A 272,137-nucleotide genomic window follows, 5' to 3' on the forward strand; every position below is an offset into this window, starting at 1 on the left:
AGCCACCCTCTCCAAGGCCAGACCTGGAGGGTACAGTTAGGGGGGCTCTGAGCAACTGTGACTGAATACAGCGCTGACTCAAGGATTGGCACATCTGTCTTGTTCACATTGGCACACAGTAGGTGCTTTATATGTATCTGTTCAACAGAAGTTCTCAGGCTTCCCTGTGGTTGTCGGGAAGCTGTGGTGGAGTAATAATGCATCATACCTGTTTGTGTTCACTATCACTATTATTTATTTTTAGTCCTAAGTTGAGTACCTACTACATGCCAGTCATTTTGCATATATTAATTTCATCAGCCCTCATAGCAATCCCATGAAGTGAGATTGGTCGCACAGCTTGTGTGAGCTAAGCCCTCATTCACCCAGGTCTGCTGACACCAGGGCCAGGTACAGAACCGCTCTCCACCCGGACTTTACTGGGCAGAGAGCACCTAGCTTAGAGAAAGAGAAAGAAGTCAGCACCCACTCCCTGGCTCAGCTGCTCTGGCAGTGCCCCCTGGCCCATATCCTGCCCCTTAAGAGGCCTCCAGCCCTATCCCACACTGCTGCCTCAAACCTTATTCATTCATTTTTTTTTTTTAATTTTGAAACGGAGTCTCACTCTGCCGCCCAGGCTGGAGTGTAGTGGCATGATTTCGGCTCACTGCAACCTCCACTTTCCTGGGTTCAAGCAATTCTCCTGCCTCAGCCTCCCGAGTAACTGGGATTACAGGCTTGTGCCACCACACCCAGCTATTTTTTTTTTTTTTTTTGAGACGGAGTTTCTCTCTTGTAGCCCAGGCTGGAGTGCAGTGGCATGGTCTTGGCTCACTGTAACCTCTGCCTCCTGAGTTCAAGCAATTCTCCTGCCTCAGCCTCCCGAGTAGCTGGGATTACAGGCGCCCACCACCACCATGCCTGGCTAATTTTTGTATTTTTAGTAGAGACGGGATTTCACCATGTTGGCTAGGCTGGTCTCAAACTCCTGACCTCAGGTGATCGGCCCACCTCGGCCTCCCAAAGTGCTGTGATTACAGGCATGAATTACTGTGCCAAGCCCACACCCAGCTAATTTTTTATATTTTTGGTAGAGACGGAGTTTCACCATGTTGGCCAGGCTGGTCTCGAACTCCTGACCTCAAGTGATCTGCCTGCCTTGGCCTCCCAAAGTGCTGGGATTACAGGCGTGAGCCACCGCGCCTGGCCCCTCCTTATTCATTCTTCAAAACCTTTCTCTGCCACCACCAGTGAACCTGACTGCCTCAACTGGAAAACAGACACAAGAGTGCCTGCCCTGCCTGGTGCACAGGTGGGCGTGAAGGAGAGAGCGAGATGCCATGTGTGAGTAAGGGTCTCAGACACTGACACTGACTGCTGTGCGCATGGGAAATTTTGCTAAAGGATCTTCACACCTCAGGAGCTGGGATGTGTGTGTGTGCGTGTGTGCGTGTGTGCGTGTGTGTGTGTATAAATGCAAGCGTGCTTCAATGTGAGTGTATAACTGTCATTGTGTGGGTGTGAGTGGGTATGTACACATGGGAGACTGTGTATTCATGTGTAGGTATGTGAGTGTGTGTGCGTGTATGTAAATGCAAGTGTGCATATATATGTGTGTGTATGACCGTCAGTGTGTGAATGAGGGGTATGTACAATGGGAGAGTGTGTGTGTAGGTACGTGCGAATGAGTGTGAATGACTACAGAGGCCGTCCAGGGCTGGGAAAAAAACCCGTGCCTCAGTTTACTCTGCCCTAGACAATCCCTGAGAGGCAGGCTTGCCCCCCTCTGCAACCATCGCTGGAGACCCTTCATCCCGCCGCCAGGCCACCAGCGCACTATCTACCCGCACTCTCTCTACCCCACCTCTGGGCATATATTATTTTGCATATGTTAATTTCAATAGCTCTGAATGAGGCGTTGACAGTCAAAAGTCGCTGAACTCACAGCTTAGGGCTCTCAGGCAAGGCCTCTAACTTCTGCGACCCTCACTTTCATCCTCTGCAAAATAGGCCCAATGGAACTGTTGTTCTTGTGCGCACCCCTCCTCGCTCCCAAGCCTTCGTGCCCAGTCGTCGTTGTTGTGGTTAAATTCATGTTGTTTACTTTGTGCCCCAAATGCCAGGAGTCTCCCCGCCCCCTCCGTCCCCTTCCCTGACCTTCAGCCCGGGCAACCCTGGGAAGTGCGGGAGCCCGGAAGGGACAGAGGTGGCCCTCCCGCGCGCTGCGGCCACAGGTGCGCCCAGGCCTCCCGGCTGCGCTCCCCCGGGCCCCGCCCGCCGCGCCCCGCGGTGTCGCCCTCCCCTGGCAGCGGCGGGCACTGCGCGGGAGGCGGCTGCGCGGGAGGCGGCGGCGCGAGGCAAGCCGGGCGCGGCGGCAGCGGGGACGACCCGGGCTGGAGCTGAGGCCGAGCTGAGGGCGCCCGAGCCCCCCGCCCCGCGCGTCCTCTGGCTCCGCAGCGCTCAGCCCCGGGCCCGCGGAGACATGAACGCCCCGCGGCCCTACGCACCCCGGGCGCAGCGTCCCGGCCCCGCGGCCCCATGATGGGCTCCTGCGTGTCGCGAGGTGAGGGGGCCCGGCCGGGGGTGGGGGGATCGGGCGCCGGGGACCCGCGCAGTCCCCTCGCCGCTCGGAGACCTGGGGGGTGGGGCTGGCGACCCGCCCTTCACGGCCCCTCCGCACCCCCGGGGGCGCGGCGTCCTGAGGGGGACAGAGCTAAGGACGGTAGGGGGCGGGGGCAGCGCAGAGAGCGCACGTGCAGAGGTCACCGCATCCCCGCCCCAGTTTGCAGCCCCGCAGGTGACACGAAGCAGGGTCCCGTGCCGCGCTCTCATGCCTACAGGCACACACCCCCTGCCGGGTGCCTGGGAGGGGAGGGAGGCTCTGGTTCTTCCTGGCTTCCCGGAGGAACTGCGGGCACCGGGAGAACTAGCAGACCCTCCCTCTCCCACCCCTCCCCAAGACACAGGTCTTACCAGTTCACCCCCACAGCCCCTTCCCACGTCTTACTGGCTGCCCCCATCTGCAGAGCCCCTGAACCCTGTTGGCAGGAAAGGGTTAATGGTGGGGCACAGGTTATAAAGAAGGTTCCCCTGCCCCCACCTTTATCCCTAATCCTCCTCCCCACCCCCATCCTTGGACAGGGGACAGAAGGGCCAGGGCACAGCTGATGTTCCCAGTTACCCCGGACCTTTCTCTCTGTGTCTGACCTGTCACCCTCCACTCTCCCCCTCGTGGTGCCCAAGAAGGTGGAGGGACCTGCCCTTGCCTGGGGGGCCCAGGGCAGGCCCCAGCCTCTTCTATCTCTGAGTAGGGGACCCAGAGTCTTGCACAGAGATTGGGGGATGGGCAGGTTGGTCTTTGGAGCCCCCTACCTCCACCCCCACCCATCACCACCAGCTTTCCAACAGGCTGTTGGGCAACATTTTAGACAAGTGATTGGGCTGAGCCCTTCTCCCACCTTGGTCTGTTCACCCCACAGTGGGATCAGGGGGGTGTGACTGGGAGTAGGGGTGGCTTTGGCCTCGGTTCAGGCTCTGCAGGCTGAGGCCAAACCCACTGACCACCACCACACCCATCACCCCTAGTAGCTTACCCAGAATAGAGGGGACCTTGTCCTGGGGGTATTGAGCAAGGAGCACAATGACCTTCCCCCATCCTCTGGACCCGAAGGGCTTCCGCTCAGGAGTTCCTGTGGGCATTCAGGTAAGTGGCTCAGGATGTCTCTGGGAGGTATCAAGGGTGGAATCAGGGCTGGGGAAGGGGAAGGTACAGGGTCAGGCTGTGTGAGGTTCCTTTACTTATCCATGCATTAGGCTGATATTAACATGATAGCTGCCATGTGCCAGGCACCGTGTGTGCATGCTGGGCATCCAGCAGCAAGGAACCCAGCACAGCACCTGGTCCGGGAGGCCTGCAGCCTAGCGGGAGGGGAAGGGAGTTTGAAGAGTGAGGAGTGCTGAGGGTTCTTTAGGAGCACCAGGCTCCAGAAACCCCAAAGGTTCTAGGCAGTCTCTGGCTGGCGCCAGCTCCAGGTGGAGGGGATCTAAGCGTTTCCTCAGTGGCCGTGTCCCTTCCCCTTCACTTGGCCACCCCATGTCAGGCACCTTGGGGTCCCAGCCCAGAGGGACTGGCCTTTGAGCTGAGGACCCACTGAGCATGGGACAGAGGCCGGGGAGGAAGAGACGCCTGCTAAGGTCACCCTGAGAGGCTGGGGCCCAGGTCCTCTGACCCCACACCTGGGGCTCCCTCCGCCACCCCCTCTGCCAGGGCTCTTTGGGGCCACAGCAGCCAAGATGCGCTCCCTCCACCCTTCCTTCTGCAGCCTGGGCTTCCTCAGTGCCCCCCAGATCTAATTGTATTGTCCAGCCTTGTCCCCCTTCTGAGAGGACGGGGCCCCTGACAGTCTCAACATGCATCCAGGAAAGTTGGGTTGAGGTGAAAGGAGTATGGGGAGCCACGTGGGCAGGGGACAGCCAGGGTCCCAGAGACTCTGGGTGGCTGCATCACTGACCCACCCAGCCCTCTCCTCATCACTGATGCTCTCCGAGTGCATACTAGTCTGAAAGTTTTAGGCAGATAAAGCTAGTTTGGGTTATATATGAACACAGTCCCTGTCTTATAAGTGGGAAAACTGAGGCAGAGGGCAGTGGAGTGACTTGTCCAGGGCCACACAGCTAGGATAGTATAAGCCAAGATTTAAACCATGGCATGCTGACTCCACAGCCTAGGGCCTCAGTCTCTGCACTCACAGCCAGCCCTCGGCCCTGGTGCCTGCACCTGTCTACTCTCCTGGAGCTGCAGGCTGCTGTGGGCTCCTGAGCCCCCACCTGGCCCCTGCACCAGCAATCGATTGCTAATCATAGCCTCTGAGCGCTGAGTGCCTCCTAGGCCAGCTAGGCAGTGCTGCAGAAGGAAGGGTGGAGGGAGTGCATCCATCCTTGGCCAAGGTCAAAGATTGCAGGCCTCAGGCTGATGCCCATACTGAGCCCAGAGCTTGCACCCAACTGGGGCCACCCAGCCAAACCCCAAAACCTAGGTCAGGCCACACCTGGGAAAATCACCCCATCCCAGCATCGGCAGCAGTTAGCGTCTGCCTACTTGGTAGAGAGGCTAGGAGTGCAGAATACGAAGCAGGGCTCCACCATTTACTAGCTCTGTGACCTCAGCAAGTGACTTGACCTTGTGTGTGTATCTCAATGTTCTCATCTCTAAAATGGGAATTATAATAGTATTGATGTCATAGGGTTGCTGGGCGGACTAAACGGCTTAATTCATGTAAGGCATTCAGACCAGTACCCAACACATAGTAAGCACTCGTACATATTAGCTATTGCTCTCATTTTTACTTTTAATTTTAATATTGTATATATTATAATAGAGACAGGCTCTCACTATGTTGCCCAGGCTGGTCTCAAGCTCCTGGCCTCAAGCCATCCTCCCACCTCGGCCTCCCAAAGTGCTAGGATTACAGGTGTGAGCCACTGCACCCGGCCTTTAATTTTTATTACCTGTCTGTGCAGACAGCTAATGCAGGCCTTCATGGCTGGAAGGGGAAACCTACAGAGGTTTTAAGCCGCATCCTGCCTCATGGGAAAGGCAGCGGGTGGCAGGCACTCGAGGTGCTGAGGACACTGAGAAAGTGATTGGGACCAGATTAAGGCAACAAATGCTGTTTCCAGGAGCTATTTTGTGTTCATTATCTATTTTTAAGCTACCATTTGTTGAGCGCTTATCCTGAGCCAGGCTGAGCCTTTGCTCTCCTGACCTAGTTAGTTCTCATTCAACCCTGTGACAAGGGACGTGGCGCTCAGAGAACGGGAGAGTCTTCCCTCAGGTCACATGGCCAGGGCATGGTGAGGCAGGACTTGAATCCAAGTCAGTGTGACCCCAGAGCCTGAGTGTGGAAACCCTGTCCTTTGCTTTCTTATGTCCCTATATAGAGAGGTGCTGTGGCTCATGCTTATAATCTAAACACTGGGAGGCTGAGGCGGGAGGATCGCTTGAGCCCACGAGTTCAAGACCAGCCTGTGCAACATAGTGAGACCTCATCTGTACAAAAAACTTTTTAAAAATTACCTAGGTGTGGTGGTGTGTGCTGGTAGTCCCAGCTATTTGGGAGGCTGAGGCAGGAGGATGGCTTGAACCCAGGAGGTCGAAGCTGCAGTGAGCTGTGATTACTCCACTGCACTCTAGTCTGGGCAACAAAGACCCTGTCTCAAAAACAAAAAGAGGTGCTAAGTATATGGCCAGTGCTTAGAAAAACAACCTCTTGGAACAATTGAATGGTCCCTATTTGTTTGGGGCTCTGTAACCAGTGGCAGTCTGTATGGAACAGAGAGGAATATTTGCCCCCCTTCTCTCCAGGTCCAGGGGCTCAGTACCCACTCCATACCCTTGGTGCCATAACCACTCTGCCTGCCCACTCATGCCCCAGCCCTCTCCTTCAGGCCAACTCATCAGCCTTCTGACCCCACCTTGGGGGTATCCAATGCATTGGGGGCCGGTGGGGTCGGGGGTGAGAGTAGAAATTAGAGACTGAGAATTTTCTTCTGGAAAGTCAGACATCTGATCATGTCTGGGTGAAGGCACAAGCTCTAAGGGGGCCGACCAGAGCCACCTGTAGTTTCCAAGTCCTGAGCAGTCCTACACCAGGCACTGAGGAAAGGGTAGGTAGGACCTTGCCTTTCGGGAGCTGACAGTCTGATTAGAGAGGTACAGCTTTGCCCGTGGAGTAGCCTAATGGGGGAGACAGGATGCATGAACTCTTGGAAGGATGCCCTGAGGACCCTGTCTGGAGATCAGCACTGTTTAGTGGTTGGGGCACAAGCTTTGGAGTTTCACAAGGGCCAAAGTGTGACCCTCATCTCTGCTGCTTATTAGCAGGTAACCTTGCATAAGTGATTTATCCTCTCTGAGCCTCCGTTTCCCTATCTGTAAAATGGGCATAACATGTACTTTGCAGGATTGTTGTGTGGGTTAAATGAGAGATCATGGGTGAACAGGCCTAGGACAGTACCTGACACAGTACTGTCACACCTGCTCAGTAAACGGTGGCGGCAAATCACTGCAGGCCAGACTTTGGCCATTAGGGCCACAGGTGAGAGAGTACCTAATCCAGCAGAGGCCAATCTGGGCAGGTTGCTTGGGGGAGGTGAGGCTAGAGCAAGATGTTCCCAGAGGCCGGGTCACAGGACGGGAGGGAGCCTGGGGAAGGAAGTGGGGAGGAGTTGGGGTGTGTGGAAGTCCCGGGGAGGAGCCCATTTTCTCTCTCCATCCTTGCATGGGGAGGGAAAGGGACCCCCTTGGATAGCTCTGAGCTGAGCCAACCCACGGATGAGCTACTGTCACGGCTCAGGTGACCCGTAAACAAATGTCCTGGGGAAGAGGGGACACTCAGTCCACTCGAGGCCTGGCCTCTGCCAAGCTCTGTGGCCTGCTCACCTGGCAGTGACCCAACAGGCAGAGAGGCCAAGGACTCACCCTCAAGGGCTTTCCTCTGCGGAGCCTCCAGGGCCAGCTCCAGCCCTGGGGACAGGACCAGAGGAGTGGCTGACCAAGATGTGTCCCATTGTCCAGAGAGAGACACTGAGGGGAGAGGGGTGGAGCGGCTGCTGCTTATGGACTGCTTGCTGTGGTAGGTGCTTCATCCTTGCCGCAGCCCTTTCTGGGCTGGTGTTATTTCCCAGATGAGAATCCAAGGCTCACAGGGGCTAAGTCGCACGCCCACCCCCTGCAGCAGAAAGTGAGAAGTGGGGACTTAAACCCAGCTCAGGGACTGTAAGAGGAATGCCTTGGCTGCTTACGTTCTCTTCAGAGCCAAGGGCAGAGCCTGGCACGTCACAGCTGGGCAGTACACACCTGGGCAATGGTTGGCTGGAGGGGCCGCATCAGCTGCAGGTGCCCTGAGAAGCTGAGCAGAGAAGCCCGAGGCTGGCCGGGGAGGAGCATCAGGGGACACTTTGACCCCAGGCTGCTGCTCAGGTTCTGTGTGGTTTCGAGAGGATATTTACCCTCCCTGGGCTGCTGCAGAGTCAAACATGGTCCCTCTCTGCCCTCTGGGGTGCAGAGCCCTGGAAGACACTCTTGGGGTAGATGGCAACCATGGTGACTAATGGGCTGGGACACGGAGCCCCAAAGAACAGCTTAAAGGAGTTGGAAGGCCCTGAAGCAGACGAGAGGAGCCTGAGGGGTTGTGCTGCAGACTCACCCAAGGATCAAGCAGAGAAGACCAGTATGGAAACTGCAACAAGAGGGGTTTAGGCTAGACATCAGGAGGAACTGTCTGGGAGGTTAGACTCTAAAGCAGATTGAAGAGGACCTGGCATAGGAAGGGAGGAAACACCCTCAAGATGCAGAGGAGAAGCTCTGGTTGAAGACAGAGGGATGGAGGAGACATCTGGTTGACACCCTCTCCTTGAAGGATCAAGATGGCCCTCTCCAGGTTGCCATGGCAACCAGAAGCCTGTCCCTCTTGTGGACAGAGAAGGTGGGGGAGGGAGCAGGTCTGAGAAGGGAATTCTGACCTTGAGGTCAGGAGAGTAGGGTGTGGACTGAAAGAAAGAGGGTGTCCTTCTGGGAGAGGGAGCCACAGGAGCAGGTGCTAGCGGTCCCCTCGGGCTGCCTCCCAGCCCCTACCCCACATGACACTCTGTGTTTTTCCAGTTGCCGGTGGTGACGTGGCCACCAGTCCCAGCTGGGCGAAGAACAGCCTGTGATTTCACCCTGGGCTGGTTCATTACCTGACGTCCCCATGGCAACCAGCCTGTGACATCATGGGGCGAAAGTCCTCAGGGGGAGCAGGCAGCTTTGGTGGAGGCACCCGAATTCCAACTGAGATGGGGAGCCAGGTGGGCTGGGGAGGAGGTGGGAGCCAGGAATCCTCAAAGCCCACCACCGTCTCAACAAATGACCTTGTTCAAGTCATGCCTCTGCCAGGCTTTGGCATCACCGCCAGCCTCCTCCGTGCCCGGCTCCCCTCCCCATCAACCTCACTCCCTGGTCTGTGGCTGGAGAGTTGTAAAAAAGCTTCAGGGGATGGCCAGGGGTCCTAGAAATACCCTAACACCTCTCAAGTTCCTAGGGTCAGCCTATGGCCAGTGCCATCTGTCGGCACCTTGGCGGGCCCTGGCTTGTCCAGGACATGCAGAATTTCCAGAACCTCAAGATTGGCAACTTGCAAACTTTTTTGACTGGACCCATAGGAATAATATATTTTGCATCATGACCCAGAATACACACATCGAAAATTTTTACTGTGTGTGTGTGTGTTGTGCACACAGATCTGCACAGACTTGTGTCTGCATAAACAGAAGCTTCATAAAGTAATACTTAAACTGACTTGCAGTGGGCTCTGATATTTTCCATTCTATTCCATTCTATTTCATTAAAATAAGACCTAATCAATAAATGGCTGCATGACCCACTGAAAGATGCACCCCCAGTTTGAACATTGCCTTTGAAGGGCCTGGACAACATGGCCTTTGTGGAAATGGAGGCCCTGGAGCCCAGAGAGGGGCAGGACTAGCTCAGGGTCACACAGCAGAGACTCAGGAAAAAGAACAAGATGAGCTGAGTGCTATGGTGTGCAGGCGCACGGCTCAGCCCACAGGATCCCGTGCTGCCCCAGGTGCTCTCACCTCCTTAGGCCTGCCTGGGTCATGGGTGGGGTGGTCAATAAGATCTTTCCTTGGCTCCAGTCTCTGCCTCCAGCCTCCCTTTCTAGCCCACCTGCTTACCTTTGGGTACATCCCAGAAACTTATGGTCTCTTCTGCAAACTAAGTCTAATCCAGTTGGGATGAAAACTTTAATCTCAGGCTGGGTGCGGCGGCTCATGCCTGTAATCCTAGCACTTCGGAAGGCCGAGGCAGGCGGATCGCCTGAGGCCAGGAGTTTGAGACCAGCCTGGCCAACATGGTGAAACCCCGTCTCTACTAAAAATACAAAAATGAGCTGGGTGTGGTGGCAGGTGCCCATAATCCCAGCTACTCAGGAGGCTGAGGCAGGAGAATCGCTTGAATCTGGGAGGCGGAGGTTAGAGTGAGTCGAGATTGCACGACTATACTCCAGCCTGGGTGACAGAGTGAGATTCTGTCTCAAAAAAAAAAAAAAAGAAACGAAAAGAAAACCTTAATCTCACCTGCAACTGAATGCTCACCTTCCCCCTGCCAACTGCCCCTGAAATGAGGATTTGGGTACAACTGATATGAAGTGAACTCTCCAGAGGAAGCCAGTAGGGAATGGAGCGAGAGGAGGATGGAGAAGGCCAGCCAGGCAGTGGGGTGGTCTCAGGCCTGGCCTCAGCCTGGTCCTGCAGGGTACTCCGGAAGGTAAGTGAAAGGAAATTTTCGGATCCCAGACAGAGGAGCTGGGGTCCTGCACCTGGTAGTCATTGGCTTGGGGCCGCTTTGGGTGGGGCCAACAGAAATTTACCTAGGGCAGCCCCTATAGAAAGAGCCACAGGTGGTGCCTCTTAGAAGCCATGCAGGGCGCGGGGGCAAAAACAGGAGAAAGGAATCCAGGGGAATTGGGGGCAGCACCCACATGGTCCCTAACCCCAGTGACACAATCTGACCTAGAGCATAAAGTCCCTCCGCTGGCGGGCAGAGCATGAGCGCAGGGACCATTGTCTTCCAGGGAGGGAGGATGCCTGCAGCAGGGGAGCCCTGGGAGAAGGGAGCTGGGAGACCTGGAATAGACCTAAGAGAGGGCTAATAGGATTTGCCGGTTGACTGCGTGGCCCCGGGGAGAGTTGGGGAAGGCAGGACCCTGAGAAACTCCCAGGGTTGTAGTTGGTGCAGTGGGGGATGGGGGGAAGGTGGACCTGAAATTGGGAGTCCTCTTTTGCCCAAATGTGCTTGAGGTGCCCTTTGGGCATCCATGTAGAGAGCTGGAAACTCAGTTGGGAGCTCAAGTGAGGAGTCAGGGCTGGAGGTATGCACGTGGGCAGCGGGCAGCGGAAACATAAAGGTGAGGCCTCCTGGGGAGAGAGAATGGAGAAGGGCCAGGACGGAAGTGTGGTGCCAGCCAACAGGCAGGGGTGAGCCAGGGAGGAGCCACAGAGCGGACCCAGGACAGCAGCCAGAGAGGCCAGAGGCCAGGATAAGAGCGAGGCTCAAGAGGGCAGGAAGGCTGCACAGCTCTAGCTCCAAGAAGAGGCTGCAGCAGCCCCCATTGGAGTTGGCCCCATGGAGGTTCCTGGCAGCTTGGCAAGGGCTACCTCATGAAAGCCTGCTTGGAACGGGTAGAGGAGAAGTGGAGGACAAAGAAGTAGAGGTGGGACACAGCTCTCTGCACGTCCGGCGAGAAGGGAGCAGAGGAACGGCCAAGTCGCTGGAGGGAAACACTGGTCACCACAAGCTTCTGAGAAGACAGGAGATGCTTGGGTTGCCGGGATGCTGACGGCCCCACCCAGTGGTAAAGGGGACAGAGGAGTGAGAATGCAGGAGAAGGTCCAGAGCCCAAGACGCATCGCAGCATATGCGATCCCGGCTGAATGCTTCAAAGTGGACAGAGTGGAGAGGGCACAGTGACACTGCAGGAGGGAGAGCAGAGCCTCTGGGGGGAGGGCAGGGGCGGGACCCAGCCCTGGGTGGATGGGCCAGAAGGTCTTGGGTGCAGCAGGAACAGCTCTTCCTTTGTTGCACGAGGGAAAGGCGATGATGTGGGCAAAGGTGCAGGTAGGCTCTGGTGATTTGGGTGGAAAGATCCAGGTGACACCTTTCCAAGGATCCTGGACCCAGTGAGGGATGGGCAGAAGCCCCCAGCAGTGTGTGGGGTAGGGGAGGGGGTGTGCTTCATGTCTGAGAAGGAAGGATGGGGTGAAGCTGTCAACCTGGCAGGAAACAAAAGCAGCAGGAAATGGAGAAACAGAGAAGGATCCGAGCAGTGTCCCACGGGAGGCTGGGGCTACAATCTTGCACGCAACGGTCACTTTCTTCAGCAACATTCAGCTCCTCAGATCCAGGCACAGGGCAGGAGGGTCAGACTCAAACCAGGGTGAGGAGTAAGGGCGTCTGTGAGAGAGAGCTCAGAGGCCATGCCAGGGGGTCAGCCGGGCCAGGAGCAAAAGAGGACGGGAGGATCTAGTCTGGAAATATGAGGGTAAATGGATTAAAGATCTCCATGAGGCCAAAAACATGCTGGAGTGTGGGTGCTAGAAACTGCGAAAAGGGAGTAAAAAGATGAGGCCAGTAATTCCCGCTGAGGGGCACAGGCAGGAGGGCATCTGGCTGGACCCCTTCCCTGCTGTGGGCTTGAGTCTGCTTCCTCTACGATGTTGTTGGATAAAAATAAGGCTATACTCATCTTACGGGGGGGCCTTGAACATGCTTTGCAAGCAAGAGAGGGCTGGGCTTTGCTGAGTTCCTCCTCTTGCTCTTATTTCCAGACCTGTTCACAAGTGCCCACAAGAACTGCCCCATGCCCCAGGGCGCGGACCCCTTGAACCCAGACCTGCCCTCGGGCCGCACTCCCACCGTAGCTCCAGACCATCTCATTGGCAAGGTAACTGGCTGCTCCTCATCCCTGTGCTACCTGCGCCCCGGTTCCCGACCCATCTCCTACAGCTCCCCGCAGGGAGCGGAATCCATTCCAGTCTCCTTCCTTCCCTGCCAAACCCGCTTCTCCCTGTGGGACCAGGGGCCCTAAGGCCTGGTATTCAGCAGCATGAGGGGATGGACTGGACTGAGCATCCGGGGACTGGGCCAGGCTTGTTTAGAAGACCATCCACCCTGAAGGTTTTCCTGCGCAAATTAACTCTGCCTTGCAGACAACACATTCCGCTACCAGCCCACTATTCCTGAGCAGCCTCACGAATTTTATATATGTTATGTTATATATATAATTTGTATATAAATATATAATATATATAATGAATATTTATATGAGTATAATTTTTATATAATATATATTAAAATTTTATATATGTTTTAATATATATAAAACAGTCCAGATGGATTTAGAAGATGTCACTGAGGGTCACAAGGGACCCCAAATGCTGGTGCATAATTTCCACCCTTGCTCCAGGGTCTGTGGCATGAACCCACTGGATGATATAATTACCTTCTCCCCAGCGGCACTCACCTCCTGCTAAGCACTGCACTCAGCTCTTCTCAGCCTCCATTATGTTATTTAGGCGTTACCACAAATCGTGAGGTGAATGAAATTGTCACCATTTTGCAGAGGAAGAGATGTGTTCGGAGCTGTTAGGAATAGTCTAGGGATACCAGCTGGGAAATGGCAAAGTCAGAGCCCACACCCAAGCCTGCTCTATAAGCGACACCCACTGCCTCTCCTCCCAGCACCACTGTTGCCCCCTCCTTCTTACTCTGCATGCCGGGGGACACCAGAGCATGACCTATGAGAGGGCAGACCCTGACCTCACAGAGCACCAGAAGAAGGCTGACCCCCACCCCCACCCAGGGCCCCAGGACTCGGGCCATCTGCTGGCACAGCGTTCCAGGCCCTGCCTGATCCTCTCTCTCCTCTTGTTTTAGGACAAACAGATGGATTTCTGTTGGGATCCTTGGCAGGTCAGTACACTTGTGTGTCTCCCAGTCTAGCCGGCCCCAGCTGACACCACGGCCCCTCCATCCTTTGTGCCCAGCCCAGGCACACAGTCTGGCTGGCCCTGGGGGAGGGGGGCCTGATGAAACAGTGGGTGGGGGTTGTCCTGTGGGAGTTAATAGGAGCTCCCTGGCTTTAGCTGCCCTGTCCCTGCCCACTGGCCAGAGGACCTGGTGAGCTGGGAGACAGGGATGGGTGGTGGTACTGGAGGGATGTCGGCCGGCAGCCTGGCCCACCCTGCTCACTCCTCCTGCCCCTTCCTCCAGAGGTGCTTCCAGACCACCAACGGCTACCTGTCCGACTCCAGGTCCCGCCCCGGCAACTACAACGTGGCAGCCCTGGCCACCTCGTCCCTTGTGGGTAGGTTCTGGATGCAGCTCTCCTGCTGATGGAGAATGCACGGTCCCACCCTAGACCCTGGCTGTGGGAAGGGCATGGCTGAGTTGCAGGTGGGAGAATGGCAGCCCTGTTGGATTCTCCGTGTTCTAAATGCCAGAGTCCATGCTGGGTTATGCGGGTCACGGGGGGACCAGCGGCTCAGGGTTCTGCTTCCACGGGTTAAACTGCTGGGTTCTCAAGAAGCTCTGAGGGGGTGGGGCAGAGTTTTTCAGATATCTGTCTGGCGTGGTCTCCCTGCCTCTCTGCCAGTCACATCACCTTAGTTCAGGTTCCCTGGAAGCAGAGCCTGACGTGGGCGTGACTGTGCAGGTGATTCCCTGGGGAATGGCCCTCAAGGGAAGCCAGCAGGCAGCGGGGGAGGCAGAGGGGCCTGGGGAAGAGGCTCTGCAGGAGTCTAGCCCTGCCCACCTGGTCCCACTGGGAGCTTGGGAGCACAAATAGCACCCCAGAAATGATGGCACCGCAAGGCAAGGGGGCTGGACTTTATATTCCCCCATTGCTGACTCACTGGCTGCCCCTGGGGAGGACTCAGTAGCCTCCCGGCCTCTCTAGGTGCCCAGGAGCTCAGGGCAGTTCTCCAGATAAGGGTGTGAGCTGACAGCAGCAGCACCTGAAGCAGCTGGGCGTGGGCTCCCAGGCCAGTAGAGCGGGTTTCGGTGGCCACCACAGCATCAGGTGGCCCCAGCACTAAATCCCACCCAGCTCCCCTGAGGCCCCTGGGGCCCTCCCTCCCCACATTGGCCTGTGCCTTTCCTCCATCTCCAGTGCCTTCCTCCACCTCACCTGCCCTTCAAGGGCCACTTGAACCCCTACTTCCTACAAAACACCCTCTCCAGTTGCCAACACTCCCCAACTTAGTGGGTGGGAGGGAGAGTCTCCCCTTTCTTCCACACCCCCATCTTTCCCATTTTCCCCACTCTCTAATTACTTTTGTGGATACTTCCTCCTACTTAAATATTGCCATTCCTCACATTATGGCTTCAGGGACCAGGGTGACCCCCAGATCTGTTCTCAGCCTTGGTTAATGGTGATGCTGAACCATTCCTGGCAGCTCCCTCTCCATCTTCCATATCCAACAGCTCTACTCCTAAAGCCCCCGACCCCTCCTCTCTGTCTGCCCAGCCCTTGCCTTGTCTGTTGCTGGGTCCCTGCAGTAACCCCTAATCCTCCAACTGGGGCGCTCTTCCTAAACAGCTGTGCTAACTGGTCACTCTCTTGCTCATTACCCTGCTGGGGCTCCCCACTGCACAGGAACATCTGAGCCCTCCACTTGGTTCTCCCCAACCCTGTTCTGTCCCTGATCAGCTCCCAGCTTCTCCTGCTGCCCAGTCCTAGTGTAGACCCCATGTCTCACCCCAGCTAGTCCTGGACTCACGCCAGACTCTTCCATGCCTTCATCCTCTTCTCATCACTGAAAAAGCCTCCAGTCTTGCCTCCGTCTGTTCAAACCCAACGCACCTTCAAATTCCAATCCCAGGTCCCCTCTTCCAGGAAGCCTTCCCTACCTGCTCCATCCACTCAGGTCTCACCTCCAGCAGAGCTGGCATGGCCACAGAGATGTTCTCTCAGAATGTGTTTAATGGATCATGGAGAAAGCTGGGGGCTCATGAGTGGTCCTTGGGTGGATCTCCTTAGATGGAAGGGTCTGAACTTGGTCAGAAAGGGAGTGAGGGGTGTGGGCGATCTGGGGAAGAAGGACCCAGAGGGCAGGAACATGGACTGGGAGTAGGATGCTGGGAGGAAATGCGAAGGCCAGTGGGTGGAGGCATTGAAGGGAGGGGGCCACAGAGCTCGGAGGGCTCAGGGCAGGAGTGAGCAGGAGGCTTTGGAGGGCGTGAGGAGTTAGATGGGTACAGGCCCCTGGGGAGGTGTGGGGCACTAATGGAGATCATGGCGCACTGAGGGAATGTGGGGTACAGGCCACTGGGTGGGCCTGAGGCATGGGGGCCAGGCCCCGCGCTGAGCCTCGTGTCAGGACAGTCACCCAGATGCCCTCCATGCCCCAGGGGTGGTGCAGAGCATCAAGGACCACATCACAAAGCCCACGGCCATGGCCCGAGGCCGCGTGGCCCACCTCATCGAATGGAAGGGCTGGAGTGCCCAGCGGGCAGGCTGGGAGCTGTCCCCAGCTGAGGACGAGCATTACTGCTGCCTCCCGGATGAGCTGCGTGAGGCCCGCTTTGCTGCAGGTCAGCGAGGAGGGGGACTGGCCAGGGCTCTGTGGGGGTGAAGCTGGGTCCTTGGGGGGCCCAGGTCACTGCATGGGCATTGTCTGGGCAGGAAAAAATAATGGCATAGGGTGGGTGGGTATTAAGTGAGCACTCTTGACCACTGGGGTGTGGATGGGCAGCCCAGAGAGGCGGCCACCCTCCAGCCTGTCCTGGAGCAGCTCCATCAGGCACTGAGGCCGTCCCCACCCATGTCCCCCTGAGCTGGATCTCGCTGTCCCCCCAGGGGTCGCCGAGCAGTTTGCCATCACAGAGGCCACACTGAGCGCTTGGTCCTCGCTGGACGACGAGGAGCTGCACCCCGAGAACAGCCCCCAGGGCATCGTCCAGCTCCAAGGTACAGCCCAGGGGGTCCGGGGGCGGGTGGGGGGGTGATGGGCAGAGCGGAGCTGACGCTGGATGCCCGCCCATCACCAAATGCAGTGTGACCTCGGGGGAGCCCCTTCCTTTTCTCAGCCTAAGTTTCTTCATCTGCAAAATGGGGCAGTGATCCTTGCCTTGCCCATTGCCCGGCAGTGCCAGGAGCAGGAAAGAGAGAGTGAGCACAGTGGGGGCGGGAATCGAGCGCTTACCACACCGAGGGTTGTGCACGAGGCACCTCACGGAATCCTCACAGCAGCCCTAGGGAGTGGGTCCTGTTGTCCCCATTTTACAAATAAGGAAACAGAGGCACTCAGGTTCAGAAACTTACTCCAAATGACAGCTAGAAGCGTCAGAGCCGGATCTGAAACAGCACCAGGCACAAGCAACCACCTTTCTAGAAGCCCAGGTTACTGTTGAGGACTTCAAGGAGCCTTGGTCCTGGGGGAAGCCTGCACTTAGTCCTCCCTGACAGATGGATAGGGACGGGGAGGGGACAGAGGCCCAGGGGAGCACTGGTTGTCCCAGTTCTCCGAGAGCACAGGCTGGCTCCAAGCCCACTCTTAACTCCTCCGTTTACTCCCTCGAGGAGAAACCCGGGGCTCAGAGAGTTTTGGTGACTTGACCAAGGTCACAACGCTTGGCAGTCACACAGCTGGATTTGGAGGCAGGTCTTCTGCCCCTTGCCCTTTCTCACACCCCCAGAGAGGGCGAGGAGCCGGATCCCGGACACCATTCCCCCGTCACCCCGTTGCTTTTCCAGATCTGGAGAGCATCTACCTTCAGGACAGCCTTCCCAGCAGCCCCTCGCAGGATGACAGCCTTCAGGCCTTCTCCTCACCCAGCCCATCCCCTGACAGCTGTCCCTCACCTGAGGAGCCCCCCAGCACCACTGGCATCCCGCAGCCCCCTAGCCCAGAGCTGCAGCATCGGCAGCGGCTGCCCGGGGCCCAAGGACCCGAGGGTGGGACCCACCTGCCAGGCTCCCTCCCCTCCATGGACAGCGGCTCCCTCTGGGAGGAGGACGAGGTGTTCTATAACTGAGGCAGGGGCTGTGCTGGTCCGGCACCTGCTCTCAACACGACCTTGCCTGGTGGGCAGCCCAGGCATATCTGGACCCCGGGGTCCAGGGCAGGGCATCTCTTGACCCCTCGGGTAGGCACAGGGTAGGTGCGGCAGGGATGGGGCCAGCGCTCATGGTGGCCTCTCTGTGCCTCGGTGGACCTGCCCCAGCAGTGGGAGCCATAACCCCCTCCCCCTTCATTACTTCACTCAGGTGGGCACCTTCCCCTGCAGGGTGTCTGCCCTCAGGGAACTCAAGGACTCACAGAGACACCAGGGCAGCCTGGCCCAGAGAAGCAACAGCCAGGCCCCCAGGAGGACAGCCATGGACAGAACTGAGACCCACTCAGAGCGGGGTCTGGGAACTTTGCCTGTACCTGGGGTTCAGTCTCTCCCCACTCCCTCCGTGTGTCTGCCCCCCAGCAAAGTGGGGTGACCACTTTTGGTAGCTAAGCACCTGCTCCCCGGCTCTCCTCACCCAGGACATCTGTGTCTCTGGAGTGTCTGTCTGTCTGTCCCTCCTTCTCTGAACCTGCTTCCTCGGTGTCCCCTGCTCCTCGCCCCTGGGAGCCCACTCCCCCTCCTTGCAGCTCCCTCCCATCTCACTCAAGGTTCTCTGAGGACATTAAAGTGGTGGATTCACCCTGGATGACCTTGGCCTGGTCTCTGCTGGGGAAGATGTCATCTTGGGCCCCTGGACAGAGTCCAGAGGGAGTCAGGGAAGGTCCCTACTGCCAATGCTCACACAGCTGGTCAACCTGCCCCCACCCAGCCAGAGAGGGCCCATGGAGGATGCCCAAGGCTCTGTGGACTCCACAAGGAGCTACACTTGGGGACCCAGCTTTATGAGCTGTGGCTCAGCCAAGCAGGAGACTAGGGCTTGAGCGACACAGGGTCCTGCTTAACCATGAGGACAAGCATCATAGACCTGGTGGGAGACCCTCTCTCCCTGGCATCTCCCTGCCAAGAAATGGAGCATGAGGAGGAGCCCAGGGGCCCGGGCCTGCAGTGCCCACGTGACCACGGGAAACTCACTCTGGGCCAGCGCAGGTAAGGAGCTCCAGTCCCAGACCAGCAACCTTGCAGGTGAGATGAGGGATGGACAGCAGCTCTGGGAGCCAGCTTTATTTTTCTCAGGAGCCTCTCACTGGGAATCAGACAACCCCAGAGGGCATCTGTGCCTGCCCTTGGTGACAGCGTACTCCAATCTCGTCATTCATTAATGTGATGGCCAGTCACTGAGCACCTGGCAGATGCTGGTTTTCTGTCATCTCACACTCAGCTCTGTCCAAGGTGGGATTTGTCTTTCAAGGCAGGAGCCATCGTCCCACCCAGGATGAGCCATCTTCTTCCGGGCTAGGTTAGAGTTGCCTGTTATGCCAAGGAATGGAACTGGGCTAGAGGGAGGGGCAGGTGGTGATGGGGGAAGAGAGGCAGGGTCTCAGCCCAACCTCAGTACCAGGGCAGCTGGGGTGCCCTGTTCATCTTGCTGGGCTGGCTCACTTTGGGGCTGGCGGATTTGTCAGGTTGGAAATTGCTTTCTTCATCTAGAACAGAGAAAGGGGGTGAGGGTTGGAGGGGGGATGTAGAGGAGGTTGTGAGGGGGGCTCCAGCATTTTTGGTTCCCCTAAGGGTGGTTTCTGGGTGAACAGTAGAGCCTGTGCCACCCCATTGCACAGATGGGATCACTGAGGCAGAGAGGGGCAGGCTGGCCACTGGCCAGAAAACAAGGTAGGGGAGCCAGGCCCAGTGGCCAATTGGGGCCAGGAAGAGGGACTCATCAGTATCCTCTGAATTCCCCCAGGTTTGGATGGGAGCATGCTGGTGGCCCCCCACCTCCCCACCTCCCTAGTCTTCTCAGGCATGAGTCCCCGGCTTTGCTCTGCCCCCGGGAGCCTGGTACCTCCACCCAGGACACAAAGCCCACAGCTCTGCCCCGCGACGTCACGAAGAGGGAGTGAAGGTTCAACAGCTCAAAGAGGTTGTGTGCCTGGATGGGGGATGTTAGGAAACACTGGAGGGTAGAAGGCGCCCAGCCCACCCTCTGGCCCACTCTGCCACGCCTCTGAGCCAGGAAGAGGGGCGGGGCCTGATGTGTGTGGGAGGCAAGAGACCCAGGCCTGCAATGTCCAGTGTGGCCACTGGGGGATGCCAGAGTCCATGCAAGCGTCTGGGCGGGGCCGCAGGTGAACAGGACCTACTATCCAGCACCCTCCAGCAGCCCAGAGGAGGCGTGGCCATCTCCAGGTCCCCTGTTGGCCTCTGCCCCTCCCTAACCCGTGTTCCAGGCTCTGTCCTGAGTGGCTAAGTCGTTTGTCCAAGATCACACAGAGAGAATGTGGTGGACCTGAAATTGAAGTGCACGTGTGCCTTGGTGCAACTCCACTGTCCTTCTCCACCCAGAGATTTACATTTGCCGCTCTCCCACTTCCCTCATCTCTCTGCATCATCTCCACAACCCTGGCAGTGAGGGGCAACAGGACAGGAGCTGCTTTGCCCAGTCTGCTGATGAGGACACAGGCCCAGCAGGAGCAGGAAGCAGCATAAGACGGACGGGGCGGGGTTGGGAGGGGAGGCTGGAGCCCGAGCTCCTCATCAGCTCTTCCCCCACCCAGCGGCCTCATGTGTCACACTCCCCAATTCTCCCCGTTACCTCATGCAGGGAAGTCTCTGGGGACAGCTTCAGGGTCACTGGTTCTGTGGGGCAACCCGCAGCCAAGATGTCCTGGAGACACTGCTGGGGGTGGGGAAGGGTTACAGGTGCAGGGCCGGCCTCCCCAGGATGCCTCTCTCAGACCACCTCTCCCTCAGGATATCAGCTGGCCCCTCCCCTCCCATTCCTGCTGACCCACCCCCGCCCCATCCCCATGCCCCTCAGGAGTACCCACTTGGTGTCCAGGAGCCCAGGAAGGAGGCTCAGCCTGGAGGGCCTGCACCAGCTGGGCCCTTCGCACTATGCCCACCAGGATCTGGGACTCTGGCAAGTAGAGAGAGAGCCAGAGGGAGGCGCATTAGGAAGAAACAGGGACTCACATTTACTTAGCACCTACTTAGCCAAGAACTGTTCTGGTGTTCCTATGGGGCTATTGTAACTATTGTCACCCATCATAAAGGACACGAAACTTTGGTTCAGAGGCATAGAGAGGCTAATTGTCTTGCCCAAGGTCATTCAGGTGTGGTAGCTGAGGGTGGCTGAGTGAAGCTGCCAGGGAGCCAGGAGGGACCCTGGCCACCACTGAGATCCCCCACATTGCAAGGCCTCAAGACAGGAGCAAGCTAGGGACGCCAGCACGATGAAGTCTGTGTGTCAGGGCTGGGCTTTCTCCTTCGTTTCCCAAGAGGCTTCACATTTGGCGCAGCACAGTGAAGGTGTGAACCCAGGAGGACACTGTGTTCTGAGGTCCTACTGTGTGCTGGGGCCTTGGCAACTTCATTCTGGCCCTGGGGCATCAATGGCATTGTCGGTTATTTAGTTTTGAGGGCCTAGCTTGGTGTTTTTGCTTTCTGTTGAGTGGAATAAAAACCTGACACCTAGACATATAAATTTCCCCCTTCCCTTTTAAATGAACACTGAAGGCTATTTCTTGGGTGAGCAGTGGGGTCCCACAGCTTGGGCCTGTGTTGGTTGGAGCACTTTGCTATGGCTCTAAGGGTAAAAGAGGACTTTGTCTTTGTCTTTGAGGCTAATTCTTTCTTTGCTCCAGGAGGTGAAGGCTCTTGGTGGGGTCATCCGAATGCAAACATTTTCAGATATTTGGCATGTTCCACAGCGTAATGCTAACGGTCTTCCAATTAGTGGGGGAAAGAAGGGCCTAGCATTTGGAGTGAGAACGTCTGGCAATCCTATACTCTCTTGATCCCTACTTTCAAGATGATGAAAATGCAGTACCTAGCACTTAAGTGGTATACTCACAGTTCTTTAGCTCATAAATGGCTTTTTCCCTCTTGGGGTGGGCATAGGGTTGACCCATATGGTTGTACAGGTTGCTCACTGCACAAGGTGCCTGCCCAAAGTGCAAGTGGAGACCAAAACCCAGCTGTGGTGTGCTTGCCAGGTGTGCAGCTTGTCTCATTTGCACAGGGGGACACATGAGCTGACAGCAGACTTGAGTGAGCAGGGTTACCCCCCAACCCCGCCTTATCTTCTGAATGCAGATACTGGACTTGTACCCACAGGAAATGACACTCTAGTTAAGGTTTCCGCAAGAAGTGAGTTCCATGCCTTTTAACAAGAGCCACCATGCTTCTGTCTTTAAAGAGATGTTTTCCTTATGGCAACAAGGATTTGGGGGAGGGGACTCATCTGGGGAATGCTTAAAGGGAGACCTGAAGGGAAGCTTCTGGAAGACCCTGGTGGTGTCCCCATGCTCCTACCCCAGCAGCTGCCCAGGGACTGCCTCAGAAGCACCCAGCCGACTCTCTTTAGACATGTCAACCACCCCAAGGGAGGGTGGCCATGATTTCCATTTTACTGATGAGGAAACTGAGGCTCAGGTAAAGTGATTTGCCCAAGGTCACACGGTTGGTTGCTAAGTCACAGAGCCTGGATGCAGATCTTGTCTATCTGACAGGTCCAAGAAGGAGGCAGAGGGCATCCCCCACACCCAGACTTCCTCCTCCCTTCCAGCTGGGCACCTGTGCTCTCCACCAGGGGATACTCGGCCACGTCTGTGGAGGTCACAACCTTGACCACCGCCTCCAGCGGCGTGTCCTTGGCCAGTGTGGTGATGCTGTGGTTCATGAAGTGCTCCACCCTCACGCGGTGGGAGCTGCAGGCGGAGGGGCTCACATCAGGTCCCAGAGTCGGGGATGTGAGACCCAGGCCAGCAGGGGGATCTGTGGGGAGCTTTGCTTGAACCAGGGACCCATGGCTCTGGAGTGTGGGCAGGACCGGAGAGGTTCCTAGAATGAGGGACTCCTAGAACCCACGGTGAGAGGAAACCTGGGGACCACGTCGCCGATGACCCAGTTCCGAATTCCCAGCCCCCTGGACCCCCATGTCCCCCAGACCAGCTCCACTTTAGCCTGTTTTACCCAGCAGCCTTCCCTGGAGAATTTAATTTGAATAAAAAGTATATGCAGCTGGGCACGGTGGCTCACGCCTGTAAACCCAGCACTTTGGGAGGCTGATCCAGGTGGATCACTTGAGGCCAGGAATTCAAGACTAGCCTGGCTGACGTGGTGAAACCCCATCTCCACTAAAATTACAAAAATAATCTGGGCATGGTGGCACACGCCCGGTCTGAGCTACTTGGGAGGCTGAGGCAGAAGAATTGCTTGAACCTGGGAGGTTGAGGCTGCAGTGACTGAGATTGTGCCACTGCACTCCAGCCTGCGAAACAGAGTGAGAGAGATTCCACCTCAAAAAAAAAAAGTATATGCCTCCCCCAGGGAAAAAACTTGAAAGTCTGGAAACCACAGGGGTAAGCAGACCCATTTTCCAGGTAGGCAAACAGGTTCAGAGAAAGGCAGCAGCTGGCTTGTGTTTGCAGCAGGGCCTTAGACCCAGGGACTCTCAGAGCCTCTTTGGTCTGCTTTTCTGGTGCCAGAAGCTGCTCTGGTCCTATCTGGTTGAGTGAGGACCTCAAAGCCCATTTCCATTCTCGTTCCACCTCCTGCTCCCAAAGTCCCCGTGAAGGCTGCAGAAGTGGGGAGAGGGGAGGAGACCTCTTGGATCTGGTGCTGACTCTCTGTGTCACCTGGAGCAAGACACAGCACCTCTCTGAGCCCCGGTTTCCTCAACCTGTACACGGGGCAATACTCATCCTCCTGCTGTGAAGCCCAGCTGACCCCTAGACAGACACTGAGGCCTCAAGGTCGAGGACTTGCGCAAGGTCACCCGGGGCACTGGGGAGAGTGGAGACCAGAGCACTGCTGTGTCAGCCCCTCCCAGCCCCCATGTCCGAGGTCAGCTGCGGTGGCGTTTCTTTTTGGAGGTGCCCTCCACCCCCAGCCCTACCCGGACACTATGACCCTTTCAGCCAGGCTGAGGTGGGCGCCTCTCACCCGATGTTGCGGCCGAGAATCCGTGGCAGGTATGGCAGCTTCTTGACAATGATGGTGCCGTCGTAGAAGGAGGGCTGGCAGCTCTGTGCAATGGCGTTGGCTGCCAGCACCGCCATCAGCACGGGCAGTGCATGCACTATCTGGCCGGTCATCTCGAAGGCCAGCAGTGCCGTGGAGATGGTGTGGGTCACAGCCCCTGAGAAGGCTGCAGCCCCTGCAAGGGCAGAGTCAGGCAGGGCAGCTCAGGCCAGGGGCCAGCCTCATGTTAGGGCAAGGTTGGCACGACTGCGACCAGGGGCTAAGGTGTGATTTGTAAGAGGCTACAGCCTGGGCACTGTGGGAAGTGCCCAGTGCCTGGGCTTGGTGAGGGGAGAGGGATAAGAGGAGAGGGTGAGAGGCGGCGGGGCTGGGGACAGGACAGGAGTAATGAGGAAGTGATGGGCCCCGGGGAATGGTGGGGCTCAGGAGGGACAGACCCCCATCAGGGGTGCGGGGCTCACTGGGGGGCTCAGTGACTGCTCTGTGCCCTGTGGAGCCACCAGCCAATTCTCCAGGTCCAGCCCAGCCCCACAACATTGCCCACCCAGCAAGGCCCTGACCCACTCACCTGCCAGAGCATACCCCCCGGGCATGATGGGATTGGTAACCCCTCCAGCCACGATGCCCTCAGGGAAGATGAAAGAGAGAGTCTCCCCAAAGAGGCGCCCGATAGCAGCTCCTGGCCACAGACTCAGGGTGAGGGGGAGCCAGGCTGACCCAGCCCCCACAGCCCTCCATCCCTGAGGACTATCCTCAGTACAACCTGGGAAGAGGGTGAACCAGGAGCCATGGCCCTGCCCCAAGAACCCTGAAACTCTCAGAACCTCAGGACCCCAGACTCACCATAGATGAAGATGGGCATGAAGTACCCGGCAGGGATGGGGATGGTGGTGGCCAGAATCAGCATCCAGAACTGTGGGAGTGGGGAGCCCGGGACAGAGGTTAGAGGCTGCTGGGCAAGGCGTGGACAAGGGAGGACAGGACATGGGACAGGGGAGTGTCCTAGAGAGAAAGAGGGTGCCGGCCATGCACCCATTGCCAGAGTCCGGCATTAGGGGAGGGTCCTCACCCTGAGAAATGCCCACTGTATGCCTGGCACTGTGCCAGGTACATTCCTTTCTTCCTCCTCAGCCTTCCCAGCAACCACCCCATTTTAAAGATGAGAAGACTGAGGCCCAGAGAGGTGAAGTCACTTGTCCAGGACCATGCAGTGGGCAGGGGGCACATCAGGAAGTGTGGGTGGAAGGCCTGGGCTCCATGCCACCAGCTGCGATGAGATACCCCTCCACCACCAGAGCTGGTCCTGGCTCTGTGCACACCTGGGGGCCAGGGGGCCCACCTTCATAACCAGGAAGAAGGCAAGGGTCCCAAAGATGGTGAACCGTGGGTGGTACCATTCCCACCACAGGTGCTGGGGGTCGAGCTCCTCGGGCCAGGGTGGGCTGGAGTTCTGGGTCATCAGCGCCCAGGAGTGGTTGTCGAACAGCGAGTCCAGATGCTGCTTCATGGACAGCTGTGGCAGGGCAGGTGGGAACTGGACATGAGGAGCCCCGAGCGGCAGACCCCAGCCGCCTCCGCACCTCCTGACCCCGCCTGGAATCCTCCTCCTCTGCCACTTCCCAGCGGGGGGCCTTGGGCAGGGCTCTGACCTCCCGAAGCTGTAGTATCATCCATAAAATAATGCTGAGGCATCTCCCTTATGGGGTATTGAGGGGATTAAGTGAGATACACGCAAAGAGGGCAACAAATAGGGCTTCCCCACTCCTGCCACCCCACTCAAGGCCCCTTACCCGAGAAGCTAGGAAGCGGCCAGCGCTGGGCGGGTAGGTGATGGAGGCAAGAACCAAGGTGGCCAGGGCGGAGTACACAGGTTTGCTGTGGGGGGTGGGTGGGCTCTAGGGCTGGCCCTCCCTTTCCCACATCCCGAGGAGAGGGAAGCAGGGCCTAGCAAGGCAAGGACTGCGGAGGAAGAGCAGGAACGGGGGATGTGGACTGGGCCAGCTCCAGGGGACAGAACCTGTGGGGTGAGCCCCACACTCCTGAGTATTTTTAGGGGTAGAGGCTGATAGGAGAATTGGGGCACAGGCAGGCTGGGAGGGAGGACAGAGTGAGGCCAGGCTAGGGCAGGGCTCATGCGCCTGGGGCAGGAGGGCTTAGCCAATGCCACGGGCACACATGGTTTAAAGGGAGAGAGGGACCAACAAGGGGTTAAAGGTCAGTGAGGGGGTTGGGGTTCACTGAGGAGGTATAGACTCCGGGAGATATGGGGGTGAAATGGGGAGGTTTGAGGCCAGTAAGGTAGTCGGGCAGTGACTGTGGGGACTTGTAGGGGCATTAGGGGCTCCACATATGGGGCATGGGCTAGGATGGGCTTTAGGGGCTCAGGTGGTGGGTAGAGCTTTCTACATAAGGTTGGGAGTACGGCCGGGGGGTGGGGTGGGAGCTCGCTGAGAGGTCCCTAGCCCTTAGCCCGGAGCCCACCTGGTGGCCAGCAGTTTGGAGCTGAACCGATTGTTCCTGATGAAGCCAAAGAAGATTCGCTGACAGAAGAGGTAAGCGCTGCTCAGGATGCCGCAGAGACCGCTGGGGAGCACACAGACATGAGTCCAGAGCCTGACCCCAGTACCAGGGGCCGCAGTCCAGGCCTGGGGGGAATGCCTTTTGGACTTTCAGGGGCCCAAGGCACTCACTCACCCCAGCACCACGAAAAAGAAGATCTCAGGCAGGTCGAAGGGAACGTCCACCCGGAAACTGGTCTTGTAGAGGGAGGTGATGGTCTCTGGGGAAGGAGGGCAGTGGGGAGCCGAGATGGCGCTCCCACCCCACCCAAACTCAAGTCCCAGACTAACAGCCCAGGGTGGAGGGGGTGCCAGGTCCTGACCGGACTCTGTGTCCTGGCATTCCAGACCCCCACAACCAGGCTCCTGCCTCCCTGCCCAGCCTCATCCCTTCTACCCTCAGCGCCCCTTGCCCTTCATGCTCAACACAGGTCAGCCCCTTCCATCCTCCCAGAAGGAGGTGGGAACAAGGAAGAGGAAAAAGAGGGAGAGAGAGGGAAAGGAAGAGCAAGGGGTGTACACAGGGGAGAAGGGAGGGCCCCCTTACCCCGGCCCCCAGGGAGGGCCAGGGTCAGGCAGCCCAGGGGGCTCACCCTGCTGGCTGTTGAAGACCGCCAGGAGCCGGAACATGAAGGCCCCGCAGGTGGCCGCAAAGAAGCCCCTCCAGTAATCCCAGACAGAGAAGTGGGAAGACATGACCTCGATGCTGAACAGGACACCTGGGGGCGACACTGATCTCAGGTGGGCCCCCACCCCCACCCACCTGTGGCTGTAGGGCCCCTTCCCCATGTCACCTCCTCCCTGACCCAACTGTCCTGCTTTCCTACAGCCCGGACAGGGACAGACAGGAGGGGAGGGCAGCGCATGCGCCCTGGGCGGGGAGGAGCCCGCTGCCCAGAGACCCGTCCAGCCTGGAATGCGGGTGTGCGCCCTCTCACTATCGGGTGGGAACGGTCGCGATCTCCATTTTATAGAGGAGGAAGCCGGTTTCAGAGAGGCCAACGGGCCAGGGTCACACGTGGATTTCAAACCCAAGTCTGTATAATGTTACCCTGAAGCCCCTCAGCACTGCCAATCACCTCACTCCCCACCCCCTCGGTGGGGGACGGTGGCTGTACCCAAGGCAAGGCTGAAGTAAGAACTAGAATGAGCCCCACCCCCTCCTCCAGGCTCTCAGCTGGGCCAAGGGAGCCCAGGGTGTCAGGGGAGGAGCTTGAGGGACCCAGGGGGCGGGGCATGAGGGGGGTCTCACCGCTGAAGGGAGCGCCAAAGACTGTGGCCACGCCCACTGCCGCCGCTGCCACCAGCATTTCGTTTTGCTTGCTCTTGTTCTAGTGGGATCCGAGTCCAGGGCTCAGCGTCAGCCCCTTCCCTCCCCACTCCCATTCCTCTAAGGAAGCCCCGAGTCCCTAACCTCAGGCTCCCCTATGGTCGTGGTGCGCACACGGCCCAGGTAGGCAGCGATCATCACAGACAGGTGCACGAAAGGGCCCTGCAGAGGGAAGGGTGGGCCCAGGGCCCAGGTGAGGGCAGCAGAGACAGTCTCACCCAGAGGCAGCACGGCTTCCCCACCACACCCCCTCCTCCATCTCCCCAACCCCCAGGGCTGTCCTCAGGTAGCTTTTGTCACACTGGGGAACTGGCCTGGCTCTTCCCCTAAGACTGAGCTCCCTGAAGGCAGGCACTGGCCTGAGTCTGCTCTGACCCAGCTTTGGTGGGGTGATGGGGGAGAGCTGGGGCAGGGTTGGGTGGGCGGGACGGCTGGGGTGCCCTCATGCCTGCCCATACCACTTTGCCCAGGAACAGGGTGCTGCCGGTGGCCAGGGTGCAGGAGAGGCCCACCACCTTGGCCCCAAAGTTCTTGATATCCAGGTAGTCCTCCAAGACCACACCCGACAAGATGGTCTTCACTTCCGGGATTCCAGAACCTTGGCAGGGGTGGGAAGGGCCAGGAGGGGGACAATCTCTAGATTAAAAATCTCAACACTCTACCTGCACGGTATTTTCACACTACGATCTCGCCAGATCAGCAGAACCCTCTGAAGTTAGGATTATTTTCCTTTGGGGACAAGGTCTTGCTCTGTTGGCCAGGCTGGAGTACAGTGGTAGGATCATAGCTCATGGCAGCCTCAGATGCCAGGGCTCAAGTTATCCTCCCGCATCAGCCTCCTGAATAGCTGGGACTACAGGCAGAAACCACTTCACCCGCCTTATTTTTCTAAAGAGATGGAGTCTGGCTATGTTGCCCGGGCTGCTCTAGAACTCCTGACCTCAAGCGATCCGTCCGCTTCTGCCTCCCAAAGTGCTGGGATTACAGGCATGAGCCAGTGTGCCCAGCTGGGTTAGGATTCCTTTTTTTGTTTGTTTGTTTGTTTGTCTGTTTGTTTCAGACAGGGGTCTCACTCTATCCCCCAGACTGGAGTACAGTGGTGCAAACACTGCTCAGTGCAGGATCGAATTCCCCGGTTCAAGCAATCCTCCCGCCTCAGCCTCCTGAGTAGCTCGGACCATGGGCACATGCAATCATGCCCAGCTGATTTTTTTCTATTTGTTGTAGACACAGGGTCTCCCTGTGTTGCCCAGGCTGGTCTCAAACTCTAGGCACGAGCGATCCTCCTGCCTCAGCCTCCTAAAGTGCTGGGATTACAGGCATGAGTCACCGCACCCAGCCTAGGGTAAGGTCCTTAAACTCATTTAGCAGATTTGGACTCTGAGCATCACAGGGGGAATGTGAGTTGTCCATGTTCCTCCCACCAGGCCTGGCAGAAGGCTGTGGCAGAATAGGGGAAGCCTGGATGAAATCTCAGGCCACCACTGAGTAAGCCTTGAGCTCCCCTCTGCTGGCCTGGAACAGGAGGCAGGGCTGAGCAGCCTGGGGGAGCTGTGCCTCCTCCACCGGCCCCTCCCTGGCACTGGCCACTGGAACAGGCTTCGCAGAAGAACCTCCCACCAAGCCTCCCATCAAGTCCCCAAGGAGCCCCTGGAAAGCAGGTAGGGCCAGCAGTGACCCAAAAGTCAAGATCTGGCCTTCTTGCTGTGTCCCTTCGGGCAAGCCACATGACTCTTCTCGGCCTTTGTCTGTGAAATGAGGCTGCTGCTTTCCGACTCCCCCCATCAGAAGCCCCCTGGGATCTGAGAAGGTTTTGGCCAGTGGGGACTGGCGTGGTGACCGTGGACTCACCTCCAGAGGAGGGCGTGATGCTCTGGGAGAAGCCCGAGGAGAAAGAGACGAGGGCCACAGGGTACACAGTCCAGGAGAGATACCGGAGCAGGTGGCTGTCCCCAATCTCCCCGTACAGCCACTGGTGCGCTGGGGACAGCCGGGTATCAGGGAGGCACCCACAGCCTCTGCAGCCCTCGGGGCCAGACGCTGTGGTGCCCACTTATTGACCAGGAAATGGAGTCACGAAGAGGGGAGGACCAGGCCACCCAGCGAGGGGCAGACCCCCAAGAAGAGGCAGGAGTACAACCCTGGGTCCATATCCCAGGTTTACCACTGCCTAGCTGAGTGACCTTGGGCAAGCCACTCAGCCTCTCTGAGCCTCAGTTTCCCCATCTGTCAGGTGGGCTAGTGATGGGCTCTTTCTCACAGGCTAATTGAAGACTAAAGACATTAAAGACTAAAGGGTCACTGAGAACTAAATGACACAGGTGTGAAGCACCAAACACTATAGTAGGTGCTGCTTCTGGCAGCTGAGGGTCTGCAGAGAAAGTGTCTTAGACCCTTCCTGCCCACACCACCTCTTCCAGGGAGGCCTCAGGGTGGAGGCAGGCTGCTGAGGGATGGGGTGGGGTGGGGAGGAAACTCCAAGCTTAATGTTATAGGGAAGTGCCCCCACTCTGCCCCAGGGCATGGAGGAGGGAAGGAGAAGGAACAAGGTGGCTGGAAGAAGAGGCAGAGAGCTCAGAGGAGGAAGGGCTCCTGGGAACATTCAGGCCTCTCTCCCTTGTGCAAATGAGATGACTGAGGCCCAGAGAGGGGCAGGAGCCTGCCCAGGATCACAGAGCAAGTCAGGAGTAAAGCCAGGACCAGATCCCCACCCAGAGCCCTCCCCCAACCTCCGCTGCACCTGGCGACATCCACCTGGCATCCCCAGAGCGAGCTCGGAATCCCATGGCCCAGAGCAGCACCTGCCATGGAGGGGTTACCTCGGACCACACTCTCAACAGCCAAGTCCATGGCATAGCTGACCAGGGCCATGAGCACCCCGACGGTCATCAGGAAGTACCAGTCCTCGCCCAGGCGGAACAGCTTCTGCTTCAGCCACCCCAGGCCACCTGGGGCAGGGCATGGGGTCACGGCACAGGGTGGGGCAGGAGGCACAGACAGTCCCATCCTTGGAGGCCTGCTGGGCTTCAGGCAGAGAGGCTAGGGCAGGGGGATGGAGCTTGGTGGTGGACTCTGGGGTAGTCCTGAGGGGGCCCTGCCTCACATAAGTGGCCGGGCAGGATTTGTGGCAGGCAACAGTGGTGACACAGTGGATGCCAGGAGTGCTGCCCCTACCAGAAAGCCTTTGACCTGCTGACCCTCCGCATCCCTGCCTGTACTGGGAGGTTCCTGGGGGACAGGGAGTGTGGAGGGGGCTGGCAGCTACAGCTTTCACCCGCATCCTCGCAGAGTCCGTAGCTTAGAGAGCACCAGGATCTAGCAGACTCCTGCGTGTCCCAGGACCTGTGGCGCCAGGTATCCTCTGGGTCCCCAGCAATGCCCCTGGCCTGCTGGCTGCCAGCCCAACCTGGGAGCTGCCGTCACTGGCTGTGGGCACCAGCCCCTAGGGCTGCACTTAGCCTCCTTCTGTGGTCCCTACTTGCTCTGCCCCGTAGCTGAGGGGACAGTCAGGTCTCAAAGTGAACAAGGCACATGGGGCTCCAAGGAAAGGTGCCAAGTGCAGGCTGCCCCAGCCCCTTGCTGTGGCCCCAAATGTCCCAGCAGCTAACCCCCATGTCCCCACATTGGCACAGGTAGGTGAGGGAGAGGCCTGGGTGAAGGATGGGCACGGTGACCATGTCTTGGGCTGTTTCTCCCGAAAGGCAGAGGGCAGATGCCCGGCCCATCTGACCCACAGACAGCTGGACAGACAGACCCCTTCCCTCCCTGTCACTCAGGAGACTTTGGGCAGTCATGTCCTGGACAAATGCCAGGAGGGTGGTTCCTGGGCAGAGAGGTGCGGTGGGAGCCGGGCAGGAATGATGTCCTGAGTGGTCCCACAGGGGGAAGGGAAGAGGACCTGGCTCTTACCTCGGATGCCTCGGCGGATGCGGGGACACGGGCCCCACAGCTCCTGCAGAGTCACAGGGTCCCCTGAGGAGCCCTCACGCAGCCCCACCAACTCCTCCATCAGGCCTCTGGGGAAGCGGATGGAGGGAGGGACCTGGGTGAGCTGCTGCACGTCCTCGCGCTGCCTCTAGGCCCTTCCAGTGCTCTCCCCACCCAAATGAAGAAGAAAGATTGTGCTTTCCTGTGTGTGTGTGTGTGTGTGTGTGTGTGTGTGAAGTTATCACACTAGGTCTATGTGTGCCCTCATCCCTGAGGTTCCGTCACTGAGGGTGTGTGCCTGTGTGTGTCATTTTGTGGGATGGGGGTGGGATTCTTAGGTGTCCCCCTGTGTCCAGCAGCAGACTGGGCACAGGCCAGAGCCCAAGCCCTGCTCAGAGCCCCTTCCCCTTCTGTGGCCGCCGCTCCCACCCTCCTGGGTCGCTTGGCGCTTCCACTGCTGGGAGCAGTCTCTGCCCAGGGCTGTGACTCTCACTGCAGAGTCCCATGGATGGCTCCGACTCTCCCTGCCAATCTCGGAGCACCCTCAACCCCAGCTCAGGCCGCAGAGGCAGGAAAACCCCAGGCCCAGAAGGAGATCCCACCAGGGCCAAAGTGAGGTGATGGCTCCTGCCCCTACACGCCCCCGGCCCTGCCTGCCTGGCCCTGGCAGGCCCCAGCTCCTTGCAGCGACCCCTCACCTGTCAGTCCTCCTGCTGCGGCTGAGCTGGCCCTCCTCTCACAGAGCCTCCAGCTCCCCTGCACCTGGACAGGTGTGTGTTCCAACAATCAACATCCTCCCCCCTTTCCAGCCTGGGCCCAGGGTTTATGGCGAACACTTAGAATGTCCTTGAAAACCGACCAGAACTGCCCAGGCCGGAGCAGAGCAGGGCTGCCAACAGGGAGGGGAACAGGAGCCTCCCCACCCACCACAGCTGCACAGAGGGTGGTGCCCAGCTATACTCAGGCTCCTGGGTGCTGCTGGACAGGGGCTGGGGAGGGGAGCTCACGCACACAGCAGGACAGCGAGGGGTCATCTGCCGGGGCTGAGGCTCAGGGCGCAGGGGTCTCAGAGCTGGACATGGAAGGTTTGGAAAAGCACAGAGGGAGAGGGGAGGAAGCTGGGCAGGGAAGGGGAAGGCAGGCCGGCAAAGGTGAGTGGGGCTAGCATGACCACAGCCTCCCTGTGTGCCAGGTAGAGAGTCAGCCTTCCCCCAGATTAATTACCCCGAGTGCCCACGGAAATCCCACGAGGCAGGCAGTGTGATCCCGTTGTAGAGAAATGGTGTCTCAGGGAGGTGGGGCTGCCTGTCGGAGATCACGGAGGCCGAGGCAGAGCCAGGATTCCCAGCCCAGGTTTGCCTGGCTCCAAAGCCCGCAGGCTGTGCCACACGGTCCCGTCCTGATGACCCATCTTGTCCAGGGCTGGCGAGGAGGCCGACACCTGGGGCAAGGCAGTGAATTGGGGTCAGGAACTTGGACTTGATCCTTGTGTCCAGACCCTCCAGGCTCAGGAAATGCCTCTCAAAGCACATGTCCAAGGGCCAGCGGCTCTGGCTGGGGACTTCTGGGTAATTCCACAGAGTCTGTCCCACCCCAACAGAAGATGGGAGCACAGGTGTGAGGGGACATGGCGAGGAACAAGCACGTGCCCTGTGCCTGCTACGTGTCAGGAGCTTCACATCTGCAACTCAAGTCCTCCTCCCCACACCCTGTGAATGGGGAGAGCCTCGCCATTTTGTAGATGGTCAGAGAGGTGAGTCTCTCATCCAAGGTCACACAGCAGAGGCTGAACCCAGCCCTCCACTGTGCAGCTCTTCTCCTGTCCGAAGCTCCTCCAGCTTCTGAGGCTGAACCTGGGCAATAGTTTGGGCACAGAACAGAAGAGCTGTGTCTGATGCCACTTTGGGGCAAGAGGTTGGGGGCAATTGCCTCCAGTCCCACCCAGACAAAGCCACTCTCTGAAGCTTATGATGGCCCTTGAATGATTGTTAAAATCTGGGACCCTGGGCCACCCTTTGCCCCTAGATGCCAGGCAAGTCAAATCAAAATTGAAGGTGTGTGTCGTGGGAGGTGGGATGGGGGTTGCCGCTCTGCATGAACCTGAGCCCACTTTCAGCTTGGCCACCCTGACCTGTTGACTCTGCACAGCACCGGAACTGGCTGCCCTGTCAACATCCCGATACCCAGTGTCTGGTCTGGGGCAGCTGCTGGCTACTGTCCCACAGCCGGCACTGCAGGTCCACATCCGCCCTCACCCCCCAGCCCTGTGAGCACCAGGAGGCTGAGAAGAGGGCAGCCAGGGGGCGCAGGACCCAATGCAGGTCCCTCCCAAACCCACTGCCTCCACATCAGCCCTAATTTCTTCCCTTCCACATTAGTCGCCTGGCAGCAGTAGGGGGCGCTCAGTAGAGAGACAGCAGGGGAGAACCCAGTGCGGCTCTGTGACCCTAACACCATCACCATCCGGAGCCTCTGTTTCCTCCTCTGTCAAATGGGCTGAGCCTGAGACCTGGGTCTCTGTCTCATGACAGTGGAGGTCTGGCGCCCAGGACCTGCACAGTCCCCTCGCCTCAGAGGAGCTGAGGACAGGGGACGGGGGACGGGGGACAGGGCACGCTGAAAGAGACAGGGTGGGTATGGGTGGGAGCGGGGTGGTGCAGAGAACCCACATTCAGAGGTCACTGAGTCCCCACACTACTTTGCAGCCTGGCAGGTGACATGAAGCAGGGTCTCCTGCCCTGCTTTTATTCCAACGGTTACACCCCCACTGCCAGGTGCCTAGGAGGGGAGGGAGGCTCTGGTTATTCCTGGCTTCCCAGAGGAACTGTGGGGACAGCTGGGGAGCTAGCAGACCCCCCATCTCCCAAGACACAAGCCTTACCAGCTCACCCCCACAGCCCCTTCCCATGCCTTACCTGGTCCCACTGTCTTCAGCGAGAGGGGAAGGGAGTTTGAAGAGTGAGGAGTGCTGGGGGCTCCTTAGGAACGCCAGGCTCCCAGAGTCTGAGGGTGGCTCCAGAAACCCCAAAGGTTCTAGGCAGTCTCTGGCTGGGACCAGCTCCAGGTGGAGGGGATCTGAGTGTTTCCTCAGTGACCACGTCCCTTCCCCTTCACTTGGCCACCCCATGCCAGGTGACCTGGGGTCCCAGCCTAGGTGTACTGGCCTGTGAGCTGAGGACCCACCAAGCACAGGACAGAGGCCAGGGAGGAAGAGACGCCTGCTAAGGTCATCCCGAGAGGCTGGGGCCGACACAGCCTTCTGCACATCCAATGAGAAGGGAGCAGAGGAGCGCTGGAGGGAAACATGGTCATGACAAGGTTCTGAAAAGATAGGAGATGCGGAGCCGGGCACAGTGGCTCATGCCTGTAATCCCAGCACTTTGGGAGGCCGAGGCCAGCAGATCACCTGAGGCCAGGAGCTCAAGATCAGCCTGGCCAACTTGACGAAAGCCCTGTCTTTACCATAAATACAAAAATTAGCTGGGCAGCATGGCGCACACCTGTAATCCCAGCTACTTGGGAGACTGAGGCAGGAGAATCGCTTGAACCTGGGAGGCAGAGGTTGCAGTGAGCTGAGATCATGCCATTGCACTCCAGCCTGGGTGTGATTCTGTCTCAAAAAGAGAACAAAACAAAAAGATCAAAAAAAAAAAGAAGATGCTTGGGCTGCTGGGGTGCTGACAGCCCGACCTAGTGGTAAGGGGACAGAGGGGAGAGATTGCAGGACAAAGTCCCGAGCCCAAGAGACGTGGCAGCACGTGCGATGCTGGCGGGATGCTTCCGGGCTGATGGAGCAGAGAGGGCACGGTGATGCCGCAGCAGAGAGAGCAAGGCCTCCGGGGGGAGGGCAGGAGTGGGAGCCGGTCCGGGATGGATGGGCAAGAAGGTCTTGGGTGCAGCAGGAACAGCTGTTCCTTTGTTGGAGAAGGAGGTGATGTGAGCAAAGGCGCAGGCAGGGTGGTGATTAGGGGTGCAAAGAATTAAAAAAAGAAAAAAAAGAATTCTCAGTCTAGATAGATTTGGAAGATGTCACTCAGGGTCACTAGAAGCCCCAATTTCTGGTGCATAATTTCCACCCTTGCTTCAGGGTCTGTGGCATGAACCCACTGGATGATATAATTACCTTCTCCCCAGCGGCACTCACCTCCTGCTAAGCACTGCACTCAGCTCTTCTCAGCCTCCATTATGTTATTTAGGCCTCACCACAAATCGTGAGGTGAATGACATTGTCGCCATTTTGCAGAGGAAGAGACGTGTTCGGAGCTTTTAGGAAGAGTCTAGGGATACCAGCTGGGAAATGGCAAAGTCAGAGCCCACACCCAAGCCTGCTCTATAAGCGGCACCCACTGCCTCTCCTCCCAGCACCACTGTTGCCCCCTCCTTCTTACTCTGCATGCCGGGGGACACCAGAGCATGACCCATGAGAGGACAGACCCTGACCTCACAGAGCACCAGAAGAAGGCTGACCCCCACCCCCACCCAGGGCCCCAGGACTCGGGCCATCTGCCGGCACAGCGTGCCAGGCCCTGCCTGATCCTCTCTCACCTCTTGTTTTAGGACAAACAGATGGATTTCTGTTGGGATCCTTGGCAGGTCAGTACACTTGTGTGTCCCCCAGTCTAGTCGGCCCCAGCTGACACCACCGCCCCTCTCTCCCCTGTGCCCAGCTCAGGAACACAGTCCCACCAGCCCTAAGACAAGAATCTCATGAAACAGTGGGTGGGGGTTGTCCCGTGGGAGTTGGTAGGATCTCCCTGGCTTTAGCTGCCCTGTCCCTGCCCACTGGCCAGAGGACCTGGTGAGCTGGGAGACAGGGATGGGTGGTGGTACTGGAGGGATGTCGGCCGGCAGCCTGGCCCACCCTGCTCACTCCTCCTGCCCCTTCCTCCAGAGGTGCTTCCAGACCACCAACGGCTACCTGTCCGACTCCAGGTCCCGCCCCGGCAACTACAACGTGGCAGCCCTGGCCACCTCGTCCCTTGTGGGTAGGTTCTGGATGCAGCTCTCCTGCTGATGGAGAATGCACGGTCCCACCCTAGACCCTGGCTGTGGGAAGGGCACGGCTGAGTTGCAGGTGGGAGGATGGCAGCCCTGTTGGATTCTCCGTGTTCTAAATGCCAGAGTCCATGCTGGGTTATGCGGGTCATGGGGGGACCAGCGGCTCAGGGTTCTGCTTCCACGGGTTGAACTGCTGGGTTCTCAAGAAGCTCTGAGGGGATGGGGCAGAGTTTTTCAGATATCTGTCTGGTGTGGCCTCCCTGCCTGTCTGCCAGTCACATCACCTTAGTTCAGGTTCCCTGGAAGCAGAGCCTGACATGGGCGTGACTGTGCAGGTGATTCCCTGGGGACTGGCCCTCAAGAGAAGCCAGCAGGCAGCGGGTGAGGCAGAGGGGCCTGGGGAAGGGGCTCTGCAGGAGTCTAGCTTCACCAAGCTGGTCCCACCACAGCTTGGGAGCTTGGGAGCCCCAGAATTGATGGTACGCTATGGTGACAGGCTGGACTTTTTAAATTTTATTTTATTTTATTTGTTTATTTATTTCTGAGAGACAGAGTGACACTCTGTCACCCAGGCTGGAGTACAGTGGCATGATCTCGCCTCATTGCAACCTCCGCCTCCTGGGATCAAGCAATTCTCCTGCCTCAGCTGCCCAAGTAGCTGGGATTTCAGGTGTGTACCACTACACCCAGCTAATTTTTGTATTCTTAGTAGAGACAGGGTTTCGCCACGTTGACCAGACTGGTCTTGAACTCCTGACCTCAGGTGATCTGCCCGCCTCAGGCTCCCAAAGGGCTGGGATTATAGGCGCGAGTCACAGTGCCCAGCCAGGGGCTGGACTTTATACTCCCCCATTGCTGACTCACTGGCTGCCCCAGGGGAGGAATTTGCAGCCTCCTGGGCATCTCTGGGTGAGGCAGCTCCCATTGGCTCAGGGCGGTTCTGCAGATACGGATGTAGGTGTGAGCTCATAGCAAGCAGCACCTGAAGCAGATGGGGATGGGCTCATAGCACAGTACAGGAGGTGTCGGTGATCACCACGGCATCACGTGGCCCCCACAGCATCAGGTGGCTCCAGCACGGCCTTCACCTGTCTGTGCACACCCAGCTCTGCGCCATGCCCTGCAGGCTCCACTTCACTACAGCCCACCCAGCTCCCCCAGCACCCCTGGGGCCCTCCCTCCCCACATTGGCCTGTGCCTTTCTTCCACCCGCAGCACCTTCCTCCACTGCACCTACCTTTCAAGGGCCACTTGAACACCCACCTCCTCCAAAACACCTTCTTAGATACCTAACACCCCCCACTTTAGTGGTTGGGAGCGAGATTCTCCCCTTTCTTCCACACACCCATCTTTCCCATTTTCCCAGCTCTCTAATTTCCTTTGTGGATACCTCGTCTTTCTTCTCATTCTGTCACCCAGGCTGGAGTGCAGTGGTGTGATCTCGGCTCACTGCAACCTTAGCCTCCCGGGTTCAAGCGATTCTCCTGCCTTAGCCTCCCAAGCAGCTGGATTACAGGCACATGCCACCATGCCCAGCTAGTGTGTGTGTGTGTGTGTGTGTTTAATACAGACAGGATGACAGGATTTCACCATGTTGGCCAGGCTGCTCTCAAACTCCTGACCTCAAGTGAGCTTCCCGCCTTGACCTCCCAAAGTGCTGGGATTACAGGCGTGAGCCACCGCACCCAGCCTCGTCTTTCTTAAATATCGCCATTCCTCATATCACGGCTTCGGAGACCGGGGTGACTCCCAGATCTGTGTTGTCAGACTTGGTTAATGACAATCCTGAACCGTTGCTGACAGCCCCTCTCCGACTTCCACATCCAACTCCTCTCCTCCCAAAGCCCCCGACCCCTCCCCTCTGTCTGCCCAGCCCTTGCCTTGTCTGTTGCTGGGTCCCTGCAGTAGCCCCTAATCCTCCATCTGGGGCGCTCTTCCTAAACAGCTGTGCTAACTGGTCACTCTCTTGCTCATTACCCTGCAGGGGCTCCCCACTGCACAAGGAGAACATCTGAGCCCTCCATCTGGTTCTCTCCAACCCTGTTCTGGCCCTGATCAGCTCCCAGCTTCTCCTGCCTCCCCGTCCTAGTGTGGACCCCAAGTCTCACCCCAGCTAGTCCTGGACTCACGCCAGACTCTTCCATGCCTTCATCCTCTTCTCATCTTTGAAATGAAAGCTCCAGTCTTGCCTCTATCTGTCCAAACCCAATGCACCTTCAAATTCCAATCCCAGGTCCCCTCTTCCAGGAAGCCTTCCCTGCCTGCTCCACCCACCCAGGTCTCACCTCAAGCAGAGCTGGCAGGCCACAGAGATGTTCTCTCAGAATGTGTTTAATGCATCATGGAGAAAGCTGGGGGCTCATGAGTGGTCCTTGGGTGGATCTCCTTGGATGGAAGGGTCTGAACTTGGTCAGAAAGGGAGTGAGGGGTGTGGGCGATCTGGGGAAGAAGGACCCAGAGGGCAGGAACATGGACTGGGAGTAGGATGCTGGGAGGAAATGCGAAGGCCAGTGGGTGGAGGCATGAGGGGAGGGGGCCACAGAGCTCAGAGGGCTCAGGGCAGGAGTGAGCAGGAGGCTTTGGAGGGCGTGAGGAGTTAGATGGGTACAGGCCCCTGGGGAGGTGTGGGGCACTGATGGAGACCATGGCGCACTGAGGGAATGTGGGGTACAGGCCACTGGGTGGGCCTGAGGCATGGGGGCCAGGCCCTGCGCTGAGCCTTGTGTCAGGACAGTCACCCAGATGCCCTCCATGCCCCAGGGGTGGTGCAGAGCATCAAGGACCACATCACAAAGCCCACGGCCATGGCCCGAGGCCGCGTGGCCCACCTCATTGAACGGAAGGGCTGGAGTGCCCAGCGGGCAGGCTGGGAGCTGTCCCCAGCTGAGGACGAGCATTACTGCTGCCTCCCGGATGAGCTGCGTGAGGCCCGCTTTGCTGCAGGTCAGCAAGGAGGGGGACTGGCCAGGGCTCTGTGGGGGTGAAGCTGGGTCCTTGGGGGGCCCAGGTCACTGCATGGGCATTGTCTGGGCAGGAAAAATAATGGCATAGGGTGGGTGGGTATTAAGTGAGCACTCTTGACCACTGGGGTGTGGATGGGCAGCCCAGAGAGGCGGCCACCCTCCAGCCTGTCCTGGAGCAGCTCCATCAGGCACTGAGGCCGTCCCCACCCATGTCCCCCTGAGCTGGATCTCGCTGTCCCCCCAGGGGTCGCCAAGCAGTTTGCCATCACAAAGGCCACACTGAGCGCTTGGTCCTTGCTGGACGACGAGGAGCTGCACCCCGAGAACAGCCCCCAGGGCATCGTCCAGCTCCAAGGTACAGCCCAGGGGGTCCGGGGGCGGGTGGGGGGTGATGGGCAGAGCAGAGCTGATGCTGGATGCCCGCCCATCACCAAATGCAGTGTGACCTCGGGGGAGCCCCTTCCTTTTCTCAGCCTAAGTTTCTTCATCTGCAAAATGGGGCAGTGATCCTTGCCTTGCCCATTGCCCGGCAGTGCCAGGAGCAGGAAAGAGAGAGTGAGCACAGTGGGGGCGGGAATCGAGCGCTTACCACACCGAGGGCTGTGCACGAGGCACCTCACGGAATCCTCACAGCAGCCCTAGAGAGTGGGTCCTGTTGTCCCCTTTTTACAAATAAGGAAACAGAGGCACTCAGGTTCAGAAACTTACTCCAAATGACAGCTAGAAGCGTCAGAGCCGGATCTGAAACTTAGCACCAGGCACAAGCAACCACCTTTCTAGAAGCCCAGGTTACTATTGAGGGCTTCAAGGAGCCTTGGTCCTGGGGGAAGCCTGCACTTAGTCCTCCCTGACAGATGGAGAGGGATGGGGAGGCGACAGAGGCCCAGGGGAGCAATGGTTGTCCCAGTTCTCCGAGAGCACAGGCTGGCTCCAAGCCCACTCTTAACTCCTCTGTTTACTGCCTCGAGGAGGAACCTGGGGCTCAGAGTTTTGGTGACTTGACCAAGGTCACAAGCCTCGGCAGTCACACAGCTGGATTTGGAGGCAGGTCTTCTGTGCCTTGCCCGTTCTCACACCCCCAGAGAGGGCGAGGAGCCAGATCCGGGACGCCATTCCCCCGTTTCCCCGTTGCTTTTCCAGATCTGGAGAGCATCTACCTTCAGGACAGCCTTCCCAGCGGCCCCTCGCAGGATGACAGCCTTCAGGCCTTCTCCTCGCCCAGCCCCTCCCCTGACAGCTATCCCTCACCTGAGGAGCCCCCCAGCACCACTGGCATTATGCAGCCCCCCAGCCCAGAGCTGCAGCATCCGTAGCGGCTGCCCGGGGCCCAAGGATCCGAGGGTGGGACCCACCTGCCGGGCTCCCTCCCCTCCATGGACAGCACTCATGGTGGCCTCTCTGTGCCTCGGTGGACCTGCCCCAGCAGTGGGAGCCATAACCCCCTCCCCCTTCATTACTTCACTCAGGTGGGCACCTTCCCCTGCAGGGTGTCTGCCCTCAGGGAACTCAAGGACTCTCAGAGACACCAGGGCAGCCTGGCCTAGAGGAGCAACAGTCAGGCCCCCAGGAGGACAGCCATGGACAGAACTGAGACCCACTCAGAGTGGGGTCTGGGAACCCTGCCTGTACCTGGGGTTCAGTCCCTCCCCACTCCCTCCATGTGTCTGCCCCCCAGCAAAGGTGGGGTGACCACTGCTGGTAGCTAAGCACCTGCTCCCCAGCTCTCCTCACCCAGGACATCTGTGTCTCTGGAGTGTCTGTCTGTCTGTCCCTCCTTCTCTGAACCTGCTTCCTCGGTGTCCCCTGCTTCTCGCCCCCTGGGAGCCCACTCCCCCTCCTTGCAGCTCCCTCCCATCTCACTCAAGGTTCTCTGAGGACATTAAAGTGGTGGATTCACCCTGGATGATCTTGGCCTAGTCTCTGCTGTGGAAGACCTTGGGCCCCTGGACAGAGTCCAGAGGGAGTCAGGGGGGATCCTTAACCCCAACACATACACAGCCGGTCAACCTGGGCCACCCAGGCATAGAGGGCTCATGGAGGATGCCCAAGGCTCTGTGGACTCCACAAGGAGCCATACTTGGGTCCTGGCTTTATAAGCTGTGGCCCAGCCAAGCAGGAGACTAGGGTTTGAGCAACACAGCATCCCACTTATTCATGAGGACAAGCATCACAGACCTGGTGGGAGACCCTCTCTCCCTATCATCTCCCTGCCAAGAAGTGGAGCATGAGGAGGAGCCCAGGGGCCCGGGCCTGCAGTGCCCACGTGACCACGGGAAACTCACTCTGGGCCAGCGCAGGTAAGGAGCTCCAGTCCCAGACCAGCAACCTTGAAGCTGAGATGAGGGATGGACAGCAGCTCTGGGAACCAGCTTTATTGTTCTCAGGAGCCTCTCACTGGGAATCAGACAACCCCAGAGGGCGTCTGTGCCTGCCCTTGGTGACAGCGTACTCCAATCTCGTCATTCATTAACGTGATGGCCAGTCACTGAGCACCTGGCAGATGCTGGTTTTCTGTCATCTCACACTCAGCTCTGTCCAAGGTGGGATTTTTGTCTTTCAAGGCAGGAGCCATCGTCCCACCCAGGATGAGCCATCTTCTTCCGGGCTAGGTTAGAGTTGCCTGTTATGCCAAAGAATGGAGCTGGGCTGGAGGGAGGGGCAGGTGGTGATGGGGGAAGAGAGGCAGGGTCTCAGCCCAACCTCAGTACCAGGGCAGCTGGGGTGCCCTGTTTCGTCTTGCTGGGCCGGCTCACTTTGGGGCTGGCGGATTTGTCAGGTTGGAAATTGCTTTCTTCATCTAGAACAGAGCAAGGGGGTGGAGGTTGGGGGGGATGTAGAGGAGGTTGAGAGGGGGACTCCAGCATTTTTAGTTCCCTAAGGTTCACTTCCGGGCTGAATAGTAGAGCCTGTGCCACCCCATTGTACAGATGGGATCACTGAGGCAGAGAAGGGCAGGCTGGCCACTGGCCAGAAAACAAGATCGGGGAGCCAGGCCCAGTGTCCAATCTGGGCCGGGAAGAGGGACTCATCAGTATCCTCTGAATCCCCCCAGGTTTGGATGGGAGCATGCTGATGTCCCCCCCACCCCACCTCCCTAGTCTTCTCAGGCATGAGTCCCCGGCTTTGCTCTGCCCCGGGGACCCTGGTACCTCCACCCAGGACACGCAGCCCACAGCTCTGCCCCGCGACGTCACGAAGAGGGACTGAAGGTTCAACAGCTTAAAGAGGTTGTGTGCCTGCATGGGGGATGTTAGGAAACACTGGAGGGTAGAAGGCACCCAGCCCACCCTCTGGCCCACTCTGCCACGCCTCTGAGCCAGGAAGAGGGGCGGGGCCTGATGTGTGTGGGAGGCAAGAGACCCAGGCCTGCAATGTCCAGTGTGGGCCACTGGGGGATGCCAGAGTCCACTCAAGGGTCCGGGTGGGGCTGCAGGAGGACAGGACCCAATATCCAGCACCCTCCAGCAGCACAGAGGGGGCGGGGCCATCTCTAGGTCCCCTGTCAGCCTCTGCCCTTCCCCCATCCTTGTGTCAGGCTCTGTCTCAACTGGCTACATAATTTGTCCAAGATCACACAGAGAGAATGTGGTGGAGCTGAAACTGAAACGCACGTGTGCCTTGGTGCAACTCCACTGTCTTTCTCCACCCAGAGACTTCCATTTGCCAAGCCCCCCAATTCCCTCGTCTCTCTGCATCATCGGGCCGACAGGGCGGGACTGCCCTGCCCAGGCCCAGGAGGAACAGGAAGCAGCATGAGACGGGCGGGGCGGGGTTGGGAGGGGAGGCTGGAGCCTGAGCTCCTCATCAGCTCTTGCCCTGACCCAGGGGCCTCTGTGTGTCACACTCCCCAATACTTGTTACCTGGTGCAAGGTGGTCTCTGAGAATAGTGTCAGGGTCACTGGTTTTGTGGGGCAGCCCGCAGCCAAGATGTCCTGGAGACACTGCTGGGGGTGGGGAAGGGTTATGGGTGCAGGGTCGGCCTCCCCAGGATGCCTCTCTCAGACCACCCCTCCTTCAGGAGATCAGCAGGTCCCTCCCCTCCCATCCCTGCTGACCCACCCCCGCCCCATCCCCACGCCCCTCAGGAGTACCCACCTGGTGTCCAGGAGCCCCGGAAGGAGGCTCAGCCTGGATGGCCTGTATCAGCTGGGCCCTCTGCATGATGCCCACCAGGATCTGGGACTCTGGCAAGTGGAGAGGGAGAGGGAGGGAGGCGCGTTATGAAGAAACAGGCCTGAGGGCCAAGCTTCCGGAAGACCCTGGTGGTGTCCCCATGCTCCTACCCCAGCAGCTGCCCAGGGACTGCCTTATAAGCACCCGGCCGACTCTCTTTAGACATGTCAACCACCCCAAGGGAGGGTGGCCATGATTTCCATTTTACTGATGAGGAAACTGAGGCTCAGGTGAAGTGACTTGCCCAAGGTCACACGGTTGGTTGCTAAGTCACAGAGCCTGGATGCAGATCGTGCCTGCCTGACAGATCCAAGAAGGAGGCAGAGGGCATCCCCCACACCCAGACTTCCTCCTCCCTTCCGGCTGGGCACCTGTGCTCTCCACCAGGGGATACTCGGCCACGTCTGTGGAGGTCACAACCTTGACCACCTCCTCCAGCGGCGTGTCCTTGGCCAGTGTGGTGATGCTGCGGTTCATGAAGTGCTCCACCCTCACATGGTGGGAGCTGCAGGTGGAGGGGCTCCCATCAGGTCCCGGAGTCAGGGATGTGAGACCCAGGCCGGCAAGGGGATGTGGGGAGAGCTTTGCTTGAACCAGGGACCCACGGCTCTGGAATGTGGGCAGGGCCGGAGAGGTTTCTGGAATGAGGGACTCCTAGAACCCACAGTGGCAGGAAACCCGGGGACCACATTACTGATGGCCCAGTTCCAAATCCCCAGTCCCCTGGTCCCCCATGTCCCCCAGACCAGCTCCACTTGGGTCTTGTCCCACCTTGGACAGAGCTGAGTGTGAGATGATGGAAAACCAGTATCTGCCAGGTGCTCAGTGACTGGCCATCACATTAATGAATAATGAGATTGGAGTACAGACCCAGCAGCCTTCCCTGGATAATTCCATTTGATTATAAAAGTATATGTCACCCCCAAGGAAAAACTTGAAAGGTTGAAAATCACTGGTATAAACAGCCCCATTTTCCCGATGGGGAAACAGGTTCAGAGCAAGGCAGCAGCTTGCTTGTGTTTGGAACGGGGCCTCCGACTCAGGGACTCTCAGAGCCTCTTTGGTCTGCTTTTCCGGTGCCAGAAGCTGCTCTGGTCCTATCTGGTTGAGTGAGGACCTCAAAGCCCATTTCCATTCTCGTTCCACCTCCTGCTCCCAAAGTCCCAGTGAAGGCTGCAGAAGTGGGGAGAGGGGAGGAGACCTCTTGGATCTGGTGCTGACTCTCTGTGTCACCTGGAGCAAGACACGGCACCTCTCTGAGCCCTGGTTTCCTCAACCTGTACACGGGGCAATACTCATCCTCCTGCTGTGAAGCCCAGCTGACCCCTAGACAGACACTGAGGCCTCAAGGCCAAGGACTTGCGCAAGGTCACCCGGGGCACTGGGGAGAGTGGAGACCAGAGCACCGCTGTGTGTCAGCCCCTCCCAGCCCCCATGTCCGAGGTCAGCTGCGGTGGAGTTTCTTTTTGGAGGTGCCCTCCACCCCCAGCCCTACCCGGACACTATGACCCTTTCAGCCAGGCTGAGGTGGGCGCCCCTCACCCGATGTTGCGGCCCAGAATCCGTGGCAGGTATGGCAGCTTCTTGACAATGATGGTGCCATCGTAGATGGAGGGCTGGCAGCTCTGTGCAATGGCGTTGGCTGCCAGCACTGCCATCAGCACGGGCAGTGCATGCACTATCTGGCCGGTCATCTCGAAGGCCAGCAGTGCCGTGGAGATGGTGTGGGTCACAGCCCCTGAGAAGGCTGCAGCCCCTGCCGGGGCAGAGCCACACAGGTCGGCTCAGGCCAGGAGCCAGGGGCCAGGGGGCAGGGGCCAGCCTGATGTGAGGGAATAACTAGCCTGGCTGCGGCCAGGGGCTAGGGTGGGAATTGTAAGAGGCCACAGCCTGGGCACTGTGGGAAGTGCCCCAAGGCCTGGGCTTGGTGAGAAGAGAGGGATAAGGGAGGCCACAGGGCTGGGGACAGGACAGGAGTCATGAGGGACTGATGGGCCCCGGAGAATGGTGGGGCTCAGGAGGGACAGACCCCCATCAGGGGTGGGGGGGTTCACTGGAGGACTCAGTGACTGCTCCGTGCCCTGGGGAACCACCAGCCAATTCTCCAGGTCCAGCCCAGCCCCACAACATTGCCCACCCATCAGGGCCCTGACCCACTCACCTGCCAGAGCATACCCCCCGGGCATGATGGGATTGGTAACCCCTCCAGCCACGATGCCCTCAGGGAAGGCGACAGCAAGAGCCTCTCCCAAGAGGCGCCCGATGGCAGCTCCTGGCCACAGGCTTAGGGTGAGAGGGAGCCAGGCTGACCCGGCCCCCACAGCCCTCCATCCCTGAGGACCATCCTCAGTACCACCTGGGAAGAGGGTGAACCAGGATCCATGGCCCTGCCCCAAGAACCCCGAAACTCTCAGAACCTCAGGACCCCAGACTCACCAAGGATGAAGATGGGCATGAAGTAGCCAGCAGGCATGGGGATGGTGGTGGCCAGAATCAGCATCCAGAACTGCAGGAAGGGGGAGCCCAGGGCAGAGGTTAGAGGCCGCTGGGCAAGGCATGGACGAGAGAAGACAGGACAGGGGACAGGGGGCATCCTAGAGAGAAAGAGGGTGCCGGCCATGCACCCATTGCCAGAGTCCAGCATTAGGGGAGGGTCCTTACCCTGAGAAATGCCCACTGTGTGCCTGGCACTGTGCCAGGTACATTCCTTTCTTCCTTCTCAGCCTTCCCAGTAACCACCCCATTTTAAAGATGGGAAGACTGAGGTCCAGAGACCTGAAGCCACTTGTCCAGGACCATGCAGTGGGCAGGGGGCACAACAGGAAGTGGAAGTGGAAGGCCTGGGCTCCATGCCACCAGGCGCAGGGAGGCACCCCCGCCCCTCCCCACCAGAGCTGGTCCTGGCTCTGTGCACACCTGGGGGCCAGGAGACCCACCTTCATAACCAGGAAGAAGGCAAGGGTCCCAAAGATGGTGAACCGCGGGTGGTACCATTCCCACCACAGGTGCTGGGGGTCGAGCTCCTCGGGCCAGGGTGGGCTGGAGTTCTGGGTCATCAGCGCCCAGGAGTGGTTGTCGAACAGCGAGTCCAGATGCTGCTTCATGGACAGCTGTGGCGGGGCAGGTGGGAACTGGACATGAGGGGCCCCGAGCGGCAGACCCCAGCCACCCCCGCACCTCCTGACCCTGCCTGGAATCCTCCTCTGCCACTTCCCAGCGGGGGGCCTTGGGCAGGGCTCTGACCTCCCAGAGCTATGGTCTCCTTATCTGCAGAATGATGCCCAGGTGTCACCCTGGTGGGGTGCTCAGGGGATTACGTGAGACACATGCAAAGGGGAAAACAAATGGGGGTTCCCACTCCTGCCACCCCCGCTCAGGACCCCCTTACCCGAGAAGCTAGGAAGTGGCCCACACCAGGCGGGTAGGTGATGGAGGCAAGAAGCAAGGTGGCCAGAGCAGAGTACACAGGCTTGCTGTCGGGGGTGGGTGAGCTCTAGGGCTGCCCCTCCCTTTCCCACATCCCAAGAAGAGGGAAGCAGGACCTGGCCCAGGCAGCAGCAGAGCTCCCCACCTGGGGGCTGATACCGAGGCAAGGACTGGGGAGGAGGAAGGGAGGGAGCAGGGAACATGGCCCCCTTCAGGGGGTAGAACACGTCGGGTGAGACCCTCACTACTGGGTATGACTGAGGGCAGAGGAATCACGCAGGAGATTGAGAGGATAATTGGGGCAGAGGCAGGCTGGGAGGGAGGAGAGAGTGGGCCGGGCCGGGGCGGGCCATGTGCATCTTGGGGCAAGAGGGCCGGTCAATGCCAAGGCCAACGCCAGGGGCCACACAAGGTTTGAAGAGGCACAGGGTTTGAGGCTCAGTGAGGGGGTGGGGTTTCACTGAGAGATTGTAGAATGAAGGAGGGATGGGGGTTCAATGGGGGGTTCGTAGCCCAGTAAGGAAGGGGGGACAGTGACCGTGGGGACTTGGAGAGGGGTGTTAGGTGCTCCATGGGCTAGGGAGGGATTTAGAGGCTCAGTGGGAGGATGGGGGTGGGGCTTTCTACATAAGGTCTGGAGTCCACAAGGGGCTCACTGAGATGTCCCCAGCCCCTAGCCCAGATCCTACCTGGTGGCCAGCAGTTTGGAGCTGAACCGATTGGTCTTGATGAAGCTGAGGAAGGTTCGCTGACAGAAGAGGTAAGCGCAGCTCAGGACGCCGCAGATGCCACTGCGGGGTGAAGGGAGGTAAGACCAGAGCCTGACCCCAGTACCAGGGGCCGCAGTCTAGGCCTGGGGGGAATGCCTTTTGGACTCTTAGGGGCCCAAGGCACCCACTCACCCCAGCGCCACAAAAAAGAAGATCTCAGGCAGGTCGAAGGGAACATCCACCCGGAAACTGGTCTTGTAGAGGGAGGTGATGGTCTCTGGGGAAGGAGGGCAGTGGGGAGCCGAGATGGTGCTCCCACCCCACCCAAAGTCAAGTCCCAGAATAACAGCCCAGGGTGGAGGGGGTGCCAGGTCCTGACCGGACTCTGTGTCCTGGCATTCCAGGCCCCCACGACCAGGCTCCTGCCTCCCTGCCCAGCCTCATCCCTTCTACCCTCAGCGCCCCTTGCCCTTCATGCTCAACACAGGTCAGCCCCCTCCATCCTCCCAGAAGGAGGTGGGAACAAGGAAGAGGAAAAAGAGGGAGAGAGAGGGAAGGGAAGAGCAAGGGACGTACACAGAGGAGAAGGAAGGGCCCCCTCGCCCCGGCCCCCAGGCAGGGCCAGGGTCAGGCAGCCCAGGGGGCTCACCCTGCTCACTGTTGAAGACCGCCAGGAGCCGGAACATGAAGGCCCCGCAGGTGGCCGCAAAGAAGCCCCTCCAGTAATCCCAGACAGAGAAGTGGGAAGACATGACCTCGATGCTGAACAGGACACCTGGGGGCGACACTGATCTCAGGTGGGCCCCCACCCCCACCCACCTGTGGCTGTAGGGCCCCTTCCCCATGTCACCTCCTCCCTGACCCAACTGTCCTGCTTTCCTACAGCCCGGACAGGGACAGACAGGAGGGGAGGGCAGCGCATGCGCCCTGGGCGGGGAGGAGCCCGCTGCCCAGAGACCCGTCCAGCCTGGAATGCGGGTGTGCGCCCTCTCACTATCGGGTGGGAACGGTTTGCTCCCCATTTTACTGAGAAGGAAGCTGGGCTCAGAGAGGCCAAGGGGCCAGTGGATTTCAAACCCAGGTCTGTGTAATGTTACCCTGAAGCCTCTCAGCACCGCCCAACCACGCCCCCCACCACCCGCCCCCCCGCCGCCGCCCCCGGGGGGTGGCTATACCCAAGGCGGGGCTGAAGTAAGAACAAGAATGAGCCCCACCCCCTCCTCCAGGCTCTCAGCTGGGCCAAGGGAGCCCAGGGTGTCAGGGGAGGAGCTTGAGGGACCCAGGGGGCGGGGCACGAGGGGGGTCTCACCGCTGAAGGGAGCGCCAAAGACTGTGGCCACGCCCACTGCCGCCGCTGCCACCAGCATTTCGTTTTGCTTGCTCTTGTTCTAGTGGGATCCGAGTCCAGGGCTCAGCGTCAGCCCCTTCCCTCCCCACTCCCATTCCTCTAAGGAAGCCCCGAGTCCCTAACCTCAGGCTCCCCTATGGTCGTGGTGCGCACACGGCCCAGGTAGGCAGCGATCATCACAGACAGGTGCACGAAAGGGCCCTGCAGAGGGAAGGGTGGGCCCAGGGCCCAGGTGAGGGCAGCAGAGACAGTCTCACCCAGAGGCAGTACGGCTTCCCCACCACACCCTCTCCTCCATCTCTCTCCAACCCCCAGGGCTGTCCTCAGGTAGCTTTTGTCACACTGGGGACCTGGCCTGGCTCTTCCCCTAAGACTGAGCTCCCTGAAGGCAGGCACTGGCCTGAGTCTGCTCTGACCCAGCTTTGGTGGGGTGATGGGGGAGAGCTGGGGCAGGGTTGAGTGGGCGGGACGGCTGGGGTGCCCTCATGCCTGCCCATACCACTTTGCCCAGGAACAGGGTGCTGCCGGTGGCCAGGGTGCAGGAGAGGCCCACCACCTTGGCCCCAAAGTTCTTGATATCCAGGTAGTCCTCCAAGATCACACCCGCCAACATGGTCTTCAGCTCCGGGATTCCAGAACCTTAGCCAGACAGGACAGGAACAAGAAGGGGACAATCTCCAGATTAACACTCTTGGCTGGGCGCAGTGGCTCACGCCTGTAATCCCAGCAATTTGAGAGGCCGAGGCAGGCGGATCACGAGGTCAGGAGTTCGAGACCAGCCTTGCCAACATGGTGAAACCCCATCTCTACTAAAGATACAAAAAATTAGCCGGGCATGGTGGCGGGTGCCTGCAGTCCCAGTACTTGGGAGGCTGAGGCAGGAGAATCACTTGAACCTGGGAGATGGAGGTTGCAGTGAGCCGAGATCGCGCCATTGCACTCCACCCTGGGCAACAAGAGTGAAACTCCATCTCAAAAACAAACAAACAAACAAACTCTCATAACTCTACCCGCACGGTGTTTTCACATTAGGATTTTTTTTTTTCCTTTGAGACGGTATCACTCTATTGTCCAGGCTGGAATGCAGTGGTTCGATCTTGGCTCATAATAACCCCTGACCTCCTCAGGCTCAAATGTGATCCTCCCATGTCAGCCTCCCAAGTGGCTGGGACTACAGGCAGGCACCACCACACCTGGCTAACTTTTTGTTGTGGTGGTTGTTTTTTATTTTTTGTAGAGATGGGGTTTCGCCATCCAAGCTGGTCTTGAACACCTGGGATCAAGCGATCCACCCACCTCCCAAAGTGCTGGGATTATAGACTGAGTCACTGCGCCCGGCCCTATTATGATCACGCAGAACCCTCAGAGGTTAGGATGCATAAACTCATTTTGCAGATTTGGATGCTGGAGTCAGAGAGGAATGCGAGTTGTCCATGTTCCTCCCACTGGGACTGGCAGATGGCTGTGTCAGGATGGGGGAGCCCTGAACAGAACCTCAGGCCACCACTGAGTCAGCCTGGAGCTCCCCTCTGCTGGCCTGGAGCTGGAGGCAGGGCTGAGTGACCTGGGGGAGCAGCACCTCCTCCACGGGCCCCTTCCTGGCACCAGCACAGGCCCCACAAGGCAATCTCCTTCCAAGGAGCCCTTAGAAAGCGAGTAGGGCCAGCAGTGACCCAAGAGTCAAGATCTGGCCTTCTTGCTGTGTGCCTTCAGGCAAGCCACATAACTCTTCTGGGCTTGAGAAATGAGGCTGCAGCTTCCCGATTCCCCCCATCAGAAGCCCTCTGGGATCTGAGAAGGTTTTGGCCACTGGGGACTGGCCTGGTGGCCGTGGACTCACCTCCAGAGGAGGGTGTGATGCTCTGGGAGAAGCCCGAGGAGAAAGAGACGAGGGCCACAGGGTACACTGTCCAGGAGAGATACCGGAGCAGGTGGCTGTCCCCAATCTCCCCGTACAGCCACTGGTGCGCTGGGGACAGCCGGGTATCAGGGAGGCACCCACAGCCTCTGCAGCCCTCGGGGCCAGACGCTGTGGTGCCCACTTACTGACCAGGAAATGGAGTCACGAAGAGGGGAGGACCAGGCCACCCAGAGAGGGGCAGACCCCCAAGAAGAGGCAGGAGTACGACCCTGGGTCCATATCCCAGGTTTACCACTGCCTAGCTGAGTGACCTTGGGCAAGCCACTCAGCCTCTCTGAGCCTCAGTTTCCCCATCTGTCAAGTGGGCTAGTGATGGGCTCTCCCTCACAGGCTCATTGAAAACTAAAGACATTAAAGACTAAAGGGTCACTGAGAACTAAATGACACAGGTGTGACGCACCAAACACCATAACACCATAGTAGGTGCTGCTTCTGGCAGCTGAGGGTCTGCAGAGAAAGTGTCTTAGACCCTTCCTGCCCACACCCCCTCTTCCAGGGAGGCCTCAGGGTGGAAGCAGGCTGCTGAGGGAGCGGGGGGAAGACTCCAAGTTTGGTGATCTAGGCAAGTGTCCCCACTCCTGCCCCAAGGCACGGAGGAGGGAAGGAGAAGGAACAGGGTGGCTGGAAGAGGAGGCAGAGAGCTCAAAGGTGGAAGAGCTCTTGGGAACATTCAGGTCTCTCCCTTGTGCGGCTGAGGAGACTGAGGCCCAGAGAGGGGCAGGAGCCTGCCCAGGATCACAGAGCAAGTCAGGAGTGGAGCCAGAGCCCTCCCCACACCGAGATCCCTCCCTGCACCGCTACACCTGGCGGCCCATCTGGTATCCCCAGAGCGTGCTTAGAATCCCTTGGCCCAGAGCAGCACCTGCCAGGAAAGAGTTACCTCGGACCACACGCCCGATGGCAAAGTTCATGGCATAGCTGATCAGGGCCATGAGCACCCCGAGGGTCATCAAGAAGTACCAGTCCTCGCCCAGGCGGAACAGCTTCTGCTTCAGCCACTCCAGGCCACCTGGGGCAGGGCATCGGAGTCCCAGCTTATGCTGGGGCAAGGGGCACAGACAGCCCCTTCCCTGGAGGTCTGCTTGGCTCTAGGCAGGGAGGACCCTGGTAGTTGAGTCTGGGGTAGTCCTGAGGGGGCCCTGCCTCACACTGGGGACTGGGCAGGATTTGTGGCAGGTGACAATGGCGGCACAGTGGGTGCCAGGCCTGCTGCCCCTGCCAGAAGGCCTTTGACCTGTCCGCCCTCCCCACCCATGCCTGTACTGGGAGGTTTCTGGGGGACAGGGAGTGTGGAGGGGGCTGGCAGCTACAGCTTTCACCCGCATCCTCGCAGAGTCCGTAGCTTAGACAGCACCAGGGTCTAGCAGACTCCTGCGTGTCCCAGGACCTGTGGCGCCAGGTATCCTCTGGGTCCCCAGCAATGCCCCTGGCCTGCTGGCTGCCAGCCCGACCTGGGAGCTGCCCTCACTGGCTGTGGGCACCAGCCCCTGGGGCTGCACTTAGCCTCCTTCTGTGGTCCCTACTTGTTCTGCCCCGTAGCTGAGGGGACAGTCAGGTCTCAAAGTGAACAAGGCACATGGGGCTCCAAGGAAAGGTGCCAAGTGCAGGCTGCCCCAGCCCCTTGCTGTGGCCCCAGCTGTCCCAGCAGCTAACCCCCATGTCCCCACATTGGCACAGGTAGGTGAGGGAGAGGCCTGGGTGAAGGATGGGCACGGTGACCATGCCTTGGGCTGTTTCTCCCGAAAGGCAGAGGGCAGATGCCCGGCCCATCTGACCCACAGACAGCTGGACAGACAGACCCCTTCCCTCCCTGTCACTCAGGAGACTTTGGGCAGTCATGTCCTGGACAAATGCCAGGAGGGTGGTTCCTGGGCAGGGAGGTGCAGTGGGAGCCGGGCAGGAATGATGTCCTGAGTGGTCCCACAGGGGGAAGGGAAGAGGACCTGGCTCTTACCTCGGATGCCTCGGCGGATGCGGGGACACGGGCCCCACAGCTCCTGCAGAGTCACAGGGTCCCCTGAGGAGCCCTCACGCAGCCCCACCAACTCCTCCATCAGGCCTCTGGGGAAGCGGATAGAGGGAGGGACCTGGGTGAGCTGCTGCACGTCCTCGTGCCGCCTCTAGGCCCTTCCAGTGCTCTCCCCACCCAAATGAAGAGGAAGGATTGTGCTTTCCTGTGTGTGTGTGTGAGTGTGTGTGTGTGTGTGTGTGAAGTTATCACACTAGGTCTGTATGTGCCCTCATCCCTGAGGTTCCGTCACTGAGGGTGTGTGCCTGTGTGTGTCATTTTGTGGGATGGGGGTGGGATTCTTAGGTGTCCCCGTGTCCAGCAGCAGACTGGGCACAGGCCAGAGCCCAAGCCCTGCTCAGAGCCCCTTCCCCTTCTGTGGCCGCCGCTCCCACCCTCCTGGGTCGCTTGGCGCTTCCACTGCTGGGAGCAGTCTCTGCCCAGGGCTGTGACTCTCACTGCAGAGTCCCATGGGTGGCTCCGACTCTCCCTGCCAATCTCGGAGCACCCTCAACCCCAGCTCAGGCCGCAGAGGCAGGAAAACCCCAGGACCAGAAGGAGGCCTCTGCAAAGCCAAAGTGAGGTGCCAGCTGCTGCCCCTACCATCCATCCCCTATGCCCTGCCTGCCTAGCCCTTCCAGGTTCATACCCCAGTCCACGCCCAGAGACTCCTCACCTGTCAGTCCTCCCGCTGCGGCTGAACTGGCCCTCCTCTCACAGAGCCTCTTTTGCTCCCAGCTCCAGTGCACCTGGACAGGTGTAGGCTCTACCAATCATCATTCTCTGCCTGCCACCCCCACCCCCGGCCGGGGTTTACCGTGGAGATTAAAAACGTCCTTGACAAACCAACCAGAACTGTGGAGGCCAGAGCCGTGCAGGGCAGAACTGCCAAGAGAGAAGGGGAACAGGAGCCTCCCCACCCACCACAGCTGCACAGAGGGTGGTGCCCAGCTGTACTCAGGCTCCTGGGTGCTGCTGGACAGGGGCTGGGGAGGGGAGCTCACGCACACAGCAGGACAGCGAGGGGTCATCTGCTGGGGCTGAGGCTCAGGGCGCAGGGGTCTCAGAGCTGGACATGGAAGGTTTGGAAAAGCACAGAGGGAGAGGGGAGGAGGCTGGGCAGGGAAGGGGAAGGCAGGCCGGCAAAGGTGAGTGGGGTCAGCATGACCACAGCCTCCCTGTGTGCCAGGTAGAGAGTCAGCCTTCCCCCAGATTAATTACCCTGAGTGCCCACGGAAATCCCACGAGGCAGGCAGTGTGATCCCGTTGTAGAGAAATGGTGTCTCAGGGAGGTGGGGCTGCCTGTCCAAGATCACAGAGGCCAAGGCAGAGCTACGATTCCCAGCCCAGGTTTACCTGGCTCCAAAGCCCGCAGGCTGTGCCACACGGTCCCGTCCTGATGACCCATCTTCTCCAGGGCTGGCGAGGAGGCCGACACCTGGGGCAAGGCAGTGAATTGGGGTCAGGAACTTGGACTTGATCCTTGTGTCCAGACCCTCCAGGCTCAGGAAATGCCTCTCAAAGCACATGTCCAAGGGCCAGCGGCTCTGGCTGGGGACTTCTGGGTAATTCCACAGAGTTTATCCCACCCTAACAGAGGATGGGAGCACAGGTGTGAGGGGACATGGCGAGGAACAAGCACGTGCCCTGTGCCTGCTACGTGTCAGGAGCTTCACATCTGCAACTCAAGTCCTCCTCCCCACACTCTGTGAATGGGGAGAGCCTCGCCATTTTGTAGATGGTCAGAGAGGTGAGTCTCTCATCCAAGGTCACACAGCAGAGGCTGAACCCAGCCCTCCACTGTGCAGCTCTTCTCCTGCTCGAAGCTCCTCCAGCTCCTGAGGCTGAACCCAGGCAATGATTTGGGCACAGAACAGAAGAGTTGTGTCTGATGCCACTTTGGGGCAAGAGGTTGGGGGCAATTGCCTCCAGTCCCACCCAGACAAAGCCACTCTCTGAAGCTTATGATGGCCCTTGAATGATTGTTAAAATCTGGGACCCTGGGCCACCCTTTGCCCCTAGATGCCAGGCAAGTCAAATCAAAATCGAAGATGTGTGTCGTGGGAGGTGGGATGGGGGTTGCTGCTCTGTATGGACTCGAGCCCACTTTCAGCTTGGCCACCCTGACCTGTTGACTCTGCACAGCACCAGAACTGGCTGCCCTGTCAACATCCCGATTTCCAGTGTCTGGTCTGGGGCAGCTGCTGGCTACTGTCCCACAGCCGGCACTGCAGGTCCACATCCGCCCTCACCCCCCAGCCCTGTGAGCACCAGGAGGCTGAGAAGGGGGCAGCCAGCGGGCTCAGCAGGATGACGGGTTTGAAGCCAGCACAGATCTGCTGACCCTAACTCTTTCATCAACTAGAGCCTCAGTTTCCTCTTCTGTCCAATGAGGTGAGCCTGGAAGCAGGGGCCTGTCTCTGCCTTACTCATCTCTGAGTCCTTCAGAGCCTAGAACAGTGCCCAGCACCTATTTATAGCAAGGTTTCAATGAATACCTACTGAGTGATGAGGGCTTCATCACTGGCCTATGAGCTGGCTGTGTGGGGAGCTGATAGGAAGAGATGCGAGGTCCCTTCCTCAGATTCCAAATCAAAATCCTGGGGTCCGAGGAAAGGGTCTGTGTTTGTGAAAAGCTCTCCTGGGTGACTGGGATTCAAAGGACTACATCATCTTTGTAGCTCCTTCTGTCCCTGTGAGCTGAAGGTAGAGGCAGGGGAATGGCCTTGATGACCTTTTGAGGTCCCTCTGGGCCAGTGAAGCCAGAGGATTCAGTATTTGTGTGGGTGATGCCTCCGGAAGGGGGAAAAAGGGGAGGAGGAATGGTGGGCGGGAGTGGGTAACGGGATCTGACATCCAGGGGCAGTGACTCAGGCCCTCAGCACCATGACAGTGTGTCTGCATTTAGCCACTGGCTCCTGTTTCCCCGGCGGGTGGCAGGCTCTGGGCCCCCCACCCCGCCCCACCCTCTCTCCATCTCACCTCAGTGCTGGTGGCTTCCCAGCGGCCCTAGAAACCCCTCAGCCAGGCTGAGTGTCACAGGCCCTGACACGGGCAGGAAACTCTGCCAGGGGCAACAGGCCCTGTTGCTCCAGGCACCAGCCTGGCCCGCCGCTGTGGCCTGTGCCCTGCTCTGCTTCCACTCCACATACCACCAGCACCACTAATACCCCTATAGAAGGAGCCCTCCAGGATGAAGCTCCAGACTGGGTTGTAGGGGGCTCCGATAAAAGAGAAACTGCCCATCTTCAAGAACCTTCAATCTAATGGGGAGACAGGTGAACCCTCGCCCCCGTGGAAACTGCCAGTTGGATAGGGAAGAAGGGACACAGCAGAGAGTCACAGCACACAGGAAGACTATGTCACACTGCCAGGTGCTGTGGGAGGACAAAGACAGTCAGTGCTGGGGGCATCTGGACTGGGTGTGGGCCCATGTGAGCAGGAGCAGTCAGAGAGGCCTCCCTGGGGGAGGAGGCATTGGAGCTGATCTGGGACGGAAGGGCCGGATTTGGAGAGGACAGCAGAGGCCCTGAACTGCAACCTGGGCAGAGCAGAGGGCCTGGCTGCGTCTCAGAATGGCCTCCACCCTGGCACAGTGCAAGGTCAGTCCCGGCTTTGCTGAGCAAGCTGGTGGGTAGGGAGGGGCTTCTGTGGCTCTTCCGGGCCAGCCTGTCTCCATAGGCACATGTTCAAACCACCTCGGCCTCTGAAGGGCTTTGGGTCCAACACATCTAGGTTCGAATCCCGCTCTGCCACTTACGCAAGCGCGAGCCCCGCCCTTTCCAAGAGGCTTCACTTCCCGGTCCATAACATGGGAAGAGAGCCCTCCACCCTCCCAGCTGTGCGGGGATCAAACGGGGCCGTGCTGGACAGCTTGCAGCCAGGAGCCCATGCCCAGAAGGCACTCCAGAAGTCAGGGCTAGAATAATTGTCTTCCGGAATTCTCTTTTACCTCTGACTGAAATCCCATCTAAGGCACTCGCAGGCATCACCTCTGACACAGAGATGGAGCAGACAGTTGCCGGGAACATAACCTTCTAGACCTTTAAGGAGAAAGCTGCCAACTTTGTCCTCTTGGGGCCCCTAAATGTTCTGAGAGTCAGAGGGAGTGCAAGCACAGAATCCAGGTCCCCGTGGGGGCTGGCAGGGGACAGCTGCACATTCTACACCCCCTGGCAGGGCTCAACTTTTCCTTAGAGATAGGCTGTGAAGGTTGTCTGCCTTGAGGGAAGGAGCTCCTGACATCACACAGCGGTGGTGCTTCCACCTACCCTGTCCCCAAGGAGCCTGCACACTGATGGGGGAGGCACAGCCATGGAGGAGAACCAGAGTTTTGGGGGGAGGCACAGTCCTCAGGAGCCCCCAGGCTGATGGGGGAAACAAAACACACAATAAACCCCAAACTTGCAAGGTTCTGGGGCAGGCACCGAGGTCCGAGTGGCAAGGAGACAGGATCCAGCCCTGTGCAGTGGTGAGGAGGCCCCTGGGGCTGCTGTGATCAGCCTGGAATGTCAGGCTGTGAGCTCAGCCCTCTCGGCCTGCGTGTGTCGGGCTGTCAGCAGGGCCGGCGCACGGGAGAAGATTTCCAGCCCCCTCTGGGCCATGGAGAGGCCTAAATTTAGCTAGTAGACAAGGGGCTGGCCCCAAGCCCAGGGACAGTCGGCCTTATAAAGCGGCTGCAGTCGGAGCCCGGCATGCTCGCCCAGAGGCCTGTGCCCACACCCTCTCCTGTCCAGCCCTTGCCCGCCTGGGCAGGGCCCGGCGCCATCCGTGGATGAGCCACAGAACCTCTTCCACCTTCCGAGCGGAGAGAAGTTTCCATTCCTCTTCCTCTTCCTCTTCCTCCTCCTCTTCCACCTCCTCCTCGGCCTCCCGTGCCCTCCCGGCCCAGGACCCACCCATGGAGAAGGCCCTGAGCATGTTTTCCGATGACTTTGGCAGCTTCATGCGACCCCACTCGGAGCCCCTGGCCTTCCCAGGCAAGTGATCTGGGCCCTGAGGGGAGGGGAGGCGCACAGGGAGGGGACGTCTGCTCCAGGGCGCCACCGAAGGCGCTGTGGCTGCCGGTCGGCCTGGAACAGGTGCTGCACAGCCTGCAGCCATGTGTGGCCACCAAGACAGATGTGGCCACAGGGACAGATGTGGCCATGAAAACAGGTGGGCCTCTAAGGAACGGTTGTGGCCCTGGGGGTTGGACATCGTTCCATGGCCACCCAGCCAATCCCAGCTGGAGCCCTGGAGGGCTGGACAGGGTGAGGGGTGGGAGGCAGCCCCCAGGCTCCAGGCCTGGGGTGGGGTTGTTACAGACCTAGCCTCATATACACACACACTGTGCTGGGTGAGGCCCCACCCCCACCCCAGAAAAGGTGGGCTGTAGGAATGAGGAGGAGCTTAGGGAGAAACAGCTCGGGGTGGGGGAGGTAGGGCCTGGGGGAGCCGCCCCTTGCCCCAAGAGAAGGAGCCAGAACCCCCGGATCTGCATGCAAGGCCTGCTCCATGCCTCGCTCACAGCAGCCCACCCCACAGCCCGCCCCGGGGGGGCAGGCAACATCAAGACCCTCGGAGACGCCTATGAGTTTGCGGTGGACGTGAGAGACTTCTCACCTGAAGACATCATCGTCACCACCTCCAACAACCACATTGAGGTGCGGGCTGAGAAGGTGAGTCCCCCCACCCCCCACTCACCACATCCCAAATTCTGCTCCTGCCTCCAAAGTCTCCTATTCCCCCTTACCATCCTGGGACCCCAGACCCTGGCCAGTGTCCCTTCCCCACCAAACTCTCCCAGGGCTAACTGAAGGCCTTGCCCCTGCTACCCATGGCCATGGGGCCCCCTCACTGCCTCTCTTTGCACCAAGGTTCCCAGATCCTTTCTTCCAGGGCCTGAGCAGCTGAGGGAGCCTCCGGGGAATCGGAGAGGGATGGAGGGATGTGGGCAGAGGGAGCCTGACGGGGTGGGGCTTGAGGGTGGGAGGTGACAGGTGTGAGATGGTGATGGCATAATGAGGACAGCTCCTCTGGTAGCCGTAGGGGGCGGATGCGGGTAAGTGGGGAACTCACCTGGGCAGTGGGGGGAGGGGTTTCTCCATGTGACACACCTCAAGCCCTCTTCCCTCCCACAGCCAGAGACCCATCCCCCGTCTTGGGATCCCTAAACTAGGCCCAAGGCTGGGCAGGGGCCCTGCAGTTTCGGCCCACACACTCCAAACCACACACAGCGTCTGCCCACAGGCCTCAGGGTCACTGGGTCTCTAGGGTGTCTGAGTCCGAACTTCCAGGAGGCACTGGGGCCTCCACCCTGGAGAGGGTATGGCCAGGCCTGAACAGGGGTGTTGCCCAGGGACAGCCACGGCTGCCAGGAGAGAGGAGAGGACCTGCCCCAAGCCTCCTCCTAAGCCCCCAAGGGCTGGCTTCTTCCCCTCCACATTCAAGGGTGGATTCCTGGGCATCCCTGCCAGGGTTGCCATGGACTGGGGGCACCAAGACCCGCAGGCAGCACGTGCCAGCCCTGCCACCCCCAACAGTGACTCAGCTGCCCCAAACTCCCCTGGACACTATGTGCTGGCTGAGTTGCAGGGGAGGGGCCAGAGCTCAGCCCTGGCAGGCAGATGCCCAATGTGCCTGGGGATCCAGGAAGGCACGGCTCTCCTCTGTCACCTCCGCGTTCCCCAGGAGCCCCAGATTCGGAGCCACTGCCACGGAGCCTCCTCTCTCTCCAATCACCACCTCTTCCCCACGTCCCTGGCCTGTTCCTTGGAGCTACTGGAGCTCTGCGAAGCACCCCTGCGCTGTCCCTGCAGAGCCCTCGGCCTGTGGCCATCACCACCCTGGGCAGCCCCTCCGCATCTGAGGGCAGAACCCCGTCCGCATCTGAGGGCAGAGCCCCTCGGCATGTGGGGCCTGGCTGGGGTTAGAATGGGGACAAGAGGACTCTGGCTTGTCACAAGCAGGACAGGGGTCGGGGCAGCCTGCCTGACGGGTCACCCCTTCCCCAGCTGGCGGCTGACGGCACCGTCATGAACACCTTCGCTCACAAGTGCCAGCTGCCGGAAGATGTGGACCCGACGTCGGTGACCTCGGCTCTGCGGGAAGACGGCAGCCTCACTATCCGGGCACGGCGTCACCCGCATACAGAACACGTCCAGCAGACCTTCCGGACGGAGATCAAAATCTGAGTGCCTCTCCCTTCCCTTTCCCTGTCCCCCCCGCCCCATGCCTGCCAGCAAAGCCTTGCTAACCCCATTACAACAGCTCCAGGACATCTCAGCCCAGGTTCTAGCCCCCACGCACCCCAGACCCCAGGTGGACCACCCTCCCAAATTAGGCCCCTCCACTCTATCCAGGGCAGGCCAGAGACTCCCTAGCCTGACACATGATGCCCAGATTTCAGATTTGGCCTCCCTCACTTAATCCAGAGTACAGGGGCTGGGGTCAGGGAAGGAAGATCTAAAGAACCCGCTGTGGGTCAGGGGAATGGGACCAGCAGGACATATGGGCAAGCTCTGCAGGACAGACAGACAGACAAACCCTCTGATCTATGAAGTCTCTGCAGGGCAAGGGGACCAGGGACCTGGAACCCTCTTGGCCAAGGTGAGTGTGAGAGACAGAGGGACGGTCACAGGCAGGGGTGCCTATCTAAGTGGAACTAATTGCCCGAGGGCTCAGCAAGGCCAAGAGGAGACAGCCGTGACGGTAAACTTCCCCTCTACCAGCCTCCAAGCCCCACGCCAGCGAGCAGGCTGCCTGCCCACCCTGTGCCCCCAGCCAGCTGGCTGTGCCAGGGCAGAGCCATGCCACATCTGTATATAGATGGGGTTTTTCCAATACAGCTGGTTCGTGATAAACTGCATGAAACTCCGGCCGTCCTGTGCCTACTGGGGCCTCCAGGCAAGGCCACGTGGGGTTGGGGGTGGGGCTGGTCCTTCTCTCTCCCACAGGCCTGTGTTCTTGGGGCTGCGCCCATGCAGACAGAATCACCTAACAGAGATGGAAGCCAGGGCATGGATGGGGCTTTGGGTCCTCGAGGTTGGACCCCAGCTTCTTGCCACCTTCCCCTCCGGGCAGTCGCCTCTCCATCCATCCCCCTCTTTAATCTATGAATCTATAGGCTCGGTGTGTGTAACACACACACCCCTATCGTTGTCCTTCAAATACTCAGCATTACCATTGGTTGAGGCCAAATTCAGAGCTTTCTCAAATCAGATTTACAATCTCCATTTTCATTAACGGGGAAACATCTCTGAGCCACTGAGTGCCGTGCTTTGTTGCTGAAGGTTAGATCTGAACCCAGGGTGTCAACAGCTGCTCTCAACTCCCCACCTCTGGGCACTGAGGAGTATTTCCCCTCATTCTACCTCTCTAAGCCTATGCGCCCTCCCCACGTCTTCCAGCTGGGGGATGGAGGGAGTCATAGGAAAAGCCCCCATCTCCCATCTGGGATAGGGACCTTCCATCAGCCTTAACCCTGGGAAATGCCTGCTGCCCCCAGTGATTCTTGGTTTCGTCTCCCACATACAGAAGCAGGGTGGAGGGAAGGGGTGGGTCTCAGTTAGTAGGGGTCCCCAGGGCAAGTCACCCTCCTCCCTCCGCGCCTCTCTGGTCAGTGTGCCTTAGGGTGGCCTCTCACTCCCACCACTCTGGGCCCCTTGGGGGAGGACTGGGGAGGGGTCCGTGGGTGAGCCCTGACGCTGGAACCTGTATACACAATAAAGGACAGTCTCACAGACTTCTGGAGGCCGCCTGCCTGGAGTTCTCAAACTTAGAGCAGGGCTGGAAACCCCAAGAGAAACAGACACACCTTCTTTGAGATTTGGGGATGGGAGTTGTAGCTCAAGTTAAAGCTGAAGACCTCATAAAATATGGGTGTTCCTCAGCCTCCTCCGTGGGCTCCCCAGACCCCCCTGGGCAGGAACCCCAGGATTGTTTCTGGAAAACCCTTGCAACACCTTCTCTTCCAACTGCCTGCCCTTCCCTTTGTATTATTTCTTTCCTTCCAGAGATATTTACTGTCCTGCTATGTGGCGGGCACTGTGCCAAGCACTGTTTCAGTTCCAGGCGCAGGGACGCAAAGGTGGGCAGGCTGCACCAGGTCGCCTGCCCTCTTGAAGCCCTTCTTGTACCTAATGGGGATTGTGCGGCCCAGAGAGTCTAAGTGACTGGCCCAGGGTCACACAGCCCCAGAGGCAAAGCCAGCTGGAACTTGGGGGCGGGGGATGTCCTGGTTGGTTCAGGGAACCTGGGGAGGGGAGCTCTCCGGAGGGATCCCCCACCCCGCACACCCCCAGGCTTGCTCCCCAGTGCAGCTCCACCGGCTGCGGTCAGGAGGAGGGGAGGGGATCAGAAGGGGCGCGGTATTTCCAGCCTCCATGACTCACTGATTCCACTGGGCTATTTGCAGCCCCGACACTCATTGGCGCGAGGTTGGGGGAGGAGCCAGCCTGGCTCCCCCTCCCTCGCCCCCCACCCGGGGTCAGGCTCACCTTGGCGTACCGATCTCAGCGAGCCCTCCCTCGGCCGGCCGGTGCTGGAAAAGGGGGCAGCTTCCCAAGTGGTCAATGGGGCCAAACCCCCCCGCCCCCAGCCCCCAGCAGCCCCCTCCCCAGACAGCAGTTTGCGGGTATGAGGACTGCTCAGGGGACCAAGCGGCCGCTGGGCCGCTGGGGCAAGTCAGGTCTGAAGGAGCCCTTGGCCGCCAGCCCGGCCAAGGTGACCCTGCGGCAGAGGAAGGCGGGTCGGCCGCGGGGCTTTCGCCGGCTCCGCCCCCTGGGCGCCCAGACTGGCCGCGGCGCTTTGTCTCCCAGCGCCCCCAACCCCCTTCCAGGCTAAATATAGGCCTGGCTGCAGGCCCTGTGCCCCGCCCCCACCCGGAAGAGTAATTATAGCCGCCCCATTCATTGAGCAACTAGTGTGTGCCAGGCGCGCTGCTGATTCCCACAAGAGTCCTGCAAAGCAGGTACTATGATTAACAGTGTGCCGAGGACACGGAGGATCAGCGAGGTCAGGCAACTGGCCCAAGGTCATCCAGCCTGGAAGTGGCACGGTTGGGATGTGAATCCTTGCTATGGCTCTGGAAAGCCCTCTGCTGGGTCAACCTGGATCAGTCGCCACCACCAATGGGCTGAGGCAGCTCCCCTCCTCCCGCCCTGGCAGCCCCCACAGGGAAAGGCGGTTCTCGCGTCTTGTAGCTTTGGGGGTGGGCCTGGGCAGGAGGTAGGGGAAATTGAAAAGACGCAGCTCTCTGGGGCTGGAGACCTGTGAGAAAGTCCAAGTCAGGTAGTACCAGAGACTGGGAGGGGCAGAGAGGACCTAGAAGGTTTCCTCACTTTGAAGGTCTAGCCCAGGCCAAAGGCCTCCTCCTCCAGGAAGCCCTCCAGAGCCAGAGCACAAACAGCCCAGGCAGATGTTCAGAGCCCCTTCCAAAACCCTGTCTCCAAACTCAGATGGAGGTAGCGCACGCTCAGGAGCCTGAGGTGGGAGGATCTCTTGAGCCCAAGGTTTAGAGACCAGCCTGGGCAACATGGCAGGAACCCGTCTCTACACAAAATACGAAAATTAGCTGGTGTGGTGACGTGCACCTGTGGTCCCAGCTACTCGAAGGCTGAAGTGGGAGGATCGCTGGAGCCCAACAGATGGAGGCTTCAGCAAGCCGTGATCGCACCACCGCACTCCATCTTGGGTGACACAGTGAGACCCTGACTCAAATAAAATAAAATAAAAAATGGCCAGGTGGGGTGGCTCACTCCTGCATTATCAGCACTTTGGGAGGCTGAGGAGGGTGGATTGCCTGAGCTCAATAAATACAAAGTATTTATTTGAGATCAGCCTGGGCAACATGGCAAAACTGCATCTCCACAAAAAATACAAAAATTAATGGGGTATGGTAGCACATGCCTGCAGTTCCAGCTACTTGGAGGTTGAGGCTGGAGGACTGCTTGAGCCCCAGTGGTTAAGGCTGCAGTGAGCCATGTTTGAGCCACTACACTCCAGCGTCGGTGATAGAATGAGAACCTGTCTCAAAAGAAAAAAAAAAAAAAGAAAAAGAAAAAAAAAGTGACCTTTTGTATTTGACGTCTTTCACCTAGCATAATGTTTTCGAGATTCATCTATATTGCAGCATGGACCAATAATCTGTTCCTTTTAAAGGCTGAAACTTATATTCTGTTGCATGGCTAGGCCACAATTTGCTTACCTTTTCATCAGTTGATGGATGCTTGGGTTTAGTTCTACCCTTTGGTTTTGGTGACCAGGGCTGCTCTGTGCACTCGTGCAGATTTTCTTTTTTTTCTTTTTGAGATAGAGTTTCACTCTTGTCACCTAGGCTGGAGTGCAATGGCACGATCTCGGCTCACTACAACCTCCATCTCCTGGGTTCAAGCGATTCTCCTGCCTTAGCCTCCTGAGTAGCTGGGGTTACAGGCGTGCACCACCGTGCCTGGCTAATTTTGTATTTTTAGTAGAGACGGGGTTTCACCATGTTGGCCAGGCTGGTCTGGAACTCCTGACCTCAAGTGATCCACCCACCTTGGCCTCCCAAAGTGCTGGGATTACACTGGCCACTGTGCGCCTGGCCATTTGTGCAGATTTTCACATGGACGAATGTTCTCACTTCTCTTGAGTATATATCTAGGAGCGGAATTGCTGGGTCCTCTGAAAGCCCCATGTTTGTTTGAGGAACTGCCAGACTGTTTCCCAAAGTGGCTGTACCTTTTTACATTCTCACTGATGATTTTACTTAATTCATGGTTAATGAAGGAACCAGTAAGATGTTACAACCAGTTCAAAGAAGAAGGCAAAGAACAGATGATATCTGTAGGTCAGGGAATATTGAAATGAATGTGCACAGAGGTAACACTGGCTTCTTCCACAGTGGCGAAGGAGAGTCCACTGGACTTGAACAGGACAGGACAGAATCTGCTTGTCTGTAGACAAGAAGTATGTTGCATTCCTATGGGCTACTTACAATAGACAGAGTTGTAAAATAGCTCAAAGGCAAAGAAAAATGCTCACCCCCTTGAGAATCAGACAATGCATAGATGGCATGGGATATTTTTTGTGATCTTTTTTGCGTTGTCCAAATTTTTCACACCTCTGTCACCTTGGGCCTAAAGGAAATAATGTATACAGTGGTCCATTTCCAAAATAAAGTGGCTTCAATAGGTTTGAGTCCGCAAACTACAGAAGAACAGAATATACTAGGCCCCTGCTTTGATAGCCAGCGCCTGCTTGTCGGGGCCTGCTTAGTTGCCCTCACCCAAACCAAAAAAGTTGAGTCTAAAATGAAACTTTACTAGCCTGCAAAATAGCTCGCTTTGTCTACTCTTATCAGCTTGCCTGACTAGCTAGGTCATAAGTCAGATACTTGAGAAAACCCTAAGCTGACTATGATTGCAATGTATTGTGGGCTGCAACAAAATGCAACAAGAAAATCCTAAAGAAAACACCTAAAAGCTCCTACCCAACAACCAATAGGCAACATCCAGGAAGATTGTGATCCTACAGTACTCAGCCTATGAGGAACCAGGGGAGGGACCTGCGCACTAGGGGATAAATTGCTTGTTGTAACTGTGCTGGGTGTGCCTGCTCACCAGACACCCGATCTCGTAAGACTATCATTAAAATTCTCTCTTCCACTGTTCTATGTGCCTCTGAGCCCATTCTTTGAGTTTGGACGGGTAAGTTGGTTTCTCACAGGCCTGATGACCTGGTCTCACACCTCACCTTCCCAGAGCAACTTCATCACCAACCTATATACCAATGCAGCCCCATTGCCAGCCTCAGCCTCTGACCAGAGCTCCAATGGGGAATGGGCCACCACCTGCCCACATCCCCCCCGGCATGTCCCACAGTCCCTCACACGACATCTGCCTCCTGAATGTGTCATCTCCCCATGTCCCCACTGGCTCCTCCACCTGTGTGCTCCATCTCAGCAAGGGCCCCACCACCCATTCAGTCCCCGGACACTCCGCACATGCTGCCGGGTGCCAGGCTGGATCATTCTTCACTCACTTATTGAACCTCTGTGACCAGTGTGTTCTCAGCACAGTACGGGGCTGCAAGAGCAGTGCATAGTCACATTGCCTGAGGTTTGGGTTTGGGCTCTACCGGTTTCCAGTTAGTGACCTTGGGCAAAGTATTCAACCTCTCTGTGTCTCAGTTTCCTCTGTAAAATGGCAAGAGAAATCATGCCAACCTCACATGCCTGGGGTCAGGTGAACTGATGGACTGATGGGGTGTGGGGTGCATATTCAATTGCCCCGTAATGACAACAGCTATAGTAACTGACGACATCAATAGTAATGATGACAGCTCCCTTTACGGAGCAAATATAAGTGGTATAAATGCCTGGTTCCTCTGAATCCTCACCAAGACCCCCAGGGTTCAATTCTGAAATGTCACTTTGCTGGGTGCCTGGCATAAAGTAAACATTCATTATTCCGGATGAAAGAAGTATTGGTTAGAATGAGTTTGGCTTCTGAAAAACAGACCCACTGGTTGGCTGGCCCCAAGGCTTTAGTCCCAGACCCAGCAGGTCCACACCTTCCCTGTCCAGGCCTGGACCCAGTGTCTTCTAGTCTGATGAGAGGGCGACACCTGCTGGTGAAAAGCCAGATGTGCAGCCACAGGTCTCCTTTCTCCTTGAGGGTCTCAAACTCCCTCTGCAGCCTTGTCCTTGGGGCCTTCAGGAGAGTGGAATGGGCATATATCGCCCAGATTGAACTGCGTCCTCCTCTCTAGTCCAAACCATTGCTCTCTTTTGTCAGGATTAAGACTCAGCCTCCTGTGCCTCCTCCCCTGCAGGCAGAAGGCCCGGAGGGATCCTTTTCAAAGGTACATCTGGCCATGACGCTGTCTGCTCACAATTTCCAGTGCTGCCATCTGGGAATAAGAGCTAAGATCTAAAGGTCTTGTTGCGGCCTGCCAGGCCTCACCTGATGCAGCTCCTGCCACTTTTCTTTTCTTTTTACTTTTTTTTTTTTTTTTTTTTTTTGAGACCGTTTTGCTCTTGCTCTTGTCACCCAGGCTGGAGTGCAGTGGCGAGATCTCAGCTCACTGCAACCTCTGCCTTCTAGGTTCAAGCAACTCTCTCACCTCAGCTTCCCAAGTAGCTGGGATTATAGGTGCCCGCCACCATGCCCAGCTAATTTTTGTATTTTTAGTAGAGACGGGTTTTTGCCAAGTTGGCCAGGCTGGTCTCGAACTCCTGACCTCAGGTGATCTCCCCCCGCCTCCCCTGCCTCGGCCTCCCAAAGTGCTGGGATTACAGGCATGAGCCGCTGTGCCTGGCCTCCTGCCACCTTTCTGATCTGTTTGTTTTGTGTGTGTGCATTGCCTGTCTCCCCCAACTAGTGGATAAACTATTTTGTGGCTGGGCCTCATTGTCTTATTCAATGCTCCATCTCATGGTTTAGCCCAAAGCCTGGCATTCAGTGGGTGCCCAATAAATACTTGGTGAATAAATGAATGAATGACGATTACCCTAGACAGACTGAACGACTGGTCCTTCTGCCCAGAGCACTCCCCACTTGCTCCCCCACCCCATCCTTTTGTATAGCTTAGTCACCGGTCAGATCTTATTTTCTGCATCACTTCCTGCAGGAAGCCCTCCCTGATCTCCTCTCTCTAGAGTGGGCTGGTTGTCCTCCAGCATCATTCTGTGTTGCCCTTACTGTTGCACTTCTCAGAAGCTATGGCAATTGTCTGCTTTCTTTCTGGCCTCCCCCACCTGGCTGTGAGCTCCTTGAGGACAGGGTTACATTTATTCTCTGTGTGTCCCCTCTGCCTAGAAGAGATGCTACCAGGATGAGAGGGTATATACTTTACAGTTACGAGCAAGAATATGGGCATCAGACTTGCCTGAGTTCTAATCTCAACGGTACCAGTCTATGGAACTTTGAGTCCATTCTTCAACCTCTCGATGCCTCAGCTCTCTAACCTATAAAATGGTCACAAATGTAGTGAGTGCCCATGTTGTTTCTCTGACACAGAGTAAATGGTCAATACATGTTAAATGTTAGTAGCTAGTATTTGTAGGAACCTAGTAAAATAGTCATTGAATAAATTAATGACCAGGTACGGTGGCTCACATCTATAATCCAAGCACTTTGGGAAGCTGAAGCGGGAGGATAGCTTGAGGCCAGGAGTTCAAGACCAGCGTGGGCAGCACAGTGAGACCTCTTCTCTACTAAAACTCAAAGAAGTCAAGCTGGGTGTAGTGATGCACCTATAGTCTCAGCTACTCGGGAGGCTGAGGCAGGAGGATCACTTGAGCCCAGGAGTTTGAGGCTGCAGTGAGCTGTGATTGTTCCACTGCACTCCAGCCTGGGTGATAGAGTGAGACTCTGTCTCTAAAATAAATAAATACAGAAAAACTCAGTGATTTTTATCTGGGAGCTTTGAGACTGACTTCCTTAAATAGGTTGCTTTAGGGTTTCTCACAGTGCGGTGCATCTCTTAGACTCACACACACCCTCACACCCACACCAGTAACTCCACCTCCTGCTCAGGGAATACGATTGCCCTGAGGGGTGAACCTCTTCCCCCCCACCTTTTTTTTTGCTATCCCTAGAGGGCAGCATGAGCCTGGTATGCAGTAGATGCTCAATAAATAACATGTCTTGTTTTCATTCGTTCAAATATGATACTCTATTTCTGAGCACCTCCCTCCCTTTTGAGAAGCCAGGTCCCCTTAATTCCCATCTCAGATCCCCAGGTCCCACCTGGGCTGCCTTCTGGGATGGAGTTTCCTGGAGCCAACTTCCCTGAGCCTCCCAGCCCCCACTGGCATGGCCTCGAGTCTCCCCGCGTGGTATCCCCTGCCTTTGCAGTGACCTACACGCTCGCCTCTGAACCAAGATGCAGCAAGAAACCCGTTGCCCCTCCCCGTCACGCTGGGGCATTCTGATCACTGCTCTGGCCTGCCCTGGGGTAAGATGACAGCAGGTGGCCCTGGGGAGGGTGGATTTTCTCAAGGCTGGCCCCTTCTCATCTTTTAGATCACACTTTGTTGCCTGCGCAGAGAGGCCCTTCCCAAGCACTGCATCAGGAAAGGTCTTCACCCCAATCACTCTCCATCTAGCATCCTGTTTCAGTTCCTGCAGAGCATTCGTCACTGTTCAAAATCATCTTCTTTATTTATTGGGTTACTTTATTTATTTGGGGTGGGTTCCCTCCACACCCACCCCAAAAATACCACCTCCAAGAAAACCATGGTATCTCCCCAGCACTTTGCAGGGCCTGGCATGTGAAGATGTACCAGTAATATCTGCTGTATGAATGAATGAGTCTCTTCATGTGCAGGTGCCTTATCCTGCCTCTGCCACTCGACGGATGTTTCCGATGCCCCTTAGCGGATCTAATGATCTTTCCTTGACTCAAGCACAAAAGACTCCCGCTTAGCTGGGGAAGCAGGGCCAGGCCCTGGGAATTGCAGCCTCTGGGCATCAGAGCCCGGCCCTTCCAGCTAATCGGCCTGCCCACAGACACAAGAGGAGAGGGCTTTCAGCGAGTCCTTGACTGTTCCCCAAGTTGAAGACCTCACAGGCGCAGCCTTCACGGGTTTCCCCTTAGCCTCGGGAACCTCCTGGGGGCAGAGCGGGCTGACCGGGAAGGAAGCTGAGGCCACAGCCCCTCTGCAGAGCGGCAGGGTGGCCCTGGCCTGGTCAAGGCATCCCCCACCCATGGGGGTCACCCGAGTCAGATGGGGCCAGTTTTCCCCACAGAACACGATGTAGGTCTTCATTGGTGGGGTGACAAGCCCTCGATTGGGACTGGGGGCTTGGGGTGGTGATGGGGTTGCTGCCAGGGAGAGCTGCTTCCCGTGGGTGCAGTCAATAACAAAAGTCAGGTGAGCCGTGGGGACGGTCTTCTGATGCCCGGCCAGCTTCCCACCTAGAAGGGAGGAAAAGACCAAAAGTTAGCACAAGCAAGGGACTTTTTTTTTCCCCCGAGACAGGGTCTCACTCTGTCGCCCAGGCTGGAGGTCAGTGGCACGATCGTGGCTCACTGCAGCCTCAGCCTCAGGGGGCTCAACCGATCCTCCCATCTCAGCCCTCTAAGTAGCTGGGACTACAGGCTCATGCCACCACGCCTGGTGAATTTTAAAATTTTTTGTAGAGATGAAGTTTCCCTATGTTGCCCAGGCTGGTCTCAAACTCCTGGACTCAAGAAATCCTTCTGCCTCAGCCCAATCAGTACTGGGATTACAGGCGTGAGCCACCGCAACCGACCGGGACATGGTTTCCTGAATTCATTTGTTTACCATTCGATAGGGTTTAACTGAGTTGGTTGATACACCAACAGAGGAGGACAGTCAGGGTTTAACTGTATGGATTTCAGCATCAGAGAGACCTGAGTTCAAGTCTCCACTTATCATCCATCCATCTGCCTTCCAGGAGCACAGAGTCCAACATGTCAGTGTCTCTCAACTTTGCTGTTCCCATGAGCTGCCTGGGGAGCTTGTTAAAATGCAGAGTCTAGTGCAGTGGGGCTGGGGTGGGGCCTGAGACTCGCGTTTCTAACTAGCCCCCAGGGGATGCCAGTTCTGCTGGTCCATGGACCATATGATGAAAAGCACAGTCCTCAACCCCAGAGAGGAAAGCCCTGGCCATCTTTCCAGGTGAGGAAACTGAGGCTCAGCCTGCACAAGTGTTGGTGGGTCCCAGGGAGCATCTTGCTACTCTCCTCCTCCCCACATAATCTTGTCCACAGCCTCAGAGAATCCCATCAGTACCTGGTGGCATCTGCCCTGACAATCCCCCCGCTCAGAGCCCAGCACAGGGTAGAGGGATGGAAAAACCAGCCAATAGACTTATCAGTGAAGCAGATGTCTGAGCAAGTGTATCTGAATCCAAAGCCTGTGCTCTTAAAAAGGTAACTTTTTGAGTTACCCAAATAACATACACATCCATTCTCTTAGCTACGTGCTGTGAACCACGACGTGGGCTCAGAAGGAAGCTTATATTCTAGTAGGTTGGCTAGCACAGGAAATAAAACAAGCCCGCCCTTGGCTTGAGAATCCCAGCAACCCAAGGGAGGTAGCATGTTTGCCATCAGACCCCCACCCACCCCCAGCTGGTCTTTCTTTCTTTCTTTCTTTTTTTTTTTTTTGAGATGGAGTCTCACACTGTTGCTCAGGCTGGAGTGCAGTGGTGGGATCTCAGCTCACTGCAACCTCCGCCTCCTGGGTTCAAGCGATTCTCCTGCCTCAGCCTCCTGAGTAGATGGGATTATAGGCACCTGCCACCACACCCAGCTAATTTTTTGTATTTTTAGCAGATATGGGGTTTCACTATGTTGGCCAAGCTGGTCTCGAACTCCTGACCTCACAATCCGCCCGCTTTGGCCTCCCAAAGTGCTGGGATTACAGGCATGAGGCACCGCACCCAGCCCCCAGCTGGTGTTTCTGTGGGGCTGGGGTCCCTTTGCCGCCTCTTACCGGAGCTGGTCTCCAGGCCTGTCTCACGGATGGTGCCTTTGAGGTTGGCTCTCCAGTCCCTGGGGTCTTCTGACGGGGCCATGTGGTTAATTCGGCGCCTGCCTAGCTCCGGCAGGAGAGGAGCTGTCCTCGGCCACTCTTTCAGGTTGTGGCTCCCCCACTGCGGGACCAGACCTTTTATACTGACCGGATCCGGATTCTCTGAGTGCATTCCACCAGGAGCCAAAGGAACTGGCCCAGAGCAGTCAGAGGATCGCTTTGATCAACAGGGTTATGTCAACAGGATTATTGTTGGGTCAGTGGGAGGCAGGCCTCCTACCAAACAGACCAAACAGACACTATTTCTACCAAGTGCAGCTGCTTCCTCATTTAGGATAGGCCTCTGGAACCTTCTCATCGAGCCTCAGTTTCCCAAACCTCAGTCATTGTCCAGTGGTTTCACCAGTTTGGCTTTTTCCCCTGTCTAGGAACTATACGTAATACTACTTAATTCACATGTCCTTGAAGTCAGCCAACTGTTTTTACTGAAAAAGAAGTGCACTTGGCCAGGCGCGGTGGCTCACACCTGTAATCCCAGCACTTTGGGAGGCCAAGGCGGGTGGATCACAAGGTCAGGAGATCAAAACCATCCTGGCTAACACGGTGAAACCCCGTCTCTACTAAAAATACAAAAAATTAGCCGGGCGAAGTGGCGGGCACCTGTACTCCCAGCTACTCCGGAGGTTGAGGCAGGAGAATGGCGTGAACACGGGAGGTGGAGCTTGCAGTGAGCCGAGTTTGCGCCACTGCACTCCAGCCTGGGCGACAAAGCGAGATTCTATCTCAAAAAAAAAAAAAAGAAAAGAAAGAAAGAAACAGAGAGAAGTGCACTTTATTTATTTATTTATTTATTTTGAGACTGAGTTTTACTCTTCTTGCCCAGGCTGGAGTGCAATGGCACGATCTCAGCTCACCGAAACCTCCACCTCCCAGGTTCAAGTGATTCTCCTGCCTCAACCTCCCGAGTAGCTGGGATTACAGGCTTGCACCACCACACCCGGCTAATTTTGTGTTTTTAATAGAGACAGGGTTTCTCTGTGTTGGTCAGGCTGGTCTCGAACTCCTGACCTCAGGTGATCTGCTTGCCTTGGCCTCCCAAAGTGCTGGGATTACAGGTGTGAGCCACCGTGCCTGGCCAGAAGTGCACTTTATTTTAATTTTATTATTATTATTATGTTTTGAGGTGGAGTCTTGCTCTGTTGCCCAGGCTGGAGTGCAGTGGTGTGATCTCAGCTCACTGCAACCTCTGCCTCCTGGGTTCCAGTGATTCTCCTGTGTAAACCTCCTAAGTAGCTGGAACTACAGGCGTGTGCCACCACGCCTGGCTAATTTTTTTTTTTTTTTTTAGTAGAGATAAAGTTTCATCATGTTGGCCAGGCTGGTCTCAAACTCCTGACCTCAAGTGGTCCACTTGCCTCAGCCTCTCAAAGTGCTGGGATTACAGGCATGAGCCTCTGCACCTAGCCTATTTTATTTTATATCTGCTACTGGCCCAGATGAAAGAAATGCACTTGTATTGCTGTATTAAATAGAAACAGTATCACTTCCAGAAATAAGAGGTACCTATGCCTGGTAGCCAAGTTGGCCACCAAAGATGTCCACACCTTAATCCCCAAAGCCTGTGAATATATTACCTTATTTGGCAAAACGGACTTTGCAGACGTGATTAAGAGTATGAATTTTGAGGAAAGGAGATTATTCTGGATTATGTGGGTGAGCTCAATCTAATCACATGAGTCCTTAAAATTGGAGAACCTCGCTGGGCGTGGTGGCTCACGCCTGTAATCCTAGCACTTTGGGAGGCCGAGGAGGGTGGATCACCTGAGGTCAGGAGTTCGAGACCAGCCTGGCCAACATGGCAAAACCCCGTCTCTACTAAAAATACAAAAATTAGCTGGGCGTGGTGGCACACGCCTGTAATCCCAGCTACTCAGGAAGCTGAGGAAGGAGAATCGCTTGAACCTGGGAGGTGGATGTTGCAATGAGCCAAGATCGCACCACTGCACTCCAGCCTGTGTGATGGGAGCGAGACTCCATCTCAAAAAAAAAAAAAAAAAAAAAAAATTGGAGAACCTCTTCTGGCTGGATTAGAGAGATGTGATAACGGAAGAAGGCCAGAGAGATATGAAGTGAGGACTCAACCCTACCTTGCTGGCTTTGGAGGCGGAGGACGGGGTCCTGAGCCAAGGTATGCCATTAGCCTCTAGAAGCTGGGAAAGGCAAAGAAAGGGATCCCCCCTGGAAATTCCATAAAGAAACCTTCCTGCCAGCACCTTGATTTTAACCCAGTGAGACCCACGTTGAACTTCTGACCTACAGAGAAAAAATTTGTGTTGCTTTAAACTACTACATTCCAATAATTTATTTGGTATCAATAAAAAACTAATACACTGTGCAAATAACAGAGAAAATAAAAAAATTTAAATTTTAGCTAAATTTTGTTGCCTGTGTTACACGACTTAAAAAGTAACTGGGTAATTTATATCTTACTACAATGTCTTGCTTTCTTCAGGGTCTCACTGTTGCCCAGGCTGGAGTACAGTGGCACAGTCATGGCTCACTGCAGCCTCGACCTCCCGGCCTCATGCAATCCTCCCACCTCAGCCTCCTGATTAGCTGGGACTACAGGCTCATGCCACCTCACCCGGTTAATTTTTAAAAAAACCTTTTGTAGAGATGGAGGGTCTCACTATGTTGCCCAGGCTGGTCTCGAACTCTTGGCTTCAAGTGATCCTCCCATCTCAGCCTCTCAAAGTGCTGAGATTATAGGTGCGAGCCACTGTGCTTGGCCTACAGTTGTTTTTTTTTTTTCTTTGAGATGGAGTTTCAGTCTTGTCGCTCAGGCTGGAGTGCAATGGTGCAATCTCAGCTCACTCCAACCTGCAACCTCCGATTCCCAGGTTCAAGTGATTCTGCTGACTCAGCCTCTGGAGTAGCTGGGATTACAGGTTACTGCCACCACGCCCAGCTAATTTTTGTATGTTTAGTAGAGATGGGGTTTCGCCATGTCAGCCAGGCTGGTCTCCAACTCCTGACTTCAGGAGATACTCCTGCCTTGACCTCCCAAAGTGCTGGAATTACAGGCGTAAGCCGCTGAGCCTGGCCCCACAATTTGTTTAAAGAAGTAACTGGACACACGTGATAGTAGGCACCTCTGATACCATAGGACAAGAAGGGTACTTTATGTCTGTGGTCTCCTACCCCAAAATTCCTAACCCCAGTCTAAATATGAGAAAAACATTGGACAAATCCAAACTGAGGAACATTCCATAAAATACATGTACAATCCCCAAGCTCTCAAGATCATGGAAAACAACGGGACACAAAAACTGTCACAGACCAGAGGGTACTAAAGAGACATGAAAACTTGCTACAATGGAGGTATCCTGGATTGCATCTTGAAAAGGGCATTGCAGAAATACTGGCGAAATCTGAATAAAGCCTGGAGTTTAGAGGTTAATAATGTACTGATGTTGCTTTCTTAGTTTCGACAAACATTCCATGCTCATGTAACATGTTGACAATAGGGGAAATTGGATGTGGTGTGTACAGCTCTGTACAACCTTTGCAGCTTTTCAATACATTGGAAATTATTCTAAAATTTAAAAATTATTATTGGCCAGGCACGGTAGTTCACGCCTGTAATCCCAGCACTTTGGGAGGCCGAGGCGGGTGGGTCACTTGAGCCCAAGAGTTCTAGAACAGCCTGGGCAACGTGGTGAAACTCCATCTCTACTAAACATACAAAAATTAGCCAAGCTTGGTGGTGCGTGCCACAATACACAGTGCACAACCATAGCTCACTGGAGCCTCAAACTCCTGAGCTCAAGCCATCCTCCCGCCTCAGCCTCCCAAGTAGCTAGGAATACAGGTGCACGCAACTATGCCCAGCTAATTTTAAAAGTTTTTGTAGAGATAGGGTCTCCCTATGTTGCCCTGGCTTAAAAATTATTATTTTTTTTTTATTTATTTGTTTTTTTTTTTGAGATGGAGTCACACTCTCTCACCCACGCTGGAGTGCAGTGGCGCAATCTTGGCTCACTGCAACCTCTGCCTCCTGGGTTCAAGCGATTCTCCGGCCTCAGCCTCCTCAGTAGCTGGGATTATGGGCGCACACTACTACGCCTGACTAATTTTTGTTTATTTTTAGTAGAGACAGGGTTTCACCATGTTGATCAGGCTGGTCTCGAACTCCTGACCTTGTGCTCAGTCTGCCTTGGTCTCCCAAAGTGCTGGGATTACAGGCGTGAGCCATCGCACCCAGTCAAAAATTATTTTTCAAACTGCGTACAGTGGCTCATGCCCGCAATCCCAGCACATTGGGAGGCCGAGGCAGGCGGATCACTTGAAGTCAGAGGTTCCTTGCCAGCCTGGGCAACATGGCAAGACCCAGTTTCTACAAAGACTGAGTGGCTCGGCCCTGGTGCAGTCACATAGGTCCCTGCTAGCTGAGCTGAAATTAAAACCCATTCACGGCCGGGCACAGTGGCTCACGCCTGTAATCCCAACACTTGGGGAGGCCAAGCCAGGCGGATCACCTGAGGTCAGGAGTTCGAAACCAGCCTGACCAACATGGAGAAACCCCGTCTCTACTAAAAATACAAAATTAGCCGGGCGTGGTGGCACATGCCCGTAATCCCAGCTACTCGGGAGGCTGAGGCAGGAGAATTGCTTGAACCTGGGAGGCACAGGTTGCAGTGAGCCAAGATCGCACAATTGCACTCCAGCCTGGGCAACAAGAGTGAAACTCCATCTCAAAAATAAATAAATAAATAAATAAAACCCATTCAGTCTGGCTCCTACGTGGCTCATGGGGCCTGTGGACTGGACTTTCCTTTTCCCTCCACACCCCATCCGCATTCAGTCCACGAGCAAATCACGCAGGTGGCACCTTCACAATAATCCTGAGGTGGCACTTCTCACCACCTGCCTTCTCCCACCTAGTTTGAGCACCCTTCGTCACTTACCTGGACTAATCAGCTCGTCCCCCTCTTCTCCTCGAAGGTGTGATGTGGCCTGTTAATGCCCGAGCCACAGCTGAGCCTCCTCTGCCCAGGACCCTCTGCTGGCTCCCCAGCTACTCTGAGTAACAGCTAGAGCTTTGCAACAGCCACAGGCCTTTGAAGCTGGGACTTCTCTCCCTGAACTGCCTGCCACTCTCCCCTGCTCACACCAGGCTGGATGCAAACTTCTCCTCTGGGTCTCAAGCATACCGATCACGCTCCTGCCTCAGGGCCTTTGCACGAGCCATTCCCGCTGCCCGGAATGCTCTCTGGCCAGATAGCTGCTTGGCTGACCCATCACCTCCTACAAACCTTGCTCAGACCTTGCCTTGAACTCTTGGCTTCAAGTGATCCTCCCATCTCGACCTCTCAAAGTGCTGAGATTATAGACGTGAGCCACTGTGCCTGGCCCACAATTTTTTTCTTTTTTCTTTGAGACAGAGTTTTGCTCTTGTTGCTCTTGTCGCTTGGCCATGCATCTAGAGGGCATCCAGCACAGAGTATGTGCTCAATAGACAGGTGAAGAAGGACAATCCATGAGACAGCTGTCCCTCTCCCAGGACCTTGGGAAATGCTGGGGATGGGGAAGATGTTCAGATGTCAAGAGGAATAGGGTCTAGTGTCTGGGCTCTCATTTGAGTGCTCTTCCTGTTCACAGGAGTGGATGGGCTGCACAGTTGGAGCAAAACCGAGATGAGTTTTAAGGGCCACTGAGCATCTTCCCCACTGGCAGTCTTTCCCAGTGTCCTGGGAGATGCACAGCTGTCTCCTGTGTTGTCCTGGATCCCTGGAAGATGGGCCACGCTTGGAGGTAGAAGGAGAGCTCAGTGGGGAGGGGGCAGAGAAGGGACTGCCCAGATGTGACACATCTGGAGTCTCCAAATCTGCACCAGGACAGATGAGTAGAGCTGCATTTTCCCACCCTGCTCATATCAGCCTTTTGTGAACTTTGTTTCTGCCCTGTCTGCATTGCCCTTAGGTATTCATTGCAACCTGTTATCACTGGCCATAGGCATTCTGCCCTTCCTTCACCTCTCTCTTCTCCATCCCTTCCTTCTTCCTTCTTCATCTGTGTATTGAGCACATACTCTGTGCTGAACGCCCTCTAGATGTGTGGCCAGGGTTGTCCTCATTGACGAGGCAAGATCTGAGCAAGATTTGTAGGAGGTGATGGGTCAGCCAAGCCGATATCTGGGCAGAGAGCATTCCAGGCAGTGGGAATGGCTCGTGCAAAGGCCCTGAGGCAGGAGCGTGATTGGTATACTTCAGGCCTAGAGGGGAGCTCTGCATCTGACCTGGTGCGAGCAGGGGAGAGCCGCAGGCAGCTCAGAGAGAGAAGTCCGAGGTTCAATGACCTGAGGGCATTGCAAGGCTTTAGTTCTCACTCAGAGGAGCTGGGGAGCCATTGAGCAGTGCAAGAGCCAAACTGAATGGGTTCCAATTTCAGCTCAGCTAGCAGGGAGCTATGTGACTGTACCAGGGCTGAGCCAACCCACCTATGCGTGAGTGACAGCACCTCACGGGTTCCAGAGCTCACATGTCCATGGTCCAGCTTAGTGCCTGGCATGCCGAGAATACTTGAGAAATGGCAGCTAAGGACTGTTGCTTCAGGAGGGTCTCTTCTCATTTCCAAAGAGGTCTTCTGCTTGGTGAAATGCACACAGACACTGGGCAAGTATGTGTTGAGCTTCTAATTTCTCCCAGACACTGGAGACCCATCCATAGACTGACAGAGTTCCCTGCCCTTGTGATGCACTCCCCTTGAGGAGACAGATGATGGGGACATGTAAGGAGCTAAGATATCCTGAGCTGGGAAGGAGGGGAGCAGGGGCTGAGGGATGGAGGCAGCTGGTGGGGGCAGGTGGAGGTGGCCGGGATGCCTGGAGCTCCGGACCGGGGCCAGACTCTGCACTGCTCTGCTTGAGGACCTAGCTGGGCTCTGACTCATGAGGGCAGACAGTGGCCAGGGTGAGGCTGGCGCAGTGCAGCCCCTTCCCCACTGCTGAAGACGTCACCTTTGTGGGGTGGGAGCACAGGCTTTGGGCAGTTGAGAGCCATCCTCATCCTAGAGGTGGTTGTTTCTGGAAGCAAAAATCCGGTGTCTATGCTCCTGGGACAGGGGAACCTTGGGGCCTCGCGTCCTCCCCATAACCTTCGCATTGGGCAGCAAAGGCATCTTCCTGTTGAGTCTGAGGGAGAGAGAAGTGGTATCACTCGCGGTGTCAGCTTTCATCTCACTTGGTCCTCACAGTGGCCCTGTGAGGTAAGGACCATGATCAGCCCAGTTTACAGATGAGGACACTGAGGCTCAGAGAAGTTACATGGTTTGCCCAAAAACACTAAGTGGCTGAATGGGATTGAACCCAGGTCTTTCTGAGACAGCCCAAGCTGTTGATGGAACCCTCTGGCTCACGGATGAGCAGGTAAAGTGAACAAACACTTTAGGATGCTTATCTGGGGGTGACGGTGCAGGGAATTGAGACTTCTATGGGGCCCGAAAGATTTACAGTTGTCCCTCGGTGTGTGTAGGGGAATCAGTTTCACCACCTCCCACAAATACCAAAATCCACAGATGCTCATGTCCTGATATAAAATGGTGCAGTATTTGCATATAGCCTAAGTACATCTTCCCATAGACTTTAAATCATCTCTAGATTACTTATGCAATCACATGTCAGATAACGATGTTTCAGTCCATGCCAGAATGCACATAGGATGGTGGTCCCATAAGATTATAATGGAACTACCCTATACAGGTGCACCATCTCTAAAAATTGATATCTCGAAAGAGATGGGGTCTTTTTATATTGCCCAGACTAGTCTAGAAGTCCTGGGCTCAAGTGATCCTCCCAGCATGGCCTCCCAAAGTACTGGGATTGTAGGTATGAACCACCACACCTGGCCAGGTGTACCATTTTTTATCATTTATACTGTATTTTTATGATCCTTTTCTGTGTTTAAATACACGAATAGCCACCATTGTTTTTGTTTGTTTGTTTGTTTGTTTGTTTGAGACAGAGTTTCACTCTTGTTGCCCAGGTTGGAGTGCAATGGTGTGATCTCGGCTCACTGCAACTTCTGCCTCCCAGGTTCAAGAGATTCTCCTGCCTCAGCCTCCCGAGTATTTGGGATTACAGGTGCCCAGCACCATGCCCGGCTAATTTTTTGTATTTTTAGTAGAGATGGGGTTTCACAGTGTTGGCCAGACTGGTCTCAAACTCCTGACCTCAGGTGATCCAGCTGCCTCGGCCTCCCAAAGTGCTGGGATTACAGGCGTGAGCCACCACGCCCAGCCCACAAATAGCCACCATTGTGTTACCATTGCCTACGGTACTCAGTACAGTAACATGCTGCAGAGGTTTGGAGCCCAGCAGCAACCAGCTCTACTCTTCAGCCCAGGTGTGTGTTTGGCTGTAGCCTCTGGAGGAAGCTAAGGAGAAGTGACCTAAAGGCAGAGGGTGAGTCTGAGGTGGGATCCCAGGACAGGTACAAGAAGTTACGCAAAAGCAGATGAAATCTGAAAAAATTTCACTATATTAATATAATTACTGCATTAATAACCTTAGATAATAGTTAACATTATTATTTAGTTAACAGGATTGCATCCACGTTAAATTAATTTTTTTTTTTTGAGATGGAGTCTAGCTCTGTCACCCAGGCTGGAGTGCAGTGGTGCGATCTCTGCTCACTGCAAGCTCCGTCTCCTGGGTCCACACCATTCTCCTGTCTCAGCCTCCCGAGTAGCTGGGACTACAGGCACCCACCACCACGCCTGGCTAATTTTTTGCATTTTTAGTAGAGACGGGGTTTCACCGTGTTAGCCAGGATAGTCTCGATCTCCTGACCTCGTGATCTGCTCGCCTCGGCCTCCCAAAGTGCTGGGATTACAGGTGTAAGCCACCGCGCCCGGCCCTAAATTAATTTTTTTAAAGAGATAAATTCTCACTCTGTCACCTAGGCTGGAGTGCAGTGGTGTGATCATAGCTCACTGCTTCCTGGAACTCTTGGGCTCAAGCAATCCTCCCGCCTCAGCCTCCTGACTAGATGGGACTATAGGCACATGCCACCATGCCTGGCTAATTTTTTTTACTTTTCTCTAGAGACAGGGTCTACCTATGTTGCCCAAGCTGGTCTCAAACTCCTGGGCTCAAGTGAACCTGCCGCAACCTCTCCAATTGCTGGTATTACAGGTGTGAGCCACCACAGCCAGCCCACATTTCTTAGTTTGGACAAATGTGCCATGGTAATGCAAAATGTCATTACCAGGGGCAGCTGGGTATAAGGTGTAGAGTACATTATACTGTCTTTTCAATTTTTCTGTGTATCTAAAATCATTTCGAAAGTAAACATTTATTTTAAAACATGAAGGTGGTTATCCTTCTGTGAGTGTAAAGTACAAAAGACAGGCTCACGGTGTCAACAGAAGTGAGGACACTGGTTGTGGGGCCGGGGGCGCTGGAGGGGCTGGCCATGGTTGGCTTTGTGATCTGGGGGCTGGTGTGTTCCATCTGTGAATGTCTTTCGAGCTGCACACTTACCAGGGATGTAAGTCATGTCTTAATAACTTTTCTTAAGTTTAACACCAAATAAAATGAGAATGAAAAGCTTGTTTGGGTTGCGGGGATTCAGTTGCTTATCCAGCCATGAGCCCTGGCCTAGATGCTTCTAGAAGCCTGGAGGGAACCGAGAACATTCCAAGTAGAGGTGGCAGAGCCAAGGCCCTGAGGTGGGAACACACCGCTGCATGTCTCTAGCTGTGAATGGGGTGCCCTGGTCGCAAGCAGTGCTGTGTGACCTGCAGGGCCAGCAAGTCCATGTCCGCATTATGGGTCAGTGCAGTGAAAGCCAATCTCAGCCCCCTCCGCAGTGTGACCAGCCTGCCAGCAGGTGGCCAGCTGGTCCATCCCAGGGACTGGGTGCGAGTCTCTTGTCCACAGACAGGGCGCTCAGCCATGGTGTCAGCCTGGTGAGCCTTGGTAAGGGCACGTGCAGGATGCTGAGCCTCTCCCGTCCCCATGACTGTTTCAAGGCCACTTGCTCGGTGGGCGCATCCAGCAGGCATGGTGGCCGGGAAAGAAGCAGGCTGCATCCACAGCGCGTGCCGTTTTGCTCGACTCAGGACCCAGAGCATCCTCTGTAGTAATTCTGTTCGGTGGGAGCACTGGGAACATGAGCCACAGATACCTTCCGAGTCTGAGCTGCTGAGGTGAGGGCTGCAGGGCGCCCTGCTGTCAGGAAAGCCTGCACCAGCAGCTGGAAGGCACGTGGTGGGGGCGCCTGCTGCGGCTGCAGCAGTGGCTGCGAGGCTTCGGGATCTCGCCCAGCTTCTGTGAGGTGAATGGTGACAGTGCAGAGCTCCACGGGGCCAGGGTCCCCTGCATGGTCATGCTGACTGCAGCTGGGAGCCCACCACACCCCTGGTGCCCCTCACTTCCCAGGGCTGGGGTCTAGTCCAGAACCCTCTTGGCTTGGGAATTTTGCCTTGGGTGAGGGACACTGTCCCACAGGTTGGGACAGAGGCCCCAGGCATGCTGCAGGCTGGCCGGGGCTGCGGGGACGCCATACTCACCTTTCTCTCTCGTGGCCTTGATGGGACTGGCTTCCCCATTGAACAGGATTTTCCGAGGTGTCTGGGGCTGTGGTGCAGCTTGCGGGGTGCCACCCTGACTCCTTCCAGACATGCCAGTCACTGGCCACCGAGGGGGCCGGACACAGGTGCCACGCTGCAGTCGGGGTATCTCCTGACCTCCCTTTTAGTCCTGATGGGCTGGGCAGGACCTGGTTTCGGGGTCCCCATGGGCTTCCTGGGCTAGGCTGTCCCATGGTCCTGGGGCTGTCCAGGACACATTTGGAAGGGACTTGGACCCAGCAGCTCTGTTCAAAATCATAACGGGGAGCAACAAGGGCCCCCCACATCCAAGTTCATAGGGATGGAGCCGTGGCATGGAGTTCCACTGGAGGAACCTCCGGGAAACCTGAGGTTCCCCCTGAGCCAGGGCCAGGCTGGGCACACCCTGAGTCCCCGGTGCCCCCAGAGAATGGCCTGCTGCCCTAGGCTCCATGGAAGCCCCCTCATGCCACTGGGCCTTGGCCTCACAGACAGTCCCATCAGGACAGGGTGTGAAAGGACGAGGCACCCATGGCGGGGAAGCTGACCAAACGGGCCACCCATGGTGGGGAAGCTGGCCAAATGGGCCACTGGAACCGGGTTGTCGGGCCGGGAGGGGACTGCCTGTCCCCCTGCCAGAGGGTCTTCGTGCCAGGTGAAGCCAGCACAGGCCTGGGTGCCAAGGACCCTTGCTCGGGTTTGGCTGAAAGAGAAACAGACGTGGTCACCATCTCCAGTGAGCCCATGCAGTCCTTTCTTGGCCAGGCTCCACCTGCTTGGATCTCTGGAGTCCTCAGGGTCTCTGTGTAGCCCCTGTGGTCTGACACTGAGGACACAACTGCAGGCTGCTGATCCCAGAGGGAGGGGTCTGGGCCTCCTGTGGTGGGAAGCTGTCGGGGTACAGCAGGTGGGTCCTGGGACTGCCCTCCCCCAGGGTTCAGGCTGGCTGGGGGCTTCCTGCCCCATGCCCTCATCCCAGGACTGTTGGGCCTGGGATACAGCCTCCAGTCAGAACTCAGGTGGGAGGGGCCTTGGCTGTCACCTAGTCCCCTCGCCACCTCACATGGGGGCCTGTTTCTACGGTGGGTGAGAGAGCCCAGATACAGAGCCCCCTCTGCCCTCCTGGGCTGCCCAGTCCATGCCAGGACTGACCGTTCCCACACCTGACTGAACTCTTGGCTCCAGCTCTGGGCCAGGGGTCCCCCCTGTTCCCACCCCCTAAACGCTCTGGGGGGGGGGTCAGGGACATAGATTCCCTTGTCTCCCTGGCTCAAGGCTTGTTTTCCTGGCACCCTTGGAGGGGTGTTCAGGAGTGAGGGGCCTCTGCTGTTCTCTGAGGCTGTCAGTGCTCGCAGGGAGGGGTGGGGGGGTCCCACAAATGGATCTGGTTCCTCCAATGCCCCTGAGGGCCCTTTGAGGGGGAGAATGGGACATGGTGGAAAGCGGGAGGGGGCTTGTTGGAGAGTCTTGCCCACATCCCCCTCCTGCTTGCACAGCACGTCCGGTACACACACACTGAGCACCTGCCCTGAGGACCGGGGGGCCTATTTTACTTTCTTAGAGTCCAGGAAGAAGAGGAGGGAGGAAAGGTGAAGAGGAAGTAGTAGTGTTGGAGGTCCTGGGCATTCCCCAACTGCTGACTGCCCCAAGGGGTGACTCGGGAGGGGACCTGGTGCTGCAGGCCACCTGGGGGTGGCAGGTCCCCAGGCTTCCTTGTTTCCTCATAGAGGCCCAAGGGTGTCTGAGAACTGCATCATCATCCAGGGCCTAGGTATGGGAGAACCGGTCCTGAAAACATGCCCACAGCCGCACCTGGACATCTTCATGAGGTGCTCTAGGGACAGGGTGGGCATCAGGCTAGGAGAGTTCCCTGGGAGGGGTCAGAGCCCATACCCCATTGTGACCTCAGCATCTCCCACTGGGGAGTGCTGGATCCCTTTGTGGCCACCCCACGGGTCCAGATGTGTACGGGAGGCTGTGGCTAGGGGGCAGCCTGAGCAGGGAAGTGCTCACCACACTCCCGACTTTCATCTGGGTCGTGTGGGGGATGGGCTCCCACAGGAGGGGGTATGTCACAGTTCCCTGCCCAGCCCACCCAGCCAGACCTCCCTCTGGGCCAGAGCAGAGGATCATGGGGACAGTGTGAGGAAGCTGCCACCGGGCCAGTCAGGGTCTGACCCCTGTGCTCCCCAGACCCCACTGGGCACACATGGACTTACTCCTCTGAACCTTAAAGGCAGTGCATGCCATTGGCATCAACACCTGTTCCCCTTCTAGCAAATACACATCCCAAAGGCTCAGGGTGAGCCTGAGAGAGATCTGTGGGGACAGCAGGTGTGGGAGGACCTGGCCCTTCCAGGCTAGAGGCTGGTGGCTCAAGCTGGGCCCACTGGAGCTTCCGTCCCCCAGTCAATGACCCTTCCCATGAGGGTCATCGGACCCCTTCAAGAGGCTGGGTCAGACGAGGTCTTGCAGCTCCTCGGGGGGAGCACTCATTTCAGTGGGGATGTGGCTTCTGGAGAGAGGGGATTCCCCAGGACTTGAGACTTCCTTGAGCCCTCCCAAGTGGGTCCTGGCCCAATCTGCCCATGAGGCTGGGCCTGAGCCCCAGCGTCTGCCGTGGGATGACCCCTCTTGGGCAGAGGGCTTTGCTTGTGTGTCCTGCAGATATCTGCCTGTGCCTCCTGTGGGCTGGGGGTGAACCGGACTCCTGGGCAGGGAGCAGGGCCCTGCAGGGCAAGGAGGGTCCCTGAGCCAGGGTCTCCCTGTGTCCCCTTACCCCATCGATCAAGCTCCAAAGCAACCAACCTAATGAGGAACCCTGAACGCACAGCCCTTCCTTGTCCTGATGGGAGGGACAGAGGTGCTCAGGTCCCTCTGGGCTGCCCTAAAAACCTCCCTCTTCCAGGGCCCTCTGAAGACCCTTCCCCAAGTGCAGAACACTGGGCGGTGTCCAGGGCTCCCTACACCTTCCCCTCCCCACACTCCTGGTGGACACACTGTCCTTAGCCCTGCTCTGTGGGAACTGGCCCCAGTCCCTGTGCCTCTGTCTCCTCCAGGGCAGGAAAGGAAACCCAACTTCAAATCCATGGAGAACCCCACGACCCAGGTCAGGCCCTGGCTGGAACTCAGCCTCTCACCAGCCCCATGAGGGTCTCCAGCCCCTGGCTCCTCCGGCCCCACAGGATGCAGAGCCTCTGGGGAAGAGCTGGGGGACCATAAACTCACTGCATGCCTCATGGTCTTGGGGTATGACATGGGTGCCACATGCTCCTGGTGGTCTTGGAGCCCCTGGACCCTTGCACTATTTGGGCTGTGGAATCCTGAGAAGCCCCCAGCCCATCATGAAATCAGCCTGCTCCCAAGATGTGGAACCATCAGCTGGAAGAGCTGGACAGCTGCAGAGGCCCCTGAACCCCAAGGTCTCCCACCCTCTCATCTGGTGACCCCACCATGCGGCCTTGGCCCTGGAGGGGAGGGGTGGGAATATCCCCTGAAGCCTGGCTAGAGGTGCTCCTGGGGGCCTCCTGGGCCATGGTGCTGGGAGGGCAAGCCTGACTTTGAGGCCATGACAGAGGGCGGGTGCTGGGCTTCGTGGTGGTCTCCTGGAAGTGGGGTCGGGCCAGGGGACACGGGATGGGGAGATGTTGCCATCAGGGCTTTATCGGCCCATCTGTGGGTACCAAGGGCAGCTGGAGCCCAGCCAGCTGGAGGGCAGGACCTTCAGGGAGGGGAGAGTCAGCTGTACAGCATCAGAGCCAGAGGGCGTTGCTCCAGGACACAGAGGGTGGCCACAGGGACGATGAGATGCCCTCTGTTGATGGGGGTGAAAGGCATCTGACTTGGGATCTGGGGGTCCCAGGTCAGCCCCGGGACCCTCAACAGAGACACACCCTAAAGGCTCCAAACAAGCTGGCAACACAAGGAAGGTGCCTTCACTGAAAGTTGAGATCACCTGCCCAGGGCGGCCTTCCCCGGGTCTGGCTGCGTGAGGCCCTGGGGGCAGCTATCCACCTACCCTGCGGGGAGTGCCTCTCACCAGCCAGCATCTGGGCCAGTGCCCAGAATATGTCCTCCTCAGGCAGATAAAGCAGGAACAAGGCGGCAACGTGGCTCAGGTCCCTGCAGTAGCCCACCTCCTGAGAGAGCCAGAGTTATGGTGGAAAGACATCACCTGAGAGGGCTGAGGTCACCTGGGAGGACTCATGTCATTGGAGAGGGCAGAGGTGACTGGGAAACTTCCTTTGAAGAAGAGGCTTCCTCAGGATGCAAATTCATTTTGTGACAAGAGCCATGTCCATCAGGCATTTCAACAACTTGTCCAAAATGTCTCCTGAGAGCACTTGTCCTGTGTGCGACACTGCCAAGCTTTGGAGCTCAGGGGTTGCCCTTAGTTCCTGGATCCAGAGTGACTTATGGAGCCTGTGCCTGGGGCTTTCTAGAGGTGGAGGCGGTGGGGTAGGGGGAAGGGCGGGAGAGGAGGCCTTGCATGGCAGAGTGCAGGGCAGGAAGCCAGCCAGGGACCCGTTTGCAGTGACTGCTCCCATCCCCACCCTGACCTCCAAACCCACCCCTACCCCACCCTGGTGCAGGGTCGGGCCTGGGCGGGTGTCCTCTGCTTTGGCCTCAGCAGATCACAAGGAGGAAGCCAGCAGCCCGGTGGGTGCACCACTCAAGCCAGTGGTGACCTATAGCTTCTGCTTCATGGATCGTGGGGCATCCGCCCGGGAAAGCCCAGGCACGCCCCACACCCCTGACCTTGAGGGCATGGGAGGTGGGGGACCAAGGTCCGGCAGCCCTATGCATGTGTCCTGAAAGGTGATCTAGGAGTCCTGTGTGCACCTGTCCAGGGAGGCCCAGAAGCCTGAACAGTGGCAGGGAGGGAGACAAGGAGGGAGAGAGAAGTGGAGAAGAAGGAGAGAGAAAGAGAGATGGGGAGAAGGGAGTGAGATTGAGAGACAGGAAAAGAGATGGGGACAGAGACAGGAGGCTGAGAGGAAGAGGGAGACAGACAGACAGAAAGACACAAAAGGCAAAGAGAGAGACAGGGAGAGAGAGGTGCATGAGTAGGAGTTCGGGTCACTCTTGATCCCAGTTCCCAATGCAAACTTAGGTCGCTATCACCTAACCACACATGCAATAAAGTCTTCTGCCTGCTGCTTATAGCCCCCAAGAACCCCTTCTCCTAGAGAATAAAATTTTTTTTTTTTTTTTTGAGAGAGGGTCTCGCTCTGTTGCCCAGGCTGGAGTGCAGTGGTGAGATCTTGGCTCACTGAAACCTCCGCCTCCCAGGCTCAAGTGATTTTCCTGTCTCAGCCTCCCGAGTAGCTGGGATGACAGGCGCCTGCCACCACGCCCAACTAATTTTTGTATTTTTAGTAGAGACGGGGTTTCATCATGTTGGCCAGGCTGGTCTCAAACTCCTGGCCTCAAGTGATCCGCCCGCCTCGGCCTCCCAAAGTGCTGGGATTAGGGGTGAGCTACTGTGCCCGGATGAATAGAACCTTTGACGGCTGCCCTTCCTCACTGGATTTTGGTTGTGTCTTCTGATAAACCATGATGATGTCTCTTTGTAGGAATGCTACCGATAAAGAGCCAGATTTGAGGAGGAGTAGTAACATGAGGCTTTCTAAACCATTCTCAGCTAAAAGTTTTTAAATTAAAGCTTTAAACTCTTTAGTAGTTGGATCACTGGCATCATCGGTGCTGATGCTAGCTCCCTTTCCTTTCTTTGATTCATTGTTTGAATCTTTTGAGGATCAAACAAGCATGAAGTTGAACTGAATAGTGCCTTCGCTCTTGATAGTCACATTCTCGGTAACTGGATTATACCTATAATAAAGGAGATAGATCAGAACCACACTCCTTTAGCTGAGGTACCCAAGCTAAAGGTAAGCACAGAATGTGTGGATCATTGGGATAAATGTGGCGCATCTTCCTAAAGAGATGAAATTTTAATGTTGAGTAATTTATTATTTTTTAATACGTTGATTAATAAAGAACAGACATGGATATACTACAAAATGTGAACAGTTTTTTAAAAATATTTTTTTCTGTTTGAGATGGAGTCTCCCCCCATTGCCCAGGCTGGAGTACAGTGGTGTGATCTCAGCTCACTGCAACCTCTGCCTCCTGGGTTTGAGTGATTCTCCTGCCTCAGCCTCCCGAGTACCTGGGATTACAGGTGCTTGCCACCACGCCTGGCTAATTATTGTATTTTTAATAGAGACGGGATTTTTACCATGTTGGCCAGGCTCGTCTCGAACTCCTGACCTCAAGTGGTCCACCCGCCTCAGCCTCCCAAAGTGCTGGGATTATATGCGTGAGCCATTGTGCTCGGCCTGGGTTTTTAAGATTAAGTATATGACTTCAAAAGAAAGTTAGTTCTTGTAGTGGATACTCACATGTCTCCTGGAATTTGAATTCACTTGTTTCCCATCAGGGTATATGGGTGGCAGGGCGCAGTGGCTCACGCCTGTAATCCCAGTACTTTGGGAGGCCGAGGTGGGAGGATCACTTGAGGTCAGGAGTTTGAGACCAGCCTGGCCAACATGGCAAAAACCTGTCTCTACTAAAAATACAAAAATTAGCCTGGTGTAGTGGCAGGTGCCTGTATATATTAATGCTTATTGCAATATTTTTAATAGCAAAAAAAGAAAACAACTAAAGTGTTTATCAGTAGGGAATTTATTAAATTGTGAGAGTCATAAGCTAATATTCTATTCAGCTATTAAAAGGAATGATGTAGATTTCTATTTGCTAATATGGAAACATTGCCTGATACTTTATGAACTACAAAAAGCAAGGTGCACATCAGAATGTATAGTATGATTTATCTGGCAAAGTGAAAGAAATAATAGATAAACTTGTATATGTAAAAACATATTTCCTGGCTGGGCACGGTGGTTCATGCCTGTAATCCTAGCACTTTGGGAGGCCGAGGTGGGCGGATCACCTGAGGTCACGAGTTCCAGACCAGCCTGACCAACATGGAGAAACCCTGACTCTACTAAAAATAGAAAACGTTAGCTGGGCTGTGGCGGTGCATGCCTGTGGTCTCAGCTACTCAGGAGGCTGAGGCACAAGAATTGCTTGAACCCAGGGGGCAGAGGTGGCAGTGAGCCGAGATCGTGCCACTGCACTCCAGCCTGGGTGGCAGAATGAGACCCTGTTTCAAAAACAAAACAAAATCAAAACCTTTATATGAATGTTCATTGGAGCATTATTAATAATAGCAAAAGTGAAAAGAACCCAAGTGTTCATCGGCTGAAAAATCAACTGTGGTGTATTCATACATTGGAATATATTTGACAATAAAAAAATGCTGAAGTACTGACACATGCCACAGCGTGAATGAACCTTGAAAATCAAGTGGCCGGGAGCAGTGCCTCACACCTGGAATCCCAGCACTTTGGGAGGCCGAGGCTGGTGGATCACTTAAGGTTAGGAGTTCCAGCCCAGCCCAGCCAACATGGTGAAATACATCTCTACTAAAAATACAAAAATTAGCCGGGTGTGATGGCGTGCACCTGTAATCCCAGCTACTCGGGAGGCTGAGGTAGGAGAATTGCTTGAACACAGGATGGGGAGGTTGCAGTGAGCTGAGATCGTGCCAGTGGCACTCCTGCCTGGGCGACAGAGTGAGACCCTGTCTCAAAAGAGAAGGGAAGGGAAGAGAGGGGAGGGGAAGGGAGGGGAGGGAAGGGGAAGGGAAGGGAGGGGAGGGGAGTCAAGTCACAAAAGACCACATGTTGTATGATTCCATTTATAGGAAGTGCCTAGAATAGGCAAATTCATAGAGATAAAGCAGATCAGTGGTTGTCAGGAGCTGAGAGGGGAGGAAGGAATGGGAAGTGTCTGTTAATGGGCATGGAGATGCTTCTGGGAATAATGAAACTGTTCTGAAATTAGTGGTGATGATTGCACAACTCTGAATATACCAAAACCCACTGATCTGTACACTCTACAAGAATGAATTGTATGTATGTGAATTATATCTCTATAAAGTTGTTGTATTTTAAGAAAGGAAATAAGCTCTATCCTGCCTTTCCTCAATGAACTATATTTTCAGGTAGCCACGTAACCCTGATTGATGTGGGGAAATTCCTGTTTACAGAAGAATTCCAGCTCATAGATGTGGAAAGAATGATAGAAATGCATTATTTTACAACCCCTAATGAAATCAATGACTCAGAGATCTTCAAAAGAAAAACCCATTGCTTGGAAGGTTGATGGGGAAATTCCCAAAGGGAAAGTCAGATTGCTGCCACACAGACCCCCCAAGGGGGCCCATGATGTGACTTCCCGGAAGCACTCAGCAAAACCTGTGAAATGCTCCTACCAAAAAAAGTTGGATCTGGGCCGGGCCTCGTGGCTCATGCCTGGAATCCCAGCACTTTGGGAGGCCAAAGTTCAAGGACTGCTTGAGCCCAGGAGTTCGTGCTCAGCCTGGGCAACATAGCAAGACACTGTCTCTATAAAAAAATAATTAAAAAATTAGCCAGGCACGGTGGTGCATACCTGTAGTTCCAACTACTTAGGAGGCTGAGGCAGGAGGATTGCTTGAGCCCAGGAGTTTGAGGTTGCAGTGAGCCATGATCACACCACCACACTCCAGCCTGGGTGATAGAATGGGACCCTGCCTCTAAAAAATAATAATGACAATAAATTTTAAAAAATTAGACCCAGGCCTGGGTGTGGTGGTTCATGCCCATAATCCCAGCACTTTGGGAGGCCAAGGCAGGTGGATTACTTGAGGTCAGAAGTTCAAGATTAGCCTGGCCAACATGGTGAAGCCCCACCTCTACTAAAAATACAAAAATTAGTTGGGCGTGGTATCGCGTGCCTGTAACCCAGCTACTCGGGAGGCTGGGGCATGAGAATCACTTGCACTTGGGAGGTGCAGGTTGCAGTGAGAGAAGATTGCACCACTGCCCTCCAGCCTGGGTGACAGAGTGAGACTCTGTCTCAAATAAATAATAAAAAGTTAGACCTGAATCTACTCAGGCCTTGAGGGCTTATTTACAGGAAACAGGGAGACAGAGAAGCTAGTTAAATGACAGTATAAGGAAGCAAACAGAATTCCAGAATGTGGGAATTCTATGGGACAACAGTTCCTATTTCTGCATCAGGGCAACAAAAGGGAACAAACAAAAAACAAGGAAAGGAATGACTTTGGAATAAAAGTGACTCAAAAGACAATTTTAAAAACACCACCACACAATTGTGACTGTGGTGGGAGGACTTTGTATGGATCCTGATTTGAACAAAGCAATCATAAAAAGACACTTGGAGACAATTAGCAAAATTTGATTATGGCTGAATATTAAGTTATTCCAAAGAATAATTCTTTATATTGTTAGGCATGATCAGAGCATTGTGGAACTTGTTTACAGTTGCACACTGAAGTATCATCATCATGCACGGTGGAATGACATGATCTGGGATTTGCTTTAAAATACTTCTTCAGGCTGGGCGCAATGGCTCACGCCTGTAATCCCAGCACTTTGGAAGGCTGAAGCGGACAGATCACCTGAGGTCAAGAGTTTGAGACCAGCCTGGCCAACATGGCAAAACACCGTCTCTACTAAAAATACAAAAACTAGCCGGGCATGGTGGCACATGCCTGTGGTCCCAGGTACTCAGGAGGCTGAGGCAGGAGAATCACTTGAATGTGGGAGGTGGAGATTGCAGTGAGCCAAGATCACACCACTGCACTCCAGCCTGGGCAACAGAGTGAGACTCCATCTCAAAAAGAAGAGAAAAAAGAAAGGAAGAATATATTAAGAATATGTAGCAAAACTTAACTATTGAATCTGGATGATGGAAATAGAGAAAATGTCTTATTACTTTCACTTTTGTGTAATTTATAACATTTTCAAAATAGATGGGAACTAAAAATATATGCCAAGGATTTCTGGGAAGAGTTAAGAAAACCATTTCACGACAAGTAAACAGAGGAAGAAAAGCAATATTTATGAACTGGTACGCTGCTGTGTTATATAATTTGTGATTTTTAAGATTTGTGCAATCAAGTTGGTAAATTGTATAAACAACCATTCGTCTATCAACAGCTCTTCAAGTTTAAGTCTACAAGGTTTATGTACACTTCTTCAAGTTTATGTCTACAGAGTGGCCAACTGCTTAAAAAGTTGTCCTTATAGGGAAAATGCAGGGTTGCCCACATGTGAATAGTAACTGAGCTTTGAGGGGGCGTTAGAGTAGAAAGTGGATGAGGTTTAGGCTGGAGACTCTGGAGATGGTGAGGGGAGCTGTGTGTCATTTTGGTGGCTGACTGAGGGTGGGGTGGGGCAAGAATATTGGAGGGGAGAAGCTTGGGGTTGAGGGAGCTGGTTAGTCATATAACTGAATCAATGGCACCTGATGAGAAACCAGGCAAGTTGTAATCATTCACTCACTCAATCAGCACATGTATACTTAACTCCTGTCCTGTCTCAGCCATCAAGTGCAAATTCTTGGATTCCTCTTCTATACTATTCTAAGCAGTTTCTGGCATCTCCACTCAACTTCGTTTTATAAAGGCCACTGTTGATCCAGATTTTAATCAACCAGTTGACCTGTTAGAACCATTTCCAGCTGGAACTTTAAAACCCCAAATCTCTGTAATATATTATATCGATAAATTCAGCCAAATGTTATATTCTTTCCTCTCTGAGGTAGCACCCATATTCCCTAGGCTTCAGCTCACTTACTTAGCTAAGGCTTGTTTGTTTGTTTGATTGTTTTATTTTGTTGTAGAAGCCATATCCTCCTTGGTCAGACTCTGTGCCTGTCTCCTGGCTCATCCTGGAATCTGACTTTCATTATAGATCTGGAAACAAACAATGGGCAGTGGAGTGTTCACGAGAATTAGATTCCTCTTGCAAAATAACTTCCCCAGGTGAGGTCATTACACACTCCCCAGAGAAAGCAGAATCAGCCTGTTCAGATGGAAGGAGGGGCTGCTTCTATCAGCAAAGGAATCTCACTGGACTTTGGATATGGGTAGTCAGGGAACACAAAATCATCCGCATCCACCCAAACATCCCTATTTCATTTCCTGAGAGCCACTTCTTCCTGTTCCATGCACCTGGTCAGGCTGTGAATACAGCATACATAACAATTACATTACAAATCAGCAACCCATGGGATGAACTCTCTTCATTTTTTGGCTACATAAGCGCCATGGCTATAAGAGATGATACATCTATTGCAGTAGTCAGGAATGACCCCAGGTTATCTGACCCTGCCTTTAGCCAAGAATTTAAACCCCAAATCTTTTCTTATTTGAAGCTCTATGGTGCAATTATAAACAGCCATGACCTTGCTTGACAGCAGATATCAGCCAAAAACAGCAAGACTATGGCTGCAGCCTCACTTCCTTCTTCTAAATCCCACTAACTGGCAAAACCCATCCATATCTGGGATTCTAATTGCAGCTGAGTCTGGGAAATACATTTTTTTTTTTTTTTTTGAGATGGAGTTTCACTCTTGTTACCCAGGCTGGAGTGCAATGGCACAATCTTGGCTCACTGTAACCTCCGCCTCCCGGGTTCAAGTGATTCTCCTGCCTCAGCCTCCCGAGTAGCTAGGATTACAGGCATGTGCCACCACGCTCAGCTAATTTTTTATTTTTAGTAGAGACAGTGTTTCTCCATGTTGGTCAGGCTGGTCTCAAACTCCTGACCTCAGGTGATCCACCCACCTCGGCCTCCCAAAGTGCTGGGATTACAGGCGTGAGCCACTGCGCCTGGCGGAAATACATTTTAGCTTTTTAGATTCTGGAAAGAATGGATGCTGAGTCCTGATTGATCACATCTAACACAGATAGACCCAGGAATAGATTTGTATGCTTAATATTGGGAAGACAAGAAGGTTCCTAACAGATCTGCTATTATTCTCCCTGTAAAAGAAGAGGTGAAATACAAGTGTTGGTAAGGATGTGGAAAAATTGGAACCTTTGTGTACTGTTGGTGGAATGCAAAATGGTGCAGCCACTATGAAGAACAGTATATGGGGATTCCTCAAAAAATTAAAAATAGAACCACCATAGGATCCAGAAACCCCACTTCTGGGTCTTTATCTAAAAGAATTGAAATCAGGATCTTGAAGAGATATTTGTGCTCCACTGTTCATTGTAGCATTTATTCACAATAGCCAAAATGTGGAAACAACCCAACCAAGGTTCCACCGACAGACGAATGGTTAAACAAAATATGATATATACATAAAATAGAATATTATTCAGCCTTTAAAAAAGAAATTCTGCAAAATTTGACGACAGTGATAAACTTTAAGGGCATTGTGCTATGTGAAATAAGCCAATCACAGAAGGACAAATCCAGCATGATTCCACTGTAAACTAAAAATAAAATCCCAAGTCCCCCACTAACTGAACGGACCTCCTTTTGGCTAAGGGGACTCCAGAAAAACCTTAGAGACTGAGTTCCCAGCTACAACACGGTGGGAGGTTAGACATGTGATATGGTTTGGCTGTGTCCCCGCCCAAATCTCCTCTTGAATTGTAGTTTCCATAAACCCCATGTGTTGTGAGAGGGACCCGGTGGGAGGTGATTGAATCATGGGGGTGATTACCCTCATGCTGCTGTTCTCAGGATAGTGAGAGAGAGTAAGTTCTCAGGACATCTGATGTTTTGTTTTGTTTTGTTTTTGTTTTTGTTTTAGATGGAGACTCACTATTTTTAGTAGAGATGGAGTTTTAGCATGTTGGCCTGGAACTCCTGACCTCAAGTGATCCACCCGCTTTGGCCTCCCAAATTTCTGGGATTACAGGTGTGAGCCACCACGCCTGGCCTTTCTGATGGTTTTATAGCTTTTCCTCCTTTTGCTCATTCTCCTTCTTGCTGCTGCCGTGTGAAGAAGGATGTGTTTGCTTCCCCTTCCACCATGATTGGAAGTTGCCTAAGGCCTCCCCAGTCATGCTGAATTGTGAGTCAACTAAACCTCTTTCCTTTACAGATTACCCAGTCTTGGGTACGTCTTTATTAGCAGCGTGAGAACGGACTAAAACAACACACCTTGATATACTTATTAGTGTTATTTATTTATTTATTTATTTATTTATTTATTTATTTTTTGAGACAGCGTCTCGCTCTGTCGCCCAGGCTGAAGTGCAGTGCCACAATCTTGGCTCACTGCAACCTCTGCCTCCCGGGTTCAAGAGATTCTCCTGCCTCAGCCTCCCGAGTAGCTGGGATTGCAGGTGCACACCACCACGCCCAGCTAATTTTTGTATTTTTAGTAGAGACAGGGTTTCACCATGTTGGCCAGGCTGGTCTCGAACTCCTGACCTCAAGCGATCCATCTGCCTCAGCCTTCCAAAGTGCTGGGATTACATGTGTGAGCCACTATGCCTGGCCCTATTTGTGTTTTAGACATAACAACTGATGAGCGTTAAAGTTAAAATAGAGACAGTAAGACTGACAGAACAGACTGTGGCAATAAAATCCCAAATTATAGACAGGACCTAAGGCTGTGCCAGGCAAGGGTTAAGCCATGCACTTCTACCTTAAAGAATAAACTATGTTCAATTGCCACAAGGTTTTTCTTTTTCTCTAGCAGCTAAACGAGTACTTGCCTCTAGATAAACAGTATTAAAACAATTACGACTCATTCAGCTCGTAATTCAGCTCGTAATCCAGAGGCTGACTGGAACTCCTGTTCCACCAACCATAACTACAGCTTTGGACAAAGAAGGTGATTTCGATAATTTTCTCCAGCTAAGAAGACCACCAACCAGGGACTGGCCCTGGCCAGTTTACAGAGGCTGTGCACTTGAATGCTTTTGCGCCCTGAAAAGACCCTTTGACATATAGGGCCTAATTGTAATACATTTAAAAAACATTTTTTTTAGAGACAGGGTCTTGGTTTGTCACCCAGGCTGGAATGCAGTGGCGCAGTCATAGCTCACTACAGCCTCAAACTCCTGGGCTGAAATGATCCTCCTGCTTCAGCCTCCCAAGTAGCTGGGATTACAGGCGTGCATTACTATGCCCAGCTAAGCTTTTATTTTTAGTAGAGATGAGGGGGAGTCTCACTATGTTGCCCAGGCTTGTCTCCAATTCCCAGTCTCAAGCAATTCTCCTGCCTTGGCCTCCCAAAGTGCTGGGATTACAGGCATGAGCCACCACACCTGGCCAATAATACATTTAAATGTTAAGTCCAAACATTAGTTCAACCTAAAGTAAACATGGGTCATATATTACCACCTATGTAACAAACCTTCACATCCTGCACATGTACCCTTGAACTTAAAATAAAAGTTGAAGAGAAAGAACAAATTCTTAAGAGGACAGCTCTCATGTTAAGTTTTCTTACTATGATTTAAAAAATGTTTTTTTTAATTTTAAAATTTTCAAATTTTAAAATTTTTTGGGTGATGGTCCCCCAAAATCACAGAAATATCACTAAAGAGCTTATCCACGTAACCAAACACCATGTGTTCCCCAAAAACTACTGAAATAAAAATTAAAAATATAGTTAAAAAGAACGGGTGAAGTTAGCCAGTTGTGGGTGCACACGCCTGTAGTCTCAGCTACTGGGGAGGTTGAAATGGGATGCTTAAGCCTTGGGGTTTCAGTCCAGCCGGGCAATATAGCGAGACCCCATCTGAAAAAAAAAAAAAGAAAGAAAAGAAAGACGGCCGAGCACGGTGGCTCACGCCTGTAAACCCAGCACTTTGGGAGGCCGAGGCCGGTGGATCACGAGGTCAGAAGACCCAGACCATCCTGGCTAACATGGTGAAACCCCGTCTCTACTAAAAATACAAAAAATTAGCCAGGTGTTGTGGCGGGTGCCTGTAGTCCCAGCTACTCTGGTGGCTGAGACAAGAGAATGGTGTGAACCCGGGAGGCGGAGCTTGCAGTGAACCGAGACAGCGCCACTGCACTCCAGCCTGGGCGACAGAGCGAGACTCCGTCTCCAAAAAAAAAAAAGGCAAGAAGGGGGTGAAGTCAACTGCTGGGCTTTTTTGTTTCTCTAGCCATTGTGAAGACAGAAGTGAGTTGCCAGATTGGCGTCTGTTGCAGTCCCACTGAAGGCTAGTGGACATGAATCTCGAGGGAACAGTCACCCCACTGCATACTTTCTTCAGCTGTGCTTGGCTCTTTGGGAGCTAACAAAGAGAAAAGGTGCATTTAGATTCACACAGCGTTGGTATTCTTACCAAATCCATGTGACAAAAAGACAAGGGAGCAAAAGAGCTTAGAGTAGTGGCAAGAGTGTTGTTAAAATTATAGATTATGGAAAATAAGCAGGCCTAGAAGTAAATAAAGGAGAAAGCCCTCAGACTGTGAGAAAGTGGAGAAGTCAGTGGCCTAGAGCTACCAAAAAGGTAGAAGAGGGGCCACAGAGGGGCCGTGCAAGTCTGCAGACACTTTTGTTTTTCAGACACCTTTATTCACGTCCAAGATAATCAGGGAAGGGGATAATGTTCGGTTTAGAAGGTAGAAAAACACAATTGGGATCTGCAGCTTTGAAGCCACAAGTAGATTCATATCTCCGGTCCACCACTTACAAGATATGTGACCACGGACATTCATTTACACTTTTTGAGTCTGTTTTCCCTTTTTTAAAACTAGGAGAATAATACTATCTTATAATTAGTGTGAGGATTTAAAGAGACAATGCATGTAAAGCGCTCAACACAGTGCCTGGCACACAGTAAGAGCTGAACACGTGATGTTACTGTTACATTTGGAAGAGAAACCAAGGCAGGGGTACAATGAGGACAACTCTCAGCGCAGAAGCACTGTAAGGTGGAACTTTTGGATAGCTAGGCGCATGCGTCTGTCTATGGGTGCTCGCATTGCGAGGACGCTGCGCATGCGCCGGAAGTTGCAGCCGGGAAGCTTGCGAGGTCGGTTCCGCCCGACTCTAACATGGCGGCGCCCTTTGTCTTCTCTGGAGTGCCGTCCCCGGCCTTCTCGCGGCCGTGATGCACCTCCCTCTGCGGTGGGGTCCGGGACATGGCAGGTGAGGGTCAACAATCGCCCGGGGCCGGGGAAGTCCCGGGAGCCGGGGCGGAGGCGGCGGACGATGGGGCGCGGTGGGACGCCGGTGACGGTTGTGTGGGGGAGGGGAGGGAAGTGGAATGGGACGCCAACGGGGCTGAGGGGACACCGCCGGGCGGGAGATTGTGGGGTGGCGGGGCGAGGGGCGTCGCCGGGCGTGCTGGCGGGGAGTGGGCGGCCAGAGCGACCGCCCGGGCGAGAGGGCGCGTGTCACCTCCCGGGCTGGATGACACCCCAGCTGGTAGCATCTCCGCCCCCGCCGCCCGGCTGTCACCGCCCCTTGACCCCGCGCGCTGTCGAGGGTGGGCGTTCTGCAGTCGCGAGGGAGCGCAGTGCCGGGGCAGCTCCCGTCGGCCGGCCGGGGCGGGAGGGAGCGGGGCTGTCCGGGCCTAGGAGGAGCTGACAGAGAGGAGGCCGACGCTGTCCCTGTATAAAATCATTTCATTCATTCATTCGTCCTACGGACGGTGGTTCAGCACCTGAGAGACGCTGAAGCTAGAGGGAGTGATGCGGGCGGACTCGATCCTGGAGTAGTGGTTAGGAGTGTGAACCGTGGAGCCCAGCAGCGGGGTTTGAATCCCCACTCCCTGCTGTGACCTTAGGCACTTTTGGCTATTTCTCTCTGCTTGGGTTTATTCATCCTTTAAGCAGAGATGATAATAAAATCTGCCTCCTAAGATTGTAATAAAGGGGAAATGAGGTTCCTAGAACACTTATGGGTACAAAGTAAATGCTGTGTGTTTGTTTCTGTTATTAATTGTATCACCATCGTCACCCAGAGCTCAGAGACCAATGTGGGAGACATACAGGTAAATCAGCAATTCTGATACTGCTGCGAGGGCAGAAAGCCCTCCTTCCTCTGAAGCACGGAGTAGAGACACATCACTCAGCCTAGGGGGAATCCCGGGAGGCTTCTGTCCCCCAGAAAGCTAAGATCTAAGGGAAGCTTAGCGGAGTGAGGCAGGAGAACGGGTATTCTCAGTTAAGGGTGTAGTTTGTGAGCAAACTCATCTTCATAGAGAGAGAGAGGAGAGAGAGATCAGGCTAAATAAAGAAGCAGACTGGGCCGGGCGCGGTGGCTCACGCTTGTAATCTCAGCACTTTGGGAGGCCCAGGCGGGCAGATCACTTGAGGTCAGGAGTTCGAGACCAGCCTGGCCAATATGGTGAAACCCCCGTCTCTACTAAAAATACGAAAATTAGCCGGTCGTGCTTGCGCTCGCCTGTAGTCCCAGCTGCTCGGGAGGCTGAGGTATGAGAATCGCTTGAACTCGGGAGGCGGAGGTTGCAGTGAGCCGAAATGGCGCCATTGCACTCCAGCCTGGGCGACACAGCGAGATTCCGTCTCAAAAAAAAAAAAAAAAAAAAAAGCAGCAAGCTGTGGTCTGGTCTTAGGGGACGTTGTAAACCTAGTTAAGGACTTTAAACTTTAGGTTAATGGGAAGCCATTTAAGAATCAGATCTGTGGCCAGCTGCGGTGGCTTACTCTGTAATTCTAGCACTTTGGGAGGCCAACGTGGGATGATCATTTGAGCCCAGGAGTTTGAGACAAGCTTGGGCAACATGGCAAGACCCCATCTTTATAAAAAAAAAAAAAAAAAGAAAGGAAAAAAAAAATAGCCGGGCATGGTGGAGCACACCTCTGGTGGTCCCAGCTTCTCGGAAGGCTGAGGTGGGAGGATTCTTTTATTTCCAGCCTGAAATAAAAGAATCAGGTTTTTTTTTGTTTTTGTTTTTTGTTTTTTTTTGAGACTACGTCTTGCTCTGTCACCCAGGCTGGAGTGCAGTGGCAGCATAATCATAGTTCACTGCAGTCTCGACCTGAACTCAAGTGATCCTTCTGCCTCAGCCTCCCAACTAGCTGGGACTACAGGCATGCACCACAACACCTGGCTAATTTTTTAAATTTTTAGTAGAGATGGGGTCTCACTATGTTGCCCAGACTGGTCTCGAACTCTTGGCCTCAAATGATCCTCCCACCTCAGCCTCCCAAAGTACTGGGATTATAGGCATGTGCAACCACGCCTATAATCAGAGCCACGAATCAGATTTGTGGATTAGGAAGATCACTCTGGCTAAGTGAAGAATGTATCAAAGGGAGTGGGCCTGTAGGCCAATTAAGAGCCTGCTAGAATAATCCAAGTGAGAAATAAAGGTGTGAGTCAAAGGCAGAGAGTGAGGAAAGATGGTTTTAGAGATAGAATTTACACAATTTGGTGATTAGTTTGATGAGAGTTAGGGGCAGGAAGGAGTCAGGATCACCCCAGTGTTTGACTGATGGGTGTTGGATGCTGCTCCGTGTGATAGGGAGCAGTACGGGAAGCAGATTTGGGGGAGGGCAGGTATGTTTAGTTTTGAACATGTTGGAGTTGGATGCCTGTAGAACATTCAAGTGCACCTGTTCAGCGGTGGTCTAGTAGTTATCACCATCAAAGCTCACTGAAGTCATGGGAGAGGATGAGCTCACCTAGGGTAGGGTATGCAATGAGAAACAAAGTGTCCAGGATATCCCAGAGCAGTGCCAATGCTGCAATAATGCTTGGACACAAACCTCGTAGTTTGTGCTTCTTAACATTGTGTCCTGTCTCTCATTGAGCTGGAGTTCTTGAGAGCAGGGCCTGAGGCTGAGTCTGTGCATCTTTGTGTCCCAGTGTCAGCATGTTGTCTGGCACAGAGCAGGCCATTTATTCAGCACTTCTTGGGCCAGGCACTGTGCTAAGCACTCTGTGTTTGTCTATGTTTGATGGATGCATGAAAAGGCAGCTCTGAGGGAGCAGGTACCCTTTAGGTTCTCATCAGATTTTCCACTTGTGTGTCACTGATTCAGGTAATGACCCGGACGAGGGGATCCAAGCTGGAGTTTACACAGGCAAACTGTCAGAAAAGAGTAGCCTGGGCTGTCTGGAAATCTGAGGTATGTCTGTAATACTCAAGGATGAAACAAATCATATCAGTTTGTCCTTCTTCTCTAGGTTCAACATAATTCAAATGATTCTTTCCTGATAGCCTTTTGTTCAAAATTATATAGTAATGACAAAATCCCAGTTACAGTTTGGTTGGGAAATTGTTGATATTACTGTTATTGTTTTACCTACAGAGAGAGGCCAGAGTGGATGATCACTGGGCAATGCTCACACCTTTAGTTAGGTGAAATCTACAGTGGCGGAAACAGAAGTTTATTCCTTGCTCCTTAACATTCTGGAAGTACGCAGTCCAGAGCTGGTAGAGCAGCTTGCTGTGTTCTGTGAGATCATCTGGGAGCAGGATTCCTTTGATAATGTGGCTTTTCTTGCTCAAACTTAGGCTTCCATCTCATGGTCCAAGCTGGCTGCTGTAGCTCTTGCCATCATGTATGATCTCCCTAGGGCAAAAAGGGACACAGAGCAGCGAGCACACACTCATTCCTTTTAAGGTTCTAATGTTTAAGGAGGCATTTTTGTACAACATGGTTCTCAAACATAAGCCACTTCCTGCATCTGGTGCACAGCTAAAGAACGGATTGTGACTGTTTCAGTGCTGGAGAAAAAGCTGGCTGAGAGAACCTGCTCTGTCCTCAGTCTGTCTGGATTACTGTCTTGGGGGTGTGATCCCAGCCTGAGGGGAGGCCCACTGAGTCCCCAAGGCAGGCTGCTCTGGCTTTGGGTAGGTTTACAGGGCTTGGGCCCAGGGAGGCCAGGCTTCTTTATCCATTCATTGTTTCTGTGCCCAACGTGGGTCAGGCATTGTGCTGGGTGCTAGGGATGCTGGCACAAGTAAAACTGAATCCCGGGAGCAGATGCTCCCAGCCATGTGTATCCTCACAATGCAATGCACGAAATACCTTGGAGGGCTGGTGGAGGGCGTGTGCACACAGGGAGGATGCACTGGCGCTGGAAGGCTTTCCGGAGGGGGTGAAGATGTTGCAAACCGCACATTTTGGACTGATCACTGTAAAATTCCCCTTGGACAGATAGAGGCAGCTAGGACTCTGAAGTCAGGTGTGAATCTGCCCTCCCGTTGAGTGGCTGTGTGTCCTGACAGTCAGTTCCTTCTGAAACTGTGTCCCAGAGAGTTAAAAAAAAAAAAAAAAAATGACTATTAATTTTCCGAATCACAAGATTGTCTTCTGACACATCAGACAGCAAGCCCTTTTACTCGGTTTCATCACTGAGCCTCAGTTTCCTCATCTGTAAAACAGGGATGACAGAATTGTTTGGAGAATGACGTGAGGACAGGCAGGTAATTCACAGAATTGTTTGGAGAATTACGTGAGGTCAGGCAGGTAATTCACAGAATTGTTTGGAGAATGACGTGAGGACAGGCAGGTAATTGACAGAATTGTTTGGAGAATTACATGAGGTCAGGCAGGTAATTCACAGGGTTTGCTGCAGCACTCCCCAACCTTTTCGTGTTTTTTTTTTTCTGTCAGCAAAATATATATTTTTTATATATAGGGTATATATGTATAGTGTGTGTGTGTATATATATATAGTATGTGTATATATATACATATATATATACAGAGAGAGAGAAATTTCCCCCACCCACCCACCTACCTACCCAAAACATGTGTCTTAGTGTCTGATTTTTTTTTTTCATACACACAGAATAGGGAATTTCAGAATTTTTACATATATTTTAGCAAACAAGTTTTGATCTGTTGGCTTCTTGGTGCAGTAATGGTGCCAAAGGCTCATACTATTACAAGGAAGTTGTGAACACTGATTTCTTAGGAGGTGAGGCCAGCCCCACATGAACTTCTCTTGCATCCCTCTGGTCCACCATGATACATAACTACTTAGACTTTTTTTTTTCCCTCTAATGAATCATTAGATATTAAAAATGGAACAACAGAGTCACAAAGGGCCACATGCTTTTCAGTAGAAAGCATTCTCCTTCTCTAGGTTGCTATCACAGTGCAGACCTGACTGCCTGAATATGCTCAGGAGATTTAGTCAGTATTGTCTGTATTTGGTTATGGAAAAGGCTCTCCTGGCCGGGCGCGGTGGCTCACACCTGTAATCCCAGCACTTTGGGAGGCCGAGGCGGGTGGATCACGAGGTCAGGAGATCGAGACCATCCTGGCTAACATGGTGAAACTCTGTCTCAACCAAAAATACAAAAATTAGCCGGGCCCAGTGGCAGGCACCTGTAATCCCAGCTACTCGGGAGTCTGAGGCAAGAGAATCACTTGAACCTGGGAAGCGGAGGTTGCAGTGAACTGAGGTCACGCCACTACACTCCAGCCTGGGTGACAGAGCGAGACTCCATCTCAAGAGAAAAAAAAAAATTAGCTGGGTGTGGTGGGGGATGCCTATAGTCCCAGCTACTTGGGAGGCTGAGGCAGGAGAATCGCTTGAACCCGGGAGGCGGAGGTTGCAGTGAGCTGAGATCATGCCACTGCATTCTAGCTTGGGTGACAGAGTGAGATTCTGTCTCAAAAATAAAATAAAAAGGCTCTTCTTTTTTTTCTTTTTTTTTTTTCTTCTTTAAGTCCAAAGTGCACTGTGAGAGCAAATGAAAACTTTTTTTTTTTTTTCTTCTCAGCATCAGTTTCATCTGAGCTTCTTCCCATGAGGGCTGCTCAGATGTCTCACCTTTGTCCTCCTCACCCTCCAAAAATAAGTGAGAGTCAAGCAATTTAGACATTTATCAGCCTGGTAAATAAACTTGGCAGCAAATAGAAGTCCTACTATTGTAAAGAAATTGATAAGACAAAAGGTACATATGATGACCCAACTACTGTGTTGTTGGGTAATTTATAAGGTTGACATCTGACTTCATTGATGTAAAATCCTATTGGCAATATGACGGCAGCCATACAGAAAAGCATCATCCCAGTGAATGCTATCCATCGAACATATTTTGTAGCTTCTCTTCCCCAGTGGGAAGCCACCAGCAAACCACATGTGACAGTCAATGGGAGGGCAGATTCACACCTGACTCCAGAGTCCTAGCTGCCTCTGTCTAAGGGGAATTTTACAGTCAATGAAATGATTCCCATGATGATAAAAAACAGCATGGTGACCCACTCCAGGGGAAGCGGGGGAGGGATGCACATCCCCTCTCGTCCATGGGTTGTTTGACACTGTCCCACAAGGCCCACAGCGAGTGCTCCCACAGACTCCCTGGTGTTGAGCCAGTCTGGGTTGGTGATGCTGGCAATGGCGAAGATACTGGCGGCCAGAAAGAGACATCCTGAGATAATGGTCAATTTATCATCTCCCTGCCCTGCTCCCCCCACCCTCCAAGGCCCAGGCAGGCAGCGGCCTCATACCTCCCACCCCATGGGTGGCCTCTGGGACCCAGAGTCCCCACACTACTGCCTCGCGCCCTCTCGGCCCCCGTGCACCTGGGACCACCAGCCGTGGCACGGCCCGCACCCCCCAACCTTTTTGGCACCAGGGACCGGTTTTGTAGGAGACAATTTTTTCATAGAAAGGGGGCTGAGGGGTGGGGGTGGGAGGTAGTTTCAGGTCGACTTAAACACATTACATTTACTATGTACTTTATTTCTATTATGATTACATTGTAATATATAATGAAATAATTGTACAACTCACCATCATGTAGAATCAGTGGGAGCCCTGAGCTGCTTTTCCTGCAACTAGACGATCCCAGCTGGGGTTGATGGAAGACAGTGACAGATCATCAGGCATTAGATTTTCATGAGAAGCTCACAACCTAGATCCTTCACATGTGCAGTTCACAATAGGGATTGAGCTCCTGTGAGTATCTAATGCTGCTGCTGATCTGACAGGAAGCGGAGCTCAGGTGGTAATGGCAAGTGATGGGGAGCGGCTGTAAATACAGATTGAAGCTTCGCTCACTTGCGTGCTCACTCGCCCGCCACTCACCTGCCATGCAGCCCACTTCCTAACAGGCCACGGATCAGTAGTGGTTTGTGGCCCAGGGGTTGGGAACGCCTGGTATAGTGGACATTTATGAAATGTTACTTACCTCCTGCTGCAAGGTACAGGCTGGTTGGAAGCTGGAGGCCAGTCAGGTTTGAAGTTGAGGGAGGCCCAAACCTGTGGGGAAGCCAGGTTGCCATCCTGCCCTGTGGCAGGGGCTATCCAGGTTGTGCATGGAGGGTCAAGGGCTACTCTGTGCCCCCACTGTTTTCTGGGAGAGTTCCCCCAAGCTTTCTAATTAAAGTCATCAAACTTGCATACTCAGAGACCATATCCTGAGAGATCTGGTAAGGGGTGTTTTGAGGATTCTCTCTGCCTGTTTAATTCCTTCAAGTTCAGATGTTTCTGGGAAGCCTTTTCTGAGCCATTCCCAGTTCCCCAACCCAAGTGAGTTTGGAGCCCCTCCGCTGCAACTTCTTAGCATCCTGTTTTTGATCTCTATTAACACATTTTCACCTCAATTATGATCCGAGGCTTCCTTGCTTGTCTTCCCATGAGACCGCCAGCATCTTGGATGCAGGGACAGGGTCTTATTTATCCTGGTACTGCCACTGTGTAGCTTGTTTCCTGGCACACAGCTGGCGCTCAGCAAATGTCGGATGAGTGGATGATCAGTCTTGATTGGCTGAGGAGGAACTGGCATTTGGGGCTGGAGAAAACTCCATGTGATTGAGGGCTGGGCATGCTTCTTGTTTATTGGGCATTTGGCTGTCATATGGGAAATAGACATGGTGAATTCTGACCTTAACTGTGAGAGTTTTGGTCAGAAGATGGTTTCTCTGTCTTTTTGTCTTGTTCCAGTATAGCAGGGTTTCTCAACCTTGACACTTCTGACATTTGGGGCCAGATAAGTCTTTGTTGTGAGGGGTGGGTTGCTGTAGTGGCTCTGGCCTCTACCCATAGATGCCAGTGGTAACTCTTCTCCAGTGGTGACACCCCAGAATGTCTCCAGATATTGCCAAATACCTCCTGGCACAAAATCCCCCCCAGTTAAGAAACCCCTGCAGTATAGGGTAGCAGTTAGGAACACGAACTCCTAAGCCAGGCATATGTGGGCTCGTATTTGCTTCTTATAATTACTAGCTGTATGCCCTTGGGCAAAGTACTTGACCTTTCTAACCCTCAGTTTCCTCAGTTGTAAAATGGGGATAATAGTTACCTTGAATATAACTTTATTGGGTGGAATTATTAATAAGGTCATGCATGTAAAGTGCTTAGTCGAGTCCCTGGCTCCATAGTTACTGTTATTTGATAGAAGAGGACTCTTGAGGGTCAAAAAAGAAAATATGCAGAATTTAGGAAGAAAACAGTGTTTGCTATGGGAATGCATGCACAAGGTAGAAAAATCAGAAGGTTCTCAAGCGTGTACCTGTGGAAAGTAAGTTACCCCTCTCTCCTCCCAGGAAACTTTTTTTTTTTTTTTTGGTAGAGACAGAATCTCGCTGTGTTGCCCAGGCTGGTCCCAAACTCCTGGGCGCAAGCAATCCGTCTGCCTCAGCCTTCCAAAGTGCTGGTATTATAGGCTTGAACCACCAAACCCAGCCTCATATAACACTTTTTTTTTTTTTCAAATTAGGGCCTTGCCCTGTGGCCAAGGCTAGAGAGCAGTGGAGCTGTCATAGCTCACCGCAGCCTCGACCTCCCTGGCTCAAGCGATCCTCCTGACTCAGCCCCCCGAGTAGCTGGGACTACTAGCACACACCACCACACCTAGCTAATTTTTCTGTTTTTTGTAGAGATAGGGTTTCGCCATGTTACCCAGGCTGGTCTTGAACTCCTGGGCTCAAGTGATCCGCCTACCTGCGCCATCCCAAAGGACTGGGATTACAGGTGCGAGCAGGGGTGGTGTCCTGCGGGGTGACCCATTGTTGGGTTTGACATTTGACATCACAGTAGGGAGGGACCTCAACTTTAATGAAAACAAAAAACTCCAAATACATTTTGTGTACAAAACATATTGTCCTGGAGATCATAATCTACTTCTTTTGCTGGCCACGGCTTTTTTTTTTTTTTTAATTTTTGAGACAGGGTCTCGCTCTTTGGCCCAGGTTGGAGTGCAGTGCTGGGATTATAGCTCACTGCAGCCTCAACCTCCAGGGCTCAAGCGATCCTCCCACCTCAGCCTCCCGTGGCCACAATTTTTAAATGGTTGAAATAATAGAGGTCAGAGAGTAAGTACTGTGGCTCATTGAACCTTGCTGCGTGTGTGTGGAATGCCAGCACAGAGACTCCTTATGGACATCAATAGTTTGACAGTCCCAGGGTGATTAAGGTTGACCTCAGTAATGCAGTCAGCACAGATACGTGTAGGAAACTGGGGCTTAGGCTCTTGGATTCAGACGTGCTTGTTATGAATTGAAGAGAGATGGTTCTTAGGGCTGGGCTTCAAACGAAGGAAGCAAAGGGCATGGTTAGAATTGAGAGTTGTTCACTCATATCTAAACAGCAATGTGGACAGAGGCTCAGAGGTGGGAATTCCCGCTGCGAGTGGAGAGCGGGCCAGAAAGCAGGCTTGGTGGGTTCATTGTAAGATCAAAAACCTACTCAGCTTCTGGTCTTGAAAGGTCTGGCAGTAGAATCTGTTCTCCCCACCCCAGCCACACCACTTCCTATACTGGAACTTATTAGCCTAAGCAGTCACTTTCCTGTCCCGAGTGGCAGGCTCCACTTGAATTTCGCCAGCCTGCCCCATGGGAAGCTGTATCACCAGAGCTCAGAGAGCAAAGCACTTCTCATTTCTGTAGTCTCGGGGCCATGTGGGCCCCTCAGGGATTTTCCCCAGTTACTGTGACTCAGTCAGCAGCCCAAATTAATGCATGGCAACATTATTTAAAGTAAGAAAGAACTTGTTTAATTTTGTAAATCGTTTTTGTTAAATGTTGACTCCATACAAAAGAATGTGTTCAGTGTAAAGAATAAGGATACAAGAAACATCTTCCATGTACCCATTACCCAGTTTCCAAAAAGAACTTACTGTGACCTTTGGAGTCCCCTGTGTCCCCTCCCTGATCTCACCCGGCCCAAGTCATCCCTGCGTTTTGCTTTTATCACTCTTGCTTTTCTTTATAGTTTTACCATGTGTTTATATTGCTAAACAATGTACCATTTAATTCTGCAGGTTTTTGAACTTAATATAATCGTATTGTTTTCTTCAGTGCCTTGACATTAATCCACGTTGCATAGAGTGGTATTTCATTTTCACAGATGAATAATGTTCCATTGTATGAGAATTTATTTATCCTTTCTATTATTGGTGGACATTTGGGTTGTTTCCAGTATTTTGCTGAGACAAACAGTGCCACTGTTCACATTCCCGGGACATGTATGCACAGCCTCTCCAGGGGCTGCAGCTGGGAGTGGAGTTGAGTCACAGGGTATGTGCGTCTTCAACTTAACCAAATAATGCCAAGTTGTTTCCAAAACTGTTTCCCCAGTTTACCCTTCAACAATTCCGTTTGCCTCATATCCTCTCAACAATGGTATTTTCAGACTTCAACATTTTTACTAATCTGGTGGGCGTACAATGACATCTCATGTGGTTTTGATTTGCATTTTCCTGGTTCTGAGTTGGGCATCTTTTCATTGCTTACTGATCATTCAGATTTCACCTTCTCGGAAACACCAGATTGTCTTGCTCGTTTTTCTGTTGGGTGGTTTGTAGACATTTTGTTAGTTTTTTGTTTTTTATTTCTTATTTTGGATACTAATTCTTTGTCAGTTATATGTGTTATAACTACCTACTTCCAGTTTGTAGCTTGTCTTTTCACTGTAGGATTTTGTTTTCTGTTTTTGATGGGCAGAAATTCTTTTTTTTTTTTTTTTTTTTTTTTTTTTTTTTTTTTTGATACGGAGTCTCCCTCTGTTGCCCAGGCTGGAGTGCAGTGGCGCGATCTCAGCTTACTGCAAACTCCACCTCCCAGGTTTAAGCGATTCTCCTGCCTCAGCCTCCCGAGTAGCTGGGATTACAGATGCATGCCACCACGCCTGGCTAATTTTTTTTTTATTTTTAGTAGATGGGGTTTCAGCATCTTGGCCAGGCTGGTCTTGAACTCCTGACCTCATGATCCACCCGTCTCGGCCTCCCAAAGTGCTGGGATTATAGGCGTGAGCCACCGTGCCTGGCCTGTTCTCTGTCTCTTTAAATACCACACTGACTTGTAAAATACATCATTTTAGAAAACTGGTGAACTGATGTCTAGTAAATCCTTGGCCCATTGCTCTTCCATTTTCATTTTCTTTTTTTCTTTTTTTTTTTTTTTTTGGAGTTTTATCTTCTGAGCCAAGGCTTTATTTTTTTTATTATTATTATCATACTTTAAGTTTTAGGGCTCATGTGCACAATGTGCAGGTTAGTTACATATGTATACATGTGCCATGCTGGTGTGCTGCACCCATTAACTCGTCATTTAGCATTAGGTATATCTCCTAATGCTATCCCTCCCCCCTCCCCCCACCCCACAACAGTCCCCAGAGTGTGATGTTCCCCTTCCTGTGTCCATGTGTTCTCATTGTTCAATTCCCATCTATGAGTGAGAACATGCGGTGTTTGGTTTTTTGTCCTTGCGATAGTTTACTGAGAATGATGATTTCCAATTTCAGTGTGGCGATTCCTCAGGGATCTAGAACTAGAAATACCATTTGACCCAGCCATCCCATTACTGGGTATATACCCAAAGGACTATAAATCATGCTGCTATAAAGACACATGCACACGTATGTTTATTGCGGCACTATTCACAATAGCAAAGACTTGGAACCAACCCAAATGTCCAACAATGATAGACTGGATTAAGAAAATGTGGCATATATACACCATGGAATACTATGCAGCCATAAAAAATGATGAGTTCATGTCCTTTGTAGGGACATGGATGAAATTGGAAATCATCATTTTATTTTTTTCTGAGACAGGGTCTCGCTCTGTCACCCAGGCTGTAGTGCAGTGGTGCGATCTTGGCTCACTACAGCCTTGACCTCCCAGGCTTAAGCTATCCTTCCGCCTCAGCCTCCCAAGTAGCTGAGACTAGAGGCACATGCCACCACGCTCGGCTATTTTTGTCTATTTTGTAGAGACAGGGTTTCACCATGTAGCCCAAGCTAGTCTTGAATTCCTGGGCTCAAGCAATCCTCCCACCTCAGCCTCCCAAAGCATTGGGATTACAGGCGTGAGCCATCTTGCCTGGCCCCATTGTCATGTTAGATTACATTTGTCAAATGCCATAAAAATTGTTGGTATGTTTTATTAGAATTGCACTGAGTTTATAATATATCAATTTGGGTAGAGTTGACATTTTTATGATGTTGAGTCATCTGATCCATAAATGTGGTATAGCTTTCAATTTACATAACTTATCAAAGTCTAAATTTAGTCAATGTCTTTATACCTTACTCTCAAACAGTGAGGACCTGAGAACAGTTTAATTGCTATCACTTCCTCTTCCACTTTTATTCTGTAGGTGTGCATTTTAGTTCTTTTTAAACTTTTTTTTTTTTTTTTCTCTAGAGACAGGGTCTGGAGTGCAGTGGCACAATCACAGCTTAACTGCAGCCTGGACCTTCTAGGATCATACAATCCTCCTGCCTCAGCTTCTCAAGTAGCTGGGATCACAGGCACTCGCCACCACACCCTGCTAATTTTTACTTTTTACTTTTTTTTTTTTTTTTTTGGTAAAGACAGGGTCTCTTTTGGTAAAGACAGGCTGGCCTTGAACTCCGGGGCTCAAGCAATCCTCCTGCTTTGGCCTCCCAAAGTGCTAGGATTAGAGGTGCCAGTCCTTTTACAACTTTTAGGAGCATCATTAGTTCAGCATTTGTTTAGGTTTGCTCACTTATATATATACTACTTTCATTGTTCTTCCTTCCGTCTTGCATTTAATACTTTTCTTTCTGGGATCACTTTCATCTGCCTGAAATATGTGTTTTATAAGGTGTAAATTTGGGCTGTAGTCCTTTTGGGGGACTGCCAATCATTATACATTCTCAGGGAAGATTTTTCCCTCCTCTGTTCAGCACCAAGATTTGATATAGGCAGTTTCTGTATTGTCTTCTTTCCACCAAGGTCCAGTGAGACCTCCCTCTGGGGATGGGGTGGAGGGTGGGGCTCAAGCTTGCCCAGTTCTGCAAATGTCTTTTCTTGAAACCTGGTCTCAAAGCTCCACTTGCTCTCTGGATTTCAGCCCTTGTTTAGATATGTTTTGACCTCTCAGTATTACTTACTGACCTATCAGTTCTTTGATACATTTTATTTTATTTTTAACTCCTCTTACTATCATTCCCAATCTTTAATGCATTTTAAAAGATGTCTTATCATTTTTATTCAGCATTTGTGGCTGTTTGCGGTGGGAGAATTGGCCAGAGTACCTTTGCCAGAAATGGAGTTGTTTCATAGTTTTAATTTTGCATTTCATCTGGCAGCAGCAAACTCTGAATATATTAATGCTTAGTAATGTTCACTTCTGGATTGTGTGAGTTTTTTAAAATTAATTAATTTATATATTTTTTAGAGATGGGTTCTCACTATCTTGCCCAGGGTAGTCTCAAACTCTGGGGCTCAAGCAATCTGCCTGCCTTAGCCTCCCACACATTGGGATTACAAGTGTGAGCCACTGTGCCCAGCCTTGGATTTGTTTTTTTTTTTAATTTTTTTAGAAACAGGGTCTCGCTATGTTGCTCAGGCTGGAGTGCAGTGGTTACTCATAGGTGCAATCAAAGCTCACCACAGCCTTGAACTCCCGGCCTCAAGTGATCCTCCTGCTTCAGCCTTTCGAGTAGCTGGGACTACAGTCATGTGCCACCGTAGCCAACCACTTCTGGGTTTTATACGATGTTTTATAGCACTCATTAGTATAAGGAAGAGAGATTGTTATGTGCCTATGATGACAGAGAATTTGTCCGTTTGGTACAGGCTCAGTCAGGATCTGTTGAACCTGGTATTCTGTTTGTTCACAGAAGTTTTGTCCTAGTCTATAGCGGAAAGGACACAGTTTTTAGAGTATGATGGATTTGGCCTTGAATGTGGGCAGGGCAGTGCAACCTAGGCCAGCAACAACTTCTTAAACTGTGATTTGCTCATCTGCTCAATGGGGGTGACTGTATTAGTCCCTCCTTCCAGGATCCTTGTGAGCACTGGTGAGGCGGCATGAAAGTGTGAAACACTGTGGGTGGGGCACCACAGCAGCTCTGGCCCTTACTCCCTTCATGTCTGCTGTGGGTTATGGTCTATTTGCAAGGGAAGCAACCAGCCCGTGAGTTTCTCTTGCCAGTAACCTCCTCTGGAGTCTCAGCAGATGGAGCTGTTATTAGCAAGGCTGAGTTTCCTCTCTGCACAGGGCACAGTTCCACCCGCAGTCCCTTACCAGGACTCACAATTTTTATTTCATTTTATTTTATTTTTTATTTTATTCGAGATAAGGTCTCGCACTGTCACCCGAGCTGGAGTGGCAGTGCCACAATCTCAGCTCACTGCAGCCTCAACCTCCCAGGCTCAAGTGATCCTTCCACCTCAGCCTCCCGAGTAGCTGGGACCACAGACACCTGCCACCATGCCCGGCTAAATTATTTTGGATTTTTTGTAGAGACGGGATCTCACCATGTTGCCCAGGCTGGTCTCCAACTCCTGAGCTCAGGCAATCCTCCTGCCTCAGTCTCCCAAAGTGCTGAGATTACAGACATGAGCCACCTCTCCCGGTTTACTGATAAAGCATATATATTAACATCGTAAAATATACTTCTCCACTGGGACCCCCACCCCATGTCGTCACTAGCTGTGCCTCCGTCTCCAGTCTCCATCCCATTTCCCCAACCTCCCTGGTCTTATTAAGACCAGGAGCCAGGCCACACTTGGGGGTGGTCTCCAAGTTTCTCTCAGAAGTTCGCACTTCAAAGCGGCTGGCGGGAAACCAGCCAGGGTTGCAAGCCTTCCGTTTCAAGGCTTGGTCTGGGAGTAGCTTTGCTGATTCATTGCTGCCGCAGGTGGTAGGGATTTGAGGGGCTGGAGGTCAGCAGCGCTGTTTGTTGAAGGGCGAGCCCTGGGCCCCTGAGCCTCTCCTAATCCTCACTGGGCTGCTTCTAAAAACTCTGCTGTAGGACAGCACTTCTGCATCCGGATTGAGAAGCCCAGCAGTTTTTAAAACTCATTGGAAACTGAGACATTAAGTCTTGACCACTGATTATCCAGGCCCAACTTACAGCTTCAGGATCCCCAAAATATTACTTTAAAATATTCTTACGCGTTTAGTTTTTTCCCAGTGAAGTTTTACAGAATCTTAGCTTAATCCTATTTGGAATAGGAAATATAAAATCTGATGTTGGCTTCTGCCATATGTATTTCATAGTTGGTGTTTATATCCTATACAGTTAATGTTCATAGTTAGAAATCTTAAAGATAATACTGTAGGGAAAGTTTTAAATGGAAAAAAGTCTGCTAACTGCTAGGTAAATGCCTCATTTTAATTGTCACACTGTATCTGTTATACTTCGAATGCATGGCAGTCTCATTAATGAAATCATTCATTCATTTATTCAATATTTCTTAAATCTTTTTTCTTTTTTTGAGACGGGGTCTCACTCTGTTGCCCAGGCTGGAGTGCAGTGGTGCAATCACTGCTCACTGCAACGTTGACCTTGTGGGCTTAAGTGATCCTCCCGCCTCTGCCTCCCAAGTAGCTGGGACCACAGGCATGCACCAGCACACCTGGCTAATTTTTGTATTTTTTTGTGGAGATGGGGGTCTCACTATGTTGCCCAGGCTGGAGCATGTATTACATCTTAACACTACAAGGGACCTTGGCAGTTACCTAATCCTAATGAGGATACAAACCCAGAAAAAGTCAGTCACACTTAAGGAGCCTGTGCTACATGGAAGCCCAGCTACATCCATTTCCAGTTCTTACTTAACCTGCTTTTTTCTTTTGGCTTGAATTCTTGATCTTAAAGAGTATCATGGGCCATCTAGCCCTTCCTTTGTGATTGTCATGTTCTTCTTCCTCAGTGAAAGCCTCTTTGCTCCTGCAGTCTTTGTGTCCTTTGTAGAAAGAAGATGGCGGTTACCATCAAGTATTAAGCATTTATGCCTTTGATTCTGATTCCTGTCGAGTGGAGTAAGCATTGCAGTGTGTGGGGCCTTTTCCTGGTCTTTTTTCAGGGTGCCCGGATTACTGATGAGATTTTTACATCCGTTTTCAGAAGATAGGACAAGGATGACAGCATTGGGCTCTCTTCTTTCTATATAGTTTTTTCTTTTTTAAAAAATTAAGAACAAGTTCAAGCCAAATGTTTTCTATAATGTATCAACCTTGCTGGCATGGGTTTATATGTAATGATAGAATGATGATGGCCAGCAGTAGCTTTATGAAGAAGAAACTTTTGTCATCATCTCCATTTTACAGAAGAGGAGTTGAGGTACAGAGATTCAAGTACTCCTGCCTGAGGCACTTAACTAGCTTCGGCTGGATTCCGAGGTAGGAATGTTTTAACTGGGTCCTGGGAGCAGCAAGCCCCTCACAGTTGCGTGTTGAATTGTGTGTGTGTGTGTCCCAGGGAGAAGGACTTCAGTGTCATCGCAGTGTCAGGGGGCTTCCTCTGTTTGAACACAAGGACACCAGTTGCTGTGCTCGGGGCGTCCCCTCAAGGAATTTCTGCTCATATTGGTTTCCTGAGTGATACATTGATTCTCTGTGCACATTACCACAATTTTCCATTTCCCTCATGAGAAATTTTTCCCTTGGAGAAGTTTTCAGTCACTAGGTCTTGTAGAAATGTCTTAAAGATTTTATGGTAGATAGAAATAAAGGACTTAGGTCTCTGACTTTGCAGGCATTTATTTTCTTTCTTTCTTTTCTGTCTTTTATTTTTATTTTTTGACAGAGTTTTGCTCTGTTGCCTATGCTGGAGTGCAGTGGTGTGATCATAGCTTGCTGCAGCCTCAAAACTCCTGGGCTTAAGTGATCCTCCCACCTCAGCCTCCCAGATAGCTGGGACCTCCCTCCTTCCCTCCCTCCCTCCCTTCCTCTCCTCCCTCTCCTCCCTCTCCTCCCTCTCCTCCCTCCTTCCCTCTGTCTACTCTCTCCCTCTCCTCCTCCTCTTCCCTCTTCCTTCCTCCTTTCCTCCCTCCCTCTCCTCCCTCCTTTCCTCCCTTCCTCTCCTCCCTCCTTCCCTCTGTCTACTCTCTCCCTCTCCTCCTTCTCTTCCCTCTTCCTTCCTCCTTTCCTCCCTCCCTCTCCTCCCTCCCTCTCCTCCCTCCTTTCCTCCCTTCCTCTCCTCCCTCTTCCTTCCTTCCCTTCCCTTCTCTTTTTCTCTCCATTCTTCTTTAGCTTTCTCAGTTTTAATTTTTTAATAGTGTTTACAAGTGGTGAAACAGCACAGAAAGGATATATAGTGAAAAGTTCAGCTCCTTCCCCACTTCCCCTGCTCCCCTGAGGGGCTTCTCATTACCAGTTTTGTGTATACCCTACAGAAATGTGGACGTTGTCTTTTAAAAATAAGTAAGATATGTACATTCTTAGCCTGGGCTCATAGTTTTGGACAAATGGCATGGCCCACCTTCCACTGGGAAGGGTCAGATACTAAATTTTAAGAGACTGAGCTACTCCAAGAAGAGGTGCTTAAAACTTTTAGAGGATTTAATAGTATTTAGTGGGAAGGCCACTTGTTCAGGCTGCCAGAAAGAATCATGTAAGTGTGTGTTGGATTCTTGGCACCAGCTAAACCCTTCTAGGGCCACCTGGGGGTGACATCATCCCATTTTTCCCATCCCAAGGGTCCAGCCCAGTGGAACTTCATCTCCCCCTTTAAAGTCCCATTGTGGCTCCTGACTGCCAACGTTCTCACTGAGGCCCAGTGTGGTGGTCCCAGCCCAAGTGCCTAGCCCCAGCCTGGCCCTCCAGCTGTGTTTCCCATCACTTTGTCCCCTCCTTCCTCTTGTGTGCTGGGGCATGATCCCCCTTCTCCACCTGGCCCCTCAGCCGTCATTGCTTATGCTGTCCCCTGCCCAAACGTCTTTCTTGCCTTTGTCTGTCTTTAGGTGTGGTCACATCCTCCCGGGCTGGCACTCGGCAGCACCCATTCAGCACTCATCACACTGTCCTTCTTCCCCAGTGAAGGTCAAGGGGCTGGGGCTCAGACCCAGCCTTATCCCAGGGCCCCTGGCACTTTGCAGTGGACTTTGAAGTAAACGTCCACTCCACCATCCCCTCAGCCCTCCAGTTATGGAGATTGGATCCCCGAATCCCTCTATATTGAACTTGAGTTCCCAGGCCTTCTGCCCAGAGTTGCTCCATAACAAAGGCCTGATGGTGGAAGGCTGCAGCCAGAGAGAAGCAACACCTGTGTGGGTTTTTTGGTCATATTGGACCAGGCTGTGGCTCTGTTAGCTTCCGTCAGCTGCCTTCCCAAGGCTTTGGCCAGCTGCTGTCCTGTTTGAGAGGAGCCCTGTGCTCCCCCTGGTGCAGGGAGGTCACTTGGGATCATCTGGTTTATTTTTGTTTTATTAGTTCATCATTTCCCTTTTGTTTTAACTGTGTTTCAGTCACAGAGCTGTGTTAGAGAAGTAATATCTAATTCCACTTTTGCCAATATTTGGGCAACACTTCCTATCTGCTAGTTGTCTCATTGCACACTCGTATTTATGGTGGTTTTCCTGTTTTACAGGTGAGCAATCTAAAACTCAGAGATGCTTGCCTGAGGTCACTGTGTTAAGTTTGGAGCTGGGATTCTGAGTCCATTGGTTTCTTCTCTTGCTTATCCAATACCTGCTTCAATGGATATCTTGTTCCACCTTGTGGCTTTAATTACCATCTCTACAAGCAGACATCTCAGCTGTAATTGGCCAGAACAGAACTCTGATTCCCCCCACGGAGTCTCCTCCTGCCACTCCTCCTCCTCTCAGGAAGCGGCACCACCACTGGGCCAGTGTCTCCGGGCACAGATCTTAGTGTCATCCTTGACTCCTTTCCTTCTGTCACAGCGCACATCTGCTTGATCAGCTAATGGTGTTGGCTCTGCCAAAACATATTCCTAATCTAACCGCTTCTCACCTGTTTTCTAATGGTGTTGGCTCTGCCAAAACATATTCCTAATCTAACCGCTTCTCGCCTGTTTTCTACCTCCTTGGTGAGGCCACTGCTGTCTCTTCTCTACTGTAGTAGCCTAACTGGGGCCCCTACTAAGCCTCCTTGCGGTCTGTCTTTGCACTGCAGTCAGAGGGGCCTTTTAGGAACCTCACTCTTCTGCTCTTTTCTGTCGCTCTTCGTCACTCCCAAGGCATCCCAGTGCACTTAGAAGAAATCCAAAGTCCGCTGTGTCCCTGAGAGCCTGGGCGAGCTCAGCCCCTGCTGCTCTCATTCTTGTGCACACCTGCTCCTCTCCAGACACACCGGCCCCTGTGCCACACACCTCCTCCTCTCCAGACGCACCGGCCCCTGTGCCACACACCTCCTCCTCTCCAGACGCACCGGCCCCTGTGCCAAGGTCATGCCTGCCTCAGGGCTTTTACATCTGCTCTTCTCGTGTCTGTGATGGTCCCTGGGCATACAGTGGCCTGGCTCACTCTTAACCTCATTCAGGTCTTTGCTTAAATGCCACCTCCTCTAAGGTCCCCCTTGCCTCCTTTCTTTTTACTTTTTTTTTTTTTTTTTTTTGAGATGGAGTGTCTCACTGTCACCCAGGCTGGAGTGCAGTGGCATGATCTCAGCTCACTGCAACCTCCGCCTCCCAGGTTCAAGCGTTCTCCTGCCTCAGCCTCTTGAGTAGCTGGGATTACAGGCACCCACCACCATGCCCAGCTAATTTTTTATATTTTTAGTAGAGATGGCGTTTCACTATGTCGGCCAGGCTGGTCTTGAACTCCTCACCTTGTGATCCACCCGCCTCAGCCTCCCAAAGTGCTGGGATTACAGGCGTGAGCCACTGTGCCCGGCCGCCTCCTTTCTTAAATAGTAAATAGCCCCTGCCTCTCGATCTGCTCAGCTTGCTTTAGTTTCTCCACAGCACTTGGTAGCTGCCATTGTTTATTATACCCATTTATTACCTGTCTTCCCCACTTGGTTTGAAGCTCTAACATAGTACCTAGGACAAACACAAGGTAGACTCTCATTAGACATTTGTGAAATTCATTAGTCCTCTCTCTCTATGTATCTGTTTCCTAATTTATAGGCTGAGCACCCCTAAAGGGCAATGCAATAATTATGAGTAGATGAGCAGCTGTGTCACTCCACTGATTTTCTCTATACTGGGGAGATTTCTTATCCGTGTACATAGAATTGTTGCTCAGATGCCTTCGTGATGAATAGAATGGACATTCACTTTTTCATAGTGGCTTTTTTCTATTATTTTATCAGTTAACAAGCACCAGAAGTACAACTGTCATTTCATAAGGGTCTAGGAAATACTTTGACATTGTGTTAGTCATTCTCAAAAAAGCCAGGGATCTCTGCTCTCAACAGGCCTGTTCCCTACTTGATCTGTAAATACTTGAAAGCAGGGTTCTGGGTAATGTGCTATCAACAGCTGTAAGGAAGAAATAAGAAGTAGCCCCACCTTGCAGTGAGTTTATTAAACTGGTAGGAGAGAGGAGGTGACACACTGTGTCATTTAAGGTGGTGTCAGTGCCATTGCTTGACACTTGGGAGGTATTTGTAGCTGATGGGTGTGTGTGCCTTGGGGAATGATCAGGTACTGCCCAAGTCCCACATGTCGTGATTTTGTCTTTTTGGCAGAAAGGCCCCTTAATTTACCCTGTGTTGAGCTTTACAAGTCCCTGATGTGCGTACTAGCACAGTGGATTCTAAACTGGCCTGGGCTGCTGGAATCTTGGACAGCTCTTTTTCAGGGCCTGCCCGCCTTCCCTTTCATGCATAGTCCTAGAGCAGTGGGGTCCATCATGGATCAGGCAGGGGGGTGTCTGCCCCCTCAAAAGTGTGGCTAAACTTTAGTTGTGGATGTTGATAGGGTCTCCCTCTGTCACCTAGGCTGGAGTGCAGTGGTGCAGTCATAGCTCACGCCCAGCTAATATTCTAATTTTTATTTTGTAGAGATGGGCTCTCCCTGTGTTGCCCAGGCTAGTCTCAAGTTTCTGGCCTCTTTAAAGTGATCCTCCAGGCTCGGCCTCCCAAAGTACTAGGATTACAGGTGTGAGCCATTGCACCTGGCCTAAATCTGAAAGATAGCAGTAGTTGTATAGTTTGAAAAGCAAAGTCAGCATCGTAATTGCATTTTATATTTAGACATTTTTAAGATTTTAAAAAATCTGTTTTTTTATAATACAAACTTCCGAAAATACTACTGAACCTTGGCTGGTGGGACTGTATAGAGATAGCAGTGATTCTTATGCTGGGAATGGGCACTCTCCAGTGGAAATATTAGAATCGGGTTGTCGGGAGGGGCCAAGATTTATATGTTTATCTAAAGGAGAAAGTGATTTTAAAAGTTTGAGAAATCCAATCTTAATACAAGACGAGTGTTTGCTGGGTGAGGAGGAAAGTGCCAGCAGGGTTGGTTTTGTTCATCTTTGCTTCTCTGCCATGCCTTGCACTCAAAGGGATGTGTTGTCAAACTGGGGTGGCTGGTGGTGTTGGGCAGGTAGGTTTCATGCTCACAAGCCTGGCCTGGTGTGAACTTCCATTTCCTTGGAAGTTTTCGTTTGTTTGTTTGTTTGTTTGTTTTTGGAGACAGAGTCTCACTCTGTCGCCCAGGCTGGAGTGCAGTGGTGCGATCTTGGCTCACTGTTACCTCCGCCTCCCAGGTTCAAGTGATTCTCCTGCCTCAGCCTCCTGAGTAGCCGGGACTACAGGTGCGCACCACCACACCCAGCTAATTTTTGTATTTTTAGTAGAAATGGGGTTTGCCATGTTGGCCAGGCTGGCCTCAAACTCCTGACCTCAAGTGATCCGCCAGCCTCGGCCTCCCAAAGTGCTGGGATTATAGGCGTGAGCCACCGCGCCTGGCCAGAAGTTTTTTATTTGTTTTTTTGAGATAGGGTCTTGCTCCATTGCCCATGCTGGAGTGCAGTGGCACAATCACAGCTCACTGCAGCCTCGACCTCCTGGCTTAATCTGTCCTCCTGTCTCAGCCTCCCGAGTAGCTGGACCCACAGGTGTGTGCCACCACACTCAGGCAATTTTAAAACTTCTTTTGTAGAGACAGGGTTTCACCATGTTGCCTAGGCTGGTCTCAGACCTCCCACAGTCCTCCTGCCTTGGCCTCCTAAAGTGCTGGGATTACGGGTGTGAGCCGCCATGCCTGGCTCCTTTGGAAGTTTTTGTTGATACACCTGTATTTCTAGAAAATCAAGAATGCTGAGCAACTGGAAGCCAAATGGTGATCCTTCTCACCTGCCCTTAGGTTCCTCAAGCACCTGGACACAAGATGGCTCATGTCAAGGCTCAGAGCTGGGAGCAACTTGTTCTGGGAGCCAGGGACTATTGTTTTGTGAAGATCAGTGTCTCCCTATGGTAGGCCAGTTGCTTCCTGGCTTAATGGCTTCCCTTTGCGGCAGTCTGGAAACCCTGCAGGTAGTTTAGTGCATACTAATAACCTGGGTAACATTTCATGTTTGACAGATGCCCATTTGACTCTGAGATGGAGCTGTGCTCTCTAGGGCCACTTAGCACTCTGGGCATGCACTCCAGCCTTTGCCTGGGAGCACTCTTGGGGTTTAACAGAACAGTTGTTCAATATAAAGGGCCTCCTGGCAGAGACAATAGCTCTAGATGTCTCTCCACTCAGTGCCCCTCCCATCACTTCCTCCCTGTCTTCATGCTAATTGTGCTCTGGGATTTTTCCAGATTGCATTTAGGAGTAATGGGTTATGATTACACCTCTTAACAAGGTCAAGTCACCACATAGTTTTCAGATGCACCCAATGTGCCCAGTGTAAAGGGGTATATAGAAACCATCTGATAAAGTCTTTGGCCTAAAAAAAACAAAACTATCGTCTGCATCTCTGCTTCTTGGTAACAGTAGTTTGTTGCATGCTCACGATGTGCCAGGCTCTGTACAGGGCCTTGACATATGTTTCTTAATTTAATCCTGTCACAAAGGAAGTCATACCATTAGCCCTGTTGGCCATTGGAGAAGCTTTGCTGGAGATCACCTGTGGGTGGCTGGTGGAACCCAGATCCAGGTCCTGCTTGGCCTGTCCCGGGAGGCTCTGCTGCTTCCACGGGGCTCAGCCGCCACTGGAATCCCTGCGTCGTGGAGGCAGCAGTATGGAACTTGGCACCAGAGTGGATTTCATGGCCCAAACAGAAACCTGGCTTACTCAGCAGTCTGTGGTGCTTTAGGACTGCAAGACAGATGCAATGGGTTGTGCTTTCTGGGGCCAGCCCTTCTGAATCCCACCCGCAGGAGCCTTGGCGGCTCTCTTAGCTCCTCTGACCCTCGCTGCCATGCTGGGCCTCAAGACAGCCCTGGTGAGCATGGCTGGGAGTGTGGCTGGGAGCAACCCAGCCTTGGCCAGCACACTCCATGCCATGACTGGATCAAGTCTGGCAACTGAACCTCACTTTTTTCTTATTAAAATTTTTGAAAAATTGCTGGGTGCAGTGGCACATGCCTGTAATCCCAGCACTTTAGAAGGCCAAGGTAGGCAGACTGCTTGAGCCCAGGAGTTTGAGACCAGCCTGGGCAACATGGTGAAATCCTGCTGCTACAAAAAAATAATAATAATTTTTTTTAAAAAATTGAAATATGTTTTCATGTAAATGTATATGAAATATACACATTTAGTTTAAGTAATAAATCCAGGGGACTCCAAATAAAGAAAGAGAACTCTTCTAGGATCTCAGAAGTCCCCTGCTTACCCTCCCCCATCCAGAGAGAACCGTCATCCTGAACCTTTGGCTGAATCACTTCCTTTTCTTCATAGTTTTACCGTCTGTCTCAGTTATCTCTTGCTGCACAGCACACCACCCCAAAACCCAGTGGCATAAGTCATCAGTGAGTCAGTATTTCTTACAGTTTGATGGGTGGACAGGCAGTCGCTTGCTCCTCGGGGTGTTGGTTGAGGCTGTGCGTGCAGCAGCGCACAGCTGGGCTGGGAGGTCCAGGAAAGTGTCCCTTGCCGCAGAGCATTGGTGCTGTCCGTGGCCTCTCTGCTTTTCTCCGTGTGCCCTCTCCCCAGAGCCTCTCCATGTGTTTCCCACTCACACGGGAGCTTGGACTTTCCTCCAGCTCGGTGACTGGATTCCCAGGAGCCAGAGCAGAATCTTCCAGGCTTCTTTAGGTTTAGGTCTGAAATTGGCACAGTCCCTGCATCCTGATGGTCAGAGTCGTCTCTGGGCCATCCAGATTCCAACAGTAGGGAAAGAGACACCGTCTCTCCATGGGAGGTGTGGTGGGCCCTGGCAGGGGAGGAATGGCTGGCCATCCTGAGAGGGGCTTTGCATCATCCGCATCCGTTCCGCCATGTCGGTTCCGCCGCGTCCATTCCGCTGTGTCAGTGTGCCTGTCCGGACTCACGCTGCAGGTGTCCTCAGTGCCTCAGTTTTTTGTTCCCCAGTGAATTCCTCGTGAGGGAGCCCAGGGCTCTGTGTCCAGCTAAGCTTTTGGTCATCAGGACAGCATCCCAGCTCTGACACCTGAGGTCAGGGAGAAAAACTGAGTGACTAGAGGTGTTGGGAAAAGGTGCCCTATTGCAGCTAAGACTTTGTGAGGTGGGGTCAGGTCAGTCTGCATCTAAAATGAGGACTCTGGGCTGCTGGGCTCTGTGGTCTCGTTCTGTTGGCATTTTCTGTGGGTCTGAGGTTTTAGGATCTTCCTTAGAAGTCGCTTTAACTAGTGCCCATATTTATCGCCCACCACGCAAGGTGAAGTGAAGACCACAGACCTTGACACTTGTGCTTGAGCGATGGGCACTGTATTCCAAGGGTGGGGTGGGGCAGGCTGCCTGGTGGGAACAGTATTTCTTCACCCTCTGTTCCTGCACGTCTGGGGGAGATGGGGAGCAGCTGGCTGTTGATCTGATTACTGTGGTTAACATCTCCCCAGACAGCACCTCCTAGCACGTACTTAGGAGGGGATATGCTCCTAGGACCTGCACACCCCTTCGCTCCCAGACCCTTTTCCTGTGTCCCTCCAAGCCTGGCCATCCTGCTGGGTTCCTGTCGCTGAGGAATAGATAAGAGGGGAACTAGGATACAGGCTGGTGATCCCTCCAGAGCAGTTCACGTGGGTTGGAGGTGGGGGACTGCCTAGTTTTAGCTCAGCCCCTCTGAGGGAAGGACCCAGCTGGCCATGCCTCCCGTCTCGCCACGGGCCTTGAGAGAGGGGCTGTTCAAGCTTCCCAGCTGGGGAACAGCCTGGGGGACCCTGAGCTCCACTTGCCCTATGAGGGTGGGGCTTCGGTTGTAAAGTCCACAGTGACACAGTTCTGCGGCTAACACCATTTAGCACTTAGTCCGCCTCCTCCTGGCCCCCTCGAGCTGCTCTTGCACCCCTGGGAGGCCAGTCCCAGATTGTACTGGTAAGCACATTTCAGCTGCTGCTGATCTCTCTGTGGGTACAGGGCTCCTCCCTCCATCCCTCTCTCTCTCCCTTCCTTCCTTCTCCTCTCCTTTCTTTCCCTTACCTTGCCCATCTTCACTTCTTCCTCCCCCCTTCTTATCATTTCTCCTGTTTTCTTCCCTTTTGGTGCATTTCTCTGTTGGGGCAGCCTCAGAGGATTATAGATGCCTCTGTTTCTCCTCCTAACACCCATGTGTGGGAGGAGCCCACTTCTGGGCGGGCACCTTGCATTGGAAAAGTGCAGTCGGCACAAAGGTGGAAAATGTTGCTCATGGGCACACAGCTGCTCTCTTGGCAGGTGGTGGTATGTGGGGGGCTGGGCCACCACCCACCCTGTCCTCGGGGCCTTTTACTATTTTATTATCTAGCGAATGTGTCTTATCTAATCTATCTAGCTTATCCATCCATCCATCCATCCAGTCCCAGGACAGCTGTACTGTGTGGCTGGGCGGGGCTGCGCTTGCCAGGAAGCCTCAGGGCACATAGCCACAGGGAGGCTCATCCCAGCCTTGGGCCCACACAAGGTGGATTGATCCTGTCCCTCCCCTTGGCTAGGAGTCTTCTCACATGTCTCTTCCCGGCAAGTCAGATGGTTTTCCTGCTAGAGGGTTCTTTGTACCTCTGGGGGTTCAGCTGATGTTCCTCAGGTTGTTTTAGCACCGGGGTGGCTCAAGTTTTGGGTTGGCTCCTGGGGAAGGTGAGGAAGCCGGGCACACAGCCTGGAGAGAAGGGTTGGGCCTCACTTGCAAGTTCCAGATGGGCTGCTTCTGAAGCCAGTTGAGGATTTTGCCCTATGTGGGCCCTGGTATTCCCCTTTTCTGTACTTGGGGCTCCTGGGTATGTAGGGGGTGACTAGCAATTGAGGCCCAGGGCTTGCCACCCACACACCTGTGTGCTCACGTGACCTTTTCCACAGCCAGGAGAAGACAGCTCTAGGGTTGACGTGGCCTGGGCCCACCTCGCCCCTGCCTTTGGTTCCTTCTGCACCCACCTTGCCCTTTGTGCCCTTCAGGTATTGATCCACAAGCTGGACATTGGTGCCTCCCCACGTCTAGTGCATAGAAGCAGCAGCGCAGCCACGATTCTCCCTTGTGTTCCTTCAGGTCACAGATAGGAACCTGCTGCTTCCTGGGACTGAGGACAGGAGAGAAAGGCCTCTGTGCTTTGTTCCAGGTGGCCGTGTGCTGCTGCCAGCCACTTGGCTTTGGTGTGGGGCCAGCTGCCCCAGGGCCTTATCTCCTGATTTCGGGGCTGGCCCTGGCTCTCCAGTGCTTACACTTAGGGTTCTAGCCACAGCCATTTAGGAATGTCACTGAGAGAGCCGAAGCCTGCGCGGGGATGTGTAGGGGGAGGGAACAGCTGTTTCTGGGTCTCCGGAAGCAGCAGCAACGCTGAACTTGTGGCTCGGAGGCTGGTGTGCTGTGGCTCATGCCTGTTGCCACTGCCATGCTCCCCGTTATTTGTTGCGTCACTTCCCCCCGCTCAGCAGATACCCCCACTTGTGAAAAGTTTCCAGACATCACGTGGTGGGGGGCCTTGGCGCCCTTCAAGGCTGACCTGTGCTGGTGTGAGGGGCGTGGCTTCCTCCGCGACTCATCACAGCCCGACAGCCATGCATGGCCACAGCAGCTTCAGAGCTGCGGCAGTGATTCACCCCCAAGATGCTGATGTCACAGGGGAGTGCCCGAGCCGGGGCAGAGCTGCCGAAACTGGGGGCGGAGAGCCCCAAAGTGTCCCTCTCACCTGCCCAGAAGCAAGGGGGGCCAGCCCCGTGCAGACTCAGGCCTCAGAGAAGAGGAGGAGTAGGCAGAGAACTCACTACCCCTTAGCACATCCTGGGCCAAGGCGTGACAGCCGTACCCAGTTGAATCTGTCTAATGTGGCCCCAGACAGTGGGTGCTGATTTTTCTCTTCAAACATTCTGAAATGGGTTCTTTCTAGAAAAGAGGGCCCGCTTATTTTCCCTAGACAATTGCTGATGTTGACGCCGACTCTGGGTGGTGTTGGGGCGGGAGGGAGAGCTGTTTTAGATAGTTACTTAGTCACGGCTTGTGCGGTTCAAGACTGCTCGGCACTGGGCCATGGAATTTTCCTGAGCATTTTCACTTGTGGGATTTCCAGGCATTAAAAGTGAGGCCCTTGACAGAGTTGTGGCCAGGTCAGCAGCTCTTGGGGTCAGGATCAAAGTTGTTTCTCCTGGGATGGCCACCAGGACACAGGTTTCTGGAGTCAGAAGACTCCGCAACTCTAGGTGGTTCCCATGAATCGGAAAGACAGGGAGCTCTAGGCTTTGTCGGGGGATGGGGTACGTGCAGAGCCTGAGAGGGGCCGAGTTCGGCTGATGAAACACCGTCTTGTCTTCACCTGTCCATGAGAGAATGAGAAAATAGGAAAGTTTTCTTAAAGACCAACATGTCCAATTGAAACATCTGTCCTTTATTCTGAGATTGTCATGCATTCTTTTTGTAACAAATGTTAAAGTGACCATGTCTTTTCATTTTTGAAATGATGACACATTTCAGTGTTCTGTGTTTGTTCCCTTTTTTGGCTTTTTCATGTTATTATCAGGCTGAATACGGAGGCGGCTGCCTCGTGTTGGTGCCCCAGTGCTTTTTGGTTTGGGCCACTTTTCCTGGCCAGTAAACCCAGGAATACAGGAGCCACCAGTTGGTTGAGTTCGGCTTGCAGGGGGTATCTGAAGTGAACTGCCCTTTTGTGGCAGAAATGCCCTCACTTGTTTGAATCCTGTCTTCTCCATGGTGCTCGCCTGGGAGTTTGGGAGTGACTATTGAGTGTGTCTGACGTCCTTTCTCCGTGCTAACCCCAACGCCCTTTGGCTTCCTTCAGCCATGGACTTTCCCCAGCACAGCCAGCACGTCTTGGAACAGCTGAACCAGCAGCGGCAGCTGGGGCTTCTCTGTGACTGCACCTTTGTGGTGGACGGTGTTCACTTTAAGGCTCATAAAGCAGTGCTGGCGGCCTGCAGCGAGTACTTCAAGATGCTCTTCGTGGACCAGAAGGACGTGGTGCACCTGGACATCAGTAACGCGGCAGGTACCCCGTCAGGGCTGGGGCTGAGCTTGCTGAGGGCCAGAAGCTATGGCTGGCCCTGTGCCATGCTAGGCCCTCCAGGGGCAGCACCTGCAGGCTGTGGCATGCAGCAGGCCTCCCGCACAGGCTTCAGGCCATGAGCAATTCAGGACTAAGTTCCTCCCACCTTTTGGGGGCCTGTTTTGATTGGCAGTGGAGTGGTAAGGGGAGGACAGGCAGGAAGGGGCTCATGATGAGCTCTAGGCCGCAGCGAACACAGGAAAGGCCTCATTGGGAGGGGCAGAGAGCAGGCAGGTTCTATGCCCTCTGGCCCGTTTCCATGGCAGAGTCAGTCCTGAAGCATCTACCCCAGTGCTAACTAGAAGTGTGGGGAGAGGTGATGGGGAAGGCTTAGGGGCTGGGAGCAGTGTCAGGAAGACCTTGGGGGTGTGGAAGGAACTGGTCCTGGATTCAGACTCCCAACCCAGACTGGCATGACATGCCATGAGAAGGTATTATTCTCCCATTTTATAGATGTGGAAACTGAGACCCAAAGAGGTCAGTGACTGGCCTGGAGGTCAGTCAGATAGAGAGTTGGTAGCAGAGCCCTGATGAAAGTCAGGTTGGAGTGTCCTCCACTGGTGAAGTGTAGCGGCCAAACAGAGGGTGTGGAGGGCAGGTGTTCACACCATCTGTCCTCAATGCGGGGTGGGCATTCACACCTCTGTCCTCACCCAGGGCAGGCATTCACACTCTGTCCTCCATGCAGGATGGGCATTTATACCCCCGTCCTCTGTGCAGGGTGCGTATTCGCACCTCCTTTTCTCCATGCATGGGTGGCATTCACAGCCCATCCTCCTCCATGCAGGGCGGACAGTCACACCTTCTGTTCCCTGTGCAGTGTGGGCATTCACACCTCCTGTCCTCTGTGCAGGGTGGGTGTTCACACCTCTTGTTCTGTGTGCAGGGCAGGCATTCAGACCCTCAGCAAGCACTTCTTTTCAAGGGCTGTTGGCAGTGCTGAGATCCCCCAGGTTACCTGCCGCCTCTCCACAGAGGAGATGGGGCGATGCAGGCTTGCCACTCAGCTGTTCCTAAATCCCTGCATCCTGCTGCTGAGTGGAGTGGTGGGGCAGGCTGCCGGTGCCGGATCTTGAGGTGGGTCGTCTGTGACAGCTGTCCTGTCCTTGGCAGGCCTGGGGCAGGTGCTGGAGTTTATGTACACGGCCAAGCTGAGCCTGAGCCCTGAGAACGTGGATGATGTGCTGGCCGTGGCCACTTTCCTCCAAATGCAGGACATCATCACGGCCTGCCATGCCCTCAAGTCACTTGCTGAGCCGGCTACCAGCCCTGGGGGAAATGCGGAGGCCTTGGCCACAGAAGGTAGGTTATTGGCAGCTGCTCCCAAGCAGATGGCCAGAGACCTTGGCTTTTGACGTGGGCTCTGCCTCTGACTTTCTGGGTCTCAGTTTCCTCATCTGGCCCTGCCTCGGTTGTGGGTGCTGGTGAGGGTTAGCCTCAGGTCTGAGGGTGGCCTCTCTGCCTGCCTTTCCCCTACAGAGCACCCGGGAGCCGTGCCTGGTTCAGTGCCTTTGCACATGGGCAGGGTTTGCTCCTAAACCCTCCCGCGGGTCTATTCTCCTGAGCCCCTCCTTCCACCTCCCTTAGCAGCTAAGATAAAAGCCCTCAGATGCCCACTATGGGCCAGGTGCCTTGCTGTAGATTTCCAGAGGCTGCGTTCCTCCCTTTCCTAGTGCTGACCTCTGATCAGCTCCCTTAGTGCACACATGAGGTCTGCATGTCCCACACAAGCAGGAACCATCACTGTTGTATTCCCAGTGCCCAGCCATCAGCCTGGCATGGAGTGGGTGCCCTGTGAATAATTTGGTGAATGAACAAATCAGCAAACCACTACTTAGAGGTACCCTGGGGAGGACGAGGAAGACCTAGCAAGTTCTGGGCCACCTCACACCTCCAAATGGCGGGCACTTGATGGGAAACGGCAGGTCTGCCCTGTTCCATCTCCAGGAGGGGACAAGAGAGCCAAAGAGGAGAAGGCGGCCACCAGCACACTAAGCAGGCTGGAGCAGGCGGGACGCAGTGCACCCACAGGCCCCAGCAGGGACCTCAAGGAGGAGCGCGGCGGTCAGGCCCAGAGTGCGGCCAGCGGTGAGTCAGATGCCGAGGACCCAGCCGGCTGCCCTGTCACCTCCCAGCAGCCTGGGCACAGGGTAGTGAGGGCTGCCTTGGGGCAGGTAGCACGGGCACCTGCACCTCTTGAGCCTGTGTTACCCAGAATGACCTATTGTGTGTTCCAGGGGGTCTGTTTCAACCAGAGCAGACACAACAGCCTCAGCTAGGGGTGTGCTGGGGCCTCCCCTCCTGGGTCACACGCAGCCACCACCAGCGCGCTGGTCCAGGAGAGGTATCCGACCCCTGGGCAGAGGGTAGCAATCCAGCCTCCGGTGCTTCCCCCACCCAGGTGCAGAGCAGACAGAGAAAGCCGATGCGCCCCGGGAGCCGCTGCCTGTGGAGCTCAAGCCAGACCCCACGAGTGGCATGGCTGCCGCAGAAGCTGAGGCTGCTTTGTCCGAGAGCTCGGAGCAAGGTAGCCCCGCCCAGCCAGGACCAGGCCCTTCCTGGTGCATCCTCCCAGGGCCCTACCTCCACTGCGCACTGGGGCCTCCGTCTCCTCCTGCCTCCAGCTAGTCCCACTTGGAGTCACCATGCACTTCAGCTTTGGGGCACCTTGGTCTTCGCATGTTCTTGAGTCTCGAGGTCGTTCCTTGGCTGACCATGCTAGCCGTGTGTCTGTGAGCACAGGCACGTCCTTCAAAGCCCTGGAGCTTCTGCTACTTCCCGGCTTTGAGCACCGCGCAGGGGTGCCTTGCCACCCACAGCAACCCTCCAGTGCCTGCTGGCCGACAGCGCCCATCCCAGCTGGCTGAGCCCCCTACCTGCATCCCGCAAGCAGCAAATACACAGTTCACAGGCCCTCCCCGGGGGCTTTCCTTGGCCAGTGCTGGGGCCATTTACTGTCCCTTCCACATGTTGCCGGCGCCCTTCACGTGCGCTCAGGCAGAGAGGGCTGCCGCCTCCATGCTTGCCCTTTTCTCCGCAGAAATGGAGGTGGAGCCCGCCCGGAAAGGGGAAGAGGAGCAAGAGGAGCAAGAGGAGGAGGGCGCAGGGCCAGCTGAGGTCAAGGAGGAGGGTTCCCATCTGCAGAACGGAGAGGCCCCCGAGGAGAACGAGAACGAGGAGTCAGCGGGCACAGACTCGGGGCAGGAGCTCGGCTCCGAGGCCCGGGGCCTGCGCTCAGGCACCTACGGCGACCGCACGGAGTCCAAGGCCTACGGCTCCGTCATCCACAAGTGCGAGGTGAGGGAGAGTGTGGCCAGCCCTCCCCGCCAGCCTCCCTCCCCTCTGGCCTCCCACCGGTTGCCCCTCACACCCCGCTTCCCCGCTGCACTCGCAGGACTGTGGGAAGGAGTTCACGCACACGGGGAACTTCAAGCGGCACATCCGCATCCATACGGGGGAGAAGCCCTTCTCGTGCCGGGAGTGCAGCAAGGCCTTTTCCGACCCGGCCGCGTGCAAGGCCCATGAGAAGACGCACAGGTACTGCCCCAGGCCGGCCTCCTGCCCCGGCCCCTGCCAGGCCCGGCCTTTCACGCCCCAGCGAGCCCTGCCTCCTCTCACCTTCTGGCCCTGCAGCCCTCTGAAGCCGTACGGCTGCGAGGAGTGCGGGAAGAGCTACCGCCTCATCAGCCTGCTCAACCTGCACAAGAAGCGGCACTCGGGCGAGGCGCGCTACCGCTGCGAGGACTGCGGCAAGCTCTTCACCACCTCGGGCAACCTCAAGCGCCACCAGCTGGTGCACAGCGGCGAGAAGCCCTACCAGTGCGACTACTGCGGCCGCTCCTTCTCCGACCCCACTTCCAAGATGCGCCACCTGGAGACCCACGACACGGACAAGGAGCACAAGTGCCCACACTGCGACAAGAAGTTCAACCAGGTGTGCGGACCCCTCCTGGAACTAGCGCCTGGGAGCCGCCCGTGGCCGCAGCCACACGCATGCCACGTGGTGGGGCGGGCGGGGGGGAGCACAACCCCGGCCTCCAAGAGCTCATCAGCTTGTTCACCCAGGAAACAGGCCCAGCGAGAGCCACTTCCGTGGGAGAGCTCCCGGCTGCTCTGCGGAGGGCAGGCCGAGTCAGGGCGGGGTTTGGTCCTGAAAAAATGGGGTGGGGCGGCTTACCTCTCACCGCTGGGACCTGGGACCTCTCCTGACCCAGGAGAGATGGAGACCTTCAGGGACCCTGGCAAGCCTGAGAGTCGATTGTTCCTTTGTGGGAGGGGCAGGTGAGGGGTCCCGGGGCCGAGCTCTGTGGGGTAGCCCCCCTGACCCCTCCCTGGGCACAGGTAGGGAACCTGAAGGCCCACCTGAAGATCCACATCGCTGACGGGCCCCTCAAGTGCCGAGAGTGTGGGAAGCAGTTCACCACCTCAGGTAGGGCCAGGGCTGCCCTGGCTGCCCTCACACCCCTGCTCCTCAGCCACCGGTGGTGCCCCACGCCAGGTTCGCCCTCGGTCTCGCCACAGGGAACCTGAAGCGGCACCTTCGGATCCACAGCGGGGAGAAACCCTACGTGTGCATCCACTGCCAGCGACAGTTTGCAGACCCCGGCGCTCTGCAGCGGCACGTCCGCATTCACACAGGTGGGTGGTGAGCGGCCATGCCCAGGACTGGGAGGGCATGGAGAGGAGCAGGCACCAACACCTTCTACCCGGTCCCCAGGTGAGAAGCCGTGCCAGTGTGTGATGTGCGGTAAGGCCTTCACCCAGGCCAGCTCCCTCATCGCCCACGTGCGCCAGCACACCGGGGAGAAGCCCTACGTCTGCGAGCGCTGCGGCAAGAGGTCCTGCCCCCCTCCCCGACACTCACTGGCCAGACACCCCACAGTGAGGGGGCTCAGAAGACAAACTGCGGGCTTGGCTGGGGACTGAGCTGACTGCTGCCCACGCCCCAGGCTCTGGTCCCAGGGGTCCTTTTCAGTCTAGAGGGTGAGGCAGGAGGCCCAGGTTGGGGCAGTTCCATGCGAGTCCCTTCCTGTGGCCCCACAGATTCGTCCAGTCCAGCCAGTTGGCCAATCATATTCGCCACCACGACAACATCCGCCCACACAAGTGCAGCGTGTGCAGCAAGGCCTTCGTGAACGTGGGGGACCTGTCCAAGCACATCATCATTCACACTGGTGAGCTGTGGCCCCCGCCATGCCTGTTCCTTCCCAGACCCTGTTGCCAGGTGGGGAGCAGGGGGAAGGAAGGGACCCCCCAGACCCCAGCCTCAGGTGCTAGCTCTTGCTGCAGGTGGCCTTGAAGGCAGTTCTGTTCAAATGAGGACCCCATTTTCCTAGAGCTTCCAGAGGTGCCAGTGTCACCAGAGGCACCCGTGCAGCTCTGGTGGCTGCCCCAGAGCACCTCCTGCTGTAAGACAGGGTTGCTGGGCAAACGAGTCATTGATGGCCTCCCACCCCATCCCTGCGGCCCCTTCCCCCAAAGGCAAGAGAGAACCTTGCTCCCCCAGGAGAGAAGCCTTACCTGTGTGATAAGTGTGGGCGTGGCTTCAACCGGGTAGACAACCTGCGCTCCCACGTGAAGACCGTGCACCAGGGCAAGGCAGGCATCAAGATCCTGGAGCCCGAGGAGGGCAGTGAGGTCAGCGTGGTCACTGTGGATGACATGGTCACGCTGGCCACCGAGGCACTGGCAGCAACAGCCGTCACTCAGCTCACAGGTGCGGGCTGTGGGCAGCAGAGGGAAGTCACAGGCAGCTTGCTGCCAGGGTGGCGATGATGGGGCAGTGCCCGTGCCTTCACCTTAGGCCCTGCGACTCTGCCCGCAGTGGTGCCAGTGGGAGCTGCAGTGACAGCCGATGAGACGGAAGTCCTGAAGGCCGAGATCAGCAAAGCTGTGAAGCAAGTACAGGAAGAAGGTGAGGGGGGCCACCTGGGTGTGAATGTGGGCAGAGCCCGGGGTCCTTCCCACTCTGACTGCTGCCCCACCTCCACAGACCCCAACACTCACATCCTCTACGCCTGTGACTCCTGTGGGGACAAGTTTCTGGATGCCAACAGCCTGGCTCAGCACGTGCGAATCCACACAGCCCAGGCACTGGTCATGTTCCAGACAGACGCGGACTTCTATCAGCAGTATGGGCCAGGTGGCACGTGGCCTGCCGGGCAGGTGCTGCAGGCTGGGGAGCTGGTCTTCCGCCCTCGGGACGGGGCCGAGGGCCAGCCCGCACTGGCAGAGACCTCCCCTACAGCTCCTGAATGTCCCCCGCCTGCCGAGTGAGCTGGCGGCCCTTCTGACTGTTTATTTAAGGATGGATGGCACCCTGGAACCGGGAAGGGTGGCCTGCTCCCTAGAGAGAATAAATTGGATTATTTTCTAATGCTGCCTATAGGTCCCTGTGGGGTGGGTGGGCAGCTGGCAGCTACAACTGATGCCACAGAAAGGCTGTACCACCCAGGAACCAGCCTTCCTGGGAAGGTCAGCCCGTCCCTCTTGCTGAATGCGACTAGAACCAGAGCCAGGCTGGCTGATTTGCCCCAAGTTGAGGAGTGGGCAGTACACTCAGGCTGGAGAGACCTCGGCACCACATGCCCCATGCCCTCATCCCATCTTGTTTGGAGGCTTCTCACCTGTTCATCTTTAGGGCCCGGCCTCCCCTCGCCCCACAGCTATGACCCTGCTCCCCCTCGGCCCAGGTTGGGGAGAGGTTGGGAAGTTGGGGAAGGGACCAGCAGGGGCAGCCACCAACTGCTTACCAGGGCACAGGCAACCCAGAGCGAGCCTGGCTCACAGGCCACTGCTGCCAGGCTTGGCTCAGGGGTCCTTCCAGCCAGAGTGGCAAGGTAGGCCAAGGAGAGTGCCAGGCCCAGGCCACTGCCCTGGCTCTGATGGGCCTAAGGGAGCAGATGGAAGCCACACTTGCTTCAGGGTTACCTGGCCTGAGGACTAAGGCCAAGCCAGTGCCATCATCTTTTGGGAAGGTTCAAAAATGGCATCTCTGCCACCAGGCTGGGAGCCCAGAGGGACAGGAAGGAGCAGCCAGGGGCTTTGATGGGGAGGTAGGGAGCTGGTGGAACAGCTTTCTCACTCCTGTCAGCAGGGAGTCAGGAGGTACTATCTTGTCCCCCCACAGTGGCCCCGGCACCTGTGGTCCACCTCACACCAGGACAGGCCCATTTGTAGGAGCCCATTGGTATCACAAGTGAGACCACCAACTTTATAGTCCCCATGTCCCTGTCCCAACTCCACAGCTTCTAGAGAATCCAGCTGCAGGGGAAGCCTGTCCCTAATTCCCATCCTCCTGTCTGGAGGCAGATACAGGATCAAATGAGCCCCCAGGGGCCCCAGCAGGCCACTGCCTCTGCAGGAGTCAGCCTGCTTCACACTGGGAGAAGGGAAGAGGGGGCAAAAGACAAGAAACCAAAGCTTGCTAAAATGTTTCTGAGATGGCATGGGGTGTGGTTATATTCTGTATCAAAATTGGAAGTGCCTTCCACATTACCTAAGAACCAGTTAGGACTTTGAAGACACCACAAGAGTGAGAAATGGTTAAGTTCAGTGACAAAAATCTCCTTTGTACAAGATAAAATTATCCTTGGGGAGGAGGACTGACTAGGAGGCAGAAGGGAAATAGTTCCCATGTACAGACTTGGCATGGGGAGCAAAAGCGGGATGAGGGCTGACTGTTCCCATAAGCCAAGGACCCAGGGTTCGTCCTCCCACCCAAGTGACAATCACATTCACACTTGGTGTGTTTTATATTTTTTAATAAAGTTTGTAATCCAATGGACACACAAAACAAAACTGCGCTGGGAAAAACAGTTTCATAAATTAATAAGTGTTAGGAAGCTGGGGGAGAGGTCAAGGTAACAGGAAGAGGGGTTAGCCAGTCTTTTTGTACAGGTGCCGTGTGACACTTCCACATCGCGGGAGCAGGACCCGTGCTGTACCGAAGCGCACTTATACAAATGAGTGGGCAATACAAAGTCTGAATATGAAAATAAGATTTCCTCTGAAAACACATTTTTGGCACAGATTAAAAAAAATGTATGTCGGGGGATTTGATTTTTTAAGTCAGTATTATATATATTTATATATATTATATATTTATATATACACACATCCCAAGTTCTGCATATCCCACACCAAGAGAAAACCTTTCTGTTTGCTCTTCAACTGTAAACTGTACATCCCGGTGAATCAAAGACGGTGGCAGCAGGAGAATTAAGGTGACGCATCCAAATGAGCAAGGGAGATGGGGGTGGACAAAAAAACCCAATGAAATGTTCCTTGACCCCAAGGTCTCAGCAGAAGTTTGAAGTCCTTCCTGCGTTAAGAGTCCGCAATGTGTGTCTACACACACCGAGACATCCAGAGTGTCACAGCCTGTCTTCACTGGGCAAAAGTCCAAGTCACTAATTTAGTGCAAAGGCAGTTCTGTTTTCTTGTTTCTTAAACAAACAAAAAAAATTTCATTCCACTGCCCTGTTCCTTTTCTCCAAAAAGAGGAAAGAGAAACCCAGCCCCAGGGTGTCTGCGAGTCCATGGGTTGGTGATGTGTCCTTGGGCTAAAGCATTATGTAAACATACAAGGTAGCAGCACCACTCCTAGAGGAAGTCTGTCCAACTGAGCCAGGCAGCAGGACAGCAAAAGGCTGGCCGTCTGGCAGTGGAGTCTGTCCCCTTCGGCAGCTTCTTCCTCTGCTTGGCTGGGTTGTCCTTTGTTTTTGCTGCAGAGCCCTGGGAAGATTCACTGAGGTGATAACCACTCAGTGGCTCACACGGAGGCAATGACAATCATGAGGTGGGGAGAGATGTTGGAGATGCTGGCAAGGAGGTCAGGGGCCAGGCGGGACAGGTGACTCTCAGAGAACTCACAGGGCGGGAAGATCTGCAGCACGTAGGCAGGCTGGAGACAGGATAGAGAGCAAAGTGGGACCCTCTGTCTTCACCCCCACAACTCCACTTCCATTGGGGAGCCCTGAAAAGGCCCAATGCTAAGAGCCAGGCCAAATCAGTCCCCAACCAGCAAATGTGCCAGGACTATGTCTACTGGAAGACCTAGCAGGTGTCAGAAAACTATAAACAGGAACCCCCTGGGGCCCTCTTCCCTATCTTTAAACTCATGGAAAACCTGTGTTCTCAGCAGTTCCCTGGGTTCTCTTCAAGATGAGTGATGGCGCCCCACCCCATGTGGTCTACTGACTTCTGTCCAAAATGCCCCTTTGCCCACCTCTGGGGCCAGATCTAGTGGGCACCAGATGAGTCAGCCCACCTACCCTGACCAGCCCCACCTGTGGATGTACATGTGAAGGAAGGACACAGGACAACCGACCTGATTGGAGCCAGGGTTGGGAACGTTGATGATCCCTGCTGCCTGCTTGGCCTGCAGGTAAGTGATGAAGGCAGCCTTGAGGGACTCGGTCTGGCTCACAACATCCTCTTGGTCACGGCCACAGGGCAGAGCCAGCAGCAGACAGTAATCTGTCTCCACCTGAGGCAGAGGCCAGCTGCCAGTGAGCAGGGGCCTCCTAGTCAAACAGCAGCCCACATCCAACCCACAGTATCAGGTCCACAAAAACCCCCACCTCTGAGATGACTTTAAAGTCCACCCTGATATTTGAATGAAAAAAAAAAAAACAAAAAACTTTTTTTCAACCTGAGAAAGCTGATTTAAAAAATAATAATTTTTAAAAACTGTAAAGCCTTGTTTCTGGGTCTAGAGGTACTTTACATCCCCCACCAAGTAGAAGCATAGTGGACCCTTCATTGCTCACTTCAAGAATACCGTTACTGGCCAGGCACAGTGGTTCAGGCCTGTAATCCCAACACTTTGGGAGGCCAAGGCAGCCAGATCACTTGAGGTCGGGAGTTCAAGACTGGCCTGGCCAACATGGTGAAACCCCAACTCTACTAAAAATACAAAAAATTAGCTGGGCATGGTGGTGCGTGCCTATAATCCCACCTACTCAGGAGGCTGAGGCAAGAGAATGGCTTGAACCCGGGAGGCAGAGGCTATAGTGAACAGGATCGCGCCGCTGCACTCCAGCCCAGGCGACAGAGACGGTTTCAACAAGAATACAGTCAATGCTTCCATGACAGGCCAGGGAGATGGGCTGGCAGGGACTACCTGTGTCTTCCCTCTCTGTAGGTGGGGCAGTTGCTCACCTGGCCCCTAGAGTCTTACCGTCATCCTTCGGGCAACCCCTTCCAGCTGCGTTGCCTCCAGCCGCATCCTCTGGGCGATCCTTAGTGGGGGCCCTCCTTCAGAAAGGGGCAGGGACCGATGGGCCAGGACGTTGTTGCCAGAGACGAAGTGGAGCTGCACAGCAGCTGTGTCATTCTTGAGGGCCAGCAGGCCCTGCCACACGATGGGGTACTTCTGCTCACAGGGAAACAAACAGGAAGTGAGCTCATGGCCCCTCGCTGAGCCACACTGGACGCGGCCAGAGGCTGTAGCTTGCGGGTCTGTTAACTAGGGAATCTTAGGACATTTGACATGGCATAAAACCTGGGGGCCAGGAAGGGTAGCCCCTGCTCATGCTTACCTTCAGAAGTTGAACCATATCCACGGGTCTCTGGGAAGTCAGGTGTGGAGAGGAATCTTGTTTGGGGGTTGGCTGGAATTCAGTGTGTGGCAGAACCAGTCCTGGTGGGGTGCTGGGGCCAGAGGTTGTTGGGACAAACAACGGCTGTTTTGGGGCAGTCTGAGTGGGAAGAGGGACTGGAAGGTCAGGCTTCATGGAGACAGACACAGGGGAGGGGAAGGAAGTCGGGCCTGTTTCCGCTTGTGCCCTCTGAACCTGGGTGTGAGGCTCAGGCGGCCTGTTTGCAGGTCCAGCTGGGAGGCGAGGCTGCTCTACTCCCGTCTGGGTCCCCTTTGCCTCCTGGGACACTTGAGGCATCTTGCTGCTTGGTGGCTGGCCGGGCTGGCTGAGCTGGGAGGGCGGGCAGGGTGGTGCGGGCTGGGCAGGCTGTGTGGACTGCACAGGCTGAGGGGGCTGCAGGGGCTCACCTTCAGGAGGAGGGCCCTGGGGTCGGGAAGGAAGGCAAAGGGACAGAGTCAGTCTGTTGTGCACAAGCCCCTGAGCCCAACAAATGACCCAAAGGGCCATAGGGAAAGGGTGAGATGTGGCATCTCCTGTTAAGTCAGGCCCACAGAAGGAGCCTGAATCAACAGAGCTGTTCTCGGGGTTCCAGGTAAGGAGAGATCCCCTATTATCTGCCTCCCGCTGACGCTACCCAGCAAGAGCTCCCTCCCCATATGCAGAACTCCCCATGACGTGATCTAATACTTTCATCTCAGAACTAAGAAAGCTCTTTAAACTCATGAAAAGATCAACATCTTTAGGGACTAGCTGACCAGTTCACTTGTACTCAACCACTATCTTTACCAAAAGGCGGATTTAAGTAGGGACAGGGTTTCACCATGTTGGCCAAGCTGGTTTTGAACTCCTGACCTCAAGGGATCTGCCAGCCCTGGCCTCCCAAAGTGTTGGGATTATAGGCGTGAGCCACTATGCCTGGCTTTTTTTTTTTTTTTTTTTTTGGAAACTGGGTCTCGCTCTGTCACTGGAGCCTAGTGGCACCACTTGGTTCAATGCAACCTCTGCCTCCAGGGCTCAAGCAATTTTCCCACCTCAGCCTCCCAAGTAGCTGAAACCACAGGTGTGTGCCACCACACCTGGCTAATTTTTTTTTTTTTTTGTAGAGATGGGGTTTTGCCATGTTGCCCAGGCTGGTCTCGAACTCCCGGGCTTAAGCAGTCCTCCCGTCTGGGCCTCCCACAGTGCTGGGATTACAGGCATAAGCCACCACACCTGGCCCCTGATTTCCTTAACACATCTTTGCTTAAAAGCCTGCTGAGCCCCACAAGCACATGCCCAACAGACAGTGGGGAGATACCTGGCTGGCTCACCTGAGCAGCTGTCTTGGTCCGGGAAGGCAAGCCAACAGAGGAAGCGGCAGGAAACTGAGTGTGTGTGAGCTGGGCCGGGGGGTGGTAGGTGCGGATGTCGCCATACCGGTACTCTTGAAACAGCTCCCCGCTGGAGTGCACAATCTGCACCCCATGGGTCACCACCACAGGAGGGGTCAGAGGCAGCCCCTGGAGTTGGTTACTGGGGGTAACTGTGAGGATACGGGCCTCACCATGAGGGGCGGGGGCAGGAAGGGGGACGGGGACAGGGACGGGGGCAGGGGTGGGGGTGGGGGCAGCTTTGGCATCTGGTGTCTTGGCAGCTTCCTTCCCTGGCTGCTGAGGGGCCTTGCTGGCTGGTGGCACCTTCACCACCCCATCCGCGGCCCTGGGCTGCTCGCTGACTGCCGTCACATGTGGATGCACCATGATCCTCACATCCCGTGGCACAGTATAGGGGTGCAGTCGGTACTCAGACTGCATGACTAGTACCTCTGACTGCACAGGGGCTGTGGCTCGAGCGACAGGAAGGTGATAATGCACTTCCTCCTCGGGAGGGTGCTGGGAGGCCAGCGCAGGCACACCAGCTGGGGCTGGCTGCGGGGTGCTGGCACGCTGTGGGGCCCTGACCTCTATTTGCTGGGGCTGCAGCGGAGCCCGAGGAGAGTGAAGCGCTTCTGGCCGGATGCTGTAGGTGATACTGGGCAGCGTTGGAGTGTTCATTCTCACCTCGCCCTGGGAGAGGTGGCTCAGGGACACAGTCTGGGTGATGCTGTGGGGTGGCATGATGACAGACTGCTCTGGGTGGATGCTGGAGATGAACTGGGGCACCGGGATGCCTGCAGCCAGCATGACTGTGGCGTTGGTGGAGAGCGCCGTGGATGCAGTACTGCTGGGGTGGCTTGCCCTTGGGAATGAGGATGGCCCGGGTCCACTGGGTCGAGGAGAATGAGCTTCTAGCTTTGCAGCTGCCAAATGGGAGACAGTTCGATCTGCTGGGATGCTGGGCCCCGAGGGGACATGGTTGACTTCTGTAGGCAGTTTGCTGGGCAGAGCAGGAGGGTGGTGGGGCGTGAGCGTGGACCCCAGATTGGCCGGCTGAAGGACCTTGGTCTCGATTTTAAGGGTGACGGGGTCAGCAAGCTTCTTGTTTGTGGTGACAATGCTTGGGGTGAGGACCAGCTGGTTGTGAACCAGCACAGGGGGTGTGTTGATCCCCTGGGTGAGAACCTTCACCGTGCCTCCCTGGGTGACAGGCGTGGACACCGAGAGGTGAATGGGCTCGGGCTTCTCCAAGGATGGCCTATCGGCCTTCACAGACGAAATCACAGGAGAGGCGTTATATGTCTGGGCAGTCAGTACCAACGTGGAATGGGTGGCCACGTTCGCATAGCCTGCAGGAGCTTGAGGGCCTTTGGATGGAGGCTGCGATGCTGTGACAGAATCGGGTTTGACCTGGGACTTGGACACCGACTGCTGAAATTCAATGTCCATTGCACTGGCCGGGGGGATCTGGCTGATCTTGGCGCTGATCCGCTGTGGGCCTTCCGTCTTCTGCCCTGAATAACTCAGGAGCACAACCCCTTCAGAAGTGTTCACACGCAGCCCCGCCCCTGAGCCCGCGTCTGCCGGACGATCATCGATCACAGGCATGGACCCTGGGTGGAACCGACTGTTTTCATTAGCACTCGCTCTCTGTTTGCACTTTGCTGATGGCGCAATCACTGCCCCTGCCATTGTCACCGTGCCCGTTGTAGCCGTCACACCACCAGATGCAGCAGTAACCGCACCCGCTGTGACGGTCACTGCACTTGCTGTGGCATTCACTGCACTCGCGGCGGCATTGACTGTGCCTGGGGCGGCGTTCACTGTGCCCACCGTGGCGTTCACTGGAGTGGTGAGAACATTCACTGGCCCTGTAAGAACATTCACAGGCCCCTTCAGGACGTTCACGGGCCCAGCAGGGGTGCTCACCAAACTTTTCAGTGTGGTCACTGAGCCCTTCACAGGGCCTTTCAGGGCATTCACTGGGACCAGGGAGACGTTCACGAGGCCAGTGAGTGCGCTCACCAGACCAGTGAGGGTTTGAGGAGCTGGTTTTGCCAAGGTTATCTTCTGTGAATTTTCCAGGTCAATGCTGACAGGCATCCGGCTAATAACAGAGGTAATTTTGGGAGCAATGACTGGAGCCACCTTTTCCTTGTCAGCAGTTACCAGCACCTCCGAGGCTTGTGTCTCAGAGTTGTTTGTCACTGGAACTGCTGTTTTTTCTTCTAAAGGCTTTTTAGATTCAACTGGAGGGGGCGGGGCCTCATGTAGGCAAGGGGCAGCACTGACAGGCTCTGCAATGGCTGTGGTGACACTTGTGGAAGTGACACCTGTGGCAGACACATACTTGGGGTCCATGAGAATCTTCCTCAGGGTGCTGGAGCTGGTGTCAACATCAGAGGCCTTTGTGTCTGGGGGAAGAGCTGGAGATGGAGTGGACTGAGCCCGTGGCTCCTCCTGCCTTGTGATCCACTCTGTCACCTTAGTAGGGGGGCTCTGGTGTGGGATCCCCCCAGAGGCGACAGGAGGTGAGAGCTTTGCTGCAGTTACAGAAGGCAGTGTGGGTACGGGGATGCTTGGATCACTGGGTGGGGTTACCGGGTCACTTTCAATGATGGAATGCACCCGGAACCTGGCTTGAGGCTCCTCATCCACCGGTGCTGGCTGGGGAGGTGGGGGAAGGTCTGGGGGCACAGATGCTTTGGTTGGAGTCCTTTCCTCAACACTGATTTCTTGGGATGAATTCTCTGTGGAGGGAGTCTTGCTTAGGTCAGAAGTACATGACTGAGGAGGAGTGGAATGGGGTTTCTCACTCTGCTTTTCTTCCTGTGGGGCTTCGGGGTGCTGTACGGTTGTCCCCTCATTTGCAGCAGGACTCTCACCTTGAGCTTGGTCGGATTCAGGGACATGGCTCTCTACAGGAGCCACCACTTTCTTGTTTGTGTTCCGTTTGCGGCGTGAGCGGGTTGTTTTCTGGCGCCCTTTGTCTTTCCGAACAAGAGTGACTTCCACTTCTTTAGACCCTTTGGCTTCTGGCACTGAGTGTGAGGTTTCACTGCTATTTCCTCTGGCTTCCTTGGTATCTGTTGGGCCTGCTGAGGGGTCAGGAGCATTGACTGGAGGCCTAGAAGATTCTGTAGCAGCCTCAGTTTCCAGGATGCCAGATACAGCCTCATCTGTCTCCATTCCTTCCTCAGAAGGCTGCAGCGCCTGTGCACCTGCCGGGGGTTGCAGATCTGTCTGGGATTCTCCAGGATAAGGTGGAGGTGCTGGGAAGTTTTCTGGCTCCCCAGAAATGTCATTGATGATGGAGCCGATGGCCGCAGCCAGCTCTGTTTCACTTGCTTGGTGTGCAGGCTTGTCCCTGTCCTCTGGGGCAAGGCCCTCTGGTGCATCTGCCTTATAGGCAGCAGAGGCAGAGGACTCGGCGAGCTTTGCGATGTGTTCCACGGCCTGCTCCAGCTCCATCTGCTTGGCTAACTGGGTGGCTTCTGGGGACGGCCCAGAGGCAGACACGTCTTCTTTCTCTGGTTCCTTGTCTGGATCAACTGGGTCACTTTTCAATTGGGATGATAAACCATCCTCCTTTTGGGGACTCTCACTTTTCTCAGGGGAGACTGCCACCACCCCGGCTTCCCTCTCCCCTGCCTGTGCTGCAGCCCCCCTGGGACTGACAGCAGCATCCACATTTTTCAGACTTGCAGATTTGTCCACTGCTAACCTGGAGTTTCGAGATCTTCCTCTCTTTGATTTGGAGTTTTTTTCAGGGGCCGGTTTTTTCTCTACAACTTCAACAGGGGCAGCTTCAGGGGGGTTTTTGTCTGTGCCAGCATCTTTTCTGTCACGTTTCTGTTCACTCCCTGCCTCCTCCTCAGCAGCCTTGGGTTCCATGGAGCTCTCTTTCACGCCTATTTGGGGGCCCACCTCAGTGGTGGCCTCAGGACGTGTAGCATCCACCTTTGGTTCATTTTTTCCCTTTTTCCCTTGGGGTCCACCACCAGCTGCAGTTTTCTGGGACCTTGGGGACCGCCATCCCTCAGGTGGCTTGAGTGTTTCTGCAGGTTCCTTGGCCTCGTTCTCCTCCTCTTCATCGGCTCGCCGGCGTGTCTTTGGAGGCCTTCCCCTCCGGGGGGTGGTGGGAACCGCCGCGGCCTCCTGAAGCTCTCGCTCCAGTCTCTTTCTGGTCACTCTTGGTTGCTCAACAGGCTCTTTGACAGGAGAGCGGTTTTCGTGGTCACCCATGGTTGCATAGACGCTCCTTACATTCCGGCGCCTTGTTCGGCTGAGAGGCAAACTTGGTTCGGGATGTTCAAGGTCTGCAGCAGAGTTTTTAGAAGCAGTCCTTGTAATCTTCTCTGCCTCCATCTTCAATTCCAAAAGCTTCTGTGCTTCTCCCCGAGGAGAATTGGACCGCTTGAGTTTTTCCCGGTCTATCCTCTCACTCTTCCTTGTGACGGGCTTCTCCACGATACTCACTGCAGCTGCCTGAACAGGGGTCTTTGAACGCTTGCTTTTGTTTGGCTTTTTATCCTTTGCAGCAACTGGAGGATCAACCTCTAAATCTTCAGAAGCTGGGGGCTGAGCCTCAGGAGCAGCTTCGGCTTTCTGGTTTGCGTCAGGCTCAGCATCTGCAGTGGCGTCTGGCTTTTCGGCCTTTGGCTCATTGGCTTCCTCAGACTTCTGAACTGGTTTTGAAAGTGGCTGGGTACTGTCAGGCTCTGGATCTACGTTGCTCTCTGCCTGGGAAAACGAGGCCCCGGGAGTTGGAGGCTTGGCATCCAGATAAGGCAGCTGGTCACCTGATGAACCTTCCTCAACACCCGCAGGCATCACGGCAGCTTCTTTATTGGGGTCTGCTCCTGGGGGCAGGTCTACTTGTTCCAGCTGTTCCACAGGGGCAGGAGCAGGTTCAGACGCAGGCTTTGCTTCTTCTGAGACGGTGGCTGGCTCCGCAGTCTTCTCTTCTGTTACCAAAGGCGCCTCTACCATTTTGTCACCAGTGGTCTTCTCTAGTGCTGATGGGGCTGATTCTAGAGTTACAACTGTGACACTTGGAGGCCCAACGGAAGGTGGAGTTTTCAGTTCTGAATCTTTATTCTCAGGAGCAGATTCTGGGGTCTTGGGATGATTCTCTGTATCTTCCTGTTTCTCAACCTCTTTGGGTTTCTGGTCTTTTTCTTTTTCTTTCTGTTGCATCCGTGTGAGCTCCATAAATCTGCTATGGAACAGAACTACTGGTTCTTGAATGGAATCAGTTGTGCTGTTTGCTCCCTCAGATGTCTGCTTCCCATAGATCCTACCAGAAATGAAGTCAGAGTCTTCCTCTTTTCTCTCTAGATGCTGCAATCGCTTGGAATCTTGTTCAAAGATTGAGCTGTGTAAAAAACGAGAAGCAAACAATTCCTGCCTCTCTTGCTCTTCTTCTTTATGGTCCTCTTTCTTATCATCCATTTTCCCTTCTGAATCAGTCCGAATTTTCTTCTTTTTCATGTACCAGGATGGAATAGGTCTTGGAGCAGAGTCAACCTTTTCTTTATCTTTGTTGTTTCGAAAATTTGCAAATCGGGAATCCCAATCAAGAAAAGACCAATTTTCTTCACGAGATGAAGAGAGGGATTTAGCTCTTTCAAGCAAAGCTTTAGTGTCTGGTGTGATTGTCTTATCCAATGCAAAAGAGTAAAATTTGTTCCTTTCTAAAGAACTAGAGAGTCTTTCATCTCGCTCACGTAGCTTGTCTTCTCTGTCCCTCAATAAAAAAGACAATCGAGAACTTTCATATAATGCAGAGGCTCTGGGTGAGTGGGATTTGTGTTCACCATCTTCGTCAGAATCAGAAGGCACCTCACCAGGTTCCAGATCTCGTACAGACCTTTTTCGAAGGCTATCTCTCTTAATTATGCTGTTTGGGAAACTCACATCAAATCTGCTGGCATCTTGTTTCATCTGAGAGTCCCAACGATTTAGTTCATCTTCAGAATTCAAGACAGATAGTTTTATTTTGGCCATATCTGCCATCTGTTCTCTCCTGCTAGAATCATAAGGATTAAATTTTAAAGACTCTTCCCTGACTGTTATGTTAGAATAGGGGAGGCCTTTTTCATCTACTTTAGGAGACCCTTTTACTGACATTAGCCTAGGGGAGCCTATGGGATCCTCATCTTCATGGAAGGAACCATGTCGGACACTGGGAGAACCACCAGTCCTTTCAGAATCTTCGCTGATTTGGCGTGAACTTCTGTAATTCCGTTCTCGCTTGGTGCAGACATCAAAATCGACATGATCCATCCTTTTCTTTTTGCTAGGAGGAGAGTCATCAGTGACATCTTGAGGGGGTTTGCCTACCTCGTGAACGAGGCTACGTCTTTCATATTCATCTACATCTTTTTTAGGACTGCCAAACTTCTCAGACTTGGCTATTTCCATTTCCATCTGCTGTTTCCTACGACTCTGCTCCATTTGTTTTCGGTAACTCTGCGTGTGATCGATGTCAATGCCAATTTTTTCTTCAGTATTTACTGAATGTGATTTCTCTTGGCCTGATTTACGTTCAGGTGTTTCATCACGAAGACTGCAATAGTTTTTCCTAACGTCTTCTCTTTCTGGTCCTTGATCATCTAATACCTGCAGCTGTTTGAGCTGTGGTTTTGAGGGAATGGGCTTTTTTGATTGGATTTCTTGATTTTCTACAGATTCACCTGCTGGTTCTCCCAGTCTTGCTTGTAGGTCTGAGCTGGGCCTTGAGCCAGACCCAACAGAAATACTGGCAAGCTCCTGACAGTCTTTGGGGCTGGCAACAGTATTAAGTCTGTCCAGTTTGATTTTTTTAGATTCTCTTTTAAGAATTTCTTTCCTCACAGGCTTTCTTTCAGCCTCTCCTTCCCTCAGCAGAATGACCTCTCTAGAGGACACGTCAGGCTGCTTTTTTGAAAGCACGCGAGCATCCTCCATCTCTGGACTGCTTTTCTTGACCTCTGGTTTTTGCTTTTCTGCTTTTAAATTGGAATCTGCAAAGCGCCTTTTCCTTGCTTCCAGCTTCTCCAGATCCACAGCACTTACCCCATCTGCAGCCTGCTCAGGCTTGAGGTGTTTCCTGGCTTTAAGCCTGCCCTCCTTCTCCACCACTTCAACATGGCTTGAAAGCCCCTTTTCCTTTGGTACTTTCATTCTAACTGATTCCAGTTTAGACAAGTCAGATTTTGCAGGCTCCGTCTGAGAGACCTGAAGTTTCTGGTCCAGGGCAGAAGATTTGACAGTGTCATTATCAAGCTTGGCTTTCAACTTTTCCATAGGAGTGTGGTCAATGACCTTTCCCTCTTTCTCTTTCACTCGAGTCAAAACCACGCAAGGCATGAGTTCCAGGCGGTTTTTCGCTATTCCCTCTTTGTCAGCTTTCTCTCTGCTCAGTTTATTACAACTCCTGGGCTTTTCAGGGCTTTGCTCTCGCTCATTTTCTTGGTCCGTTTCTGAAGACTGAGAACTAGGGGAGTGAACCTTTCCTTTGCGTTTTTGCTTGTCAGTTTTGTCCTTTTCCACTTTTTCCTTCCGTATTAAGCGTCTCTCTCTCTCCACTCTCTCTGGATCAAAAGTTCGTTCTTTATCTGTCTTTTCATTTTTTGTATAGCGCTCCAAACGAGATTTGTCAAGTTTCTCATATCTTGGAGGGGAGAGTGAGCTACAGCTTCCACTCCGGTCTGAGGATCGGCTGTAAAGCCTCCTCTCAGAATCACTCGGCAACCTCTCTGCCTGAGAGGGAGACGCTCCAGGACTCTGTGGACGTCGCAAGTGAACAGGACTTTGACTTCGTTCAATTGGCCTCCTCTCATGGTCTCTGTCCCGGTCGGACTCAAATCTTTCCCGTTCTCTTTCTCGTTCCCTTTGCCTGTAACTATATTCCCTAATATCTTGTTCATAAGGATCATTCCTGTAATCCCTGTATTCCCGAGGATCATCGTAGTATCGTGATTCATAGTAGTCTCCTTGGTAAGTTTCCCATTCTGAATAAAACTCTCTCCCTCGAGCTGGATAGTCCCGCCTGGAATCCTCAGGATAAGTGCCTGGAGTTCGAACACTCTCATAATATGTACGATCTTGGTTATAGTCGTAGGATGCCCTTCGTTCCTCTCTGCCAAAAAATAACAAAGATATTAGTTCTTTTGTTTCCTCATCACTTATGCATGAAATCATACATATGAAATCAGAAATTCCTGCTTCTAAAAAATCTTTGACATTATTTAATCATCTGTGAAATGATTAGTTTGTAGTAGCTATCCACTATAGCTTTAAGTAGCTACTAGGCACTTGAAATCTAGCTAAATTAAGATGTGTAAAATACACACCCAATTTTGTAGACCTAGTTTATAGAAAAACAACAATTTAGACTGATTATATGTTGAAACAACATTTTAGATATATTAAAGAAAATTAATTTCACTTTGTCTTTTTAATGTGGCTACTAGAAAACTTAAAATTACATATACAGAACTTATATAACTTACATTATGCTTCTATTGGGCAGTGGTGATTCAACCCTTTTTTAATGTTTCTGGTAACTCCGGCGTTGTGACAAAGCAGACACTAGTTACTGGACAATATCCCCACACTCCTACCTAAGTCTCCCACAAAATTACTATTCTATAAAAAGATATTCTTACCACAACTTGGGAAATAAACCCACTGTTTAGAAAAACAGATAAAAATTTTAACTAAAATCTTGCCATCTATGTGACCTGTATGATACTGGTAACACTTCTATCTAACTCAGTTTTTAAAAAATACACTGGAACCTGGTTAAACTCTCTGAACTCAGTCTCCTCACTCATTAATGATGGTAGCTTTTCCTCATAAAGCTCTTAAAAAGATTAAGATAATATCTGTAAAAACTTTCCTAGCATAATCCTAGGCAGGTACTTGGCCTCAGTAAATGTTGTCGCTTTCCCCCAGGCTGCCAACTAACAAACCAGGGATGACTGCAAGCACCGTGAGAGAACTCCTCCAGTTTTAAGGAACTCACCACAGGTTTTCTCTCACAGGGACCTGTCTGGTGCATTCAAAATAGGATTAAATTTACACATAAGAACATATATTATATGAAATTAAATACACCTGTAACAGAGACCAATTACTTTCTTCACTCATTCATTCTCCGCAATGTTTGTTCTCTCACGTAGATACACCTGGCTCATTCTAGGTAACACTGCCATTAGTAGCTCGCTGAAAGAACACTAGAACTCGGCCGGACGCGGTGGCTCATGCCTGTAATCCCAGCACTTTGGGAGGCCGAAGCGGGCGGATCACGAGGTCAGGAGATCAAGACCATCCTGGCTAACATGGTGAAACCCCATCTCTACTAAAAATAGAAAAAATTAGCCAGGCGTGGTGGCGGGCGCCTGTAGTCCCAGGTACTCGGGAGGCTGAGGAAGGAGAATGGCATGAACCTGAGAGGCGGAGCTTGCAGTGAGCCAAGACTGTGCCACTGCACTCCAGCCTGGGTGACACAGCGAGACTCCATCTCAAAAAAAAAAAAAGAACACTAGAACTTAAGCCCCATAAAGGCACAGGCTTTGTCTTCTTGGCCAAAATTTCTCTAGCTCTCACAACAGCACTTGGCTCATAGCACTCAACTATTTGTTGAAAGAATGAACTTTAGAAAAATATATCAAAGCTGCTACTAAATGATGTTCCAACTCCTTTGAACAGCAAATGAAGCATCTAGACTGAACATTCCAACACCGGAAGCATCAATAACACATTATTTTATGTGTGTGTGTGTGTGTGTGTGTGTGTGTGTGTGTGAAGCATCAATAACACATTATTTTATATGTGTGTGTGTGTGTATGTGTGTGTGTGTCTCTGTGTGTGTGTGTGTATACACATATAAATATACATAGTTATAAATATGTGTGTGTGTGTGTGTGTGTGTGTGTATATATATATCCGAGCTGGAGTGCAGTGGCACAATCTCGGCTCACTGCTCTCCACCTCTGGGGTTCAAGCGATTCTCCTACCTCACCACCACTACCATGAGTAGCTGGGAATACAGGCATGTGCCACCAAGCTTGGCTAATTTTTTTGATTTTTAGTAGAGACAGGTTTCACTGTGTTGGCCAGGCTGAACTCAAACTCCTGACCTCTGGTGATCTGCCCGCCTCAGTCTCCCAAATTTCTGGGATTACAGGCATGAGCCACTGTGCCTGGCCTATTATATGTACTTATATTGAACTTCCTTAGTTCAAAGAAAATATTTTATTATGTATCTATGATATTTAGTTTAATTGGATTCAAGATGATCCCTCCATAGCTCCATGGGAATCAGATTCTTTGTCTAAATACTGACCAGCCAGCTCATAAATAACTGTTACTAGGCATGGAATTAGGCTAATTTAACTCATTACCACCATAAATACATACTTTGAGGATGTATTTTCCACATGAAGGTGAACACATTATATACCTTCTAATATTATAAAGTGAATAAGACACCTAGAATGGTCATTAGTTTACTGCCCATATTAATGGTAGGCTTGAGTCATATTTTAAAAACACAGTATCAAGATATCTTTTTAATTAAGCAAACTAAAACTATATCTAAAAATATGGGCTGGGCATGGTAGCTTTGGCTTGTAATCCTAGCACTCTGGGAGGCCTGCTTGAGGCCAGGAGTTCAAGACTGGCAGGATCAACACAGCAAGACCCCATCTCTACCAAAAAAAAAAAAAAAAAAAAAAAAAAAAAATTTAATAAAAATTTATAAAGTAGTAATATAAAAAAAAGTTTTGGGAGGCAGAAATATATGTATAAGCATTCATGCTGGAGCACTGTTCAGCTTAACAAATACTTATTTTGCTGGGCCCCATGACAACAAAAGAAATAAGCAGTTCTGCCCTCAAAGAATTCAACAATTTAAGCAGGGACAACACAACTGGCACTTGGACCATGTACGGGGACACTGAAGAACTGCAGAAAGTCAGGTTCAGAGAGAACTCTGTTCACAAAACCACACAGTATCCAAAGAACCATAAGTAGATGTCATCTGAATCACAATGTGACCCTGTAAATTCATCTCGAGAACCACTTTGGTAAAGAGTAAGCTCAATGCACTAGCAGGTAGGAACCCTAGGTTTATCCCCAGCCCAGCCCCTTAGTGGCCTGTGACCTTATTAGCAAAAGTTCCTTCCATAAAAAGAGTTACCTGACAGAGTATTAGAGGGATCAAATGAAATACTACTTGGAAAATGGGAAAGCCCTGTGCAAATACAGTTTGCATTCCTGAGCTTATCATTAGCATTAAAGCATTTTTTTTCATTCATGCATCAACTATTCCATTCTATGGAAGAGGCAAAGATCCTCAAAGTCTACTGCAAGGAATGCATTCCATAAGCATTGCCAACTGAAACCACACGGGGCAAACCTGGGTCACAGTGAAGTCCCACACCCTCCTGCTTCCTCGTGAAGAGATAACCGCCATTTGAGAGTGATAAATAACCATGAGAAAAAACACAGAACAAACCCAAAGCCAGTTAGTTCATCACTAAAACAAACAATGACTTTTGGCCAAGCGCGGTGGCTCACATCTGTAATCCCAGCACTTTGGGAGGCCGAGGCGGGCGGATCACCTGAGGTCGGGAGTTTGAGACCAGCCTGACCAACATGGAGAAACCCCGTCTCCACTAAAAATGCAAAATTAGCCAGGCCTGGTGGCGTGTGCCTGTAATTCCAGCTACTCTGGAGCCTGAGGCAGGAGAATCACTTGAACCCGGGAGGCAGAGGTTGTGGTGAGCCGAGATTGCGCCATTGCACTCCAGCCTGCGCAACAAAAGCGAAACTCTGTCTCCAAAAAAAAAAATGGATTTTAAGTAGTAATATACAAAAAGTAACACCCACATTACATTATTCAACCCTCACACAAAACTGCTGTTTTAAAATATTTAATGTACACAGAGGATTTTAATGGATTTTCTATGTTTTAGGTGCAAGTAGGCCTCCGGGACACTTTCCACTCACCTATAGATAAGAATTCCTTGTAAGCATTTACTGTATTAACAATGACTTCAAACTGCTACTTGGGAAGCCAGGATGGAGAATATTTTTCTCTCTTGACATGAGACACACACATTCTCTTGCATGTGGCCACGCAATTTTACGCTCACTCTCACTCTCTTACACTCACATAACTGAGAAAACAGCATATCAAGCCTGACTTTCTAGCTAAAGGAGTATTGATCTTTGAAGCTTTGTGATTTGGATTCTGATCTGGTGAGAAACCATCAAAACCTGACAAGTTTGACCTTTTGAGAATTTGGCTGTAGCGAGCATTTTTCATTTAAAAACACCAAGCAGTCCGGGCGCGGTGGCTCACGCCTGTAATCCCAGCACTTTGGGAGGCCAAGGCGGGTGGATCATGAGGTCAGGAGTTCAAGACCAGCCTGACCAATATGGTGAAACCCCGTCTCTACTAAAAATACAAAAATTAGCTGGGCATGGTGGCATGCGCCTGTAGTCCCAGCTACTCGGGAGGCTGAGGCAGGAGAATCGCTTGAACCAGGAAGGCAGAGGTTGCAGTAAGCCAATATCGCATCACTGCACTCTAGCCTGGGCCACAGAGCAAGACTCCATCTCAAAAAAAAAAAAAAGAAAAGCACCAAGTATTCAACGACTGTTGTACAATATTCCACTAAGAAATGAATTTATATTAATACTTGCTATCACTTACAAATGAATTGGCAAGAAGAGGCAGTAGAAAGGGAATGCATTCAACAGGGCTTGTGGCAGCACAACCCTGACTTGGCTCATCTTGCAATGGAGCCCTTTTCATACTTTGAACTCAAGTGTCTAAAGGCGTTTTTCACACAAACCTTTTGTCTAACACATATAGGGGTGGAGACCTAGTGGGAACATTCCAGGAAACTTAATCAGAGGCATGTCTGGAAAAACAGCTTGATCATATGGACCAAATTTCCATTTTCAAAAGTAATCAGCTATTGAAGAATCCGGTGGCATTATCTTAAGATGTTTTACTATATTTCGGTCTGTTCTGCAGAAAAAATATTAAATACTACATAACCATGACTAAAAGTATTAACAAGGGGAAATCAGGTTTGCCCTGCACATTGCCAAAGTTGCCAGTTTACATATGCTTTGGCTTATTGATTCACTTTGACTATTTAAGAGATTCAACTTTAAAATAAAGCTCTTGATATTCTTTTGGAAGTTTTTATTTTATTTTATTTTTTTAAGTTAAATGTATGAGCACATACAACCTGGATGTTGTCATTACTAAATATGTAGCCATTTAAAAATTTATAATGCACTCTAACATATATTAATACATTTACTTTAAGAAGTAACTGTAAGCAAGATGATTTGTATTTATGATTAATGGTACATAAAGCAGACCAGGTGTGGTGGCTCACACCTGTAATCCCAGCGCTTTGGGAGGCCAAGGCGGGCAGATCACTTGAGCCCAGGAGTTCAAGACCAGCCTGGACAACATGGAGAAACCCCGTCTTTACAAAAATTATTCCAGTGTGGTGGCAAGTGTCTGTAGTCCCAGCTATTCAAGAAGATGACGTGTGAGGATCACTTGAGCCTATAAGGCAGAGACTGCAGTGAGCCATGATCATGCCACTGCACTCCAGTCTGGGTGACAGAGTGAGACCCTGTCTCAAAAAAAAAGTACATAAAGTTATCTCCTGGCAAAACAGTAACTCTTTCAAGCTCTAGGAGCATTCAGTGAGAAATCCAGACAGGTTGCTCCAAACCCATAGGAATTACCTGGAAACTGGATTCAAAAAAATAAACCTGTGTTTCCATATGAAGTGATAAAAGAGATGCATTCTCTATTCTAGAAGATGAAAGTAGGGGTAAAGAGTGAAAAATAAAATTTAATGCCATCTTAAGTTTCTGTATTAAAACTCAAGCTACACTGATAAGTTTAAAACACCTACCTTCTTTCGGCTAACATTTCATAAAAGTCTCTGATGTCTTGACCAGATTTTTCCATGCAGTGATAAAAAGCCAGCTGACTTTCCCGATTTGCAAAATCCACCTTTTTTTTAAAAAAAAAAAAAAAGAGGTGTTTGATATAAGTTTCAAATTTTAATGATGGAAAAAGGTTATCAAATTTGTAAATTCTTCACAACATAGCCCTTCTGAGAAAATTTCAGGAGACAGCAATGTATCTCAAGTAAAACAGTCCTAATCACTGAAACTATATTTTATTAACCTGAAATCTCTCAAATTCTGTATAAACCGTGTTAAAGGAATGAAATTTATAAAGTTTCAAACCCAATTGTGAAGGAGTGAAAAAAGCAAAATGGAAAACTGAAATGGCAATTAAGTAATCAGATCAACTAAATCCATCAATCTCTGTTGCCAAAACTACTGTTAGAATATAAAACAAAATATAGATGAACATTTTAAACTCTACTCACAGCTGGGCCTCAAAGTTACTAAAGCATATGATGCCCATCAGCTATCAATTAGCTTATCATCTTATTTTTAAAATACTTCTTTCAACCTAACAATCATAGTTATTTCATAGTTAAGTGCATAAATTCCTTCAAACTACCATGAATACAAGTTTTTAAATACATACACTGGACATAAAGTTATGCTTTCAGTGGCTACCCACTCTTCAGGAGAGTAGGAAAGGAAAGAAAGACATATCATTCAGGATGCTGGACTGATACTATGAGGCCCTGGGTGTCAGATACCCATGACTGTGGTCAAGCCTGCGATGAGAGTATCTGTGTGAGCATCAGCACCCGGACACTGAGAAGCACACTTCTTTGAATGAGAGGATTTTTAGGGAAGGATCTTTGGCTAATGGTTTGAAGATGCTGTGCCCACAAGTAGCTGAGCATAAAATTGTAATATTCCCCTTAAACACTAATGATACAGCATACGTGTCTTGTAAACCACTCCCCTGGCTGGCAGCCTACAAAATGCTAGTTATTAACGGGGTGATCTTTTTTTTTTTTTTTTGGTGATGGCATCTCACTCTGTCGCCCAGGCTGGAGTGGTGCAACGGCATGATCTCAGCACACTGCAACCTCCGCCTCCTGGGTTCAAGCAATTCTCCTGCCTCAGCCTTCCAACTAGCTGGGATTAACAGGCATGCGCCACCACGCCCGGCTAATTTTTTTTGTATTTTTAGTAGAGACGGGGTTTCACCATGTTCATCAGGCTGGTCTCAAACTCTTGACCTCAGGTGATCCACCCGCCTTGGCCTCCCAAAGTGCTGGGATTACAGGCGTGAGCCACCACACCCGGCCCAAGAGGGTGAGATTTGAATAGGACTTTGTTTTGCTTCTGTTTAAAGTCATTCTGCACACCTTAATTTTATTCCCACCAATTTTCCTCCCTTTGGTCTCTTTTACAGCTGCTTGTGCATATTCAATTTCATTGTAGAGAACCAGGGCCATGCCTTTTAAGCGGTCAAACACCACCTGTAAAACAAACAAACAAAAAACAAGTAAGAGCCTCATCCACTGGACTTAGTGTCAGTCACAACAAAATCCTAAGCCACAAGGACACGGATGAGAAAAAATTTATTTTTATATATTTTATTCTATTAAAAAAAAGTGTGATGCACATTGTAGTGAACACAATAAAATGAAAATGTGCAGGGACTGTTTAGAATCAGACATTATGGCTTGAGATATTATGCCTTTATTTTGTTCTTCTGTATTTTACTTTGTTTTCCAAGTTTACTGACCACTATATTGTATTTCAGTAAAGTATTCATCTTGTTTTGGCTCAAAACAAAAAAGCAAAACCAACAACAACAAAAAACACCCTTGAAAGGAAGGAAAAATTAACAACAACGAAGAATTTCTGTGAACTTTGGCTACAAGTAGCATAACTGTCTTGAGGCTGTGGATTTTTTTACATAGGCAATCTTTAAGATGTGTATTTCTCTCAACAACAAAAGCTACATTTAAAGTATTGTCTGCCAGGCGCGGTGCCTGTAATCTCAGCACTTTAGGAGGCCGAGGCAGGTGGATCACTTGAGGTCAGGAGTTTGAGACCAGCCTGGCCAACATGGCAAAACCCCATCTCTACTAAAAATACAAAACTAGCCAGGCGTGGTAGCACACACCTCTAATCCCAGCTATTCGAGAGGCTGAGGCTAGAGAATCGCTTGAACCTGGGAGGTGGAGATTGCAGTGAGCTGAGATCCCACCGCTGCACTCCAGCCTGGGTGACAGAGCGAGACTCTGTCTCAATTAAAAATAAATAAATAAATTTTAAAAAAAGCATTGTCAAGGCTATACAATATACCTACCACAGAGTAAACATAGTTTTAAGAAACCGAAGCTTTACCTTCACACACTGAATTGGGTCTGGAGACCCTTTTCCTGTTGCTTATGGATGTATTACATAAAAATCATTGGTTAGATGAATACTCTGTTGTGTGAACTTCCCCTCATTTAAAAAAGTCTAATTACATATTTAGTGTAAATATGAATAACTATATAATCAGACTATCTAATTTTAATGTAAGATAAAATTATAAAAATCCCTAAGCAACATTTCTATTTCATTCTATTTATACTATGAGAATAGTTTCAAAATTAATCACCTTGGCTAGTTCAAAATAGTTTTTTCAAAATACTCATAACTTAAGGCAACAGATGCAAATGCCCTTACTGACCAAATCTTAGCAAACATAATTTTAATGTGCTCGTTATTAAAGAAATAGGCAATGCTAGCCAATTGAGACTGAAAGGAGAGAATACCAAGACGAGTGAGTCAGAAGTCTGAACCACACACTAAAACCTCCCGCCTACCTTTACCACAGGCCCATATCGGCAGAAATGTCGTGTTAAATACTGATCTGACACGTTCGAAGAAAGCCCATCTAGCCACACGCAGTTTGTAGGCATGCTCTTTCCAAAACCCAGCTGAATATAAAAGGCAAAATTTCTATTAGTAAAGTTCACAATTACTATTCAACTACAGAATTCTCAGAAAACTGGTTTTCTATAGGAATCTTATGAAATCAACATCTCAAGTGGGAACGATCTGGTTAAAATTAAATAGGAATATACAAAAAAAATTCGGCCTGGCTAATCGAGTATTAATCAGATTATAGTATATAATAGGATAGGAATGCAAAGAAGTATATCACTTTTATGGTTATCTGTCTTACTAGGATCTTAAATAATAAGGCATATGCAAAAAAAAAACCCTTCAAGTCTTAAAAAACAAAGCAAATCATAACAGCACAATAATTTATGCAAATTCATTTACCTTGAGGCGATTATTTCCAAGATATTCCCCATCCATCTTCTTAATAGCTTTACAAACGCTAGCAATATCACAGTATTGCAGAAACGCATACTGAGGAACTCCATTTACTTTCTTAATGTCAATATCCTGAAAAAACCAATGAATACAACTTAGCAATATGCCCAAGAAAATAAATTAGAATCAACCAAGTCCATATAGGGTATTTATTTCTCAAAAAAGTCATGTTCTCAATCATCATTTACTTAGTTAAAAAAATTGTACACCTTAATACAATGGTAAGTTACTAGTTTGCTATAAAACATATAGCATTTATTGTCACAAACCATGAAATCCTCATGTGAAGCTCTCTGCAGAGGAGCAACAGCATTGCAATTCAAAATTCAAAATTTAAAATCCATACTAACAGCATTCACAGAAACTTAACGATAATAAAGAAAAGGCAGGCTATTTAATGAAATCCTAAGAAATAATCCCCTTCTGCAATATCTAAAATCGTTATTAGGGGCCAGGCCATTTAAAATATGATATCTGGCTGGGCACGGTGGCTCACGCCTGTAATCCTAGCACTTTGGGAGGCGGAGGCGGGCAGATCACTTGAGGTCAGGAGTTCGACACCAGCCTGGCCAACCTGGTGAAAACCTGTCTCTACTAAAAATACAAAAATCAGCCAGACATGGCGGCACATGCCTGTAATCCCAGTTATTCTGAAGGCTGAGGCAAGAGAATCGCTTGAACCCGGGAGGCAGAGGTTGCAGTAAGCCAAGATCGCGCCATTGCGCAGGTGACAAAAGTGAAACTCCGTCTCAAAAATAAATATGATATCTGAGAAGATTAATAAATCTTTGTTCTTTAACCTTTAAAATTAAAAGATCAATCAATCAATAAATAACAGATAACTGTCTAAAGACAAAAGAAGCTGGAACCCACATAGGTTACTGAATTCCATACCACCCATCTAGGTAGGCAGTAGAACTGCAATTAGAGTATATGCTACTCCCACAAAACCAAAAGAATTTGACAAATCAAAATAATTGAAAATGAGGTCATCCATTTCTCTATCAGCAAGGAAGGATGTTGGGGTGGGGCTGACATACCTATCAAGGACAATAACTAACTACCAGGGCTTCCAGTGCTTTGATGAAACCTCAGATGTGTGACTTTCTGGCCAAGAATCTGTAATATCATATTGTTGGAGCATTAATTGGGGGTTGTGGTTCTCTATAAGTTTGCTGTGGCTGAACCAAGAAAGAAGGCATGTGCAGATTTCTACAGAAATTATGATTCTATGAAAGATTTTGAGGAGATGAGAAAGGCTGATATCTTACAAAATGATATATCCCAGCCTGGGCATGGTGGCTCACACATGTAATCCCACCACTTTAGGAGGCCAAGGCAGGCGGATCACCTGAGGTCAGGAGTTTAAGACCAGCCTGGCCAACACGGTGAAACCCTGTCTCTACTAAAAAATACAAAAATTAACTGGGCATGGTGGTGGGCGCCTGTAATCCTAGCTACTCAGGAGACTGAGGCAGAAGAATCGCTTGAACCCAGGAGGCGGAGGTTGCAGTGAGCCAAGATCGCACCACTGCACTCCAGCCTGGGTGACAAGAGTGAAACTCTTGTCTAAAAAAAATAATAATAGTATATCCCAAGATTACAAAGCTGTGACCAAAATATTTTCATTTTTAAACTGACTCCAATTTTGAGTGATAAAGGAACAGAAAACTTCTTGTACCCCTTAATCTAACAATGACTTGCATAATATAAAAAGTGATTCAAATTAAGACTTCCTAATAGAATTGAACTGCTAGCAGATGACATCCATATTCTAGTAATCCCCAAGATATTTCTGATGTGCACTGTGATCACAAAACAATCATACACTAATTTGCTGCTTCTATTTTTGGAGACAGGGTCTCACTCTGTCACCCACGCTGGAGTACAGTGGCGTGATCTCGGCTTACCGCAGCCTCTGCTTCCTGGGCTCAAGTGGTTCTCCAGCCTCAGCCTCCTGAGTAGCTGGGACTACTAGAGCAAGCCACCAACGCCCAGCTAATTTTTGTATTTTTATAGAGACAGGGTTTCAACACGTTGCCCAGGCTGGTCTTAAACTTCTAAGCTCAAAGTGATCTGCCCACCTCACCCTCCCAAAGTGCTGGGATTATAGGTGTGAGCCACCATGCTCAGCCTGCTGCTTCATTTTTACAAACGTTTTTCTCTTCCAGATTTTCCTTTTAATCCACAGGACTAGAGATGGCATTAAAACAAAACCCAATGAACAAAGAAAGATAAAAATGGGTAAGAGCCAGCCTGGGCAACATGGCAAAACACCACCTCTACAAAAAACACAAAAATTAGCTGGGCGTGGTGGGACATGTCTACAGTCCCAGCTACTCAGGAGACTGAGAGATGGGAGGATCACTTGAGCCCAGGAGGTTGAGGCTGCAGTGAGTCGTGATCATGACACTGCACTCCAGGCTCGGAGACAGAGTGATACTCTGTCTCAAAAAAAAAAAAAGAGGTAAGAAAATATATATGTGTAAACAAAGGACATATATTACATTTTTACACACGTATATAGAACCATACCCAATGGGATTCTCTGGATTATCTTTTAGCAAGAGCTAAAAGCACACAACAATATTCATTACACCATTAAATATCACCTTTCCAAATATAATCTGTACTATGCTTTATGTGTTATGACAAAGACCTAAAATTGTTTTCATAGTAAAAGCAACATACCACAATTTCTCCAAAGCGCTGGAAGATGTTGCGAAGGTCATGGTAAGTAGTGGTTTTTTCAAGGTTGCCAATAAAGAGAGTTCTTGTTGCTTTGGGGTGAAATTCATCTATCCTTTCATCCAAGGGGCGAAATTCATTTTCACTTTCCGTTTCTGTAAGTGGAACGGGGGCCGAGTAAAAAGAAAAGAGAGTATTTTAATGCATATTTATATATCATGGAAAAATCTACATTTAAAAAACAAAATGTCTGAAATAATGGGCTTGAACACTCACATAAACGGAAATATCATAAACACCTTCAGAAATAGCCACCCCTTATTAACTCTAAAGCAAAAAAGGAATACAAAGGCTAAAGAAACGTTTCAAAAAAAATTAAGGCTAAAGTAACACTTTGTTTAACCTTTAAAATTAAAAAATACACTGATTTAAATCTGCTAAATTAGCTGGGAAGGGTGGCTCATGCCTATAATTCCAGCACTTTAAGATGCCAAGGTGGGAGGATCGCTTGAGCCCCAGAGTTTGAGACTAGCCTGGGCAACATGTTGAAACCCCATCTCTACCAAAAAAAAATACAAAAAATTAGCCAGGTATGGTGGCGCACGCCTGTATTCTCAGCTACTCGGGAGGCAGAGGTGGGAGAATAGCATGAGCATGGGAAGTTGAGGCTGCAGTGAACTGTGATCATGCCACTGCACTCCAGCCTGGGTGATGGGAGTGAGAGAACCTGTCCCAAAAATAAAATAGATAGATATCTTTGCTAAGGTGATCTGTTGTTGTTTTTGGGACAGAGTCTCGCTCTGCCACCCAGACTGGAGTGTACTGGCACGATCATGGCTCACTGGAGCTTCAACCTCCCAGGCTCAAGCAATCCTCCAACCTCAGCCTCCTAAGTAGCTGGGACCACCGGTGCATGCCACCATGCCTAGCTAGTTTCCCCCCCCCCCCCCCCCGCAGCCTGTTGCCCAGGCTGGTCTCTGGGCTCAAGCAATCCTCCTGCCTCAGCCTCCCAAAGTGCTGGGATTACAGGCGTGAGCCACTGCACTTGGCCTGATTTGTTTTAAAAATAATCACTGACACAGAAATAGATTTTAAACCCCAGCAAAAATGGTAATTAATTATTTGAGCCTAATCCTGGTTTCCAAAATTACGTAGCAGGCTCTCAATTTGGAGTATAAAACTATACTCTGAAATAGACATAAAAACTCAGCTGAAAATAGTCCACCTTCATTGTTTGTTTAATTTCATTTACTTTTCAACATTTTATAAGATATTTAGCATTTCGCCCCTCTCATACTAACACAAGAAATCAACTATCTAAATACAGAAATTTTAGATATAAGAGTAACTATGAAAACAGATTAAAGCAATATGTTTTAAATTATCTTTTGATATTGCATGGTCCCCAATGACAAACAGAAATGATTGTTACGGCTTCTTCTTCTTCTTCTTTTTTTTTTTTTTTTGAGATGGAGTTTCACTCTTGTCGCCCAGGCTGAAGTGCAGTGGAGCAATCTCGGCTCACTGCAACCTCTGCCTCCTGGGTTCAAGCAATTCTCCTGGCTCAGCCTCCCAAGTGGCTGGGATTACAGGTGCCCGCCATCACGCCCGGCCAGATTTTTGTATTTTTAGTAGAAACAGGGTTTCACCATGTTGGGCAGGCTAGTCTCGAACTCCTGACCTCAGGTGATCCACCCGCCTCAACCTCCCAAAGTTCTGGGATTACAGGTGTGAGCCACGACATCCGGCCTCTATTTTTTATGATCAAAAGCCCTGGCTTAATTTCTAATTTATTGTAGCCTTTATCTGAAGCTCCATTTATAAACTTGGTCTAGGGCAGGAACGCTCAAGGTTTTGTTGATAACAATTATAGGAAACTACTGTGTGTTCTTTTTTCTTAATGTAAAACAAAGCCATCCAAAAAATTAATATTTAATCAACTTTACTGAAATGAAGCATTTAGAGCCAGCCATTGAACATTACTGATAATGTCAACGACACTGGTATTTTTAAAAACTCAATTTCAGGGACCTTGAGTTAAGTCAGAATACATCTCACTTCTGAGTCCAGACTGATGGCTCCAGTGGTAGCTCAACTAATCTTACCCCTTTTGATCAATCAGACTATGATGTACTTTCACATGAAACTCAGGTGGACTCAGAAACTACCCAGGGCTCATAATAGCTGTCTCCATATATTCTGCATATCTCAAAGGAATATATCTCATTTTAAGCTCAATTTGGTCTTAATTTAAATGTGCGCAGACATTTAATAATATTTCAAAAAATTCATAGAATATTGAGGTTTGTGCTCTGAAAGGCAGAAACACAGGAGGAAAGCATGATTTGCAACTATTAAAATCTGTAACGGCTTCATTCCCACCAAATGGCCTGGTATATTTTCTTTTTTTCTTTTTTTCTCACCCTTGGAGACAGGGTCTTGCTCTGTTGCCCAGGCTGGAGTGCAGTGGTGGGATCATAGCTTACTGCAGCCTCAAACTCCTGGGCCACCTCAGCCTGGCTGACTACAGGGCCTGGCTGATTTTTTATTTTTTGTAGAGATGGGGTCTCACTTTGTTGCCCAGGCTCATCTCAAACTCCTGGGCTCAAGCAATCCTCCTGCCTCAGCCTCCCAAAGTGTTTACAGGCATGAGCTTGGTCAGGCATGGTGGCTCATGCCTATAATCCTAGCACTTTGGGAGGCCAAGGCAGGAGGATCGCTTGAGCTCAGGAGGTCGAGGTTTTAGTGAGCCATGATTATGACACTACACTCTAGCCTGGGTGGCAACAGAGTGAGACCCTGTCTCCAATCAATCAATCAATCAATCAAGGTGTGAGCCACCACGCTCAGCAGTAAATTTTCAAGATCGGAAATTCAGTTAGCAAAAAAAAAAAAGTTTTCCACGTGTAGTCCACTTAACCTTCACAACCAGTCAAAGTCTTAATGCCTACACACCTTTGGGAAAAAACTTCTTGAACTTGTAATTTCATGTTTAGGGGATTGTAATGCAATGTATGGGAAAAGAAATCTTAGAAGCCACCAAGGGGTCTATATGCAAAGTTAGGTTTCTTGGATTTGGATCTTTGAAAATAATCTTTGACCTAAGCCATCAGCTCAATACATTTCAATATAACATTCATGATTTAACCATCTGACAGCATAATTCCAACCAAGTCTCCACACTCAAAATTCAACTGCTTTCACACATCCCATTTAACTGGTATTTAATGTTGTCCTATCTGGGAAAAGTATTTAGCTTTTCTATACTTGAACCAACCAAACTTCTCAAAATTTTCACTGGCAAGTAGGTAAAGCCTATTTCCTAGGTGCTAAATAACTAGGTTAAAAGCTTTTTACAGTAAAAATCTCAAGCTAGCCCTACCATCTAGAGATAAAAGTTACATACTGAATGCCCCTGGATGAGATCCTCCTTACTTAATAATTATAATTGGCTCTAGAAACGTATATAGATCATATGACATTCTAAATGTTTCTCAAGCCGTTCTGACCTGTTCCAAATGTGTTAAATTTTAAAGAACTCCTGGAGTTGCTCTTAGCTTAGTAAAATTTAGGGCAGTCCATCTCAAACTTGATGGAAGAAGGACTGTGAAGGCTTAACCTATTATCCTTTGAAAAGATAATATTCCTTTGAATTGTTATGTTTCATTGTAATATCACAGAGTGACCATTTTGCAGTGGTCACCCTAACAATTCCGTGCCAGTTTTACCATACAAATAACATATTTGTGCATCCTCATCAGGGGAACTACATTTTTTTTCTTTTTAATTATCTAATAAATGAATATTACAAGAATATTCATATTTATCCTATAACAGGCCATGTTTACCCTATAAATTCCACTTAAAGTCTTAAAGTTCAAGTGTCTCAGCTTCATAAGGTGACTATAAATTTTTAATGTTTCTATTGATTCCTTTAAAAATTTACTCACAAGTACTGTTAAATCAGGGGTTCCCAAACTTGTGTGTAAACTCTGAATCAGTAAGCTGGGGCAGGGTTAAAGAGCCTGCATTTTTAAACAAGTACTGCAGGCGGTCCTGAAACAGGAGAAATGCCGATGCAAGCCACGTGTGAGAAGATTTCCTGCCTTATAACAGGTTCCACAGGTAGGTTCAAGATAATAAATGTTCCCTGGAAATTCTCAGCAGGTTGCACCCATAAGGCTTATTCCTGTTACTCTGTCTTCAAGGTCATGCAAGCTGGAAAAACAGACCCAACTTGTATTGGACATAATGGAAATAAAACTGGTCTAACAAGTCCCCCACATCAATATTAAGTAGTTTGTTTCTTTTTTCTTTTTATTTTATTGAGATGCAGTCTTGCTCGGTTGCCCAGGCTGGAGTGCAGTGGTGCGATCTCAGCTGACTACAACCTTGACCTCCCGGGTTCACACGATTCTCCCGCCTCAGCCTCCCAAGTAGCTGGGATTACAGGCATGTGCCACCACGCCCAGCTAATTTTTGTATTTCTAGTAGAAACATGGTTTTACCATGTTGGCCAGGCTGATCTTGAACTCCTGACCTCAGATGATCCACCCACCTCAGCCTCCCAAAGTGCTGGGATTACAGGCATGAGCCACTGCATCCAACCAGAAGTAGTTTCCTTTCCAATTCAAGGTAATTCTGTTGTCACACTCCTAGGAGCTACCCCCTAGTTTTGATAAATTCAATCCTTTTGGGAAGGCTGGACTCAATAAGGGTCTACAGTTCTGCCTTTCAGACTCTTAACAGTCAGCAAGTCTCCATTATAGCAACAGAAAAATCTATCCTCCCTAACCAAAACAATGTTTTTTATTAAGTTGAACAATAAATAGAACCATCTTTTAAAACAGAAGACAATGGAAATATGTCAATAAATAAAGCCAGAATAGTGTCCTCATTCAGGATCATATGCTGCCCTCTCATACACTGCAACACAAACAGTGTGTGTGACGTGTTAACTCAAACTCAGCTTGCTTGTGTCTTACCTGGACCTATCCACGCTGTTACTTCAATCTGCATGCCAAAGAAAAGTTTTCCTTTTGATGCAGTCAAGGCTTTTTCTTGGTCCTCTTGCTGCCGAAAGAATACCAGACCATACCTCTCTTCTGAAGTTCCATGTATCTGCACTGAAGTTACTTTTCCAAATTTCTTAAATTCATGGAAAAGGCCATCTTTAAGGCTTGTATCTAAATTCCCAAACAAAACCAAGTTATTAATTCTTCTAATTTAATTATAACTAAATAAGCAACCTACTAAATCTTTAGCCTGATTTTCTCATTTTTTTGTTCATGTCAGACAGGTAATATACCAATGTCATAACAAGGTTTGAGGGAGGCACACCTCACACAGCGTGAAAACCCAATCATCATGCTTATGAACCACAAAAGGATCTAGCTTGAGATTTGACTTAAATTTTATTGTCATTAAAACATTACTTTTTCAAACAGAAAAGCTCTAAAAACACAGTTTGGAGATTATTGTACAATTGTGAAAATAAACTAAGTGTTAGATGATAGTATTGGTTATTTGTTAGGTAAGAATGATACTGTGGTTATCCAGAAAAATGCTCTTATATATTATAGATATATACATAAATATACGTCTGTAAGTAGGTATGAAATAAAACAACATCAAGGATTCACCTTAAAGGTTAAAAAAAAAAAAAAAAACAGTAGGAAAGCAGGAAGACAGGAAACAGATAAAGCAAAAATGGCAAAATGATGATTTCTGAATCTTGGATATTATATAAGGGGAGTTCATTTTGCTATTCCTTCTACTTTGGGGTATGTTTCATAATAAAAATTTTACATATCTGTTTATAAAGTGTTAAAGACTTGAAATGGAAAGGCATCGTCTATCTTTCCAAGGATCATCTCAATGATAAAATTGCGTGAGAAGTGTCATGTAGCATGCTAAACAATTTTAATATCCTTTACAGATGAATCATACCATCTGGGGGTCTCGTGTTAATTTGCTTTATTAGAAATATAAAAGGTGTATAGAAAGGCAAGCCAATTTTACTCCCTTGTCCATTTCTAAATTACCAAGTACTCTAAATCAAAAGCTCATCAACATTGGTATCTCAATAACTCTATTCACAAACCTGATACATCAGTTTTTAGGCTATTTTAGTAAATAATTTTTTTTTTTTTTTTTAGAGACAGTCTCGCTCTGTCGCCCAGGCTGGAGTGCAGTGGCGCGATCTCAGCTCACTGCAAACTCCGCCTCCTGGGTTCACGCCATTCTCCTGCCTCAGCCTCCAGAGTAGCTGGGACTACAGACGCCCGCCACCACGCCCGGCTAATTTTTGTATTTTTAGTGGAGACAGGGTTTCACCATGTTAGCCAGGATGGTCTCGATCTCCTGACCTTGTGATCCGCCCGCCTCAGCCTCCCAAAGTGCTGGGATTACAGGTGTGAGCCACCGCGCCTGGCCCCTATTTTAGTAAATAATTTAAGCAATCACTGAAATACACTTAGCTAAAAAATACTTAATTTGGTCTTTGCTGGCATGACTACTAATAGTTTTAACTTGTTTACATGCTCAACATAACCAATGTAGGAGTAACAGTATATTACGGTCAGCTGTCAATTAAAAATATTACCAGTAAAGGAGAGACCACAGAATAGCTTAAGCAGACTTTTCCATTATTCATGGCTTTCCTCATTTAAAACGTTAATATTTTGAAATGGGTTTTCCATTATAATTTTATGCCCAAAGTTATTTCAATGTAATGCAGTTATACCTCATTCCTCAGTAGTAGCACAGAGGAAAGGACATTCACACAAAATTTTACCTGTAGAGCGTACTGGAAGATTCTGGACCTTGATCCCAAAACTTTTACGGGGCTCATCTTTTTCCAGAGATGAAAGCAACTGGGAAGTGGGTGCTGGGACTGCTGCAGACTGAACTGATCGAGCTGGAGAATCATCACTTGAACTACTGCTGGAATCACTGCTGCAAAAAGGCAACAACAACAAACTTTAGTGAAAAGACAAACAGAAAATGAGCAGCATTAGAAAACTTCTTAAAATAACTAACAGGTCTAAATTTTCGGACTGGAATTTCTGGAGGCCCTGCATTCTACACATCTATCTCATACTCTACCTTCAGAGGCGGCAGAAGACAATAAACATGCAGGAGCACAAAAGTATAATCTTCATTTACCACCACATACCACCAATGCAAGTGTTGCATTCTATTAATAACTTGAACAATTTTTTTCAAATGAAGTAAGACTAGTGAATTCAATTCACTTAGTGTAATAATAATAATAGTGCGTATATGGGTTTGGGATTCAGAGGTCTAGATTCAAATCTTGAATCAGACATATAGCACATGTCCGTGGACAAATCACTTAACACCTTTGAAATGGGTTTCCTATCATAATTTTATGCCTAAAGTTACCGCATGGAACACAGGACTCTCAGCCAACATATAATGAAACTAAATGAAAATAGTATTTCTAAAATTTCATCATACCCAATTTCCCCCAATATCAAGTGTGTAAAATGAAAATAATTATAATCGTACCTATATCACAGGGTTAAGAATTAAATAAAACAGGTAGGGCGCAGTGGCTCATGCCTGTAATCCCAGCACTTTGGGAGGCCGAGGCAGGTGAGGTCAAGAAACTGAGATCATCCTGACCAACATGGTGAAAACCCGTCTCTACTAAAAATATAAAAATTAGCTGGGTGTGGTGGCGTGCGCCTGCAGTCCCAGCCACTCGGGAGGCTGAGACAGGAGAAGCGCTTGAACCCGGGAGGCAGAAGTTGCAGTGAGCCAAGATCGCGCCACTGCACTCCTGCCTGGGTGACAGAGCAAGACTCAGTCTTAGAAAAAAAAAAAGAATTAAAGAAAACAATGCACAAGTTTAGAGAGTTTGGAATATGACAGGTATCCAATAAATAAAACAGGGCCGGGTGTGGTGGCTCACACCTATAATCCCAGCACTTTGGGAGGCAGAAGTGGGAGGATCCCTCGAAGCCAGGAGTTTGAGACCAGCCTGGGTAACAGAGTCAGGCCTTGTCTTTAAAACAAACAAAACAAACAAATAAATAAATAAATGAAGCAGCACTGCTCAGTTACTATTAGTAATAGTAGTAGCACTACTACCTCATGGGTAATTTTTAGGAAAACAATACCCAAAATAATTTTCCAGGTAGGTGCAATTTTAAAATTACTGAAGGACTAATGAATAAATATTATGTAAGTTACTAGATCATGTTACTTTAGGCTTTCTTCACTGTGGATAACATGGAAAAGTGAGAGTTAATGAAACCAATCTCTTCAGTTTAATAAAATCCTCAAACAGAAAGAGAGTTAACTGAAGGACAAGAAGGAAATGCTGGCCGGGCGCGGTGGCTCACGCCTGTAATCCCAGCACTTTGGGAGGCCGAGGTGGGCAGATCACCTGAGGTCAGGAGTTTGAGACCAGCCTGACCAACATGGTGAAACCCCGTCTCTACTAAAAATACAAAAAAAAAAAAAATTAGCCGGGCGTTGTGGCGCGTGCCTGTAATCCCAGCTACTCAGGAGGCTGAGACAGGAGAATCACTTGAATCCGGGAGATGGAGGTTGCAGTGAGCCAAGATCATGCCATTGCACTCCAGCCTGGGCAACAAGAGCAAAACTCTGTATCAAAAAAAAAAAAAAAAAAAGGAAATGCTACTTACACAGTCAAATTAAGAAAAAAATATATTTAAATAAGTTTATTATGCCTTAATTCTCTATGCAAGTTCATAGAAAAAAGTTTATTATGCCTAAGAACTATGTGAGAAACATAAAATTCTCTTTTCAGTACTGGACACGCAAGACTTTTGTGGCTTGCTTTTATGGCATTCTCAAATAGGTTAATAAAAAGTTATTTACATATTTTGCTATCTTTCTGAAATTTTGCTTCATATTCTCCTCCATGTTATAAAGGCCTCACCTTTCAAGCAAATCATTTTGACTGGTGAATCCATCTTAAGCACACTAGCTACAGGAAAAGACCTAGGGTAGTTTCTGTCTTTGCGCTAGAACTACAGCTCTCATATTCAGGACAATCACTAATCCATCCAGACAAATGAGTCCAAGTCTAGGTAGAAAAAAATTTGCTACAGACATTTTTTTTTCTTTTGAGACACAGTCTCGCTCTGTTGTCCAGGCTGGAGTGCAGTGGTGCGATCGTGGCTCACTGCAACCTCCACCTCTCGGGTTCAAGTGATTCTCGTGCCTCAACCTCCCGAGTAGCTGGGATTACAGGCACGCACCACCATGCCCAGCTGTTTTTTATATTTTTAGTGGAGACGGGGTTTCGCCATGTTGCCCAGGTTGGTCTCAAACTCCTGACCTCAAGTGATCCACCCCACCTCAGCCTCCCAATGTGCTGGGAATACAGGCATGAGCCAACACATCCAGCCGCTACAGCATTTTTTTAAAACTAAATAAATTCTATGTTTTCTTATAGAAAACTAAAGATGTTTCTAGAAAACTAATAATTTACACACCATTTTTAGCTCTCACATGTTAAAGCAACAGACGAAAACTTGACTGGGTGCAGTGGCTTAGTTCCTGTAATCCCACCACTTTGAGGCAGGAGGACTGCTTGAGGCCAGGAGTTCAAAACCAGCCTGGTCAACATAGCAACACCCCATCCCTACAAAAGAAAAATTTAAAAATTAGCTGGGCATGGTGGCATGTACCTGTAATCCCAGCTACTGGGGAGGCTGAGGCAGAGGATCACATGAGCCTAGGAGTTTGAGGTTGCAGTGAGCCATGGTCACACCACTACACTCCAGCCTAGGCAACAGAGGGAGACTTGTCTCAAAAAAAAAAAAAAAAAAGAAAACATGCCGAGTGCAGTGGCTCACGACCATAATCCCAGCACTCTGGGAGGCCAAGGCAGATGAATCACTTGCGGCCAGGAGTTCGAGGCTAGCCTGGCCAACATGGTGAAATCTCATCTCTACTAGAAATACAAAAATTAGCCAGGCTTGGTGGCACATGACATGCCTGTAATCCAAGCTACTCTGGAGGCTGAGGCATGAGAATCACTTGAACCAGGGAGGCAGAGGCTGCATTAAACTCTGATCACGCCACTGCACTCCAGCCTGGGCAACAGAGTGAGACTGTCTCAAAAAAAAAAAAAAAGAAAGAAAGAAAAAGAAAGCTTAATAAGGTTATCAGCACTTTCTGATAGTGGTTTGAAATATAGGAAAATAAACCTCTGTCAGTGCAAACTACTAGGGATAAAGGCCTTGAGATAAAACCATAAGCTGTCATTGCTAGGCCCCTTATCAATGACTTAGGTTTAGCTTTCCCATCTATAAGAAGAAAAAATGTTTGCTGATCATCCAGCAAAAGCAGTGTTACAAGTATTAAGTAAATACTATCCTGAATACGATATTGTCATTGACATTAGGGTTTAATGAAATCAATCTTCTGTTTTTAGCACAGAAGGAAAAAGATACTTGTTATACATGTTAAATACTCCAAGTAATATTAATACAAGATTATTCACAAGGCCACCAGATGACAGTATAGAATATGTTATGTGACCTATCAACTTAGTCAATGGCAATAAAGTAAACATTAAGGAAAATATTTTAATTACAATACTACCAATATTATATACACCAAATTTCCTTAGCAACAGTGGTTACAGAAGTAAACAATCACGAGCAAAAGCAAAATTTATGGCTATTGAAATCATTAATAAGGGCCAAGCGCGGTAGCTCATGCCTGTAATCCCAGCACTTTGGGAGGCTGAGGCAGGCAGATCACGAGGTCAAGAGATCGAGACCATCCTGGCCAACATGGTGAAACCCCGTCTCTACTAAAAATACAAAAAAATTGGCTGGGAGTGGTGGCGCACACCTGTAGTCCCAGCTACTCGGGAGGCTGAGGCAGGAGAACTGCTTGAGCCCGGGAGGTGGAAGTTGCAGTGAGCCAAGATCGCACCACTCCACTCCAGCCTGGGGACAGAGTAAGACTCCATCTCAAAAAAAGAAAAAAGAAATCATTAATAAGGCAACAAAAAGTTCTACACAAGTTTGTATTATAAAAATGAAGGCCGGGCATAGTAGCTAACGCCTGTAATCCCAGCACTTTGGGAGGCCAAGGCAGATGGATCACCTGAGGTCAGGAGTTTGAGACCAGCCTGGCCAACATGGTGAAACCCCATTCTGCTAAAAATACAAAAGTTAGCTGGGCATGGTGGCTCATGCCTGTAATCCCAGCTACTCAGGAGGCTGAGGCAGGAGAATCGCTTGAACCTGGGAGGCGGAGGTTGCAGTGAGCCGAGATCATGCCATTGCACTCCAGCCTGGGCAACAACAGCAAAACTCCATCTAGAAAAATAAATAAAATAAAATAAAAATAAAAATAAAAATGGAGACGGCTGGACGCGGTGGCTCACACCTGTAATCCCAGCACTTTGGGAGGCTGAAGCAGGTAGATCACCTGAGGTCACGAGTTTGAGACCAGCCTGGCCAACATGGTGAAATACCATCTGTACTAAAAATACAAAATTAGCCAGGTGTGGTGGCGTGTGCGTGTAATCCCAGCTACTCCAGAGGCTGAAGCAGGAGAATCACTTGAACACAAGAGGCAGAGGTTGCAGTGAGCCAAGTTTGCGCCACTGCACTCCAGCCTGGGCAATAACGGCAAAACTCCGTCTCAAAAAAAAAAAAAAGAGAGAGAGAGAGACAAAGATAATCAATCAATGGTGATGATGCCTTTAAAATAAAGTACAAAAATAATGGTAGAAATCACATTTATTATAAACATTTAAACAGATTTATTATAAACATTATCACAGGCCATTATTATAAACATTATTACAGGCACGGTGGCTCATGCCTGTAATCTCAGCACTTTGGGAGGCCGAGGCAAGTGAATCACCTGAGGTCAGAAGTTTGAGACCTCAAAAAAAAAAAAAAATTATCACACTCTCTTTGGGTGAATCTCCTGCTACCACACCAATTCCGAAATAAGATACAGAATTTAACTTTCAGAATCATCTGCTGAATAATGTGAAGTGGCAACTACAAGGGGAGACTGGTTTTAAAATTAATTATGAAATGATAAAAATGGTACAAGTTTTTAGTTCACATTTTTTTTTTTTTTTTTTTGAGATGGAGTTTCGTTCTTATTGCCCAGGCTGGAGTGCTGCTCACTGCAACCTCCACCTTCCAGGTTCAAGTGATTCTCCTGCCTCAGCCTCCCAAGTAGTTTGTTGGCCGCCATGCCCAGCTAATTTTGTATTTTTAGTAGAGACAGGGTTTCACCATGTAGGTGAGGCTGTTCTTGAACTCCTGACCTCAAGTAATCCACCCGCCTTGGCCTCCCAAAGTGCTGGGATTACAAACATGAGCCACCGCGCTCGGCCTCGAGTTCACATTTTGATATGCTAACCTAAACTGCAATGTACCATGGATTTCAAGATCTTGAATCAAAACGAGGGCATGAATGTAGGCCCCCAAATACTTTTCAGTCTTACTAAATTGACAGAAGGCCCAAATGCCTGGAATTCTTGTCCATTTTAATTTTTAAAAATTTTTTATGTTCTCAATTTTGTTAGCGCTAAAGAATCACAACAGTTCATCAAAATGCATTATATAGTATTCAGTTGTTTCTTAAAAGCCAAAAATAGTTCATCAGAAGATAATCTAAGTTGTCTTAAAGAAGTAGTAATAATGGTGTATTGACTAATTGTTTTAAGAAAGTGGAATTTACCCAAGCGCAACAATATTACATGTTCAATATCAATTAAAAGTATAATTCTAAATAAAGAACTAGAAGCCAGCCGGGCACAGTGCATAGTCCCAGCTACTCTGGAGGCTGAGGCAGGAGGATCCCTTGAGCTCAGGAGTTTGAGACCAGCATGCACATGACATAGTAAGACCCCAGTCTTTTCAAAAACAACAATTTGAGGCCAGGCACAATACTTTGGGAGGCCAAGGCAGGCAGATCACTTGAGCCCAGGAGTTTGAGACCAGCCTGCGCAACAGGACAAAACCCCATCTCTACAAAAAATTAGGCATGGTGGCATGTGCCTGTGGTCCCAGCTACCTAGGAGTCTAAGGTGGGAGGATCATCTAAGCCCAGGAGGTCGAGGCTGTAGTGAGGTGTGATGGTGTCACTGCACTCCAGCCTGGCCTGGAACATAATTTAAAAGAAATCTAGTTCCACTTTTCCTAACCACATTTCCAAAGACAATGAAGGACAAATTATTTCTTATAATTTGTAATTAAGATTATTGAAAAAACGAAGAACCAGATCTGACCAGTATTTCCTTATGAAGAAATATAAGAGTAGGCAACTGGTTACATAACAATTCTTAATAAACGAACAGAATATAGGATGCTAGGATTCTCATAAACCAAATAATGATATCATATCATCAACTAATCCTATTCCTGCAGCCACTTTACACACAGAACTACATGAGCATTTGACTCTTACCACTGAAAATGCCAAGGCACTGAGTATGCTATTTATAAGATGACTCAGGGCTATATTTGTTAACATACAAGAGTGACATCCAATTACTGACTTCTGTATCCCTCTATTATTTGTAAACATTTACTTATGGCAAATATGCATCTATACTGGTTTTTTTTTAAAGCTGGAAGATTAAAAGACATTTAACCAAATTAAGTTGAGAAACAAAACTCTGGCATAAACCAATATTTTCAGAAAGGAGCAATTAGGGCGATTAGAAAACATTGCAACTAAGATAGTTAGAGGGCCCATTTGTCATAACCAGGTATCTCCCTACCCATCAGGTAGCTAATAATTTTTCTCTCCATATAATCAATATATAATTTGGGGTCAAAAGAGAAGATTTTCAATCAGGTTTGGGTGCCCACTGGTCCTTATCTAATTTCTATTAGAATAATCATCTATTTTATTTTAACTTTTATTTATTTTATTTTTTGTAGAGATGGGGTCTTACTTTGTTGCCCAGGCTGATCTCCAATTCCTGGGCTCAAACGATCTTCCCACCTCGGCCTCCAAAAGTGCAGATTATAGGCATGAGCCACCATTCCTGGCCCATAATCTCTTAAACAGAATGCATCACCACAGCAAGTAATAATACTTCCACATCTCATTTTTTTTTATAAGTCCAAATTGTATCTTTCTAGTGCAGCAGTTATCTAAGTGTAAGAGGACCTGTGAGGACCCAAAATCCTTTTAGGAGATCTGTGAGACCTTCCCTATTTCAACTGTGTATCTGTGAGAGGCCAAATTTTCTTCATATACTTCACCCAAAAAACCTTATAATCACAGTTTGAATACAAAATTTGTTATGAGAATCTAACTATCTTACTAAACCAGACGTTTAAAAGATTTTCAGGCCGGGCACAGTGGCTCACACCTGTAATCCCAGCACTTTGGGAGGCTGAGGCGGGAAGATCACTTGAGGTCAGGAGTTTGAGATCAGCCTGGCCAACATGGCGAAACCCCGACTCTGCTAAAAATACAAAAATTAGCAGGGCGTGGTGGCACATGCCTGTAATCCCAGCTACTTGGGAGGCTAAGGCATGAGAATCGTTTGAACCTGGGAAGTGGAGGTTGCAGTGAGCCGAAATCATGCCACTGCACTCTAGCCTGGGTGACGGAGTAAGACTGTCTCAAAAAAAAAACTAAATAAATAAGTAAAAAATAAAAAGTTTTCAAAAAATAAAACGTCATTCTCACTAAAACAAAAATTTTAAAGTTTAAATTTCAATACGGCAAATGTCAATAGATACTATCTACAATAAATGAAAGCCCAATAATTTTAAAATGTAAAGTCTTAAGCCTAGAAAGTTTTAAAAACAGTTCAGCAGTCTGATGTGACACCATTACCATTTTCAACTCCACCACTTCTGATGTAACCTGAATTTAAGCCTCTTTTGTTGGTGTTTTTTTTTTTTTTTTTTGAGATGGAGTCTCACTTTGTCACCCAGGCTGGAGTGCAGTGGCGTGATCTCAGCTCACTGCAACTTCCAATCCCCAGGTTCGAATGATCCTCCCACCTCAGCCTTCTGGGTAGCTGGGACCACAGACCACAGGTGTGGACCACCACGCCCAGCTATTTTTTTTGTTTGCATTTTTAGTAGAGACAGGATCTTGCCATGTTGTCTAGGGTGGTCTCGAACTTCTGAGCTCAAGCAATCTGCTGACCTCGGCCTCCTGGCTCATTACAGGCATGAGCCACCACACCCAGCCTCTTTTTTTTTTTTTTTTTTTTTTACCAGACAGAGTCTCTACTCTTTCGCTCAGGCTGGAGTACAGCGGCGCAATCTTGGCTCACTGAAACCCCTGCCTCCCAGGTTCTAGCAATTCTGCTGCCTCAGCCACCCCAACACCTTTTTTTTTTAAGGGACGAGGTATTACTATGTTGCCCAGGCTGGCCTCAAACTCCTGGGCTCAAACGTCCTCCTGTCTCAGTCACCCTAGAAGAAGCTGGAACTACATGCATACACCACCACACCTGACTCAAGCCTCTATTGTTTTTTTACTCCAAAAAATAACAAGGAAATAATCAACTGAGTGACCTGCCAAGACACTTCATTTTGCCTCTCTTAACTTGAATTTCCCTAGCAGTTAGCAGACCTCATGATCTTTCAAGGACCCTACTAGTTTTAGCAGGGTTCTACAACATTTTTGTTGTCACAGTGGGGGTGGGGTGGGGTAGGGTTACTGGCATCTGCCAAGTACCCTACAGTGCACAGGAAAGTCCCAACAAAGAGTTCTCTGGTCTCAAATGTGAATAGTACCAAGACTGAGAAACCCTGGCCTGTATTATTTCTTGGACTGCTTTCCCGTCTTTTGAAAAACCAACATGCTAATTTCAAGCTGCAATCCAAACGCAGGATCCTTAACATTGATTATTCTTCCTCATTACTAATGTATCATTTCATAAAAATCTTTGAATTGTAGGAAAAAAATGTAAACTTCTGAAAATCAAACTTCCTCAAGAAGAAGCTGAGATCTAAAACACTCTGGTGTCACTTGATTTTGGACAACATGATAAAAAGGTAAAGTATAAACAACTTTTTTACAATATTAACTTCACCATTCAATACCAAGGTCACTACTTTATAGACAAAACCGTTTTATAATTTTTAAACAAGTAGTAAGTAAAATATATACAGTATTGCTACTCATACTCTAGTGTAAGGTTTACATCAATGAAAACGATTCCATTCATATTGAAATGGTTTTTACTGCAATAGCTTTCCTTACCGTCAACCTAGGGCCTGAAGGTGGTAGTTTAATATCACAATTAGATTTTTCCTCACCAAAGTACAATGCTCAGAAGAAATTAGAAAAAGGTCTATTTTACACAATAAGGTCAATGGGGTATTTTGCTTTATAATTTTAAGACATTTTTAATTTCCTTTAAAAAGCACACTACAGGCCAGGAGTGGTGGCTCATGCCTGTAAACCCAGCACTTTGGTAGGCCGAGGAGGGTAGACCGCCTGAGGTCAGGAGTTCAAGACCACCCTGACCAATATGCTGAAACCCAGTCTCTACTAACAATACAAAAATTAGCCTGGCATCGTGGCATGCGTAGTCCCGGCTACTCAGGAGGCTGAGGCAGGAGAACTGCTTGAACCTGGGAGGCAGAGGTTGCAGTGAGCTGAGACAGCGCCATTACACTCCAGCCTGGGTGAAAGTGACATTCTCTCTCAAAAATAAATAAATAAATAAATAAATAAATAAAATAAAACAACAACAATAGAAACCACACTACAACTCAACAACAAAAAGCAACCTGATTCAAAAGTGGTCAGCCAGGCGCGGTGGCTCACGCCTGTAATCCCAGCACTTTGGGAGGCCGAGGCGGGCGGATCACGAAGTCAGGAGATCAAGACCATCCTGGTTAATATGGTGAAACCCTGTCTCTACTAAAAATACAAAAAATTAGCGGGGCACGGTGGCGGACGCCTGTAGTCCCAGCTACTCAGGAGGCTGAGGCAGGAGAATGGCATGAACCTGGGAGGCGGAGCTTGCAGTGAGCTGAGATCGCGCCACTGCACTCCAGCCTGGGCAACAGAGCGAGACTCCGTCTCAAAACAAACAAACAAACAAAAAAACTGGTCAAAGACTTCAAAGATATATAAATGGCAAATAAGCACAAGAAAAAATGCGCAACATCTAATAATTAGGGAAATGCAAATCATAACCATGTGAAACTGGGCTCATACTTGTAGTTGACACTACTTGGGAGCCTGAGGCAGAAGGACAGCATGAGCCCAGGAGATCGAATTCAGCATAGACAACACAGGATCTTAAAAAAAAAAAACTCGGGGGAGGGGGGAGGGATAGCATTGGGAGATATACCTAATGCTAGATGACGAGTTGGTGGGTGCAGCGCACCAGCATGGCACACGTATACATATGTAACTTACCTGCACATTGTGCACATGTACCATAAAACCTAAAGTATAATAATAATAATAATAATAATAATAAAAGAAAAAAAAAAAAAAAAACTCTGCCACATGATACATCACTTCACACCCACTAGGATGGCTATTATTAAAAACAAACTGCTGAGCGCAGTGGCTCACGCCTGTAATCCTAGCACTTTGGATGGGCGAGGCAGGCAGATCACTTGAGGCTCAGGAGTTCAAGACCAGCCTGGCCAACATGGCGAAACCCCGTCTCTACAAAAAATTACCAAAAACGATTAGCCAGGCATGGTGGTATGTGCCTGTAGTCCCAGCTACTTGGCGGGGGTGCTGAGTCAGGAAGATGGCTTGAACCTGGGAAGTCAAGGTTGCAGTGGGCCAAAATTACACCACTACACTACAGCCTAGATGACAAAGTGAGACCCTGTCTCAAAAAAACAAGCAAACAAAATAACAAATGCAAGGATGTGAAGAAATTGGAACCCTTGTGCATTACTGATGGCAAAGTAAAATGGTACAGCCATGGGGTTCCCCAAATGCTAACTTACCACATGAATCAGCGATTCCACTATGGTTATATACCCAAGAGAAATGAAGACAGGAACTCAAATAGATATTTGTACACTCACATTCATAGCATGCTCAACACCCAAAAGGTGGAAGCAACCCAAGTGTCCATCAACAGATGAGTAAACAAAATATGGTATACACATAAAATAGAATATTATTCAGCCTTTTAAAGAAACGAAATTTTGGCTGTGTGCAGTGGCTCACGCCTGTAACCCCAACACTTTGGGAAGCCAAGGTGGACAGATCACCTGAGATCAGGAATTCAAGCAGCGTGGCCAACATGGTGAAACCCCACCTCTACTAAAAACACAAAAAAATTATCCAGGCGATAGTTGCACGTGCCTGTAATCCCAGCTACTCGGGAGGCTGAGGCAGGAGAATCGCTTGAGCCTGGGAGGTGGAGGTTGCAGTGAGCCAAGACTGAGCCACTGCACTCTAGCCTGGGCAACAGAGTGAGACCCTGTCTCAAACAAAAAAAAAAAAAAAAGAAAATTTTGACAAACGCTACATCATGAATGAACCTTGAAGATATTATGCTAAATGAAATAAACCAGCCATACCCAAAAAATATTGTATGATTCCATTTATAGGAGGTACCTGGAGTAGTCAACTTCATAAAGGCAGAAAGTAGAATGGTGGTTGCCAGGGGCTGGGGGAAAGGGAGAATTGGGAGTTATTGTTTAATGGGTATAGAGTTTCAGTTGAGGAAGATGAAAAAGTTCTGGAGATAGATGGTCGTGATGGTTGCAAAATAATGTCAATATATTTAAGTGCCACTGAACTGAACACTTAAAAATGGTTAAAATGGTAAATTTTATTTTACACACACACACACGATAAATTAAAAAGTAAAATACAAAGTTAGTGGTCACTCCCTTTGTTCCTTAGAAAAAGATAAGCGATTCCAAACCAGTCAAAGTAAGCTACCTGCTGCTTTTTGTCCACAATGCTCTGCTCAATCAAGGGGTCTCACAACCTGTCTTTCCCAGGTAAACTTCCTCAGAGGTGACATCAGGGCAATGAGTCAGACCTAACTGGTGACTGTGCAACTATTACAAAAGAAATGGGGAAAGCATTGCAGGACTCAACTGTATAAATCATCAATGAAGCCCTTTAGAGCCAAAGTTATTGAAAAGTGATCTAAACTCTTTAAATTTAGGACAGTATTAAGAAAATGCTGTGCTGATACATTAAAAAGCAAAAATGCAGCCAGGTGCGGTGGCTCAAGCCTGTAATCCCAGCACTTTGGGAGGCCGAGGCAGGTGGATCACCTAAGGTCAGGAGTTTGAGACCATCCTGACCAATATGGTGAAACTCCTCTCTACTAAAAAATACAAAAATTAGGCCGGGCGCGGTGGCCCACGCCCATAATCCCAGCAGTTTGAGAGGCCGAGGTGGGGGGATCACCTGAAGTTGGAAGTTTGAAGACCAGCCTGACCAACTTGGAGAAATTCCGTCTCTACTAAAAATACAATATTAGCTGGGTGTGGTGGCCGGCACCTGTAATCCCAGCTACTCGGGATTACAAGCAGGAGAATCGCTTGAACCCAGAAGGCGGAGGTTGCGGTTAGCCGAGACTGTGCCACTGCACTCCAGCCTGGGCAACAAGAGCGAAACTCCGTCTCAAAAAAAAAAAAAAAAAGAAAAGAAAAATTAGCCGGGCGTGGTGGCGTACGCCTGTAGTCCCAGCTACTCGGGTGGCTGAGACAGGAGAATCGCTTGAACCCAGGAAGTGGAGGTTGCAGTGAGCCGAGATCGAACCACTGCACTCCAGCCTGGGCGACAGAGTGAGACTCCATCTCCAAAAAAAAAAAAAAAAAAAGTTTTTATTATGTAACCAATATTTTAATTTCAACTTTGTTTGGTCTATCAGATTTCTCTGGTCATCAGAAACTACAAAGATTTCTAATGGGAAAAGAGTTGATATGATAATGATTAACTGAATTAGTAGAGTGAAACTGACAAAGGAAGAAAGCTTTCTCTTACTAGACAAAGCTGGAGGTGGAAAGAGAACCATAACCAACCACCAACACTAATTTTTCTTTTCTTTCAAGACAAGGTCTCACTCTGTCATCCAGGCTGGAGTGCACAGGTGTAGTCATGGCTCACTGCAGCCTCAACCTCCTGGGCTCAAGCAATCCTCCCACCTCAGCCTTCTAAGTAGCTAGGACCACAGGCATGCACCACCACACCAGGCTAACACTTAAAATTTCTTGTAGAGACAGGGTCTCACTATGTTGCCCAAGCTAGTGATTTTTCTTCTGACTACAGTGACCCTTTACTGCTGACATAAACAACTAATAACGTTTCCCAAAGATTACTTAGTACAAAATCTGGACCTCAGAAATTAACTTCTTAAAGCTCTCCTACTATCCATCTAGACTTCACCTCTGAATATTTATAAACATCAAACAAATCTAAACCTTAGGCAGGTACTGGCTCCACTTAAGTAATAAATTAATCAATAGGTAAGATTTAGGCTTAACTAGATTTAGTGTTGATGGTCACTAAAGTGATGGTAAAGGCTGGGCATAGTGGCTCAATCCTGTAATCCCAGCACTTTGGGAGGCCGAGGAAGGTGGATAACCTGAGGTCAGGAGTTTGAGACCAGCCTGACCAATATAGTGAAACCATGTCTCTACAAAAAATACAAAAATTTGCCAAGAGTGGTGGCACGTGCCTGCAGTCCCAGCTACGTGGGAGGCTGAGACAGGAGAATTGCTTGAATCTGGGAGGCGGAGATTGCAGTGAGCCAAGATCCCACCACTGCACTCCAGCCTGGGTGACAGAGTGAGACTGTCTCAAAAAAAAAAAAAAAAAGTGATGGTAAAAATCAAACACAATAATTAATCCGTTTTATTATTTCTCATCTATTCTCAAGTCCAATAGTTTACATAAATGACAGGAAAAAAATCATTAAAATACTGCATTTTATAAAAGTGCCTTATTTTGGCAGAAAATGCTGTTTAAAATTGTGCTTAAATACGCTTTATGTGGTTAGCATGCTCACAAAAGATTAAGTATAGGCGGGGCGTGGTGGCTCACGCCTGTAATCCCAGCACTTTGGGAGGCCGAGACAGGTGGATCACCTGAGGTCAGGAGTTCAAGACTAGCCTGGCCAACATGGAGAAACCCCAACTCTACTAAAAATATTTTAAAAAATTAGCTGGGCACGGTGGCGCATGCCTGTAGTCCCAGCTACTCAGGAGACTGAGTGGGAGAATCACTTGAACCTGGGAGGCAGAGGTTGCAGTGAGCCGAGATCATGCCACTGCACTCCACCCTGGGCAACAGAGTGATATTCTGTCTCAAAAAAAAAAAAAAAAGGTTAAGTATAAGTAATTATTTGGGATCCAATTACAGCAGTAGTTAATGTTTTAAAGTTTACTACTATCTTTTGGTAGAGTTAAGCAAAAGGATTATGTTAATAGTTGATCAACAGGGTATCTGATAGATAATTAAAGCTTACCCAAAAATAATGAAGGAATATTATTCACCTTTATAAAGGAATGAAATTATGATACATGTGACAAGACAGATGAGCCTTGAAAATATTATGCTAAGTGAAATAAGCCAGACACAAAAGGACAAATGCTGTGTGGTTCCACGTATATGGGTACCTAGAGCTGTCAAGAATTCATGGGGATAGAAAGCAGAACAGTAGTCAGCAGAGGCTAAGAGAGGGAGAATGGGAGTTATTGTTTAATGATAATGGATAGTGGTGATGGTCACACAATATGAATGTACTTAATGGCACAGAACTATACACTTAAAAATGGTTAAAATGAGGCCAGGAATGGGTGATTCACACCTATAATCCCAGCATTTTGGGAGGCCGAAGCAGAAGAATGACTTGAGCCCAAGAGTTTGAGACCAGCCTGGGCAACAGAGAGAGACACCATCTCTATAAAAGAAAAAAAAATTAAAAATTAGCTGGGCGTGTTGGTGCACACCTATGGTCTCAGCTACGTGGTAGGGTAGCTTGAGCCCGTGAGGTTGAGGATGCAGTTAGGGGTGACTGCGCCACTGCACTCCAGCCTGGCCAACAGAGAAATACCCTGTCTCAGAAAATAAAATAAACAAAAAATGAAAAAATGATTAAAGTGGTAAATATTAGGCCAGGCACGGTGGCTCATACCTGTAATCCCAGCACTTTGGGAGGCCGAGGCGGGCGGATCACCTGAGGTTGGGAGCTCAAGATCAGCCTGACCAACATGGAGAAACCCTGTCTCTACTAAAAATACAAAAGTAGCCAGGCGTGGTGGCACATGCCTATATTCCCAGCTACTCAGGAGGCTGAGGCAGGAGAATTGCTTGAACCCGGGAAGCAGAGTTTGCGGTGAGCCGAGATCGCGCCACTGCACTCTAGCCTGGGCAACAAGAGCAAAACTCTGTCTCAAAAAAAAATAAAATAAAATAAATATTATGCTGTGTATATTTTACTACAATTTAAAAAAACTTTTTTGAAGACTTCTAAGCTTTGGCATTAAAAATACAATATGGGCCGGGCGCGGTGACTCACGCCTGTAATCTAGCATTTGGGAGGCCAAGGCAGGCAGATCAGGAGGTCAGATGAGCCCAACCTGGCCAACATGGTGAAACCCCGTCTCTACTAAAAATACAAAAATCAGCTGGTGTGGTGGTGCGTGTCTGTAATCCCAGCTATTCCGGAAGCTGAGGCACAAGAATCGCTTGAACCCAGGAGGCAGAGGTTGCAGTGAGCCAGGGTCACATCACTGCACTCCAGCCTGGCAAAAGAGCGAGACTCTGTCTCAAAAAAAAAAAAAAAAACCATTATATGGTAGTTTTAGGATCTACTGTCCTAATAACAGTAGCAAAAATGGAAAGAGGCTACGTTTTTGTTAATCTATTATTAAGAATCATGTGACTTATTTTCGGGTGGGCTTTACTGGACCTTTCACACTCAGAAAACCTTGTACTCAAGTAACAAAGCAAAAAGCATCAAACATGCATGCTCTCTGAAAGCAGTAAGCAGATGTAACATGTCTGCCTAAGAACAAGAAATCCTTCCAACGTGGCAGCAGTCTTTATTTAAGAGACAAAAAAGATGAGAAAATTTAAACTGTCAAATACAATGGGATTTTCTCATTCCCTTAGTGACACAGTATATAGAATCTGGTATTTCTTGTATGAAAAAACTAAAATGTTTCAGAAGGCACAGGCCAAGAAAGCACACAGATCAAGTATGTGTGTGAGTATGTGTGTGTGTTTTAATTCCAAGTGGTCACATACAACTCATGTAGCCTTACCAAACCCACAAGCAAATTTGAAGTTTGAGGTTTTTGCCTTTTCTGTTGCCCAGGCTGGAGTGCAGTAGTGCAGTCTTGGCTCACTGCAACCTCCATTTCCTGGGTTCAAGTGATTCTCAAGCTTCAGCCACAAGTAGCTAGGATTACAGGCACACGCCACCATACCCAGCTAATTTTTGTATTTTTACTAGAGACGGGGTTTTGCCATGTTGACCAGGCTGATCTCAAACTCCTGGCCTCAAGTGATCCTCAAGCCTTAGCCTCCCCCAAAGTGCTGGAATTATGGCAGGAGCCACTGAAATTGGCTTGCATTTTTTTTTTTTTTTTTTTTAAGAGACAGGGTCTCGCTCTGTCGCCCAGGCTTGAGTGTGCTGGCCTTTTTTCAATTTAACTTTGATACTAATTACATCTCCTCTCTATCCAGAATGAAAAAGAAGTTTGCTATTTCCTGCTTCTGAACTCTCCATTAGGGCAGTTCCAGGGACAAGGAGTTAGAAAGGCACCTAACTCCCTACAAGAAAGCCTAAGCCATCCGCTATTTGGTATACTTTTGTTTATTTATAAATGACTACAAATTACTCAGTAAGAAACCTCAGGCTAAAGTTCTTCTGCTTAAATATAATTACTTCTCTGCAGTTTCTTCCAGTGACAGGTACAAAGCTACAGTCCAAGATGACTCCACACACCATGACACAGCATATCCAGGAAGCTAATCTGCCCCTCCCTACCACCATTGAAAATGACATATAAAGAATCACAGAACTCCTCCAGTTTGGGTTATACAAATGATGCCTAGAAGCAACACAGATGTGTATTATTTCTGTCTTCTAATTCCAACAACCGAATTCCAGTCTATTAGCACCAGTATGTAAACAGACATATTTTACCATCACTTATAAATGATCACTTAAAATGATCACATCACTTAAAAATCATCATCAGATGAAAGTGTTTTTGTTGTTTTTTTGTTTGTTTGTTTTTGTTTTTGTTTTTTTTGAGACAGTTTCACTCTTGTTGCCCAGGCTGGAGTGCAATGGCGCAATCTCAGCTCACTGCAACCTCCACCACCCGGTGGAGGTGCCTCAGCCTCCTGAGTAGCTGGGATTACAGGTGCATGCCACCACGCCCAGCTAATTTTGTATTTTTAATAGAGATGGGGTTTCGCCACGCTGACCAGCCTCGTCTTGAACTCCTGACCTCAGGTGATCTGCCTGCCTCAGCCTCCTAAAGTGCTGGAATTACAGACGTGAGCCACCGTGCCCTGCCGAAAGTTGCTTTTTAAATTTTAAAAATAAATTTACTCTGGTTAAGGTTATTTGATTTTCTTCTTGGGAAATTAATTTATTTAGGGGCTTTGATATTAACATATTTCTAAGCCTAGAACCTGGACTTTGAAATAAATATTTCGGTTGAGCCATTCCCTCAGCCACCCTGGAAACAAACATGCATTTTAGCCTGACCAACACTTGAAGTGTTGAAGATGGAATCTGGAAGTAGTTCAGTTTATATTTTTGGCATAACAGTCCCAAGAGGCTTTTCTATTAACCCATCATTTCCAAGAGAATAGAAGGGTTTGAGGAATTTTAAAAAAGAAAAATAACAAACTCTATTTGTCTTTAAACAAAATGAAAAGCACTAAATTGATACACAAATTATTTCGTGATATTACAGCTTAATAGAGCTTGCTTCTAGAAGAGCACTGTCCGGTAGAAATATAAGCCACAAAATTTTAATTTTCAAATAGTCATATTTTAAAAAGTAAAAAGAAGAGCTGGGAGCAGTGGCTCACGCCTGTAATCCCAGCACTCTGGGAGGCCGAGGTGGGCGGATCATGAGGTCAGGAGATCGAGACCATCCTGGCTAACATGGTGAAACCCCGTCTCCACTAAAAATACAAAAATTAGCCGGGCGTGGTGGCGGGCGCCTATAGTCCCAGCTACTCGGGAGGCTGAGGCAGGAGAATGACGTGAACCCAGGAGGCGGAGCTTGCAGTGAGCCGAGATTGCGCCACTGCACTCCAGCCTGGCCACTGCACTCTAGCCTGGGCGACAGAGCGAGACTCCATCTCAAAAAAAAAAAAGTAAAAAGAAACAGATGTAATTAATGTAGTAATATGCTTTATTTAACCTAATATATTCAAAATATCATTTGAACATGTAGCCAACATAAATAAGCTTTTTCTTTAAACCAGGTGTCCAGAACTTGGTGTGTGTATTTTTAAACAGTTCTACTGAGATATATGTGAATTTATCAACATGACACCATGACATTAGTTTTTCTTAATGGTTTTTATATTAGCCCAGGTACAGTGGTTCTTGCATGTAATCCCAGTGCTTTGGGAGTCCAAGGCAGGAGGATCACTTGAGGTCATGAGTCCTAGACCAGACTGGGCAACATAGCGAGACCTTATCTCTTAAAAACAAAAAACAAAAAACAAAAAATTTAGCTAAGTGTGGTGGTATGTCTATAGTCTCGGCTACTTAGGAGGCTGAGGTGAGGGGATCCCTTGAGCCCAGGAGTTCAAGGTTGCAGTGAGCCATGATTGCACCACCACTCCAGCCAGGGTGACAGAGCAAGACTGACTCTAAAAAAAATTTTTTTTGTAGCAATTATTTCCAAATGTGCTAAACCTCTAAGTGTTAGCTCCTATAAATGGAATTTCTTTGTTAAAACCCACACACATATATTTCTGGGCTACGCTTAAGCATTACAAAGGCCTACCATTTTCTCCTGAAGGATGATGTGCTGGTTTATTAGGGAGGTTCTTGTTTCTAGCTAGGATATCCAGTACCGCAGCCACTAGTCACATGTGCCTATTGAGTACTTGAAATGTGGCTATTCAGTGCACCAGTACTGATCAATGCTATAACATGGATGAACTGCAAAAACATACTAAGTGAAAGAAGCCAGTCACAAAAGACCGCAATATGGTATGATTTTCCTTCTATTAAATGTCCAGAATAGGCTATAGAGATAGATTAGTAGTTGCCTTGGGCTGGAGGAGAAAAAGAATGGGGAGTAACTGCTAACGGGTATGAGGTTTCTTTTCGGGGTCATGAAAATGCACTAGTTTCATTATGGTGATGGTTGCAAAATTCTGTAAATGTATTAAAAAGCATTAACTGTCCACTTTTAAATGGGTGAATTTTATAGCGGAAGTTGCAGTGAGCAGAGATTGCACTCCAGCCTGGGAAGCAGAGCAAGACCCAGTCTTTAAAAAAAAAAAAAACAAAAAAAACCTGAGTCAAAATCTAAAAATATCAACCAGGCCAGGCACGGTGGCTCATGCCTATAATCCCAGCACTTTGGGAGGTCGGGGTGGGCGGATCATAAGGTCAAGAGTTCGAGACCAGCCTGGCCAACATGGTGAAACTCAGTCTCTACTAAGATTACAAAAATTAGCTGGGTGTGGTGGTGCATGCCTGTAATCCCAGCTACTCGGGAGGCTGAGGCAGGAAAATCGCTTGAACCTGGGAGGCGGAGGTTGCAGTGAGCCTAGATCACATGAAAAATAAAAATAAAAATGTCAACCTGATTTTATTGAACTGTATGTAATGTGTTTCCACCTATTTGTAAGAAAATATTTTACTGCCCTCATCTTAGCAGATATTTCTAATCTACATCTCTCTTCCATACCAAATGAAAGTTTTTAGAGGATGAGTGAAATTCTTAGAAACGAACTCTACAAAGACATTTTTAAAGCTATTTCACTTACTGTTTTGTCTACCTGGACATAGGAAGTTTATTTACAGTACAAAGTGGATTTGGAAAGATGTTCTACAGGCCGGGCGCGGTGGCTCACGCCTGTAATCCCAGCACTTTGGGAGGCTGAGGCGGGCGGATCACCTGATGTCGGGAGTTCGAGACCAGCCTGGCCAGCATGGTGAAACCCCATCTCTACTGAAAAATACAAAAATTAGCCGGGCATGGTGGCAGGCACGTGTAATCCCAGCTACTCGGGAAGCTGAGGCAGAAGAATCACTTGAACCCGGGAGACGGAGATTGTAGTGAGCCAAGATCGCACCATTGCTCTTCAGCCTGGGCAACAGAGTGAGACTCCGTCTCAAATAATGGAAAAAAAAAAAGGTGTTCTATAGAGATACCACAATTTCTAGCACCAGTAAACTCCAGTAGCATATAACTTAATGAATAACTAATAAGTAAATGACCAGAGAGTGCTCTTTCCATTTTCTCACACAGGAATGGACAACAAGACTACCCTTTAAAGGCAATTCAGTTTGTACTCTAAGACACAGATTGATAGGAGGGTGCTTGTATAAAGAATAAAACCTCAGCTAATTCTGAATTTCAGGAAATGCTAATGTTGGCCAGGCGCGGTGGCTCATGCCTGTAATCCCAGCACTTTGGGAGGTCGAGGCGGGCGGATCACTGGAGGTCAGGAGTTTGACACCGGTCTGACCAACATGGTGAAACCCCATCTCCACTAAAAATACAAAAATTAGTTGGGTGTGGTGGCACACGCCTGCAATCCCAGCTACTCAGGAGGCTGAGGCAGAACTGCTTGAACCTGGGAGGCAGAGGTTGCAGTGAGGCGAGATCACGCCATTGCACTCCAGCCTGGGTGTTAAAAGCAAAAAACCCCGTATCAAAAAAAAAAAAAAAAAAAGAAAGAAAGAAAGAAAGAAAATGCTAATGTTTATTTTAAAATGAGAATTGCTACATTTTCCTTAATTTCTGGACATGCACGATTCCTTGTTTGGGGCAAGGTAAATTTGTGCCTTGGCTTCTAAGAATGACCATAGAGAACTTCCAAGTACAAACACCCCAAAAGAGATATAAGAAAAGAACAAGATCACCTAAACTGCAATGAGTAAAGTTTTACCATAAGTAAAAATGATTGGCCGGGCACAGTGGTTCATGCCTGTAATCCCAGCACTTTGGGAGGCTGAGGCAGGTGGATCACCTAAGATCAGGAGTTCAAGACCAGCCGACCAACATGGCAAAACCCTGTCTACTAAAAATACAAAATTAGCCGGGCATGGTGGCGCATGTCTGTAATCCCAGCTACTCCGAAGACTGAGGCAGGAGAATCACTTGAACCCGGGAGGTGGAGGTCGCAGTGAGCCGAGATCGCGCCATTGTACTCCAGCCTGGGCAGCAAGAGCAAAACACCATCTCAAAAAAAAAAAGAGTTTACATACTTTGGCTGGGTGTGGTAGCTCACGCCTATAATCCCAGCACTTTGGGAGGCCAAGCTGGGCGGAGCACCTGAGGTCAGGAGTTCGAGACCAGCCTGACCAATATGGCGAAACACTGTCTCTACTAAAAATACAAAAATTAGCCGGGCATGGTGACGTGCACCTGTAATCCCAGCTACTAGGGAGGCTGAGGCAGGAGAACCACTTGAACCTGGGAGGTGGAGGTTGCAGTGAACCAAGATCATGCTACTGCACTCCCACCTGGGCAACAGAGCAAGACTCTTTGTGAAAAAAAATAATAAAATTAAAAAAAAAAAAAAAGAATTTACATACTTTGCTTCCAAGTCAAACAAATACAATTTGACATGGCAGTTTTTATTGTTAAATTTGTTGTTTTCAGGAGGCTGAGGCAAGAGAATTGCTTGAACCCAGGAGGTGGAAGTTGCAGTGAGCTGAAACAGCACCACTGCACTCCAGCCTGGGTGACAGAGTGAGACTCCGTCTCAAAAAAAAAGATAAATAAATAAAATAAAATTTGTTATTTAGAACTTTAATCTGCCTAATTACTTGTTATTATTTTTAATTTGGGGGTTTTTATTGAGATGAAGTGTCCCTCGGTCACCCAAGCTGGAGTGCAGTGGCGCAATCTTGGCTCGCTGCAACCTCTGCCTCCAGGGCTCAAGCGATTCTCCTGCCTCCGCCTCCCAAGCAGTTGGGATTATAGGCGCCCACCATACCACTATGCCCAGTTAATTTCTGTATTTTTTTCGTAGAGACTGGGTTTCACCATGTTGGCCAGGTTGGTCTTGAACTCCTGACCTCAAGTGATCCACCCGCCTCGGCCTCCCAAAGTGCTGGGATTACAGGTGTGAGCCACTGTACCTGGAGGACTTGTGTTTTTGTTTTTTTTTTTAAGAGATGAGGTCTTGCTATGTCTCAAACACCAGGCCTCCAGCAATCCTCCCACATCAACTTCCAGAGTAGCTACAGGCACATACCATCACACCAGGCTTGACTTTCTGATTTTTAGCAATGTTAAAAATTTTTTTCGGCCAGGCGCGGTGGCTCACGCCTGTAATCCCAGCACTTTGGGAGGCTGAGGCAGGCGGATCACGAGGTCAGGAGATCGAGACCAGGAGATCGAGACCGTCCTGGCTAACACGGTGAAACCCTGTCTCTACTAAATATACAAAAAATTAGCCGGGCGTGGTGGCGGGCACTTGTGGTCCCAGCTACTCGGGAGACTGAGGCAGGACAATGGCGTGAACCCAGGAGGCGGAGCTTGCAGTGAGCTGAGATCGTGCCACTGTACTCCAGCCTGGGTGACAGAGCAAAACTCCGTCTCAAAAAAAAAAAAAAAAAAAAAATTCAGGCCAGGCACAGCTCACACCTGTAATCCCAGCACTTTGGGAGGCAAAGGCAAGCGGACAGCTTGAGCCTAGGAGTTCAAGACCAGCCTGGACAACACAGTGAGACCTCATCTCTACAAAATATACAAAAATTAGCCCAGCGTGGTGGTGTGTGCCTGTAATCCCAGCTACTTGGGAGGCTCAGGTGCAATGATAGCTTGGGAGGCTCAGGTGCAATGATAGCTTGAGCCCAGAAGTCAAGGCTGCAATGTGCTGAGATTACCACTGCACTCCAGCCTGGGCGACAGAACAAGAATCTGTCTCAAAAATCAATCAATCAATCATCCAGAGTAAATTAAAACCCACAAGACATCATGTCATGTCACAACTTTGCCACCAAAACCTATTTTAATTCCTTCCACTTAAGAAACCAAAATAAAAAACCTCAGTACAACCTAATTGGTAAGAATGAGAAGCGGTGAGAGGGACAGTTCTTTATTTCAAATGGACTAACCTAACTAAAAGCAACGCTCCTGGGGACTTTGGTAATAAACTCCTTATCACCAAATGCTGACCATGTTGTGATGCGGCCAAGCACTGGCAGTGCAGAAGCAGTTTTACAGAAGCCGTAGCTTCTAAAAGGTAGAAGACTAAAAGTTACCATTAAAGCAAGGGTTAATAACAGAAAGATGTATTAAAAATAGAGTTCGTACCAGCTTGCAGTCGGGCGTTCACCCTGGCTAGATCTGAAATCCTCCTCTCCAGGAACACTAAGGCACAGCCGTCCTGCCCCTCCCACCGCCTGGCCCAGTCACCACGCAGCAGCCGGGTCCCTGCGCCCCGCCCCTGGACTGAGGGCTGTGCAGAAACTCTGGCAAAACAAGGAAGCCTCCGGGAGGTGGCAAGCAGCCAACTCAAACTGGATGGTTCCAGTTTAGGCTGGTTCGAGTCACAAACAACAGTTCCTATTTTCCTCCACAATATTCAGACGCAAGGGCTGCCCAGATGAGCGTTTCTCATCTGCTTCCAGAGCTAAGGCTACCTGGTTCTCATTCCTCTGCAGTCGAGCATCCTAATTAAAAGCAAGGTTCCCACTTCAGCAATATGGGTCAGCCCAGCACTTGTTTCCAAAATGGAATGCCTATTCTGTACAAGACCCTGCAGCTAACAACACCTACACATCTAAAAAAAAAAAAAACAAAAAACAAAACTTTACTAAAATGCTGTATTTGACCAAAAAAGGAAATCCAGGAAGGAAACAGACCTATTTACAGGTATCCATTATGAGAGCTATGCCTACCAGAACAATTAAGTAAGTACTCTTCCATGTTCCATATTTAGCACAAAAAAGGCTTGGCTGGCTAATATGACCCCCTAAAACAGAAGGTTGTGTGTTGCTTATTGCGCAATAACAAACGATGCAAGCAATACAGCAGCCAAAATGTGGGCTCTTCAGTGACCTCTGCAGTTTGTCTGCCACTGATGGGAAAAAAAGGTTTTTTTTGGTGTATTTCTCATCCAAAGCACACACCGCTGAACATTTATTCCATGCTGCTAAACAGTACCAAAATAGGATTAAGCAGGGAACAAGCAAATGCTTATTCTTTTGTAAAGTATTTAAGAGAGCCGCTCAAAATGAGGCAAGACCTAACGTTTCTCAAGTATTACAGGCACTAATGTGCCTGCTGTTCTCTTTTTCTTCCCTAACCCTTCCAAGTAGGTAACTTTTTAAAGAATTTAGATACACATATTTTAAGGAAAGAGCATACTTAATCATACACAGTCAATAAAACCATTAATTGGCTCTTACGGAGTCCATCACAAAGAATAATTATAAACGTCAAGACAGAAACTCCACGTACACTTCCTCTTGTCTGCTTAAAAAGAAACTTCATGTAACAGTTGGAAAGGTCCAAAGCAATGAATATGTTTTATTCATAACACTAATTTTCAGCAAGAAATTCTCCCTTTTGAAACCTCTGGACGATCTAAAAAAGTAATAATGAAGCAGAACAAACTAATTAAAATCAAAGAATGGGCTTGGCGTGGTGGCTCACGCCTGGGCAACAGAGCGAGACTCCATTTCAAAAAAAAAAAAAAAGAATCACAAAGCTACAAAACAAAATTATATCTACCACTGAATCCAGAAATTATTTGCCTGTTCGTTATTATAGGTAATTTCTGATAATAAATCAGACAAATTTGTTTCTATGATCATCACCGAAAAATGATCACTAATTATTAATTTGTTTAATACTTTAAAACACTGACTTTTAGGCCAGGCTCAGTGGCTCATGCCTGTAATCCCAGCACTTTGGGAGGCGGAGGCAGGTGGATCACTTGAGGCCAGGAATTTGAGACTAGCCTGGGTGGTCAACATGGCAAAATCCCATCTTTACTAAAAAATACAAAAATTAGCTGGTGGCACAACCTGTAATCCAGCTACTAGGGAGGCTAAGGCAGGAGAATCGCTTGAACCTGGGAGGCAGAGGTTGCAGTCAGTTTAGATTGCACCACTGCACTCCAGCCCGGTGACAAAATAAGACTCTGCCTTTAAAAAAAAAAAAAAGAAAGAAAAAGAAAAACAAAAGGAAAAGGAAAAGGAAAGGAACTGACTTTTACTTCATATATATTTTAAAACTGCTGCTATGTCTGGCAGTTCCCAGCACATGCCACATATCGTAACAAACTGTACAGCCAGGTAATAAAATTAGCATTCCTTCTCCCAACTGACACCTGAATGCACATACCTGTTTTTACAAAAAGAGAGAGAGAAATGGAAGGCACACTGTCACTTTGATACATATGATGCCACCATTCCTAATGGTTTTCCTCACCTTTATAGCCTCATCCACTATCTTTCACAAGACTACAAAAATGACAGCATTTTTGAAAAATTTTCTATTTGAACTTGGAAGAAAATAATTTCTCCTAACTAAAATAAGTTAACTGCAAAATCTCCTCAAGAAAAGACAAAAGGATATGTGAGTAAAATTCTCCCTCTAGGAAAGAAACTATAATCTATAATATCTAAATTGTTCATGATTTGCAGATTTGGTCTTTACAGAAAAAAATGCTTCTTATTAGACTACAGACTTTGATGCTTTTTTAAGTTAAAAGGGTCATATTCCTTTTTATTACCTTATATCTGTTGTTAAAATCCAGAATTCATTAAATATTCTAATTACTGTTAACCCATAAAACAAGCCGAGCGCTGCGGCTCATGCCTCTAATCTCAGCACTTTGGGAGGCCAAAGCGGGCAGATCACAAAGTCAGGAGATCGAGACCATCCTGGCTAACATGATGAAACCCCCATCTCTACTAAAAATACAAAAAATTATCTGGGCGGGGTGGCGGGCGCCTGTAGGCCCAGCTACTCGGGAGGCTGAGGCAAGAGAATGGCGTGACTCCAGGAGGCGGAGCTTGCAGTGAGTCGAGATCGTGCTACTGCACTCCAGCCTGGGCGACAGAACAAGACTCTGTCTCAAAAAAAAAAAAAAAGAATCTTAAATTGTCTAACATTAGGAAAAAAAGTAATAGGGTTATAGATAACTTTTGATATACTTTACTCAGTATATGTAATTTTAAAAAAATATACAGACAGGTTGTGCAAAGAATACCATCAGTAATAAGAAATACTTTCATTTCCCTTTCAATTAAAAAGTAAATTGTTGTAGGCCGGGCACAGTGGCTCACACATGTAATCATATTAGCCAAAAAATTAGCCAGATGTGGTGGCACATGCCTGTAGTCCCAGCTACTCAGGAGGCTGAGGCGTGAGAGTTGCTCCACCCGGGAGGTGGAGGTTGTAGTGAGGCGAGATCACACCACTGCACTCTAGCCTGGGCAACAACACAAAACTCTGTCTCAAAAAAAAGAAAAAAAGTACATCGTTCTAATGCAAAGCTAACACATTGGAGAAGAGAGAGACATAAGACTTTCCGTATCTTAACATGGCATAAGAGCTGAAAAGTCTGGTTACTCGAAGTTCTATATGCTTTCCTTGTTACTTTAAACAAACACCACAAAGGCTTTCACATGTCTGCTTCCCCGCCCAGGAACTGTGTGTGTGTCTTTCTTTCCCCCATTCCTGTTCCCAAGCTTCTCCCTTATATCTTCTAGCTTATGACAATGCAAAAGAAATTTTAATAATGTAACAACTATACAATGAAAATGTGAGAAATACATTTTTTAAAAGTCAGCTCATTCTAATTTTTAAAATCTATTTAAGAAGAAAGTTTGCTCTAACATTCCAATTTCTGATGGGTGCAGTGACCCTGTCACCCATTGCCTCCTTTCCCCTCTCTCTTCTGGGAAGAAGGGGGTTTCCTGCTGAGGAGGGAAGGGAAACTTCATCCAAGCCCCATGACTCAGACTTGGTTGGACCCTGGGGGAACCAAGAGCCCCAGGGGGACTGTGGCCTGTGATGCTGCCAAGCAGAGCCATGAGGGCCTACCAACCTACTCTTCTGCCATCACTCTGAAACTTGAGCATTACCTAACACCTGCCAGCACTCTAGGCTGTGCCTTTCATCCTAGTACAGGTGTGTCCCATTGTATATGCCCAGTATGTGTTAGCTGTCCACACCAATCTAGTTAGTACTTGTGCATTCCTTGGCTCATGGCAAATAAGAATTTTTTTTTTTGAAATGGAGTCTTGCTCTGTTGCCCCGGCTGGAGTGCAGTGGTATGATCTTGGCTCACTGCAACCTCCATCTCCCAGGTTCAAGCGATTCTCGCACCTCAGCCACCATAGTAGCTGGGATTACAGGTGCCCGCCACTACACCTGGCTAATTTTTGTATTTTTAGTAGAGATGGGGTTTCACCATATTGGCCAGGCTGATCTTGAATTCCTGACCTCATGATCTACCCGCCTCAACCTCCCAATGTGCTGGGATTACAGGTGTGAGCCACTGCACCTGGCCTAAAGGAAATTCTTACAACTTGATGGGGGGGGAAAAATCCAATAATAGGGACTATAGAAATAAAGTATGTTCAACTTCAATCAAGGGATTTTAAAATAAATGCTTCTGTGGAATTTATGCATTTAAAATGTTCTGTTGAAAGGAAATGTGGCTCAATAAATGGCCATGACAGAGAAACAAAAAGACATTGAGCAGTACATAGCAGCACATGGAGCCATGAAGGCCCAGTTCTCACCAGTTAAATACTGTAAATGGTTTTGCAGAAACAGTAGACGTGTTATTTATAAGGACTTCACAACTAGACTGCCATTAATCCCATGTTTACTCATTTAAAATACCCCACTAGCAATCTCTTCATCAAAACTGTAACTATTAATAAGGATGGATGGTGATTAATTTCCCCATCAGTCATGGAGACAGAAGACAAACTTGTTTCTATAGGTAAAACCAAGTTATATTTTGTCCACTATACGAGTGCTAACTTTAAACATCTTTAAAGGACTTTTAGGAATGTCACAGTTTCACAAGTTTTAAAGATCACAAGAAATAACTTATTTCTTCCAAAAGGAAAACTGAACATTCTGAATTTCATAACATCTCAAAATATTACACTTTGAATTCAATATAATTAAAGAAGAAAAGAGAACATCTGATAAAAGGGAATAATGGGTAAACTGAACACCAGAGGATTATTATTTCTGTACATTTGCTTCAATCACAATTTAAATGACAAAAACTTTTAGCTATCTACATCAATTTTGCTTTATCCTTCATGTTAACTAAGAACTGTATGTAAGTATTTCAACTACTTATTGGACATGTATTCTGAGAAAGGCAATATACTAGGTTCTGTGATATGCATTCAGGCCACTCAGTCTTGTTCTTTCATATCACCAGAAAGTTCATTCTGCTTTTTACACATCAGGATAATCTGATTCTTAATACAATGTCTCTCCCACCTGTTCCAAATTTTCCTTCTCTGAGGTACCAAGAGTAGGAAAAACAGAGATTATGGATAAGTTACCAGTTGCCTTTCTAAAGCAGAGATCTCAACAAGCGATCTCCTTTCTTAAATCTTTTAATGCCCCTCTCTGCATACAGAATAAAACCCAAAAGTTGGGCGTGGTGGCTCACACCTGTAATCCTAGCAGTTGGGAGGCAGAGGAGGGAAGACTGCTTGAAGCCAGGAGCTCGAGACCAGCCTGGACAACAAAGTGAGACTTCGTCTCTACGAAAAATTTAAAAATTAGCAAGGTGTGAGTGATGTGCACCTATAATCCCAGCTACTCAGGAGACTGAAGCAGGAGGATGGTTTGAGCCCAGGAGCTATGACTGTACCACTGCACTCCAGCAGCCTGGGCAACAGAGCAGGATTCTGTCTCTTAAAAAAAAAAAAATCATTACCACAGTTAAACCATTCTAAATTATCTGCTATGCTCAAAACATCCTTCCACCTCAGGTTGTTCCTTCTGCCCACAGTGTTCCCTGTCTAGCCTAAACCTCCTCTCTTCTTGTTGAAGTCCTGCATATCCTTCATAGCCTAACCAAATGCTACCTATCAGGTCTTCCCAGCAGTCAAAAGATTTATCTCACTGTTCTTTTTATGTATAGATACAAAAGCTATCATTGGCCGGGCACAGTGGCTCATGCCTGTAATCCCAGCACTTTGGGAGGCTGAGGTGGGTGGATCACTTGAGGTCAGGAGTTTGAGACCAGCCTAGCCAACGTAGTGAAACCCCTGTCTCTACTAAAAAATACAAAAATTAGCCGGGCATGGTGGCAGTGCCTGTAATCCCAGCTCCTCAGGAGGCTGAGTCAAGAGAATCGCTTGAACCCGAGAGGCAGAGGTTGCAGTGAGCCAAGATTGCGCCACTGCACTCCAGCCTGGGCGAGAGTGAGACCCTGTCTTTAAAAAAAAAAAAAAAAAAAAAAAAAAGCTATAATTACATAAAATTTGTCACATCAGTGACATTAGAAGGAATCAATCAGTTAATGAATGAGGTTCAAATAACTCACTAAAAGCAACGTGTAAATATAGGGTTGAAATCTGTTAGCTCTAGAAAATATGACTATATATGAAATGAAACCAATAACCTAAGTAAATGCTCTATAATCTCTCAGAAGGGAAAAAAAATAGTGATTTATAAAAAGGAAGAATCTACACAGACATAAGAAAGGGGTAACAGAGCAAGAATCTCTCAGTGATTCTTCCCCAAGCCCACGGTAAGAAGGTGCCTTCAACCAGCAGATTTCAGTATGCCTTACTTCCTTGTCAGGTATGGTCCTACAGTGCAAATCAGAGGGAAAAAAACATACAAGAGCCCAAATCTGGCCTTTTAGGTGGAAGTTCCAATTTTTTAAAGACTGGCAATAATTTAAATTTAAAACACTATACAAGCTGAATTAAATTTGTCTGCTGGGCCGGGCGCGGTGGCTCACGCCTGTAATCCCAGCACTTTGGGAGGTCAAGGCGGGCGGATGGTGAGGTCAGGAGATTGAGACCATCCTGGCTAACACGGTGAAACCCTTCTCTACTAAAAATACAAAAAATTAGCCGGGCATGGTAGCGGGCGCCTGTAGTCCCAGCTACTTGGGAGGCTGAGGCAGGAGAATGGCATGAACCCGGGAGGCGGAGCTTGCAGTGAGCCAAGATCGTGCCACTGCACTCCAGCCTGGGTGACAGAGAGAGACTCCGCCTCAAAAAAAAAAAAATTTGTCTGCTGGTCAGATGTCACCCTCCAGACTTCTAGGTTGTAGCCTTTGGTATATAAATGAATACATCTAGCTACCCTAACTTGATAAAATAATCATCAAAAATCCTCTTTCTCACTATTTTATTGTAATTTAGTCCCCAGGCAGATTTTCTAAGTGCATCCTACCCTTCTAGCAGTTATCTTTCTGAGTGCAAATATTTAGAAGCATAGAGCTGCTTTTTATTTTTATTTTTTAATTACATGAGCAGGGATTAAGCTCCATCAAATTCATCAGATCACATCTGGGTTCAAGCTTCTGAGCCTACAGTTCTGAGGGCGGATCCATTATACTCCCATCAAAGTACAATGCTACTCTGAAGGCATCATTCTCCTCTAGCTATCTCAGCTCACTGCAACCTCCGCCTCCTGGGCTCAAGCTATTCTTCTGCCTCAGCCTCCTGAGTAGCTGGAATTACAAGCACCTACCACCACCTCCAGCTAATTTTTGTATTTTTAGTAGAGACAGGGTTTCACCATTGACCAGGCTGGTCTCGAACTCCTGACCTCAAGTGATCTACCCACCTCAGCCTCCCAGTGTGCTGGAATTACAGGCGTGAGCCACTTTGCCCAGCCTCAGCACCTTTTCTTTTTTTTTTCTGAGACAGAGTCTCATCATCTCTGTCACCCAGGCTGGAGTGCAGTGGCTTGCTCACTGCAACCTCCACCTCCCGAATTCAAGCAATTCTCCTGTCTCAGCCTCCTGAGTAAATGGGATTACAGGCATGTGCCACCATGCCTGGCTAAGTTTTTTATTTTTAGTAGAGACAGGGTTTCACCATGTTGGCCAGGCTGGTCTCGAACTCCTGACCTCAGGTGATCCACCTGCCTCAGCCTCCCAAAGTGCTGGGATTACAGGCATGAGTGAGCCATCACGCCCAGTGCCTCAACACCTTTCCAATAAGTTTTGATCCAATGGAATGCAGTCTCAGCTTTTTAATGAGGTAGGTTTGTGGAAAATGACTAAAACTTGAGTATTTTAGACAATTCTATGCAGAAAAAAAGTGGAACAAGATTTTATAATCAGTTTATAGGGTTCAAATGAATTTCATCAATCATTTATCTAGACAGCACACCAAATAAAATCAAAAGAAGTTCGGAGTTTTCACCCATGTCACAGGGCTTGAAAGCTGGGCACAGAACGTAACTTTCCTGACTTCCTAAACTAGATGCTTGTTTCATTTTAATATGCAAATCTTCCAGAATGTTTGAATTATATCTAGATAGGCAGAGGGATAAACAAAATGTTTTCATGTATTATTTTGAATAAGAAAATTCAGGAAGCCTAAAAACAGACATTCAACTACATGACCATTTGCTTAAATTAATTTAAAGCAGGCAAAAGAAAAGTAATCTGAGCTTTTTAATCAGGTCAAAGAATTTGACTGTAAATTTTAAATATATACCACCTAAATTGAAAAGTAGGACATGTGGGATTAACAAATTGAATAGCAGCATTTTTTTTAACATATACTAGGTATCAAAGTAAGCATTTTACATTAAGTGTTCATTTTAATTTTCACAATAACTTTATTAAGGTCCTTATTAAAAATGAGAAAACTTGGCCAGGCGCGGTAGCTCACACTGGTAATCCCAACACTCTGGGAGGCCAAGGCAGGTGGATCACCTGAGGTCAGGAGTTAGAGACCAGCCTGGCCAACACAGTAAAACCCCGTTTCTACTAAAAATACAAAAATTGGCCTGGCGTGGTGGCGGGTGCCTGTAATCTCAGCTACATGGGAAGCTGAGGCAGAAGACTCACTTGAACCCAGGAGGTGGAGGGTGCAGTGAGCCAAGATCATGCCATTGCACTCCAGCCAGCCTAGGTGACAAGAGCGAGACTACATCTCAAAAAAAAAAAAAAAGGGAAAGCTGAGACCTGAAGAACATAAATAACTTATCCTAGATTACTTGAAGTATAATCTATACCACATACCTAGATCTGTGATTTCAAAATCCATATAACTAGGTTTGAAGCTAAGTTTCTTATTAAGATTACCCTCAACTTACTATTTTCGCTTTTCAAATAAAACTTTTTGGCTGGGCACTCTGGCTCATGCCTGTAATCCCAGCAATTTGGGAGGATGAGGTGGGCAAATCACTTGCGGTCAGGAGTTCAAGAACAGCCTGGCCAACATGGCAAAACCTCATCTTTACTAAATACAAAATTAGTCAGGCGTGGTGGCGCACGTTTATAATCCCAGCTACTTGGGAGGCTGAGGCAGGAGGACTGCTGGAACCCAGGAGGCAGAGGTTGCCGTGAGCCAAGACTGCACCACTGCACTCCAGCCTTGGTGACAGAGCGAGACTGTCTTTAAAAAAAAAAAAAAAATTTGTAGAAAGAAATTCTCAACTAGTGAGATCAGTTTACAGAACAGTAAAGTTACAACCAGCATTCAAAGGAAGCTTTTCTACTTGAGTTTATGAATTGGCTACCACCCTGATGTTAAAATTAGCTAAAATTTGTTCATAAGTTGATTTAGTCATTGATAATAAATGTGTCAACAACATTATATTTCACCAATACATATTTAACCAAACAGCTTTTACAAATCTTCAATCAAAATAATAGAAATAAATTGGTATTATACACCTACAAAATTAAAAATGTTAAAGAGATACCATATTTTCAGTGTCACAAGATTTGCCTTGCACAGCTAGAGTCACCACCTCCCTTCCTCTTTGATCATTTAATTTTAATACTGTGCATCTGGAGGATGAAACAGCACTTTGCAAATCATCACTTAACTTCGAGTACTTAGAACAGTTAATTCAATGGCCACATGCCAGTTTCTTTACTGATTATATACATATGTATCCAAGATTACTTTAAAAAATAATACTATGCTGAAACCATTCCCACTGATTGTTGAGAATTTGTTTAAAGCTAGCTCATCTGTTATAACAAAAGGCTGTTAACCTACCTGTCACTGCTGGTACTACTGCTGCTGCTGATTGAATCACTACTGGAGGATCTACTTCTAGAGCCGCTGCCGCTAGGGGACCTTGTGGGTCTAGACGCTTGGCTAGCCAGTCTCTGAGGAGACTGATTTCTAGACTGGGATGAATGTGGTGACCGACTCCTGCTGTGCTGGTAATTCCGCTCTGGCCTTCTGCCTCGTACCTCCCGGGTAATATCATCCCTGTAGATATCCCTGTGTACCACACTGGGCAGTGTAAACTGCTCACGAGCCCTAGGTTCATATCGGGGGTCATGAGCATCAAAGCGATTTGGACTTCGACTCCGAGAAGCGTAATAGAGCCCATGTTGTAAAGTCCGCTCTCGAGGATCTCTATAGTAATCCTGATCGTAATGTCTTGTCCGATCAAATCCTCCCGTCCCCCGTTCATGGTGTCCATAGGCACTATGTTCATAAGCACGCTCCCTGTTATCTGAAGCCCTGCATTTAGGAGGGGGAAAAATATTTAATCAGAAAGGAGCAAGCAAAACTAAAAGCAAGTCATGCAAACATTCACTTCAGCATTGTCTTTGTCTTTGCAACTGGTCATTTTCTAAACAGCATTAACCTACTTATTAAGCAAATGCTAACAAGCTTAACATTTTACTTGACTCCAAAAATTATTTTCACAGCTGAGCAATCATTGTTTTCATTGTATATTGGGCTTTCATGACTAGTGTTCTGCAGCTCAGTTGCTCACTTTATTAGAGATTTTCTGACTTGCATACATAAATATACAATCTCCTTTTCATGTTAACGGAACAAGAGGAGACTTAATAATATGAAAGTTCTTACACTTTCATCTGATTGAAGTATATACCAAATTTTATTTACTCACAAGTTTCTTTTAGGCCACATTTCCATGCTATGTTTTAACTTAGACATGAAAGCCCTGCTGCAGCGCATGTCTCAACAGTAGGAAGGACTTTCAAGTAGTCCAGAAAAAATTTTCTAAGTTTAACTTTTTTTCATTAAGTTTTGACTGCTTGGATAGTTATAAAAAATTACTAGACTACATAAACTAGACTACATAGACTGCACAGCGGTACCCAATTACATTTAATAATAAAAATAGAATCTCAAAAAAAAACCACTTCAAGTATCAAAATATTGGGTTACCACATGCTACTCTATGTGAATTTAAATAAAAATAAATATTATTTACTCCTGTGCTATCAAATTCCAAATGACTTTAAAAATGCCTATTCCATGATTCAATTTCTTAATGTATAAACTTAATGGTTATAGGAAATATGTTCTTTTAGCTTTTAGCTATACTCAAATTGCCTGTGATTAAATTAGGTAACATTAGGAACTATAAGATATTCTAAGGTCGCTATTAGCAAAAATAGCTTAACTTAATTAAAAAAATCATTTAGTAGGATGTGAATATCTGTCAACCTAAAAAGTACAAAACATGTTGCATGTACAATTACACACATGCAATTATGTGTTAATATTAAAAACTAGTTATAATCCTATACAGAAATCATAAGTTCTCTACTTTTGTAGAGAACTAGAACTCAGCTCCTGAGTTCCTAAAAGACCATTTCACTTGAGTTTCTCTTCAACCCATCTCTGGATCTATCTTCTATCAAAAGGGATTAAGGAATCATGAAACATAAAGAATTAGAATCTCTCCAATGAAGAATATCTGGCAAAATCTTATAACAATTAATACTAGATCCCCAGTACATGCTTAGATTCCAGGTCTCTCCACTAATATTCTTTTTCACCCATCATTTCACTTAGTAGCAACCCCACCTTCCTAGCCTTAGTTTAGCTTTTTTGCTGCTATTGTGAAAAACAACTGGCATGATAAACATTCTATATCTTTCCTACTTAAATGTATTAAATGAGTTTCTCTTTTATTTACTACAGTTCTGAAACTTTTATATTTCAATGTCTAACAAGAGGGTTTCCTTTGAGACTTAAAATGCCATAAATAATTACTTTAGCACCCTATCAAATGTTAATCAGTGAAAGCCATTATTAATGATTTAACAGAAGCAATAGGCAAAAAAGTTCTAGGACAATTACTGCTACAGCTGCTATTTTATAAATACGCAAAGTTCTTATCCATTAAGAAGATACAGAAGGCAGGCACAAGAGCTAGCAGAGCTGAAATCTAATGGCTATTCTCTGATTCACTATTAGTACTAAATACTTCTAGAGTTAGTGGAGAAAAAAAGAGAGTTTGACTTGGGTTAGGAGAGGGGCTAATATACACAGGTCAGGACATACCAACCTTTTCCAAGTGTGGAAACACGACCTATAATCCCAATTAAATCTAGGGAGAGAATTGTGAACATAACTTCCCCAATTTTGGCCCCTCTTATGGGGGTAATCCACCTTCTTAATGGGCAAGGGTGTCAAATGATATTTAGATGAACCACAAGAAAAAAAAAATCCTAGTGACCAGACAAAATAATTCCACTGGAAGCAAGTAGTCCCAGACAAACTGTAACTCTCAAACCCCCAGACTTCTTTCTTGAGATAGTAGACAATTAGAAATTTATCCACATTCATAAATATTTCCAGCCCTAAGTATGAATCAGGCAGCTGGCAGAAGAGGAAATATCCTCTACAATTCCAACAAATGAGGAAGGCACAGTTGCTCGCCAATAGTTCACTTTTGTAGCCATCCAGCCCAGTCAATTTTGATTGCTGTATCCACAACTGATCATCACCATGTGTTCAAAGCTAAAGTACCTTTGATTGGACAGAAACTTGCTTAAGAAATGATATAGTAATCCTCTTTCCCTGGGCTAGTGGAATCTTGACAGCAAGACATCCCATATATCCCAGCAATTAGAAAAGAATGGCTATATTCCAGGATTTAGAAAACATCCATCATTTTAATTTTTTCCCATTCCATCAAAGAGTGTAATTCCAACAATACAGAAATTGTGTAGATCCAAAATGGAAAAATCAGGCATTGCCTTCTCTCTTCTTCATCCAAGTACACATTTCCATGTTAAAGTATTGTTTGTAGAATCCAAGTGGTTGAATCATTATGGTCTGCTAGATTTTTTGTGACAATCCAATTTGTTTGTACACTTTATGTAGTGAAAATGGAGAGGCAGATATCAACTTCTAAAAGAATCTGTAGGCTCTAATATTCCAGAAATATTCCATATAGTATGAACACAAAAGCCAAATAGCTCCATCAGGTAGAAGGGATATATCCAAGGAAGGACTTAACATTATCCAAGAGAAGGAATAATTAATTCTAGAAGACAGGTAACTCCAAAAATGATGCTTCCATAGGAAATCTTCCATCACATTATATCTCAGGAACAGATATCCAATCAGCTGCAGGAAATATCCTCTACGATTCCATAAGATACCAGCCATTGGGATAGAAATCACTTCCGTTTCCAACCCAAAATAGGAAACATTGAGAATGCCCAAAACTTTAAATCCATCTGGGGCCCCTAAATATGAGTTGCTGTTTCTCACCATATCAAATACAAAATACCTGCCTACAGAAACCTTGGAACTTACCCATCAAGTCTCCGCTCATAACGTCCTTCTCGTGCATGAAGTGACGGTGGGGGACCATAAGCAGGCCCTCCACCACCTCCTCTGAACCCAGAAACCTCTCTACTACGAGATGCTATGGAAACTGTATCATCCAATCCCCGAGCAGCACTCGGGATGGTGCCTGGTTCATTATAATCCGTGCGTAGGTCTCTATCTCCCATTTTGTTGACTGAGTTGTGAGCTTTCTGTGCACTTTTGATGTCCACAAAATCCACAAAGGCAGCCACTCCTCCTTCAGATCCCCTCTTGGGGAGAATTTTGACACTTTCCACGCGGCCATATCTGGAAAAAATAAAGTCAACGTTATTGCTGCACATCAATAATTTTCCAAAATGAGTTTTTAGATTTTTTTTTTTTTGGACAATTTGCGTTATGTATGTAGGAGGGACAACCTGCAAAATGACTTTTTAAATGGCTCTCTTTTACACTTACATTTTTCTCTCTGGGAAAAATATCTGTATCGCATTAGTACATTACTCTCATTTCTTTTTTTTTTTTTTTTTGAGATGGAGTCTCGCTCTGTTGCCCAGGCTGGAGTGCAGTGGCGCAATCTCGGCTCACTGCAAGCTCCACCTCTGGGGTTCATGCCATTCTCCTGCCTCAGCCTCCCGAGCAGCTGGGACTACAGGCACCCGCCACCACGACAGGCTAATTTTTTGTATTTTTGTATTTTTAGTAGAGGTGGGGTTTCACCGTGTTAGCCAGGATGGTCTCAATCTCCTGACCTCGTGATCTGCCCACCGCGGCCTCCCAAAGTGCTGGGATTACAGGCATGAGCCACTGCGCCAGGCCCATTTCTTAAATAAAATATTTACTAAACTCCCCTTCACCTTTCTAGAACCCTTAGCTGAAATGCACTTCTTTTTTTTTTTGAGACAGAGTCTCACTCTGTCACCCAGACTGGAGTGCACTTACTGTAACCTCTGACTCCCAGGTTCAAGTGATTCTCGTGCCTCAGCCTCCCAAGAAGCCGGGATTACAGGCATGTGCCACCACACCCAACTAATGTTTTTTGTATTTTTAGTAGAGACGGGGTTTCGCCGTGTTGCCCAGGCTGGTCTCGAACTCCTGACCTCAGGTGATCCGCCTGCCTTGGCTTCCCAAAGTGCTGGGATTACAGGTGTGAGCCACAGCACCCGGCCTTGAAATACACTTCTCAGAAGCTTTTAGAAATATTTATAGTCTAAAAACGACTACTGAACCTAAGATAGAATCAAAGTAATTTAAAAATCTGTAAAACTATTAAAATAAAAACTATATATAGCTATTTTACAGATTTCATTTTAACTTAATTCATTAAGTGACAATCGTACTGGAAAACTGAAGTACTCAAACACTCCTTACTTAAAGGCAAAAGTAAATCCAAATATTTTTGTGTCCATTTGCAAGTGACAGTCTAATTTTTTTAATGTAATTTTTTTGCTACTTAATTTTCTTTCTCCAGGGAGTTAAAACTGTTAAACTTTATAATATAGGTATAATTAAAACTATTTATACAGGCTGGGTGCAGTGGCTCACACCTGTAATCCCAGCACTTTGGGAGGGAGGCCCAGGCAGGTGGATCACCTCTACTAAAAATCCAAAAAAATTAGCTGGGCATGGTGGTACACATCTGTAATCCCAGCTACTTGGGAGGCTGAGGCATGAGAATTGCTTGAGCTCAGGAGGTGGAGATTGCAGTGTGCCAAGATCGTGCCACTGCACTCCAGCCTGGGCGACAGAGCGAGACGTGGTCTCAAAAAAGAAAAGAATAGAAAATACATGAGAAAAGTGATAGGGTTCTAATCCCAATTCAGTTATTAACTATATGGTTTTAAAAGGCACTGTTGAGGCCAGGTGTGGTGGCTCATGCCTGTAATCCCAGCACTTTGGGAGGCTGAGGCAGGCAGATCATGAGGTCAGGATTTTGAGACCCAGCCTGACCAACATGGTGAAACCCCGCCTCTACTAAAAATACAAAAATTAGCCAGGTGTGGTGGCACACGCCTGTAATACCAGCTACTCAGGAGGCTGAGGCAGGAGAATCACTTGAACCCGGGAGGCGGTGAGGATGCAGTGGGCCGAGATCCAGCCTGGGCGACAGAGTCAGACTCCATCTCAAAAAAGAAAAAAAGGCATTGTTCTAGGAGCTTAACACATCCTGGGAACAAAAGATAGATCCCTAGCCGCATGACATTTATTTACAATTTTCAGTTCGTTGGTATGTGAAAAGAAGACCCCCTCCCATTCTAAAATTGTTTTCATCAACTGCATAAGAAACTCACTCCATAACTTCCAAAGCATCAATTACACAAAGCTTTAAAATTCTTAGTATGCTAAAATCCAAGGAATCCTATCAATACTCCTCCTTTCTAGAAGTGACTACATTCAACCTTTATTGGCTAGGCTATCAATAGGAAAGCAATGATTAATTTTAATCTTAGCTTTTGCAACTGACCTAATAAGCAATAGGAAAGAACTGCCACATACTTCATTCTCACACAAGTCATACTACTATAGAAAACAATTCTGAGTCATTCTTGAAGCAAGACAACAGAACACCAATGAAAATAACACATTCAAATTTTGCATCTAATCCCTCTTTGCCCAGTTAATTTCTAGAGCTAAAAAAATCACATCTGAGTTTTTTTATGATCATTAACATTACTGTTCTATTTCCAGGGAATGAGATCCCACCTTTACTAGCTCTCAAAGTTTTGAAATCCTGCTATGGGAGAAAAAGTTATTATAGAATTGTAAATGGGGACGAGTATCAAGCCTTTTGAAGATGCATGCAAATTACATAGTCACCCACCCAAACTAAAACCCAATATATAACTTCCAAAAGATCACATTTTTATCAAACTACCCATGGCTTTGTGTATTGCCTACTTTTCCACCTTTCCATCCCATCATCACCACAGCTGTGCCTTATTCAAAAGCAAATGATCGGCGGGGCACGGTGGCTCACACCTGTAATCGCAGCACTCTGGGAGGCTGAGGCGGGTGGATCACCTGAGGTCAGGAGTTCAAGACCCAGCCTGACCAACATGCTGAAACCCCCGTCTCTACTAAAAATACAAAAATTAGCCAGACATGGTGGCGCGTGCCTGTAATCCCAGCTACTCAGGAGGCTAAAGCGGGAGAATCGCTTGAACCCAGGAGGCAGTGAGGTTGCCATGAGACAAGACCACGCCACTACACTCCAGCCTGGGCAACAGAGTGAAACTCTGTCTCAAAAAAAAAAAAAAAAAATCAGTAACTATAGACAGACAAAAAGCAAAGTGCAAATAAACACACCATAAGGGATAAGAAAAAGTCATAAGAGATGAATACATTCAAGTTTGGCTAGGCTACCTATAACAGTAGAAACAACAGGCCACATGTGGTGGCACACACCTGTAATCCCAGTAATTTGCGAGGTTGAGGCAGGAGCATCAGTGAAAATGGCCATGAGTCATGGCCATGCCACTCACCTCCAGCCTGGGCAATAGAGCAAGACCCTGTCTCATAAATAAATAAATAAATAAATAAAAACAGTAGAGACAATAAATGTGCTGGTTTTTTACATTATAAAAAGATTAAAATCATTCCTCTTTTGAACTCAGTTAAATCATAAATGTATCCATTACGACCACCAAATTATGTGCACTAATGTAGTAACATTAATACTTATATTACCTTTTTGTAACAAAATTTTATAAATGAATTACTAATTTATAATTCAACCCACGTGAGTTTATATCTAGACCAAAAGGGCCGGGCACGGTGGCTCACATCTGTAATCCCAGCACTTTGGGAGGCCAAGGCAGGCAGAAGACCAGGTCAGGAGATCGAGACCATCCTGGCCAACATGGTAAAACCCCGTCTCTACTAAAACGCAAAAAATTAGCCAAGTGTGGTGGTGCCCGCCTGTAGTCCCAGCCACTCGGGAGGCTGAGGCAGGGGAATCGCTTGAACCTGGGAGGCAGAGATTGCAGTGAGCCGAGATCACGCCACTGCACTCCAGACTGGGCAACAAGAGCAAAAACTCCATCTCAAAAATAAATAAATTAATTAATTAATTTAATAAAAGCTGTTACTTGTCATCAACATAACTGAAGGAGATATTAAGACTACTCCATTCAACATAACTGAAGTAGATATTAAGACTACTCCATTCACAATTACTGATATCCCCATATTTCAACACACTAAATGTAGCATATAACTTGAAATCATATACTCAGATTACAAGACTCCTACAATTTGAACATAACCAAGTAAGACAGTAAAATTTGTAATATGTCATATACCTCGTCAGTTAAAATAAATTAAAACCAAAAGTAAAACTTAACAATTATCCAGCAAGTCAATGATAAATCTAAATAGCTAAATGACAATGACAAATTAAAACAGTTAATAGTTTTATTCCGGCTGGGCACGGTGGCTCACGCCTGTAATCCCAGCACTTTGGGAGGCCAAGGCAGGTGGATCACAGGGTCAGGAGATCGAGACCATCCTGGCTAACACGGTGAAACCCCATCTCTACTAAAAATACAAAAAATTAACCGGGGGTGGTAGCGGGCGCCTGTAGTCCCAGCTACTTGGGAGGCTGAGGCAGGAGAATTGCATGAACCTGGGAGGCGGAGCTTGCAGTGAGCCGAGATCATGCCACCGCACTCCAGCCTGGGCAACAGAGCGAGACTCCATCTCAAAAAAAAAAAAAAAAGTTTTATTCTATCTAAAGACATATCAAAAATAGACATAAACCTGTGGAATAGGAGAAAATAATTACAGATTATATCTCTGATAGGGAACTCTTAAAACTCAATGAGAAGCACAATCCAATTTTCTAAAATGAGACTGGACGCAGTGGCTCAAGTCTGTAATCCCAAAGCTTTGGAAGGCCAAGTGGGAGGATCACTTGAAACCATGAGTTCCAGACCCACCTACACAACACAGCAAGACCTCATCTCTATAAATAAATAATTTTTTTTTTTTTTAATCAGCTGGGGCCGGATGCAGTGGCTCACTCCTGAATCCCAACGCTTTCGGAGACCAAGGGAGGTGGATCATTTTAGCCTGGGAGTTTGAGACCAGCCTGGGCAACGCGGCAAAATCCCAACTCTACAAAATACACAAAAATTAGCTAAGTGTGGTGGCACATGCCTGTAGTCCCAGCTACTCAGGAGGCTGAAGCAGGAGGACTGCTTGAGCCCAGGAGGCAGAAGTTGCGGTGGGCTGAGATCATGCCACTGCACACCAGCCTGGGTGGCAGAGCACACATACATATACAGAGAGAGATACATAAATGGCCAATAAACACATGAAAAGATGGTAAATTCAGTCATCATTAGTCATTAGGGAAATCAAAATCACAATTATATACCATTTCATACCCACTAGGGCAGCTAAAAAAAAAAAAAAGGCAATGACAACTAATAATGAGGATGAAGAGAAATCTGAACCCTCATACATTGCTGGTGAGATAGCCACCCAGCCTGGGTGAAAGAGCAAGGCCCTGCCTCAAAAAACAACAACAAATATACAGATATTGTCATAGCAGCATTTTTCATAATAGCCAAAGATGAGAAACAATCTAAATGTCCATCAACTGATGAATGGATAAAAAACGTGGCATGAGCCAGGCGTGGCGGCTCAGGCCTATAACCCCAGCACTCTGGGAAGCCAAGGTGGGCGGATTGCTTGAGCTCAGGAATTAGAGACCAGCCTGGCCAACATGGTGAAACCCTGTCTCTTAAAAATAAAAATAAAAGGGGAGAGGGTATGCCCATTCAATGGAATATTGTTCAGCAACAAAAAGGAATGAAGTTCTGATATATGCTAAAATATGGATGAACCTTGAGAACATGCATAATGAAAGAAGCCAGTCACATACTGTATGATTCCATAATACACAAAAGGTCCAAAATAGGCAAATCCATGCAAACAGAAAGTAAATTAGAGATTGCCAGGGGCTGAAGACAAAGGAGAATGGAGAGTGACTGCTAATGGATGTGGGGTTTCATTCTGGGGTGATGAAAATATTCTACAATTAGATAGTGATGATGGTTGTACAACTCTGTGAATATATTAAAAACAGCTGAATTGTATGCTTTAAATGGGCAAATTTTATGGTTTATGAGTTATAGCTTAATAAAACTGTTATCTTTTAAAAATACAAAAAAATACCTGTCCCTGTCCTTCAACAGAAAAGATTTTATATCTCCTTTAGTCACAAGCTTCTATATTATCTCACTATAAATCAACTGTATGCCACATCCTACTATAAATAGGCAACCATGGAAGGCATTTTTCTATTTCAAGCATGCCTGACTAGGAACGTTATATATGATGAGGTGCTGATGATAGTCAAAATCTGCTAGCTTCATTTCATGGTAATACAGAACTCTTTCAAGAAATTTATTATGAAATGATTTTATATACATAATGGATATATGAGCTGTTCTTAAATAACTAACGTATTCCGGCCGGGCGTGGTGGCTCACGCCTGTAATCCCAGCACTTTGGGAGGCCCAGGCGGGTGGATCACGAGGTCAGTAGATTGAGACTATCCTGGCTAACATGGTGAAACCCCGTCTCTACTAAAAATACAAAACATTAGTCGGGCATGGTGGCAGGCGCCTGTAGTCCCAGCTACTTGGGAGGCTGGGGCAGGAGAATGGCGTGAACCCGGGAGGTGGAGCTTGCAGTGAGCCGAGATCGCACCACTGCACTCCAGCCTGGGAAACAGTGAGACTGTGTCTCAAAAAAAAAAAAAAAAAAAAACTAATGTATTCCTCCTTTAATCACTCTTTTCAGTAACAATTACTAAAGATGGCAAAAGATACTGAGAATCCCTAAAGCCAGCAAAAGAAAGTTAACTACAGAGCCCTAATTTCATTTTTAGAAAAAGCTCATACCCTGAAGTATTTCTCTACTAGGAGGGATGGGAGGAGGGAAGGAAAAAGAGGTGAGCAAGAAGATTTTTCATAGTTTGAAGATATGTATTAGCTCTATGCCAAAAATAATAATAATAATTGAGCTGTCGTATAATTTTGGAACTGGCAAAGAACTGGCATGATATAAAATCCCTAAACCATAAAGGAAAAGACCACATAAATCAAACCACATAAAAATTACAACTTCTGAATCACTTGAACTCAGGAGGCTGAGGTTGCAGTGAGCTGAGATCATGCCACTGCACTACAGCTTGGGCAAGAGTGAGACTCCATCTCCAAAAAAAAAAAAAAATTTACAACTCCTATATAGCAAGATATAAAGTCAAAAGACAAATGGAGAAAAAAATATTTGCAACACTTGAGAAATAAATGATTTCCTAACTATACAGAGTTATTAGAAATCAAGGGAAAGAGATGCCCCAACAAAAAACAGGCAAATGTGGCTGGGCGCGGTGGCTCACACCTGTAATCCCAGCACTGTGGGAGGACAAGATGGGTGGATCACCTGAGGTGAGGAGTTTGAGACCAGCCTGGGGGCAATATGGTGAAACCCCGTCTCTACTAAAATACAAAAAATTAGCCAGGTGTGGCAGTGCGTGCCTGTAGTCCCAGCTACTCAGGAGGTTGAGGCAGGAGAATCGTTTGAACCCAGGAGGTAGAGGTTGCAGTGAGCTGAGATCCAGACACTGCACTCCAGCCTGGCAACAGAGTGAGACACCGTCTCAAAAAAAAAAAAAACAGGCATATACCTGCACAGGAAGATTTTCTAAAACACACTCACTCACAAATGGTAATTAAAACAAACACACTCGCCAGGCGTGGTGGCTCACACCTGTAATCCTAGCACTCTGGGAGGCCGAGGCCGGCAGATCACCTGAGGTCAGGAGTTTGAGACCAGCCTGGAAGCAATACGGTGAAATCCCGTCTCTATTAAAATACAAAATTTAGCCAGGCATGGCAGCGTGCGCCTGTAGTCCCAGCTACTCGGGAGGCTGAGGCAGGAGAATTGCTTGAACCCAGGAGGCGGAGGTGCGGTAAGCTGAGATCTCGCCACTGCACTCCAGCCCGGGCGACAGAGTGAGACTCCATCTCAAAAAAAAATTAAAATTAAGATTAAAAACACACTCAGAGCTGCTCAATTTCACTCAAAATCTTAAAAATGGGCAGGAATGATGGCTAACGTCTGTAATCCTACCTCTTTGGGAAGCCAAGACGCAAGGATGATTTGAGGTCAGGACATCAAGACCAACCTGGGGAACAAAGCAAGACCCCTCCCCACCTCCCCACCCTACCCCCATCTCTACTAAAAATAAAAACATTAGCCAGGTGTGTTGGCACTTAGCAGTAGTCCTAGCTACTCAAGAGGTTAAGATGGGAGTTTGAGTCCTAGCTACTCGGTAGGCTGAGACGGGAGCTTGAGCCCTAGCTACTCGGTAGGCTGAGACGGGAGCTTGAGTCCTAGCTACTCAGTAGGCTGAGACGGGAACTTGAGCCCAGTAGTTCCAGGCTGCAGTGGGCATGATCACACCACTGAACTCCAGACTGGGTGACAGAACGAGACCTTGTCTCAAAAAAAAAAAAAAAAAAAAAACCCCACAAACCTAAGTTCACACACCTAGAAATTCCATTCACAAAAATTTATCATACATGTATAACTGCACTTGTCTGCAAGAGTACAAAATTGCTTACAACACTGCTTACAATATTTAAAAAAAAAAAAAAAAAAGCAGCCAGCAAGGAGGCTTACGCCTATAATCCCAACACTTTGGGAAGCCAAGGCAGGCAGATCACTTGAGGCCAGGAGTTTGAGAACAGCCTTGCCAACATGGCGAAACCACCATCTCTATTAAAAGTACAAAAATTAGCCAGGTGTGGTGGCAAGCACCTGTAATCCCAGCTGCTTGGGAGGCTGAGACACGAGAATCACTTGAACCCAGGAGGAGGAGGTTGCAGTGAGCCAAGATTGAGCCACTGCACTCCAGCCTGGGCAACGGAGTGAGACACTGTTTAAAAAAAAAAAAAAAAAAAAAAAGCAACCACTATTCTACTTGCTGTCTTTATGGAGTTGACTACCATAGCTAGGTATCTCATATATGTATATTATACAGTCCACTTTTCCTTCTTTTGTAACTGGCTTATTTCACTTACATAGTGTCTTCAAATGTTGTAGCATGTGTCAAAACTTCCTTTCTAAGGCTGAATACCACTGTATGAATTCTGTTTATTACACATCTGATAAGTGCATTCTGTTTATCTATTCATTGGTCATCGACATTAGAGATGCATTCACCTTTTGGCTATTGTGAATAGTGTTGCTGAAAACATAACAGATTAGTTTTTTTGCTTGTTTTGTTCTGAGACAAGGGTTTGCTCTGTTGCCCAGGCTGGAGTGCAGTGGTACAATCATGGCTCACTGCAGCCTCAACCTCCCAGGCTCAAGCAATCCTCCTATCTCAGCCTCCTAAGCAGCTGGGACTACAGGCAGGCACCACCACACCCAGCTAATTTTTTTGTTTTCCATAGAGATGAGGTCTCAACATGTTGCCTAGGCTTGTCTCCAATTCCTAGCCTCAAGCAATCCTCTAGTCTCGGTCTCCCAAAGTGCTGGGATTACAGGTATGGGCCACTGCACCCAGACAGATTACTTTTTTATATTAGAAACTATTTATTGGTTCTAAGTAGAAAGGCTTTAAGAAAATGTTAAGACCAAGAATAAGCTTAATTCAACCAATAAAACTATACCCCTATCTGTTTACTGAATTCAGGGTGAGTGCCTAGATTCCTGAACATAGAAAACTTGATAATTACAACTCCTGGGAAAAGGCATCTGTTTCCAGTAAAGCTCTGAATGTAGACATTCTTCAGAACTATTGCAGGCTTCACTTCTCCAGTAACGAAAAAAATTACATGTGTCTATGTGTGTGTGCGTGCGCAGTTTCGTTTTGTTTTTTTGAGACAGCGTCACTGTCACCCAGGCTGGAGTCCAATGGCACAATCTTGGCTCACTGCAGCCGCAACCTCCCAGGCTCAAGTGATCTGCCCGCCTAAGCCTTCCAAGTAGCTGGACTATAGGTACATACCACCACGCCCAACTACCTTTTATTCCCCATTGAGAATGGGAAAAGTGCTGGGATTCGGCTGGGAGCGGTGGCTCACACCTGTAATCCTACCACTTTGGGAGGCCGAGGTGGGCAGACCACGAGGTCAGGAGATCGAAACCATCCTGGCTAACACAGTGAAACCCCGTCTCTACTAAAAATACAAAAAGTTAGCCAGGAATGGTGGTGGGCACCTGTAGTCCCAGCTACTCAGGAGGCTGAGGCAGGAGAATGGCGTGAACCTGGGAGGTGGAGCTTACAGAAAGCTGAGATCGCATCACTGCACTCTAGCCCGGGCAACAGAGCGAGACTCCATCTCAAAAAAAAAAAAAAAAAAAAAAAAAAAGCAGAAAGTGCTGGGATTATAGGCATGAGCTACCGCACTTCACCGAAAAAAATTATTTATGCACATACATACATTATATTTTACTCCAATATAATGAAAAATTATTAAGTAAAATTAACTTTTAACAAAGGGACAGTGTTCAACTGACAAACCTCTCAAAAGATTGTCAAATTATGAGGAGAAAAATTCTGAAGTTTCTGTAATCTTTAGATTACTGGTTAGAGCAAATAAAAAGCCTGAATATTTTAGACAATCTTGGAAAAAATTCACAGTGTGCTTCCTCCCCAGAGAACAAGACAGGAGTTTATACCGCAAGAATCAAAAAGTAAAGTGCAGGAATATAAATAATCAAGATGACCATTAAGCTAACATTCGGACACTATTCTCACAATAATTAATGAGTAGCTTTCCTAAATGTATCTGATTTACATTTTTCTAGGAAGTACTTTTCTAGGAAGAACTGAAGTATAATTGTAAATAGAACTGCTAATAACCAACATAAAACATTTCTTAAAGTAATGACAGTAAACAAAGCACTTAGATTAAGAAAAAAGGTGCAAGGCAAGCTGATCCAAACATGAAGGCTACAAAACACAAAGCTGAAGTCAGCAGAAGCCAAGAGACTAAATCATAAATTAGCAAAAATCCACATCAAGAGTCCCTCAAAAGGCCATGAATGGTGGCTAACTCCTGTAATTTTTGTTTTCTGTTTTTTTATTTTTTGAGATGGAGTCTCACTCTGTCACCCAGGCTGGAGCAAAGTGGCGCAATCTCAGCTCACTGCAACCTCAGCCTCCCAGGTTCAAGCAATTCTCCTGCCTCAGCCTCCTGAGTAGCTGTGATTACAGGCATGTGCCACCATGCCCGGCTAATTTTTTCATATTTTTAGTAGAGACGGGGTTTCACCATATTGACCAGGCTGGTCTCAAACTCCTGACGTTGTAATCCACCCGCTTCAGCTTCCCAAAGTGCTGGGATTACAGGCGTAAGCCACCGCACCCGGCCCACTGCTGGTATTTCAGCACTCTGGGAGGCCAAGGTGAGAGGATGTTTAAAGCCAGGAGTTTTGAGACCAGCCTGGAAACACAGCAAGACCCTGTCACTACCACCCCCCAAAAAAAAGAGAGTCCTTGCTGGGAATGGAAAGGACTCTGAAAAGGTGCTTACTAATACTCTTATTTACACTACAACTGCTGAGAAGGAAATCAGCTTCTATCCTTATGACTTACTTTTTAGTAAAATAATAATTTTTTAAAACTTTGGGAAATATACAAATATTTCTAATATTTCACTTAACTAGTGACTTTTATCCTTACTCCATAAAAAAGTATTTGGGCCAGGCACGCTGGCTCACACCTGGAATCCCAGCATTTTGGGAGGCCGAGGTAGGTGGATCATGAGGTCAGGAGTTCGAGACGAGCCTGGCCAACATACTGAAACCCCGTTTCTACTAAAAATACAAAAATTAGCCAGGTGTGGTGGCACGTGCCTGTAGTCCCAGCTACTTGGGAGGCTGAGGCGGGAGAATCGCTTGAACCCGGGAGGTGGAATGCAGTGAGCCGAGACCACACCATTTGCACTCCAGCCTAGGTGACAGAGTAAGATTCCGTCTCAAAAAAAAAAAAAAAAATCACTCAGCCTGACCAATGTGATGAAACCCCATCTCTACCAAAAAACATTTTTTTTTTTTTAAATTAGCTGGACATGGTGGCACGCAACTGTAGTCCAAGCTACTTGGGAGGGTGAGGTGGCAGAATCAATTGAACTCAGGAGGCAGAGATTGCAGTGAGCCAAGACCGTGCCACTGCTCTCCAGCCTGGGCCACAGAGTAAGACTCTGTCTCAAAAAAAACAAAACAAAACAAAACAAAAGTCTGGGCACAGTGGCTCACTCCTGTAATCCTGGCACTTTGGGAGGCCGAGGCAGGCGCATGACAAGGTCAGGTTATCGAGACCATCCTAGCCAACATGGTGAAATCCCGTCTCTACTAAAATACAAAAAATTAGCCAGGCATCGTGGCATGTGCCTGTAGTCCCAGCTACTCAGGAGGCTGAGGCAGGGGAATCGCTTGAACCTGGGAGATGGAGGTTGCAGTGAGCCAAGATCGTGCCACTGCACTCCAGCCTGGAGACAGAGCAAGACTCCATCTCAAAAAAAAAAAAAAAAAGTCACTAATAGTCAGACTCACACACCTGTAATGGTCACACCTGTAATCCCAGCACTTTGGGAGGCTGAGGCAGGAGGATATCCTGAGAGCAGGAGTTTGAGACCATCCTGGGCAATACAGTGGGACCTTATCTCTACACATACACACCCACACACACACAAAAATTAGCTGAAGCTACTTGGGAGGCTGAGATGAGAGGGTCACTTGATGAGCCTGGGAGGTTGAGGCTGCAGTGAGCTGGGATTATACCACTCCCCTCCAACCTGGGTAACAGAAGAAGACTGTCTCAAAAAGAAAAACAGTCACTGAAGTCTATGTCTTAAGATGTTAACTACACCAGGGACGGTGGCTCACGCCTGTAATCCCAGCACTTTAGACCATCCTGGCTAACACGGTGAAACCCCGTCTCTACTAAAAATACAAAAAATTAGCCAGGTGTGGTGGGCACCTGTAGTCCCAGCTACTCAGGAGGCTGAGGCAGGTGAATGGTGTGAACCCGGGAGGTGGAGCTTGCAGTGAGCTGAGATCGCACCACTGCACTCCAGCCTGGGTGACAGAGTGAGACTCCGTCTCAAAAAAAAAAAAAAAAAAAGATGTTAACTGATCATTCTTTGTACTTACTAAATACCTGAGCTTCTCCAGTCAACATTTTAATCTTCTGAATTATAGTATCTCTAGAACTAAAAGCTTTCTCCAGAAATAAGAAGTCTTTTTAGGAAGAGTCCTCTCGAAAATCATTTTTAAAACAAATTTCAAATCAATCCAATATACAAGAAATAAAATGCCACAACTCTTTGAGACACAAAGCTGTGATGAAAGTCCCTTTTCAGGCCGGGCGCGATGGCTCAAGCCTGTAATCCCAGCACTTTGGGAGGCCAAGGCGGGCGGATCACAAGGTCAGGAGATCAAGACCATCCTGGCTAACACGGTGAAACCTCGTCTCTACTAAAAATACAAAAAATTAGCCGGGTATGGTGGCGGGCGCCTGTAGTCCCAGCTGCTCGGGAGGCTGAGGCAGGAGAATGGCATGAACCTGGGAGGCAGAGCCTGCAGTGAGCCGAGATCGCGCCACTGCACTTCTAGCCTGGGTGACAGAGCAAGACTGTCTCAAAAAAAAAAAAAAAAGAAAGAAAGAAAGTTCTATACCTACTTTTAGAATGACAAAGCAAATTTAGGTTGAAAGAGAATGATCTGTGTCAAAAAAAAAAAAAACAAAACACTGTGGAAAAGGGTTACCTCATAAGAAAAATAGAGGTAGAAGAGACATAAAAAAAGAGAGCATATCTTATATCTTTATAAAGCATAGATTAGTTTAAGAGACTATAACAGAGCACACGGTCATTTTTTAAAAATTAACTGTGGCTCACGTCCATAATCCCAAGTGCATTGCTTGAGTTCAGAAGTTTGAGATCAGCCTGGGCAACATAGTGAAATCCCATCTCTACCAAAAATACAAACATTAGTTGGGCGTGGTGGTGTGCACCTGTAGTCCCAGCTACTCGGGAGGCTAAGATGGGAGGATCACTTGAGCCCAGAAGGTAAAGGCTGCAGTAAGCCATGATCACACCACTGTACTCCAGCCTGGGTGACAGAGCGAGACTGTCTCAAAAAAAAAAAAAAAAAAGAGGCGAGGCGCAGTGGCTCACGCCTGTAATCCCGGCACTTTGGGAGGCCGAAGCAGGCGGATCACGGGGTCAGGAGATCGAGACCATCCTGGCTAACACAGTGAAACCCCGTCTCTACTAAAAATACAAAAAATTAGCCGGGCATGGTGGCAGGCACCTGTGGTCCCAGCTACTCGGGAGGCTGAGGCAGGAGAATGGTGTGAACCCGGAAGGCAGAGTTTGCAGTGAGCCGAGATCCCGCCACTGCACTCCAGCCTGGGCGACAGAGCAAGACTCCCTCTCAAAAAAAAAAAAAGGAAAGAAAAGAAAAAGAAAACCGAAAAAGAAAATGAACTATAAATAGAGTAGAGTGGCACACACCTGTAATCCTATATACTTGGGAGGCTGAGGTGCAAGTATTGCTTGAAGCCAAAAGTTGGAGGCTGCAGTGAGCTATGATCTCACCTGTGTATAGCCACTGCACTGCAGCCTGGGCGACATAGTCAGACCCCATCTCTTAATTAAAAAAAAAAAAAAAAACTAAAAAAGAAAACTGACTGCAATATAATTTAAAACTATTTCAAAATTTAAAAATACTAATTAAGGAGAGATATGTTTGATTGAAGAACATAGCTGGTTAGCAGAAGGATTCATTTCAAAGTAACTGATAAACCAATGTCACATATAATAGCTATACATTATTTCAAAACATTAAGTTTTTTGTTTGTTTTTTGAGACAGAGTTTTTCTCTATTGCCCAGGGTAGAGTGCAGTGGCGCAGTATCGGCTCACTGCAGCCGCTGCCTCATGGGCCCAAGTGATCCTCCCACCTCAGCCTCCTGAACAGCTGGGACTACTGGTGCGCGCCACCATGCCCGGCTTTTTTTTTTTTTTTTTTTTTTTTTAAACAGCCTGGGTTTCACCATGTTGCCTAGACTGGTCTGGAACTCCTGAACTCAAGTGATCCACCTGCCTCGGCCTTCCAAAGTGCTGGAATACAGGCGAGAGCCACTGCACCTGGCCAAGCTCTTTTAAAATCCAACTGATCATCCAAATATAGTCATGCATCACTTAAGAACAGGGATACATTCTGAGAAATGCATCTTTATGTGATTTCATCATTGTGAAAACAACAGGGCGTACTTACGTAAACCTCAATGGTAGAGCCTACTATACACCTAGGCTATGCATTGGGTGGTAGTGTTGTATCAATTCTGATTTCCTAACTAGGAGGACTACACGGTGGCAATACAGGAAAGTGTCCTTGTTTCAGGGAGGTACACACTAGAGAATTTAGAGTAGAAGGACATCATGCTATAAAGACAACAGAGGGTAATGGAGCAAATGTGACAAAATGTTAACTGGTGAATTTGGGAAAAGGGGATGTGGGAGTTGTAGTCTGATCCTGAACTTTTTTTTTTTTTTTTTGCTGGGCCCAGTGACTCATGCCTGTAATCCCAGCACTTTGGTAGAACAAGGCAGGAGGATCACTTGAGCCCAGGAGTTCAAGACCAGCCTAGGCAACACAGTGAGACCTTGTTTCTCTTTCTTTTTGAGACGGAGTCTTGCTCTGTCGCCAGGCTGGAGTACAGTGGCACAATCTTGGCTCACTGCAACCTCCAACTACCAGGTTCAAGTGAATTCTCCTGCTTCAGCTTCCCAAGTAGCTGGGATTACAGGCATGTGCCACCACACCCAGCTAATTTTTGTATTTTTAGTAGACACAGGATTTCACTATGTTGGCCAGGATGGTCTCGATCTGCTGACCTCGTGATCCACCCACCTCAGCCTCCCAAAATGCTGGGATTACAGGTGTGAGCCACTGGACCTTGTCTCTAAAACAAATTTTTTTAATTAGCTGGACATTATGGCTCATGCCTATAGTCCCAGATACTGAGAAGGCTAAGGTGGGAGGATACCTCGAGCCCAGGAGGTCGAGGCTGCAGTGAACCATAATGATGCCATTACACTCCAACCTGGGTAGAAAAAAACAATTTTTTTATGAAAGTAAATAAATAAATAGGGGCCGGGCACGGTGGCTCATGCCTGTAATACCAGCACTTTGAGAGGCTGAGGCAGGCAGATCACTTGAAGTCAGGAGTTCAAGACCAGCCTGGCCAACACGGTGAAACCTTGTCTCTACTAAAAATACAAAAACTAGCTGGGCGTGGTAGCACACGCCTGTAATCCCACCTACTCAGGAGGCTGAAGCACAAGAATAGCTTGAACCCGGGAGGCAGAGGTTGCAGTGAGCTGAGATCACGCCACTGCACTCCAGCCTGGGCAACAGAATGAGACTCTGTCTCAAAAAAAAAAAAAAGGCTGGGTGCAGTGGCTCACACCTGTAATCCCAGCACTTTGAGAGGCCGAGGCAGACAGATCACTTGAGCCCAGGAGTTCGAGACCAGCCTGGGCAACAGAGTGAGACCTTGTCTCTACAGAAAATACAAAAATTAGCCAAGTATGGTGGTGTGCGCCTGTAGTCCTAGCTACTTGGAAAGCTAAGATGGGAAGATCTCTTGAGCCCGGGAGGTTGAAGGGACACAGTGAGCAGTGATCACACCACTGCACTCCAGCATGGATGACAAAATGAGATCCTGTCTCAAGAAAAAAAAAAAATACAGGAAGGAGAAAAGCAGATAGGCCATAGCTGATGGTTGTTGGAGATGAACGATAGGTACTTGGGATTCACTGACTATTGTGCCCACTTTTGTGTATGTTCAAAATTCCTGAGATAGAATTTTTAAGATATATAACACGAACTGATCATATAGTAATATATATGCTTCTTTACTAACACACCAAATAAAAGTATCTAGGCCAGGCGCGGTGGCTCATGACTGTAATCCCAGCCCATTGTAAGGTCAAGGTGGGCGGATCACCTAAGATCAGAAGTTCAAGACCAGCCTAGCCAACATGGTGAAACCCCATCTCTACTAAAAATACAAAAATTAGCTGGGCATGGTGGTGGGCGCCTGTAATTCCAGTTACTCGGGAAACTCAGGCAGGAGAATGGCTTGAACCTGGGAGGCAGAGGTTGCAGTGAGCCGAGATCATGCCATTGCACTCCAGCCTGGGCGACACAGCCAGACTCTGTCTCAAAAAAAAAAAAAAAAAAAAAAGTATCTGGCAGCAGATCTAACAGCCACTGTAATTTCCAAGTTGTGATGACAATAATGAAGTCTTTGCAAAAACTGTAATATAAAATATGAAAATACATATGATTTGTATTGGTGATGAAAATCACAACTACTATTAGTTTTAGTTTTCTCTGTATTATAGTTGAAGGAAATAATAGATCCCAGTAAGAAGCTACTAAAAATAAAAAGGTATTTTCACACCCAAGTTTAGTACTTCCTCCTGAATTCTGATCGACGAGGTCTTCATTAAAGATTCTAACATCCAGCCGGGCACGGTGGCTCACACCTGTAATCCCAGCACTTTGGGAGGCCGAGACAGGCGGATCCTGAGGTCAGGAGATCAAGACCATCCTGGCTAACATGGTGAAACCCCGTCTCTACTAAAAATACAAAAAAATTAGCTGGGCGCGGTGGTGGGTGCCTGTAATCCCAGCTACTCGGGAGGCTGAAGCAGGAGAATGCTGTGAACCCAGGAGGTGGAGCTGGCAGTGAGCCGAGATCACACCACTGCACTCCAGCCTGGGCAAGAGAGAGAGACTCCGTCTCAAAAAAAAAAAAAAGGTTCTAGCATCCTTTTCACATAATAAAGTAATAAATTATTTTTTTATCTTTTAATCCAAGGAGACTTTTAAATAATCTTGAATGCAAATGAGCCTTCACTGCAAACAGCATAATTTTTTTTTTTTTCTTGAGACAGAGTCTTGCCCTGTCACCCAGGCTGGAGCGCAATGGCATGATCTCAGCTCACTGCACCCTCCACCTCCTGAGTTCAAGCGATTCTCCTGCCTCAGCCTCCCGAGTAGCTGGGATTATAGGCGCTTGCCACCATGCCAGGCTAATTTTTTGTATTTTTAGTAGAGATAGGGTTTCACCATGTTGGCCAGGCTCGTCTCGAACTCCTGACCTCATGATCCCCCCGCCTCAGCCTCCCAAAGTGCTGGGATTACAGGCATGAGCCACCGCGCCCAGCTGCAAACAGCGTAATTTTAAAAAATTACTGGTTCAGACAAAATACTTCTACTACCTACCAATTTGATTGGTAAAAGACAAATCGCTATATGTTAAATGTAGTTTTGTAAACTGCAAAATGTTTTTTGAGTACATAAGCCCCAGTTTTTAAATCAAAGGAAAAATAAATGTTGGGTAAAAAAAAAAACCACTTTTAGTCAAACAATTTTAAGAATCAAAGAAACTATAAATGTATTATATGTAAAAGTACATACGTTATGTGTAACATAATGGGAATATAACAATCAAAGTCAATACAATGTATAATTAAAAGAATCTTCATATCATTTGGCAATGTTCCCTAGTGACCCAAATAGCATCTAATACAAAGACAGGCACATGCAACCCTTGCATTTAAGGCTGGACTAAAAATCTAGCACCAGGTACACAGGATAAGAAATAGTGTTTCTCGTTTGAATTTTCCCACAAATATTCCTTAATTCTAAGGATTGGAGCAGTTCCTTAAACTATATAATACAAATCTTTAAATATGCTAGAGTTCATTTCATTTCTATACTCAAAATGAAATCATAAGTAATTAAATCCAAGAATTCACTAAATTTAAGTTAGGATTTTATAGAGCCATTCCACTATGGTTTTTTTAGATGCTTGTAATCTTCAACTTGGCAGACAGGAATAACATGTAGGGAGAACAATCTGAATATTGAGATACTTTAAAATTATATCAAAAAAATCTTTTCACTCACTGCAAAGCATATTTCCACACACTAAAAACCAGCTAGATATCACACAAAAATTACATGGTTTTGGCCGGGCGCAGTGGCTCACGCCTGTAATCCCAGCACTTTGGGAGGCCGAGGTGGGCAGATCACCTGAGGTCAGGAGTTCAAGACCAGCCTCAACATGAAGAAACCCCATCTCTACTAAAAACACAAAATTAGCTGGGTGTGGTGGTGCATGCCTGTAATCCCAGTTACTCGGGAGGCTGAGGCAGGAGAATTGCTTGAACCTGGGAGGCAGAGGTCGCGGTGAGCCGAGATCGCACCATTGCACTCCAGCCTGGGCAACAGGAGTGAAACTCCGTCTCAAAAACAAACAAAAAAAAATTACATGCTTTCTAATAAAATGATTAACATTCTAATTGGTTTCCACAGAGGAGTACACTATTTTCATTCAAAATATGTATAGCTGTAAGGCGAGTAAAAATAATAAGTTTAAAGAAAATTTTAAACCAAATAGTAAAGAAGATTGTTAATTTAACTACAGATAAACGTATTCTATTTAGTCTCCTTGTTCAGCAGGCTAATATATGTGTTTCAAGGGGCTGAATAGCACTTATTTCAAATCACCTAATAATACAATTCAGGAGCCCAATTTAATGAATATATACACTCAAGGTATTTTCAGACTACATTATTCACTCTAAATACTGTGGACGGTTAACTACAGCTCAAACTAACAATAAAAATGTTTTAAAAATAAAAGCAAGCAGGCCGGGCATGGTGGCTGGCGCCTGTAATCCCAGCACTTTGGGAGGCAGAGGCAGGCAGATCACTTGAGGTCAGGAGTTCAAGACCAGCCTGGCCAACATGGTGAAACCCCGACTCTAATAAAAATACAAAAATTAGGCCAGGCGCAGTGGCTCATGCTTGTAATCCCAGCACTTTGGGAGGCCGAGGCGGGCAAATCACAAGATCAGGAGTGAGACCAGCCTGGCCGACATAGTGAAACCCCCTCTCTATGAAAAATACAAAAATTAGCCGGGTGTGGTGGCAAATGCCTGTAATCCCAGCTAGTCGGGAGGCTAAGGTGGGAGAGTCACTTGAACTGGGAAGGCAGAGGTTGCAGTGAGCTGAGACCATGCCATTGCACTCCAGCCCTGCCTGGGTGACAGAGTGAGACTCCATCTCAAAAAAAAAAATACAAAAATTAGCCAGACATGGTGGTGTGCACCTATAATCCCAGCTATTCAGGAGGCTGAGGCAGGAGAATCGCTTGAACCCGGGAGGAGGAGGTTGCAGTGAGCTGAGATCAAGCCACTGCACTCCAGCCTGGGTGACAGAGCGAAACTCCACCTCAAAAAATAAAAATAAAAATAGGCCAGCACAGTGGCTCACACCTGTAATCCCAGCACTTTGGGAGGCTAAGGCAGGTGGGTCACCTGAGGTCAGGAGTTCGAGACCAGGCTGGCCAACATGGTGAAACCCTGTCTCTACTAAAAATACAAAAATTAGCCAGGCATGGTGGCACGGGCCTGTAGTCCCAGCTACTCAGGAGGCTGTGGCACAAGAAGTGCTTGAACCCAGGAGGAGGTTGCAGTGAGCCAAGATCCTGCCACTGCACTCTAGCCTGGGCGACAGAGTGAGACTCCATCTCAAAAAAACGAATAAAAATAAAAATAAAAAAATAATGAAAATAAAAATAAAAGCAAAGGCTGGGCAAGCTGGCTCATGCCTATAATCCCAGCACTCTGGGAGGCCAAGGTGGGAGGATCACTTGAGCCCAGGAGTTCAAGACCAGGGCTGGGCAACATAGGGAGACCTTCCACCCCTACAAAGAATTAGTCAGGTATGGTGGCACATGCCTGTGGTTCTAGCTACTTTGGAGGCTGAGGTGGGAGGATCACTTGAGCCTGGGAGGTCAAGGCTTCATTGAGCCGTGATCCATCTTGGGTGACTCTGTCTCAAACAATCAGTCAGTCAATTAATAAAAGCAAAGAAATATATAGTCTCCAATTGGATATGCTGGTTTTCATGGAATATTTTAAATTTTTTTAAAATTTCAGTAAAATTTCAAACTGGGGAAAAGGGAAACTTGAAAGACTATTTGGAAAAACCTCCTACATAAATTTTCCCAAAGGATTAGTGTTCACAGGATTTAAAATGTCCCATAAATCAAGCCTGAAACCTCTTCATAAGCATACCACACAATACAATCTCAGCAATCAAGAGTCTACAACAAAGGTAGTTAGAAAAAGGTGCCCTCTACACAAGCGAAACACTATCATTCTTCCTGGCAGTGAGCCCTATATTTTCCTCCAATCTGCCAGGGGCGTTCCTTTTGGGAAATAAAACCCATTTTATTATTTTTTATTATTTCCTATAATTATTCTGTATAATTTTTCTGTATTATTCTGTATTGCTTTATATAATTATTCTGTGTAATTTTTAATGTTTCAAGATAACTCTGAATTTTTTGTTTTATTTTTAAAATGTGCAAAAGCCTATCATGAAAATAGATATTGAAAATCAGAATATTCAAAACCAGAGGTGGTTTCATAGACGGGATGGGGGTGGTATGGGTGGTATGGCCATAGACAAGAAGTGGTTTCATAGAAACCTTCTGGTCTCAAATGAAGAAACGATGTAACAATGATACAGGCTACAGTGAGTCAAATTTGTTTAAGTCTAAAAATATCCCTAGTAGTCAGGACAAGGAAATTCAATATTTTATATTGTGTCCCAGAGGTAAAGATGTCTGAATATACATAAAATGTAATAACTATTCCATCTATTTAACTCAGGAAAACCACTGTGATCAAACATTTAAAATCAGCAAAAACAAATGACATTTTTAAATGGGTCTCATTCTTTTTTTTATTCCCCCCAAACGGAGTCTTGCTCTGTCCCCCAGGCTGGAGTGCAGTGGCACGATCTCAGCTCACTGAAACCTCCGCCTCCCGGGTTCAAGCAATTCCCCTGCCTCAGCCTCCCAAGTAGCTGGGACACAGGTGCACACCACCACGCCCAGCTAATTTTTTGTGTTTTAGTAAAGATGGGGTTTTACCATGTTCACCAGGCTGGTCTTGAACTCTTGACTTCGTGACCTGCCCGCCTCGGCCTCCCAAAGTGCTGGGATTATAAGCGTGAGCCACCGCACCCAGCCTCTTTAACAGTATTTTTACACGAGGGGCTACCTCACTTTACCTCCGCATAATTTTTAACCTAGTCTCTAAAACTGGAGATGGATGGGAAGAATGTAAATTCGCAACTTACTTAAAATCTGAAAAGATAAAGATGTTAAATATTTTAAGAGTTTTATTCATTTGCTCATTCTAATTCAAGGAGTCGCCTTTGCACACACCTCTCTCCCTCTCATAACTAAAAGACAGGAACCAATTGTTGTATAACTCCTCCCTTCCCCCTTCAACCCAGCTAACATACAAAGGAAAGGACTTTCTCTATTGTGCCCCTGTAATGAATCTTTGTTAACTAAAACCCGATTCAGAAATAGTTCTCATTTAATTTTTTTAAATCCGCAAACTGAAAACTGTAAAAATAACCACAGATTTATTATTATTCCAAGAAAAGAAAAGCCAATTTTTGTAAATGTTCTGATTATGTTTTAAGGATTTGGTCTTTCTTTGGCACTGGGGAGGAAAAAGCCAAATCGCCATCCTCCCCTCAATCTACTGTCCATTTAAAAACAAACAAACAAACAAAACAACTAATCAGAATGTAAATTTAAAAATAAATTTAAAAATTTTTTAAAGAATTGACTGACCTCTTTTTTCTGTTAAAATGTCTCTAAGCTGTCCCCAAAGCTGTCTGGTTTAATCTTTTTGTAAAATGCAAACACTTACTACAAAAGCCTAATCACTGTTAAGAGAACATTCATCTTGAAAACGTTTTATATAATGTATTCCCAGTATACACCTCTTAATCCTGTAAAACAGTTATTAATGTAATCAGCTAGGGAAAAGGGTAAGAGCAGGCACTTAAAGTTCAGTTTTAATATAGGTATTGCATGATTTTTCTCATTCTGATTTCTACAAGACACCAGAAGTGAATACCATTTCATTTTCTTGCAGAGCCATCATTCTGGTACAACTACCTTTTTATTCCTTTCATTTAAATTATTCAGATTTCATTTTTACTCCTAGTAGCAATCACACATTTTACAAAATATATCATATATCCCACAATAGGGATAAAATGCCTTGAGTTCCTCCAAACAAGGTCCATTTAGCTCCATAGCTGGATCAGCAGGAACATTTCTTATACATGCAGAAAGATAAACAAGAAACCAGAAATAGACATTACCTGGATTTTGGGGAGTGAGGGGAGGAAGTGTGGGAACTGGGAATTCTAGGGTCAGGGGTGGAAATTTTTCTCTGTATACCTTTCACATGCTTTGAACCCATAAAAATGCACTGTCTATTTAAAGAACTAAATAGATTTGTTTAAAAATGAAAAAGAAACCTTTAAAATAAAAGAATTTCAGGGACACATGATCTGCTTAGTTTTAAAATAACCTGCTTTTATCAGTAGCATCTGCTTTTACTCTGCAATAGGTAAGATACTCCTTTGAATGCAGTCGTAAGCAAACTGCCAGCTAAGCCGTTTTTAATACAGTAATGTTCCTCCAGGCTGCCGCTTTTCAAGGCAGCTCGAATCCTCCGCCCCCTCCTCCCTCTGTGCATTCTGAGATCGGCTCTGCTGATTCCCACATAAAGTGGGTCCTGGCCGCCATTTTAGAAAGTCATTCACACAAGCCAGACAGCAGCACCGTCCACTAAGAACCCTTCCAAAGCTGCCTGGGACGATTTCCTCTTTCTCCTCTCTGCCCCCTCATCTTGCAGAGGGGCCAAACTCCCAGCCATAGGCATGCAACGTCTCTGGAATCTGCATAATGAGAAATGACACGTCTGGGCACATAACACCGAGGAGCGAGCGAATGCTGCAATGCACGTGTTGCACATCGGTGCATACGAATTTCCCAGGCAGAGACCTACAGAGAAGGTCCACAGGGGATTAAAGTGAGCACATCTAAGTGGTTTTTCCACTCCAATAATCTACACCTAAATGATTTTTCCATCAAAACACTGACGATACTCGAGGAGAAGGCAGGAGGTCGGGGGCGGGTAAGGGGTGGAGCAGCGCCAGGAAGAGAAAGTTCCCATCTGCTTCCCAATCCAGCCCGTGGTCTCCCCTTCATCCTAGGGCACAGAGGTGAATTTTTGCTCCCTGCCTCCCCCCGCCCCCGCCTGGTTTCTCAGGCACGACGTAGTAAACACCGGGAGAGTCCCTGGAAGCGCGCACCTCCCCCCGGCCTGCCGAGGACAGCTCGAGCAGGTTATGAATGGCCCCACGATTCCCGGCTCCTTTTCACACGCGGACACGCGCAGACGCGCGCTCCAGCGGCGAGGGTTTAATGCCCCAGTAACAGCAACCACCAACACAATCAATGATCCTCCATTTAAAAGACAGGAGCTCCGCCGCCGCTGCTTCCATTTCCTTATCCAAGCGGCTCAAAGCGAGCGACGCAATCTATTTTTCCCATGGTGACTCATTAATGAGGACGCTCCATAATTTCCTTCACTCACTACATAGTAAGGGAAATTAAAAGCCAAACTTAAAACCTTCCAGGGTCTTAAATATCGGAATAAACTGTCATTTTCGAGGACAATCACAGATTTGCTATGGTCCCTCTGAATTTGCACCAAGTCCAAGCCAATCGTCATTTTAATAAGTGTTTTATGCGGAGGCCTATCCGTTACGGTACACAGACATTTCACAAAGAAAACGCGCTACATGCTACTCAATAAGATGTATCAACGACAACATTTATTCTTATAATTCACAAAAATATTCAGGGGAGGGTTTTTTTTTAAGCTACATTTTCTCATCGTAAAAGGTTTGGAATGTTTTACCGTTTGATTCGGGAATTCAGGGGTGGTGGGCAGCAGGGTCTTAGGGCGGCCGGGGAGTGCGACCCGAGGCTACGGGGGCCGGGGCTGGCAACCTCCTGTCAGACGCGGTCTCGTCCGCCGGGGACGAAGGAGCCCGAACGGGCGCACCAACTTATTTCACACCACTCTCCACCCAGCCCCGCAAAAACGAGAAACGTTTGCCATTCCCAGTGAGTTTCAAGGGTGCAAATCCTCCGGAGAGGTCCTAGGTGGTCTCTCTGGGTCCGCGACGCGCCCACAGTACCTACTGCGACTTCTGTTTTCGCACTGCCTTTCCCTTCGCACGGAACCCTCCCGAAGTCAGACATTGCCGAGCGCCCGCAGAGCAGCTCGGAGTGGCGGCGCCGGACCCGGCTGTCTGGCGGGCTCGGGTCCCGGCTGCTCCGGGCCGGGCACTGCGCGCAAGGACGCGACCCCGCCGCCCAGCGCGTCTCCCACCAGCTCCCGGGCCGACGCGAGGGCAGCCCCGGGGCGCCGGCTGCGTGGAGGCCGAACCTCGGCCACCTCCCTCGTCAGGGACGCGGCCGCCGGGGCCCCGCGGGCTCTTCGAAGGCGGCGCGGCTTGGCCGCCCGCACCGCCGACACCCGAGGCCCAACGCGGCGACGCGGGCCGAGCGGCTGACGAGGTCCCACAGCGCCCGTGGGTCCGGGCCGGGGTCCTCCTCACCAGCTCCGCGCTCCGGGAGGGGCCGGCAACGGGCCGGGGCGGGAAGCGGCGCCCGAGGAGCGAGCGCGGCCGCGGCCTCGTGTCACTCACCGTTTGAAATGCTCGATGATCTTCTCTTCCCGCACGTTCTCGGGTAAGTTGCCCACCCAGAGATGCCTGGTTTCCCGGACCATGCTGGGCGGCGTGCCGGCGACCGCCGCCGCTGGCTCCCCCTCGCCGGCTTCGTACGAGACCGTCAGCGCCGGGAGGCGGGTGCCGGGGCGGCGGCGGCGGCGGCTGCGGCGGTGGCGTCGGCAGCGGCGGCGGCTCCTCCGGCTCCCCCCCGTGCAGAGACCATCCCTCTCCCCCAGGTTCTGACTCTCGGGCCTCGCAGCTCAGCTCTGCCGCCACCACACACCCGAAGCCGACCCTCGCGCTCCGGCAGCGCATGCGCCCGGGCAGGGGCGGGCGGGGGAGCGGGAGGAGGGGCAAGCGGGACACGAGCGGCAGCGACTACGACGGAGCTGGCGCTGTGGCAGCCGGACGCTTCCCACCGGCGCGCGCGGCCCGCCTCCTGCCGCCGCACTGCCTCCCCCTCGCCGCGGGCGCGCGCGCGTCCTCCCGCCCGCCGAGGCGGACAAGCTGAGTTCCTCCCAGCCGGCGCGCAGGCGCGCGGGCCGGGCGACGAAGTGAGGAACTACAGGCGGGGAAGGAACGCTCGCGCGCTCGGCCCCGGTGCGCAGGCGCGCAGCTGCTAGTGGAGTCCCGCTGCTTGGCGGGCTCTTGGTCGGGTTCCCGCGCCGGGCAAGGGGCGGCTGAGGAGGCAGGGGCGGTCTTTAGCCCCTCCAGCGGCAACCCCAGGCCCCGGCCTGGTGGAAGATACGAAGAGAAATGCAGTTGGTTTCCACAGGGCTACGGTCAAAGCGGCTGCCAAGGCCTGTCCTCTAGAAGCCAGGACCCCTTCGTCCTCCGCTCACCCGGCGGCCAGCTCCTGGCGTTTCCGGACACTTAGATTCCTGCCTGCTTGGGAAAGCGATCAGAAAAAGGTTGCCCTTCTCACCGCCCTGCTGAACAGAGACGGCTTCAGAAACGCATCCCATCCAAGAGTCACTGGCTTGTAACATGAAGCAACTTTTTTTTTTTTAAATACGGAGTCTCGCTCTGTTGCCCAGGCTGCTGGAGTGCAGTGGCACGGTCTCGGCTCACTGCAACCTCCGCCTCCCAGGCTCAAGCGATTTTCCTGCCTCAGCCTCCCAAGTAGCTGAGATTACAAGCACCCGCAACCGCACCTGGCTAATTTTTGTATTTTTATTAGAGACAGGGTTTCACCATGTAGGCCAGGCTGGTCTTGAACTCCTGACCTCAGGTGATCCGCCCGCCTCGGCCTCCTAAAGTGCTGGGAGTACAGGCGGGAGTCACTGCACCCGGCCTAGGCAACTTTTTTATATAGGATCTTGCGAAACCGTTTGCAAGATACCCTTGCTGATCGCTGTGGTATACAAGGAATAAAACGGAAATGAGACAGGAATCCAATATTGTTCCCCTCAGAGCATAATTTAATATTTAAACAGAGAAAGAAATTAGACCTCTGGACTTTCCAGGCCTAAGAGCTTTTGAAACCTACAGTTGTTCTTTTTTTTTTTTTTCCTTTGAGACGGAGTTTTGCTTTTGTTGCCCAGGCTGGAGTGCAATGGCGCGTTCTCGGCTTACTGCAACCTCTGTCTCCTGGGTTCAAGCGAGTCTCCTGCCTCAGCCTCCTGAGTAGCTGGGATTACAGGCATGCGCCACCATGCCCAGCTAATTTTTGTATTTTTAGTAGAGACAGAGTTTCTCTGTATTGGTCAGGCTGGCCTCGAACTCAGGACCTCAGGTAATCCACCCGCTGCAGCCTCCCAAAGTGCTGGGATTACAGGCTTGAGCCACCACGCCCAGCCTCTTTTTTTTTTTTTTTTTTTGAGACCAAGTTTCGCTCTTGTTAGCCAAGCTGGGGCGCAATGGCGCTGTCTCAGCTCACTGCAACCTCCACCTCCCAGGTTCAAGCGATTCTCCTGCGTCAGCCTTCCGAGTAGCTGGAATTACAGGCGCGCACCACCACACCAGGCTAGTTTTTTGTATTTTTAGTAAAGACAGGGTTTCACCATGTTGGCCAGGCTGGTCTCGAACTCCTGACCTCAGGTCATCTGCCCACCTTGGCCTCCCAAAGTGCTGGGATTACAGGCGTGAGCCACCATGCCTGGCCAGTTGAACTTTTATATAAAGGCCAATTTACAGAAATTCAAGGAAAACTCATAAAATTAAGGTAACTATATCGAGAGAAAAATAAAATTATTTATAATAAAAATACACAGAAATACCAGCTGCATGCTGCTTCAGGTGCAAGCCAGATTTTTTTTTTTTTTTTTTTTTTTTTTTTTTTTTTTTTTTTTGGAGATGCAGTCTCGCTCTGTCACCAGGCTGGAGTGAAGTGGTACCATCTCGGCTTACTGCAACTTCCGCCTCCCGGGTTCAAGCAATTCTCCTGCCTCAGCCTCCCCAGTAGCTGGGACTACAGGTGCAAACCACCACGCCCAGGTAATTTTTTTACTTTTAGTAGAGGCGGGGTTTCACCATGCCGTCCAGGATGGTCTCGATCTCTTGACCTGGTGATCTGCCCGACTCAGCCTTCCAAAGTGCTGGTATTACAGGCGTGAACCATCAGCCCAGCCAATTTTAAATACTTGGCCTCATGGATTATCTCCTTAAATACAAACCAACTTAAAAACAACACTATTTGAATTCGAAAATATTGTCACCATAACCAATGGCACTAATATCTCAGGTCACCTATGCATAACTAAATTGTTTCTTTGTAGTCTCAGCTACTGGAGAGGCTAAGGCAGAAGCATCATCTGAGTCCAGGAGTTCCAAGCTGTAGTGCACTATGACTGTGCCTTGAAAAGCCCCAGCACTCCAGCCACAGCAACATAGGAGAAACCCCTCTCTTAAAAAAAGAAAAAAAAAAAAAAGTAAAATTGGCTATTTACATCTGGCCATTTCTCTGTCACAATTATCACATAAGGAAAGTCAAGCTAGCACCCTACTACCTAAACTCATGAGCTGTTCAGTACTGTGAATGTGGCTGCAGTTAGTCAGCTGTTGAACTGAAATGCATTTTTCTATGAAGCATGAATTTGAATACAAGCACCCAAGTTTGAAGCACATTTTAAAATCTGATGTAAAATCTGATAGACTCTAAATTAGCTGAAACCTCTTGGGAAAGACCAGTGTCACCATAAAGAACACAGTCACCATGAAGAACAGTGTCACTTCAATTGTATTAAAAGGTGCAACTGACAAGAGGATTCAGAAAACTGTCTCGCAATTAGAGAAATAAAAGGCATGTCTCGCCTTGAATGCAGGCTTCTGTTAAAATCATGATTAAAAGAAAAAAAAAAAGAGTCGGGTGCGGTGTCTCACACCTGTAATCCCAGCACTTTGGAAGGCTGAGATGGACGGATCACCTAAGGCCAGGGGATCAAGACCAGCCTGGCCAACATGGTGAAACCTGGCCTCTACTAAAAATACAAAAATTAGCCTGGCATGGTGGTGCTCACCTGTAATCCCAGCTACTCGAGAGGCTGAGGCAGGAGAATCACTTGAACCCGGGAGGCAGAGGTTACAGTGAGCTGAGATCGTGCCACTGCACTCCAGCCTGGGCGACACAGTGAGACTCAGTCTCGAAAAAAAAAAAAAAAACCATTTTCATCATTATAGCCAGGTCCTGTAGTCAAATCAGGATACAGTGATTGCATGTCAAGTATGAAGTTTCTTGCTTTTTTTTTTTTTTGATTGACTGTTTCTATTGCAAAAGCTCTTAATAACAAAACTGATAAGTACATGCCCTTTGCTCAGCCCCAAATCAAGTTTTTGATTTTCTCAGTGCTTTTCATTTTTGCTGACAATGCATCAAAAAACACCAGAAAAGCTTTTCTCCATTTGTATTCCAGTTACAAAGCTTTGCAGGGGCAGAACTTCTTTAAAGCATGTATCTTTGTTATGTTTTCAATAGAAAGGCAACCCACTCTGTTATTCTCTGATTTTTTTTTATTTAACAATAATTGATGCTCACTGAAAAAGATCAAAAAGTAGGTTGTGATTTATTTATGATAAACGGATGGCAAAGTGAATTTCCTCATTTGATTATTAACGATAATTCAGAAAGCTGACATTAAAGCAGAGCCATTTGTAAAGTGGAATTAAAATAGATTTGTTTTTAATCGGGTTTTATTTTCACACTGTGAGGAGCTGCTGTATTTAGCATGCTAGACATGCTCAAAGAGTTCAGTCATGCGTAATGAAAGCTCAGATGGAAAAAGCATCTGAGCCTCCGACTCAGGCTTTGAATGCTAACCCAGCCAGTAGAGTAGTAAAATAATATCTCCATTTAAACAGGAGGACAGGATAGTTATCAGATTTTAACAAGAATTTGGTTACAAGTCAGGTCCCAAGCTATTAAAATTAAGCTGTTTCAGGAGAAAACATGCACTTAAAATATAAGCATTTTGGCTGGGCCCGGTGGCTCACGCCTGTAATCCCAGTACTTTGGGAGGCCGATCTTAAGGTTAGGAGATCAAGACCATCCTGGCTAACACAGTGAAAACCCATCTCTACTAAAAATACAAAAAATTAGCCGGGCATGGTGGTATGCAACTGTAGTCTCAGCTACTCGGGAGGCTGAGGCAGGAGAATTGCTTGAACCCGGGAAGCGGAGGTTGCAGTGAGCCCAGATCATGCCACTGCACTCCAGCCTGGGCAACAGAGCGAGACTCTCTCAAAAAAAAAAAAAGAAAAGAAAAGAAAAAATATATATATGTATGCATTTCTTTTTTTTTTTTTGAGACAGTCTTGCTCTGTTGCCCAGGCTGGAGTGCAGTGGCACAATCTCAGCTCACTACAACCTCCACCTTCCAGGTTCAAGAGATTCTTGTGCTTCAGCCTCCTGAGTAGCTGGGACTACAGGTTCCTGCTACCACAGCCGGCTAATTTTTGTGTTTTTAGTAGAGATGGGGTTTCACCATGTTGGCCAGGCTGATCTCGAAATACTGACCTCAAGTGATCCACCTGCCTAGGCCTTCCAAAATGCTGGGATTACAAGTGTGAGCCACTGTGCCCAGCCCAAAATATAAAAATAAAATAAAATATATATAAAATATAAAAAAAGTATTTCTTCTTTTTTTCTTTTGAGATGGAGTCTTGCTGTGTCGCCCAGGCTGGAGTACAATGGTGCCATCTCAGCTCACTGCAACCTCCACCTCCCAGGTCCACACGATCCTCCCACCTCAGACTCCCTAGTAGCTAGGACTAAGGTGCACACCACCACGCCCAGCTAATTTTTGTATTTTTAGTAGACACAGGATTTCACCATGTTGGCCAGGCTGGTCTGGAACTCCTGACCACAGGAGATCCACCTGCACATTTCTTCTTAAAGGCATCATATAAAATTATATTAACTGGCCAGGCGCAGTGACTCATGTCTGTAATCCCAGCACTTTGGGAGGCCGAGGTGGATGGATCACAAGGTCAGGAGTTAAAGACCAGCTTGGCCAAGATGGTGAAACCCCATCTCTACTAAACATACAAAAAAATTAGCCAGGTGTGGTGGCGGGCGCTTGGAATCCCAGCTACTCGGGAGACTGAGACAGACAGTTGCTTGAACCCGGGAGACAGAGGTTGCAGTGAGCCAAGATCGTGCCACTGCATTCCAGCCTGGACGACAGTGAGACTGCATCTCAAAAAATAAGTAAATAAAATAAAATAAAATAATATTAACTAGCTATGAAATGAACAAAGCCCCAACCATATGAGAATTTGACAATACCAACAAACTCGTACTATTAGAACCAAGTTTTTTCCCCAAAATAACAAAAAGTAAAACACAATACCACTGTAATATTATCAAAGGGTATTTGATCTCGGCAGTGAGCCAAGATCGCGCCATTGCACTCCAGCCTGGGCAACAAGAGCGAAATTCCGTCTCTAAATAAATAAATAATCAGAACTCCAAAAAATTGAAAATATTAGCTAGCTAGTCCTCTAGTTCTTTTTTTTTTTTTTTTTTTTTGAGACAGGCTGGAGTATAGTGGTACAATCTTAGCTCACTGCAACCTCTGCCTCCCAGGCTCAAGCCATCCTCCCACCTAGTAGCAGAGTCTACAGGCGCACACCACCAGGCCCAGTTAATTGTTTTTGGTATTTTTTTGTAGAGGCATCTCCATATTGCCCAGGCTGGTCTTGAACTCCCGAACTCAAGGGATCTGCCAGCCTTGGCCTCCCAAAGTGCTGGGTTATAGGTGTGAGCCACTGCACCCAGCGTAGATCCATTCTTTAAGCAAGCTAATACTTCATTCTTTAAGCAAGCTAATACTTCATAACAGAGCCAGGCACGGTTGGCTCATGCCTATAACCCCAGCACTCTGGGAGGCCAAGACAGGTGGATCACCTGAGGTCAGGAGTTCCTGACTAGCCTGGCCAATATAGTGAAACCCCGTCTCTACTAAAAATACAAAAATTAGCTGGGCATGGTGGCATGCACCTATAATCCCAGCTACTCAGGAGTCTGAGGCAGGAGAATCACTTGAACCTGGGCGGAAGAAGTTGCAGTGAGCCGAGATTGCACCGCTGCACTCCAGCCTGGGTGACAGAGTGGACTCCGTCTAAAAAAAAAACTTCATATGGTACTTTACTGTTCAACCCTCTAAGAAAGCTAAATAATTTATTCCATGTTATTTTTAGTTTTTCAGAAATGAATATACTGGCTGATATATTTTTAAATCAGTTCTTAAGTTTCTACCATTGTTTATTCCTGGAAAGCTGCTAAAAGTAACATTTTCCCCCTATGAGGAAATACTGGCAATATACTTAATACTAAGAATTACTAATGCAGTTTACCAATATTTGTGTAATTGAGTGGAAAATAGACTGGAAAGATATTTGCAAATGTTAATCATGGTTAATGCCTATGTGGTAGAATTTGAATTTTTTAAAAAAATTTTATTCCTGGCTGGGAGCAATGGCGCATGCCTGTAATCACAGTACTTTGGGAGGCTGAGGCCAGTGGATCACCTGAGGTCAGGAGTTCGAGACCAGCCTGGCCAACATGGTGAAACCCCATCTCTACTAAAAATACAAAAATTAGGGCCGGGCGCGGTGCCTCACGCCTGTAATCCCAACACTTTGGGAGGCCAAGGTGGATAGAACACGAGGTCAAGAGTTTGAGACCAGCCTGGCCAATATGGGGAAACCCCGTCTCTAATAAGAATACAAAAATTAAGGCCAGGCGCAGTGATTCACACCTGTAATCCCAGCTACTCGGGCGGCTGAGGCAGGAGAACTGCTTGAACCCAGGAGGCAGAGGTGGCAGTGAGCCAAGATCACACCACTGCACTGCAGCCTGGGCAACAAAGCAAGACTCTGTCTCCAAAAAAAAAAAAGTTATCTGGGCATAGTGGCATGTACCTCTAATCCCAGCTACTGGGGAGGCTTAGGCAGGAGAATCGCTTGAACTCAGGAGGCAGAGGTTGCAGTGAGCTGAGATCATGCCACTGCACTCCAGCCTGGGTGACAGAGCAAGACTCCACCTCGAAAAAAAAAAAAAAAAAAATACAAGTGCCTGGCGCGGTGGCTCACACCTGTAATCCCAGCACTTTGGGAGGCCAAGACCAGCGGATCACGAGGTCAGGAGACGGAGACCATCCTGGCTAACACGGTGAAACCCCGTCTCTACTAAAAATACAAAAAATTATCCGGGCTTGGTGGCGAGTTCCTGTAGTCTCAGCTACTCAGGAGGCTGAGGCAGAATTGCTTGAACCCAGGAGGCGGAGGTTGCCGTGAGCCGAGATAGCGCCACTGCACTCCAGCCTGGACAACAGAGTAAGACTCCATCTCAAAAAAAAAAAAAAAAAAAAATTAGCCGCGCATGGTGGTGGCCACCTGTGATCACAGCTACTTGGGAGGCTGAGGCAAGAGAATCACTTGAACCTGGGAGGCAGAGGCTGCAGTGAGCCGAGATCGAGCTACTGCACTCCAGCCTTAGCCTCCTGAGTAGCTGGGACCACAGGCCCACGCCACCACACCCGGCTTTTTTTTTTTTTTTTTTTTTTGAGACTAAGTCTCACTCTGTCACCCAGGCTGGAGTACAGTGGCGCAATCTTGGCTCACTGCAATCTCCGCCTCCTGGGTTCAAGGGATTCTCCTGCCTCAGCCTCCTAAGTAGTTGGGACTACAGGCACACACCACCACACCCAGCTAATTTTTGTATTTTTAGTAGAGATGGGGTTTCGCCATGTTGGCCAGGATGGTCTCAATGTCCTGACCTTGTGATCCACCCACCTTGGCCTCCCAAAGTGCTGGGATTACAGGCGTGAGCCATTGGGTGTGGCCCCCTAAGTTTTTGTCTTTTTTAAAAGAGATGGTGTCTGACCATATTGCCCAGGCTGGTCTGAAACTCCTGGTCTCAAGCGATCCTCTAGCCTCAGCCTCCCAAAGTGCTGGGATTATAGAAGTGAGCCACCAAGCCCTGTCAGGTATTGCTTTTATAATCTGAAATAAAAGTTATAATAAAATGACTTGGGCCGTGCTCGGTGGCCCACACCTGTAATCCTAGCACTTTGGGAGGCCAAGGCAGGTGGATCACCTGAGGTGGGGAGTTCAAGACCAGCCTGACCAACATGGAGAAACTCCATCTCTACTAAAAATATAAAATTAGCCAGGCCTAGTGGTGCATGCCTATAATCCCAACTACTCAGTAGGCTGAGGCAGGAGAATCACTTGAACTTCGGAGGCGGAGGTTGCAGTGAGCCGAAATCGCACCACTGTACTCTAGCCTAGGCAAGAAGAGCAAAACTACGTCTCAAAAAAATAAAAAATAAAATAAATGACTTTTGGAAGTCAGCATCTGGGTCACTTTAGCTAAGCATTCCCCTGAAATGTTGATAGTTGACTACATTAAATTAACATATATATTAACAAATCCCACATGAACAAAATGTTATTACTCTCTATGTTAACTCAGAGATTTTATTTAACCTTTTTTTTTCTTTTTGAGAGAGTGTCATTCTATTACTCCCACTAGAGTGCAGGGGTAGGATCATAGCTCACTGCAACCTCAAACTCCTGCGCTCAAGGGATCCTCCCCCTTCAACCACCGGACTACAGGCGAATGCCATGGTGCCAGGCCCTCATTCAACCTTTTAAGACCCTACTGGTAATCTCCATGATTAACTGTTTCACCATAAGTGATAATCACATTAGCCAAAATACCCAGGTCTAGGAGATTGTAACTTCTATAACATCAAGACACAGGCAGAACGTAACGCAAATCAAAACTTTTTTCTTTTTTTGACGAAGTCTCCCCGTCGCCCTGTCTGGAGCACAGCGTCCAGATCTCGGCTCCATGCAACCTCCCCCTCCTGGGTTCAACCAATTCTCGTGCCTCAGCCTCCAGAGTAGCTGGGATTACAGGCGCCGGCCACCACGCCTGGCTAAGTTTTGTATTTTTAACAGAGACGGGTTTTCACCGTGTTGGCCAGGCTGGTCTCAAACTCCTGACCTCAAGTGATCTCCTGCCTCAGCCTCCCAAAGTGCTGGGATTACAGGCGTGAGCCACCACAACTGGCCAAGACTTCTGATTAATTCAGAGAAGGCTATCAAACTGCAATTGATGAAATCTCAAAAACAATACCAAATAAATTGTGTTTAGTAGCTTATTACATATGGATGGAAATTTTCAGCAGATTTGTTTGAAGCTCTCCTGCTGCTCCTTTCAGACACCTGGCTGTAGTTTGAAGTAATTCAAACAGGCCTGGACCAGTGGGTCACACCTGTAACCCCAACACTTTGGGAGACTGAGGTGGGAGGATCACTTGAGCCCAGGAGTTCCAGACCAACTTGGACAACAAGGCAAGACCCTTGTCTCTACAAAAAATTTAAAAATTAGCCGGGTGTGGTGGTGCGCCTGCAGGTGGGCGAATCCATTGAGCCCAGGAGGTCGAGGCTACAGTGAGTTCTGTTCGTGCCACTGCACTCCAGCCTAGACAACACAGACTCTGTCTCTAAATAAATAAATAAATAAATAAATAAATCCATCTCCAGGATCCTATTATCACAAAAGAACTTTGATATGCCTATTTCAAATTATAAAACATACACACCACAAATTTTCTTCCTCTTATTTAGTAGTCAGTGATATCATTACCGTAGGAACGCCGATTTTAAAGACTCTATTAAGCATAAATTATGTTAAGACAGAATCTATAACAGAAATTCTACGAATTCAAGAGACAGTTAACCTGGTCATTTCCAAGCCTCAAATTACAGCCTTGTCAGAATTCTATTGCTTGCTGGTACTTCAACACCCTCTAGATAAGTTTCATATACTGAGTTCCTAGTAGGACTCTAACACCAACTCACAGTTCCCACCGGGCAATGAGCTCGCCCTTTGTTAGGGGCCACGGAGCGGCTCCGCCCAGCGCGCTGCCCCGGCCCGACCCCGCGCTGGCGCGGTCAGTGGTGCACGCGCACCCGCCCCAAGTCAGCACCTCCTGAGAGCCGCAGGGTCGCCGCGCGGCTCACCCCGCGACTGCGGCGTCCACGCTGGCCTCTAAGAGCCCCCGATGTGCTTTCTTCTCGAAAAAGCTCCCTTTTTAAAGCCTTGCACCTACAGGGACTCGGGGGTGCGTCATAAGACAATACGTCTAGGGAGGCGGCTATGCCAGCAGGGACGCGAGGGTCCTTGACCGGGCAGCCTGGCAAGGAGACCGCGCAGGCGGGAAGCAGAGGCAAGCCTCCCGGGTTCCCCGAATTTTGCACGCGGGGGAAGTTGATTACACAAGAGGGTTTTTTTTCGTTTTGGTTTGGCTTTTTGTATTTTGAAGAACCCATAACCCTGGCAATAATTTCCACCACACTCCTAAAGGACAAGAGGGAGGGGAGGCACTGAATGAAGAGGAAGTGCGGTCCACTATGGTTACCACCGCCCAGCTCAATTCGGCAGACGGAGAAGCAGCTGCGGCCTAGGCCCTCTGCACCCACGCACCGAGGCCGAGCCCAGGGCCCGCCCCGCCGGCCTGAGTGGAGGACTGTGGCGGGCACTAGGAGCCCCACCCCGTTCCAATGAAAATGACACCTTTTAAAACCATTTTAATTTTTTTTTTTTTTTAAAGGCCGGGCGTGGCGGCTCACACCTGTAATCTCAGCACTTTGGAAGGCCCAGGCGAAAGGATCTCTTGAAGTCAGGACTTCCAAAGCAGCTTGGGCAACAGAGCAAGACCCCGTTCCCAGGCAGGGGGCAAAGCCGGGTGCGGTGGCTCACGCCTGCAATCCCAGCACTTTGGGAGGCCGAGGTGGGCGGATCACCTGAGGTCAGGAGTTCGAGACAAGCCTGACCAACATGGTGAAACCCCATCTCTACTGAACATACAAAAATTACCCGAGCCTATTGGCGGGCGCCTGTAGTCCCAGCTACATGGGAGGCTGAGGCAGGAGAATCGCTTGAACCCGGGAGGCGAAGGTTGCAGTGAGCCGAGACTGCGCCACTGCACTCCAGCCTGGGTGACAAGAGTAAAACCCCCGTCTCAAAAAAAAAAAAAAAAAAAAAAGACACCTTTCTTTGGGCTTAGTGAGCAAACATTCTACGCAGTGCCTAATGTAAGCCGGCCCAGGCACCACCCAACCCTTCGGCCAGGACTGTTTTCCCGTTTCGAGAAGGCTCCACCACACTCCACACCGGATCCAGTCAACAGCCGTTCCAAACATGGCGCGGGCAGGGGTGGAAGACAAGCCAGCGCGACGCCGTCCAGCCTCAGCCCCGGGGCACAAAGGGGAGACTAATCTCCCGGAAACTCGGGGTACACAATCGATAACCCCACAAGAAGCTACTTTCCGCGAGTGGGCCTTGAGGAAAAAGTGGGTCGGGCACAAGCGAGCTGTTCAGACGCACTTCACATCAAAGCCTCGCGGACAACACAGCCAGACGAAAACGGCCCCGTGCGCAGGCGCGCGGAACCACAACTAGCGCGCTTAGGGACGACCCCTCCCCCTTCCCTCAAAGGCCAAGGAAGTGGCTCCGACGCGCTTGCGCGAGGACGGAATGTTGAGGGGAGGGGGAATCCTTTCCCTTCATTGTCAGAGAGAACCGCCCCCGCACGGCGAGCGCGCGCGCGCTCACGAACCACTCTCACACTCCGGCGCGCCCCGGGCTTTCCGCCTGGCGTCTCGCGCATGCGCGGAGAGCGAAGAGGTGGCGAAATCGGATGCTTTTTTGCTGAGTTTCTCAGAGAAGTTTCTGGAAAGATGGAGCCAAAGGGACGCTGGGGGGTGGGGAGCGCAAGAAAGCAAGCGTTTGAAAGAGCAAAAAACCCCAAGCACACCGCAACACCTCCAACCTTCGAGCCACAGCCCAAGCAGAGCCCAAGGCCACTGAGACCCTCACGCCAGAGAAAAAGCACAGGGACCGCGGCAGCCGCTCCTCCCTCTGCCACTGCTCAGCCCCCGAGACTCCCCAGCACGGGGAGAGGGCAGAGGGTAGCCATGAGAAACCTAGAGCGCTCACTGGACGTTTGCGAGGTGGAAGGAAAGCCGAAACCCGCCCTTTGGAGCCGCCTGTGCGCACGGGCCCCCTCGAGTGGGCTCAGTACGTTAGGACTCAGCGTGGCAGCCAAAGCATTGGGGGCGTCTTTCACTAATGTTTCCTAGGTTTTCCTTCCTATCGGGCTCTGTGGTCCTTTCACTGCCCGTCTTCACTTTGGTGGCCTGACGCTAACACTGCAAGTTGGGGAAACCGTAGTAACCCCAGGCCTGAGGAGCGTCCCGGGCGGCGGTGCTCCGTTGCTTCTAGAGGTTGCCGCTTTAAGAAAAAGCCCCCCGGAGAGGGGCCAGTATGGCTGAGTAAAGGTGGCGTGCGCCCGCACAAAGGCGCCGCGTTGTTGGCGGGCTCCGGACGCGGTTGCCCCTGGGCGGGGCGGCGTGGGAAGACCGGGGCGCCTGGGCGGGGAGAACGACGTTGGCGCTCGCGGGGCAGGGCAGGGGGAGGGAGCCACGGCATTTAGCAGGTGCTTTTCCGCGGCCGAGCGACTGCCATTTTGTGGCGCGGTCGTCGCCATTTCGCGCGGCCGAGGGGCGGGGTGTGGGCGGAGCCGCGGGCGCGCCCGGGCTGTCCCTCGGGGCGGCGGGCTAACGCGGCCGCTTTGTTCTTCGCTTCTCGGCTCCAGGCCCCAGTCTCGACCGCCTCGGAACCGGGCTGTGTCCGAGCTGCCACGCGGCGTGTGAACCTTGAAGCGCGGCCGGGGTTTCCGCAAAGCGCCGACTCTTCCGCGTTGCAAGATCTTCGAAAGTGAGATTTCTCACCCCACCCTTGCAGGGTGGAGAGAACACGTTTCAAAAAGGGGATGCCTAGAACTCAGCCGTGGGAAGTGGCTGTCTAAACCCTTGTGCTGGTGCCAGTAGCAAACCCGTGCGCGTGCTCGGCTTTCAGCGATCATGAGGCTCTGCAAATAGCTCAACTGCAGAGCGTGCCCCTTAGAGCCCCTGTGCTGCTGGGAGGCCTCACAAAGGTGCCAAAACCAGGTGTCTCCAGCGGTTGGCCTCTTTAAAAAAAAAAAAAGGCGGCGTGGGATGTCCTTGAAGGGCTGGAAGACGGTGTAGAATGAGACGTTGCTTTTCATTGGCTGGCCGTTAATAAGCACGCACTGCGCAACTGTTTTCCAGATACGGGTTTATAGCCCATTATTTATATCGGAGCCGTAAACTTGAACAATAGATTGGAATATCTTATTTCTGCCTGTTGAGAACATCTCCCATTTAACTTCTTTTGAAAGTTCAGATGAGTATGTAAATAATACATTAACTTAGTAGAATCTATTGTGTGCGTTCCAGCGTCATTTCAAATCCTGAAAGAGCTATTGTTTTTCTGATTTCAAAAGAAATATTTAAATGCGAGTCTTGGTGTTTTAATGTTAACCTTGTGGTTCGAAATCAACAAAGCCAGGAAATTCAAGAGAACTGCTGCTAAATTTGTCTTCTCCCTTTGCTTTCGTACAAGGTTTTTTTGTTTAATTTTTTTTCTTTTAAGTTTGTTTTTCTTCACCACAGCGTGAGTACATAAAAGAGCCAACCCTTTATATTCTTACTATGTATAATTATAGGGAGTTATTTCAGTAACAGGAGGTAAAGCTCATAATGATAGGATGAAAAGGTGAAAAACATCTGTTGTTGAAGGAATCGATCAGGATTTGATGGCTTCCAGATGAAAGAAATATCTGAGAAGAGGCTTTTGGATTCCAAATAATTTAGTTTCATTATGACCAAAAGCACTGCATAGAGCTTTAAATTTTTATACCATATCTTTTGACATCAACTGTCTTTTTTTTTTTTTTTAAGACAAGGTCTCTGTTCGTGCGTGACGAAATCACAGCTCACTGCAGCCTCGACCTCCCTGGCCTCAGGTTATCCTCCCACCTCAGCCTCCTGAATAGCTGAGACAATAGGCGCGAATCACCATGCTGGGCTAATTTTTTTTTTTGGAGAAGGAGGCCCGCTCTGTCACCCAGGCTTGAGTGCAGTGGATCTTGGCTCACTGCAACTTCCGCTTCCCGGGTTCAAGTAGTTCTCCTGCCTCAGCCTCGGGAGTAGCTGGGACTACAGGCACGCCTCACCACGCCCGGCGAATTTTTGTATTTTTAGTAGAGACGGGGTTTCACCATGTTGGCCGGCATGGTCTCGATCTCATGACCAAGTGATCCGTCCGCCTCGACCTCCCAAAGTGCTGGGATTACAGGCATAAGCCACCGTGCCTGGCGCTGGGCTAATTTTTTAACCTTTTGTAGAGATGGTTTCACCATGTTGCCCCGGCTGGTCTTGAGCGTCTAGGCTCAAAAGATCCTCTCAAAGTGTTGAGATTACAGGCTGAGTCACCGCGCCTGGCCTTTGTTTCTTTTTGGCGGTGAGAGCTTACAGAATTGTTTTTTTAATGCTGTGTTTTTATTTTTTGTCTGCACAATGAAAATGAAATAGTGTAAAACTATTAGTTTTAGTGGAAATTTGGAATCTGTTACAGTAGCCTGATAACTCAGGCAAATTATTATGTCTCTAATTAGTTGGGCAGTTTAGATTCGAAGAATGATTGCTCAGCACTTGAACAGACTAGAAGGTTCTGTTTAAACACTCCTAATTCCTGGGGTTCATTTTTATTTATAAAACACATACTTTGGGCCGGGCGCAGTGGCTCACGCCTGTAATCCCAGCACTTTGGGAGGCCAAGGCGGGCGGATCCCGAGGTCAGGAGATCGAGCCCATCCTGGCTAACACGGTGAAACCCTGTCTCTACTAAAAAAAAAAAACAAAAATCAGCCGGGCGTGGGGGCGGGCGCCTGTAGTCTCAGCTACTCGGGAGGCTGAGGCAGGAGAATGGCGTGAACCCTGGGAAGCGGAGCTTGCAGTGAGCCGACACATGCTTTATACCTTTAACCATACATAAAACACATGCTTTATACCTTTAACCATTACATTTAACACAGAAAGCACATCCTTTTATTGTACAAAAAATGGTGTTGATTTGTATTTTCTTAAAGAGTGGGTGGTGGCTGGGCGCGGTGGCTCACGCCTGTAATCCCAGCACTTTGGGAGGCCCAGACAGGCGGATCACCTGAGGTCAGGAGTTGGAGACCAGCCTTAACATGGAGAAACCCCGTCTCTACTAAAAATACAAAAAATACAAAATTAGCCAGGCGTGGTGGTGCATGCTTGTAATCCCAGCTACTGTGGAGCCTGAGGCAGGAGAATTTCTTGAACCTGGGAGGCGGAGGTTGCGGTGAGCCGAGATCGCGCCATTGTACTCCAGCCTGGGCAAGAAGAGCGAAACTCTGTCTCAAAAAAAAAAAAGAGTGGGTGGTGTTTGCACAGTTGACATCTCCCTTATGACCAATGGCGTACATTTGCAAAACAGTTAAACAGAAATCCAGGGCTAACCTTCTCCCCCATCCTCATATCGACCTTAAGACTTTTTCCAGCTTCCTAAATCGAAGAAACCCAAACACTGTTGGAACTAGTGAACTTTAAATATGCAGAGAACCATGTTCAAATAAACAGATTTTGAATCACCACAATCTCATGATCTGCCCCAGAGGTGAAAAGGCCTTTGTTTATGTAGTCCTGGATCTCGTTTGTGTTTGTCAAGCTAGACCAGACTAGTGAATTCCAGAATGGCCAATTCATTGTTCATGTAGTTTTTCTTTTTTACTCTAAAACTGAGGTGTCTGAATTAATTTGTACCACATTTGTGTTCTCTAAAAGAGGGTAGATGTTAACCAAAACTTTGATTACACCCAGATTCTTAAGACAATCAATGCAGTATAGAAATGGTGTGGGCTGGGCTGGGCTGGGTGCAGTGGCTCAACGCCTGTAATCCCAGCATTTTGGGAGGCCGAGGCAGGCAGATCTCGAGGTCAGGAGATCGAGACCATCCTGGCTAACACAGTGAAACCCCGTCTCTACTAAAAATTCAAAAAAAAAAATTAGCCGGGTGTGGTGGTGGGCGTCTGTAGTCCCAGCTACTCAGGAGGCTAAGGCGGGAGAATGGCGTGAACCTGGGAGCCAGAGCTTGCAGTGAGCCAAGATCGCGCCACTGCACTCCAGCCTGGGCGACAGAGCGAGACTCCCGTCTCAAAAAAAAAAAAAAAAGTAAATGGTGTGGGCTAGGCCCCTTTTGCCCATGCCTATGGATTTGTTCTTTTTTTTTTAATCCATTGTTCAGGGAAAGAACAGCTTCTCAAGGCAAATTCTGGGATAGAAGAGAATTTAAAACCAATAACTTTTTCCTAGTAAAGATAAATGAGGTTCTTTAGAGACTTTAGTAATATGGGAAGTCCTTCAAAATATTTTTGGCAGCAGTTAGCACTCCCATATAGTGTAATAATTTTTTCTCCTTTGAGGCAAAACGTTCAGAGAGTTGGTTATAAAATGCTTTCCTGTATTTCAGAAGTATTGGAGTTCAAGGAACAAATCCTTGCCGCAACAGTATACTTCTTGGAAAAATAGAAACATGGCCAGGCACGCTGGCTCACGCCTGTAATCCCGACACTTTGGGAGGCCGAGGCGGGCAGATCACGAAGTCGGGAAATCCAGACCAGTCTGACCAACATGGTGAAACCCCGTCTCTACTAAAAAACATAAAAATTAGTCAGGCGTGCTGGCACACGCCTATAGTCCCGGAAGCTGAGGCTGGAGAATCGCTTGAACCAGGGAGGGCGGAGATTGCAGTGAACCAAGATGATGCCACTGCACTCCAGCCTGGGCGACAGAGCAAGACTCCGTCTCAAAAGAAGAAGAAAAATAGAAACACATCTATAAAAGTAAACAATGCTCCTGGGACATCCAACATTTGTTTGTCCTGCCAGAGTACAAAATGGTCATCCCCAAAGCAAAATTCTATCCTGACAAGTGTGCAGATTATATGAAACCTCTAGATTTACCATGTTGGTATCATGGTATAAGTGGCCTAGTTAGACAATATATCAAAAAGACTCTGAAAACTCAGGATTTTAATTTACTTGTTTAACAATTTTTGAGCATCAAACAATGTGCCAGAGCCTATCCCAGGTGTTTAGGTACATCACTGAATAAAAACAAAGCAAAGATCCCTGTTCTCATGGAGCTTACCCTGGTGGAGGAGAAGGGAGACACACAATAAGGAAATTAAATAATAAAAGTGGCAAGTGCTATAGTGAAAATTCAGTGAAAGATAATAGAGATGAAGCAAGTCTTGCAATTTTAAATGAGGTGGTTAGGATAGGCCTCAAGAAGGAGATGGTTTTACTTTTATTTGTACTTTTTTAGAGAAAGGGTCTCGCCGTCACCCAGACTGAAATGCAGTGGTGTAATACTAGTTCACTGCAGCCTCTAACTCTTTGGCTCAAGTGATCTTCCCGCTTCAACTCCCCAAAGTGCTAGGATTACAGGTGTGTGACATGGCGCCCCAACAAAGAGAAAATTTGTGAATGAAGATTTGCAGGAGCTAAGGGAGCAAATCGTGGGTATCTAGGGAAGAGACTGCAAAGGGAATCGTAAATGAAAACACCTTCAGGGAGGAGCAAGCATGACTGGCACATATGAAATAGAGGAAGGAAATCAGTGTGGTTGAAATACGATGGTCATAGCTGGGCGTGGTGGCTCGTGCCTGTGATCCCAGCACTTTGGGAGGCAGAGGTGAGAAGATTGCTTGAGGCTAGGAGTTCCAGGTCAACCTGTGCAACATAGCGAGACTGGTCTCTACAACATGTTACAATTACCTGGGCGTGGTGTTGTGCGCCTTTAGTCCCAGCTACTTGGGATGCTAAGGCAGGAGGATTGCTTGTGCCTGGGAGTTTGAGGTTACAGTGAGCTATGATTGCACCACTGCACTCCAACCTGGGAACATGGTGAAACCCCGTCTCTACAAAAAAATATAAAAGTTATTCAGGCATGGTGGTGTGCACCTGTGGTCCCAACTACTTGGGTGGGAGAATTGCTTGAGCCTGAGAAGTGAGTCGAGGCTGCAGTGAGCCTTGATTGAGCTACTGCACTCCAGCCTGGGTGACAGTGAGACCCTGTCTCAAAAAAAAATAGAATGGTCAAGACAGGGGTATAGGATGAATGTCAGAGTCAGAGGAGTGTGTGGGGCAGATCTGTAGAACCTGGTAAACTGTAATAGTTTTTTATGGCTTTTAATGATATGACAGGTTTTAGAAGGATTGACCAAAGTATTGAAAATAAGAGGCCCTGGGCCGGGCGCGGTGGCTCACGCCTGTAATCCCAACACTTTGGGAGGCCGAGGCGGGCGGATCACGAGGTCAGGAGATCGAGACCCTCCTGGCTAACACAGTGAAACCCCGTCTCTACTAAAAATACAAAAACAAAATTAGCCGGGCGTAGTGGAGGCTGCCTGTAGTCCCAGCTACTCCGGAGGCTGAGGCGGGAGAATGGGTGAACCCTGGAGGCAGAGCTTGCAGTGAGCTGAGATTGCGCCATTGCACTCCAGCCTGGGCGACAGAGCAAGAGCCTGTCTCAAAAAAAAAAAAAAAAAAAAGGCCCAGGGTAGAAGCAGGAGCTGAATGAATCGGCCATATCAGTAATCCAAGTGAAGGGGAGGGTGGCTTTAATGACCAAAATATATCCTGGAGATGTATATATAGATTTTTTTCTTTCAGATGGAGTCTTGCTCTGTCACCCAGGCTGGAGTGCAGTGGCGTGATCTCGGCTCACTGCAGCCTCTGCCTCCTGGGTTCCAGCGATTCTCCTGCTTCAGCCTCCTGGGTAACTAGGATTACAGGCACATGCCACCACACCCGGCTAATTTTTGTGTTTTTGTTTTGTTTCGTTTTGGTTTTTAACTTTAAAATCCCTCAAAAACTGTTTATTATACAGGTGAATTTTGATAGTCACGATGGGCTTATCGGTAGGATTTCTGGTAGCGAGCATGGGCACCAGGGCCTCCAAACTTTTTGGACTCATGGCAATGAGGATCAGCTACCAGCAGGGTCCGGTCATACTGAATGAGGATGTCTTTGATCTCCTTCTTGGAAGCCTCATCCACATATTTCTGGTAATAGGCCACCAGGGCTTTGGAGATGGACTGATGGATAGCATAAATCTGGGCCACGTGACCTCCACCCTTCACACGGACACGGATGTCCACACCAGCAAACCGCTCCTTGCCGAGAAGCAGAACTGGCTCCAGCAGCTTGTATTGCAGCGTGTGTGGCTCAATCATCTCCAGGGGCCACCCGTTCACCTTGATGAGACCATTGCCGCATTTGCAGTGCGCCACAGCTGTGGCTGTCTTCTTGCGTCCGAAGACCTGCACCGACTGCAGCGGGCCCTTGGACGGCATGGCTGCGGGCGTGGACTAGAGTGTGTTTTTTTGTTTGTTTTGTTTTGTTTTTTTGTTTGAGACGGAGTCGCACTCTGTCGCCCAGGCTGGAGTGCAGTGGCGCAATCTCGGCTCACTGCAACCTCCGCCTCCCAGTTTCAAGCTATTCTCCTGCCCCAGACTTCCAAGTAGCTGGGACTACAGGCGCCCGCCACCATGCCCAGCTAATTTTTGTATTTTTATTAGAGACGGGGTTTCACCATGTTGGCCAAGCTGGTCTCGAACTCCTGACCTCACGTGATCTGCCTGCCTCAGCCTCCCAAAGTACAGGGATTACAGGCGTGAGCCACCGCGCCTGGCCGTTTTTTTTTGTTTGTTTGTTTGTTTGAAACAGGGTCTCACTCTGTCACCGAGACCGGAGTGCAGTAGTGCAATCTCGGCTCACCGCAACCTCCGCCTCCCAGGTGCCTCAGCCTCCTGAGTAGCTGGGACAACAGGGGTGTGCTACTACTGCCTGGCTAATTTTTTTTTTTTTTGAGATGGAGTCTCGCTCTTGTCGCCCAGCCGGGGTGACATCTTGGCTCACTGCAACCTCCACCTCCCGGGTTCAGGCGATTCTCCTGTCTCAGCCTCCCAAGTAGCTGTGATTACAGGCATGTGCCGCCACGCCTGGCTAATTTTTGTATTTTTTAGTAGAGATGGGGTTTCACCATGTTGGTCAAGCAGGTCTCGAATTCCTGACCTCCCAAAGTGCTGGGATTACAGGTGTGAGCCCCCGGGCCCTGGATATATTTTAACAGTAAATCCAAGCAGACTTTCTGGTAGATTGAACCTGGGATTGATAAAAAGAGGAGGCAAGGATGAGCCAAAACATTTTTTGACCTGGGCAACTAAAAGAGTTGTAATGGACGAGAACTGGATAGAGCAGTTCTGCAGGGGAAGAACAGAAGTTCAGTTTGGGCATGTTCAATTTGAGGTGTTTATTAGATATCAAAGGGAGACGCTGGTGGGCTATTGGATATATGGGTCTTGATTTAGGAGGAAGTTCTGGAGATGTATATTTTTATATATGCCCTTTTTGTATATTATGTATATTGTGTGTTAGAGAGTTATCCTATATATAGCTAGCATTTAAAAGCCTCAAACTGGATGAGATCACCCACATAAATATAGAAGGAAATAGGATCAAGGAAGCCCTGAAGCACTCCACTGTTAAAAGGTCTGAGAAGAAGGTTTGCAAAGCAGGATGAGAAGGAACAACCAGTTAGGTCGGAGGATAACAAGGAAAGGGTGGTGTCCAGGAAGTCAAGAAAATGGAGCAGGTGGCCTGGCAGGGTGGTTCACACCTGTAATCCCAGCACTGTGGGAAGCCAGGGCAGGCATATCACTTGAGGTCAGGAGTTCGAGACCAGCCGGCCAATGTGATGAAACCCTAAGTCTACTAAAAAATACAAAAATCGGCCAGGTGTGATGGCTCATGCTTGTAATCCCAGCACTTTTGGAGGCTCAGGCGGGCAGATCACCTGAGGCTGGGAGTTCGAGACCAGCCTGACCAACATGGAGAAACCCCCTCTACTGAAAATACAAAATTAGCTGGTTGTGGTGGCGCATGCCTGTAATCCCAGCTACGTGGGAGGCTGAGGCAGGAGAATCGCTTGAACCCGGGAGGCGGAGGTTGCGGTGAGCTGAGATTGCGCCATTGCACTCCAGCCTGTGCAACAAGAGCGAAACTCTGTCTCAAAAAAAAAAAAAAAAAATAGCTCGGCTTGGGCAGGGCTCAGTGGCTAACGCCTGTAATCCTAGCACTTTGGGTGGCTGAGGCGGGCGGATCACGAGGTCAAGAGTTCGAGACCAGCCTGACTAACATAGTGAAACCCCGTCTCTAGTAAAAATACAAAAATTAGCCGGGAATGGTGGCGCACAGGAATGCTGGCTTGACAGGCTGAGGCAGGAGAATTGCTTGAACCCGGGAGGCGGAGGTTGCAGTGAGCCGAGATCGCACCACTTCACTCCAGCCTGGATGACAGAGTAAGACTCGGTCTCAAAAAAAAAAAAAAAAAAAAAAAAAAAAGTGGAGGGAATGGTCAACTGTGAAATGCTGCTGAGAGATTAAGCTGAGGCATGAAAATTGAGTGTTGTATGAATAAGTGGAAGTCATTGGTGACCTTGACACAAGCTGTCTGGGTGGAGTAGGAGGCAAAAGCTTGATTGGAACGGATTGAAGAAAAAAACAAAAAACAGTAAGTATGACCTTTGGAAAAGTCTGACAGTGAGGCTTAGAGGGGAAGATGCCAGAGACTGTGATATTGGAAAGTACCTTCTGTTTTAGGAAGTTCCTGGGTCAGTGCAGCAAGAGGGAACTCAAAACCTTAGGGCTTCTGGAGGAATTGTTACACTCCCAGGATGTGGTCTCCTTCTACCCTCATATCTGCTCCATGATAACATGAATAATAAATTATTTCTTGGCCAGGAGAACTCCAGCTCAAAAGATCCTGCCGCCTCTGTCTCCCAAAGTACTAGGATTACAGGCGTTAGCCACTGTGCCCGGCTGTATTTTTCTTTACTTTTTTTTTTTTTTTGAGACAGAGTCACGCTCTGTCACCCAGGTTGGAGTGCAGTGGCCTGATCTCTGCTCACTGCAACCTCTGCCTCCCGGGTTCAAGTGATTCCCCTGCCTCAGCCTCCTGAGTAGCTGGGATTACAGGCATGCACCTCCACACCCGCCTAATTGTTGTATTTTTAGTAGAGACGGGGTTTCACCATGTTGTCCAGGCTGGTCTCGAACTCCTGACCTCATGACCCACCTGCCTTGGCCTTCCAAAGTGCTAGGATTACAGGCATGAGCCACCACACCCAGCCGTAGTTTTCTTTTTAAAAGACTTTCTTCCCCTATATTGGACCTGCTCTAGTTCCACCACATCCCAGTGAACAACAGTGAAATAAAAAGATTGTCTACGTGCTTAATTTGAAAACGTGGGTTGGTCACGGTGGCTCACACCTGTAATCCCAGCACTTTGGGAGGCCGAGATGGGTGGATTGCCTGAGGTCAGGAGTTCAAGACCAGCTTGGCCAACCCGGTGAAACCCCATCTCTAATAAAAATACAAATATTAAGATTGGTCGCGGTGGCTCATGCCTGTAATCCTAGCACTTTGGGAGGCTGAGGCAGGCAGATCACCTGAGGTCTGGAGTTCAAGACTAGCCTGACCAACATGGAGAAACCACGTCTCTACTAAAAATACAAAATTAGCTGGGCATGGTGGCTCATGCCTGTAATCCCAGCTACTCGGGGGACTAAGGCAGGAGAATCGCTTGAACCCAGGAGGTGGAGGTTGCAGTGAGCTGAGATCGTGCCACTGCACGCCAGCCTGGGTGACAGAGTGAGACTCCGTCTCAAAAAAAAAGAAAAAAAGGAAAACAGATATATCACTTTGGGGTCAAGCTCCACCTTCAGAATTTCAGAATTTTTTTTTTTTGAGACGGAGTCTTCCTCTGTCACCCAGGCTGGAGTGCAGTGGTGCAATCTCGGCTCATTATAGCTGCAGCCTCCCAGGTTCAAGCAATCTTCTGCCTCAGCCTCCTGAGTAGCTGGGATTACAGGCATGTGCCACCACACTCGGCTAATTTTTTTTTTTTTTTTTTTTTTTTGAGACAGAGTCTAGCTCTGTCACCAGGCTGGAGTGCAGTGGCGCGATCTCAACCCACTGCCACCTCCACCTCCCAGATTCAAGCAATTCTCTTGCCTCAGTCTTCTGAGTAGCTGGGATTACCAGCATGTGCCACCGTGCCCAGGTAATTTTTGTATTTTTAGTAGAGACAGGGTTTCACCATGTCGGCCAGGATGGTCTCTATCTCCTGACCTCGTGATCCACCCACCTCAGCCTCCCAAAGTGCTGGGATTATAGGCGTGAGCCACCATGTCCAGCCTCATTTTTGTATTTTTTGGTAGAGAAGGGGTTTTGCCATGTTGGCCAGGCTGGTCTCGAACTTCTGACATCCAGTGATCTGCCTGCCTCGGGCTTCCAAAGTGCTGGAATTAGAGGCATGAGCCACTGAGCCCAGCCCACCTTCAGAATTCTATGTACTGATAAATATAATCAAAAGTCAAGGCCAGGCTCAGTGGCTTACCCCTGTAATCCCAGCACTTTGGGAGGCCGAGGCAGGTGGATCACCTGAGGTCAGGAGTTCAGGACCAACCTGGCCAACATAGTGAAACCCCATCTCTACTAAAAACACAAAAATTTCCTGGGTGTGGTGGCACACCCCTGTAATCCCAGCTGCTCCGGAAGCTGAGGCAGGAGAATTGCTTGAACCCAGGAGGCAGAGGTTGCAATGAGCAGAGACCGCACCATTGCACTCCAGCTTGGGCGACAAGAGTGAAACTCCCACTCAAAAAAAAAAAAAACAGAAAAAAAAGTCAAAATTTGTATTTTCTTTTTTTAATCATCCAGCTCAGCCTCCTGAGTAGCTGGGACTACAGGTGGATGCCACTACACCCGGCTAATATTTCGTATTTTTGATAGAGATGGGGCTTCTCCATGTTGCCCAGGCTGGTCTCCAACTTCTGAGATCATATGATCCACACACCTGGGCCTCCCAAAGTGCTAGGATTACAGGCGTGAGCCGCTGTGCTTGGCCAATTTGTATTTTCAATGTATTATTTTATCATTCTTTATTGGAACATGTGATTAAATACAGATATAAAGTATCATGTATATTTTATCCTGAAACATTTATGCATAATAGCTATTGAAACTTTTTTTTTTTTTTGAGATGGAGTTTCACTCTTGTTGACCAGGCAGGAGTGCAATGGCACGATCTCAGCTAACCAAAACCTCCACCTCCAGGATTCAAGCAATTCTCCTGCCTCAGCTTCCTGAGTAGCTGGGATTACAGGCACGTGCCATCACGCTGGGCTAATTTTGTATTTTTAGTAGAGATGGGGTTTCTGCATGTTGGTCAGGCTGGTCTCGAACTCCTGACCTCAGGTGATCCCCCCACCTCAGCCTCCCAAAGTGCAGGGATTACAGATGTGAACCACCGTGCCCAGCCAACAATTTTTTTTTTTTTTTGAGATGGAGTCTTGTCACTCTGTCACCCAGGCTGGAGGGTAATGGTGTGATCTTGGCTCACTGCAGCCTCCACCTTTAGGGTTCAAGCCATTCTCCTGCCTCAGCCTCCCAAGTAGCTTGGACTATAAACATGTGCCACCACACCCAGCTAATTTTTGTATTTTTGGTAGAGGTGGGGTTTCACCATGTTGGCCAGGCTGGTCTGGAACTCCTGACCTCAGGTGATCCACCCGCCTTGGCCTCCCAAAGTGCTGGAATTACTGGCGTGAGCCACTGCGCCCAGCCCACAATTTTTTATTTTTTGATATTTGTCAGTTTGGATGAAGCCTAGCAGTAATATATGGTTAAGTGTACATTTTCTAATTATTTATGAAATGTTGCTCTCCAGCTTATGTAGAATAAGGTCTTCACCTGTTTTTACTTTGTCCTAGCACACACTATACTTCTGTCATTTACATTGATTTATACTGGTAGTGATTGAGGGATTGGATTCAATTTTGGGGCATTGGGAGGCAGATGTTGCAGTGAGCTAAGATCACACCACTGCACTCCAGCCTGGGGGACAGAGTGAGATTCCGTCTCCAAAAAAAAAAAAAAAATTGGGGGTGGTTGAGGAAAGCTGTCTTCTAAAATGGAATATCAGGATTTCGAGGGATTCTGATACATCCCTTGAATTACCTACTTCGTGGGACCTTTCTCACTCCTCCTAAGAATCACTGATGTGGAACTTAAAATACAGCTGAGGAAAATATCATGTCTTTTTTTTTTTTTTTTTTTTTTGAGACGGAGTCTCGTTCTGTCGCCCAGGCCGCAGAGTGCAGTGGTGCGATCTCGGCTCACTGCAAGCTCCGCCTCCCGGGTTCACGCCATTCTCCTGCCTCAGCCTCCGGAGTAGCTGGGACTACAGGCGCCCGCCACTAGGCCCAGCTAATTTTTTTGTATTTTTAGTAGAGACGGGGTTTCACCGTGTTACCCAGGATAGTCTCGACCTCCTGACCTCGTGATCCACCTGCCTCGGCCTCCCAAAGTGCTGGGATTACAGGCGTGAGCCACCACGCCCAACCCGGAAAAGATCATTTATTTAACAAACTAGTTGAGATGTATTTCTGATGGTATTAGTGCATTAGTTACACGTAGAGTATATGTCATGAAAATTCTACTTCCTGGAGAGTATTAAATTTTAAGAATATTTTGGCCGGGCACGGTGGCTCACGCCTGTAATCCCAGCACTTTGGGAGGCCGAGGTGGGCAGATCACGAGGTCAGGAGATCGAGACCATTCTGTGAATGGTGAAACCCCGTCTCTACTAAAAGCACAAAAAATTAGCTGGGCGTGTTGGCGGGCGCCTGTAGTCCCAGCTACTCGGGAGGCTGAGGAGGGAGAATGGCGTGAACCCGGGAGGCGGAGCTTGCAGTGAGCCGAGATCGCGCCACTGCACTCCATCCTGGGCAACAGAGCGAGACTCTGTCTCAGAAAAAAGAGAAAAAAGAAAGTTAGCTTTGGGGTTTTTTTTGAGATGGAATCTCGCTCTGTCGCTCAGTCTGGAGTGCAGTGGCACAATCTCAGCTCACTTCAACCTCTGCCTCCTTGTTTCTTTTTTTTTTTTTTTTTTTTTTGAGATGGAGTCTCTCTCTGTCGCCAGGGTGGAGTGCAGTGGCACGATCTTGGTTCACTGCAACCTCCGCCTCCCAAGTTCAAGCGATTCTCCTGCCTCAGCCTCCCAAGTAGCTGGGACTACAAATGCGCACCACTACTCCCAGCTAATTTTTGTATTGTTAGTAGAGACGGGTTTCACCATGTTGTCCAGGATGGTCTCGATCTCTTGACCTCATGATCCACCTGCCTCGGCCTCCCAAAATGCTGGGATTACAGGCATGAGCCACCGTGTCCCGTGCCTCCTGGTTTCAAGTGACTCTCCTGCCTCAGTCTCCCGAGTAGCTGGGACTACAGGCACATGCCAGGATGCCTGGCTAATTTTTGTATTTTTAGTAGAGACAGGGTTTCACCATGTTGCCCCGGCTGGTCTCGAACTCCTGGCCTCAAGTGATCTGCCCACCTCATCCTCCCAAAGTGCTGGGATTACAGGCATGAGTCACTGTGTCTGGCCTTAAGAAAGATTTCTCTCTTCTTTCAAAAGAAGATAAACAGGTAAGTACAGTATCCATTATATTGGGGACATTGAAACTCTGTGTACAAATATACTGGATGTTTTCAGTTTTTTTTTTTTTTTATTTTTTGAGACAGGGTCTTGCTCTGTTACCCAGCAGTGATGTGATCATGGCTCCCTGCAGCTTTTAACTACTGGGTACAAGGGATCCTCCCCTCTCTGCCTCAGCCTCCCAGGGATCTGGGAATACAAGAGCATGCCACCACCCCCGGCTAATTTTAAAATTTTTTGTAGAGACAGGGTCTCACTGTGTTGCCCAGTCTGGGAGTAGGGAATTGATGTGGGTTGGAGAGTGGAGAGAATTGACAGGATGACCTGAGCCCTGAAGTAGGAGGGAAGGGCTGCATAAGCAAAGGAACTGGCTTTTGATAGTTGAGCTAGTAGAGGACTGGAGGATGGAATGTATGGGGGTAGATGCTGGCAAGCAAATGTGGTTGAGCAAGTCAATGCGAGAAATTCCACAAATTTACCAAGAAACAGAGTCAAGATAATTATCTATGCTGGCTGGGCACCGTGGTTCACGCCTGTAATCCCAGCACTTTGGGAGACCAAGGCAGGTGGATCACCTGAGGTCAGGAGTTCAAGACCAGCCTGGCCAACATGGTGAAACCCCATCTCTACTTAAAAAAAAAAAAAAAATACAAAAATTAGCTGGGTGTGGTGGCGCATGCCTGTAGTCTCAGCTACTCAGGAGGCTAAGGGAGAATTGCTTGAACCTGGGAGGTGGAGGTTGCAGTAAGCCGAGATCACGCCATTGCAGTCCAGCCTTGGCGACAGAGCGAGACTCCGTCTCAAAAAAAAAAAAAAATCTATGCTTAATTTTTCCAAATTAAGATAGGAAAAATGATAGAGTACACCAGTCAAAATGATTGGATTCACCTTCTGTGTTCTTGGGCAAGTTACATAAACATTTTTGGTAGGGTCTTGGTGTGTTTTCTTTCTGTCTGAATGGTCATCTTATAGACTAGTGCCTGGCAAACAGTAGTTGCTCAATAAATATTCATTGAGTTAATTTTAGAAATTTATTAAATCTATTAAGTATATACAACACATCTACCCCATAGGGTTGTTTTGAAGATTCAATCAAATCAGATAATAGATGTAAAAGTGCTTTATAATCTGAGAAATACTATTTAAACTGTTTATGTTAGTATGAGGATAAAGACCACTGAGTTTTTTTACGTCTTTTTATTTTTTGTGACGGAGTCTCGCACTGTCGCCAGCGCTGGAGTGCAGTGGCGTGATCTCAGCCCACTGCAACCTCCACCTCCCGGATTCAAGCAATTCTTCTGTTTCAGCCTCCCAAGTAGCTGGGACTACAGGCGCCCACCACCATGCCCGGCTAACGTTTTCTATTTTTAGTAAAGACAGGGTTTCACCGTGTTAGCCAGGATGGTCTCAATTTCCTGACCTCGTGATCCACCTGCCTTGGCCTCCCAAAGTGCTGGGATTACAGGTGTGAGCCACCATGCCCAGCTTTTTTATTTCTTAAATTGATTTTTTTAAAAGCATAGAGGGATACACCAAGACTCTAATGATTCTGTCAACTGCTTTGAAATTCATGGATGGAGTATAATAATATTTTACAAAATAGTTTTGCCCTATAAAACCATATAGTATAACAGAACTGTGTTGTTTTTTTGTTTGTTTGTTTTTTGAGACAAAGTCTCACTCTGTCACCCAGGCTGGAGCACAATCTCGGCTCACTGCAACCTCCACCTCCTGGGTTGAAGTGATTCTCTTCTCGTGCCTCACCCTCCTGAGTAGCTGGGATTACAGGTGTGGGCCACCACGCCCGGCTCATTTTTTTTGTATTTTTAGTAGGGACAGGGTTTAACCATTTTGGCCAGGCTGGTCTTAAACTCCTGACCTCAAATGATCCTCCCCTCTCGGCCTCCCAAAGTGCTGGGATTAGAGGCGTGAGCCACTGCACCTGGCCCTATAGAACTGTCAAAAGCATAAAAAGGCCAGGATCAGTGGCTCATGCCTGTCACCCCAGCACTTTGGGAGGCCAAAGTGGGAGGATCGCTTGAGGCCAGGAGTTCAAAAAAGACAGCATACAAAGCTGTGAAGTCAATTAGCTTTATGTCCTAAATTAAATCCCGAATTACATTTATAATGCTGGGCACGTGAGTGTTATATTACATCTTTTTGCTTTTATCTTTTTTTTTTTTTTTTAGACAGGATCTCACTCTCTCACCCAGGCTGGAGTGCAGTGGCGTGATCATAGCTCACTGCAACCTCTTCACCTCCTGAGCTCAAGCCATCTTCCCCCCTCAGCCTCCCACTTAGCTGGGACTAGAGGCACACACCACCCTGCCCTGCTAGTTTTTGTATTTTTTGTAGAGATGGGGTTTTGCCCTGTTGCCCAGGCTGGTCTTAAACTACTGGGCTCAAGCGATCCACCTGCCCTGGCCTCCCCAAGTGCCAAGGTCAGAGCCACTGCACCCACCCAGCCCTCTTTTTTCTTTTCTTTCTTCTTGGTAGATTATAATTTCCAAAGCAAATGCAGCATTAGAGTTGTAACTTTTCTGTGTAACAGAATTAAGTTGTTTTTTTTTTGAGACGGAGTCTCGCTCTGTTGCCCAGGCTGGAGTGCAGTGGCATGATCTCAGCTCACTACAACCTCCACCTCCTGGGTTCAAGCTATTCTCCCACTTCAGCCCCTTGAGTAGCTGGGACTACAGGCACACGCCACCACGCCTGGCTAATTTTTTTGTATTTTTAGTAGAGACGGGTTTCACTATGTTGGCCAAGCTGGCTTGAACTCCTGACCTCTGGTGATCTACTCGCCTTGGCCTGCCAAAGTCCTGGGGCTACAGGTGTGAGCCACTGTGCCTGGCCAGAATTAACTTTTAAATGTATGGATATTTCTGCTAAGGATTTCTTAATTCCTTCCTAACTAATCATACCCCAAGTAAACTGAACTATTCATTTTCATGATAAATCTGTATGGTCTTCCTGAATATTATAGGAGTGATCTGAACCAAAGTTCCAGCTGATAAAAATTTTGTAAAAATCTAATTCAGTGCATTTCCATTTTCTCATGCATTCCAGGGGCTAAAGTAAGTAATATTCTTGATTGCTGAAGTTTGAAGGCAGTTTCCTGTCTGCTGAGGTTTTATTTCTAGAAGCCCTTATCATTGGTCCTGATAGAATATCTGCAAGGAGAAATGAATCAACTCACGCCATCATTTTCACATTTTTCATTACCACTGGAGATTAAGATATTACATAATTAGCCAAGGTCATATAAAAGTATTCAGTGGAACAATTTAGGATTAAATTTAGGAATTATACATTAGGAACTCATTGGGATTCCCATATGTTTAAGTGTTGCAATATGGGGATGTTTAATTACGCTACTAGCCTAGTTCCTCCTATTAACCCAGCACCAGGCCTTTCAAGATTATTTAGAAAAAATGCTGAGGGCAGGCATGGTGGCTCACGCTTGTAATCCCAGCACTTTGGGAGGCAGAGGCAGGCGGATCACCTGAGGTCATAAGTTCAAGACCAGCCTGGCCAACATGGTGAAACCCCGTCTCTACTAAATATGTTTTTAAAAAGATTAGCTGGATGTGGTGGCGGTCGCCTGTAATCCCAGCTACTCAGGAGCCTGAGGCAGGAGAATCACTTGAACCCGGGAGGCAGAGATTGCAGTGAGCCGGGATCACATCATTGCACTCCAGCCTGGGCAACAAGAGCAAAACTTCATCTCAAAAAAAAGAAAAAAAAAAAAGCTCAGTTGTCAGAAAATCTTAGAAGCCAAGCTCAGACTAAGGAAAGATATTTGCTGAGTAATGTGACTTGGTCCCCTTCCTTGTAAAGCCAGAAGTACCATATCTGTTTTTCTAAATAGCCCCACCAGATTTTTCTAGGCATGACTGTGCATCATGAAGCTAACCATTCTGCCTCTGGGGATTTATGCATTCTCAGTGATGTTTCTCTCCACCATCTGATGTGATAGTCTGTACAAGTTTCCTATGGCCCAGTTCTGGGTCATGTTGAAGGACTGTGCCACATAATCTTGACTACTTTTTCCCCCACTGCCTCGTTCAACAACAATGGTAACACCCACAAAATATATCTGCCCTCATAGCAACACCAGTCCATCTTGCACCTACACAGAACACTGTTTAATCTGAAGGATCTCAAAGCCCTTTGCATACATTAATTGTACTTCATAAATACCTCATTGCCTGCAAGCCCTACTAGCCTCATTTTATTATTGGACATCCCAGAATAAAGAGATGGAACCTCTAGTCTACTCAGAAAAGGACAAACCTGGGTCACAAGTCTACTTAAAACTGTCCCTTGGGCTCTCTGAGATCTAATTTTCTCCCTCTTCATGTTCCCCCAGTGCTCAGAAAACACTTAAAATTGTCTCTGGGGGCCGGGCGCGGTGGCTTACAGCTGTAATCCTAGCACTTTTGGGAGGCCGAGGCAGGCAGATCACGAGGTCAGGAGATTGAGATCATCCTGGCCAACATGGTGAAACTTGTCCCTACTAAAATACAAAAAATTAGCCAGGCGTGGTGGCGTGTGCCTGTAGTTCCAGCTACTTGGGAGGCTGAGGCAGGAGAATTCCTTGAACCTGGGAGGTGGAGGTTGGTTGCAGTGAGCAGAGATCGAGCCACTGCACTCCAGCCTGGCAACAGAGCAAGACTCTGTCTCAAAAAAATAAAAGTTTCTCTGGGTGGTTCTCTCAAATGCCTGTCTTGCCTTTGCCACTGATGTGGCCTCAGTGCTTTCCGGTCTAGTTAAATGTGGGGATTGTTTGTGCTTGAATTCACCTTTGTTGACAATTTGTCCAAAAAAAAAAAAAAGGAAAACCTCTTACATTTACACTGGTATGAATGCATATATATCATCATCAGAAGCAGTTGAGACACTTTCTAATGTATTTTTCTTTTTTTCATTAGGACAGGACGATATATTCACTCTATTTTTGGGTCTCAGATAAGAGATTGTATTTTGGAGTCATCTTAACGAGTGCTGCCCTCTCGAGGTTACAGCTGCATCTGTGTGCAGCTGCTAGAACCTAGGTTAGACAAGGGTGAGAATGAGCAGAGATGAGGCATATAAAAGGACCAAGTAGTCATTGTCATGAGAAGATGAGAAACCTTTGTTTATCTGCTTTTATATGGTAATGAAGTGAAAAGAGCACTAATAGGGAGCCAGAGTTATTTCTGCCATTGACTCTCTGTGTGATCTTAGGCCAGTCATTTTCTCTGTGCCTCAAATTTCCCATCAATAGAAGGGGAGCTACTGGTCCAGCCCAGGGGCAAGCAAGCTTTTTTATTTTATTTTATTTTTTATTATTTATTTATTTTGAGATGGAGTCTCGCATGTTGCCCAGGCTGGAGTGCAATGCAGACATAAAAATATATACATATAAACAAATGAGAAAAAGTTTTATTCCCACTTTGGGAGGCTGAGGCCAGTGGCTCACCTCAGGTCAGGAGTTCAAGACCAGCCTAACCAACATGGGGAAACCCTGTCTCTACTAAAAATACAAAAATTAGCCAGGCATGGGGGCACACACCTGTAATCCCAGCTGCTTGGGAGGCTGAGGCAGGAGAATCGCTTGAACCTGGGAGGCGGAGGTTGCGGTGAGCCAAGATCGTGCCACCGCACTCCAGCCTGGGCAACAGAGTCAGACTCTGTCTTAAAAAAAAAAAAAAGGGGGCCAGGCGCGGTGGCTCATGCCTGTCATCTCAGCACTTTGGGAGGCCGAGGTGGGGGGATCACGAGGTCAGGAGTTCAAGACCAGCCTGGCCAAGATGGTGAAACTCCATCTCTACTAAAAATACAAAAATTAGCCGGGCGTGGTGGCAGGCACCTGTAATCCCAGCTACTCAGGAGGCTGAGGCAGGAGAATCACTTGACCCGGGAGGCTGAGGTAGCAGTGAGCCAAGATTGTGCCACTGCGCTCCAGTCTGGGAAACAGCAAGACTCTGTCTCCCAAAAAGTAAAAAAAAATTATTCCAATAAAACTTTTTTTTTCTGGACACTGATTTTTGAATTTCATACAATTTTACATGTCATAATCAAATTATTCACAATAATCACAACATTATTTTGATTTTTTTTTTTTTAAGACCAAGTCACTCTGTTGCCCAGGCTAGAGTGAGTGTAGTGGCATGATCTCGGCTCACTGCAACCACTGCCTCCTGGGTTCAAGCAATTCTCCTGCCTCAGCCTCCTGAATAACTGGGATTACAGGCTCACGCCACTATACCTGGGTAATTTTTTTTTTTTTTTTTTTGATACGGAGTCTCACTCTGTCGCCCAAGCTGGAGTGCAGTGGCGTGATCTGGGCTCACTGCAAGCTCCGCCTCCTGGGTTCACGCCATTCTCCTGCCTCAGCCTCCCAAGTAGCTGGGACTATAGGCGCCCACCACCACGCCCGGCTAATTTTTTGTATTTTTAGTAGAGACGGGGTTTCACTGTGTTAGCCAGGATTGTCTTGATCTCCTGACCTCGTGATCCACCCGCCTCGGTCTCCCAAAGTGCTGGGATTACAGGCGTGTGCCACCATGCCCGGCCATACCTGGGTAATTTTTGAATTCTTGGTAGAGACAGGGTTTCACCATGTTGGTCAGGCTGGTCTTGAACTCCTGACCTCAGGTGATCCGCCCACTTTGAACTCCCAAAGCGTTGCGATTACAGGCGTGAGCCACTGCGCCGGTCATTTTTTTTTTTTTTTTTAGCCTTTTAAAAGATATAAAAGCCATTCTTAGTTCCCAGGCCATCAGTAAAACAGGCAGTATGCTAGATTTGGCCCAGGCCCAAAGTTTCTGACTTCTGGACTGAATAGTTTCAGACAGTACTTCCGATATATATATATTTTTTTTTTGAGACAGTGTCTCGCTCTGTTGCCCAGGCTGGAGTGCAGTGGCGCAATCTCAGCTCACTGCAACCTCTGCCTCCCGGATTCAAGCGATTCTCCTGCTTCAGCCTCCCGAGTAGCTGGGACTACAGGTGTGGTCACCACGCCCGCCTAATTTTTTGTATTTTTAGTAGAGACGGGATTTCACCATGTTAACCAGGATGGTCTTGATCTCCTGACTTCGTGATCCGCCTGCCTCACTCTCTCAAAGTTCTGGGATTACTGGTGTGAGCCACTGTGCCTGGCCTACTTCGAATATAATCTTATGCAATTTTATTTTTGTTTATTTATTTCTGGAGACAAGATTTTGTTCTGTCACCCAGGCTGGAGTGCAGTGACACCACCATAGTTCATTGCAGCCTTGAACTCCTGGCCTCAAGCTCTCCTCCTACCTCATCCTCCCGAGGAGGTGCGCCACTCCATGCCTGGCTAATTTTTTTTTTTTTTTTTTTGTAGAGATGGAGTCTCAGGTGCGGTGGATCATGCCTGTAAAAAATACAAAAATTAGCTGGCAGGAGTATCACTTGAACCCAAGAGCAAGCGGTTGCAGTGAGCCAAGAATATGCCACTGCACTCCAGCCTGAGCGACAGAGCAAGACCCTATCTCAAAAAAAAAAAAAAAAAATTAGCTAGGTGTGGTGGTGTAGTCCCTGCTACTTGGATGGCTGAGTTGGGAGCATCACTTGAGCCCAGGAGGCAAAGTTTGCAGTGAGCTGAGATTGTGCCACTGCACTCCAGCCTGGGTGACAGAGCAAGACGCTGTCTCAAAAAAAAGAAAAGAAAATAGGACAAGTTGGGCATAGATTTTGAGTGGAACAGAGTTAAGGCAGAAACAGACTTTTTTCTACCTTTTTTTTTTTTTTTTTTTAGTAAGAGATGGGTTCTCGATCTGTTGCCCAGTGTAGAGTGTCACCCAGGCTGGAGTGCAGTGGCACCATCATAGCTCATTGCAGCCTCAAACTGCACTCCAGCTTGGGCAACAGAGTGAGACTCTGTCTCTAAATAAATAAATAAATAAATAAATAAATAAATAAAGGGAAGAGCAGTTGATTGGGGATGAGGAAACTGGGTCTTAGCCTAGCTGGTTGAGTAAATCATTTCACTTCAGTTTCCACAGGTGCAATATGAAGATGAAAACTATCCTGCACACCTCACAAAACTAAGGTGTATGTGTGTGAGTGGGAGCATAATGTGAGACGCCTTTGTCTTCTAAGCCACCTCTAGGCTCACACTGACTAGCAAGCTTTGCTTGTCCCTTTCAGTTGCAATGTTGCTGTCACTGTTACCCTATAATCTCTTTAATTGGCAGTTGCAGACCAAGGGCCCACCCTTCCTTTAATGACAGCTGGCTGAAGCCTTCCAACTTTAGTTGTCCCAAGTCACACTGGCTGACTTATAAAGCCATATCTGTGGCCGGGAGTGGTGGCTCATGCCTGTAATCCCAGCACTTTGGGAGGCTGAGCCAGGCAGATCACCTGAGGTCAGGAGTTCGAGACTAGCCTGACCAACATGGCGAAACCCCATCTCTACTAAAAAAAATACAAAAATTAGTCGGGCATGGTGGTGCGTGCCTGTAATCCCAGCTACTCAGGAGGCTGAGGCAGGAGAATCGCTTGAACCCGGGAAGTGGAGGTTGCAGTGAGCCGAGATTGCACCACTGCACTCCAGCCTGGGCAACAGAGCAAGACTCTGTCTCAAAAAAAAGCCATATCTATTCTCTAGTCAGCTCCAAGGAAGTGCCTAGATGGGAGAAACCCACACATCTCATCTAGTGGAAAAATAGTCACTGTTCCTTGCAATGGTTATTCAAATACACAATGCTTACGCTCGCCTCAGGACTTTATCTGCGCTGTTTCCTCTGCCCGTAAGCTCCATACTCAAGTTCTGCACACGGAAGGCTCCTTCATATCACTTGCATCTCATTTCACGTGTCCCTCCCCTCCATTCTTTCCCTTGCCTTATTTTTCTTATTTCTATCTGCATTCTTTTTTTACCTGTTTTTGTCTACATCTCCCACTTGGATAAAAGCTCCAGAATATCTGGCAGTTGGCACTCAGTACAATGAATCTCCCCAGCCTCCCCACTCTCAGCTTAGTCACCTCCCAACAGCATCCCTTTTCCAGCCAGACCACACTGGCTTGCCCTGATGAGTGTTCATGCCTTAGGTACAGCCAGAGCTTCATCTGGATACCCTATGACTACTTCTATCACTATACGACTTTTTTTTTTTTTTTTTTTTTGAGACAGAGTCTCGCTCTGTCGCCCAGGCTGGAGTGCAGTGGCACGATCTCGGCTCACTGCAAGCTCCGCCTGCCGGGTTCATGCCATTCTCCTGCCTCAGCCTCCCGAGTAGCTGGCACTACAGGAACCCGCTACCACGCTCGGCTAATTTTTTGTATTTTTAGTGGAGACGGGGTTTCACCGTGTTAGCCAGGATGATCTCGATCTCCTGACCTCGTGATCTGCCTGCCTCAGCCTCCCAAAGTGCTGGAATTACAGGCGTGAGCTACCAGGCCCGGCCTGTTCAGGTTTTATCTCCCCAACTAGATGATACACTTTGAGAGGAACTCTTTTGTATAGAACTTTGGAGTTCGAAGAGATTTTAGTGTTTATCTCATCCAAACTTCTCACCTAATGTCTGAATCCCCTTTATGAATCTCTGACAACTTTTTTTTTTCTTTTGAAATAGGGTCTTGCTATGTCACCCAGGCTGGAGTGCAGTGACGCACTCTTGGCTCACTGCAACCTCCGCCTCCCTTACTCAAGCGATCCTCTCACCTCAGCCTCCCGAGCAGCTGAGGCTACAGGTGCATGCCACCACACCCAGCTAATTTTTGTATTTTTCGTAGAGACAGGGTTTCACCGTGTTGCCCAGGCTGGTCTCAAATTCCCGAGCTCAAGTGGTCCACCTGCCTCGGCCTCCCAGAGTGCTGGGATTACAGGTGTCAGCCACCACACCCAGCCTCTGATGACTTCTGATTTCATCTCTTGAAGACCTCATTCTGGGGCTCTCCTTACCTAAAGAATAGAGGCTCAGTGTAGGAATAGAGGATGCTGAATGCAATGTTGTTGAATTCATGCTACTTCTCCCTTAAGACTGAGTCAGCCCTTGGCTGGGTGTAGGTTGCAGAAGAGGGAGAACACAGAGAACTGAACAACTTTTTGGCTAAAAATGTTGGGGAATGTTTCCAACAAACTTGTGTCCACTGCCACTTATGCCTTGTGATTTAGCTCTTGCCCATTGTTATTTAGGGCAACCAAATTACAAAACTTAAATCTCTTTTTTCCTCCTCTTAGGAAAGGCTATGAAGAACATTTGGCAGGAGCATTGCAGCTAACAAAGCCCTTTCCAATACTTCAGCTTGTTAGAACTCTTTGATGTAGGCAGTATTATCCTCACATTAGGGAGGAAACTGAGATTTAAACTAAGTCATTAAGGTTGGCAGAGCTAGCACTCAAACCCAGGTCATTTAGCTTCAAAAAGCCTAGTGCTGTGTTTTCACTAAACAGTCACGTGTCTAAAAACCCAGCTGGGTGCGGTGGCTCATGACTGTAATCCCAGCACTTTGAGAGGCTGAAATAGGAGGTTCACTTGATCCCAGGAGTTTGAGACCAGCCTGGACAACATAGTGAGATCCCCGTTGCTAAAAAAAATTTTTTTTAATTAGCCAGGTATGGTGGTATGTGCTTCTAGTCCCAGCTACTGGGGAGGCCGAGGTGGGAGGATCACTTGAGCCATGATTGTGCCACTGCACTCCAGCCTGTGTGACACAGCAAGACCTTGTCTCAAAAAAAAAATTAAATTAAAAAAACCTCTGTTTTGCAAACAGTTTGCTCTGTTGTGCAAAGGCCAATTTTGGCCCTGGAGAAAGAATCAGGGTCAGCCAGGTGCGGTGGCTCACACCTATAATCCCAGCACTTTGGGAGGCCGAGGCGGGTGGATCACTTGAGGTCAGGAATTCCAGACCAGCCCGGACAACATGGCAAAACCCCATCTTTACTAAAAATACAAAAATTAGCCGGGCATGGTGGTGCATGCCTGTAATTCCAGCTACTCGGGAGGCTAAGGCAGGAGAATCGCTTGAATCCAGGAGGCGGAGGTTGCAGTGAGCTGAGATAATGCCCCTGCACTCCAGCCTGGGCAACAGAGTGAGACTCTGTCTCAAAAACAAAACAAAACAGAAACAGAAAGAATCAGGGTCAACAAATCAGTATGGATGCCGATTCCTCAGATGCCAGGAATCCCAGGATAAATGGCAGGGGCGAACCAAATACTTCCCATTCTTCCCTCACCACCCTCCTCCATCCAATAAAGAAGTAAATAAATTCCTCAAGACCCCTCCGCCCCAGTGCGTGGAATGTTTACCTGTGGACTAGGACTGGCCTACATGCCAAACAGGTCTTGCCTCCTGGGCGGCATGTTTGCAGGGGCTCCTTGATGATGATGTCGGTCTCCTCCCGCACCCTCCCACTCCGTGGCTGTCTCACCTGAGAGAGCTTTCTTCCTTTTGCATTAAGTGTGAGTCCTGATACATTCAAAAAAGCCTCCAGGTGACATCATTTTAACACCAGTAGCAATCACAAATCTGGGTGAATGAGCCTCAGAGTTTTTCTTGACAGTAGTGTGCGTGCATGTGTGTGTGTGTGTTTTCCATGGAAAAATAAAATGTATTACACAAACTATCAGTATTAATTACAGAAAGGTGGCCAGGTGCAGTGCCTCACGCCTGTAATCCTGGCACTTTGGGAGGCCAAGGCAGGCAGATTGCCTGAGCTCAGGAGTTTGAGAACAGCCTGGTCAAACACAGTGAAACTCTGTATCTACTAAAAATACAAAACATTAGCTGGGCATGGTGGCGCATGCCTGTAGTCTCAGGTACTCGGAAGGGTGAGGCACGAGAATCGCTTGAGTCTGGGAGGTGGAGGTTGCAGTGAGCCGAGAACACACCACTGAACTCCAGCCGGGGTGACAGAGCACGACTGTCTCAAAAAACAAAGTATTAATTACAGAAAGGTAAGCCTGGCCAATAGGTCAGGAAAAGCAGCCCCACTGCAGATCCACACCAGTATGGAAACTTCAGGCACCATACACATGACTTTGCTGACTGGGGGCAAAGGATGAACTAGTGAGCAAACGGTGCTGGAATCATCTGTAATCCTTTTGGAAAGAAATGAACTTGGATCTGATCTTACTACACAGAAAAAAAAAAAGTCAAGATAGCTAAGCGTGGTGGTTCACACCTGTAATCCCAGCACTTTGGGAGGCTGAGGCGGGTGGATCACGAGGTCAAGAGATCAAGACCATCCTGGCCAACATGGTGAAACCCTGTCTCTGTGGCAGCACGTGCCTGTAGTCCTAGCTACTTGGGAGGCTGAGACAGGAGGATCGCTTGAACCTGGGAGGTAGAGGTTGCAGTGAGCCAAGATCGCACCACTGCTCTCCAGCCAGGTGACAGAGCGAGACTCCAGCTCAAAAAAAAAAAAAAAAGTCAAGATATTAAATATGAAAGCAACACTTTATTTTTTATTTTATTTTAAGACAGGGTCTCTCTCTGTCACCCAGACTGGAGTACAGTGACATGATCTCTGCTCACTGTAATCTCTGCCTCCCAGGCTCAAGCTATCCTCCCACATCAGCCTCCCAAATAGCTGGGACTACAGGGGCCCACCACCACACCTGACTAATTTTTGTATTTTTGGTAGAGATGCGGTTTCACCATGTTGCCCAGCCTGATCTTGAACTTCTGGATTCAAGCGATCTGCCCTCCTCAGCCTCCCAAAGTGCTGGGACTACAGGCGTGAGCCACCTTGCCCAGCTGAAAGTGACACTTTAATACTTTCAGGAAATTACAGGAGATGATTGTTAAGAGCTCAGGATAAAGAGAAGTTTCTGGCCGGGAACGGTGGCTCACACCTGTAATCCCAGCACTTTCGGTGGCAGAGCACCTGTGGCCAAGAGTTTGAGACCAGCCTGGCCAACATGGTGAAACCCCATCTCTACTAAAAAATACAAAAATTAGCCGGGCGTGGTGGTACATGCCTGTAATCACAGCTACTTGGGAGGCTGAGGCAGGAGAATCCCTTGATGCCAAGAGGTGGAGGTTGCAGTGAGCTGAGATTGTGCCACTGTACTCCAGCCTGGGTGACATAGCAAGACTCTGTCTCAAAAAAAATTTTTTTTTTCTTTTTTTAAACAATTTACTTATTCATTTTTAATTTTTTCTGAGATGAAGTCTTGCTATGTCGCCCAGGCTGGTCTCAAACTCCTGGGCTCTGATGATCCTCCTGCCTTAGCCTCTCAAAGTGCTGGGATTACAGGTACAAGCCACAAACAGACAAGAGAAGTTTCTTTTTTTTTTTTGAGACCAAGTCTCACTCTGTCACCCAGGCTGGAGTGCAGTGGCACCTTCTCGGCTCACTGCAACCTCTGCCTCCTGTGTTCAAGCAATTCTTCTGCCTCAGCCTCTCGAGTAGCTGAGACTACAGGCGCCCGCCACCTTGCCCGGCTAATTTTTGTATTTTTAGTAGAGACGGGGTTTCACCATGTTGGCCAGGCTGGTCTCCAACTCCTGACCTCAGGTGATCTGCCCGCCTCAACCTCCCAAAGTGCTGGGATTATAGGCATGAGCCACCGCGCCCAACCGAAGAGAAGTTTCTTAAGATGAAAGGAAATGCAGGCCGGGCTTGATGGCTCATACCTGTAATCCCAGCACTTTGGGAGTCTAAGGCAGGAGGATCACCTGAGCAACATGAAACCCTGTCTCTACCAAAAATACAAAAAATTAGCTGGGTGCGGTGGCATGTGCCTGTGATCCCAGCTACCCAGGAGGGTGAGGTGGGAGGATAGATTGAGCAGAAATCTCGCCACTGCACTCCAACCTGGGTGACAGAATGAGACCCCGCCTCAATAAATAAATAAATAAATAAATAAATAAGACCATAAAGGAAAAAAATTGATACATTACCTCCATCAAAATAAATCAAAAGCCATCTTAAAACAGACTCTCAGGCTGGGCGCGGTGGCTCACGCCTCTAATCTCAGCACTTTGGGAGTCCAAGGCGGGCAGATCACGAGGTCAGGAGATCGAGACCATCCTGGCTAACACGGTGAAACCCCTTCTGTACTAAAAATACAAAAAATTAGCCGGGTGTGGTGGCAGGCGCCTGTAGTCCCAGCTACTCGGGAGGCTGAGGCAAGAGAATGGCGTGAATGCAGGAGGCGGAGCTTGCAGTGAGCCAAGATTGCACCACTGCACTCCAGCCTGGGCAACAGAGAGCAAAAGAAAAAAAAAAAGAAAAAAAGAAAAAAGAGGCTCTCAACTCTGGCTGCAGGAGAATCACCTGAGGAGCATTTTTTTTTTTTTTTTTTTTTTTTTTTGAGACGGAGTTTTGCTCTTGTTGCCCAGGCTGGGGTGTAATGGTGTGATCTTGGCTCACCAAAACCTCCGCCTCCCAGGTTCAAGCGATTCTCTTGCCTCAGCCTCCCAAGTAGCTGGGATTATAGGCATGCACCACCATGCCCGGCTGATTTTGTATTTTTTTTTTTAGTGGAGACGGGGTTTCTCCATGTTGGTCAGGCTGGTCTCGAACTCTTGACCTCAGGTGATCCGCCCACCTTGGCCTCCCAAAGTTCTGGGATTACAGGTGTGAGCTACCACGCCTGCACCCAACTAATTTCTTGTATTTTTTGTAGAGACAGGGTTTCACCATGTTGCCCAGGCTGTTCTTAAACTCCTGATCTCAAGCAATCCACTTATGTTGGCCTCCCAAAGTGCTGGGGCTACAGGTGTGAGCCACCACACTGCATTATTCTTTAAAAAATATATTATGACTGGGCTCTGTGCATAACAAAACAAAGCAAATGCATGTACATACTAAAAAATGGTAGCTGCTGCCACCGCACCTGGCCCTTTTTAATTAAGAAAAAAACTTGGCTGGGTGCGGTGGCTCACACCTGTAATTCCAGCACTTTGGGAGGCCAACGTGGGCGGATCACAAGGTCAGGAGATCGAGACCATCCTGACCAACATGGTGAAACCCCATCTCTACTAAAAATACAAAAAATTAGCTGGGCGTGGTGGTGTGTGCCTGTAGTCCCAGCTACTCGGGAGGCTGAGGCAGGAAAATCGCTTGAAACCACCGGAAGGCGGAGGTTGCAGTGAGCTGAGATCGCGTCACTGCACTCTAGCCTGGGCAACAAGAGTGAAACTCCGTCTCAAAAAAAAAAAAAAAACTTTTTCAGTCAGGACCTCACTATATTCCCCAGGCTGGTCTCGAACTCCTGGCCTCAAGCAATTCTCCCAAAGAACTAGTGGTATGAGCCACCACACCTGGCCTCAAACTTTTTAAAAACACACATGGGGCTGGGTGCGGTGACTCATGCCTGTAATCCCAGCAATTTGGGAGGCCAAGGTGGGCAGATCATTTGCGGTTGGGAGTTTGAGACCAGCCTGGCCAACATGGCAAAACTCCATCTCTACTAAAAATACAAAAATTAGCCAGGCATGGTGGCACACGCCTGTAATCCTGGCTACTCAGGAGGCTGAGGCAGGAGAATCACTTGAACCTGGAAGGTGGAAGTTGCAGTGAGCCGAGATCACACCACTGCACTCCAGTCTGGGTGACAGAGCAAGACTCCTAAAAAAAAAAAAAAAAAAAAAAAAGCCTGCATACCATTCTGTCACTTGCTTTTTTACTTACTACCTCAAAATGTTGAGGTTCATTCATCCAACAAATATTTAGTTAGCCCTTAAATGTGTGCTCAGCAGCTAGGGACCCAGCAGTGCCCTTGCCTTCAAAGGATTTTCATTGCAGTAGAGGGGACAGACAATAGACAACAAGCAAGTAGTAATGAAAGACAAGAGGGAGATGACAGGTGACAGACAAGTTAATAGGGCCCAAGCTCAGTGGCTCATGCCTGTAATCCCAACACTTTGGGAGGCCGAGGCAGGCAGGTCACCTGAGGTCAGGAGTTCAAGATCAGCCTGGCCAACATAGTGAAACCCCATCTCTACTAAAAGTACAAAAATTAGCCAGGCGTAGTGGCACGTGCCTGTGGTCCCAGCTACTTGGGAGGCTGAGGCAGGAGAATTGATTAGACCCAGGAGGTGGTGAGGTTGCAGTGAGCCAAGATCGAGCCACTGTACTCCAGCCTGGGTGACAAAGTGAGACTTCGTCTCAAAAAAAAAAAAAAAAAAAAAATTAATAGGAAGGCAGCCTGTATGGTCTGGTGTCATCTTTTAGCAATTCCATGAAGTACAATGGAGTTTCCAGGTTCTCTGTGACAAAGGGATGCTGCTTTGTCACTTTTTTTTTCTTTTGAGGCAGGGTCTTACCCTGTAGCCCAGACTGGAGAGCAGTGATGTGATCACAGCTCACTGCAGCCTCGAACTCTTAGGCTCAGGGAATCCTCCCAACTCCTGAGTAGCTGAGACCACAGGTACATGCCACTGTACCTGGCTAATTTTTGTATTTTTTGTAGAGACAGAGTCTCACTGATGTTGCCTAGGCCGGTCTGGAACTCCTGGGCTCAAATAATCCTCCCGCCTTGGTCACCCAAAATGTTGGGATTACAGGCGTGAGTCACTGTGCCCAGCTGAGCCTTGTATTTAAATAGTGGTCTGGGGACCAGCAGCACTGACATCCCCTGGGAGGTTGTTAGAATTGTAGAATTTCAGGTCCCACCTCAGACCTATTGATTATTTCCGTATTAACAAGATTCACAGGTTATTTGTATGCACATTTCAGTTTGAGAAGGACTGGTTTAGAATGGAAGATTAAAAATGGCAGATAAGGCCGGGCACGGTGGCTTATGCCTGTAATCCTAGCACTTTGGGAGGCCAAGGCGGGAGGATCACAACGTCAGGAGTTCAAGACCAGCCTGGCCAACATGGAGAAACCCCGTCTCTACTAAAAAAAAAATTAGCCGGGCACAGTGGTGGGAGCACGTAATCCCAGCTACTTGGGAGGCTGAGGCAGGAGAATTGCTGGAACCCGGGAGGCAGAGGTTGCAGTGAGCCGAGATTATGCCAATGCACTCCAACCTAGG

The 272,137-nt window shown here is 49.5% G+C and overlaps 9 protein-coding genes, 1 non-coding gene and 1 pseudogene across 21 annotated transcripts; 5 read left to right on the forward strand and 6 right to left on the reverse strand.

Annotated features, from left to right (window-relative positions):
* Positions 1 to 2,312: 2,312 nt before the first annotated feature.
* On the forward strand, positions 2,313 to 18,643 carry LOC129006734 (protein FAM131C). The gene is made up of 7 exons (XM_054436740.1): positions 2,313 to 2,542; positions 12,367 to 12,482; positions 13,475 to 13,510; positions 13,811 to 13,904; positions 15,950 to 16,132; positions 16,398 to 16,508; positions 17,295 to 18,643. The coding sequence occupies exons 1-7, from the start codon at positions 2,518 to 2,520 to the stop codon at positions 17,573 to 17,575; spliced, it is 846 nt and encodes a 281-aa protein (XP_054292715.1). The 5' UTR covers positions 2,313 to 2,517; the 3' UTR covers positions 17,576 to 18,643.
* Positions 18,644 to 18,703: 60 nt separating this feature from the next.
* Positions 18,704 to 62,505, reverse strand: CLCNKB (chloride voltage-gated channel Kb). Of its 4 annotated transcripts, XM_054436695.2 has the most exons (23): positions 62,481 to 62,505; positions 55,504 to 55,701; positions 32,678 to 32,894; positions 32,152 to 32,215; positions 31,436 to 31,542; positions 30,346 to 30,474; positions 29,378 to 29,506; positions 27,985 to 28,124; positions 27,611 to 27,688; positions 27,449 to 27,527; positions 26,790 to 26,915; positions 26,333 to 26,417; positions 26,120 to 26,221; positions 25,429 to 25,513; positions 24,978 to 25,151; positions 24,482 to 24,551; positions 24,207 to 24,317; positions 23,600 to 23,813; positions 22,229 to 22,362; positions 20,482 to 20,570; positions 20,247 to 20,330; positions 19,497 to 19,583; positions 18,704 to 19,140 (listed from the first exon to the last, which is right to left on the reverse strand). In XM_054436695.2, the coding sequence occupies exons 5-23, from the start codon at positions 31,533 to 31,535 to the stop codon at positions 19,093 to 19,095; spliced, it is 2,064 nt and encodes a 687-aa protein (XP_054292670.1). In that variant the 5' UTR covers positions 31,536 to 31,542; positions 32,152 to 32,215; positions 32,678 to 32,894; positions 55,504 to 55,701; positions 62,481 to 62,505; the 3' UTR covers positions 18,704 to 19,092. The 4 variants fall into 4 exon arrangements, with proteins under 4 accessions (XP_054292670.1, XP_054292695.1, XP_054292686.1 ...); XM_054436720.2 differs by lacking the exons at positions 32,678 to 32,894; positions 55,504 to 55,701; positions 62,481 to 62,505 and having other exon boundaries at positions 25,429 to 25,453; positions 32,152 to 32,239; XM_054436711.2 differs by lacking the exons at positions 32,678 to 32,894; positions 55,504 to 55,701; positions 62,481 to 62,505 and having other exon boundaries at positions 20,247 to 20,327; positions 32,152 to 32,239.
* LOC129006739 (protein FAM131C-like) lies at positions 32,425 to 41,310 on the forward strand. The gene is made up of 6 exons (XM_054436754.1): positions 32,425 to 32,538; positions 36,011 to 36,046; positions 36,345 to 36,438; positions 39,212 to 39,394; positions 39,659 to 39,769; positions 40,555 to 41,310. Exons 2-6 carry the CDS (start codon positions 36,020 to 36,022, stop codon positions 40,725 to 40,727), a joined length of 588 nt encoding a protein of 195 aa, XP_054292729.1. The 5' UTR covers positions 32,425 to 32,538; positions 36,011 to 36,019; the 3' UTR covers positions 40,728 to 41,310.
* LOC129006706 (chloride channel protein ClC-Ka) lies at positions 41,774 to 62,605 on the reverse strand. Of its 4 annotated transcripts, XM_063659198.1 has the most exons (22): positions 62,481 to 62,605; positions 54,358 to 54,439; positions 53,678 to 54,116; positions 52,948 to 53,054; positions 51,874 to 52,002; positions 50,913 to 51,041; positions 49,572 to 49,711; positions 49,196 to 49,273; positions 49,034 to 49,112; positions 48,374 to 48,499; positions 47,917 to 48,001; positions 47,704 to 47,805; positions 46,977 to 47,061; positions 46,525 to 46,698; positions 46,025 to 46,094; positions 45,750 to 45,860; positions 45,131 to 45,344; positions 43,960 to 44,093; positions 43,511 to 43,599; positions 43,276 to 43,359; positions 42,564 to 42,650; positions 41,774 to 42,211 (listed from the first exon to the last, which is right to left on the reverse strand). In XM_063659198.1, the coding sequence occupies exons 4-22, from the start codon at positions 53,045 to 53,047 to the stop codon at positions 42,164 to 42,166; spliced, it is 2,064 nt and encodes a 687-aa protein (XP_063515268.1). In that variant the 5' UTR covers positions 53,048 to 53,054; positions 53,678 to 54,116; positions 54,358 to 54,439; positions 62,481 to 62,605; the 3' UTR covers positions 41,774 to 42,163. The 4 variants fall into 4 exon arrangements, with proteins under 4 accessions (XP_063515268.1, XP_063515285.1, XP_054292658.1 ...); XM_063659215.1 differs by having other exon boundaries at positions 50,913 to 50,978; positions 53,678 to 54,439; XM_054436683.2 differs by having other exon boundaries at positions 43,276 to 43,356; positions 53,678 to 54,439.
* HSPB7 (heat shock protein family B (small) member 7) lies at positions 57,477 to 61,726 on the forward strand. 3 transcript variants are annotated; one of them, XM_054436787.2, is made up of 3 exons: positions 57,477 to 57,980; positions 58,528 to 58,661; positions 59,997 to 61,726. In XM_054436787.2, the coding sequence occupies exons 1-3, from the start codon at positions 57,776 to 57,778 to the stop codon at positions 60,174 to 60,176; spliced, it is 519 nt and encodes a 172-aa protein (XP_054292762.1). In that variant the 5' UTR covers positions 57,477 to 57,775; the 3' UTR covers positions 60,177 to 61,726. The 3 variants fall into 3 exon arrangements, with proteins under 3 accessions (XP_054292762.1, XP_054292743.1, XP_054292752.1); XM_054436768.2 differs by having other exon boundaries at positions 57,526 to 57,980; positions 58,513 to 58,661; XM_054436777.2 differs by having other exon boundaries at positions 57,526 to 57,980; positions 58,516 to 58,661.
* A 4,383-nt stretch (positions 62,606 to 66,988) lies between the features above and the next one.
* Positions 66,989 to 71,584, reverse strand: SRARP (steroid receptor associated and regulated protein). The gene is made up of 2 exons (XM_054436815.1): positions 71,435 to 71,584; positions 66,989 to 69,888 (listed from the first exon to the last, which is right to left on the reverse strand). The coding sequence occupies exons 1-2, from the start codon at positions 71,514 to 71,516 to the stop codon at positions 69,461 to 69,463; spliced, it is 510 nt and encodes a 169-aa protein (XP_054292790.1). The 5' UTR covers positions 71,517 to 71,584; the 3' UTR covers positions 66,989 to 69,460.
* Positions 71,585 to 97,891: 26,307 nt separating this feature from the next.
* Positions 97,892 to 132,992, forward strand: ZBTB17 (zinc finger and BTB domain containing 17). Of its 2 annotated transcripts, none has more exons than XM_063659255.1 (16): positions 97,892 to 98,077; positions 100,942 to 101,028; positions 126,353 to 126,559; positions 127,730 to 127,918; positions 128,564 to 128,704; positions 129,018 to 129,143; positions 129,657 to 129,913; positions 130,011 to 130,153; positions 130,250 to 130,550; positions 130,958 to 131,045; positions 131,138 to 131,254; positions 131,334 to 131,454; positions 131,660 to 131,790; positions 132,123 to 132,332; positions 132,441 to 132,530; positions 132,609 to 132,992. In XM_063659255.1, exons 3-16 carry the CDS (start codon positions 126,355 to 126,357, stop codon positions 132,890 to 132,892), a joined length of 2,403 nt encoding a protein of 800 aa, XP_063515325.1. In that variant the 5' UTR covers positions 97,892 to 98,077; positions 100,942 to 101,028; positions 126,353 to 126,354; the 3' UTR covers positions 132,893 to 132,992. The 2 variants fall into 2 exon arrangements, with proteins under 2 accessions (XP_063515325.1, XP_054292835.1); XM_054436860.2 differs by having other exon boundaries at positions 97,921 to 98,077; positions 132,420 to 132,530.
* A 1,370-nt stretch (positions 132,993 to 134,362) lies between these two features.
* SPEN (spen family transcriptional repressor) lies at positions 134,363 to 228,638 on the reverse strand. 3 transcript variants are annotated; one of them, XM_054436830.2, is made up of 15 exons: positions 228,195 to 228,638; positions 202,462 to 202,782; positions 198,919 to 199,395; positions 165,370 to 165,530; positions 163,559 to 163,759; positions 158,577 to 158,728; positions 155,832 to 155,957; positions 155,369 to 155,482; positions 153,911 to 154,024; positions 152,522 to 152,622; positions 138,531 to 146,700; positions 137,161 to 137,643; positions 136,800 to 136,994; positions 135,948 to 136,106; positions 134,363 to 135,521 (listed from the first exon to the last, which is right to left on the reverse strand). In XM_054436830.2, exons 1-15 carry the CDS (start codon positions 228,275 to 228,277, stop codon positions 135,390 to 135,392), a joined length of 10,989 nt encoding a protein of 3,662 aa, XP_054292805.1. In that variant the 5' UTR covers positions 228,278 to 228,638; the 3' UTR covers positions 134,363 to 135,389. The 3 variants fall into 3 exon arrangements, with proteins under 3 accessions (XP_054292805.1, XP_063515316.1, XP_054292814.1); XM_063659246.1 differs by lacking the exon at positions 198,919 to 199,395 and having other exon boundaries at positions 228,195 to 228,534; XM_054436839.2 differs by lacking the exon at positions 228,195 to 228,638 and having other exon boundaries at positions 201,203 to 202,631.
* Positions 163,863 to 163,963, reverse strand: LOC129024011 (small nucleolar RNA U13). The gene has a single exon (XR_008497008.1). It is a non-coding gene; the product is annotated as a small nucleolar RNA U13 (small nucleolar RNA).
* Positions 228,639 to 238,544: 9,906 nt separating the features above from the next.
* Positions 238,545 to 241,969, forward strand: LOC129007746 (uncharacterized; annotated as a pseudogene).
* Positions 241,970 to 247,532: 5,563 nt separating this feature from the next.
* LOC129008253 (small ribosomal subunit protein uS9-like) lies at positions 247,533 to 247,995 on the reverse strand. The gene has a single exon (XM_054440255.2). The coding sequence runs from the start codon at positions 247,978 to 247,980 to the stop codon at positions 247,540 to 247,542; it is 441 nt and encodes a 146-aa protein (XP_054296230.1). The 5' UTR covers positions 247,981 to 247,995; the 3' UTR covers positions 247,533 to 247,539.
* Positions 247,996 to 272,137: the final 24,142 nt, after the last annotated feature.

The sequence above is a fragment of the Pongo pygmaeus genome, chromosome 1 (assembly GCF_028885625.2).
Source record: "Pongo pygmaeus isolate AG05252 chromosome 1, NHGRI_mPonPyg2-v2.0_pri, whole genome shotgun sequence".
NCBI lineage: Eukaryota > Metazoa > Chordata > Mammalia > Primates > Hominidae > Pongo > Pongo pygmaeus.

Bases quoted from the DNA above. Each gene is read 5' to 3' on its own strand.
- LOC129006734 (XM_054436740.1), top strand. From the start codon at position 2,518: ATGATGGGCTCCTGCGTGTCGCGAG. The intron at 13,511-13,810 runs GTCAGTACACTT...CCCTTCCTCCAG, and splicing joins TCTGTTGGGATCCTTGGCAG to AGGTGCTTCCAGACCACCAA. The intron at 16,133-16,397 runs GTCAGCGAGGAG...CTGTCCCCCCAG, and splicing joins TGAGGCCCGCTTTGCTGCAG to GGGTCGCCGAGCAGTTTGCC.
- CLCNKB (XM_054436695.2), bottom strand. From the start codon at position 31,535: ATGGAGGAGTTGGTGGGGCTGCGTGAGGGCTCCTCAGGGGACCCTGTG. The intron at 29,507-30,345 runs GTAACCCCTCCA...GGCTGTCCCCAG, and splicing joins TGTTGAGAGTGTGGTCCGAG to CGCACCAGTGGCTGTACGGG. The intron at 24,318-24,481 runs GTGAGTCTGGGG...GTCTGTGGCCAG, and splicing joins CATGCCCATCTTCATCTATG to GAGCTGCTATCGGGCGCCTC.
- LOC129006739 (XM_054436754.1), top strand. From the start codon at position 36,020: ATGGATTTCTGTTGGGATCCTTGGCAG. The intron at 36,047-36,344 runs GTCAGTACACTT...CCCTTCCTCCAG, and splicing joins TCTGTTGGGATCCTTGGCAG to AGGTGCTTCCAGACCACCAA. The intron at 39,395-39,658 runs GTCAGCAAGGAG...CTGTCCCCCCAG, and splicing joins TGAGGCCCGCTTTGCTGCAG to GGGTCGCCAAGCAGTTTGCC.
- LOC129006706 (XM_063659198.1), bottom strand. From the start codon at position 53,047: ATGGAGGAGTTGGTGGGGCTGCGTGAGGGCTCCTCAGGGGACCCTGTG. The intron at 47,806-47,916 runs GTGAGTGGGTGC...TTCACCCCGCAG, and splicing joins TTCTTTTTTGTGGCGCTGGG to TGGCATCTGCGGCGTCCTGA. The intron at 42,212-42,563 runs GTACCAGGGTCC...GCTCTGTTCTAG, and splicing joins GCTGCGTGTCCTGGGTGGAG to ATGAAGAAAGCAATTTCCAA.
- HSPB7 (XM_054436768.2), top strand. From the start codon at position 57,776: ATGAGCCACAGAACCTCTTCCACCTTCCGAGCGGAGAGAAGTTTCCAT. The intron at 57,981-58,512 runs GCAAGTGATCTG...CCTCGCTCACAG, and splicing joins GGAGCCCCTGGCCTTCCCAG to CAGCCCACCCCACAGCCCGC. The intron at 58,662-59,996 runs GTGAGTCCCCCC...CCCCTTCCCCAG, and splicing joins TTGAGGTGCGGGCTGAGAAG to CTGGCGGCTGACGGCACCGT.
- SRARP (XM_054436815.1), bottom strand. From the start codon at position 71,516: ATGGCCCCGTCAGAAGACCCCAGGGACTGGAGAGCCAACCTCAAAGGC. The intron at 69,889-71,434 runs GTAAGAGGCGGC...CCTCCCTTCTAG, and splicing joins AGGCCTGGAGACCAGCTCCG to GTGGGAAGCTGGCCGGGCAT.
- ZBTB17 (XM_054436860.2), top strand. From the start codon at position 126,355: ATGGACTTTCCCCAGCACAGCCAGCACGTCTTGGAACAGCTGAACCAG. The intron at 129,914-130,010 runs GTGAGGGAGAGT...CTGCACTCGCAG, and splicing joins CCGTCATCCACAAGTGCGAG to GACTGTGGGAAGGAGTTCAC. The intron at 131,455-131,659 runs GTCCTGCCCCCC...GTGGCCCCACAG, and splicing joins TGCGAGCGCTGCGGCAAGAG to ATTCGTCCAGTCCAGCCAGT.
- SPEN (XM_054436830.2), bottom strand. From the start codon at position 228,277: ATGGTCCGGGAAACCAGGCATCTCTGGGTGGGCAACTTACCCGAGAAC. The intron at 165,531-198,918 runs GTAGGTTAACAG...GCCTTTTTGCAG, and splicing joins AGTAGTACCAGCAGTGACAG to CAGTGATTCCAGCAGTAGTT. The intron at 137,644-138,530 runs GTGAGCCAGCCA...TCCCGACCCCAG, and splicing joins GGACCAAGACAGCTGCTCAG to GGCCCTCCTCCTGAAGGTGA.
- LOC129008253 (XM_054440255.2), bottom strand. From the start codon at position 247,980: ATGCCGTCCAAGGGCCCGCTGCAGTCGGTGCAGGTCTTCGGACGCAAG.